The 252,909-nt window shown below is 37.6% G+C and overlaps 1 protein-coding gene, 1 non-coding gene and 1 pseudogene across 14 annotated transcripts; 1 reads left to right on the top strand and 2 right to left on the bottom strand.

The window, feature by feature from the left end:
• Positions 1–24,833: 24,833 nt before the first annotated feature.
• Positions 24,834–226,367, bottom strand: CHL1 (cell adhesion molecule L1 like). Of its 13 annotated transcripts, none has more exons than XM_058726197.1 (29): positions 226,060–226,367; positions 175,549–175,628; positions 124,284–124,331; positions 103,674–103,848; positions 97,343–97,448; positions 93,769–93,956; positions 82,640–82,762; positions 81,383–81,553; positions 80,376–80,423; positions 77,917–78,037; positions 73,448–73,632; positions 67,352–67,483; positions 61,638–61,778; positions 61,199–61,310; positions 59,071–59,237; positions 55,898–56,063; positions 52,505–52,629; positions 47,171–47,272; positions 46,529–46,726; positions 44,175–44,245; positions 40,978–41,200; positions 39,690–39,805; positions 39,353–39,557; positions 39,024–39,146; positions 35,930–36,109; positions 32,127–32,288; positions 31,352–31,483; positions 29,349–29,421; positions 24,834–26,191 (listed from the first exon to the last, which is right to left on the bottom strand). In XM_058726197.1, exons 4-29 carry the CDS (start codon positions 103,756–103,758, stop codon positions 25,975–25,977), a joined length of 3,672 nt encoding a protein of 1,223 aa, XP_058582180.1. In that variant the 5' UTR covers positions 103,759–103,848; positions 124,284–124,331; positions 175,549–175,628; positions 226,060–226,367; the 3' UTR covers positions 24,834–25,974. The 13 variants fall into 13 exon arrangements, with proteins under 13 accessions (XP_058582180.1, XP_058582181.1, XP_058582182.1 ...); XM_058726198.1 differs by lacking the exon at positions 226,060–226,367 and adding an exon at positions 225,683–225,813; XM_058726199.1 differs by lacking the exon at positions 226,060–226,367 and adding an exon at positions 224,942–225,188.
• Positions 136,821–136,924, top strand: LOC131511219 (U6 spliceosomal RNA). Its single transcript, XR_009261420.1, has one exon. It is a non-coding gene; the product is annotated as a U6 spliceosomal RNA (small nuclear RNA).
• On the bottom strand, positions 214,492–216,041 carry LOC131509890 (large ribosomal subunit protein eL32-like; annotated as a pseudogene).
• Positions 226,368–252,909: the final 26,542 nt, after the last annotated feature.

The raw sequence follows: 252,909 nt of genomic DNA on the forward strand, positions 1-252,909 counted from the left end.
TATGTGCATTAGGTATATTTTTGGCTAGAAAGACAAAATTACGATGAAACTTAACCTAAACAAATAGGAAGTTATTTTCTCACATGACAGGAAGGCTACAAGACAGTATTTGCTGGGTTGGTTCAGCAGGTCCCAAGTGACAGTGACCAGCAAGTCTGTGAATATTTCTTACTTTCTCTTGTTTATCATAAGATGGCTGCAGCATCTCTAAGCATCACAGTCTTTATCTCATTTAAAGGCTTGAGGTGAGAGATGGTTCTGAGCAGAGCATGTCTCCTCAAGCTCCCCTCTTGAATAAGAGAAGGATTCCTCCTGCCAGATTTCATCCAATTTATGTACCCTTATGTATCATTGGATAAAACTAGGCACCATTCTCAAGACTAGAAAAGGGGTTTCTTTACCCTCACCCACAACATCAGTGTCCCCTCCACACACAACACAGAAAAGAGGCCCAGTGACTTCAGGAAAAATAATGACCAGAGTCTCCATCACTGACCTTAAGAATAAGTCCTAGTAGTACTAAGCACTTACATGTGGCCAGGCATCGTGGGGAGTCTTTTAGAAATACTAACGAAATTACTCCTTAAAATAGCAATGTGAGATAGGTGCTGTAATTGTTCCCACCTCACTGATGCAGATACTTAGGAATGGATAAATATTCCACACAGTAAGTGTTCTGAGCCAGGATTTGAACCCTGGTTAGAGTCAGAGCTCTTAACCAGTATGCTAACTACTGTCTCGCAGAATACGATGCCTAAAAAATAACGCATGTGGAAGGTTCTCCTACACTACTGAACGCTCTGCCGTATATGCCTGGGAGGGCAATCTTGCACAGACCTTCCAAACCTCACTCACAAAGGCATCACTCAACGTAAAGGAAAAACTGAAATGCAAGAAAATATAAATCCAAAGAATTAAGCAAGGTTACCTGAATTCATATAAATTTTTTAAATGATGCTCAAAATGGCAAAATAGGTAAGAAAGTGGGCAGGAACTAACTTAAAAGAAAACCAAGAAACCAGCAAGTAGGAAAGAACTGATATCATCTGGGGACACAGTGACTCTGGGTTTGTTTTCCTCCTCATAGAACCATAGACAGAAAGGCAAGCTTGAGATAGAGACTCATCAGAGTGAAGGATCAGGGAGCCAGGAGAAAATGACTCACATTCTTTCTCCTTTAGTATCTGACAAAGAAGGCATTGTGATTCTGTCCTCATGTGGAGAAATCAAACATAATATCCCAATCAAATTCCCCTGCTGAGGACCCTGACCAGAGTTAACACAAGGGCCCATTAGATCATAAATGATGTCTTACCAGATAGCTCATCATTTTAAAGACCACCTCTAACCTTCTGGCCCGGGTCACAAATAAGAAAAGCTGAATTTTAAAAAAGCAACATTAAGCCAGACCTTCTAGGCTGAGTTAAGTAAAGAAAATTTAATACATTGACTGGATAATGTAGACTGAAAACTGGTTTTTAAAATTTTCATTACCATACAAAATAATTTTTCACTTCTCAGAATCACTTTAAAATCATGATTTAAATTTAAATAATTGTTTGAGGTTATGGGCTAATTTTCACTCATTTATAGGAATAGACAAAAAAATATTACTCCTCTCTCATCAACTCACAGACAAATAGGTGAGTGCTTAAAAAGCAGCAAATTCTTATGTACATTAAATACTACACACACAGTACTGCTAGGCAAAAATAGCTGTTTTGGCTTTTAAAAAAAAAAAAAAACCTTCTTGCTTACTTATAATTTTCCCTGCGATCATGGTTTTTAATTTCCATCAGTGTGTTGGTTGTTCTAACACTGCGACAATTTTTCTTCCACTGTAGACTAATTTTTATTTCCTCTTGGGGGTCATTCTAGCTTTTGAGAACTACAAAAAGCTGATGGTGTTTTATTGATGTTTATAATATAGAATTGAGATCAGCAAACTTTTTCTGTAAAGGGCCAGATAGTAAATGCCTGGGATTTTGTGGGCCATGTCCTCTGTCATAACGTCTCAACTTTGTGGTTGTAATGTGAAAATAACCAAAGGCAATACGGAAATGGGTATAGCTGTGTTCCAAGAAAACTTTGCAAAACAGGAGGGGACTGACTGGGCCCAGGAGCAGTATTTGCTGACCTCTGATAGGGAACTTCAGGTCTTAAATGACTGAAAGATTTAAATATGCATCTATGTGAATGCTATTTCATAGCAGCTTAACTAAAGTAATATGTGTATAGTAATAAGTATGATTGACTGTCAACCGATGTCCTGTAATGCATATCTTTTGTAATTTAACTTCTTAAAATGTTTAAATATTTTTGAAAGAGAGAGAGAGAGAGAGAGAGAGAGAGAGACAACGTGTGAGTGGGGGAGGGGCAGAGAGAGAGGGAGACACAGAATCCGAAGCAGGCTCCAGGCTCTGAGCTGTCAGCACAGAGCTCGAATTCATGAACCGTGAGATCATGACCTGAGCTGAAGTTGGATGCTTAGCCAACTGAACCACCCAGGTGCCCCAATCTTTTGTAATTTTAAACTCGGTTATTAATTTGTCTTTTTTCAGCAAATTGTTGATGACTGACTAATGGGAAATATGGAAAAATTAATAATTGCATGTTTTACCTAGGAAATTATGCTGTAACACGTTGAAACAACAGTGGAATTCAAAATCCTTATAGCACTGCAGTAAAAATTGTATGTTTTGTACTATCTCCTCTTCTCAGTCATTCCTTCATAACTGTAACAAGCTTCCTTACCTGAATTGAATTGGCCATGCAATATTATAGAATAGATCTGCCTGTCATGATTACCGATGCTTCATGTGTGAAATTACAATGACCATAAAGGTTGAATGAGTTGCCCAAGATTCACAAACCTATGTAGTAGCAAAGCTGGGACTAGAACCCAAATGTCCTGACTTTTCCAGGGCTGTTTCTGCCACATCACTCTGCTCCCTTGGTAGAAATAATTCCCCATAGGTCCTGCAGAGGGTGTCCCCAGAATTTCTAGGAAAATATCCAGATTTGGGGAAGTGAGACAGATGAGGCTCCAGAGAGTCAGCTAACGCTGACCAGTGCTGAGTGGTACAGGAATTTCAGCTGGGAGCCTCAGTCTTTAGGAACAGCACTCCACATCTTGGTGGTTAACAGCTGGAAGTTGACCTCCAAGCATTTGTTAGGCGTTTGCCCAGGATTTCAGCCAATATCTGAAACTTTATGCGTTAGATTAAGGTCTACTTAATACTCAAGTCAGGGATGTTCAATATGTGTCATGAGTCATTAATTAAAACGATGTATGCGCCTGGAATGCCCATCTGCACCATGGTCAACATTGCTTACTAATCATAGAAGCCTTGATGTTCACATCAATGCCACCTATTTATCTCAAAGAGATCACCCTACTATAGGCTTCATTTGTCAATCTGAATTTTCACACCTGAAATCTATTTGCCTTCATAACCTTATATGACCATATTATTAGCTGTAGCTCAGATCTGAGACAGACACTGGTTTTAGTCTCCCACAGGGGTATAGGGATTTTTTGATAAGCATCACTTTGGACTCAAGACTTAGTAGACTGGTAATGTTTTAGGTGGGAGCAAGATCATTAGTGCGTTCAGGAACGTGACTTCATGTAACCATATTTCTGAGTCCCAGAAAGGGGCATAAGTTTAGGAAGGTATTGATCTCTTGAGCATAAAATTGTAGGAAAATAAAGGAAAGAGGAAAATAAGCTAAGTGAAATGAAGAGAAGGGAAAAAGAAGATGCAACCACCATTCATTGTTGCAAATAGAAGCTTCTGGAGAATGGTGGAAAACAGTAGGGGATTTTCTGCTATTCCTACTGAAGCTTGTTGGACTTATTTTTGGAATTAAGGACACTCTTCAGTGTTGCATTTGTAACTCAGCTGTCTTTTATTCTCTGAATAATCACAGGTGTTCAGTGAGTTTTGTACAATTCATTCTACATCTTTCCCTTAAGCTTGTTTATGTATCTATGACATGTAATGGCTTCCTACAAACCTTTTACCTAACATAATTATAAAATTGTGTGTTCACATTTTATAGAAATGTGATTTATCTACGTTTGAAATAGTGCGGTATAAACCATAAAAAAATGCCTTAATTTGTACACCTTTCTCTCCCCAAAAATTATGTTCAAATTTAATTTGATTTCATAGGTACCTATGTAAATTGTAAACTGTGTTCGCTTTTGTTAATTGTCACTACCTTCTTTAGCTGATAAATATAAAACCCATTTTATCAGGATCAGTATTGAATTAGGCAAGTTTTGAATTATATCAGGCCTTTAAGAATACCTTCTGACATAAAGTGGGGCCCCCTGAAAACCCGAGTGTATTAGATGGTGTTTCAGAATGTGAGTAACTAAAAATAGGGGAAGTATCTCAGGAAGTCTGAAAAACTATTAACTCTATAAAAACTCCTGAGCCCAGAGGAACTCAGATAATTATGAACACAGGCTCCATAGCAATGAGCAATCTTGTCCCTTATCTAACTACCTGGAAAAGCTAAAATATCACGGAAGGGAAGAAACTATGCTTTGTTGTTAATTGAACCAATAACCGAGTTTGTGTCTGTGGTTCTAGAACTGTTTACTCACTTAAAATACACTTGACAGCTGACACAGGATAATTGTTGGCAATTCCTAACAACAAAGACTCAATTATTCTAGCAAGACTTAATCTGTATTTTTCATTTCAGAGAAATTTATCAAATAATTTTACTGGTTATTATCTTGATAATGAGAACAAAAGAAATCAGTATAGTCGTGTCAAACTGTCCAGAATGTGAAAAGAGAGATTGTGAGTGATTATTTTATTCAGACTAAAGCTGTTTATTTCACAGTGTTTGGATATTGCTTTGGTTTTGATTTCCCTTCTCTAACCTTTGGATTCCTTTTCCATTCTTTCTTTCTTTTTTTCTTTTTAAGGTTATTTATTTACTCTTTGAGAGACTGTGTGAGCAGGGGAGGGGCAGAGAGAGAGAGGGAGAGAGAAAATCCAAAGCACTCTGTGCTTTCTTAACGCAGAGCCTGACTTAGGGATCGATTTCATGAACTTGAGATCATGATCTGAGTCAAAAATCAAGAGTTGAATGCTCAACCAACCAAGCTACCCAGGCGCTCTTCCATTTTTTTCTTTCTTGAGGAGAGACTTTCCCTTTAACCAAAAAATGTACAACACCTGATTGCCTAAAAGCTCTTCATTTTATTATTTTTTTGATGAGCTGCCTTTGTGTTTGGAATCTGACTTCTTAGCCTAGAGACCCATGTCACAACAGTGTCTCTAAAATCATACAGAGAAATCAAAATTTTTTATTAGAAAGCCAAAATGGGGGCACACGGGTGGCTTTGTCGGTTGAGCAGCAGTTTTTCAGCTCAGGTCATGATTTCACCATTGGTGAGTTCAAGCCCTGCACTGGGATCACTGTGTCAATGCACAGCCCACTTGGGATCCTCTGTCTCCCTCTCTCTCTGCCTCTTCCCTGCTCATGCTCTTTATCTCTCAAAAATAAATAAATAATAATAAAAAAAAAAAAGAAAGCCAAAATGATTGTTAGAGAGGTTGTTCAATATTGATCGCTCCCTACAATTTTCATCAAATGTGAATACAACTTTTTTATTTTCTAGACAGGCATATAAAGTGAAAATATTGGCAAAAGGCACAGATACATGATGTTGAGACTGTGTGTTGGGCTACTGGCTTTGAGTGGGCTAACTTTGTGGGTGCTAGGATACAAAATGAGAAGGGGTTTCATAACGCTTGCTAGGTGGTAATTTTATTCAAAGGCATTTTGTGGATGTCACGATTAAAATTTTGTATACAAACTTGCCATAAATAATTTAGCTTTTTCAATTATTCTAAGAAAAGCTAAACTAATAGTTATTCGTCTTTGATCCTCCACAATTTGCGTCGTGTTATGGACTGAATGTGCATGTCCCCTGAAAATCCCTATATTGAAACTCTAACCTGCAATATGACTGTATTTAGAGACAGGGTCTCTAAGAAGGTAATCAAGGTTACATGAGGTCATAACAGTGGGGCCCTTATTCTGTAAGATTGGTGTTTTTAAAGAGAGAGACATCAGAAAGCTTGCTGTCTCTCTTTCTCCACCATGTGTGGACAGAGTTAGAAGGCAGCCATCTACAAGCCAGGAAGAGAGTTCTCACCAGGAGCTGAATCAGCTGGGTCCTGAATATGGACTTCTCAGCCTCCAGAACCATGAGAAACACAGCTGTGTTGTTTAAGTCACTCTGTTGGATTTTTGTTAGAGCAGCCCAAGCCAACTAAGACCTACCCATTATCAAAAACCTTACACAGGGCTATTTTATAGCCAAGAGAGAAAGGCCTGCCACTCTCCCTCTGGATTAGGGCAGGCCTTTGGACTTAAAGAACTCTGGGTTACAAAATTGGCTGCAGGGGTGCCTGGGTGGCTCAGTTGGTTGTGAGACCTTACACTCAGGTCATGATCTCACAATTCATGGGTTCAAACCCTACATCGGGCTCTGGGCTGACAGCTCAGAGTCTGGAGCCTGCTTTGGATTCTGTGTCTCCCTCTCTCTGCCCCTGCCCTACTCTTACTCTGCCTGTCTCTCGACAATAAATAAAACATTAAAAATAAATAAATAAAAAACAAACAAAAACAAACAAAACAAAATTGGCTGTGAGACCTTGGGCTTCTCCAAGTGTAATTTTCCATCTTTGACAATAGTTCTTATAATAGTAACAGAAACTTAGTGAGGCTGTGAAGATTAAAGAAGAAAAACAGTGTTTTGCATGAAGAAATCAGTACATGAAAACAATTATTAGTATTGTATCCATCAACACTCAGAAGGGATGAGTAAACCCCTTAATATAGGTGAGTCCCCACGTTAATACTGTTTAAATGTAGCATTAAATAAAACCAGTAACTTGATGATTTCTGAAAATTAGTCTTAGATCTTTTCTAAAACAAAATAGCTCTTGATTCTATAATACAGATTGGCACTTAACAACATACAGACATTTAAGGTGACAGGCTGACTTTTACCTGAGCCCTGTGTCTGGAGACCAGCCAAGACCGAGAAATCCTCTCACCCTTTTTATGCTCTGGGGAAGGACTTACAGCAAAGAAACTCCTTTCCCCTGTGTAACTTAAGTAGCCTCATGGTACCCCCTGGTTTACCTATGCCAAGGCTGGACACCGACCCTCCACATTCCTGTTTTTTACCTCATTAATGATTAGCTGAATTGCTTTCTCTCCAAGGATCGTGTAACGAAGTATTTCTTGACCACATTTGGTTAATCTTCTTTCCTTCCTGAGGCCTCTGAGTTTTGTCCCACCAGTACTCAGGTGGCCTTCATTGGGCCCCTCTAGGGAATGGGCTATCATTAGGGCAAAACATTCTCCTCCCTCCTTACACCTCCCCCACACCAGGTGCTTCCCAGCCTGGTTCACTCCTCCTTCCAAAAGAAAAAGAAAAACCTCTTTTCCCTCAGCTCTGGAACTCTTGCTGATCTACATTCAGAAAATCTCTCCCTATTGCAGGGGTCTAATTCACCACTTGTAATGATCTTTTAGAATAGTCTCTTTTTACCTAAGTCCCGATTTATTTTTAATCTGACAAAGGAAATCTGAATGAACTAAAATTTGTCCAGGTCGTTTGGGAGTCTTAGATTAATTGGCTCGTCAGACTGTGATCGCCTCTTTCCCACTGACTGCCAGTGTTTTGGTCTCTGCTACTGAAATTGCAAATTGGTGGGTAAAATAAAGTAATATATGACGAAGCAGGGGAGTTTTAGCTTCCATTTAGAAAGATCTCCATCAGAATTTTTACTATCTAACCCAATTCCAAGTATGTCAATAAAGCTTCCTGTTATTCAGCATCATTTGCCGAGCTGAACACTGAGCTATTTTACCAAACAGTATTGTGGGGACTTAATAAGCTACATGAAACAATTTAAACCACCTTTACGCTAAAGACCAATGGATGTGATTAAATAGTCCCATTGTGTTCTGATGAAAGGTTTGCATATTAAAATGGTTGGGATTCTCTTTAGAGCAGTATGTTCTACTTGGAAATGAGTTGGGCTTGCATTTGTTGTCACCTGGGGAGAAATGTGGTTTACAGTCGTGTTGGTTTGTCCCCCAATTTCAGTTGGCTATTTCTCAGCACCTGAGTGATTTAGGGGCTTATTTGTGTCACCTGAAAATTGAAAACACATCCCTTGCTTTGCGTGGTTTTTGGGAGCATTGAACGTGGACAAAGCACTTAGCACAGTGCCTGGGACAGGCTTAATGAAGAAATAATATTATTATTAAAAAGTCACTTTATTCAGTTTTCTTCTGCCCTTGTACTCATTGGAACAAGGTTTCTCCGTGTTTCGATGAAAACTTAAGCAGTTCTAGGACATTTCTAGTCAGTTTAAAGAATTTCAAAGTGCTTGGCAGTTTAAGTTACAAAACACATCTTCAGTTTGGAAACGAGAATGTCTAGATTCAGATAATATTGATTTTAAAATAAGCAATGTAGGGGCCAAGGGCAGGCCGGCAAAAAAAGTCCCACTTCGGCAAATTGATTATTGTGAATGAAAAGTCACTCAAGAAAGCAGCCAGTGCAAAAAGAACACTCCGACCCCCTCCTTTGTCTCCAGAAAGCAGTAAATAAATCTCTGATGTGAAAGGTATAGTCCCTGTACCAGGAAGAGACATTCTAATTATCAAATATAAGGGATTCAGCACTGAAAAGGCTGCATAAAATAACTTTGTTACTTACTAATTTACTGCCCCAGTTCAGATTCTGGGTAGAATTCCTTACTAATTGAACCTCCCAAACATAAGTTTTCTTTGTCCTGTCAACTCCTCACAGATCTATTGTTCCTTTGTCTGCAAAGTATAAAAGCCGATGCCATGGTGATTTCTTTAGACCTCAACTTCATTATGGGGCCTCCAGGTACACTTAATTTAATTTTTTTCCTGTTCATCTGTCTCCTGTCAATTTAATTCTTATACCAGCTCGAAGAATTTTGAAGGATAGAGTAAGATTGTTCCTCCCCAACACCAACATATGGGATCTAGATGGATCCCATATGTGTGTGTGGAGTGTGTGTGAAATACCTCATTTCTCTGTCTCTTCATCTCTAAGTCTGGCAAGTGTTGCTGATTCTTCCTCTCCTGGAGGGTTTTGTTGGTTCTTTGGACACCCACTGCCTTTGATTGCTGAGCAACTCTCACCTCCAGCTCCACTGATTATAGCAAATAGATTCCACTTCTTTTGGTCATTTACTTCTGTCCTAGTTCCTTTAGAACCCAGAAGTTCACTGACAGCTTTTATATGCTGATGTTATTTCTCCTCCAGGAGAGTCTTCTTGGGCAAGATTTGACCAATACTGACTTTCCATCCCATGCTGCCGCTTACTCCCTCATGTCTCTCATGAAGGCCACAACGAACATTTGCCTATCTTGTGGCCTCAACAGAGTGGGAGTGCAACGTGATCCCAAAATAGGTTTCTTCCAGCTTACCTGCCCTAAATTATTCATCTCTCACTCTTTAGATCTTTCACATAGAATTTAGACTCTAGTCTCTTGTGTTTTTTCAAACTACCGTGACCTTTTCAATGTCTCTTTACGATTCTGTTGAAGTTATTTCCTCTAGAACCAAATGGTGAAGCACTTCCAGCCCTTCCCCATGAGGAAGAATGTTTGAGGTGGGACTCCAGGGATACAAAATACTCCACAATTCTTACCCTCAATGTTGGTGAACTGCTTCAGAGACGTCTAACTGGTCCTTTTTTTTTTTTTAAATATATATTTTGCAGAGAGAGAGAAAGTACACGAGGTAGGGTGCAATGAGAAACAATGAGAAATAAAATCCGAAGCAGACTCCAGGGTCTGATCTGTCAGCACAGAGCCCGATGCCAGGGCTCGAACTCATGAACCACAAGATCATGAACTGAGCTGAAGTTGGATGCTTAACCAACTGAGCTGCCCAGGTGCCCCTAACCGGTTCTTGACCACCGGTTTGCAAGTTCTATCAGATAGTCTCTTTTACAATACTCTTAGATGTCTGGCATCCAATAACTGGTAGATTTGAGTCTATTTTAATATCCTTTTCCATTATTATTGGTTTATTAAAGCTATTCAGGAAGTAAAAAGCCTACTTTATAGCAATACATAGGATGTTTGCACAATTAACATTAGCCCAGCGTCAGGAAGGATTCTGTCAGGTCATCTAGAGAACTCCCAAAAGGCCCAGAAGAGAAAGGAAATAAACAAAGAAATCATAAGGGTGAGTTTTAATGTTCAGCCTAAATTTCAGACCCACATCAGCCACATGGGCATAAGTGAAGTGGGTGGTACCAGCTTTACAGTGGACATTTTTTTTACTTTTAATTTTAGAGAGAGAGAGTGCAAGCAGAGTGAGAGAGAGAAAATCTTACTCAGGCTTCATGCTCAACAAGGAGTCTGACACAGGCCTCAAACCCATGACACTGGAACAATGACCTGAGCCGAAATCAAGAGTCAGCCGCTCAACTGACTGAGCCACCCATTTTAGCTTCCTTCTCAACATATATCCTTACTGATAGAACAAAAACCGTAGCAACTATTAGAATATGATTTATTAGCAAGCATTGCAGTAAACACTTTCATACTCATTATCTCATTTAATCCTGTGTCATTCAGAATGCCAAAAGAATTTAATAATCTGTCCAAGAATACATGATTAACAAACAGAGGTACTGAGTTGATGCCAGATCTATCTGGATCTATAACATGAGCCCTTAAACACTGTGCTGGTTGATGTTATTCCAGACCCTTTCTTAGGTTTTGTAGTAAACTTGTCCAAGGTCTGGTGTCTCTTTCGTGCCATGGACGCACTCCGAGTGTGAGGAGACAAACATGTCCTGAGAGTTTATTCAGTATTTCTTCTTTAGTTTGGCTGGAGAAGTATGAAGTCATTTACCAATGTAGGGATCAAAATTCTCCTTTAAGTTTTCCATATGGTCCACCAGGGATACAATCAAAATCCAAATCAGTAATTTGGTAACACATTCAAAAGGGACATGTTGTAAATATCAACAATAGAAAATAATTTTCTATTTCTTCTCTGGGGAGAAGCAGACAACCTACTGTTATCTAGAGTATTAGAGATCATGCAGTACATGGTTTTTAAATGCCCAAACTAAATAGATCTAAATTTATGGAGGGAAAGCACGCAAGCAGTACACTGAAGAGTTGGAGAGGAAATGACTGATTTTTACAATGTTCTGCATAATGTGAATAGAGATTCCGTGAATGAGCTCTAAGAACAAAATAAGAACAAAATAAGAACAAAATAATAACAAAAAAAGGCGCCTGGGTGGCTCAGTCAGTTAAGCATCTGACTGTTGATCTCAGTTCAGGCCATGATCTCATGGTTTGTGGATTTAAGCCTGGCGTCGGGCTCTGCATTGATGGGATTCTCTCTCCCTTTCTCTGTCTGCTTCTCTCTCTCTCTTTCTCCTTCAAAATAAATAAATAAACTTAAAGAAAAACAAGTCTGTGATACACTGGATTAAAAGGACTTGCATCCTATTACTTTCTCATTCTTTAACATACATTTTGATTCTCCGAGACGGGATATAGTTTATAGTGGATTCACACTCCTTTGATCACAGGCTTTTGTTCTCTCCATCCATCCACCCTTCAGAAGGAACACATATTACAGAGTGGGCTGCCAGGGCTCTAAGGAAGCTTCTTTGAGAAATGGTAATCTGGGTGGTCATAGGAAGGAAGCCACTGTCTAGTAAATCAATGTGAAGCGTGATTATTGGGAGAGGAATAGAATCAGAATTGCACAGGTCTTTCGGTCTAAAGAAAAGTCAAAACGGTTTTCTGGTGAGAAGGAAAGTGTCCAAGTCAGATGTTTCACCAGTAGGAACACTGCATAATGAGCTTTCACAGTCACCGTAACCATCTGATGTGTGTACCCTGAGACGGATGGCAAGACTTTGGCTTCTCTGAAATTTTTAAGTGATAAATGCTTATTTTTGGCACCAAAAGTCACGGTCTTTTTTAGATACTGATTTCCCAGCTGAAACAACTCATCATAATGATATGCACAGACTGTACACTACAGATAAACTTCCTTCTGCCATCTGTAAATGGAGCGTAAACAGTGGGAGGGCACTGTGGCTACAATATGCAGCTTCTTTTAGTAAAAACCAGAGAATAGCAGATGTTAGCAAGGAGAATGTTACAGTGCTTTCTCATTTATTATTTGACACCCCAAAGTGTTAAAGGAGTGATATTAATCTTATTTTGCATTAGAGAAACAGGAGACAAGCTCTTCTGGTTGGAGGAAGCTACCCATATGACTGTGGAAAATAGTGCAGTTATGATCCCTTTCACAGAAGTGGACTTTCCCGGATTCTCAGACTGACTTTACTCTTAGACCCTCCTTCCACATGACTGACACCAACAAAATAGTCACCCATCTAAGACTCATCTTGACAGCTCAGAGACCAAACAACCTTATGCCATGACCCTTATAAGGTAATTCTGAAATCACTTGGCCATTCCTGATCTTCGTGGATGACCCTACAATTTCAGCAAATGCTGCAACCATCAACTTTCAAATCTGTTAATTCTCCATGGAAATAGTTGCTGAGATTTCTTGAGAGCATGAATTATTTCCCACTGAATCAAAGGATTTCAACCCAAAGAATTACCTCCTGAAGAAGTTCTGTTTTAATCAGTAATAAAATAATCTTCAACAAATGTGACAAGAGGTTAATGTTAGTAATCTCAGATATTGTATAAATGGGTGTGTAGTATTCTTTGCTCTCTCTGGTATCTTTAATGACATTAGAAGTCTTTATTTTTACATACATATGGTACTTTTTAAATATAAATTACCTTTGCTAATGGGTCACAAGTAAATCTTAAGAGAAGCTAGCGGGGGAGGGGGGGGAGGGGAGGTATTTGAAACGCAGCCATGTGAATGGCCCAAGAGCAATGGCTGAAATGGCAGAGTCTGAATTCCTCTTGAGGCCCTACGCCTCAAAGGTCACCACGCCCTTCCACTGTGCCACAACATCTCCTTCAAAGGTTACGCTTTTGGGCGTTTATTTTTGGACCACCTTGAAAGGGGTGACTTTGAGGGGTTAAGAGGATAAGGGATTGCTATGAATTCTTCATGTCTCCACTGACGAGTTACTTTTTCCATGTGTGATGCTAACAGTACTACCTCACTTTATTGAATATTCACCTAAATGCCAGCACCACGTTAGAGGCATTTAATAACCATAGCCATAAAGATGGCTAAGGAGAGAGAGAGAGGGTTTTCTCAATTACAGTTGATGAAAATGAGTGACAGAGGCTTTGAGAGACTGGAACTCCCTCAAGGTCATTTAGTTATTTAGCTAGTGAGTGGTGAGGCCAGGAATTAGACCCAGGAATCTCTGACTCTTAAGAGCTATGATTGGTAACCACAAACCAGGGAAAGGCACATACACTGTGTACCTGCTGCCACTCCCTATTCCTATGTCCACGGCAGCCTTTGCTAATTGTGGCACTCTTCGTTGGCCTACCTCAGTGTGCCTTCCCTTCCGGACTGAAATGAGTTCCATTCCTTCATTAACTGTACGGACTTCACAGTTCACATTCTATAAGCCATTAAGACATACTTTGAGGAAAAAAATAGCTAATATTTTATCATTGATTATTATTATGCTGTCACTATCAATATCATGTAATGCCATATATACATATACGTAGGAAATGAATGATTCTTCATTTGGTACTGCAACCCATGTGACATGAGAGAGATGATCCCATACTTTGTTTGATATAGAATCTGCATTTTTAATTATTTAGGCAAGTGTCGTCACTGTGACTAGTTCCAAAGTATAAACAACATTTTAGGTACCATGTGTCTAACCATCTGCAGTATTCCAGCCTAATGTGTGTCCCAGTGAACTTGCCTATACAGGAGGGAGTTGTACAAGCAATTAGTTGCATTCTATGTATCTTCTGATCTCACCAAGACTGGCAGAGAAGGAAAAATTTTTGTAATCAAAAGAATAAAGAAAAATCTATACTTTTAATGGGTAGGATCATAAATGTTGTGACGATTCGCCCACAGTGACACAGACAGTATTAAAGGTCCTAAAGTCCTTGAAGAAGTTGAGATCTCCTGTGTTTCATTAGACTCTGAAAATCATCACTTAAACTGTAAAGATGTAGACCTACCCACTCAAGGGAAGCCCAGAAGTGGGCCACTAGGAGAATTCCATCCTCTACCACTTGTTTCTGTTATAATGACTCCCAGGTAGTTATCTGAGAAAGGCTGCGGGCAATGAAGATCTTTGACATAATGATTTCAATTGGAGTACAAGAGTCTCCCGTGGTTTTGCTTTTCCAGGTTTCAGTCACTGGCAAATCCTCCTTCCGAGGTATCATCCAAAGGTCAGGAGTAGCCTCATGCTACATCACAATGCCTACCTCCATTCACCTCACTTCACCTCATCACATAGGTGTTTGATCACCTCAGATTATTACAGGAAGAAGACAGGTATTACGGTATAATAAGGTGTTGTAAGAAAGAGATAGAAATAGAAGAAAGAGCACCTAACTCTCATTACAGTATATCGTCATCATTCTATTTTATTATTAGTTATTGTTGTCAATCTCTTACTGTGCCTAATTTATAAATTAAACTTTATTATAGGTGTGTATAGGAAAAAACCACAGTATATATAGGGTTTGGTACCGTTTGCAGTTTCAGGCACCCGCTTGATCGTGCTGGAACATATCCCCTGTGGATCAGGAGGGGGCTGTACTGGGGAGTGGCTGGTAGAGTAGTTTTACTTTGAGCAGTGGAGTAGAAAGATGTGTGACTTCTGGTGGGGTTAAAGACAGCAGTTCGACCGAAAAAGAGTCTTCCTGTAACTTACAGAACAGATAGTGGTTAAGATGTTAAAATATTTTATAAATAGCCATAACATAAATTATGAGGGATTCATATTTTGGTAACCAGTTATGGAAGGCTCCATTTTAACAACCACAGACATTATCTTAACTTGCTTTCACACATGACAATCATCATATCTTACAAGCATTTGTATTTGTTTTACAGTGTCCATCAACCACTTCGTAAGAGACCGTTTTGTACCTTGATATTTTTAGTTCTGATTTTCTCATTCCTTCCCACAAACCTGAAAGTTAGCTATTTTTACAGACGAGAAAACTGCATTTTGAGAGGCTTGCTAGGTCAGACAACTAGAAAGTGGGGGAGCCAGCCTTTGGAATCTGAAATACTGGATGCACATGTACCTAAAAAAAGCAGAGGCTACCTTTTGGCTTTCATCACTACAGATAAGCAATCTGACCTTTGGTACATCCCTTTCGCTGGGCTCATTCTATAAAATAATGATATTAAACAAGATATCCTATTTTTTTCCTATGAAGGGATTTTAATTCAAACAGCGACAGCACCAACATAAAAATGTGTTACAGAGGCTTTTAATATAGAGAGATATATAGATATATGGATGTAAATACAAGATAGGGAAATTTGCTGTATCATGCACTTTACCATGCCGTATAACTAGAGCAGTGCTGTTGAGAAACTTGTTTTTAGGCATCAGTTTCTCCTTTTATCAAATGTGGGATTAACTAGATCACCTAAGGATGACCTAAGAATGGTGATCACCTAAGGCTTGACTAGATCACCTAGATCAACCTAAGGATGGTGAATAAACGGGGCTTCAGAGGATTCCCAGAGCCCCTCTTTTAAATGCCAAACTGTGCATATGAGCAGCTTTGAGAATCTGATTAAAATTATTACGGATTTTTCCCAGAAAACACACATGTGTACATAGATGCACCATTTCTATATATGCCAGAGTAATGACTCCTGATTATGAACTCTAGAGGTTTCCATTATGACATTCTGTCACTATATAATGTTATTTTTATAACAGGCTTTATTTCAAAATGACCTTTTTTAAACTTTGCATTATATTGATATTTTCCCCTTACAGTTTAATATATATTGTAGGAAAATTCAGTATTCTTAATTATATTCCTAGAGTATATTTGGGGGCTTTGTATACATTATGGTACATATTGCCAAATTGCTTTATTTTATTTTTTTACCAGTTGGTGTTTCCACCAGGAGTTATAAACATTTTATCACTTCCCTGGCCAACCCTAAACATTCTGATCATTCTTGACCTTTGTCACTTCTAGGAGGACTAATAGTGTTCTGTTTGTTTAAATTTTAATTTTACTACTTTGTGACTGCACTGGGTTCACATGTTTCAGATTTGAATCTGCCACAGCTACGACATAAGTTGTACATTTTTCTAACATCACGGAAAACCCAGAGAATGAGGAATATTCCCCCCGTGAGAAGCTACAGTTTCAGGCACAAGTACTAATATAGCTTTTCTCTCTGGAGAACACAGTTCTATATTGGTACATCATTCTGCATGGTAATCTGCATGTTTTGTTTCTCTTCCCATACACTAGGTGTCTCCATTAACACGAAAACATCCTCCAGATTTGTGAAACAGAGAAGCTTGGAGAATCCTGTGAAGTAGGATAATTTAGAAGGGGTTTGCATTATTAATCTCTTGGAGGTATGCGCTTCAAGAGCTGCTGAGAGTTAAAGAAATAGCAGATGGAGTGGGGTAAGAACTGAGTAAGCGTCATGCAGGATTTAACAAAGTTCTGTGTTGCTTATCCCAGTGCAGAGGGACTTTCTGCTCAGACTGGGAGAGAACCATGAGCAAATGTGAGATTGCTCTGTCACAGAACCAAAATGGATGCTGAAGCAATTTTCCAACCATTTTATAGCTTCTCAGAGTCCATCAACATGAGCTGTTTCATTTGCTTAATTAAAAAAAAAATCTAATACAACAGGAGTTGAACAATTTTTCCTAGACCAGCATTTCTTGGGGTAAAAAATAACACATCTGTCAGATATTACAAAACATTGAATATATATATTACTTGTGGATTTTAGCCCATAAATCATGAAGGGAATATGCTATTACTTTTCATAGTAAAAGTCAATTTGCTACGTCTATGAAAAGAATATCCAGAAAGCTGATGGAACATGATTTCATTCTTTCTGAATTTTTCTCAAGTTTAACTGATTCTTTTTTTTTTTTTAAGTTTATTTATTTGGGGAGAGGGAGGGGCAGAAAGAGAGGGAGAGAGAGAAAATCCCAAGCAGGCTGAACACTATCAGTGCAGAGCACGTCACGGGGCTCGATCTCAAGAACCATGAGATCACGATTTGAACCCAAGTCAATAGCCGGACACTTAAGAGAATGAGCCACTCAGGCCCCCCTAACTGTTTTCAAATCTATGCATTGTTGTAGGTCAGTGGTTCTCAAGGTGCCATCTCCAAACCAGCAAGGGAAATAGCACATCTGGGAGCTCTGGGCCAAACCCTAAATCTACAGAACCACGAACTCCAGGGATGGACTCTAGCACTCAGGTTTTAACAAGCCCTTCAGGTGATGCTGATGCTGCTGAAGCTTGGGACTATTAATTTGAAAGGTGCCAGTTATATACGGGTATTATTTAGCTTTTAGGTACGGAAGTGAAAGTTCAAGTTGACTTTGATATAAATGCTTCATTTGGTTATGTGTCAACTCAGATTTCACCTAGTGACCTTTCTTGACAAAATCGTTTATTTCAAATGACAACCTATTCTTTACTGCAGAATTATCAACGTGACTATAACTACACCTTCTCAGTTAACAGTTTTATAAAAGTATTTAATTACTACATCATAATGTGCAATTAGCACTTTTCACAGAGCTGAGTTATTTGCATATTTGAATTCATCTTTAAAACAGTCCCATGATATGGCTACTACTATTAATATTTAGCTACACATAAAGTCATCAGAAATTATTTTATCATTCATTGTACCTGAGTTATTCATATATTAAAGAACTGTGAAGTATCAAATTTGTTTTGAAATAATATAAATCATTCAGCAATCACTTTTATCTGTTTCTACCAGAAAGAAAAATGTTAAACTAAGAAACTAATTTTTTTAATGTCCTAAGTATTATAATTTATCACACTTTAAGATTTGAAAAATGCCAATCCCTTCAAAATTAGAAGACTTGTGTAATTCACAAAACTTGAATTAATGAAGGCCAATAATAATTATAATGAAACCACAATTTAGAAGTGAAGGATGGAGTGTAAAATCCCTAAGTAATCCACACATAATACATGCTTAAATCTTGAAAAGTGCCAAGATAAAAAAAATGCCTTGAGGAAAGGGTGCTTGCTGTATGCATTTTATATTACTTTGAAACACTTCCATCTAGTGGTTGAGTCTTTTAATTACATATTTCATTAGAGCAGAATTATTGTAAGATGTTTCCACTGTTTAACTCATCAAAAAAGCATGTTTTTTTAAAAAATTAATTTTAAAACACAGCTAACTTTCATACTCTAAGTAGGAATTTATGGTTCATAATATAACATTATCTCTGTGGAATTACAAACATACATTATAAACATTTTAATTATCATAATTACTCACTATATATTGTATTGCAGTTAACTTCTTTGTATGTAACTTGTTGATGTTTACCCAAAAGGAAATTTGTACTAATTCTTGTGACTGGAATTACTGAGTTAATTATTGAGTTACATGACTGTTTTAACAAAACATTAAAAACTTCCTTTCCTGAAAGAAGAAGAAATGAGGGCTTAGCGTCAGCTTAAAAAATTTTTTTTTTTCTTCTGTGGTAAGACCTGGACTGAAGTTTTTTGTTCTTGAGTTTATGGACATAACATTCTATTAGTTTTGGGTATACAACATAATGATTTGATGTTTCTATATATTTCAAAATCATCAGCCCAGTAACTCTAGTATATTCTAAATGTTTTTAAAATGTAAAGCTCAGGGCACTATGTTTTGATAAGCAGATTAGTTATTTTCCCTTATTATTATTATTATTTGTTGCATTGTCTCCCATTTGGTGCCTTAGCTCACTCATTCACCGAACAAATATTTGTTGGGATCTGTTATAGGCTGGGGCCCATTCTGGGTATCACAGCAGTGAACAAGACCGGCAAAGTTGCTGTTCTCATGGAGCTTACATCGTAGTGGGAGTAGGAATGGAAAAAAAAATCACACAAGAATATAAATTAATACAGTAATGATTGATATAAAGGAATAACATAAACACCACCTGACTACTTTACAGTTGATAATCACAGACATCTTCCCTGAAGAAGTGACATTTAAACAGAACGGAAACCAGTTTATAGGAAATTCAGGAGAACATTCCAGACAGAAAGAACCGCAACTGCAAATGTCTTTAGGCACATAAATGAATTTTAGTGGGCTCTAGAAACACAGAGATGGGCAGAACGATCAAAGCACAACTTTGGGGGGAACGCTGTATGAGATAAAATTGGTAAGGCAGCAGGAGCTACCTCATAGATGGTCACAGGGCTAGGAATTAGGGGTTTTGGCTACATTCATTGAGTAACCATTAGCATACTCTGGTTTATAGGTTACTAAGTTCCCTGTGATTTTTTTTTTTTCAACGTTTTTTATTTATTTTTTGGGACAGAGAGAGACAGAGCATGAAAGGGGGAGGGGCAGAGAGAGAGGGAGACACAGAATCGGAAACAGGCTCCAGGCTCCGAGCCATCAGCCCAGAGCCTGACGCGGGGCTCGAACTCACGGACCGCGAGATCGTGACCTGGCTGAAGTCGGACGCTTAACCGACTGCGCCACCCAGGCGCCCCTCCCTGTGATTGTTTTATACATTGGAGAGGAGAGCAAAAAAAGAGAATACAAATGCATTTAAATATATATTTTGGAGTTAGAACTGATAGGAGGTGATGTAGGACAATGAGGGAAGGAATGTACCCCAAAATGATCCTAAGTGCTTTGGCTTAAGTAACTGAGTGGATAGTGGGTCATTTATTAAGATGAAGACACTGGGTAAGAATTGCTTAGGGGTAGCAATGGAGACTTCTTTCTAGACTATCTAGACTAGAATCTTCTCAAATGCATTCATTATTTGGAATTATTTGTGACTCTCATTCTTTAACACATATTTGATAAATGTTCACCAGAAGCCAGACACTATGCTAGATGGCTGGTATTTCCAGTAAAATTGACCATCTATCTCCTGCCTCTACAGAACTTTTACGCTAATTGAAGAAATAAAGACAGTAATCAAATAGTCATAGCAAAAAGTGAACTTGCAACTGTGTAGCACAAAAAATGAGAGGTATATAAAATTATGATAGGCTAAGATAGTGATTTGACCTACTTGTGGAAGACTTAGAAGATTTCCCTAAAGAAACATTAAGCTTGATACTAAATCAGGGATTCTGTGAAGAAGAAGTAAGAAACTTAAGAGATGCAAAACAGGAAGGAATTTGCCAAATACTTGGAGCTGATAAAAGGCAGAGTCAGCCTGGATTCCTTACTAACAGAACCTGCAGCAATCAGTATACAGGCTACTAATTTATTAGGGAGTACAATCCTCATAAGTTAGCATTAGGCACGAAGAAAAGAGAGAGTGAGGCAAAGAGGAAGAAGCAACAGAAGGTACATTATTGGAACGGCCACTGTTAAAATTCAAATGATTGCTCTAACCCACAGGACCATCCAGTATGAGGGAGTGGGGAGGGGCCACGAGAGAAGGTTGGAATTTAGCCACCCTCCCTTCTTTCACTGAATAAACATTTGCTCCATGGGGTATTAATTCCTCCATGTTTCCACACTGAGCACCAATAGGCACCAGGCAGGGTGTCATAGTACCTCATGCCAAAGTGTCAAGGGACAAGCCCCTCCCCCCCCCCCCCCCCCCAGCAAGAGGTGCATCATGGGCACTTCTGTTAATTACCTTATGCAATTAGTCTGTTGTAGTCACTTGGAGCAGCTCATGCTACAAGTGGCTGGTACTATACGGACTAGGTCTGGAGAATCTGAGGTATTTGATATATTCATTATGTCAGAAATGGAGAGAGGAAGGAGAGAATGGTGAATGATGGGAGTGGGGCTTAGTAGGCATCTGACCATGCAGAATGCTGAAGACTTACTAAAGATTTTTGTCATTATCTTAAGAACTGGAAAGTCATTTTGGGGAGTCATCATAGGGAAACAGCATGAATAGATATGCACTTCAAGTATTATGCTCTCTGTATTCTGATCAAAAGTTTGTGGAGAGGAAGGCAATGCACACAGACCAGTTAGTATAAAAGTGGCTCAGCCGAATGATCACAGTACAGAGCAGTGAGTAGATCCAGGAAATACATAAGCCATAGTATCAACAGGATTTTGTCATGGATTGAGCACGGGGAAAGGGAGAAAGCTTGGTAAGGATAGGTTTATGGCTTAAGTACTGCTGAAAATCATTGCATTGTATGCACAGTTGAGGGGTGTTGGATAGGTTTGGAAGGGGAAGGTTACTCACTTTTGAAACACTGAGTTTGAAGTAGCCTTCAAACATTAGGAAAAGAAATGTCAAGCAGGAAGTCATAAATAGAAAGCCTCAGATAAATGGACAATCCTAGGCTAAAAATACCTTGAGGTCATGTGTCTGCACACGACAATCAAAGCCTGATGGGTAAGATAGATTAGAGAAATAACAGAAACCTAACACTGACTCTTCACAGAACTCCAGAGTCCAACAAGTTTGGATGCCATGTTTTCCTCTTGGCAGAACTGTAAGGCAGCAAATTTATCAATTTATTTCAATTACTGCTTTTTAGGCTACACACATTCAGTTGCTTTATATGTATAATGTTGTTTTCCCCTGTTGTACATTTTGATCATGTATCTTAAAACCAAGAAGTTTCTAAACACGATCACCAGGGCAATATTAAACTCAAACTTACCCTTCTTCAGCATTTCTAAGATAAATGGTGGAGTGAGAGATAAAAGAATACATCCTGGAATAAGGATTCTGAGCCTGGGTTTTACAGTCAAACAGCACCGGGTTTAATTTCCACCTCGAGCCCATCCTGGTTATACTCACCACATTATTTTAACCATGTTGTGCCTTAATTCTACAAACAGAAGATTCTTTTAGAGGTTAAATGTGATAATGTATGTAACATGTTTAGCACACGTAAAACACTTTTCAAACATCACACTTTCCAGTAGATTGTCTGGGTGTCCCAATTACTCGCTAGCCTTATTTGAAAGTGTAGTATATTGGACATTTTCTTGAGTATTGACATGTCTACACTGTTCTAAAAACAATCAAATGAATATACACATTCATCTTAATTTCACATTTATCAGTAAGTGCAGAATTATTGGCCTATTACATTTTGTAGATGTTGTTATTATATGGCCTATTTGTATGTATAGTCCTTCAAATCAAAATGCTTTTATTTATATGTCATTTATACTTAATCAATTTATACTTCATTCTGGGATCACAGGCAACTGAAGCAAGATTGATATGTAAACTCTGATTCTTCTTATCTGGACAGAAAAGTATACAAACATTTTTAGAGTACATGAAGTTGAACTTTTATTTGGAAAGTTGAATTTCTTGTATAATGAAAATATTTTTAAACCATACATATTCATAAGCATAATACAAACACCACCTACGATACAAACACATTTTAATAAAGTTCTACTATGAATATTAATCTAAGCCAAAAAAAAAGTAATCAGGTAAACTAGTTCTACATACCTTTCATCTCTTTTGATGATGTAATCAAACAATTTAAGACACAAAACAAATTAAGCTTTGGCTCAACCCTACTTATTTCACTATGGGAACACTAGGATATGTACTACCACAGATTACAAACCCAGTCCCTTTATAATCAATTTAAAATTGTTACAAGAATCATATCTTAATGGCATGTAAACATATTTAGGGTTTCAATTGGCAATTATGTTTTAAATGCTTAGAAAAACACACCAACATTTCTCATTATCGTTCTCTCTCTATCTCATCTCTTCCATGAATATAAAATAGGAAAAAATATTATTTGAGACTTCCAGCATAATTTCATTGTGCTTTACACTTTTATAAACATGGGTACATCTAAAATATCAGATGCCTTTACACCAATAGAATAATCCACCAAATTCACATTTTCTTATAAATACACATGCAAAATTAGTGAAAAACACTTTTGTATAGCAAAGACCCTGCTTACTTGTTTTCTGATTAATAATTTTTGATGGCATGTGCAAATCATACTGCTCACTGAACAGTAGATTTTACTTCCTGTAGATTTGTTTTTCTATAAAAATATATTTATGTGCTCACAGGAAAAAAGTTGAGTTGGTATGTGTGGGGTGACTTTTGATACATCATTGGATTAACGGTTTGTTGATGAAGTTACAAGGCATCTTAGCTTTTATCGTTTTCAAATTTTTCTTCATAAAAAAGAACACCCTGTGACAAAGGTAAGGTAACTGAGATAATCATTAGCACTTGATAGTTGAGACAGCATGAAGCAAAGGGGTCAAGCAACGTGCCTAAGGTTTATGTACAAGATCAGCGCTGGAACCAGGAAGAGAACTTGGATTTTTCCAACCCTTGGACAGTTCTCTAGGAACTCATCCCCACCAACAATCCTTGAGATTATATACAATCTATTACATTAAAATAATATTGACAGTTAACAGAGAAAGTTAGTTATGAACCAATTCTTCTGCACTGAAGATTCCTAGTAGAAGCCAAATGGTATTAAGAAAACGTATAAAAAAATAACAGCAAAAGGCAGTCATAACATAATCTCAGGCTTCGTATCTGTAAGTAAGTTTTGGTCTTTGAGAAAAATAGGAGCAGGAACATCCCTGTTACTCATACTGCTAAAGGGAAACACTGAGGTCTAGGAAGATCAAACACTTCAGTATTTGTGTTAACTTCTAATTTAAAGATTATCAAATTTAAAAGAAATCTACTTCTAATGCTTTCTGGAGAGTATTTCCAACCTGCATGATTCTCTTAAAACCGTTTGGGCTGATGACAAAGAAAAGGAACCAGAATAACAGCAGAACTAAACGCAAAAGTCCCAATCTTGGCCTTATCAGTGGCTGAGTACGAGAAATTCCTCCCAGGTATGTCAAAACATGAGGATTCTTCCTCCAGAAAATGCTTTAGAAATCTGATGGGGATGAAACTCAAGGTGCACTAATGGAAGTGTGAACCCTCACACACATGGAGGACCAAGACTCCCTCTCCTTTGGAAACTCTGACTTCTGGGAGTTTGGTCAAATCCCGAGCCCATGACACATTGTTTCAACTAAGACATTCTTTTGCTGCCTATGCATTTTGGAGGACACACAAGGTAAAAAAAAAATGACCATTAGATACTCCATGTGGATTACTGCACTGACCACTATAAACATCCCTAATTTCGGTCCACCAGAAATACAGCGGGCTGCATAAATCAAAGTCAAGATTTCACAATGTAGGGCTATAGCTACAGTTCAAAAAATAAAGGAAAATCTGTGAGTCACTTTCACTTAAACATAATTAAGAATTTCATGGTAGGGTTAAAAAATATTTCCATAAAGTGAGAAGTTGAACACCAGATTTTACTGGCACACATGCACAGTCCTTCATAATATTTTTAAACCATTTCCATGTACAATTTTAGAAGGACTAGTGGTCCACATGCCAGAAAATGAATTCCCTGAATTTGTGCTGACTTTGACAGAGGAACAGAGATCCCACCTCAAGGATGTTTAAAATGTGAAAAGCAAACCTCTATATAGAAATATCTACTGTAAACAGTTTTTCTTTGGGGGGCTGGGGTAGGAATATACTCAACAATAAAAACTTATTTTGAAAAATATGAAAACATTTCCCTCAATATTTATATGATATTTTATTTTGAGACTGTAGGAAAAAGCAATATAAGAACAAAACCCAAATGCTTTATACAAAGTCTTCAGTTTTGGAACCTCACGTTGTTGGTTGTAGCTGTGGAATGATGCAAAATGTTATCTTACTATATACTTTAGCTGTACAAACATGCCTGTTAATGTTCTTTTTCTCACTTCAAAATAAAACACATCTGTATTTTTAATTGTGTAAATATTAACATAATATGTACAATGCATTCATGAAATAGATGCAAACATACCATTATATAAACATAGAAAAAAGGTCAAAGCAGTCAATTTAGAAATGAAGATGTTAAATAGATATAGCTAGGAGACGCCAGCAGCCCGGAAACCTTGGCCTGTTCTTTCATAAGATAACCTTCTGACCACCACTTCCTTTTCAGCTGAATTTAGTCCAAGAAAAGAACAAAAAACAAAGATGGTTCTAGATGTCATAAGTGATATACCCAAAAAATTCGTGTTGAAACTGAAAAAATTAGAATTCTGTTTAAACATGAGCATCTCTGGGCAAACGGTTAGGCGCTCAATAAATACGACTTGATTGTTTACCTAGGACTCCTGCTACAAAAAATTTAAATAATAGATTTAGACTGTATATATTCAATGAACCATTTTAATAAGACATTCATATTCCTCTTTACATTTTAAATAACCAGTTTGCTTCCCATCTTTTTACCTGCCGTGAAGCAAAGTCACTAAGACAGTTCTCAGAGACTGAATACAAATGTGCACACAGAGGAAAAACCACAAGGTAGCAACAACAATGCAAACACAGTGACCAGTAAAACCAGGCAAAAATGGAGTACACTGAATGGATACTTTGGATTCAGTTGAGGTGAATCTAAGTACAGGATTTGTTTTGTGTTCTGAATTTTCAGCACCTGAAAAACAAAACAAAACAAAACAAACAATACAGGCCTGGAGTGCTTGATAGTTTACTTTTTCAAGGCAGTGCTATTTTCTCGACATGACTGCGAGATGTTCAAATTCTGGATGAAATCTTAAGCCAATACGTTTCTATTCCTATGTGAAAGTTCTTGCTCCCTTGAACAGATAAATATGGAAAGTTGATACGAAACCACCGATTTGTACATGTGGTACATTTACGCCCGGAGTGGAAATGTCGCTGTGGAACTGCCATTGCTTTCAACAGATCCTTTCTCCTTAGATCCAGCGTAAGCGCCAATGAAGGATCCATCTTCACTGAACAGACCATGATCTCCTTCTCCATACTGGACTAAGCTGTCAGCACTTTCTGTGGCCTGCATATCCCTGTTAAGCGATCGAAGGCTTCCTTTGAGAGGTTTTTCATCACTGTCGCTACAAAATAAAAGACCATTCAGCAAAATCTAATATAAGATATTCACATAAAGCAAAACTCGTGCATATGTGCTAATATGTCTTACAATTTTCAAAACATTCACATCAACATTGCGGACACACAAACCCTAAATGGCCCTTTCTCAAATAAATGTTTAAAAAGTCATAACCTATTTGGGTCATTCTGAGGAACTGAGAAAGCATTTTCTATTATCCACAACACTTCTGTTTCCCTTTAAAAATGGGAGTTTTGAGACAGTCAGACATTCAATCTGTTGACATATATAGACGATAATGTTATTCCCTTTGATTTCATGAACTTTTCGAACTCCCAGTCATCAAATCTTGATCTCTCGTGTTTACCTTTTATTCTGTATCCTTCCAAAATTTTCTCTTTTACTTGGGTTAATCAATCAAAGTCTGTTTCTGGTAACCAGAGAACTTTCTTTAATACAGTTGATAAATTCAAGTTGGTTGAAATTTTTTTTCTTTTACATGGCTGGCACTTTTAGAACATAAACACTTATAGTATCCTAAATTTATTACTAAAATGTCTATAAATGTCCATAAAAATGATACAGTATTCTAAATTTCTGGATCAAGATCTTGTTTAAGTACTCACTACTATCACACTACAATGCTGGATACTAAGTTAAATGATCTTATAAAATTTTAAAAAGGAAGAATTTGGAAAAAACTCTATAATTAGAATATGATTAGCACTTTATAATTTTTGGCAATCAGTGTTGTTCATCAGATAGGTCCATCTCTCGGCTGTCTTAGAGCAGGGCAAGGTGGCACCTTCCTGACCTTTCTGAGTTATACATTTCCATGTGACTTGCTTTCACCCAAGAAGAGTGAGCAAAGGCGGCATGTGTCACTTCAGAGCCGGCGCTCAGTTTGTTGTGTTCTATTTCCACTGCTGTGGTGATCCTGGATGCTCATCTACCAGGCAGTGCTCCTAAATGATCAAGATGACCAGAGCCAAATGTGTTGGACACACAACTTGAGAAAGAAAATGAGAATTACCCAGGCTATCCTGACTCATACAGTAATTGGCTCCAGAATCAGGATGCTTATAGTCACAAAACAAAAACAAAACTGTGGTATGAGCTTAGGGACCGGGCAGCAAGTGGTGCAGAAACTATCACCTAGAAGCCGGAAGGATGACAAGTCATGTCATGACCAAGAACAGCATCCAGTAAAACTGTCTCCTGGGATGGCTTGGAGACTGGATAATTTTCCGGATGAACATGTTTTGGGAGAAGATGATGGAAAACATTAAGAGATTAAATAGATTTAATTAAAATATTAATAAATAATTTTGTTAATGGGATGCCAGGTTAAACAGTGAAGTGGATGGCTTTATGAGGCAGCAAAGTATGGAGGAATGAGTTTTTGAGCAAAACATTATCATAGCTTTTTTCTTCCCTATAAAACTGAACCAGTAAGATCTGTAATTCAAATATATTTTAAACAATTGCCATAGGCTCCTAATGATTCTTGCCTCATGGAATCTGAGTCACAATTTTTAAATTTGTGAAGTTTCAAGTTCCCCTCTCTCTCTCTCCCTCCTTCCCTCCATCTCTCTTTACTTTTCTCTCTCCCCTCTTTCCTTCCTTCTTCTCCCTTTAATGATCCTTATTCTATAAAGAACTTGAAGTGAGTAATCAAGAAATGTAAAAATATAAAAAGAGCTTTTGATAAGTGGACAAAAGAAAAATTAGCATAGAGCCTATAAGGAGGCTCAGATGTACATCGGTTAATCCAGGACAGCTAATCACATTGCTCCATTTCACTGAAATGGATCCAGGGATGGGCCAGTTAGAGTCAATCAAGTCTCTTTTCTGATGTGAATTCTGGCCTCCTGTGTGATAAAGGCCACATAAGCCTGGGCGTTGCAACTCTCTTGGCTGCAGTACACAAAGGACCTGATGGAAAACAATGCCATCTCAAATACAAATAGCTAAGAAATGGGGAGGGTGGTGGAAAGAGGAAGATGGTGACCAAAAACAGTAGAATGAGAAGTTTAACACAACCTCAAGAACTCCCTCCCTCATTCGGATATCCTGCAATTCCTCCCAGGTCTGGCACACTTTTTTTTTTTTTTTTTTTTTTTTAAAGAGAGAGAGAAAGAGAGCAAGAGAAGGAGAGAGGGACAGAGGGAAAGAGAATCTTAAGCAGACCCCATGTTCAGCATGGAGTCAGATGCGGGGTTCGACCCCACAACCCTGGGATCGCGACCTGAGCTGAATCAGATGCTGAACCCAACCGAGTCACACAGGCACCCCACACACTTTTTTGTCTTAAGTTTGGCCATGCTCTACCCAGTTGTTAATAGTAACACAACCCATTTCATCTATAAAACCTATCTTATCTCTTTTGGATGATCCTTTATCAGCATCCCTCCAGGGCTGACAGAGCTGCTCTTCTTTTCTCTGCACTTTCTTATTCTCTTTACTTAATTACAGTGATTTGCATAGGTAAGTTTTTTCCTCTGCAGACTGGGTTCATCTAGAGGACAGGATGTGTAACTTACTCACCTTTGTAAGTAAATAAAGGTATACAGAATACATGTTTATGGACAAAAACTGAATACAACCTGGGTTCGTAATGGCCATGCTAGAGACTTCAAGATGTTTTAGAAACTCCAAATAGATAATCACCCTAAATGAAATGGTATCCTTTGCATTGCACACAGAGCGTTAAGAAAAGTCTTCTAGCACTCACATCTACATAGATTGCAGTTACACCCAACTGTGCACCCAGAGATTGGTTACTATCACTCAAGTACATCCTATTTTTACAAACCATTGCTTTTTTTAAAGTGTTCATTTATGTCGAGAGACAGAACGTATGTGTGCAGAGAAGTCACAGAGAGAGAGAACCCCAACCAGACTCCACACTGTCAGCACAGAGCCTAACACAGGGCTTGATCTCACGAACTGTGAGATTATGATTTGAGTAGAAATCAAGAAATGGACGCTTAACCAACTTAGCCACCCAGGTGCTCCTACAAACTATTCTTTAAAAAGGCACTACAAGATAGCAGTATAAACTTTATTTTAACAAGAAATACTTGTTTGTTTTTGTATTTTTAAGCTTATAACCTCATGAGTGCATGTTTTAATACATTTTGAGAAAGGACACTGTTTACCTGTATTCACCAAAGGTTTCATCTTTTACTGACTGAACTTCTGGATCTGGATGCAGATCTTCCTTTTCTTTCACTAAAACACAAATAGAGGGGGAAGTAATAAAAATAATTTTTAAAGACATATTAATAATGTAGTTAAAGATAGATCATCAGTAAGAAGCACTGCTCCAGTTCTTAGATACTAGCGAGTCAAGGTTTTTTTTGTTTTTTTGTTTGTTTGTTTTTTTGTGGTTGTATCTACAACCCATCAGTTACCTCTTTGTTTAAGTAAAAAAGGAAAAGGAGTTCCTGGATTCTCCTGATTTGTCATCAGAATTACAGCCTGTTGCAGACCATCGTGTGGCTATTCAGTACTATGTGGGCAATGAGTCTTACTGGAAGAGTAAAACTTAGTTATGGTTTCTTAGGGAAGACCAAATTACTAGATCTACATTGTACTAACCAAAACTTTTTGAAGATGCCATGGGATCATACCAGATCTATGTCACTAAAGTGAGTCAAGAGTCAACCCTATGACCATCTTCTTGTCACTCATATTCATAATTGCCTCAGATAATCAGAGTATTCACGTCTATCTACGGTGACATTTTAAATTTGATTTATTCTAAGTAGTGGGACACAGGACAACTAGGAAAACTCAAACAAAAAAACTTCATGGCATCTTGTACTTCTACTTGCAGAGACCTAAAAGATTCTTTCACCCATCCTACAATGTGAAATGCTGACTTTTTTTTTTTTCTTTTCCATCATTCTTTAAAATTTGGATAGGGCCACACTTCACAAGAGACTATTTGTGGGGGATACTCAGAAGAGGATGTTCTATCTCTTTAAAATTTCCAATTAACTAACTCAGACATTCATTAATTATTGAAAATCTACTTCATAATAATTCAGGGTTCACAGGAAAAAAAATGAGACGGATAATTACATAAATTCCCACACATACATTTTTAAAAAAAAATTTTTTAACATTTATTCATTTTTTTTGAAAGGCAGAGAGAGACAGAGTGCGAATGGGGGAGGGGCAGAGAGAGAGGGAGACAGAGAAACAGAAGCAGGCTCCAGGCTCCGAGCTATCAGCACAGAGCCCGAGGCAGGGTTCAAACTCACAGACCGTGAGATCATGACCTGAGCTGAAGTCGGCCATTTAACCGACTTAGCCACCCAGGCACCCCTCCACGCATATATTTTGTAAAAATTTAGAAATTATGCTTTTGTTTGTTTGAATGTTCAATATACATATCGGTTCCCAATAAATATTTGCTAGATGAATCATAAGCCAATAAAAGAACTTCTCACTAATCTGAACATCATCAAACTAATAGGAGGAGGATCTAAATCTTTCCCATTATGTAAAAGCATCTTGAATGCTAATAAGAGCAACAACACAATATGGATATCTGACAAAGATCAAATAAATTTGAAAGTTGAATTAAAGCCAACCATTATTTAATTATGATGGTTTTTATTTATGTTTTATGTACATAAATGCAGGAGCCAGTGTATTCAATATATGTCATGGTCATAAGAAAAGCATTCCCAGCCATGGTTAACTCTAACAAAGTTGGCTGACGGAGTCACAACTGTTAGAATATGCTAGTGCATGCATTCTCTGCACCATAAATATGTGGCAAGGCTTGCTATAAATGGGTCCCTTCCTCTTAAGACAAACTGTATGTGTGTGGCGTAGTGATTAGTGTTCTCAACATCTCTGATACTTTACAGACAGAAAGTAGAAGCTTGGAAATATGATAAGCTTCCTTAGAGACTATCTAAATACTAGAAAGTAGAAAACAAGTAACCATCTGAAAATAATATTCTGGACCATATATCCTTTGGTTAGTTAATTTAGGATATTTTTTCCTTTCAGTACACTGCATATCTAATGTGCTAACATAAATTTGACTTAAATGTGTAACTTAAAAAACAAAAGATGTGTCAGAAGAATGCCTCCTAGAAAATACTATTTAATAACTTCATAGGATATTAAGAAACAGCTTTACCTGAATACTTTCCACCTCTGTTCCTCTTCACAAAGCAAACAGTTAACAGGATTAGTGTGAGAAGAGCAATCGCACACATCAATCCAATAAACCAGCCTTGAGTGGAGATGTCATCATATAAACCAGCATATTCTGTTGTACAAAGAGAAATCACACAGTGAACACTAGAAACAGGCTTTGGGATTATGCCCCTTGTGAGAATATGAAACATATTTTTTAAACATACAAAATAGCATCCGATTTATTTTTCCTTTCATTGACCCTTGAGGCAATGTGATTTAAAGGACATTTCACTGGAAGAATACTGATAAATCATTGCAGTCTTTATTTAGAAAGAGCCCTCTCAAGCTACATTTGACTCAGAGGATGAAAACCAAAAAGGGATAGTGGAGGCAGATCAAGTGAAATACACAGCAGCACAAGCAAGCAAAAGCATAAGCTGGCTTGGTTATATGCAGATTGCCAGGGAGTTTCTGTGGGGCTTAGGTTGTTTTGTTTTTCTTTTTAGTTTTTGTTATCAACATGTGTTAATTGGCAGGAGGTATTTTTAGTCAACTACTCTGGTAAAAATGATAAGGAATATGTTGGAACTTTGTGGAACATTCTTCATTTTGATAATTTAAAAATGGTATGCTAAAACAAATTGAAACTATTATCTTTATAGCTAATGTACTCCACATTTTTATCTTTAATACAGGAAGTAGGTAAAATTTAAAAATCTACAAAACATAGATTTATTGTCTAAAATTGCCCCAAATACAATCTCATGTCTCACCTCTCCCTCTGGTCTCAATTACATCTTCAAAAATGCTATTGTTATCAACCCAATTCTTAGTCAAGAGGCGAACTATATGTTCAGCTCCAGGCTCAAATACCTCTACTGGGTGAGTCTTTTGAGTAAGATTTACTCCTTCTGATATCTTCCCGATACTTTTACCTAAGAAATGCACAGAGTTAAATCATATAAATTGTAATTGTTGAAAAACAGGACATGAAAAGTAAAAAAAAAAAAAAAAAAAGTTTAAAAAATCCTGTTATTTGAGAGGAGAGCCATTTATAGCACTTATTTCTCAGAGAGTTTTTGAATTATCAGGAGATCAAGAACATCAGCATTTCAAGCTTTTCTTTCTTAATACACTGAAAATGAGTAAATGAAATGAAATTATTTCATGTCCTTTAAAGATGATGTACTTGTTGATGAAATGGCACTATATGAATGGTTCAAAACCAAACACAGATTTCAAAAAATTATACAATGTCACTTTGTGCATTATGAACTTTCTCAGACCTAGCAGGAAACTGAACATGGCCATTTTGGCTTGGTTTTGAAAACAAATGGCATTATAATTATATGTGTGTGTGTGTGTGTGTGTGTATACACACACACACACATATATATATATATATATATATATATATATATATATATATATGTATGTATATTTGCTTTGTTCTTCTCCATCAGTACTGATGGAATAGCATCATAACATGATCATATATTATATACTTGAAATTTGCAGACACATAAGCAGTTTTATAGGTACATAAAGTACAGGTTTATAGGTACATTTAAATGAAATGCACTGGGATTTTTAAAATATTTTAAGACAATAATACTTTAAAAAAAAGAAACCTGAGTAGGGCAATATATTAATTGTAGAATCCTACAGAAGTTAAAAATATGAGTCAAGTGTAATTAAAGGTACATTTGATTTCTGAAGTTGCAACAAAATATGCAAAATATCTTTATATTTGATCCACAGTTTTGCTAAGAATCAACTCAACATAATAAATGTAAACCAGAAAGTGTTAATAATTTACACTGGAGATAAAATACTGTAATCCATGTTGAGAATATTAAAAGTTATGAAATCCTGTTTCAAATGGGTATATGTCACACATTAAAATTTGGTTATAACTTTTAACCATTGAATACACATTGATGATATAGTTACTGGTAACAAAAGGGCTTCATTAAAAAATATCACCATGGGAGAAGTAAGGCTAATTATATTAGTTGAGCAAAGCCTTTAAGATTGAGCACCACTGAAATAGAACACAATTAATCTTGACTTTGAAAAACAGAAATATTAGTATAATATTAAGTAGTGCAAGCTTTTGAAAAATAGAGCAAAGCAAGTGTTTTGTTCAAACCAATAAGGACACAAATATTTCTGAATAGCTCCATCATCTTTCCCCTCTTAGATTATGGAATGTGAGCCACCTGAAAATCAGACTGACAACCAGAAAATGCTTGTGTATCAAATCCCATTCTCTGAACAAATGCCAGATGACCTTAAAATGTGCTATCTAGGCAGAGCAAGAAGAAAGATACAGAGAAATAGATTCTAATTTTCACAAAAGTTATTTTTAGAGTGTTGTGATATCAAGCTTTATCTCCTCAGTGGAAATATATATGTATTTTTCCTTTTTCAGAGATCAGGCTGAAATCCAGTGGCAAAAAGAGATTATAGTTTCTTTCCTGTAAATATGGCAAGATATGCCTATAGAAGAGAAATCAGTGTCAACTGGGGAAGGGGCAGTAGCTGAAAATGCTGAATCCTGAAAAAGAACACAAACATACTAGTAAGGAACATTTTCAAATTACTGAGACATAGGGCAGTGAAGAAATATGTTGTAAGATACTCAAGCACATTAGCTACATCTTTAATTTGCAAAGATGCCACATCATTTATAAAATCATACCAAGAGCATTTTCCATTAGCTAAAAACATTTTCAACCATGAAAGTGACCAAACCCAAATTCTCTAAATAATTCCATATATGGTGACTATAACTCTTCTAAGAGGATTTTGTGAATTTTTTCTTACCTGCTGCAAATTAGCAATGATGGGATTAGCATTTCTCCTGCATATTATGGTCTTGATTCTAACAAAATAGCAACCCTCTCCATGCCTCAAACTCTGTTTTGAAAAATATGGAAGTTGCACATTTAGATTACTACTATTCTGATTTCTTTTCTTTGTATGGAACACTTGATGCCAGTTTGACCTCTTGAGAAATGAGATCCTTTTTGTTACTAAAAAGTTTTCAATTACCATTTAAAAAAATTTTTTTAATGTTTATTTATTTTTGAGACAGACAGAGACAGAGCATGAGCAGGTCAGGGGCAGAGAGAGAGGGAAACAAAGAATCTGAAGCAGGCTCCAGGCTAAGCTGTCAGCACAGAGCCCAACGCGGGGCTCTAACTTGTCAACAACGAGATCATGACCTGAGCCAAAGTCAGAGACTCAACTGACTGAGACACCCAGGCGCCCCTCAATTATCATTTTTAAATCTCTCTTTTGAGTTCTTCATTCAACATGGTGTTTCATTTGTTCATGGGAATAATTTGTGGGTTTCTTGGGAGAAACTATTTGAATACATACCCTTTTCCCATAAAAGGGAGCTTTGAGTATTTAGGGTATCCGAGGAAAACATAAACCCTTCACTGTGTAAATACAGTAGGAACAATAAGGAGAAACAGATAATAAAGATCAGAGCACAACCAATCATACACAGTGATTTTACAGTGATTCATATACACTTGGATATATTTTAAAATAATATACATACTTTATAAGTTACAAGTTAGTCTTTCCCATTGCTATTGTCTTTTTCTATTGATTCTACCTTTCTTTTCTGATCTAAAATTTGGAAAAGCATCCAGAGCAATGGCTAACATACAGTAGAAAATAAACAAATGATTATATTTCCCTTCCTGCCATCTCCTTTTCCTTCTTGTCTTCCTCAAATATCCTTCTAGGTCTGATCAACTTGAATCCTATACAATGCCCTCTTTTTTAACTTATATCTGTGCAGCAGTTCCTCTGTTTCATTTCCAGTTTTTGGCCCTAACTTCTTAATTTCTCTCCTTTTAAGCTTAGCAAAAACACTGCTAAAATTATAATTGTTGAAACAATTTGGGAAGGAAAATGGGTCTAAGTTGGAAAAAACAAAACAAAACAAACCAGAAAAGTGCAAGTGAATTCGCAGACTTACACAAATGAAACCAGAGATTGATGGGTCATTTCCAAGCCAGTATTTGACATCAACCAGTAAACAGTTAAATTAAATTGATACATGAATCAATATATATACACGTGTGTGTGTGTGTGTGTGTGTGTGTGTGTGTGTGTTCGTGTGTGTATGTATGTACGTATATATATATATGAGTCAAGACATGGAAGTTAAATGTATTAGATCATTGTTACAAAATGTCTACCAGGACAAGAGGCAAAATTTTTTTGTTATGAAAAATTTCCGAAAGAAAAATATCCCTCTACTAACCTTATGAATAACTTCATGGACTTACATACTCCTATTTTAATTAAGTAAAATTATAGTCCCTGACCTTATATATACTGAGGCTATAGTTTCATGCTGTTGTGTAGAAATCCATAAATTGAGTCAATGTGAACTTTACACACAAGAGAAATAAATTTTGTATCTGTATCAGTGGAAAACAAAAGGTCAAACAGATTGAGACCACAATCATTTCTAATTCACAAGGGATAGCATGGTATGTTCCCTTCAGAGCAATTTAAAAAACAGCATGCAGGAACCTCTTGCACTTACTCCCTTCTCCTAATGTGGAGCCTTCCTCTGTGATTGGTTTTCCACAGCCCTTTGAAGTGCAAGCCCTCAAGTAGAATTTGTACTTGGTAGTCGAATTGAGGTTTGAGAGACGCCAGCTGGGCTTTGATGGAGTGGTAATGTTGATATCATTTAGTTCTCCAAGTTCATAGGTGTCATTTACTAAAGAAATAAACATGAACAGCAATGCCTTAGATTTCATACTCTTAACATTTCAACTTGTGTCGTCCCTTATTTTTGATTCTGTATACACTTGTGGTATGCAAGGCACTACCTTAATGATTAATGGCCAGCAACTTACTCAATTCTATGATGTGGACATAATTATTATTACAATATCGTACATGGGAAAATTGAGGTCTAGCAAGAATAAACACCTTGCCTCAATCCAGAGCTAGTAACTGGCAAACCAAGATTTGAATCCAAACCACAGTCTTTCCACTCCAGAGCCCATGTTCTTGATCACTCTGCCACACTGGAGCGAATCACTCCACTGTCATTATACCTATTAAAAATGATGGACTTTCCTCCCATATTATATATTCATTGAATCCTTCACATAAGTGCTTTTAATCTTTTAGCAGAATAATTTGGACGATGTTTTGTCCAAATTCACTTTTTTTAATTAAAAATATTTTTTTTAATGTTTATTTATTTTTGAGACAGAGAGAAACACAGAGTATGACTGAGGCAAGGGTAGAGAAAGAGGGAAATACAGAATCTGAACCAGGCTCCGAGCTCTGTGCTGACAGCTCAGAGCCCGACATGGGGCTTGAACCCACGATCTGTGAGATCATGACCTGAGCCGAAGTCGGATGCTCAGCTGACTAAGCCACCCAGGTGCCCCAATGATTTGTTGTCTCCCATGGCTTCTGGTTTAATATGAGACACCAAATAAGTCCTCATTATATGCAGAACCAGTAAACTGATTAATAAATTATATATTATAAGATACCTACTATATACTAAGAACTATGCCAAGTGCTAATCAGAAAAAGATGAATTATTAGACAGCATCTTTCAAACAATTTGGACCAGCAAGACCATGGGATTTATGGTATTACCATAAGTGGGATTACCATAAAAATAGTACAAGAAACGAAACATATCCCAAAATTGTGCAGCCATTAGTAGCAAGGGAAGGGCTAGAATAAATCCTTTTGATGCTAGTCCAACATATCACATAGGTTAAAAAAAATACATATATATACATGCACACACACACACACACACACAAACACACACATTCCACATAAAAATGCCTTTTTTTGGTTTATATAGTGCAATTAGATCAATGAACAAGAAAAACAAAGATCCACATGTTGGAAATTAGAAAAAAAAATCACTCTTTACAGATTTGAGAGCATTCCTATAAAATACCACAAAGTCCATTGAAAAACTACAGTAATCAATCTACAAATTTAGAGAAGTATATAGAGAGCTCTCATACACATAATCAACAACTATTTAGAACATACAAAGCAACGGAAAGAGAGAAGTTATCCAAAAATATTTCAACAGAACATACAAAGCTACGGAAAGAGAGAAGTTATCCAAAAATATTTCAATATACCTTAACAGAAAGCAAAGTAAGTGTACAATTACATCATTTGATTAAAAATCCATATATCAAGGAGTATGATAATCACTGCAGTTGTTAACATTCCAGACTTTTCTCTAAGAACTTGTTTTTTAAAAAAAATTTAAATCTTACATACAAATCTACACAAAGGTTGAAATTAATGTTGAATTTCTTTACTCTTCGGATACATAAAATATACCTTTACCAAACAAATTAACAGTTTAAAAGTCTTCAAGTATTTCTTCAGTGCTGTCTATATATTTGAAAACCAGTTCATAGAATACTGTAGGCTTAAGAGCTCAGCATGGAGAATCAGACAGATTTAGGTTGGAATCCTGCTTAATACTTACTTTACTACATGGCTCTAGTTAGGTGAACTCCGCATGCCTCAATTCTGACATCCACAAAATAGTGAAAATACATCCCTCATATATTTTCCATTTTAATGAAAAAATATGGGGAGAGCACTTGGTACTGATCCTGCTACTTAGCAAACACTCAAAAAATGCTAACATGCTACCTCTACTGGGATTATGCCTGTATCTATGTAACTATATGGCCCAATTCAGAACAGGCCTTAGCAGCTAAAACTCATACGCGACCTGGATTGCTACAAGCTTTGAACTACCTGGACGCAGAATAGCTCATTGAGACCATCATCAAGATGGCTTTTGCAAGCAGCACAGTCCTAGGGTTTCGGGTGTATGGAATTCATGTCCTCAAAATCTAAAATTTTCTATGACCTCAGTTCCCTAATTTCCACTTTGACATGATGCTTAGATGTAAAGACTGTTACACATGGAAGGCACTATGATTAAAAATAACCTGATTTTGTATAAGTGTGTTTTCAACCAAATGTCACAGCAGCACAAGGGCAGAGCCCAGTCTGAGTAATGAGGCAAAACAACCCTTCAAGGCTCACAATACAATGTGCCTATACCAGCAGGCTATACACAGAGGTTTCTACAAACAGAAGTACATTTAAGGTTGAGGCCGGAAGCATGTGTTGGAGACAAAAGAAGTGCAGGGTGGAAGTTACATGCGCTCTGAGTCTCTGTTACCTCCTTTACTAATGCTTTTCTTTGGCACGTTTCTTAATTCTCAATGCTTCTTATGCATAAATATTAAATATATATCCTCTGGTACCTACTGACTTTTCCTCTGAATCAGGGATTGGTAAACCTTTCTGAAAAGAACTATATTGTAAATATTTCAGCCTTTGTGAGCCATGTAATCTCTGTCACAGCTACTCAATTTGGCCACTGTAGTGAGAAAGCAGTTACTGACAAATGTAAATGAGCGGACATGTATGGCCTGTTTCTGAAAACAGGCAGCAGGCTGGATTTGGTCTGCAAGCCCATTTACAAACCCCTTTGTTGTTAAGGTAGTATGCCAGCTTACAAACCACCATCATTAGATTCTCAGCATAGCAAACCAAATACTCAACCAATAATGAAATATTAATAGGTGGACCCAAATCAAATTTCTACTTACTTATCTGATACTGTAATAGATAGCCAGTTAAGTTTCCATTCAGTTTCTTCGGTAGTCCCCAGGTTAAAGTAGCAGTGTCTTTATCAACTTTGATGACCTTCAGAAAAGCTGGTTGTTCAGGTACTAGAAAACAGAAGATCAAGAAGAGACACTTATAAATTGGTAAGTTTCTTTTTTTTTAATATCCATTAGATTACAGTTTTTTATAGAAATTGAGAAGCTAACTCATATGAAGTACATATTAATTAACTACTAGTAAGGAAGGAAATGTTTAATTTGCCCATGGCATAATTCCCATTGTTGGCATTATTGTCCACTGTTATTCTTACCTCCTTCTGGTGTCTGAAATATATAAGGCTCACTCTCTGGACCAGCTCCTTTGGAATTATAGGCTAAGACTGTTAAATGAAATTCACTAAAGGCGTCTAGAGAAGGAACCATTCCATAGTTTCTTTGTCCGGAAAACCTCAGAATGTTTACTTCTTTGGGATGTGTTCTTCCATCCAACAGACTTTTTGTTTTCCACCAATTTATCTGCAATGGAAATAGCAATGCTTTAACATTTTGGCCATGGTGGCAGATGCTCTTGTAGCTTCTTCTGAGATCAGTTCTTATTTGCATTTAAGATATTTATTCAGCAACAAGAACAAAATCTATAATAAAAACCTGATATCCTTTTAGATGTCCATGGACTCTGTCCTTTGGAATTGTTGACCAGGAAACTTTAACTAAGGTGCTGTTTATAACGTCCACACCATGGATCACTGGAGCTGTATCAGGATCTGTTAAGCACATAAGAATCATGAGTTTTCAATAACCTTTAAATGTGACTGTATCCCCTTTTCAAAAGGTGATTTTTCATAATGCTTAATCTGAGCAAAGCACTCTTAGGAAATCAATTCCAAATGGAACCAAGAGAGTTTCTCAACTCGCAGGAGTTTCAGAGCCCTAATAGGTTTCTAGGAGAAATGCAGCTCTCCAGGCAGGGGCAATGTTACCAGAAACAGTGGCCAGTGAAATACTCTGTGGGTATCTCGCCTTTAGAGGCAGGTGAACTAAACAATGTAACTAAAATTACTTGACAATTTGATCAATCTTTTGGGAGCAAAAGATAACTGAGCATATGCTAAGTGTAGGCAATGTTGGATTGGCTCACATAATCCTGAAAACAATGCAGTAAAGTAGTAGTATTATCCCCATTCTACAGAGAACTAAGTGTAGAAGAATAAGCCAAATGCAGAGTAGCCAAGATAAATAATATCTTAGTTCACAGTGATGTTTCTGGTGTACTCAGGTAGAAGAATTTAGGTAGCAGGCAAATAAGGAGTTAAGTCATTTCACATTCTCAACCTTCCATTCTTGGATCAAAATATTACTCTGGACACTGGAAGAATAATGAGAGTAACGCCTTAATGACATGAAATAGAGCATCTTTCCTTTTTTCAATAACCTACTTGTTATTATGGTCTAAGTATTTAATAATATGAGCATATCAGTAGTACCTCAAAACTGTGTGTGTGTAATTCTATATACAAGTCTCAGTTTGCATCTCATCTGCATGAGGAAGATTCCAGACATACGAGTGAGGCCAGTGCATGGCAGCAGATGGTTGTTAGGAAGTCTTTGATAAGTAAGGACAAATGTCACTGGAAACCATAATACAGTTATACTGATCAACTAATTACAGTGATGATTACTCGTCTTTGATTTTAATATAGAAATGGGTTTACTGGGAAATTGAATAAAATTAAAGCTTTTAACATACTTCCTTACCACTCTATAGTGATCAGCTATCCTACAGTCAACCCTCAAGTAGGAACCAAGTGTTATATTTCTGTTAATCTCCCACAGCTAGTATATCCTCTTTGCATGCAGTAGTTGCTCAAAAATGTTCATCAATAGAAATGCAATATGCATGAAAGAGGTGCTTGGCGGTTTCAGGTGTATCACTTACAGTCTTCCCCAGAATACAGAATCACTGACTGAGGTTCAGGGCCAGAGCCAAGGTGATTGACCGCTTGGACCTGGACATCGTAAGGAGCGTAGACAGTAGGCGTCATCACGCGCAAGGTGTGGTTTGTGACCGTCTCTTCTTCCCACTCCACGGGGGCTCCCTGTGGCTTCCATGTCACTCTGTATTCTAGTCCTGGTCCATTCTGCTCCATGGATTTCAAAGGCTAAGACAAAAGGTAAGACTCATCTAGTGTGATCACAGATATGCTGAGTCAGAGACCGCGGCAATCCACCCTAAATGGCCTAAGAAACATTGCAATAGAGGGATCGGGTCTTGGAAGATCGTAAACCTCCGCCTGGTTTAGAAACGCTTAGGAAAATTTTTGTCTTTCTCTCAGTTTGAAAGTTAGTCCTTCACCTACCTAAGTAGTAAGGAACCACAATTTAGATGCCTTGTGGTTAAGTTTCACTGTTCATATATGAAAGGATTTACTAAGAAATTCCACAGAGGACTTTTGCTTTTGTCTAAATTTTCCTCTACTATTTCATGACCAAAGAACTAGGAGATATAAAAAGGGCATGATCATGAACTGCATGATTGTGAAAAAGATCTCCCATGAATTTTCAGTCAGAACTCTTTCCACCTGACCCCATCCATCCTTCTCCATATGCCTTTCAAGAGAAGAGAGAGATTGAGTAAATCCTTATTTCTGGATAATATGCATGTTTACACATTAGCACCTAGAAGATATAGCTCTTCTCTATAATAAAATAACTCTCTAGCTTCTTGACTATTTCGTTAAGACAAAGTGCCCCCCCTCCCATTACCAGCTTCCACTATATTTTCCTGTAAAAGAAAATTTAGTGGAGGAATTTCTCGCATAGGAAATTGGTTATTTCCACTCTCATTTTTAATCAAGCATTACTTTAATTAAAAAAAGTTAAAGTGATTTAAACCACCTATTTCATTCCAAAAATGGGAATATGCATTTAAACGAATCTGTTATATAGAATACATAAAAATGTGACTTTAGTCCTAGAGTGTAAGGTTCACTTAAATAAACAGTAATTTTGTGGGTATAGACGAGCTATTCAGTAATGTGGTATGTAGTGTTTTCTTACAGAATGTGCAATGCTTCTTGATTCAGTCCAATTTACTAAAATACTCTTTAGATGGATTGGCTGGAATTAGGTTGAAAGGAGTGCTATATCAGCAAAACAATTTCAAGTTACACTGACTCCAAGGTGATTCCTTAAAATAGTTATGAAGGGAAAAAAAAATCAAAACAAAACAACACCCTTCTGAGATTTCAGTCACTGTCTATACTTTGCATTCAAAGTTTTGCACCGAGGTAATTTTTACTACCATCAGGATATAAATTCACCAGGGGCTCTAGCAGTGCCCAGATGAATCAGGCCACAAGCTTCTAGTTTCATACCGCAATCTGGAATTACGGTTCCTTCAGCCTCTACCAACAATAAATGTGCACAAATAAAAGTATTCAATTTACACATGTTTTGCTCCAGGGAAAATTGTTACATTTGATAAAGCTTTCTGGCAAATTTTAAAATAAACTGCCACCATAGGTAACACTTTTAAGAAAAATCTTATCTAAATCACCAGGCTCCTGGGTGCCTGGACTCCGGAAGAAGCCGGAGGAATATTTTGTATTTGGCTTTCAGACAACTGGCAACAAAACCACAGCAAATTCTTAAAGAGGCCCCCAACAAAGATAGCAGACGGGAAGGACAAAGGCAGGGGTGGGGGTCGGGCCCTCTTTTCATCACTGACTCAGCGCAGGGCATCTGGGTAAGGTCATTAAAATGAGAGTCCCAGCTTCTCTGTATGAAACATACAGCTGATAGCATCAAGCTGCGGTGGCCCTTCAGGAGTGCGGACGACTAATGAGCTGATACTGGTATGCCATGGTGTGTTTCTCTGAGGAACCGGCCTGATCATTACATGCTATTATTTTCATCTAACCACTTATAACATCTGTCTGACGGAAATTTCTATGAAACTTAAGAGAGAAAAGGACAGAGACTCTCCAAGAATAAGATATTAACATAATTTCAGATTATAAATTAAGGAATTATCAAGACAATGTAGTAGCAAATATGTATGACCACAAATTCAAGGAAAGAAATAATATTCTTGGATATATTTAGATTCTGTGTATTACCATTTTTCTTCAAATTTCAAATTCACAAACTTTAATTGCACTGAAATGTGAATAATGGGTTAGTGTTAATATAAAAATATTGACTAAAAAACATCAAACTAAGGTTCATACATCCTAAAACCCTTCGCAAAATCGTATCCGGAAAGAGGTTTAGAAATAAAATAGTATATTCCGGCATACATGCAAGAATGTTATACATTTACATACAATTCAGGGAATTTAATGTTGGAAGTCTATTATTAAAATCACAATGTTTGGTAATCTACTTTCAAGTAGGTTAAATTACTTGTTCATGAATATGTCCAAAAAAAAGGGGGGAAAAATTACCCACTAAGAAGAAATTTAGAAATGACACCCAAAATAAAGTCATCTGAGCAGATGTGAAATTTCATGCCAAATTCAAAGACAAAAGTCTACTTCATAACCTTTAATAGAGATATATAAAGGGGCAAAAAGTGCAGTTTAAAGTCCACAGATACCTATGCTGATACCCTAGGTTTGTTGATGTCTAGTGCCAATCACCCTGACCTCAGCTCCTATATCTAGACAAAGCTGTAAATGACAAGGTTGTTTTCGGAATTAGAAAACCGTATACAAAAAGCTTGATCGTGCTTAGTAAGTAGTGGGTATTATTTGGCAGCCATCCTTTAGATATTCATAATGTTTATTAGACCATGTACTAAAATCTAGTGAAAATTTTTGAGTATATTTTTTACATGAAAGGATTGAGAATACTAGTTGTAAAAATACTAAAAAAATCTGACAATTTTGATAATTGATCACAATTATATCAACCTTTATAAATTTTACATAATTTACCAATGTTTAACATTCTAATAATATTCTAATCACAAAGATCTGTAAAATATACAAATTGAATACATTTATCAAATATACAAATCTTATATCTTTGTTCTTAAAAAATATTTTTCTATCCTTACACGTAGCATGCAGATCTAAAAGAAAGAAAAAGAGAGAACACAAAGTAGTGTATAACACATTAAAGAATACATACCTCCCATTTTATAATCATTTCCTTGGGTTGAGAGGCTTGAACCCTTATGTTTTGTGGATTCTTGTCTGGAGCTAAAAAATTATAAGTATTAAAATTACACTTTCCAATTTTATGGCCCATAGGTAAATCAGCCTGTCATCCCTCCTCCAGCTAAAAACAATTTTAAATAACTTTGATTGTATTTGTTTATTTCTATCTGGCCAAGTCTATAAAAAGACTTAAGGCAGTTTTTCCCCCCAGCTTTATGTAATTGACATGTAACATTGTGTAAGTTTAAGGTATAGAGTGTAATGATTTCATAAGTGTGTATGTATGTATATATATACATATACGTATCAAATACATAGATACACATTTTATATTTATATGTATATATTGTAAAATGATTATCACTATAAGATTAGTTAACCTATCCATGAGCTCACATAAGGCAGCTTTTAAATATATATTTTATTTGGGGCGCGTGGGTGGCTCAGTCGGTTGAACATCCAACTTCGGCTCAGGTCATGATCTCATGGCTCGTGGGTTCAAGCCCCGCATCGGGCTCTGAGCTGACAACTCAGAGCCTGGGGTCTGCTTTGGATTCTGTGTCTCCCTCCCTCTCTCTACCCTCCTCCGCTCATGCTCTGTCTCTCTCTGTCTCAAAAATAAATAAACATTAAAAAAATTTAATATATATTTTTATTTAAAGGGGTAAAATCATATGCTTGAAGTAATATAATTATTATTTAATAGAAAGTAGATGGTTCATTTTAGGTATCTTCATTTTAAACCTGCTCTTTAAATTTTTCAACTTGCTTTTTTAAAATTCTTAAACCTACTTTAAAAAAAATATTTGAGAGAGAGAGAGAGAATCTTAATCAGATTAAGATTAAGAGAATCTTAATCTCCATGCTCAGCACAGAGCCTCATACGGGCCTCAATACCATGACCCTCAAAGCATGACCTGAGTTGAAATCAAGAGTCAGATGCTCAACTGACTAAGCCACCCAGGCATCCCCAAATGTTAAACCTACTTTTTAAATATACATTTTAATTTTAAACCTTTCCTTTTCCTATTAGAATTACTGTTAGTAATGTGTGTTGTGAATATTTCCATCTTAACAGACAAACACCATGTCTTAATTTCAACAGCCCAGTGTTAGGGACAACAAATAGGAAAGAGCAGGTAATGTGCCCATGAAATATATTCAGATGGTTCCATTTCATAAGAAAGGGCTAAGTGTAGTTTTAGTGCCAAATGCAACTTACACTTAAATCACACACGTATGTGTGATTCAGTTACTATCTCTTCTTGCTTTTCCTCAATCCAAAAAGGAAGTTATACCCTAGCATATTTATTTTGCCCAGGGGAAAAAATAATAATGTCACTGTTATGACCACTCAAGCATTCCTAGATATTTTCAAGTGTTGGGGCACCTGGGTGGCTCAGGCGGTTAAGTGTCTGACTTTGGGTCAGGTCATGATTTCATGGTTCGTGGGATCTAGCCCTACGTCAGGCTCTCTGCTGTCACCTTAGAGCCCACTTTGGATCCTCTGTTCCCCTTTCTCTTTGTTCCTCACCCACTTGTGCTCATGCTATCTCTCTCTCTCTCTCTCTCTCTCTCTCTCTCCCTCCCTCCCTCAAAAATAAACATTAGAAGAAAATGTTAACAAGGTGACTACAATGAATCAACTGTTTTATTTCAGAAAATTTAAATAAAAAGGAATATAAAGGGAGAAAGCTGATTTTCTATATACTAAAATTCAGTTTATAACATACTTGATACCTGATTTTAACATGATACTTACCTATCACAGATAATTCAAAGTAATGTTTGCTCATATACCTCCTTGTAATTTCCTGCTCTCTATCAAACATGCATATACTACTTTTTAATCTGATGTACTTTGGATATTTGTGTGCTGTTAGTTCACAGAACTTTTCAAGCTGTCTATTAGGAGAAATCTAAAACCATGGGCGCCTGGGTGGCGCAGTCGGTTAAGCGTCCGACTTCAGCCAGGTCACGATCTCGCGGTCCGTGAGTTCGAGCCCCGCGTCAGGCTCTGGGCTGATGGCTCGGAGCCTGGAGCCTGTTTCCGATTCTGTGTCTCCCTCTCTCTCTGCCCCTCCCCCGTTCATGCTCTGTCTCTCTCTGTCCCAAAAATAAAAATTAAAAAAAAATAAATAAATAAATAAATAAATAAATAAATAAATAAAACCCTACACCATAGTATCAATTTGTTGTTTCATATGTTGAAAGATGGGACAAAACTAAAATATTTTGAAATTGATGATATTTTGAAATATTTTATTTTGAAATATTCAAAATATTTTCAAAATATTTCAAAACCTGATGTGAGAACTCACATACCTGCTGGAGGTGTTTCATGATGATCTGATGGCTGGCTAGGTTGGCTTCTCCCTACTTCATTCACGGCTATGACCCTGAACTGATATCTCACATATGGAGCCAAAGATAATAAGACTGTTGTTTCTTTTCCTTGGACTCTAGTCAGTTCCTCCCATCTTCCAGGTTCTTCCTTGTTTCCTTCAAATTCAACAATGTATTCTGGCAGTAGAAGCATAAGAAAAAGTAAAAATTAGAATGGAGTTAGTATGTTTAAGTTATAATAACACTTACATACAATATAAAAAGTATGAAAGGATGGGGAGCCTAGGTGGCTCAGTCTGTTGAGCATCTGACTCTTGATTCGAGCTCATGTCATGATTTCACAGTTCATGGGTTCCAGCCCTGGGTTGGACCCTACACTGACAGTGAGAACCCTACTTGGGATTCTCTCTCTCCCTCTCTCTGCCCCTCCTCAGTTTGTGCATGTGCGTGCTCTCTCTCTCTCTCTCTCAAAATAAATAAGTAAATAAACATAAAAAAAGTTTGAAAAAATATTTTAAGAAGGATAATCTAGAACTGTGGTAAAAAAAAAAAAATGGCCTTAATATTAACTGTGACTCAGGAATTTCAGGAACATTGTTACCCCAACATAGTACTCCCTACCACTAATACGGCTATTGTGATCATTTCCAGCGTCCCACGTCAGCCGAACACTCCTGTTCTGTCTTTCAGACAAGTGTAGGTTTTCTGGTGGATCCGGAACATCTAATTAACAATAAAAAAAAAATTAAGGTAAGGAGAGTGCAGATCGTGGCTTTGTCCACTCAATTTTCTCCCTGAGGCACATTGCCAGCCCCCTTTCTTTCTCTCCAGGCCCGGGTCTCCACACCCAATTGTCCACATCTCAGCAGCCCTTCCAGTTCTGCTTCAAATGCAGCTTCCTGCACATATATTCCCTACCATAAACACTTTCTCCCTTCCCTCTGATGCCAGTTCTCAAAGGGCATCCTTGACCATGATCATAAACATTCTTTCAGAAGTAGATATTAACAATGAGGATTTGTTTCCGGGCCCTGTCTCTCTGGCTTACTGACGGAGCTGGGCCCAGGAATCTTCATTTCTAAGCAGTTGCCCTGCATTCCCATTATGTGCAATTTTGAGAAACATGATCTATCTCAAGAGGATTAGTATCTTCCTGCTCATATGTTTATTTATGTACCTGATTCATTTCCTGAATATGACAGACCTTCAAGAGTTATAGGGACTGCGTGGCAATGAGAAAAAATGAAATATGGCCTTTTGTAGCAACGTGGATGGAACTGGAGAGTGTGATGCTAAGTGAAATAAGCCATACAGAGAAAGACAGATACCATATGGTTTCACTCTTATGTGGATCCTGAGAAACATAACAGAAACCCATGGGGGAGGGGAAGGGAAAAAAAAAAAAAAAGAGGTTAGAGTGGGAGAGAGCCAAAGCATAAGAGACTGTTAAAAACTGAGAACAAACTGAGGGTTGATGGGGGGTGGGAGGGAGGGCAGGGTGGGTGATGGGTATTGAGGTGGGCACCTTTTGGGATGAGCACTGGGTGTTGTATGGAAACCAATTTGACAGTAAATTTCATATATTAAAAAATAAATAAATAAATAAATAAAAATAAAAAAAAAAAAGAAAGATCTACCAGAAAAAAAAAAAAAAAAAGAGTTATAGGGACTGCATTTTATTAATATTTGCATCACCCTCAGTGCTTTGCATATAAATGTTTTGTGACTAAATGAGTAAGTGAAAAGTATAATATCACTTCAATCATGCATGCAATTACCACATTCGAGCAATAAAATTAGGTCCTATGACTATAGGAAAATAAGATAAACAACATGAACTCAGGCTTTCTTTTTTGTATGCTGTGAATTAATTGTAATTTCTAACAATGAATTCTGAGTATATAACAGCAACTTTTATACTCTCTTGGCCTAGAGTTCTGAAAAAGAGTAGGAAGTCTGTTTTTATTGGAAGGGAAAAATCTGGCACCAATAAATATGTCACAGACTAGAAAATTGAGTAGGTGATGATTTTTTTTTAATTTAAAAATTTTTAATTTTAAAATGTATTTAAATTCCAGTTAGTTAACATACAGTGTAATATTAGTTACAGGTGTATTAGTGATTCAACACTTCCATACATCACCCAGTGCTCATCACAACAAGTGCACTCCTTAGTCGCCTCACCTTTTCACCTGTCCCCCTGCCCACCCCCCTTCTGGTAACCATCAGTTTGCCCTCTATAGGTAAAAGTCTGTTTCTTGGTTTTTCCTCTCTTTTTTTCCTCTTTGCTTATTTTTTTGTTTCTTAAATTCCATATACGAGTGAAATCCTATATTTGTCTTTCTCTGACTGACTTTGCTTAACTTAATACTCTGGCTCCACCTATGTCACTCCAAATGGCAAGATTTCATTCTTTTTTATTGCCAATAATATTCCAGTGTGTGTGTGTGTGTGTGTGTGTGTACACACACACACACACACACACACACCACATCCTCTTTATCCATTCATCAATCAATGGACACTTGGGCTTTTCTGTAATCTATTATAGGTAATGCTGCTATAAACACTGGAGTGCATGTATCCCTTTGAATGAGTATTTTTGTATTTGGGGGGTAAATACATAGTACTGCAATTGCTGGATTGTAGGGTAGTTCTATTTTTAGCCTTTTAAGGAATCTCCATACTATTTTCCACAGTGGCTGTACCAGTTTGCATTCTCACCAACAGTGTAAGAGGGTTCCCCTTTTACCACATCCTCACCAACACCTGTTGTGTCTTGTGTATTAATTTTAGCCTTTCCAACAGGTGTGAGGGGATATCTTATTGTAGTTTTGATTTGCATTTTCTGAGGGTGAGTGATGTTGAGCATCTTTTCATGTGTCTATCGGCCATCTGGATGTCTTCTTTGGGAAAATGTCTATTCAAGTCTTCATCCCATTTTTCATTGGATTATTCATTTTTTTGGGTGTTGAGTTTTATAAGTTCTTTATAGATTTTGGATACTAAGAGTAGGTGATGACTTTGAGTGTTACAGTCCATGGAAATGTTTATCAAAATAAAGGAAGAGTGAAACAAAACAAAAAACCAAACTTATCCCTAATGGTCTTTACTTCTGAAATTTGATTTCAATTCTCTCTTGTACCCAGGGACATTTGTCTTTTCTCAGTGGAGACAATTAAGTAATATCTCTTAGGACCTTCCCATGGGCTCCTTATTCCCCAAGTGGGAGGCATCATCTACGCCCCTGCTGAGTATTCACCAATTTCTGGAAATTTACACTGGCAAAAAAAACATTGTTTTTTATTCAAAAGAGACTACTTTATTTTAAAAATGCAGTCAGTGACTGTGCAAACTTCAGGGCCTTAAATAAGAAATTATTTCCTCAACAGGTTTCAGATCTGTGAGCTCAGAGAATTTACATTTCTCTTCAACACTTACTAAGAGCTCACTCATTTTTCAACTTACCTAAAGCAACCAATACAGACTGTAGCATCTGACATTAAAATCTGCTCTTTCCAAGAAGCATATGGAATTAGAATTGATGGAGTACAGTTGATACTTAAAAGATTGATATAGTTAAAGGACAGTTAGATCAAGGACAGTTACTTCTGATTGCAACAGGTCAAGCATATCTTTTCAAAAATTATTTTCTGGGGAAAAGAAGTTTCTCTAAACTACACAGGGATCTATTCGTTACCATCAGTTAGTGAGATATGCCTCTTTACACCAGGGATTGGCTGCAAATATTAGAAGGTAAACTCCAAGAAGTGGTTAAGAAAATGCAATCTTGTCATAGAATATTTTTTAAATGAATTTATTTTTATTCTTAGAAAATTGGTTAAAAACTTCATACGTAAGTATTACATGTGATCACAGCAACTCTATTTAAAATTATCAAAATCTAATGGTTTTGGAAGATAGTAGCCTAATCACATGACTCATATATTAAATTTTATAAGGAGCTTTGGACAGTGTGCAGCAAGTGGTATGGTGTCCCAATCCCTTAGCTGGCTCCATTGCTTAAGATACTTAGGGAAAAAGTCCAGGGATTCTGAAACTTTCTCCTACACTTGCAGTGCCTGAGACAAACTCTACTTTACCTGAAGCTCAACTATTTTATCTGATGGCTCACTAGTGGATTAACTACTAGAGGGTTGGGCCTTTCTGTGTGCAAACCCCTGAAGCAGCTAAATTCCTATGACCAAACATCTCACCTAAAGGTACAATTCTACTGAACCAAGTCCATACCCTTTACCACTTGGGAACTTGTGTGTGTGTGTGTGTGTGTGTGTGTGTGTGTGTGTGTGTATGTGTGTGTAGAACCCAGTCTGATGACCCTTTGTTTCACTTAAACATGATGGTCATTTATTTCCCTTGAAATATATATTTGCTTCTCTTGAAGAGATCTAGCATGTTTAGTCATTTTTCACATCCTACCTCCAAATACACTGAATTATTTCCTCTCATCCTGGACACTCTATTAGCAATCTACCTGTGGATCCCAGCAACCAGAGAGCTAAAGATACAAATCCTGTTACTAATAATGATTAATCTACATATGTAATAAAGGAGTTAGGCAAAATCAAACACTTTAAAGGAATATCAGCAAACTGGAAGAAAGACTAAATGGTTCTCACAGGGGAAAAAAATTGTAACAGAAAACTATTTTAAAAAAAGGTCTCTATCAGTCAGGGTCCCAGCAGAAATTCAATAGTTCACACAATTTGGATAGTGCCAAGAGTTTTTAGAAAAAAAACTCTTTCGGGGCGCCTGGGTGGCTCAGTCGGTTAAGCGTCGGACTTCAGCTCAGGTCACGATCTTGCGGTCTGCGAGTTCGAGCCCTGCGTGGGGCTCTGTGCTGTCAGCTCGGAGCCTGGAGCCTGCTTCCGATTCTGTGTTTCCCTCTCTCTCTGCCCCTCCCCCATTCATGCTGTGTCTCTCTCTGTCTCAAAAATAAATAAACGTTAAAAAAAAAATAAAAAAAAAAAAAAAGGAAAAAAACTCTTTCAAAAGATGTAGGCAGAATATATGGAGTGAGGGGTGGAGGGAGCAGTTAATAGAATTTCACCAGAGAGGATTTTGTGGAGAGAGCCTCCCTGGGAGGAATCAATGACAATGAACACAGTCAGCCTGCAGGGAGGGAATATGGAGAATAAATACACCCACCCTCATCTATTGCCAGGGCTTCCCATTGGTTGAAACAAATGGAAGTTTGAGGGTAAGTGGTTCGCTGATGTTATCCATATAAGTCAGCTTTCCCTATCAGATAGCTTGTGGGGAGTAAATCTGGCAAGCAAACTGGAAGAGAGATGGTCTAAGAGATGGTTCAAGAGCTAATGGTGGTCTAAGAAATGCACCAGAATGTTCTAAGAGCTTTAACCATGGGTGACCGGAGGAGTAATTGTGTTGATTAACTAGTGAAGCATATACATTCTTTTCTAATTAGCATTATCATAAAAAAAAATCAAAGGCATTCCTCTGTAGAACTCTTGAAGTTCCTCCACACCCTTCACAGAACCCTGAGAACTTAGCCCCTGCCTTTGGTTTAGGGCATGACCACTGTGCCACCACCATGGGACTCCCAGCCTGATCCCTCCACAAAACCCATCTCCATTCCTCAGTTGTATTTTCTCTGCATGCTAGGAAAGGGTAGCTCAAATGCCCTGACAACTCAAGCGTGCTTCAGTTTTCTTTCTGCTGATAGCATCGCCAACCTCCCACTGCTACTGGAAACATTACCATGCAGGGAAAAGAAATTAAGCATTAATTAATTTCTTTAAAGCCAGAAGAGGAGAAAGCATTTGAAAGTGGAGTTATTTAAATGAAAAATTCAAACTAACAGTATATGTACAGGGGCTCAAGTAATTGTTGATTTAATGGTCTAAGAACAATGGAATTTAATTCGTAACAAGAAAGAAACGAACAGACATTTCCCATTAGTAGCGCACTTACCGAGAATGGTTACATGAGTTACATCAGCAACACTGTCCAGGGCAGTTTGAGCTGAACAAGAGTAAATACCTTGGTCCTCTGAGGTGACATTAGATATGGTCAAATTAGGTCCATCGATAATTATCCTACCAGTAAAAATAAATGAGTATATGATGAGGATGAAAACAACAGAAACAGCAGAAATATATATTCAAAAATATATATTCCCTATAAAAAAATTCAAGGAAGAGTTAAAAAAACACACACACATCTTCACATAATGCAAATTTTATTAGAGAGTGCCACAGGTGAAAACTGGGGACATGGGGTTACTGGAGCATGCACAACTGTCTACACAGCCATGAAAGGGATCCGTTTTGTTTTAATTATCAACTCCAACCATCTGTGATGCATGGAGCAGTGACACAACTGTGTTGCCTGGTGTTTCTGAAGACTGTATTCTTCATTATAATAGCTAAGATACATGTGAATAATTCTTAAGGTTTGTGAAGGGAATCACCTACATAGGATCAACTGGGGACTTCTTCCAAAGGGACATTCCTGAATCACACCCCAGATCTACAGAGTCAAACTGTCTGACACAGAGACTGACAATCTGTTTTTGACAAGATTGCCTTTCTCCACCCGTCCACTCCCCTAGCACACTGCACATCCAATAGATCAGATAACAATTAAACCATGATATTTATTTGAACAGTAGAGGGCAGACTAGCACTTCTTTTTGCAAATCGTTTGCACCGAGCTTTTTACCATTCACCCTATTTTGCCAATTTGTAATCCGGTTTACTACATGGAAATTTCCTTACTATAAATTACACTTTTTACCCTACACCTATGTACTGTCAACTTAACTATTTAAGCACTTTTAGAAAAATTAAGTTCCACTAAATATCAATTATATTTTAAGACTTTTGCTATTTAGTTGAGATAAATAATGTGTTTGCAGAGAAGGAGCGAAACTCATACAACTGACATTTCTTTTGTATTTTTGAAAGAAAGAGGGCACAAGTGAGCGAGGGGCAGAAAGAGAGAGGGAGAGAGAGAAGAGGGGCTCACCAGAAGCAGGGTCTGCGCTCACCCAAAGAGGGGTAATTGACGTTTCTGATGTAAAACTCATTTAACCTCTTTCTAGATAAAAGTCTCAGGCCCCTCGCCTACCAGTAAGGAGAAGGTGTCCCAGCAGAAAGTCAGAGACAGAAGCTTCCTAATGGTTCCCTTGAAATTTAACCGAGACCTGTGATCTCTGCTCCCTGCTAAATGTCCATGCGTGCTCCTGGCCCCAGTCAACCTCAACAGCAAGAGTTACTCCCAGCCTTCTCCACTCCAGTGATCTCTTCTAAGAAATTCTAGCTGAGGTTACTGTTGCTCACCCCTGCCCTAGGGAAAACTGGCAGAACATCTGTGTCACTGGCTTAGTTTGCTAAGACAGCCAGAGGTTCATTTGAGTGTCAGCCTCAGCATCCTGCAGAACCTATTAAACTCGGCCATACAGAGGATGGCTGGAGTTTCTGGGATCAGGGCCTAAATATGCAGGTCACATCACCCACAAGGCACGAGTCTCTGACTCCCTTCATCACTGAAGCCTGGAGGTTATATGGAAGACACCAGGTAACTAGGCAGCAGTGACAAAAGAGGGAGAATATGGGGAGATCTGAGCAGTTGACAGATTGACTAAGACCTAACCTAAGGGTGAAGATCTCTGTTGCAATATGTAGTCTTTTAGGTCAATAATTAATCTCCTCTTGTTTCAGCGACAACAGTTCCAATACATACACTCCTTTCCACAAATTCATATATACGGGAAGGATGAGATGGAATAAATTAAGTACTTAGCTGAGACCAATTCCTCTGCATAGCGGTGGTGTAAACACACACACACACACACACACACACACACACACACACACACACCAATAGGGGCCAAGCATGTCAGAGAAATGAGATAAACCAAATGTCTGGAGAAATTAGTACAAATCATGATCACTAAATTGGACTGAGTATTTTCTAAGTGCTTGGAATGTTAACTCATAATAACCCTGTGGAGGTATCTTAGAATGTAAAGTTAAGGCACAGTGAAGTTAGGGAGCCTGTCTAAAGTCATAGACACAATAAGTGAACGAGATGAGATTTAAATCCAGGCTGCTGGACTCCAGAGTGCACGCTCTTACTCACCACACTGCCGCAGTCTCACGGAAGGAATGCACAAACTATCTTCAGGTTTACTTTTTCAGAATCATGAATAACAACACAAAACTGCAGGGGAGGTTTGGCTAAGGATGGTCTATTTTTAACCCCTACTAGTCACAATGCAAAAGGGAGGAGAGCTAACTTCTGCATGCTTTTGAAAGATAGCACAGGCATTCAGTAAATGCTGAGTCTTTTCTCTCTTTGATGGACTCTGATATTGTCCGATGCTATTCAATATTGTCTGATGCTATCCAGCATCTATTCACACTTCCTTCTACAGTCTCTCTTCTATATATTTTTTTCTGTATTCTCTACACAGAGATTAGGAGGCTTAGAAGCATAGCTGTCTATACATTCTAACTGGAAGGACTGTAGGTATAATTTAGGTTCTGCCAATGAGATAGACTCATCTGAGTTTGGGATGTAAAAGGGTGATGGGGAGTGCCTCCTCTGGGTCCCTGTGAGCAGACAGCGACTCTGGAAGACCCAAGAGCTGGCATTGGTTTATGTCACTGCCAGCACCAGTGGCGTGAGGTGGCTGTAAAGAGCAGCATTTTTCAGACCTTTGGCTTACAGCTGCAGTTCTATGTGACAAAGAACCCAAAAGTTTAGTAAGCAGCTTCCGTTAGGCCCATCTCTCCCAGTCTTTCCAGTGGTTTGGTAAGCATGCACACTCATGCAGTACCTCTGTCTCACACATCTGGAATGGACTCTATTTCATGCACTAACAGCAAGGTACACATTCTATTAAAAGTCAGTAGCAAAAAGAAGATAACTATGTGAGAGAAAACCCAAACAGTGCCCTGTATTACCTTTCAAACGCTGCCCTGATGCCAAGACTTTGGGGCCCCCGGGTGGCTCAGCCAGCTAAGTGTCCAGCTTGGGCTCAGGTCATGATCTCACGTGTGTGAGTTCTAGAGAGCATCAGGCTCTGCGGTCAGCGCAAAGTCTGCTTCGGGTCCTCTGTCTCCCTTTATCTGCCCCTCCCTTTCTCTCTGCCCCCCCCCCCCCCACCCTCATGAGCACATGCTCTCTCTCTCTCAAAAATATATATTAAAAATAAATACATAAATACTGCCTTGAAGACTGAAATGAATTAATCAGTTTTTATATTTTAATTCAGCGTGAATACTTTTACAACTATTTGTTTTTCAAGTGCTAGGTGTTAATCCCAAATATGATGACACAGCATAAGACTGTACCTACCTGCCATCTTCTGTGGCATTAATTTCAAAGCCTTCTCCATTTTTACTCCAGGACAACTTCAAACTATGTTTTAAATATGGGTCACATTTGCTCTCACAATGTAATTCAAGTGTATGCAATTTGGGGACACGAGGATTCTTAGGAGAAACTTGAAGTTTTGTAGCATCTGTTTTTACCGAACAAAGAGACTCATTAGAACCATAAATCACAGCTTACTTCGTAATCAAGTGCCTGCAATTTAATCAACCAAAATTGTCAACGTAATAGTCATATCTTCATGCAATGTTTTTTTGCACTGTAATTTCTTAACATCATATTTCACTACTATTTTCTTTCCATCAGGCCCAAACATCTGAGAAATTAGAGTGGAAGTACTAATTAATATCTTAGAAATTCCCCATACGACTTCTTGGGCCAAAGAGTAAGAAGAGTGTGATGAAATAAATGTCTCTAGATGCTGAAAAAATATGATTTCTCCTTCTAGTGCTTTTGGTCATGTGATCAAAGCAATGTAAGGGGATAAAAGGCAATGAGTTGATTTTCTATTAATGTGTTTATTAATAATTCAGAAACCAGAGGTATGGTAAAGCCATACATGGGTGATCTATCGACATAAAGGTGGGAAATGAGAACATAAGCCCTGTGAAGAAGGGGTTGTGTCTGTTTTGTTACAGGAAGTTTCCCCATAGCTCAAAAGGGACCCTGTACACAGTAGGCATTCAACACATATTTGTTGAATTTCTTGTTGAATGAGGTATGGTGAGTGATTTAGAGTATTAGTGGTATTAACAATATGAAGCTCAAAAATGTAGCTACAAAATTAAATATATCAAATAAATTAAATTCAAATTCAAATCAAATAAATTAAAAAGAATCATATTTGGATGTCTTAAAAACATTTGCTCATTATGACTGTTTCAAAACATATGATCCCAGGGGTGCCTGGGTGGTTTAGTTGGTTCTATGTCTGACTCTTGATTTTGGCTCGGTTCATGATCTCACCATGGTGAGATCAAACCCCAGTTGGGCTCAGCACTGGGCGTGGAGCCTGCTTAGGATTCTCCCTTTCTCTCTTCCCCCACTTGCACTATCTCTCTTTCTGTCACAAAAAAGAAAAAGAAAAAGAAAAAGAAAAAGAAAGAAAGAAAGACAAAGAAACAAAGAGAGAAAGACAATCTACTCAGTTAAAAAATATGTACATATGATCCTTACCCTTAGAGGCCATATTAAAGGTTCTTTACCCTGTTGTGGCATTTGGTGACTTTCTCAGAGGCCAAATCTCATGAGCTGACCCCCAATTCCACACTTACATTTTAACATTTGCTATCTACATGATACTCCATGAGCTGATTAGAAATTGAAAGTGATAAAACAATTTGATTATTTGGTATCCAAGGCATGAAACTTGAAGACACTATTTAATTGAATTTAATTATAAGTGAATTATTAAACATCTATTCCTATTTTTAAATTTAAAGTCAGAAATCCACTTAATAATAACAGATACTACTTAATAAGCATTTATTCTATTTACGAGGACTCTGCAATAAAGTTCACAGTCATGCAACACTTTATAATTATAATAAGTCTATAAATATAAACATTTTCACCTTACAGGGAACATAAGGCTAAAATGAAATTAAATAACACCAAAGTTTACTAACTGGTAAGGGCTTTAAGCTGCAGTTTGAACCTCAATTTGGCAGAGACCAAAGCTCTTGCTTTTTTTTTTTTTTTTTAATTTTTTTTTTTTTTACGTTTATTTATTTTTGAGACAGAGAGAGACAGAGAATGAATGGGGGAGGGGCAGAGAGAGAGGGAGACACAAAATTGGAAGCAGGCTCCAGGCTCTGAGCCATCAACCCAGAGCCCGACGGCGGGGCTCGAACTCACGGACCACGAGATCGTGACCTGAGCTGAAGTCGGACGCTCAACCGACTGAGCCACCCAGGCGCCCCCCAAAGCTCTTCCAATCACTATGCTAGATAGCCTCTTACTCAATCCAACTCTTGACATTTTTTATATGCAAAATTGTGTTCTTATATTTCATTGGCAAAATTGCTATATATTCTTTTCATATAGAGTGGATATTTAGAGCAGACAAAAAGTTCATGGCCTTGTCCATCCCTTTGTCAATTAGCAGTTCTGAGGTCCACTTTGCATCAAGTGCTGTGTTGGGCAAGAAGAATGTGAAGGTTCATTTGGATTCAAGGCTTCCCTGTCCTTCACTTTGAATCTGGCTGAGTTGTTAAACTCTAATATAGGCTGGTTTTATAAAGTCTAAAAAAAATCACCTTCACTGACTTCACAAGGGCATTTTGAGAATTGTATATGACACTTAAATATGGGGGAAGACATCATAGTTAAGCAGACATAGTAGGGGTATATTTACATGCTTTAAAAATATAATCCGCAGGGTTGGCGTGTTGGATAACTTAGGGTACAAAAAGAAACAGATACTGTAAAAGAATATAAGACAGAAGAAAAACAAGGAAGGAAGGGTATGTGTGAGAAGAGAGACAGAGAATTATAAACACATCAGTAAAGACAGACAATTGAACAAATATACCCTGTTCTCTAAGCAGCAGTAGTGATAGGCCATGATGATGATGCACCACAAGAAACAGATCCTCCCTACAATCACTGTAGGATCTTCCTATTATGTTTTCCTGAAAAGAATTTTCTGAGCAATTTTAAAATCAAAATGTCAGTGAAACCCAGGACTTTGTTTTGAAGAGAGAATAAACACAAAGTTGTTCATGAGGTTTTGTCAAACCTTTCTGATTCTATCATGCCCCAGTCTTTAAGAAGCTGAAGTTTGATGAGTTCATGAAACTTTTAGCTCAAAGTGTTGGTTGCCGATGACATTATGTTGAGTTGGTTATTGAAATAAAAGTTACAGAAATACCCCCAAATAGGGCATTTTAAAATCTTGCTGGTCATCCCCCAAACACTTAGGTCCCTTTTAAAATTATAAAAAGAGGTGAACACGTCATCAATATTTCCTATAATTTTAGTGATGGTCTTTCAGATGAAACATAATCTGAGAGTTTCAAAATACAGTCTAAAAATTTTAATATGCACTCAAATTTATATCATATTGTCTCATTTGGGAAAAGGACAAACTGAACCTATGTGAGAATTCATGCAAAGTAAAAACAAGATAAAAGTACTTCTGATATCCAAATTGGCTGTCACAGCAGTTTTTCCTTTAGCATTTTCCACCCAACAAGAGTATGAGCCGGCATCGTCTTCTGTGGTTTTGTTGATCTGTAATGTGCCATTTTCATGGATATGGTACCGTCTACCTTCAAGGGGTTTCGCTTCATCCACCTTCTGCCTATGAATATAGAAAGCATAAATCATTTTAGATGTGACAGTATTATATTCTCTTTTTTGAAACTGGTTGCTGATGTCATTTAAGCTTAGCCCTTCTAGGAGCTCAGAAGACCTTATGTTCCATCGGGGTTTATATTTTCCCCCAAATGGGTCCTATCCTAGGTGTATATCATACCTGTCCAAACAGCCAAATAGGCTAGAGGAAATCCTGGACCATGTTCTAGGCTTCTGCTGTATTCCTGATAGCTATGAGGACTGTTTTGCATCTGTCCTCACAGCTTAATAAATATTTTCCGGTTTATTGATGGTGAACTCTTTAGTTAATGATTGCTTCAGGGTACTAAATGGGAAAGCTAGTAATTGAAAGAGATAATGAACCTTCTGAACCTCCTGCCGTCTGGGGGAAACATTGGTCATTCAGAAATATTACAGGCCAGGAAGTAGTTCCTGTCCTGTGGACATGGATTACATTTACCCTTATCAACCCAGAGCCATTTTCTCCTCCATTCATCCATTTTCTAAGCATTTGCTGCCAAAACTTGATTTATCCAGTGTATTTCAACATAAGACGCTGCTGGAGCAAAAAAAAAAAAAAAAAAAAAAAAAAAAAAAAAAAAAAAATCAAAGCATAAACTCTGGCTGCTGTTCACACAGGACTTTCTAGAGCTGAGACTAGGGTAAAGCCAGTGAGGCACAGAAGCAAAATGTAAGCGTGGCCAAAAAAACTCAGCACTCAAGATGAATCACATTTTAATGAACTATTTTTAAAAATAAAAATAATGCAAAAAATCCAATTTTTAAATCTTTTTTTTAAGTTTATTAATTTATTTAGAGAGGGGAGGTGGGGAGAGGGACAGACAGTAGAGGGAAAGAGAGAGACAATCCCAAGCAGGCTACACACTGATGCGGGGCTTGATCTCACAAACCACGAAATCGTGACCTGAGCCAAAATCGAGAATCAGACGCTTAAATGACTGAGTCACCCAGGTGCCCCAAAATACCCAATTTTTAAAGAAAGATCTGATTCTGCACTTTAATGACCCCGCCTCCCCATCTACCTCTAGTCTTGGCCTTGTAGAGCAATGGCAGACTTATTTAAGAACAGTTTATCCAAGCTTTTCTGGTGAAGTAACAAATATGGCAGATTCACACAGGTGTTTGGACTTGTCACCCCAATCAATACATTGAAATTAAATTCAAAATACACGTTGGAAAAGTTTTAAGGATATGTGTTTGGAATCAAATTCAGGCTTAGATAATTATTTAGAAAATACCCAAAACAACCACAAAAAAGTACAGTCAATTCTGGACAACATGGGTTTGAACTGTGTGGGTCTACTTACACATGGATTTTCTTTCAGTAACTATATTGGACAAATTTTTGGAAATACACAACAGTTACAAAAAACTCACAAACTACGTAGCCTAGAAATATGGAAAAAACCGTTAAGAAAAAGTTGGCTATTATTGTAAGTATACAGTATGTAATACATATAACATACAAAATGTGTGTTAATCAACTGTTTATGTTATGGGTGAGGCTTCCAGTCAACAGTAGGCTTTTAGTAGTTGAGTTTTGGGGTAAACAAAAGTTATACACAGAGTTTCAGTCACATGGGGGATCAACCTGTAACCTCCACAATGGGCAAGGGTCAGCTGTAATATATGACTTTTGATGTACCCAAAATGCAAAACCAAGTCTATCTATATAAAATTGTCTCAGTAATCACTTCAATTCTTTCCTTTCCTTTGTAAGCAGAAATGGCTCTCCCTAATCTCCCCATGTGAGAAAATCCTACACATCTGGACAATGATTCCAGGAGAGGTAAGTAATTAAGTTTGCTATCTTATTTCTCAGAGGCATTGGCTACATGGAACAACAGCACGTCACATGATGGATGAAGACACAATGAATGAAATCTACTGCTGACATTCTCTTAAGAAAACCCTGTACCAGCTTACCAGGACACTATGGCCTCGGGTGAAGCAAAGTACTCGCAGTGTAAGAAAGCACTGTACCCAACCACCGTAGCATAGTTTTCTTCATCTTCAGTTTGTATCAGTGGACGAACATCTATTTGAAAATAACATAAATACAGTTGTGAACGTTCATTAAGAAATAATGTGCACAAATTAAAATTTTCTATATCCTAGTCACATTAATAAAAATGGGAGACAGCTGAATAACACAGTATAAGGTTTTGAGTTAGAAAAATATCCAAATTCAATACACTTTTGAAAGTTTAATTTTAGTAGAAAGGCTAATGCCCACACGCTAGATTAAAGGTGCTTTGATGTTTCTCCCCATGTTTTATATGTTGAGAATTCAGTCCACTTGTGTGTATGACCTTGAACATCTTCCTTTAGAAAGTAAACAGTCTGCTCCCAGACTGTTACTTACCTACAACATCAATATTGGCATTGGCAAGGATAGTTCCATGGACATTTGAGGCTTCGCACTGGTACACAGCAGTATGATTTGGTTGTAGGTTGGTAAAACTGATTTCGGTGGGGGAGAAAACATCACCAGCAAATGGATTTTCTGCAAGAGATTAAAGAATGTCAGTATGATAAAAAATGTGATATAAAATATTTATACACCAATTATTAAATGTGTCACACAGTATTTATATTTTAAGGCGAGTTTAGGGTGAATAATAGTTCACTGAAGCCCATTTTTAGAATTTCTTACCATCAACCATGTTTTTTTTTTTTCCCTGACCCTTCTCCAATTTCAATCTTCCTTCAAATTAATATTTATTGCTAAAATATTTGTTGATCTCAAGCTCATTGCCTCTCCATATCCATACCCATAAATAAAATTTCAGATTTTCCATTTGTCGTTCAAGTCCCACAATAACTAGACCTTACTCACTCTTGTAAATTTAGGTCCTAATACTGCCCTGCACAAATCACATGAATCAACACAGAGTGATCTCCCCAACCCATCAACATTGGCTCCTGTGTTCCCCCTTTGACACTTTTATTCCTCTATTTGACTTCTCTGCCCTTGTGCAATTTTCTGGTGTGTACTGTTCATTTCAGTTATCTTGCTTTGCTATTCAACCACTTTGGCTACACAACTTATATATTTCCTTTTCACAGTAAGACTAAAGCCTTCTTGGGATCAGGGGCTAGATTTTCTACTTTTTGGCAATAAATGCTACCTCACTCCTGATCCAGGCATAATTCTGGAAATACCTTTGGGAGCTAAGAACATCTAACATTTCTAGTAGATTTACAAACGGCCAAAGAACTCTGTTGGAATTGGCACATGCATTGTCTCATTAACTCTGCTCAGAACCTGCAGGGTCAGGACTAATATGGCCACTGTGGAAGAAGGGACTGGAGTCTGGACAAGTGAATGCCACCTCCTACAGCATTTGGCCACATGCCAGATCTCATTGCTCCACTATGACACTACAAACAAGCAGTGTAAAGGAAACATATTACCTAGGAATGTCAAGTGAGGGACACAGATGTTAAATTTTTTTACTTTAAATGACATGACAAGATTACCCATAAACCTAATTTTTTTCTTATTGTGTCTCTATTATATAAAATAGTGACTATACTAAGTTTTGGTTTGTAGAAAATGTTGAGTATTGTTTATTGAAATAGAAGACTTTCCTTATACATTTTTTCCTGATAGTCAGAAATGAATATATTTTTACACTTGACTATGACTCCACATAAGCAGGACTCTGTGCATTATGCACTGTTCTCAGTGCCTGAAAAGCAGCTATCACAGAGGAGGCAGTCGGGAAATATTTCCCGAAATGACTGAAAGCCATGTTGGGTGGCATTTTATTTCTAGAAGGTCCCTGTGGTAGGCAGAATTATAGCCCCCAACAGATACCCACATTCTAATCTCTATCAGTAAAAAAATATTTAACCTTACATGGTGAAAGCGACTTTGCAGAGGTAATTAAGGTTAAGGACCTTGAGATGGAGGGATTATCCTGGATTATCCAAGTGGGGCTGATGTAATTACAAGGCTCCTTAAAATCAGAGAGCCTTCCCTGGCCATGGCCAGACAAACAGAGATGCCTATCAAAGAGTGGTCAGATATGCAACGACGCTGACTTTGAAAATGGAGAGTCATGTGCCAAGGAATGTGGGCTCTCTCTAGGAGCTAGAAAAGACAAGGAAAGGGATTCTCTCCTAGTTCCTCCAGAAAGGAACACACCATGGCTGACAACTTTATTTCAGCCTAGTGAGGCTTAGTTGGACTTCTAACCTGCAGAATTGTAAACTAATACAAGTATACTATTTTAAGTCACAAATTAGTGATAATTTGTAGAGCAACAGTAGAAAATCGATACAATCCTGCAGAGTCGTTTCTCTCTTGGGAACTGTCAGGAAGAGGAGCTCTCTGAAGTTCTTCAAGGCTGCAAAGGACTGAGTCTCTGAACCGATTCCGCATTCCTATACCTGATGCCCAGCTCTACAACTGTCAGAGCTAACCCCATCACTCTCTTTAGATTCCTTATACCATCTTCCCATGGGTAAACCCTGAATCAAACACAGCCTTACAAAAAGAAGAAATGAAACCAGAGCCTCAGGTTTGAGATGAGTAACAGCTGAGCATGGCTTCGTGCCATCCTCTGGGATAGGTACCAGAAGCTGCAGCGTGCTGCTGCATACAGGCCAAGGCTAGCAGGAGCTCCCAGGATTTAAGAAAGCCAGTTCTCTATCAGTATCAAGCAAAACACACTAGGTGTGCCATAAGTTGTCTTTGGTCACCTCAGTGAGTGATAATGCAATACACTGGGAGCAACTTCAGCTCTGAGACTTAATCATTTCTGGGTTCCACGTTTAGCTCTAATTTTACTGGGGTTGGGGCACCTGGGTGGCTCAGTCGGTTAAGTGTCCGACTTCGGCTCAGGTCATGAACTTGCTTTTGTGAGTTAGAGCCCCATGTTGGGCTCTGCACTAACTAACAGCTCAGAGCCTGGAGGCTGCTTTGGATTCTGTGCCTCGCTCTCTCTCTGCCTCTCCCCCACTCATGCTCGCTCGCTCTCTCAAAAACAAATAAAAACATTAAAATTTTTTTTAGAAAACCTATAAATTTACTGGGGTTGTGTCCTCACTTAAGTAATGTGACCTCCTTGAGCCTCAGTTGCCACATGTGCAAACGAGAGAATTAAAAAAATATATATCTTCTGCAGGGTTTATTAGGAGGCTCACAAATATTGGATGCAAAGCATTTGAAAAAGGTTAAGTCTGTTATCAATAAAAGTAATCACTTTTTTAATGATTATTTATTTATTTTGAGAGAGACAGCAGGAGTAGGGATGGGACAGAAAGAGAGGGGGATCCAGAGAGAATCCCAAGCAGGCTCCAGGCTGCCAGCACAGAGCCTGACACGGGGCTTGAACTCAGGAAACTGTGATATCATGTCCTGAGCCAAAACCAAGAGTCTGACACATAACCAACTGAGCCACTCAGGCACTCCAAGAGTAATCATTTTTGTGTAATTTTGAAATACTACATATAAAGGATATGGAATTGCTAGAATTATAAGCTCAGAGAGACTTCAGATCATTCAGTTATCCCACTGTTACCGAGCATCCCAACCAATGAATGGCTATAACCCATTTGCAGGGGAGCAAGGAGAGCTATGGTCGACAGCTGTGGAAGGAACACTGAGCTTGAACTCCAAGGATGTGGATTTGTTTTCTATCCCTGCCATTATTCAGCTGTGCTGTCTTGTCTAAGTTTATTTTCAGCCTTGATCTCCTCATCCGTGAACAAACCTATTGACTCTTGTTTGGGAATACATCCAGAACCTAACCATTACCACTATCAACCTAGCCCTAGGTTCCAGTGTCTTCCAGGCAGCTTCTAGCTGGAGTAGTCGTACAGCTGATTTTCCATTCAGAGATAGAAAAGTCCTTTGTTAATAGATTAGATCATGTCATTCTTCTGCTCAAAATCCTCAAAGTGCTGCCCATATTATTTACACTAGAATCCCAAGTCCCCAGGTGAGCTTTCCCCTTTATGCATGATGTGACCCCTGCATCTGCCGATTGATCCTGCGTCTGAACACTGCCCACTCACTCAGCTCCAGCCACATTGGACTCCTGGCTTCCCATCAACACCCCAAACATACCTGAGGGTCTTTGCACTCACTGACCTATCTACACTGGAAGCTTTCCCACACATGGATGCCCCTAAACTCTTTCAGTTCTTCTTTTTTCAGGTAAATTACCACGGGAGGCTTCCTAGTATTATCTTAAAATAAAAGAGCCACTCGCAGTCCTGAACTTGTATTACATCCATCCCTTAGTCAGCTATTTTTTATTTATCACACTACAACACAGATTTATGTGCTTATGTGTCTATTGATTGACTCTCCCCGCTAGAATGTCAGGTCCACAGGAAAAGGGACTGTTCATTTTATTCACTGCTACCATCCCAGCGATAAGGCCAGTCAGTTCTGGCACAAAGAAGGCGTTCAATAAAAATTACTGAATGAACGAATTGATCTGTTAAATATGAATAATCGTACCTCCATTAAAAATGTTCATTTGGGGATTCAAAGCAATATATGAATGTCCTTCATAAACAGCTGAGTGCCATTCAGATATATAATTTTATGATTTTATGTTCCAGAGAATCTGCATTCCTTATTTTAGCATCCTTAACATTCGTTATAAACAACAATTGATCTCATTTCCCTCTGATCTACCTGAAGCCTTATCTTTCATTTGTTAGTCTGCTCTCTAAAGAGATGAGGGAAAAAAATCTCCAATTTGAGGATTTCAATAAAGAGGACTAAGGTTTCCTGAGTGTGTGGTATGTAACAACAATAAAAGTAGAGAATACTGTAGGAATGTCCCTGTCGTGAGCATTTTCTTGTCGTGAGCATGGTCTTTCCTTTAATCCACATAACAATCCATGAGTTGGTACAATTTTCATGCCCATTTTACTGATGAGGAAGCAGATTTTAAGAGTGTCAGTCATAGGCCCAGTCACACAACTAGTAAATGGCAGAGCCTAGATGCAAACACAGGCATTCTGGCCCCAGAGTTTATAAACTATCATAATGTTGCACAGATGAACGACTATCCTAGGTGGTTGACCACAATGACCTCTTTCCATCACAACCATCATTAGCTCTGTTGTGCTGTGAAAAAACAACAACAACAACAAAACTAAACCTTTGGGACATTCAGTAAACAACTCAAGATCATATACCTGGGAAGGTGCACAGCCTAGATGGGACCCCAGGTCTCTGAACCACCAGACGTCTACACTTGGTATGAACGGTCCAGGACAAAAGAAACTTATGAAAGCCATATATATATATGTCTCAATAATAGAAATGCTCAAGATTAAACTAGTCAGTTGACAAATAAGATTTGTTCTGTCCTATTTTGACAAAGACATTCAAAATGACAAGAGCTCCAGGTTCAAACTGAGGATTTTTGGACTTCTCAGAGTTCTTTGCTGGAACATGGTAGAGTGGGGAGAATCAGGCTTCAGCCCTTGTGCATCCCTGCCTTTCCATGCCCAGCCCATTTGGGATGGCTGAGAGCTGACTAGACAGGGATTTTTCTGATCTTGGGTACAAATGGAGCTCAGTCAAGAACATGCAGGGAGCCAGGGGTAGGGGGCATGTTTACAGTTCTCTTTGGCCTGTGAAAGTCTCAAATAATGACAGCAGGCATGACCAAAGGATGGCCAGACCAGGTCCTTGTGAAGAGCAGAACCCAGAGCCGGGGTCACTGTTGCTTGGGTCTAAGGGCAATTCTGAGTTTCAACCCATGTTCTCAACCACTAGGTCACTGCACCGATTTCTTCTCAGGGAAAAGCAAAGGAATGGGCTTTTCTCCTTTTTCTCAATCAGCTGCTTTGTCTTTTTAACCTAATTTTTATATAGAGTTAATATAATGACCCAACAAGTACAAATGTTATTTATCACTTCTCCATAAATCTAAGCATAAATCAAAGTGCTGAAAGATTCAACTTTGAACTTCCTGGCTGGATCTGTCTAGATGGTCCAGCCACTTCCCAACTCCCATCTTACACATAACCAGGGTGTCTGCCTATCAACCATCCGAGCACACCATTGCCTTGGCACTGCATCACAATTGGTGTTTCACTTACTGTCAATCGGGGAGCCATTGACTCTCCACTTGATTGTGGGCTCAGGCTCTCCTTCTGCCTCACATAACAAGATACCGCTGCTCCCAGTGCTATACACACCACTCTGAGGTTTCTTTGTCCAGCGAGGAGGCTCTGGAATAAAGTGAAGACATCATAAGTGACTTTAACCATGTCAGGAGGTCCGAAAATTTTAATGCCTGTGTTTCTATAATGTGCCAGCAGATGGCAGCCACAATAAAGTGTTTCACACTAGCTCTTTCTTGTAAATGTTCCGTCAGGCAAGGTGGACACTGTTTTTAGTTATAGGGTGTGTGCATGCGTGCATGCATGGTGTGTGTGCGCAATCTAATTTGGACTCTTAGCATGCATAATAAAATTAACATGTATACAATCACTTTGTTCAGCATCACAAGTATCTACCTCATTAACAGAAAGTGAAGGAGGGATAAGCAGATGGTTAAGTTTATTTAGTGCTGGCTGAGCTTATTTTCAAGCTACAGCAAGGTGTCTAAAAAGGCTGATATTCGATAAATGTATCTGGAGAATTTTTAAATGAAATTGAAATGTCCAGCATTTATTTTAAATATTTCTTAATGACTCTGTATCATTTGTATACCCATACCGATATCTAATTATCTATCTTAGAAGTGTGGAAACATTATTTTCCTAGAGATTATTTTTTGTAAGACAGGGAGAAGAAAGCCTAAAAGCAGCATTTAGCTTTTTGTCCTGAAAACAATGGAGGAAAAATGTATTTAAATTACTTGCATCTTGGCATGTTCTATTGCTCCAATATTATATTTCTAAGTGGTGTTTCAGTACAGAATGAGACATTTGTCTTTAGTGCAAATATTACTGCCATATCTTGTCACCTTAAGTATATTACTATGTCAGGAGTGAATAAAAGATTTAGATTAAAGTGTGGATGGTTTGGATAATTTGATTCCAGGGAAAATTGCGCAACACCTGCAGGTAGTAATTTCCATCAAGTGTTGCTTGGTTATTTCCCCCAAGACATTCTTGGATTTCCATTTTTAGTCAAAAAGGAAACTCTTTTAAAGATACATATATGTGAAATGAAAAAATAAGTCATGTAAACTGCTTTTTTGTGTGTAAGTAAAGGGGAAACAAAAGGATTGTGTCAAAAGAAAATGCCTATAAATTCACCAAGAAAATCAAAAATATGCAAATAACCGTGAAAGTTCAACCCTGAGAAAGGGACATGCCCTAGAAATTATTCCATATGGTGCGGACTTAGTTACTAAATCTTAAATTAAATATGTGTATTCATCACCTATAATCTGTAAATATTTAGTCGTTTAGGTTAAAGTGCAATAGTCCAAATTATAAACTGCACACGATTCTCTGAGGTGTATGTATATGTACATTTTTATGTTATTGTTTTTTTTTTTGTCTTTTCACATTACCACAATAAAATCAGACATTTGGGTTAGAGGGAAAAAATTCCACGAACATGAAAATTTCCATCCTTACAACAGTAAACTAATATTGCTTTCAGAGCAAAAACTAAATGTAAAAACATAAATCATAGGGATATAATATACAGCATGTTGACTGTAGTCAATAATACTGTTTGCATATTTGAAAGTTGTTAAGAGAGTCATCTTAAAAGTTCTCATGAAAAGAAAAAAAAATTGTTACTGTGTGGCCATAGATGTTAACTAGACTTAACCTGGTGATCATTTTGCAATACATACAAATATCGAATCATTATGTTGTACACCTGAAATTAATGTTATCAATGATATCTCAATAAAAATAATAAAGAAGGTTATGTAATGATGACATTTCTCTAAATATCCATGCATAATAAAATACAGATTTTATCTCTACTCTCACCCTACAAATTTCATTAACCCCTGGTATCCATATTAAGCTTATCAGCCTATCTGATTCTACCTCCTTGCAGACCAAGGACTGAGTTTGAGAGACACCATCTAACTCGCTTAGAGTCACCAACAAAAGAAGCCCCACTCTGTGTTCTGGCCACTTCATGGATCTGTGAACCTGTAAACTGGGTAGCACTGGGACTCCAAGGAAAATGTGATGTGATTTCTAGTTAATTACTATTTTACTAACTCAGACCACTGATAGGAACGAAGTCCAAATTGCTTTACTAACTTTCACCTTGTGCTCCCAAATCCAAGTTCCTCCAACATCTATACACCAGAGGGTGATACCAAGGCGTTTTATATATTCACTAGAAATCATTGCTAAACTTTAGCTCTTTTGAGTAAGCTTTTTAAGTGCTCGGGTATTTGTTTTATGTTTCTCAGATAAATACAGAGCCATGGAGGAACCTTACCCTTCCTGTGTCTCCTCTGCTTGGCACAAGGAGAACAGACACATGTGGAATAATTACAAGTTGAAGTGAAATGATTGATCCCCAAAGACTCTAGTGAAAAAGGCATAGGGAGGAAAGAAGGAATGTTGGATAGGAGGGAATCACTGACTTCTAGTAATTCAGTCTTATCATGCCATGTCTTGGTTGAACATATTTAGCTAGTTGCTACTTTGTTCACAAAAGAATGTAGAGTGAGCCCGAGGACATTGGCTATGAATCAGGATATTTTTGGTGAGTGAAGTGAGTCTAGGGACACACAAGGACAGAGAACAAACAGATGTTTGCCAAAGCTTCAAACACGTAACTCTATTCCTGAAGGGCAAGATCTAGTTGAAAGAAGACAAAGAAAAACTCAAGAGAAAGAAATAAAAAAACCAAAACAAAACCAAAAACAGATAAAATGGAAAATCCTGGGAGAAAACATCAGTGAATCCCATTCTTTTATCCATTATCCTAAGATACATGATAATTGATGAGAATAACTTATGCTGCAACTTTACTCATTTTGTCATAAATATATATAAAGAAAGATGATAATTTCCCTATGTTGCTAAAAAGTGAGATGCAAATGACTAACCATTTAGAATATAACAAGTTAATGAGAAACATTTATCACTGAAAGGAAAATGAAATAAAATAGGAAATTTGGTACCTATAAAACAACACAGAGGCTATTTTCTTAGTAACAGATTCCTACTAAATATCTATGTTCTAGTAAATCAAAATTGTGAGGTTTATCAACCTTGGATTTAATTGTAGTTTTTTAGAAAAAATAGATCATTTGAAAACGAGGCTCTCTTAAGTATATCAACGTCTGAATTGCACTCGAGTTCATGATAGCTTTTTAAAATTCAAGACAATTATGGGTATGTAATTCTATGTAAATATTTTCCTATTACAGCAAAATTCAAAAGTTTAAATGGTTCAAAAGTTTACAACATGAGAATGGTGCAAGTTGGTGGGAGTTTATTTTTAAATAATCAGTTGAGGGGCACCGGGGTGGCTCAGGGGGTTAAGCGTCTGACATCGGCTCATGTCATGATCCCACAGTTCATGAGTTTGAGCCTTGCGTTGGGCTCTGTGCTGACAGCTCAGAGCCTGGAGCCTGCTTTGGATTCTGTCTCACTCTCTCTGCTCCTCCCCAGCTTGCACTCTGTCCATCTGCCTCTTTCTCTGTCTCTCAAATAAACACTAAAATAAATAAATAAATAAATAAATAAATAAATAAATAAATAATCAGTTGAAATGTGATTGTGGTCATATTCTGTTTTTTGGATTTAGAATGCTTAGATGTCATTTTAATGTTTATCTTTTTATTGAATGTGCACTATTTATATCATAGATATCTAGAAAGGATAGCTGTGCCTCATCAATACATCCTAGCTGTTTTTATTTACCTGGATTAGACAATTTGAAAATGCACACGGTCTTCATATTTAGGATGTTGTAACTTAAATTACAGAATTTGACTATGTTTAGTAATAAAGAAGAAATATCACATCTACAGAGACTACAAAACAATACATGCTTTTACTTAAGCACAAATGGGTGTTTTCAGAATGAACTCAATTTTCAAAATTCACGGTTACATTGCTTTGTGATCATATGGAAATTATTGTTATTTAATTTGAGTTGCTAAACAAGAGACAAAAAAGAGGAAAGGAGATATAGGAAGGCAGAAGACAAGTGAAAGAAAGTAAGCTGATCTGCGCATATGATAAATGAAGGTTGTATTTCTTGGTTTCACACATATACACAAAAAAGAAAAAATGACTTCTTGAGCCCAGTGTGCTTTTCACTTGCATGTGTGAAAAGAAACTCCTAAAACATACAACTGAGGGCACATTTAGTAGCTTCTCATTAAGGAGAAAAGATTAAATGTTCCTAATAAAAACATAATTTACATCTCAATAGTGCTAATAGCTGTTTTATGAATAGTGAGGACAATTCATTCAGGAAACCTGTATTCCTTTGGAGTCCTATAGTCAACATTTTAAACTGCGTAATTAAGTTTACATCCTTGATTTTTTATTTTTTTTTGCAACCCTTGCAATTCTTTTCAAAGCTTCAGTCTTATAGTCAAGAAAACCGTGGCCAGATTGTTAAAATATTCAGCTACCGTAGCAATGTTCCAGCCATCTGGAAGGATTTCTAACAGTCAGCAATTTGGAGTAGGAGCAGCTAACAACTAGACATGTCTGGTTTGTAGATATACGTGTTTACACTGGGGCAGGGGTAGGGGGTTACAGAAAAATATCCCTGCTGCATGGTGTAGCCGATTTATATAGAAGCAGCAAATGAAAAAAACAAAACAAAACAAAAACAATGAAGCATCAAATGATGAATAAAAATATATATAAACTTCTCAAATCTTCCTTTTTGAATTTCTTTGTGAATAATTCCAGGTCAGAAGAATATATCACTGATGGCAAATGTTGATATTTATGCATAATATTAAGATGTCACCTATACCAGTTTTACTTTTGTTGAATCAAGGAAAATGATATTCTAATCTTTGGTTTTCCATTCTTCTTAACTGAACTGACCATATACATTGTGGGTGAGGTCTTAAAAACATGGTGTTATTCCAAACAGCAGCTAGACCAAAACATCTATCTTAACATTTACTTGTAAATGTAATCTGTGTCTAAGTCTTCATTTTTTCCCATTCATTAAAACAGCTTTTTACTTAGATGTTCCTTGTACAGATTGAAGGTTTAAGAGGTAAACTTTATTGGAATATAAATGGAAACCCTAGAGCATCAGTTCACTAAATGGGACCCTGAAAGAGACAATTCCTTTCACTAGTTAAGCCCTCACAGCACTAAATGAGTACAAATGCAGTAATCAATCCATTAATTTGATCAATTCAGTCAACCAAACCATAGATAGGAGACCTCACTGTAATTAGACCCATAGAAATCAGTGTGCATCAATCAGATTCATAAGATGCCCAGATAAACTTCACTTGCAGGGCAGGTACAGCCCCAATATCCACATTGTGTGGCTTCCCCCTTTTTTAAATGATGACATCATGGCCTATTTATTTCTATGAATACAAGCAACAATAGCTAATCCTCTATTTAACAAAAGGCGTGGGTTTACAGAGATAACTTTACTATAATATGTATCTTGCATCTTTTGATAGAAAATTTTTATTTACAGCACTCAGTCTACTCCATCCCCATAAGTAACATATTGAATATCATGTGAACCCAAGATATGGACCAAAAAAAACAAAACAAAACAAAACAAAAAAACAACTGTATCTAGGAAAGAACTAAGACAATTTGCCTGATACCCTCTTTTTTTTGAGGAAGAAACTAAGGTACAGAAAGTCAAAGTAAATTGATTAATGAGATAGCAAGTTAACCACAGGAATGGGAAACAAACTCTAAGCTTTTTTCCAAGCTCCTCGAAATAATTTGTCTTTGTAATGCTTACTTCTTCTATGATTTAATATTATGCAGTGTCATATATATAATAAAAATTGTGTGAAAGTCAGGTGTGTTTAATACCTAACATGAGATCTTTTCTTTCCATTTGTCCCTTTTACAAGGTTTTGCAGGTTAAATGTCAAATCTGGTTAACTGAAGTATAATATAGTTCAATACCCACTCCAAAAACAAAAGTTTAAACAGCTTACCTGTTTCAACATATATGCTTTGGAATTATAGGTTCACCTTTTTTTTCTTTAATAGAAGAAAAATAAATCAATATGGGGAAAGTACCTTCTACTACAACATGAAAATCATGAGAGGTTGATCCTAAGAAATTGGTGGCTGTGCAGCGATAATTCCCTCTGTCCCGGTAGGAAACGTTCTCTATCTTCAAAGTCTTGCCATAATTTTCTTTTGTTTCTCTTCCTTTGGGTAGATCACCACCTATTTTGTTCCAATCGACCTGTGGAGTTGGTCTGCAAAACAATAAATACATGATAAACATTTTTTAAGCTGCAAAATTAAAATCAAAGCTACTCACAGGATACATCACTTAACATATTGTTTTTACATATGATCTCAGAGTTCCAGTAAGTAACAATCAGCCTTCCCAGGGCACGGACCTGTACTCCACCATCGATGGTGAACACTGGATTGGATCAGGTCTCCTTTAATGCAAGCACCTTTAATAGTCTGCTTCCATGGAAATCATGCTTCTTCCATTAAGAGGACTAACTATCTATCATGGCTGAATAGGTATATATAGATAAAGGGTGGGTAATTGGATCCACAGAAATATTAAAAGATTTTTTTTCAAGGTTTTAATATTTTACCAGAAATATTTTAAGTGTGAAACCTCCTTATAGGTGATTTGGAGTGGCTAGAAATAATAACCCTCCTCCCTATATGAGTTTGAAAAACAAGATAAAGTAGGACCCAATAGTAAGCAGAGGGAAGTGTTATCCTCTTAATACAAATGAAGCTGATAGTGGAGAACATGGTGCAGATGTGATAACTGTATGTGACAGCTGGACCAAGAACGGCCTGTTTTAGGGTAAGGTGGGCTCTGCACAGACATGGCTACCCAAGTGGCTTTCTTCCTTTGTTGGGGAATAGAGAAAAGTAGCGGGGGTGGGAGAAAGGAGGAGGGGGCAGATGAACCACATCTCCCTTGCTCAGAAAGATGAGATCACCCAATCAAACCAAACAAACAAAAAAACTGAACTAAACTAAAACCAAACTGATAACTTGTCATACATCAAGAGAATAACTGTCTCCACCTTAAGGAGGAAAACAGTAGTGGGGAATCAAGTCACCTGGGTTTAAGAAAAATCCCAGCTCTGGAAAACCAGACAAGCAGAGGGTTGGTGACCTTTATGACTCTTGTGATTTACAAGTCATGTGGAAAACACCAATGGCTGGGGCACCTGGGTGGCTCAGTCAGTTAAGCATCCAGTTTTGGCTCAGGTCATGATCTCATGGTTTGTGAGTTCGAGCCCTACGTAGGGGCTCTGTGCTGACAGCTCAGAGCCTGGAGGCTGCTTCGGATTCTGTGTCTCCATCTCTCTCCCTGCCCCTTCCCCACTCATGTTTTCTCTCTCTCTCAAAAATAAATAAACATTTAAAGAAAAGAAAAGAAAACACTGAAGGCTGATTTTAATTAATATATTTTTTAATTTCTCTTCTCCGGTTGGGTTATATGAATGGAAAAACTTAATTTTGCTATTTTTATTGATGCTGCTTTTCCTTGCTCTATTTATTTTTATTATGAATAGCTACAGGTTATTGACATATTCTAAAGATGGGCATTATGATCGTCACTTTATCAATGAGGATTCTAAAGCTCCAAGAAGTTAATTAATTCACTTAATGTCACTAGGGTAATAAATGACATGTTAGAACTTCAGTTTGTCTAACACTAAACTTGCTTTTTCCATGGCTGTGTTTTATTATACCTGTGCTTTTTCGATCCCTTTTCCCTTCCTAACTGTATATTCTTGGGATATATGCTTGTAGCCGAATTAATTAGTTAGTAGTTAATCACTGAACAATTACCTCATATTGCTTCTGTCAATTATCTCAGACTGTTTGAATTGTTCAGGCAAGCATTAAAATAATTCCATTATTATGCAAAAACTATATAGAAGGTAAAGAGGTAGGTCCCTTAATTTACACACTCTCTTCCCCTCCTCCATTCCAGGCTGAAGCCTGTAACGTGCCTTACAGATCTAGAACCACCACTTTCTATTTGCCCAGTCTGAGTACAGGGCACCCTTTTGTGGGAAACAGTAATGATGCTCCAACAGGCAGCTGGGAGATGATATTAGCTGCTGGCTTCATGCACACACTACCTAACAGGATGCAGAAACTCAAGTCTCTTAACTGCTTGCTTTCCACGCCATCTGTCAAAATGGCAATTTGCCAAATTACAGGCTGCTCTGGACCTAAGTTCCTGCAAAACGGTTTTTCTATGAGTTCATACTTTAATAGTGCAAGCATCTCACTTTCTGCAGGCTTCTGCAAGATCCTTTCCTTTCCTTTCCTTTCCTTTCCTTTCCTTTCCTTTCCTTTCCTTTCCTCTCCTCTCCTCTCCTCTCCTCTCCTCTCCTCTCCTCTCCTCTCCTCTCCTCTCCTCTCCTTTCCTTTCATCCTTCCTGCCTGCCTTCCTTCTGTCCTTTCTTTTTTGCCAGTCCTTGAAAACCAGTCTAATCCTTTATACCTATCCCTTGAAAGAACAGAATAAAATGATTATCTACAAGTATCAGGTAAACATGAGACCTAATTTATCTAGTGACCTATCTCTCCTATTCCAAGAATATCCAGCTATATTCTTGTCAATTTTTTTCTTTTTTTTTAAATTTAAGGAACATTCACTAACAGCATTTGGGCAGTGAAAATTTGAGGGAAAACATAATGCTTAATCCCTTTTTTAAAGAAGTTTATTTATTTTGAGAGAAAAAGAGAAACATGGGAGGAGCAGAGAAGGGGGGGTTGGTGGGGAAAGAGAATCCCATGCAGGCTTCGCACTGCCAGGGCAGAGCTCAACGTGGGGCTCCATCTCACCAACCAAGAGATCGCGACCCGAGCCGAAACCAAGAATCAGATTCTCAACCGAATGAGCCACGCTGGCACCCCTTAATCCCTTTTTATATACAAACATGCACTATCTCATACTCTCAAATTTTGTTCAGGTACTTATCCAGCCAATTTTTGTTAGTATACTTCCTTGCTCTTCCTACATTTTTATAGTGTAGCATCTTGAAGTAGAATCACACCTACCTTAAACTCAAGAATTTACAAGTTACAGAGGCAAGAGAGTGAAGAAAACAGTTTGATACCAATAATCAACAGAGGGAAGCGACAATACCCCCCTCTACTTCCAATGAAGCTCCCACAGGGTGAGACCAAGTGTGAACTGACACCTGAATGTGCACTTTCACTCAGTGCTTGCCCTTCTGAATGAGATTCATTGTTGTTTTAACTATTCCAAATTCCTGCCTTATTCACAGAATTTATAGAATCTAAACCCCTCCATATCGGTTTCTTTGTGAAAGTTTTCCTGTTTTAATGAATAGTATCAACATTTTCATTGCACCTAACCATTTACTGAAGTATAGACCTACAGCCACTTCTTCAGATTCAGAAACAATGCCATTCTTTGTGTCTGCCCTCCTCCACCTCCCCCTTAATTGAACAGACCATTCATTGGGTTGAAGTGAAATACATTAAATCTAGAGGTAGTTTAGGGTTCTGGAGACAGGATGGAACTCCAGCTCCACTTTATACTGAGCTTGAACAAGTTCAATCAAGCCGCTGGGCGTCATTTACCTAACCTGCAAATGGGAATAATGGCCGCCTTGAAACGTGGTGAGCATGAATTGAGCTTACGCATGCCATTTCAAACACATATGCGACCTGTATATCTTTGCCAGATGGAGAGAGACGTTTACAAAGCTAAGGGACTGCAAAACCATTAAAATTGGCTCTTTTTCTTCATAAACCAATTTAAAATAACTCATTCAGAATATATATTGAGTTATGAATGAATACAATTTTTAAAATTTCAAATCCCAGTTCACCAACCAGATGCCCAGCTAGAAGAGTCCCTTGACTAAGTATTAAATAAGATAGTCCTTATTTACAAAGGCTTAGGGTGTTTGCTCAACAAATGTAACAATTTCAAGACATGACCAAGTGACATTTTTTGGAGGATTTGGAAACCTGCATTGATTTTTCAGACGAGAAGAAGCTGAGTTAATTATATTCTTAGGTGAAATGCTCTGAAAGTACATGCTCTGGACCTCTTTGCATGCAAAGGGCAGCAGGGTGAAATAATAGATAAATAAGGCTCCTTGCAACCTGAAAAGCAATCAGAACCCATAGCATAGCAAGAAGGAGTGGGAGAAAATGTGATAGCAGAGACACAAAAACCTGGCACCCACAGTAAGAGACTGGCAAGTAACAACTTCAAGCTCTAAGGATGGCATCCCCCTACTGACGTAGGTAAGGAGAATGTTTTCATTGTCACCTCCATTCACACTCTCACAAACTGACAGAGCAATCTAATTATAAATCAATCTCAGTCACAGCCTGAAGTCTGCAGAGTGAAGTGCAAATTACTTCCTCCAGAAAAGTGGTAACAGAATTTTTTTTTAAAGAAATCATTTTAAAAATGTGTATATAGGATTAACTGCTTAACTAATGCATTATTCTGTATAGAAAGGGATTGACAAAGTCATGAACGGGGTCAAGTTACTCACAGGCCTTCAGCAAAACACTCAAGCAGCAGGGTGTCCCCTTTGAGGATGGTAACTGAGGACGCACTGCCACTTTCAGTAGGAGGCAACAGCAATCTGGGTTTTCTTTGCTTGATCGAATTTGCTATAATACAGAAAAGAAAAGTCACATACTTTTTTCCAAATGAAGGCAGTTAAAATCCTGTGGCACTAAATCTTTCTTAAAACTTAAAATGTATTTACCTATATGCTCCTATGTATATATACACAGATGTATTTTTAATATATTGCCATTTAAATAGACTCCATTCTTACCACGAAGCATGGATGGTCCCTCAGATGCAATAACTTAGTGTAGCACCAAGTTTTAAGAAGGTCATGACTGAAAACACACCTTCAAATTTCACAAGTTCAAGTACGGTTGAAGATAATTCGTTTTTTTTTTCTTTTTAAGTTTATTTAAAGACAGACAGAGAGAGAGAGAGAGAGTGAGTGTGCAGGCACAGTGAGAGAGAGGCAGAGAGAGACACACACACACGGAATCTGAAGCAGGTTCCAGGCTATGAGCTGACACAGAGAGCCCGATGTGAGGCTTGAACTCACAAATGGTGAGATGACTCACAAATAACCTGAGCTGAAGTCCACCTCTTAACCCAATGAGCCTTCCAGATGCCCCAAGACAATTAGTTTCTTGATGAAACTCCTTAAAAGTTAACAGATAGCCTATGATTTTATATTCCACACTTTAATCAGACCTTGCCATGTCTAATGGCTGTGTATGAATTTTAATTTCATTTAGTATGCCTAAGTATTTTATAAGATGCTTGTTACAATATAGCTTCCCGAGCCTTGCTCCCAGAAATTCTGATTCAGGAAGCGTATGGTGGACACCATGCATCTATGAAGTGGGCAAGTTCTTTAAGGTGACTCTATTTACAATCTCAGCCCCTCAAAGAAACATAGTGCTTCAGGGAATGATAAGCAAACATTTTCAGTAACTACATATTGTAATGTTCCCTTTGTTACATGCTCAAGAATGCTTTTCAAATACAACAGCAAACGAGGGCTTTCATTTTCAATGTAAGTTTTAACATCATTTCCAAATGTTCTCACAAATTGTTTTTTGTCCATCCAATGTCAATGTGATTTGACACGATGTGGAAGGTGCAAACAGCTGACATTCAGCGTAGAGAAATGAAAAGCCCTGATAGCAGTGTGCACATGCTATAGCTTCCTTACAAGTATGTGTTTATCAAAAAATAATTGTTGAACACACAGTACGTGCTATTATTTTTACTAAGGGGTGTACAGATACAAGGAACATGTCTGGGTTATTGACCTCAATAATGCAGTTGGGGATGTATATTTAATCAATCCACCTTCAAACTGAGAAGGCACCGAGAACAGTCCTCTTCCAGCCCTTCTGATGTTGCCAGTGTATCAGAAATCTAGATGAAGCCACTGGCCCCCATGACATGAAGAACATTTGTTGCATTCACATAAATGAACTGTGGAAAACTAGTTATAGAATTCAGGTTCACTCAGGCATCTTCCATACAACACTAGTTCTAGTACCTGTCCTGTGGTGGAAAACTGTAATATTTCACAGACAAATGAGTTACGAAAATGTAGCAAACTGTATTCTTAGAGTTACAGCCCAATGTTAAAGTACTCTGAGAAGTCTTACAAGAAACATAACCACTTAACTTTCTTAAACCTAGTGTTTTCTCTACAATTTCTTTCTTTTACGTACATGTAACAACTATCAACCAAAATGTCACTCAAAAAGGACAGAAATCTTAGGAGACCCAAATATACATGTTGGGGGCACCTGGGTGGCTCAGTCAGTTAAGTGCCCCACTTCAGCTCAGATCATGATCTCACAGTTTGTGAGTTTGAGCCCCACATTGGGCTCTCTGCTGACAGTATGGAGACTGCTTTGGATCCTCTGTCCCCCTCTCTCTCTGCCACTCCACTGTTCATGCCTTCTCTCTCAAAAATAAACATTTAATATATATATATATACATACTGGGGCACATGCATGGCAAGTTGTGTGAGTGTTCAACTTTTGATTTTGGCTCAGGTCATGATCCCAGGGTTGTGGGATTGAGCCCTGTGTTGAGATTCTCTTTCTTTCTCCCTCAGCCCCTCCCCCCCAACTGTCTCTCTCTCTCTCTCTCTCTCTCTCTCTCAAAAAAAATACATATATGTGTGGGAGGGTATGTGTATTTGTCTATGTGAATTATATCATATATAAATATAGATACTTTTGCATAGTGATGAATTTATAAATATCACTCTTTTGCATATAGTTAAGGATGGGGGGGTAATAGAAACCTCTATGCGAAGGGGTTTCCTTTATAGAAATATCAGTATTTTAATATACTCATGAACATAGTAACAGAAAAATTTAAGCTTTGAGATGACAATGAGTTACAAAAGGTAAAAATAAATGCCAACCCTCTTCACGTGATCAACTTACCCTTGGAACCAATTTCTGTGGATGAACTTGAGTCATTAGCATGCCTTACTGAAATAAAAAAAAATTAAAGAAAAAACTCACAAACATAATGGTAGATGCTAGTATCAATAATGAATGGAAAGTCACAGTTTTGTCTAAGAAAAATTACAAAATGAGATATAACCATGCTTCACTAGAACATCATCTTAGGGGATATATTTGAAAAAAAAAATTATAATGAACTTAATCTTGAACTACCACAGATGAGTCCAAGGTCGAGAGGACACAGATTACAGCTCTATTACAGAGAACTGAGGCTGCCAAAAGCGATGCTATAGTGAAGACCTGGCAAAGTGTATCTACACATAACAATGAAAAAGAACCATGAACCAAATTAGACAATGAAATGGTAATGCCAACTTTCGACTCTCCCAGAGCCAATTATTCAGTCAGTGAACTGTTGGGGATTATCTCTGCCCTTTGAATCTTATGGTTCTTTCTCCCACTAATGACTTTTTCCCATTTGGGAACCCAGACTGGCATCTGCAGAATCAAGCAGGGAAGAGAAGCAATTCAAATAACTTTGCCAATTTGGGAAGAACAACAAAGCTTGATGTGATTAAAAAAAAAAATTATAATATTCAATCTTTTTATTTTCAACTCCTATTTTCTTCGACATTTTCAGCCTGCTAGTTACTCAAGATCACGATGCATCAAAGCCTGAGACTTGCTTCAGAAACCTTAGATTGTCATCGGGTATTGCACCCACTGCAAATGACCAGATCCTGCAGACGTCAAATGAAATATACTTGTACTGTGAATTGAGATTTGATTTTCTGGCTCTGAGAGACAGAGCTACTGTAGGTCTGCAGCTGCAGATGTCTCTTTCATCTGGATGAAGTCTCTAGAGTTGAACTAAACAATGGTGGAAAATATCCACCCAGCTTTAACTGGCTTCAGCCAGAATGAAATTGCAGGCGCATTTGTATTCAGCATTCACGACAGAACGATAAATTATTTGGACTTACAACTGTTAACTGTTAGTTTCATTGGCATTTTCTGCACAATAGTCCTCAATCTTGGGAATGCAGCAAAGCAACAGTAATCATTTCGACTGTCTTTTTCTTCCACATTTGCAAAGTACAGATCTCCCTTTTGACTCATGTATACTCTTTCATCTTGTTCAATGTGTTCTAACTCTGGAAGGAAACATTTTGTCATTAATAGGAGCAACTGTTCTTTATTGTGCTTCATCCCCCTTCTTTATTTTCCTTTCTTTCATATTATTTCATTTCATTTCATTGTTCATGCTTGGTCTTCCTACTCCTCACAAGTCTGGTCTTAAAATAAGAGCAGTGAGTGAGAAGTAAAAAGTAAAAACAAAAATAAAAAAACAACAGATCCCCTGGGAGCATACTTTCCACCATTAGCCAAAGAAACCCACTGGTGGACAACCATTCTGTACCTTCTACCTCTCCTTACCACCTAGGCTGCTACTTCTATACTGGTGTATCTGAAAACTGGTCCAACTGGTTCAATCAAACAGATCTCCCCAAAAGTCATGTGTAAGACATTAATCTGTCTTTCCTGGATACAGCTTGGAAAGTTCTAGAGTGATTGGAGTCTGGAATGTTTGCCTGCAGCCAAAAATAGTTTGTCTCGCTTTCTTCCAAGTACTGTACAAATATTATCATTTTTCTCTCTGCATTACGATGTGAAAACATTTAGGGCACATTGTGAAGGCACATGCCGGAAGAACTATACAAGAAGCTGGAGTTTCAACTTGAGAGTGAATACAATTTTTGGCGAATGAAACACAAAGGTTCATGCTAATTTCTCTGTGGGTCACTCTATGTAGCAGGTAGAACATTATTAAATAGAAATATAAGGCTAGCAACACAGACCTAAGCCATCCTCAACTTTGACATGGACTATATTCCAAAGGTAAGTAAGTTGTTTGGAATGCAGATAGCATTTTCTTCATAGACATACATTACCATATCAATAGCCTCTATTCTTTCAGATATGATAAAATCAAGAGATATAGTTAAGGGTTTTCCAGTGTTTTCATGTATACATTTAATAGAATATTTAAAACTTGAAACACACTCTACAGATGGATATAATTTTTTAAAAAAAGATTTCATTCCACAATGATAATGTGCTTTTTCTTTTTTTCCACGTTGATAATCTTACATTGTTTCTAAATCTTTGTTCCGCTATAATATCTGACACGATGCATGAAATTAAAAGGTCTCCTATGTATGGAACAGAATGCTACTTACCAATATTCATCCAGTAAATGTGTAAAGGTGGAAGGCCTTTGGGAGGGTTGCATGGGAGGACGATTGGATCTCCCTCCTCCACTTCAAGAGGGTCAATTTTTTCTTTTGGGAATTTTGGAACATCTAGTATACAAAATTATTTAAGACAGTATTTTAAAATTAACTTTTAATGTCACAAACAATAATATATTAACACCTTCTTTTTAAAAAATAGAGCATGCTTCACAAATTCAGTGCCCCAAATCTTGGTTCTTGTATCTCCCCTGCAGAAGAAAACACTGTTAAGAATCTGGGGTGCATCCTTATAAAACTTTAAAAATGCTTCTACATTCTGCAAGTGAAGACGACAAATATTTTTGCTATGTGATATCAACTAGCAACAATATGTTGTGCGTATTTCTCTGCATAGAGCTACAAGTTCTGAGTCACAGGATTCACTGAGTTTAGTATCTGATAGATAACTTTTTTTATTCAAACACTGTGATTTATTTTCTAGGCAGATACATATTTTCTGCCTTGGCTTTACTGTGAAGTCCTTGATTTAATGGGCAAATACTCCATTCAAAGCATAACCAAATTAAAGTAAAAATTCAAAGCCCACGTGGGGCAAAGAGTATGAATACAAAAAGCCAAACATGACCATCTTAAGTTGCTAAGAGAGTCTTCCACACTGGAATCACTCCCAGAAATGAACTTTTAAATGAAATGGAATTGATGTAGGAAAGAAGAGTTGGCAAAATTTTAACATTTTCCCCCCATTCAGGAGGCAGTTTCCTAAGAGGGCAATACAATTACAATGGAAATCTAAGTCACAACTAAGCAGAATGTGAAACCCAGCACCACTGTGTGATTATTTTTATGAAATTATTTATAAAATCATTTTAAGAACACTCAAAATGTATTATGCCTGAACACTACATTAACACCGTATGACTTTATTAGGGGGTTTTGAATGATATAATTAATCAGGCTTTTATGGAAGAAAAGGACCTTACGAAGGTATGTATAACACTGATGGCTTGATGGAATTTGTTAGGGGGTATTCCATCTCTATATTTCATTCTCAAATGGTGGTTCACAAGAGACAATCATTACTCTTGGAAGTCTAGAGATACACTCATGTATTGTAAAGTTTCTTCTGGAGGAGCTGTGTACATTTTCTATGTATTTATTCCCTTGTCCCTCAACTCCGACCCCAATTCCTTACTGGTTGAAGGAATTTGCTGACATTTCTCTTATCGATGCACCAGCTGGTTACACTGAATTGCTTTTTGTCTAAATTCAAGGACCCTTCAAGGCTTAGCACTGCAGGGGCAGTGCATTATATACAGTGCCTTTGCTAGTTTGGAAGGCAGGTTTCAGTCATGTGACCATCCTCAGTCAATTCCTCTTGGTCAACGCATTGTGGCAGATTTCTCATAGTGAGGCTGGAAACATATTTGAAACAGCAACTATCGTGGCATCATGCTTTTGCTCTAGCTAGCATGAAATTTCCACCAAGAGACAGGAAAGTATGTCTCGGGCCATCACTATGGTAAGGTCTTGTAGGTAAAATCTCAATGCCACCTATCTGGTAATGCCTTACTTAGCTTTAACGGAGAGCAAATACTATACAAGTCATTTTGTAGAAAGTATACACCTTATGCAAATAATATGTAGCAATTTACAAAACTATTAGGTGATCAAAGCTCCAAGTTCAAATCAGTTATTTAGTGTAACTTGCTGTAAAAGCCCCTTGTTCATTGGTATTGAAGTTAACAGGGCCTTTAGATAGTTACTGAATCTATTTATACTCAGAGAGAAGGGGCAACAGAGGAAGGGGAACATAGATTAGAAAATGGAAAGTGCCTGTAATCCTGTTTTATAACAAGCAAACTTTACAATGCCTTACAGGAATACACAGTTCCCTGGGTGATAGCCATTGTAAAGTAGCTAATTAATAAGATATATAAAGCCCTAATTAGAGAGCTGCCCCCTCAGAGTATTCAGAAAAATCTAATGATTCAAACAGATAGTACTGCCAGTGAAGCACTATCATCCATGCATTAATTAAATCTAGATTATAAAATTCTAATTCCAAAGATGTACATATGTAATTCAACTGGCTTCCAAGGCATCAATAATAAAAATAAAATAAAATTTATAAGCCTATCAAAACCTTTATCACATACCATAAATCTTTGGAACAGCTTTTGATCAAAGATGAAATTATTATCAGGAAAAAGTGAAGAACATTTGTATATTTAATAATTTAAGGTCTGAGAATAGATATTATAAAAGACATTAATTTGTCAGTATTTTTTTTATGGTCCTCTTCTTTGACTTTGTCACTATTTAGTAAGTCTGGTTCCATGCTAGAAAGTGAACATTTTAATGGCCACAGATAAATGTGGAATTTAATTACTGTAACTCAACAGCAGGCATGAAGCTTATCTTAATTCAAATAAAGAAACAACTCCATTTAAAAATAACTTCAACCAATGGCTTTTGCTAACTGTGTTTCTCTGGTGATAAACATTAGCATTGTTGAGTTTGGACAGATGCAACACTTTTAAAAGTGAATTGCAAACAATTATTTTTCTTTTGTGGAAGGCAACTACATTGTTTTAACTCGCCAACATATTTTAAATGAGTGCTCCATAAACAGCAAAAACACAATCACTTAATTATGTTTCAGTAACACTGAACTTGACCATGGAGTAGCCTCTCTGCAAAGGAAGCAGAATGTACTTGTACATCGGTATGTACCTAAGCAGAAGCTCAAGAATGTTTGGAAATCCCATAATAACCTAAGTCTACATGAAGTCGATTTCCTTTATATATAATGTCCCTATCAGTCTATCTGCATTAAGAAATCAAGCATTTGACAGCACCCATCTTTTTTTATTACTCTCCAATAAGCTTGCACAGTTACAATTCAGTGTCACAGTCCAATTTCTAGTAACAACTCCAATGGCATACGTTCCCCAAAACCCAGTCAGAATCTAGCATGAAAACACTTTTCTAGAAACTAGTTAACTGGACAGCAAGCAGTCTTCTTACTGGAACTATCAATATAAAGCAAACCAGCAAATACAAAATTTCTAAGACCTCTACAAGTTGAGATGCTGACCATGAGTTTTGAAACTCATCATTTCAATTCTTTCAACCAAACACACTGAAAAAAATAACATCTTTGTACTTGAAATGCAGATGCCTTCTAAAAAATATTTTGTATTTAGAGAAGAGTGCAAGCTGGGTTCTGGACCAAGTAGTGAAACTAATTGGCTTTGCCGCTTCAGACCAGTATTTTTACCCTTTTGTGCCCCCATTTACTTTTCTCTGGGATCCTAGAGTCCTGTGAATTCATCGCCCTAGGCTCCTTGAAAGACTCACTAGGTTAGAAGTTTCTTAAGGGAAGGATATTGTAAAATCTAAGCTATAGAGTCTTACCATGCCAACATGCTTAATAGTAAAGAGTAGTAATGAAACAGTATCAGCATAATTTAATACAAATCATAGTAACTAAACCACTTAAAAGAAAGCCATTAAGGTGACTTAACCACTATCAAGTTATGTAACTCTGCAGATAATCTGTCTCTGGCACACAAGTAATCTCATCAAGTCTTCTTACACTCTTTATCTCTCTGAGTCTGATACTCTACTGCCAAGGTATTTCCAACAAAAAAGTGCAACACTTTTCAGCTCATGCAGAAGATGTGTTACCTAAATGATCAAAGCACAGACAACACTGTATAGCATTGTGGTTAAACACATGAACTCTGGAGCCAGCTGCTTGGGGCTGAATCCTGGCTTCATCACTTACTTAGTGATCAGAACCTGTTACTTAATGTGCTTCAGTTTCCTCATCCAAATTCACTGATTTGTGTCAAAGTTTAAATAAACCATTTCCTATAAATCAATTAAATAACATGGGGCACTTAAAAATTATTCAACATATGTTGGCTAATAATCAAGTATTTTCACTTTGCCTAGTTCACCCGACCACACTGTAGAGAGAGGAGATGGGCAAAGGGACATACAGCTTTCTTCTGCTGTGCCTTCTGATTTTCTCTGTAGCCTACATTGTAATGACTTCTGTAATTCTATGCAAATATTTGGAATTAGCTTTTACAGAGGAGGTAGGGAGGAAGCCAGAGGAAAGAAACAGTAAGTTTGTCATGTAGAACCTATGATTTAATGATACTCCTCCCCATTACTGGGCAAACGTTCCTATGCCATAAAATTTTATCTATTCTTTTAATATTTATTTACTTATTCATTTTGAGAGAGAGAGAGAGACAGAAAGGGTGGGAAGGGTAGAGCAGAGATGGAGGGAGAGAATCCCAAGCAGGCTCTCTGCTATCACCACCGTGAGATCATGCATGACCTGAGCTGAAATCAAGAGTCGGATGCTTAACCAACTGAGCCACCTAGGTGCCCCAATAGAACTTTATTTTGACTTCTCTCTTTGTTTACAGGACTGGATTGGTGAGCTTTTGAGTGCCTTACATTTCCATTCAGTGGGTTTAGCAAACTGCTACAGTCTGACATCATTATGATGAATGCATGACACTGAGCTCACATGCTATATCATCCCTAATTCTAGTTTCCATATGCAAAGAAATTTAATTGATTCCCATTTCCTGGAGGGTACCCCATTAATCCATTTAGGACTACAGAGAATTAACATTGCCTTTCAGTCTATGAGCTCGTAATGAATTCATGCTAAGGAAGGACACCCAATCCAGCCCATGTCATTCCAGTCATTCGCACAACATGACGGATGAGAGGAAAATCCTTGGTCTTAATTAAACCTGTAAAACTCCAAGTTGCACTCTCAACAAATTGATCTTCTTTAGTTGGTTTGCATATATCAGTAAAAGAAATTAGCATATGCTACCAGATCCTGCTTTTGCTATTCTACTCCTCCCAAATCTGAGCAATAAATAGCCACAGTATGTCTTAAGGGAATTGTCTTGAGGAATTTAAGGAAGCCATACAAATGTAGAACCTAGCAGACCAGAAATTCTAATTGGTTTCCATTAAAACAGTATGTAAAGGATTGCATTCCTAAGCCTGCCATTTCGTATATTACTTGAATAGTGTATGGAAATTGCTCTAGTATTTTTATTCATTCTTTTATTCTTCAGCCTATGAATCGAAAAATCAGTCACTGATAATATGCATTCAAGCAGCATCTGGAGGCATACAACAAAAGAAGAATAGCATAGCATGACATCTTTACCATTTTTAAACATCCCAATTAGTATACGCACAACTAAAAGACTCTTCCAAGCAGTACATAACTAAATGCTTTAAAAACTCCAGAGAATTTTCACGTGGATTTCCTTAAGAGAACTATCTGTAATAACCAAAAATTGGAAACAATCCGAAGGGACATCAACTGGCGAATGGATAAACAAAGAGTGGTACATCCATACAGTGTAGTATTACTCAGCCATAAGAAGGAGCAAACTGCTGATAAATGCTACAATGTGAGTAAGCTGTAAAATCACACTAGGTGGAAGGAGCTAGATGGGAAAATAATGTATGGAATGATTCTGTTTATATGAAATGTTCAGGAAAGAAATTTACTGAAGCAGAAAGCAGATTAGTGACTGCCTAGGGCTAGGGGTGGGAAGAGAGAGTAGTACCTACATATGGGCATAAGGAATCTCTGGGAGATGATAAAAATGTCCTAATACTAGATTATGATGATGGTTGTACTAAAAATGTATTTTAAAAACTCAATGATTTTGCACTTAACACCAATAAAATTTATGATATGTAAATGATGCCTCAAAAAGTTGTTTTTAAAAATCAGAAAGAAAAATTGCTATAGGCTGAGATGGAGTAGGAATGGTAAGTGGAGGAAGCTGATCTGTGCTGTGAAGGATGGGCAGTACTGAATAGCCCAAAGAGAATCGTTCGTATCGTCATATCAACCACTGGCGGTTGTCAAAATAAAGGCTAGAAAGACCCTTATCTTCCGCTCAGAACCACTCACCACATACACAGGATAGAAGTTTCTTGAGGACAGCCTCTGTTTTGTTCACTGCTATCTCTCAAATTACTAGAAAAGTGGCTGGCACGTGAGGGGAGTTTAATAAAGACATGTTGAATAATTCACGGACTAACTCTCCACACCATATTGTGGGAAATCCATTTAGTGAAGTGATTTTTCCTATGTTTGAAAACAGTACATTGTGTTTGTTTGGTTGGTTTTTCTTTTACTCTTTCATTCCCTAGCAAACTCAACTGCAGTGTTATTGAAAGCAGAAAGCCGAACGGCCTGTGAAAAGGTTTCTGTTTGTAAGAAGTAATAATGGGATTTCCAGTTATTGTCCTCGTGTAGAAACTTAGGGGGCTAAAAAGCCTTTAAGGTTAGTCTAAAGAAAACTTTAAGACATCAGAGATGACACTCTAAAATTCGAATCACAAAGTTTCTATCAATAAAAAAAGAATTGATTCTCTACAGCTTAAGAAAAGAATCAATTGATAAACATTGTAGGAAACTTTAAATGGTCTCTGACTTCTAAACCCCAAAAGGATTGGGATAGCGGTCCTCTTCAACATAGAAATGATTGCAGAAAGCTGTTAGACGATGAAGTAATTTCAGGAGAGACTGGAAATGATGCATAAGAAACCAAATTTATTTTGCTTTTTTCTACAGCAGCAGAAAAACATAGCAATTACCCACTACATAGCTCACATCCAAATCTCATCTCTTCACTGCAATGCTAGCCGATTCTGGCCAGAATTACCCTCACAATGTTCATGACTTCACTTGGTCTGCTTAGATAATGAGAAAAAAATATTTTTTAAAACCCTTTAATTGCAGAATCTCACATTAACATGTGCCATTTCCTTCTCTGCAATAGGTCTAGCTTTTTCCTTTGTGTCTCCATAGCAACCATCAGAGTTCAGGTTGGGGATCATGCTGATGCTTTGCCTTCTACAACAGATTTTTAATATCCCTCTCACACATATCTTATCTCACCTATTTTAGTTAATTAGATACATAGATTATATGGTTATAGTTAGACTACAATATCTGGTTTTATAATATAAACTATAACATGACTATAGTTACACACTTATAGATAATTACATCTGTCTGGTTTTATGATCACAACCACAAATTTCATGGTAATAACTTTCTGATCCAGAATTCATGAACATCTACTAGTGAATGTCATTTCAAACCTAAACTCCTGAGGCCAGTTTTCAAGTTTACCTGCCACTACTTTTGTCATTACTATGCTATAACACCTTACTTAATATCCCAGTATATCTAATTCAGACAAGTAAATATGGTACTTATAAATTTTGCATATACAAAAAAGCCATTTGCAAAGAATAAAAAGAAACAAACAAATACAGCCAACACTCTTATCCACCACCCCACTGTACAAAACTCACAGTGTCACCATGACCTTCCTGTCTGGTACAGAATCCAACCCTTCCCCCTTCCATTAGAGGAAACTACTATCCTTGTGTTTTCTTCTTCTTTTTTTTTTAATCTTCTTGCAATTTTTATTTTTTAATTTTATTATTTGTTTTCGAGAGAAAAGAGTGCAGGAATGAGGGAGGGACATAGAGAGAGAGGGACAGAGAGAACCCCAAGCAGGCTCTGCACTTTCAGCATGGAGTCCGATGCAGGGCTCAAACTCCTCAACTGTGAAACCGTGACCTAAGCTGAAATCAGACATTTAACCAACTGAGCCACCCAGGGGCCCCCGAAATTGTGTTTTCATCATTGTTTGTTTTCATTATAATTTACCACATACAAGTATCCTCCTAAACAATAATTTATCTTCCCATATTTTGCACTTCTGTTAATAAAATTATAGTGTATGTATCATTCTGAGAATTGCTTTGATTATTCAACATATTCCCAAGATTCATCAATTTTCACTGCTGAGTAACTATACCACCATAGGTTTACTCATCCTATCATGGGTACACTCATGTTTTTTTCCAATATATTTTTAATACAAGCAATGGAATCACAAATATGCCCAATTGACATGGATGAGTGCCACACACATGAGGAAGGAAATGGAAGAGCCAGGTTACAGGTGAGACCATCTTCCATTTAGGAGAGACTGACAAATATTTTCCACAGAGCAGGAAAGTCCCCTTGCAATGGTAGTAGATTATGGGAGCTGCACATTCCCAACTAAAATTATTACTCTCAGACTTCGTAATATTTCCCAACTTTGTGGGAGCAAATGCTTTTATTATGTGGGTTACAGTACATCTATTTCTGACTACTAATGGTGATGAGCCCATTCTCATATTTTCATTTGAAAAAGGTATATTTTTTCTATTTATCTATATCTTTTAAAATATTTTTCAACTATAAAGGTTTCACATCTCTTTGTTGGATTTATTTTCTGCTTCTACATTATTTTATCCCATCAATTTTTTTTTTTTTTTAGTTTATTCTGTTGCCTTAAGTTAATTCATGCATTTTCATCTTAAAACTACGTTACCTAAAAAGCTTAGATCACTGGGGGACTCAGTAGGCTAAGCATCTGACTTTGGCTCAGGTCATGATCTCATTGTTCGTGGGTCAGAGCCTGGAGGCTGCTTCAGATTCTGTGTCTCCCTCTCTTTCTCAGCTCCTCCCCCACTTGTGTTTTCTCTCTCTCTCTCTCTTTCAAAATATACAAACATTAAAAAATAAAAATAAAAAAGCTTAATCATTAATTTTCACCTCTTCTTTTCTAATGTATGTTTCTAAGATGAAAAGTATCTGTCTAAGTAATGCTTTGGCTGCCTCATGCGTGTTTTCCTATGTAGAATTGCTACCACTGCCACTTCAAAATATGTTCTATTTTCTTTTGCCATTTCTTATTTGACCTATGAGTTTCTTAGACATCTGTTTATTGATTTTCAAAGATATAAGGCTTCTCTAATTTTGTTGGTATTATTGACTTCTAACTCAATTGCATTTGGGTCATATTTATTTCATAGCTAATATGTCTTCAAATATTGAAAAAAATGCATTCTGCAGTTTTAGGTGCAATGTTCTATACATGTTCATTAGTTGAAGCTTATAATTGGCTTCTTTAAATCTTCTATATACTTACCGATGTTTTGTCTGCTTGCGCTACCAAAAAATGAAACATATTTTAGTATCTCTCATTATTATGATAGATTTGTCCATTTCCACTTGTACTTCTATTTTTGCTTCATATATTTTAATATTATATATGCCTAGGGAATTAATCTTCAGGAAGGCTTTTAAAAATAAATTCTAGGGGCACCTGGGTGACTCATTCGATTAAGTGTCTGCCTTCGGCTCAGGCCATGATCTCAAGCCTCACGTCGGGCTCTGGGCTGACAGCTCAGAGCCTGGAGCCTGCTTCAGATTCTGTGTCTCCCTCTCTCTCTGCCCCTACCCTGCCCATGCTCTGTCTCTCTCACTCTCAAAAATTAATAAACATTTTTAAAAAATAAAAATGAATTCTATTTTGACTAATTTTAATTCAGACATTCCCATTTTGTTTTGAATAGCATTTATCTGGAACATCATTTCCATCTTGTAGTTTCAATAACTCTGTACCCTTATGATTTAGATGTGCTACAAGGTAAATAATCTATACCTTTCTTTAAAGAAAAAAACTTGAAGCATTTAGTGTATTTACTTTCATCTTCAATTAGTCATATATTTGGATTTATTTGTACAGTTTTTCTTTCCTTTTCTCACATTTCTTATCTTTTTCTCCTTCAAACAACAGGGTCTGTTAACCATTCATATTTTACTCTATATTTTTAATGTAATTACTTGATAAATCTTTTTTTTTTTAATGTATTTTTTTTTGGGGGGGGGCGGCCAGAGAGAGACAGAGCATGAACGGGTGAGGGGCAGAGAGAGAGGGAGACACAGAATCGGAAACAGGCTCCAGGCTCCGAGCCATCAGCCCAGAGCCTGACGCGGGGCTCGAACTCACGGACCGCGAGATCGTGACCTGGCTGAAGTCGGACGCTTAACCGACTGCGCCACCCAGGCGCCCCTACTTTATAAATCTTAAGATGCATACTTTGCTTGTAAGACTCTAAATTCTTATCTAGAATAATATAAGGATTTTACAATCATTTAAATCTAGTCCCCTGTCCAATTTTTTAGGATACGTCTTTTCATTATTTGTTTTTCTGAGGTTTGCGTACATTCTCACTGGCTTCCAGCATAAAGTGTCCATATCCTGGAAAGGCAATGACTCTGAATCTCTTTAGTGTCTATAAGTCTGCAAAAAGAAATTGCCAAATAGAAGCTGACAACAGTTTTTACATAAGAATGGACTCTGCAAAGATTTTAGTTAGAATCAGGTAATGTGGGATACCTTAAGAGCAGGGAAAATAAGTGACCAAATGTGGAAGTTGGTCATCAGAGATCCCATGATGTAGAGGCAAAATATGGTAATAAAGGAGTCACTTAATCTTTGTAGCAGTTATTGATAAAACACACCCTTAACAGTAAAGTAGTTTACAGTTTTCCATGATTATTATTTACAGAAAACATTGTTAATATATACCAATTACTGGCTATCCTCTCCCAATGGGCACTCATATTGCTGGAGTAAAGTAGGGCTATGAGATTGGCTTTGCCCACCTGACAAACTATGAGAAGTTGCCTGTATAGTTTCTTGTTGGAAGCAATTATTGCCTGGTCTCTGCCCCAGATTCTTTGACCAAGGTGGTATAAATTTCACATGGTACACTCACAGAATGACGCTATTTCCAGTGGCTGGGACCTCCACAAGGCTGCATGGAGAATACCTAGCCTAAAGAGCTGCCAGACCCACAGCCAACCACGTAATCAGGGAATTAGCACGTGGGCCTGAGAATACTTGTTGCAGCAATGAAATTTAGCCACATCTAACCAATGCATTTAGCTTGATTCTCATTTTATAAGGCAACGCAGACTCATTTTTTCCCATGTTAAAGAATATTGAAACACAGCAAAATTATGTTGCTTTCAAAGATCATATTTAAAGTATCAAGATCTAGAAGATAACTTCCCTTATAATGAAACATAGGGCATATATAAGCTGGTAATTAATTTATGAATGTGTTATTATTCTCTTCAACATTTCACTAAAATATTTGTAATATGGAATATCCATTGTAACACTTACTTGGTACTATAAATTCTATTTCTTCTGACATAGCAACCCCCAGTTTATTAGAAGCAAAGCAGCGGTATTTCCCTTGAAAATGAGATATGTGCCCCTCATTTGGGATCTTAAATGTTCCTGAGTTGTTAGACACAATTATCCGAGAGTCAGAGAGATCAAAAGTCTTGTCATCCTTAGTCCACATAAATCTGTAAGATAAAAGAAAAGTAAATAATCCTGAAAAATGAAAATGTATTTCTTAATTTTAAAGTAGTCATAATCAAAAGCACAACAATGACAAAACCAAGGCAATTTATGGTTTAAGAAAAAAAGATTTTTAATTGGCTATATAATAGAATACAAAAAAAAAAAAAAGCCTTAGAAGAGTCTGAGAAATCTCACAAGCTGCTGTAGACTGAATGTTTATGTCTCCCCCAAATTCATATATTCAAGCCCAATCCCTTATTGTAAGCGTATTTGGAGGTAGGGTATCTGGGAGGTGCTTAGATCATGAGGGTGGAGTTCTCATGAATGAGATTAGCAGCCTTATAAAGGAGACTCCAGAAAGCATTTCTGCTGTCTTAAGTCATGTGAGGTAACAGCAAGAAAATAGTTGTATATGAACCAGAAAGCAGGTCCTCATCAGACACCAAATCAGCCAAGGCCTTGATCTTGGTCTGCCCGGCCTCCAGAAGTGTGTAACAAATATGTGCTTGTTGTTCAAGCTACCCAGTCTGTAGCATATTTGTTATAGCAAGGTGAACGAAGACCAAGCCATAAAAGAGCTGTGACAGCTGAGAGAACAGAAATTGAAAATAGGTTTTTTCTGTTCTTTTTGAAGCTATTTTAGCTTTTCCAACTGGAAAGGTATTTTACTAGTATTTCAAAGACTACTCCATACAAACATATAATATGTCATCATGTGTGTATGTGCAAAGCTCACTCAAAATTAAACAAACAAGTACTATTAAATGTGGTATTTCCTAACATTACTTTTAGACATATTAGTAACATATTTGAGACCACAATGAATATATAATTTTGGAAAAATTAGGTTTTCTGATTATTACAATGCTACTAAAGACAGTTTCTATGACTACATTATCTTCTGTCATATGATTACTGTATAAGTTACTCAATGATTTGAATTTTCTCCCTTTTATAAGCAAATTGTGCACACAACCTTAACATATTTATTTTTTGGTTCTTATCTAATATTTCATTAGGACAGTCTCTTCAAAGACTGATAGACAAATAGCATAAAAAAATTTTTACAGTTGTTGATAAATGTTACAGAATTGTATACCAGAAAAAACCCTACACAGTTAAATTCTCACCATAAAATGTGACCACCATGTCATTTGTATGGACGAGGCTCTAAAAAGCCTTTTTTAAAACAACCTTATCAATCTAATAATGACTTCCCAACTTGATTTTAGTTAGCATTTCATATATGAATTACCCATGCAAACTGGGTAATGTTTTAGGACACCATATTATTACACTAACCTAGCTGATTATTCTCTCAACAGGATTAACAAACCTTCATGGCACACATATTTTTGTTGGGAGTATGCCTGCCCCCCACTCCACTCCTTTTACTCGTTTTTCTCTCTCTGTTTTATGTTTTATTGGCTTTACTTACAAAGAACACAGAGAATCTATTCTTTTAAATCCCAGTACGTTGACTGGGATTACTTTACATATACAGAATTAAACACTTCCACTTGGCAATATGCTACATCTTTTCATTCTTTGAAATCTTCTTTCCCGATCCTAGGCAGAATTTTTTTTTTTTTTAATTTAATGTTTATTTATTTCTGAGACAGAGAGAGACAGAGCATGAGTGGGGGAGGGGCAGAGAGAGAGGGAGACACAGAATCCAAAGCGGGCTCCAGGCTCCGAGCTGTCAGCAGAGAGCCCGACGCGGGGCTCGAACTCACGAACTGTGAGATCATGACCTGAGCGAAGTCAGACGCTCAACTGACTGAGCCACCCAGGCGCCCCATGAATTTTGTAGTCACCACCCCCAATTTAAATCCTGCATAGGTCTTATTACATAGTATTTGATATTGTTTTTGTTGATGTTGCTACCACTAATTGTTAAGATTGCTAGATTTTTTTCCTTTTGCTAGTGTGATGAGATATTTTTTCCTTCTTGTTTCCTATTTATTTTCTAACTGCCTTGCATGGACATCTAATTAAGGTTTTTTAAAAAGTATTATTGGCCACTTACTGTAACCCCTTTGTATTTATAAAAGCTTGTCTTTTGTCCAGGGAATGAATATTCTTGGGTTTTCAGATAAAATAACAAGTTACATAATAAAAACAACAATAATAATAAATATTAATAATCATATTTTCTCATATGTATAGATTTTATTTTATTTTCTTACATAATTATATTGGACTTGGATCTAGGAAAATAAGAAATAATGTTACTAGCAGATTCTATTCTTATTTCTGAATTTATTATAAGTGCTAGTAGTATTTCATAATTAAACTCATTCTGATTACAGACACAGATAAATTTGATCATTAATAATATCTGACGATTGTGTATTATCTTTTGATACAATAATTCAGTTCATTAACATTAATATACATCATAATATTGATTGATCCATACTGATCAAGCCGGATGATCAACTAAATTCGTCTTCATTCCATACAATTCTGTCCACATTTACATATATTGATTGAATATATTCCATTTGGTGAAATATAGATAATAATGATAATTTAACATGTTAATGATTCATTAAGAATGATTTTTAAAATAACATATTATCAGGCAGTAATCATGAGAGCCACAATACAATTTCAAATAATTTTCATTAAATATGTACCTTCTTAATTAATATAAAGGAATTAAGCAAATCAATAAATGGGTAACTTTGCTGACAACTTGAGAATCACCTACATTAAAATCTAAAATTTTCCCTACAGCTTCTCCCACCTCATTCCCAATACACCCACATTTCTTTCTCCTTTCCAAAGTACAGGGGGTATTTTAAAAATCTTTCATCACTGATTATGATCACCTACATTAACAGTTATTTAACTAATAAACTACTAGATAAAAATATACAATGCATATAGCATTCTGCCATCCAGGATGACTAAATATTTCTATGATAACTTAAATATCAAGTAACGACCTATTCACTGAATAAGGTAAGTGTCACATTTAAGACTTGCAATAATAACTATGTATACAATGTCATGTATAAATGTATTAAGCATTTGGCTTAACAAATGTTACCTTTCACTAAGTAGAATAAAGGATCCTTTGGGTTTTGACTGCCTTTTTCACTTGTAACATAAGGAATGACAGAATATTTCCATGGTGCCAGAGCCCATGGTAAGTATTTAACATAAGGTAAATCATTCAATGGTGAAAATAAATTCGACTTGCACAAGAACATATGTAAAATAGCCAAACTTTATCTTCATAGACATAGCTATCATTCTTTTGGCATGCTTACCTTAGTCACATGTAGATTTATACTCCAAAAAGCTTATAACAGTCAGAGTACAGAGAAGTAAAAACACTGTATGCATTAAACAATGATTTGTTTGAAAGAATACTCACGTTGGTTCTGGATTTCCTTTAGCTTCACACTCAATCTGAAAATATTCATCAAAGGGAAAGGCAACTTGCACTTTTGACTGTTTTATGATGGTTGGAACCTGCTGAACTAAATATCAAAATAAGTATGTAAAGAACATGGTCTGCAAAAACTGGGTGAGGTTAATTTAGCTATAACAGAAACAACTGAAATACTTTGTAGGGGAGGCTGGCTGGCTCAGTCAGTAGAGTATATGACTCTTGAGTTCAGGGTTGTGAGTTCAATCCTTATATTGGGTACAGAGATTACTTAAAAATAAAATCTTGAAAAATAAACATGCTTTCTATATTGGTAGGTAAAAGAACTATAAAAGAGTGAAAATTACAGAACAAATTTCACTTCGTCTTTGAACATGTATTTAATTCATTTTTCTGAGGTGTGTACTCTTGGGTCATTAAAAAAAAAAAAATTCCAGTAAAGTTAACACACGGTGTTATATTAGTTCAGGTGTACAATACAATGATTCAACAATTCTACGCATTACTCAGTGTTCATCGTGATGAGAGTACCCTCATCACCTATTACACCCACCTTTTCCCTCACGTCCCTTCTGGTAACCATCAGTTTGTTCTCTACAGTTAAGAGTCTGTTTTTTTTGTTTGTCTCTTTTTTCCCTTTGTTCGTTTTCTTTCTTAAATTCTACATATTACTGAAATCATTTGGTATTTGTCCTTCTCTGACAGTCTTTATTTCTTAACGTTTATTTATTTTTGAAAGAGATAAAGAGTGGGCATGTGCGTGCATGAGGTGGGGGAGGGGCAGAGAGAGTCAGGGACAGACGATTGGAAGAGGACTCAGCAAGCCCCATATGGGCCTGGAACCCACAAACCATGAGATCATGACCTGAGCTAAAGTTGGATGCTCAACTAACTGAGCCACCCAGATGCTGTGACTGACTTCTTTCACTTAGACTTATACCCTCTAGATCTATCCATGTTATTGCAAATGGCAAGATTTCATTCATTTTTATGGTTGAGTAATATTCCATTACATATATACATGTGTGTGTGTGTGTGTGTGTGTCTGCACACACACGTGTGCATACAAATACCACTTCTTCATCTATACCACTTCCTCCATCTATATCGAAGGATACTAGGGGTGCTTCCATAATTTGCCTATTGTAAATAATGTTGCGATAAACACAGGGATATACATATCTCTTCAAATTCATGTTTTTGTATCCTTTGGGTAAATATACAGTAGTGGAATATCTGCATCATGTGGGAATTCTATTTTAACTTTTTTGAGGAACCTTCATACTGTTTTCCACAGTGGCTTCACAAGTTTGCATTCCCACCAACAGTGCATGAGGGTTCCTTTTTCTCCACATCTGTTGTTTCTTATGCTTTAGATTTTAGCCATTCTGACAGGTGTGAGGTAACATCTCACTGGGGTTTAATCTACATTTCCCTGATGATTACTGATATTGAGCAACTTTTCATGTGTCGATTGGCCATCTGTACCTCTTCTTTGGTGAAATGTCTTTGTCTTCTGCCCATTTTTAATTGGATTATGCAAAATATATTTACTTTTAAAGAATACATACATTTACTGCTACCATTTCATTTCATGTTGCCATATATGTTCACTTCATTTAATCCAGAATAAAAGAACAATTTGTAAAGCAGAAGAAAGACTGCCATATCATTACAACTTTAAAGTCTCTATTTTTAAATTATTGGCATTTAGTCTATTTGATGTGTGTATATATTTTTAACTTAGTCCAATCATTTTGACAGTTGTTTTTTACTTGTAGTGTTCTAAGACATTATAATTAATATACTACTTTTACTACTTTATTTCCATTATTTTGTCATCACTTATTTGATAATTTTCTTATTATTTCATTTTTCTGTTTCCAGGTAACATGTACTTCCATAGATATCTTCAAGCATATAAATTTTTCCTTTATTGAATTAGTGACTTATGATAAATTTCCAGACATGGACACAAATAATATTTATTCTGGATATATTATGACGTCATTTCACAAGAGGATATTTATTACAGACAAAATGGGAGTACAACAGTTTCCATCATCCTTGCCACAAATGAACACCATATTTAAAAATGATAAAATATTTTGCTAATTTTACAAAGGAAATTATAACCTGCTCATTTTCTCTATTTTTACTTCTACACATTGCTTTTGTTAATAAATGTTTTTCCCTAAGTTTGTTTATTATTTGTCATTTCCCATTTATAAATTTTCCTTTCACTATTACTGGGGGTCTGAGACTAGGTTTTTCTCCCTTTATGGAATTTAACACTAATAATCATCCAAAAAATACATAATGGTATTTTTAAATAGATTCTACATATTCAAGTACTCCTGGTCTTGTGAAAAACTTGGTGTGTGTGACAAGTTAAATAACCTTCAAGACAAACTTAAGGGGCGCCTAGGGTGGGTCTGTCGGTTAAGCGTCTGACTTCGGCTCAGGTCATGATCTCACAGTTCATGGGTTCGAGCCCCAAGTCCGGCTCTGTGCTGACAGCTCGGAGCCTGGAGCCTGCTTGGATTTTGTGTCTCCCTCTCTTTCTGCCTTTCCCCTGCTTCTGTTCTGTTGCTCTCTCAAAAATAAATAAACATTTAAAAAATTGAAAAACAAAAAAGGAAAAACTTAAAAATTGGGCAGAGGACTTTGTCTCTCCTCAAGTGAGTAGCCAGATGGCATTTCGGAGAATTGTGTTTATAAAATAAATATATTAATGCTAAAGATACAAATATGGATTATGTTTTAAAGGGGGACACAGATTTATGTAAATGTCTACTATCAGGGAGCAGTCAACAGTTTTCAAAGTGATACATTACCATTTTAGTACAGTTCTTACGTTTTCTAGAAAGGAAGGGGACAGCACAAAAATCATAAGGAAGTGTGAAAGATTCAGCTGCAGGAAACTGACTTAGGCAAATATGTTTTAAGAAAAGCAATTTGCACAAAGGCACCGAGCCTGAGTTTTTAAGTAATATTTCACAGTGGAGTTACAAATAGGACCCTAAACCCTGTGACATTTAGTCAGGCCCTGAGTCATTCTGTTTTTTCATTTGTAAAATTAGGGATTCAGGCTAGATAAATTGCTGGTAAGAATTTCTGGTCTTGGGATCCCTTTACATTCTTAAAAATTATACAAGACCCCACAGTGCTTTTGTTTGTGTGGGTTATATCTAACAATATTTTCCATATTAGAAATCAAAACTGAGAAATACTTAAAATGTTTATGAATCCATTTTAAATAATTGTATATGTTAAAATAAATACCTATTTTATCAACAACACTAAATATAATGAGGATGGTGGCAATGTTCTTACATTATAGCAAATCTCTTTAATATCTTCATAGAAGGCAGCTGGATTCTCATGTATATTTCCACATTCAATTTGTCACCAAAGTTGTTTGGCTTAAATATATGAAGAAAATCTAGCTTTACACAGATAATGTACTTGGAAAAGGGTGAGATATTTTATCATCCTTTCTGATGATTGTGGACATTCCAAAATATACACCAGAACTTCACAAGTGGTAGTTTCTTAAATATTTACTACAATATGGAACCTGAAAGCATACCAATGAGCTTTTCATACTCTGTTACATGAAAATGTTTTACCCATGGGTTCCTTTTTAAAAACATTTTATTTTTTAAGCAATTTCTACACCGGACATGAGGTTCAACTTCACAATCTCGAGATCAAGAGTTGCATACTCCACCACTGAGCCAGCTAGGCACCCCTATTCATGAGTTCTTTTTAATCCATGTATAATTTTGTAACATCATATGATAATCATTTGGGAAAAAGATACTGACCCTGAGAGGGCATTGGTCCTGTTTTAAGCTTTGATGGCCATCCTAGAATAAATAATTCAAAGCTATTATTTCCAATTCTAAAAAATAATTTTGGCTTAATGAATCTGATAACTCAGTTTTACTAGTTTAGGGACATTAGCCCAAGTTTAGTCTTTATCCATTGGATATACATAAACATCTCAACAACATGCAAAAAACATTCATACCTTCAGTGACATTTGCCTCGTTTCTGACTGCTGCTATTTCTAAATAGAACAGGTCTCAAGCTTATTGCAAATTCACATTATTTAAATTATATTACAGTTACAAAGGATGAGGGATGATGCGCAATAGCAACAGTCCCTAAGATATCAGCTAATAACTTGTGAACAACTTGTTTATTAGAACATTACTCTTTCTTAAATTTGCTAAGGTTGTAAAGTCTCAGCAATAACTAATTACTCAGGGAATGGAACTAATAACCTTTGGGTGTTTATAAGAATATATATTCTACATTATAAATCCTTTCCTCCATAATTAGGCCAATTACAGAGATACCAGACTCGTTGACATTCAAATTGGATACCTGCCTTCACTGCATCTGCTAGTAACTGCTCTAGAGTACCGAAATAAATGGATAATATTCAGTTGTTCTGAAAACATGTCATTAATATTTTATAACAATTGTTGTCTAAGGACATTAGAGCATGAAAATGCATAAGCAATTGAGACAACCAGAATAAAAATGTATGCTATGGATTAATATAAACTTGCAAATTCTTTACCACTGATGAACTAAATGAGAAAAGATGGAAATTTGAAAATGTATATTCTAAGAGAGTATGGTCAGGAATCTGAGTCTGAAATCTCAGGGCATCTTTGTTGCTACTGGGGCAGTGGTGGGGAATATAAGATTATTAACCCCTTTCTCACAAGGATCACCAAGCATGTTGCTCTTGATTTGAGACTGCACTCAAATCAAAAGAATCTACTGAAGATGAATTATTTCCAGCTCTTGAACAGAATGTTTACAGTGAGGCTGGTATATATTGTGTGTAGGCTCAGAGTATATCCACAGAACAGATAAGTGGAATTTCTTAAGAAGTAAGAATATTCAAAGAGAGACTTGACCCTCTGTCAAAGACACTGGAGAAGGGATTCTCACTTAGGGCTGAATTAATAGGGTAGGGCTGCCCAAAGTGTGTGATGTGCAACTGTTGTGTGAAGTAATTTAAGGCAGCCCTCAGAAAAACGGTTTAAAAACACATTATATTATACATTCAGAGACTTACTTCCTTTTCTATTCACATTCAGACTGGGTAATTCAGAAGAAAAGTTTTAGTTCAGAGTTAGCACTTCTCTTAATGTTTATTCAGCTTGCTGAACTCGTCTAATTGTCTAGAACTTAGATGATGTGCGAAGATCATTTCCAAAGCTAAGATTCAATTAAACAAGCTACACCTCTTGTATTATAAATCTCCAAATCACATATGGAAAAGACAGCAGGGATAATACAGGAAGCATATGGATAAAAATATCTAAATAACCTCTCAAGGGTCTTTTGTATCCCATGTCCTTATAACACAAGACAAATTCCCCAAATCTCTACATTATGTAGCTGATACAGTATCACGTAAACTGTGCTTGCAGATTTATTATTTTTTAACCAATGTACGTTATGATATACATTTCCATAAAACTACTGACCTCTGGATATGAATTCACACTATTGAAGGCTCTACATTTTCAGAGTTGATATCATCTTATGTTTTTAGTTGTATAAAAATGGCTTTTTAATGTTTTCTGAATTGACTGCTTTCATTCTTTTCTTAATGTTTATTTACTTATTTTCAGAGAGAGAGAGAGAGAGTGAGAAAGAGAAAGAGAGAGAGAGAAAGGGGGAGAGAATGAGTGGGGGAGGGACAGAGAGAAAGGTAGGCAAAGAATCTCAGGCAGACTCTGCAGTGTCAGCACAGGGCCCATCCCATGAAGCATAAGATCTTGACTTGAGCCAAAATCAAGAGAAGGAGGCTTAACCAAATGAGCTATGCAGGCGCTCCCATTGTTTTCATTTGTAAATATATGATCATTTTGAAAAAAAAGATACCAAGTGTATTTAGTTTCTTTTTATCATAATTGGTTTAATACCATTAATTTCTGAATCATAACACTCCCCAAAATAAACTAAACCTAGAAAACTAACAGCTGTTGATAACAGTGAAGAATATCTTTGACAGCAAAACACCTGATCTATAGGTCATGTTTCTTGTTAGGTGACAAGTTTGCATAAGAGGCAAAAAGCCTGAGCTGCAAAATAATTATAGCAAGCATCCAAATACAAACCATCAAAATTTTAAAAAAGATGGTGATGAATTCTGATGACAGACTGCGGGAAAATAAATAGAAATATGATAGAAAAATCACATCCTCAAGCTACAAGTATTCTACTTAAAAATGCAAATACAAATGAAATTCCATAAAGTAGGTATTGAATGCTGTCACTTTACCTGAAAGTGGTATTTCAATGGCTGTGGAGAATTTGAACAGGAAACAAATTAGAGATATGATTAATCCTCTTCCACCTATCTCCATTGCTCTTCAGGAAGGAGGCAACTCAGGAAGAATGAAAATTGTAGTGTCTCCTTTTACTTTTGGTTTAAAGCTGAGGAGAGTGTAATTCACCTGGAAACCCAAAAAGAAACAGAAGGACATATACTTTAAGCTCATATACTCTGAAACAACAATATAGTATAAATAAATGTTTCTGTTGCAATAATTTTCCCCTTGATGAAACTGTTTTCTAGTAACTCCACATAATGTAGTTTTGCTACGTGTTTTTTTGTGTGTTTTTTGTTTGTTTGTTTGTTTGTTTGTTTTTTAACAAAGTTGGTATAGGCTATACTGCAAACCACAGGCCATTCCAATGAATTAGGTTTTTCAGCCAGAGGAGTTTTTTGCTTCAAAGCACTCAAGGAAACTCGAATGGGGGTGGGTGTCAGGGACTTTGAGGATAAATTCATTACAAGCCATTTTGTTCAAAATGTGGCTCTTTTTCAACCAATTCTTTATAGCAGTCATCTAACCCCATTTGAGTCATTTATGAAACATCACAAATTTACTCTTTGATTTTTCTGGCAAAACAACTTTTCACATGCAAGGTTATGACACTAATAAAAGGTGAACAGCAAGATATAGGGAACGGAAAAATGAAGGACACATGGAAAAAACCCCAGCCACTTTAACTAAATTTCACAAATTTGGGGTTTGCGAAGCAGAAAATAATGTCTTCATTTACTTTACATTTAAGCAGAATGTTAATACGCTCCATACTGTAAAGAAATAAACACTAAAAGGTCAATTTTCCTTTACGTTCTCATACCATTTCAATTTTTTTTTCTGAAACACTGTGATAGTAGACATCTAAACACTGTTTATAATGCAGTTTTAAAAATAAATTTGCTCAAAATGTGATTGTTCTCCAGATGTATCAATTTCTTTTTCCATAAAAACAAACTATTACTGTATTTATTCACTTAGAACTGGTACAAAGAAATTAATGAACACAGAGCCAGACAAACTATCAAATCTATATTTAATTCCAAGTATATAGACTTTTTTTAATGTTACCTCAACTTTTACCTGAAGAGATCATGCACTGGCATCTTTCATATATGCATAGTATAAAACACTATACATTTAAAATAGTAACTGATGCTGCTGTTCTGCTGTTTTATTCATAATTTTGAAAATCAGAAAATACAAAATCCCGTTTGTATTTTAATTTGAGGAAAGTTATATTGATTACAAAGGAAAAAGCTCCCATCCCACCCCACCCACTTGCACCACAAAATGTTGAATTAGAGTAATGGCTTTACTCTGCATTTTCTTTCTTTTTTTCTTTTTTAAAAAATTTTTTTAATGTTTATTTATTTTTGAGAAGGGGGGGAGGGGCAGAGAGAGAGAAGAAGACACAGAATCACACATAGGCTCCAGGCTCTGAGCTGTCAGCACAGAGCCCATGTGGGGCTCAAACTCTCAGGAACTGCAAGATCATGACCTGAGCCAAAGTCAGATCTTCAACTGACTGAGCCACCCAGGCACTCCTACTCTGCGTTTTCTGATCTCAATTGATCCATCTATAAAAATGGGAACTGGGAAAAAGTTATTTTTGTGTAGTTCAGAAAATTTCCCCAAATGAAAAATAACTTACATTGGTGATAGAAAATATTCTCAAATGTATCATTGCATTGGCACCTACTTTCTTGATAAAATGAATTATTCTCATCAACAAAATGTGGAAAATCACTTTATTTATGAAAATCAGAATATTGCCTATCTATAAAAATTGAGTTCTGTATATTTGTACAAAGGTGGGAGATATTGAACTACATAGCTATTACTAAGATGAAAAAACAAGAAAATACTAATACCTTGTCCTTTGAATTTTCCTTTTCCTTCTCTCTTCTTGAAATACTTTGATAACAGTCATCTCAATTCATTATTTATGCTTATATGTCACTCTTTACCTATAATCTATTACTTAATATTCTGTCCCATTAATATTCAATGCTAATTTCACTAAGGGCATTTCATGTATTTGTTTAATGATCTTGTCCTCTGTTAGTAGGGACAAAGGCTTTCAAAACCATGATGCTTTTAGGCGACCATATTTCCATATTCATACATCACACTATACTGAAACAGAAAATAGAAATACTAGATGGCCACATAAGTGACTACAGGCTCAATTTCCATTAATTCCTGATTTAGGCTAGTGAGCTCAATGGTGTCTGATTGCCATAGTAAAATAACTTGCAGGCACTAATTGTTCAATAGTGATGATCTGATTTAGGGAATTTCAATGGTTTTAACTACATGGTCTTGATGAGGGAAATTCTCTCCCATAAAAGGATGCCACATTGAATCCTCGACTTAAAATAAGGCTATAAATTAAGAGACATAACAATAATGACACCAACAGTTTCCAGAATATGGAATGGTTAATTCTGTATCTGACCTATTCTCCTGCAGGGATTAGCTTCAATTCACCAGAGACTTCGATGTTAAGCGGTTGTTAGATAAAAGTCATTGGAAGTTAAAATGTGACTCCTTGCAGGCAAGACTCCATTAAGTGATGATGATAGCCCCAAAAAAGCTTTCATATTAAAACAGGAATGCCAGTCATAATTTCATTGTCAGAATGCAAAAGGGCATACTATGTAGTAATTATGCTTTGCAACAGTAAGGTAGCAATAACATTATATTCCCATTTATCTTTCTTCAAAGAATGTTAACCTAATGCCTCACATCAGGCCTCAAAGATAAAGGCAATTATTGGAACTTAGGGTAGAAATGACAGTAAGACTAGAAGAAAATAACACTAGAATATTTTGAGGCCCAATCACATAAAGCTGATGGCTAATTGCTTATATTAATGACGTTAACTCAGATCCAAAAAAGAATCAATGAATTTTCATGGGTTTAATTTTACTTCTATCCTAGCTCATCTTTGGGAAGAAGAAAACCATCTCTGACATCTAACTCAAAAGAATCATATACGGTGTCATGTAAAATTGACCCTTCTTGACTGCCTTAGCTTTTAAAGCATGACAGGAGGATAAGGATTAAGCACACAGGGGTGCCTGGGTGGTGCAGTCCATTGGGCATCCGACTTCAGTTCAGGTCATGATCTCATGGTTCATGAGTTTGAGCCCCGCATTGGGCTCTGTGCTGACAGCTCGGAGTCTGGAGCCTGCTTAGGATTCTGAGTCTCCCTCTCTCTGTGCCCCTCCCCCACTCACACTCTGTCTCTCTCTCTCTCAAAAATAAAGATTAAAAAACAATTAAAAATAAAAGAACACACTGGTTCTGGGACAGAACAGAAACATGGACAGGCATGTTCCCTGTATGGCCTAGTTCTAATTCAACAGTAAGGAAATCAAGTTCTTTGCTTCCCCCCACATAATAGCCTCTAATACACATACATCATTAATATTACAAAATGACCTCAAAGATCCCCTTATGTTTTTAAAATAGCTCCACTGTGGTAAATCTAGGAACAACTTACTCTCCTAACTTCAATTCATCTTCTGCTTTAGGGAATGGAAAACGAAGTTGGCTTCTCCTATGTCCATTCTACCTCACCTACCAAGTACATGCAAAGATACTGGGGCCCACAGGTCAGCTAATAGGAGACAGTGATGTATAGTGAGGGCATAAAAACATGAAAAATGGAATCAGAATATTGTAGGCTCATAAGCCATCACTTACTACTGATGAGGGAGCATGTGGTGGGCTGAGGACAAAGTGCAAGCTAGCACATCCGTGTGTGTGTGGGATGTGTGTGATATTCTTCAGGCACCCCTGGCTGCCCAAGGACAAAGGAAAGCAAACAAAACAAATGGCCAACTGATAGAAATCACAGTCATACAGGACCTGGGTCACCATCAGTTTACAAATATCTTAGTAAATTACAAGAAAAAGGAAATCTTATCAATAGCCTAATCTGCAGAAACCTATAGACTCAGTTTTCTGGAGCCCCAACATCACCCGTCCATAATGATATGGGGAACAAAGGCAAGAAGGAAACGGCAGGTAAAATTAAATATCCTCATAACCTGCAACCCATTGACAAATACTTGAGACAAATACAGAGTATAACATTTCTCCAGGAACTCTCTACCATCCTGATGTTAATGCCTTACTAGAGGGAAAACAACCTTAGCATGACCATAGCAAGGCCTCAGTTAACTTAGGAGTCCTCTTTAGCATATCAAAGTCCCTCTGGAGGCCTCCCTTTTGAGTCGACCTCTCTTCTCCATAGTATAAAACTAGCCATTCTTCACAACCCCAGAGCAGTTCCTTCTGCCCATGGGTCCTGTCCCCATGCTTTAATAAAATCACCTTTTTTGCACCAAGGATGAACAAGCAATCCTAAAATTTGTTTGGAGCCACAAAAGACCCCGAATAGTCAAAGTAATATTGAAGAAGAAAACCAAAGCGGGAGGCATCACAACCCCAGACTTTAGCCTCTACTACAAAGCTGTAATCATCAAGACAGCATGGTATTGACACAAAAACAGACACACAGATCAATGGAATAGAAAAGAGAATCCAGAATTGGATCCACAAATGTATGGCCAACTCATCTTTGACAAAGCAGGAAAGAATACCCAGTGAAAAAAGACAGTCTCTTTAACAAATGGTGCTGGGAGAACTGGACAGCAACATGCAGAAGAATGAAACTAGACCACTTTCTTACACCATTCACAAAAATAAACTCAAAATGGATGAAGGACCTGAATGTGAGACAGGAAACCATCCAAACCCTAGAGGAGAAAGCAAGAAAAAAACCTCTCTGACCTCAGCCACAGCAATTTCTTACTTGACACGTCTCCAAAGGCAAGGGAATTAAAAGCAAAAATGAACTATTGGGACCTCATCAAGATAAAAAGCTTCTGCACTGCAAAGGAAACAATCAACAAAACTCAAAGGCAACTGATGGAATGGGAAAAGATATTTGCAAATGATTTATCGGATAAAGGGCTAGTATCTAAAATCTATAAAGAACTCACCAAACTCCACACCTGAAAAACAAATAATCCAGTGAAGAAATGGGCAGAAAACATGAATAGACACTTCTTTAAAGAAGACATCCATATACCCAACAGGCACATGAAAAGATGCTCAACGTCACTCCTCATCAGGGAAATACAAATCAAAACCACACTGAGATACCACCTCATGCCAGTCAGAGTGGCTAAAATGAACAAATCAGTAGACTATAGATGCTGGAGAGGATGTGGAGAAACAGGAACCCTCTTGCACTGTTGGTGGGAATGCAAACTGGTGCAGCCGCTCTAAAAAACAGTGTGGAGCTTCCCCCAAAAATTAAAAATAGATCTACCCTATGACCCAGCAATAGCACTGCTAGGAATTTACCCAAGGGATACAGGAGTGCTGATGCATAGGAGCATTTGTACCCCAGTGTTTAGAGCAGCACTTTCAACAATAGCCAAATTATGGAAAGAGCCTAAATGTCCATCAACTGATGAATGGATAAAGAAGAGGTGGTTTATATATACAATGGAATACTACTTGGCAATGAGAAAGAATGAAATCTGGCCATTTGTAGCAATGTGGATGGAACTGGAAAGTGTTATGCTAAGTGAAATAAGTCAGGTAGAAAAAGACAGATACCATATGTTTTCACTCATATGTGGATCCTGAGAAACTCAACAGAAGACCAAGGGGGGAGGGGAAGGGGAAAAAAAAAAGTTACAGAGAGGGAAGGAGGCAAACCATAAGAGACTCTTAAATACTGAGAACAAACTGAGGGTTGATGGAGGGGTGAGGGAGAGGGGAAAATGGGTGATGGGCATTAAGGAGGGCACCTGTTGGGATGAGCACTGGGTGTTGTATGGAAATGAATTTGACAATTAATTACATATAAATAAATAAATAAATAAATAAATAAATAAATAAATAAAACATTTTTAAAAAAGAATAAAAGAAGTACTCTTAAAAATAAAAGAATTCTTTCTTGGTCCTCGGTTCTGGACACTCCCCCAACCGTCACCCCAAAACATTATCACTACCATGTGGCCTTCGGCAGTTTATACAACAACATCTCTTGCTCATCTCTACAAATGAAGAGTTTTAGCCCTTAGGAGGGTTAAGTGAGGTAACGTATGTTTAGCACAGAATAACAAATGACATTTACTACTAGTACTGACAGTTGATAATTTTGCTGTTACTGATAATTAGGGTACAACATCCAGGAATAATATTCTGATCCAAAGAATATGGTTAATTTGTATGACTTCTACAATAGCTATAACATCTAACTACTGAAAAAAATAAGACTATTCACTAAAGTACTTAGTGGTGAAATGATATAGATTTAAAATACTCTAAAATTTTTTTAAAGGGTGGCAATGTGGTAGATTGATAACAAAAAGCTTCATTACTCCTCCCCTCCGTGTCTCCACGTGCTTTTCATCCAACTTTCCAGGTTCTCCCACCAAGAAGCTCTTTCCTAACGTCTTGAATCTGGCTTGACCAAGAGAACGAGCTCTGAGCTTAGGCCTCCAGAAGAATGGTACATTCTTTCTCTCTGCCTCTCTCTCTAGCTGCTCAGCTAGACTGCTGGACGATGAGAGATATTACTCCACCACCCTCTGTAATTCCTGGCCAATAGGCAGGCAGCCACTAAGTGTGAAAGGGCAGCCCTCTTAGATGAGCCAGCCCCAGATGACCTGTCGGCTGCACGTAACTGCAAAAGTTGGCCCAGCCACTATCGGTCCAGACTGGTTAAAATCACCAGTATCACCTGACAAGTCTCAGGATATGCCACCCCCAGATACAGCACCCTTCAAACACCTTCTTTAAGCTGAAGAAATTTTAGAAAGGGCAGTGCAAGAAGGATTCTGAGCTTCCTCTGACGTAGGTCTAAAACCCACCTGTGAGAGGTGCTCTCCCTATACCTGGAGGGAAACAGAGCATTCTTACCTCTGAAGACAGAGGGGCAAGGAGATGAATCTGAATGAGCAGACCTTGCTAAAGGTTTCCACAGCACTGGACACTCAGCCCAGACTCCTTCTCTTCTATTACATTTTCCACAACTTTCTGCTCTTCATAAAATCTAGCATTAACATGTTTCTTCAGCTCCTCATTTCCTTCTGAAAATTTGTGTGTCACATAAAGCTTACTTTAATAAATTTGTATGCTTTTCTCTTGTAGACTTAAGAACAACAGTAAATGGGGGCATCCAGGTGTCTCAGTCAGTTAGGCATCAGACTCTTAGTTTCAGGTAGGGTCATGATCTAACGGTTCTTGAGTTTGTGTCCCGCATTGGGCTCTGCACTGGCAGCATGGAGCCTGCTTGGGATTCTCTCTCTCTCTCTCTCTCTCTCTCTCTCTCTCTCTCTCTCTCTCAGTAAATAAACTTAAAAAAAGAACAACAATAAATAAACTTTAGAAAAAAAGAACAAACACTTAATACAAATTAATCTGCTTTCACATGGCATGAATGCACAAGTAGCTAACTGATGTAGGGAAAAAAGAATAAAAGAATTCCTACCATATGGAGAATTGCAGAAACTGTGTAATATATGCATATAAGGATTCTTTATACTACTCTGTCTATTTTGGGTATGTTTTAGCATTTCTATAATAAAGACATTTATACTGTGGCCATTCAGTCTGTTGAAATCAGAAGTAAGCCTAAAATATTCCAGTATGGTAAGGAGATTTCTTTAGCAAAAGGTAGACTACATCTACTGGCATACTTTTAGCATGGAAACAGAAAATAGCCAGAAGGTGTCCCTTAAGGCTACCATGCTATCAGACCTCTTCTGCTGCAACTACATTCAGAAAAATCTGAGGTCCTGGGGCACTTGGGTGGCTAATCGGTTAAGCAATGTACTCTTGATTTCGGTTCAGGTCATGATCTCTCGGTTTCTGGGATCAATCCCCATGTCGGGCTCTGGGCTGGCAGCACAGAGCCTGCTTGGGATTCTCTCCCTCTCCCTCTGCCCCTCCCCCACCTTCTCTCTCTCTCTCTCTCTCTCTCTCTCTCTCTCTCTCTCTTAAAATAAATAAGCATTTTAAAAGTATTTTGAGGGGCACCTGGGTGGCTCAGTCAGTTAAGCGTCTGACCCGACTTTGGCTCAGGTCATGATCTCACAGGTTGTAAGTTTCAGCCCCACAATGAGTTCTGTGCTGACAGCTCAGAGCCTGGAGTCTGCTTCAGATTCTGGGTCTCCCTCTCCCTCTGCTCCTCCCCTATTCATGGTCTGTCTCTGTCTCAAAAATAAATAAACATTAATTTTTTTTAATTAAAATAAAAATAAAATAAATAAAAAGAATTTTGAGGTCCCTTTGAATGTAAGTGTATGTGTGTGTATGTGTATGGCCATATCCATTCATATCCAGCACAAGTTCATCATAAATACAATATTTGATCCTTATTGCTTTATGTGTTTGTAATGTCATGGTCCAACTAAAGGAAATAGCCAAATTTACAGTAATTATTTATATCTGGGTAGCTATTAGTACAACCTCTGGATGTCTTTTGGTATTTTTTTATGCTTTGATTCTTAATTCACTGATTTTATATAATGTTTCCATTGGAGTCTGTTAAATTCCATTAATAAAGTACAGAAAGGCAAAGAGAAATAAAATGTGGTAAGAGTACATAGTCACTTTGGACTATTATTTACATTTATGCATATATGCCGACACTCTAAACTGAACAGAAACACAAATGATTTTAAAGTAAGCATCAAAAGGCTTCAGCTATTGTTACTATGTTCTGAATAATAATAATTCCTAATAACCACTTGTTTTTTTATACTTGACAGTAATGGTGTCATGCTTACTCAAAACCTTTGACACTCTGGTTTTCTAATGGTCCCATTGTATCATAAATCATTTTTTTCCTTTAAGCAAATGAGATACCACAAATTTATATTCCCGAATTCCAAAATAAAGAGATTCCTACTTTCCTGTAAAATGAATAAAATCTGATAGTGTAGTGAATGGACCAAAAGCAGCTTAAAAAGGCAGCTGGTTGGGAATAGTAAATTTTATCTTGGTGACATTTTTCACATCTTGGCACTTTCTGTCACTATTCAAAAACATGTTCAGGTGAATTTTCTCAGGGGCAAAGACAACAAAGCAAGTCTAAAGAAAAAAAAGCAACTCTTAGGGTCACTATGTTTAAAAACTCTCATTTCTACAGCAGCAGCTTACACAAAGCAGCCATGTCAGCGACAGCCTGCCATTTCTAAAGAAGGCATGGAATGTAAACAGCCCCCCAAAAGTGCTGTGTCGACATTCCTGTTCACTAAGAAACAGCATTAAGTTGTTTCAGACACTATGAATTTCAGAGATCAGAATTAACTTCATGCATGCCAAATCATTAAACAACATTTTTCTCCTCAGGAAGCTTGAAATAGACCAGCAACTTTTATTATAGTCAGCAGGAAGGGATATATTATGACACTGACATCCAAATTGTAGTTTTAAAAATAACTCAATGGATTTGTGTAATAGGCTGGGACAGTGCTATAACTTGGAATTGTTTAAATTTTTATTTTCTCCTCACACTAAAAGGGCTTAGGAATCACTGAGCTGTTACAAGAGAGTGTCTCATATAAGGCCATTTGACATTTTCATGATGGGATAGATGTCACCTTCACTTCCCTCTGACCTCAAGTGTCCCTTTACAAAACTCGTTCTAGAGCGACTGTCAGGCCAGGGTTAACTATTCCCTGGATTCAGGAATTAGGTTTTACCGGGAGGAAGACCAGCACATTTCCATAAGCCTAAATTGTGATCAGAATTACTCTAACACCTGCAAACTGGGAAAGGATAAACACAAAGAAATTCAAAGGCTTCTGTTCAATCACCCCACTTGGCTAATACCACCAATCAATTTACAAGTGTCATAAACACAGTAATACGGAAATAACTGTTAATCGCTTTTCGCTCTGAAAACAAAGGAAATATACGTTATGGCCATATCCATTCAAACTCTTTTTCATGTCACCAAAATGACAAAAGAATTGCTTAGAGGAATTGCTTAATTCATATTCCCTGCCGAAGATCAAAGAAATGTAGATTTTTATTATAAGTAAATTGATTTTATTGGAAAATGTCAACTTTAATTAATAATTATGTTGGATAAATTAATATTTTTTAATTTTAAGTGTTTATTTATTTGTGTGTGTGTGTGAGAGAGAGAGAGAGAGAGAGAGAGAGAGAGAGAGAGAGGCAGAGGGAGAGAGAGGGAGACACAGAATCCAAAGCAGGTTCTAGGCTCTGCTCTGTCAGCACAGAGACCTATGCGGGGCTTGAACCCACAAGTGGTGAGATCACAAGCTGAGCCGAAGTTGCACATTAAACCAACTGAGCCACCCAGGTGCCCCAATTAATAGTTTTAATAATACCATTTATTTAACTAAATAGCACAATACTGTGGTTGAGCTCTGACAGGAATATACCTGAATAAAATCAACATTTTTGTTTGCTTATTTTGCCCTTTATTTACCTGACCATCTTAAATTCTTAACAAGTAGCATACTGCAATGACATCTAATTCAAATTCTTTCATAATGGAGAGAAAGGAAAAAAAAATACCAAAATTCAAGATCAATTAACTGCAGGGATGGAAAAAATGATCTTACATCCCAACACAGAAGTCAAGTTCTGAATCATTTCTCACAACACACATTATATACCAGTGATGGTCATCTAGGGCTTTTTTCTTTTAATTGAGAAATAACACAGATGTACTAAAACACACACTTACATGTACATGTCAGTGAATTTTTACATATATAAAAATCTGTTTAACCACTTCTCAAACCTTTTAGGGAGTTTTAGTCACCAAAAGCATTTCACCAGCCTCATTCCTAGAGGACTCCAGAAATGGCCAGTTCATAAGAAATCAAAACCTGTTTGGGTTCCCCTAAACTACGGGATCCCAACCAGCATTACTGGGGGGTATTTCTCCCTATGGCTGATGCTTGGAATACATGGAACTAGTTTGGTTTTGTCTTAATGTCTGGGGAGTGTTACTGGATTTTCGTATTCAAGAATGCAGGAGTCATAGACCCTAAATGACCTGGACTTTTTTCCTACCTTAAAAGTCTTCTCCACTGTGAGCTATCCTGGTGTTTATACTGAAAGGTTATGTGGTCAGTAAACCAGAGATAATCTATACACACTACTATACACAGCTTTGAAAATTTTTCAATGCACACGAGCATATAAAGACAAATTTATTTTGCCTATTCAGGGTTTTATAAACTTATTTGACTATGAAAATCTGCATGTGTGTGTGTGTGTGTGTACATGTAATTTTTACCAAAATTCACACAAGGAAGAAACTGCTTTATGAGTTATCATCAACAAATAATAACTGAAATATCAATAATAATAGCTATCAGGCTTTAACCTTTATTGAACAATTTTTATGTGCCACAATTGCTTTTCCATATGAACTTGTTTAATTCTCACATCCTCTTGATGTAGATATAATAATATCATAACAGTAGCATCCATTTAAATACAGGGAAACTGAAACACAGAATGCCCAAAGTCTTATAAATAAAATGTTGAGTTCAACTTAAATGGAATGGAACTCAGTCTAGAAACAATGGAATCTGTTTCTGGAACCACCGTCCTTAACTATTGTAACTACAACCATTTGGAAAAAAATAATCTTCAAGATTCAAAAATATTTATTGACCATCAGAATAAAACTGTAATAAAACACATCAAATTAATCATAATTTGCTTCATGGAGGAAGCAAATATGGAAAATTTCCCACTGATTAATTCCATCAGATCTTAACTAATATTTCCTAGGAGAATTGGCTAAAATACACTAACAGAGCATCATCTTCAGGGAAAAAAAATATCTGCAGCTAGATGATATAAAACTTCATCATTCAAAATTGTCTCAACCACAAAATTTCCTTCACTTCTAATTTGAATGAAAGCATTCATGGATTATATTCTCAACTAAAATTATCAAATAACAAAGTTTCTACAATTTAAGAACTGCAATATATGGGAGACAGAGATTCTGAGACATTTCTGAGCTATAAACAAAGATCAACTTCAGGAAATGAGTTCTTAAATTACAGAAAGCATCCTCTTAGATCCTTTTTCTTTTTCCAGCTCCCAGGCCTACTTCACAATACTTATAATTACAGAAGACTGTTAATGGCTTTTAACAAATAAGCTATTGATATCCAGCTGGCAATCAGATCAAAGTTCAATCTGTAGACCTTTTTCTCAGTCTCTACTTTTCTCCTATCATTAAATACTATTCCTTCTGTTTACTTCCTCTTTATTTATTCCTTATATATGTCAACTGTGCTCAGTGCCAAGAAAAAATGTTTTCGAAAGGAAATGGGGTACTTCCAGGTAAATTAAAAGCTCTTTTGTTTATTCCTTATTAATAGACCAATGACACAAACACATGTGAAAATAGGTTTCAACGAGCCTAGAAATCAATGGTAAAAATCAACCACAAGCAAGAAATTTGGAGGTTTTTTAAAAAAGCATAATAAATGATAAATAACGTTTGATTACAACTAAAAATTACATATTTTAAAAATAGAAAACTGATTTTAAAAATATACATGTTTTGGATGATTTTAATGGAGTTATCCACTTGATTAATCAAATGTTTTAAATGAGTACACACTAATTATAAAACCAAAACAAGGGCTCAAGAGTTGATTTTGCACCTGCCTTGTCCACATACTTGTACACTTCCTGAGGCAGGATCCAGATTGTATTTACCCTTATGGTGCCTGCCTAAAATATAGGAGACATTTGATAAATCTTTCTGAATAAATGAATGGAACACACAGATGTCCACAAAAGAATGTACTCTGCATAAACGCAGAATGCCAATGAAACTTTAAATACCATTTTTTTCCTCATTCACCCAAAGACAACTCAGAAATTAAATTTTCTGAATTACGTTTTAAAGTAAATGTGTGTCTGAATATGTAATACCTTGATCTAAATATTGCTACACTTGTTTCAATCACAAAGGTAACAGAAATAGAACTTTCAACAAATCTCATTAATTTTATTAGTGTCTACTTGAAACCAAGTATATTCCTAAGTTTTAGTGGTTCTGACAAGTGCCTACAGAAGCAAAGTATTATATTTTCTAAAATTTACTTTAGAATACTTACAGCATAAACTTTGTGAATTATATAGATGTTAAAACTGAATTTTACTGCATCCTACAGTGTGGTTAGATAATATTTAAAAGGTTTTAACCAAAACTTTGCTAAACTTCTAATTAAATGTAGCTGAACTGGCTATGTCAAGTACTTCGGATATCTTTAGTTTTTAAAATATCAGGTGGCTTGTAAATGTTTGAAGAATGCTTCATAGTAAAACCAGGGGTATTCAGGATATAGGTGGATTCATTAAAGATGTTTGTCCAGACACAAATACCCTTTCATGAAGAGAGTATAAAAATCAAGCAAGCCCTACAGCTTACAAACATTCTGCATCCTAGGCTTACGATTCCACTCACTTGTGCAATGAGAGTTCTTTCCCAACTCCGATTGGAAGGAGAGCTGATTCCTAGAGCTAGAACATCCTATCTGCTGCTAGGGAAGCTTTCTTGCAGAGTTGTATCACAATTATCTGGGACTCCATTGAGCTCAAAGAATAGAGGGAAAAACTATGTGTGTACTATCTGCATGTGTGTGCACCCACATGTATATGAGCACATGTGTACATCTGATGGCAACTAAACTTTTGTTCATCTAGGGAACTTCAGCCTAAGACTGCCCTACTCACAAGGCACCTGGTAGCCAGGCTGTGAGAGAACTAAAATATTCATCTCCCTCTGAGTCTTGGAAACTACCAGTATCTACAAAAAGAACTAATGATGGAAAAATGAACAAATTAGATTAGGTCAGCATGCAAACACCAAGAGATCATTATATCCTATAAACCTTCTGTATGGAGGCATTATCTCTAAAAGATACTTTTATAAATCGGAAAAAGTTACACACCATTAACCTTAACATAAGGTTATTTTGCAGGCTTTAAAGAATGAGTCAGAAATTGGTACTTGAGTTTGGTTTTATTTTTCTTTAATCATCTACGGCACTTAAGAATCTTATTGTGACTAGGAGGGCCACCATCATTAACAGCTTCTAGTGAATACTAAGCACACAAACCAGAGACACTATATGTTCTTTCAGAGAGGTCAAGGCTGTATTATGAGTATAACCAGTTCATAGTTTGGAATATCTCATTTTTTATTTTCTGTCCTTATATTATTTTACAACATATTTACAATTTTTTCAACTCTTCTATTTTGTCCTCATATTTCCTTTTGTTTTCTCTAAGGTACAACCTAAAGCAATTTATCGGTTAAAAATGCTAACAGCCATATACTAAACTTTAGACTTCCCAACCCCTCCTGAAATCTGGAGTTCATAAAAACATCCCTCTTGTCAATTCATAACTTTCAGGAGGAACATAATAAAGAAAATCAACCGTAATCATTGAGATCTGAGGCATATTAAAGAAATAACACTGATGCATAATCATTGTCGAGATGAAGTGGTATGTTATTTACTCAAATTCATAAAAAAGGTATAAGTAGTTTTGTTGCAAATAGTCTACCAGATGCATGAATACCTAGGTATTTCAGGAATTTTAAGCTTGCAACTATACAGTTCCTAAAAAGCAATCCTATTCTTTTAAAATCATAAAATACAAAGTAATATTTCTAGGTACTTAAGAGAAATTTATAAATAGCTTATAATTTCCTTTAGCTCACCATCACTCTGATGATGGCATTAGAACCGACAAAGTTGATTGATCATCCTTTGTACTTTTATGAGATGAATTAATGCAGAATCCTGGGCCCATGACCTAGATCCCTACCACTCATATTTTGTACTTGTTTTCCATGAATAAGAAATAAGAACAAGAGAGCAGTTTCAGCCTTATATGTCATTTTGAACTGACTGACTTCTTTTATTTGTATGATAACCAGTTAGATATAATTTTCTGGGGGTAAAGTTATACAGTTTACCTAAAGTCATATGTTAAGAATATAAAATAATCTTATGACTCTTGAATCTAATATTAACATTTTTAAACGTACTAAATTTTTAGTGCATACATTTCTAAATTAGTTTTTATTCATTTTATAATAAAAATGCATCCCTATAAAAGTCCAAAAAATAATTAAACGTATTAAAAGATAGAACATTAAATATAATAATTAGCTTGTTAATTAATAACAATAATTAGATTAAAGATTACACACATTTCGTCATGTTCTCCGCTGCTGGCTAACAGTTAAAAGTATGAATACTTCCAGGGATGCCTGGGTGGCTCAGTCGGTTAAGCGTCTGATGCCGACCCAGGTCTTGATCTCAAAGTTGTTGAGTTTGAGTCCCACATTGGGCTCTGTGCTGACAGCTCAGAGCCTGGAGCCTGCTTCGGATTCTGTGTCTCCCTCTCTCTCTGTCCCTCCCCTACTTGTGCTCTATCTCTCTGTCTCTCTCTCTCAAAAATAAAATAAACATTAAAAAAGTATGAACACTTCCAGAAACTTTTCTGTGGAAATATATATGATATATAATACAGTACATAATGTATCCATTGTTACATAAATGCTATCATATATCTATGACATTCTATTAGGTAAAAAAGGCAAGTTATAGAGTGATATTCATAGAATTAACAGGTAAAAGTCATGGGACTCTTCATGGGAAAGTCACAAGTTATTAGTTATTCTAATTTCAGTTTAGGAAAATCATAATTGAAAAACTGAAAGATTTCAAACTTATTGGGCTATAAATTTATAATTGGGAGGGGGTCAGTCGGTTAAGTGTCCAACTCTTGATTTTGGCTCAGATCATGATCTCACAGTGGTGACATTGAGTCCCAGGGTGCCACACTGGGCATGGAGCCTTCTTAAGATTCTCTCTCTCCCTCTCCCTCTGTCCCTCCCCTGCATGTGCTCCTGATAGATGGATGGATGGATGGATGGATGGATGGATGGATGGATAGATAGACAGATAGATAAAATAATAATTAGGATAGAGGTCACTGCAGGTGTTATGAATGTTCTTAAGTTCATCACCTTTTCACCATTGGTTTATTTACTGTGTACTTTTTTTTTTTTTTAAGGACCAAAATGGAGTCACTTGTACTAGGCCTCACATCAGCAAAACAAGGCTTAATACATAACGAAACTGCAGTTTCCATCTCTCCCTGGAGTATAACCTTAAAGCAGGCAACTAGGAATTTCCTGGTCAGCAGTAGTGACCCGCTTGACAGACCACACAGGTGAGGTAATCCACTCTTACCTTGTTCCTGTCCCCTTGTGCCTATAAGTCTCTTCCATTTTGTACAGCATTTCAGAGTTCCATTCTATTTGCTAGATGGGATGCTGCCCAATTCATGAATCATTAAATAATGCCAAGATGATCTTTAAAGTTACTCAACTGAATTTTGTTTTTGTTAACAATTAGATGTCTCTGAATACAAAGAACATTCTCAACTCTAGAAAAACTTTCTTTTATGCTGTATTTTGCAATTCAAAGACACTGCTATATTCATTGAAATATCCAGAGTCACGAGCAAGTGACAGTGACAAAGATGGTGTTAGGTAAATGTTTGGATCAAACGTCATGCGAACTAAAAGTGACTTTTAGCCACTTGGTACTTCTTTGTTATAGAGCTCTTCCCCTGGAATGAGAGAACTCAAACTATCCTTCTTTGTTACTAACATACCATTAATAAACGATATAGCTGCAGAGATACTCTGTTTTCATAAACATTGTGGTCTGTCATGCAGTCTGAATTTGACATAGCTAATAGTCAAAAAGGAAGTAAAATTTATTCATGATCAGGTAGACTACAGTGTAATTTATTACAGAATAATTGATAAATAAAAGCTGCCACCCAGTCACCCAAAGAAGTGACTTCTTTTTGGATGAAGAGCCCCAGGCAGGAAGGCAATTTCCATAAAGTAAAAGCACCACAGTGCCAACTATTATATGGCAATGAAGCATCTCTTTAGAAGAAGTGATTTTCACAGCAAGAATTCTGTGTTTTGCTCCTTACACTTTTGACTACACAATGCTGAGTCTCAGCAAAGAGCTATATAATTGCAGAAGAATCTCTTCTCTGAGCAACCAAAAATCACCTCCATTAAGTGTTGAATCATTCAGTGAAGGATAATGGTAACCCAGATATAACTGCTGGCTGTAACAAGTCACTTTTGCTTGTTTTATTGGGTTAGAATTGCCAGTAGGAGTTGGCTATGAATTCTCTTAAGCAGGAAAAATAGTATTGTTTCGCATTCTTGTCAATTTTTACAGCAGGCTTCTAATAATTTTCTCTAAACCTATATTTTATAAACTTCCATTTTCCTTCAAGTTTTTGACCAATATATCTTTCTGAAACTCAGTAATAATCTTTTAATTTCCCTATCGAAACCTTCAAGGTGGAGGTGGTCAAACACTTTGTGTTAAAGAGAGGCCAGGGGTGCCTGGGTCACCCAGTTGGTTGGGCATCCGACTGCAGCTAGGGTCATGATCTAATGGTCTGTGAGTTCGGGCCCCATGTCAGGCTCTGTGCTGACAGCTCAGAGCCTGGAGCCTGCTTCCGATTCGGTGTCTCCCTCTCTCTCTGCCCCTCCCCCACTCACACTCTGTCTCTGTCTCTCTCACAAAGAAATAAACATTAAAAAATTAAAAAAAAAAAAAGACAGAGGCCAGGAGTTGCAACCTTGGCATAAAGGACAAGGGAGCAGTAGTGAGCTTGTTTTGATATCATATTTCCAAGCAAGCTCACTATTGCAGACCCATACAGATATAGTCTCTGGTTGGGGACTAACTGTTGCTTATGTGGTTTTCTTACTTCCCTATTAGGTTATGGCAGTGTGCAAACTCCAAGCCTATGGGAGCTAGAATCATGGAGACATCAAAGAGATAGAATGGGTTTTCAGTAATTCAGTTCTGGATGCAAATCCCAACATCATATCTAATTAGCCGTTGGACTAGATTATCATTTTTAAAATCCAGATATTAATTCTGTCTTCCTAAAATGCTATAATCACCCAAGATACAACATTTGTATATAATATTGTACCTGGAACATCTTTCTCAAAACTCAGTAGCAATGTTTGTCATTTTTATTATAATTCATTCTTGCTGGCACCATTTATCATCTGACTCCAATCTACTTTTCCAGTGTTTTCTCTCATCATCATCCAAGGAAAACCAACTTAAGTATTCACAGCTCCCCATGCCATTATGCTTTGCCCATATTATTCCTTCTCCCTGAAATGCCTTTATCTTCTTGCTTTACTCAATAAGTGATTGTTCATCCCTAAAGATTTAACTTGTACATTGATTCTGCATTTCTGGAAGCCAAATTTGCTGCTCTGCTAAAGCTAATCAATAGATTTTTTAAAGCACCCTTATCATAATGTATGCTTTTGACACCTCCATCATCCCACATAATTACATTTGTGTGTGTGTGGGGGGGGGCATTAATATTTAAGTTCTACTCTGTTAACAACTTGCAAGTATAACACAGTGTTCTGAACTACAGTTCCTATACTGTAACTTAGATCCCCAGAACTTATTTTCCTTATAACTGTTAGTTTGCATACTTTGACCAACATCTCCCCAGTGCCCCCATCCCCAAACCCTGGTAACTACCATTCTACTCTATCTCTGTGTTCAAGCTTTTTTAGGTTCCACATATAAGTGAGAATATATACACATAAATTGGAACAGTATTTGTCTTCCTCTGTCAGACCTATTCCACATAACATAATGTCATAGTGTATTTGTTTAGCTGGCTATGCCTCCTCTAAGGCTGAAAGTTCACAGGAACTGAGACTGCTGTCTTATTTATCCTCATATAGTATCTGGCACATGAAAAATTGGTAAATGTCAGCAGAAAACATAAACTTGAAACTGGACCAATTGTATTATCCACTGAGACTTCACCTTTCTCATAATATTAAACCATGTTATAGCTTCACTATTGCCTTGTTAATACTATTTTTTAAAATACTGCCATCTATTGAGAGATCTATTATATGCCATATACCATGTTTAGGGTTTCAGATTTATTATCTGTGGTATTGGTTTTGCGTTCCTCTCTGTAGACTGTAAAAATATTTGAGGGCAAGGATCGTTTTACTCATCTCTATATCCACATTGCCTAGAAGGTATGTAGAAAAAACATGGCTATGCAGCAGGTCTGGCATTCATTCTTTCCCTTGACCAAGGGATCACCCCTTCTGGAAAGTAAGGTAATGGCACTGACTGACAGGAGAGCACTTTTCTATGAAATGTTGACTGTGAGGCTTGGCCTCTGGTAAATAAACCTGGGAGCTATGGTTTATGGGGCATGGTGTTTGGAAAAAGCCCTGCAATTATGTGAATATAAAATAGAGATTTTTATAACCTATCCTCTATTTGTGCAAGTAATGAAAATGTCACACATCACTTACAGATCCCCTCTGTAAAACTGAGTCCAGTAGGTGCTCTGATACAGCAAGAAAGAACCTGGAAGTTTCATTCACTGGAATTCAAGGACTTCTCCCTTAGGTAATCATAAGGCACGGGAAAAAAAGGAAGGAAGTTCTCAACCTCCAGTGAATGAAGTTCCCAGATCCTCTCTTTCTGCATCAGACCATGCACTGGAACCAGTTTTAAACAGTGCTTCCTGTGCCTAAAATAATTTGTAATTTGTAATAATCTGTAATAATTTGACCCACTGTATTATCTCAGTCTCTAATATATATTGCCTAAAAGAACATAGTTTTATGTCTATTTAACATAATGCACTGAAATTCTGAGTGAAAGCTCTTTGGATATATCCAAAGAACATTCATAATTCCAGGATTAAATATTGATAATGATATTATTGATATAATGTACCTTTCCAGAATTACAAGCACTGAAAACCGTGAAGAAGACAGGCTATATACTGAGGTGGAACAAGTCCACTCAGGAGGTTTATTAACATAATCGCAGATGACTGTCAAGAGGGCCACCTAATACCCTCTACCTCTGGACCTAACAGCTATACCAGATCTACAGAGTCCATTTGTATTTTGAACTCTAATCCCCCCCTATAATCACTAAACCACAGAGATGGCCAGATAACATTTCCTGCATCAAAGTATTCACAAAATTAAATCAATTTGGTTCCTGTTGTTAACCAAGGGTGTGTTTCTTCAGGCCCACAGAGACGAGCCAAGCACGGAGCTCTCTTTGAAGCTAACAAAAGCTTAAGGTCAGATCATCTCCATGGGATACAAAGCAAACTAGGGAGAAGGGACAGCCAAATGGTATTTCAAGTGTTCTCTCAGAAAAGTACTTCTATAATACAGATCATTCATGCATTATTGGAGACAGCTTTGTTGTCTCTCTACAATGTGTTAAGTATTGTATGGTTTTAAAATAATAATGTTCTACCTTCCACTGACTAAAAATAGCCTGTTCCTTGAGAATTTTATTATATTTGTTCATACCACATGGAAAAGTGCTTATAAATCTAAAATTAATTTTACTCACAATTCTCAAATTACAATACGCTTCCTTATAAAGCCAAAATCTTCTAGTCTGGAAAAAAGAGCAAACCAAAGATAATATTAATATTATTATTAATAATGAGGGGCGTCTGGGTGGCTCAGTCGGTTGAGCATCCAACTTCGGCTCAGGTCATGATCTCATGGTTCATGAGTTCAAGCCCCGCGTGGGGCTCTGTGGTGAGAGCTTGGAGCCTGGAGGCTGCTTCGGATTCTGTTTCCCTCGCTCTCCACACCTCCCCCACTCATGTTCTCTCTGTCTCTCAAAAATTAATAAACATTTCTAAAAAAAAATTTAAAAATAATGATAATAATATCAGTTTAATTTTCTCACCACAAATTACACTTTCTAATTCCTTTTCTTTCCCTATTCTTGTACCCATATCACTCTTTGATCTTTTCCTCGCCTTATCACCTCATATTTATCTAACCAGGTCTCTGTTGTAGTCCTTTCACTTGATACCTCTCAATCCATGTCCTCTTCACCTATTAATTTTCAGATCACCAAAATTTCTTTCAATTCTTCTGTAATGCACAATCTCTCCTCTCTACATCTCCTATTACTTCACTCTATCCCCCTGAATTCACTACCAACCTTACTGTTAAAATTATATGCATATATATTCTAAGTAACCAAAAGAAAAATCTTATGTGCATTTAGTTTAACTGCTCTGCTCTAACTTAACTCTATTTTCCTCCCATATTTCCCCCCATATAGTATTTTGTTCATGATAGGATGAACAACTATTATATGTCTGCCTCCCACCTGCCCTTTTTTTTTAAAGAGAGATTACAATCAAGGTATTGGGGGGGGGGGGAGAGAGAGAGAGAGAGAGAGAGAGAGAGAGAGAGAGAGAGAGAATCTCAAGCAGGCTCCACATCCAATGAAGAGCTTGATGGAAGGCTCCATTTCATGACCATGGGATCATGACCTAAGCTGAAATCAAGAGTTGGACACTCAACTGACTGAGCCACCCAGGTGCCCCTCCTCTCATTATTAAAATAACCTCCCACAAATCTTGTTTCAGGTGTGGGCTCATGGTCTAAGGTGGACCACTCACAACGTCTAACCTCTCTAGGTCACTGTGATAGGTCCAAGAAATGGACCTGTGACCCAAGCATGGGCAATGAAAATGATTCCCTAAGAATTTCTAAACCCTGTTTTCCTTTGAGGTCATAAATCTATGAAAGCATGAGTCAGAAATAGCCAATGACCATGGTTCTAAACTCATGGAGAAGTAAATGAGAAAAGAAAAAAAAAAGAAAGGAAAAAAAATGTTCACAAATGAACGAGGACTTCAACTACCTCAATTTCAACCTCAGTCTGGACATCTGAACTTCATCTTTCCCCTTTATCATCTAACTAGGACAAAAGACCCGGCAGGCAAAGCATCCCGTGATGGGAACTCAAACTACCTCCTCAAGCAATAATGACCCTGCATGATGGACCCCAAGACAATGATCAACAGGACCTTTACCACCCAGCTACAATACCCACCAACTTTTCTCTGACATTTTCCTTATATAAACCTAGAAGTACTTTCAGCACTTTGGAGGCAGTCTTTGAGACATTAATTCACAGTCTTCCTGGTGTTGGCCTTATTAAAATAATCCCTTTATTGTTACACTGCCATTCATCTCTCTACTTTGGATTTTGTCAGTGACAAGTGGCCAAACCTGGTCTGGTGGGAAACCCCCTTGAGCCAGGTGCTCTTGTCCCCTTGGGCCCTGGCCAAAGGAAGAAAGCAGAGATGGGTATGAGAGAGGTAAAAGCATTTGAGTCCTAGTACCAGGACTCTAAGGCCAGGTCCACCCGTATTTTCACATAGTTTTCAAATATGAAGTAATGAGTTCTATATTTAGTATTAAGTAGCTTAAGTTTTTGTCACTTGTAACATCTATAAAAGATTTAAAAAATCTATATATTTGAGTAGGGATCTTAACTCAGTAATAGGCCAGTAATAATTTTCAATTTGGACAAAAATCAAGTAAGTATTTACTAATTAAGTAATTAAGTGCATAATGGGATGTTAAAATAGAAAATTCATCTGAGGCACCAAGAAACTCAATAAATACATTCCAAACAATATGCTACATAAATTTCAGCACTCTTCAAAAAGGGACCTAAACTCCTACCATATCAAAGATTAAACAAAAAAGATGAAAAGTTGAATGGAAATGAGAGGAGTATTTCCTTGGGGAGGGTTATGCTGTGATTCTGATTCCCACCCTCCCCCAGGAAGGAGATGTGCTATGGCTATATCTTCTAAACTCAAACCAAATGATGATTTTATACATCCACTTACAATCAGTTCTTAAAACATAAGCCTGCAATCAGTAGAACAGAGCATACTTCTTCACTAGGTAAGTGGCTCGAAATTTGCTAAGTAGCAAATAGTTAATAGTAAAGGAAGTAAAAAAGAAAAGCCAAAGTCATTGCTGTGCTTTATCAGTCTTTTTCATTTGCTTAGCAAATTAAGCTTCATTGACATAATAATATTTTCAATTCAAACTGCATACCCAAAGGCAGATAATTTATTTTTCATTGCTTTAGAATAGGGCTAACATTTCCCTTTACATTTTTATTTGGGGACCCTGCTAGAAGTCTGAATCTGGGATGACTCAGAACAGGAAAAAAGAGTTACTTTTGAAGAGGAGTAGAATATGCCAGCTAAAATATGCCTCTGTGGCATGAGGATTATTTTAGGCTTATTATCTTTCAGAAACAGCTGGCACAGGAGAAACTCAGAGTTACCCTTTTGTAAGAGGCATTTACATTTACGAGAGAATTCACCATTTGTCAGAGTGTCTTCCTGGCTGTACCACGAAGAGGAGGGATCACTAAATCTCTAGAAGCTCATATCTATAAGGCAACAACCTGAATTTACATAACATCCTGATCTTTGTTTACTATGCTTTTCCCAGTAACCTTCCATGACAGGCCTTCCCTTTCCTCCGACATCTTTGGTTTAGCTGAAGAAGGTATTTAAGGAGATGGCTTGGACCATTTTGGAGAATTACTCTGTTTTCCTGAGTATCTCCCATGTATATCAGAGGTATACCTGTTATTAAACTTATGTTTGTTTTTTCTCTTGTTATTAGCACCACACTCTAACCAATTGAACTAACCAGCCAGCTGACTGTTTTTTCTCCTGTTAATCTGTCTTTTATTAGGAGGACTCTCAGTCAAGAAACTTCCACCCCCACACTTTCAAACAATAAAACAATGGATAATTCTGCATCCATGGTCTCTTTCTTATTATAACTTCAAACTACTTTGGAAAAGTTTTTTGTTTTTTGTTTTTTTTTTCCCATGGTGGTGGTGTAGTAGTACTTTTGTTTAAGTCTTATACATCTAAGTCCCATTCAGTGCTTTTGCCCATTAGTCAAAGGGCAAGTAATGTTTAAGCAGCTGCTCCTTCTGTGCTTTTGGAGCACTGGAAACTCTCACAAATTAAATGCTGTTTGCTCCTTGACTTCTTCCCTAACCTTTTTGGCATGGTAATTGTTTATGTAAGGAGAGTAATTCTGCATGAACCGTTAGCTCCTTATTATTCTAATAGACACTCCCCCAAATACATAAAGTCCAGCTTTGTCTCTACACTCTGTTAGATGTGGGATAGTGATTGGAAGGCAAATTGTGTTTATAAAGAGAAATGAATTGGTGGAATCTTATTTATGGCAAACATAAAAGAAGGAAGGAAGGAAGGAAGGAAGGAAGGAAGGAAGGAAGGAAGGAAGGAAGGAAAGGAAGAAAGAAAGAAAGAAAGAAAGAAAGAAAGAAAGAAAGAAAGAAAAAAGGAGGAAAAGAAAGGAAGGGAGAGAGGAAGGAAGGAAGGAGAAAAAAGCCCAAGTTCCATCTGTCAATAAATTATCATTGTAGTAAGTATCATTACAATAATAAGTAATCTAAAATATCTTACAATAGCATTACAGTGTCTGGCACATAGCAAGCATTCTATATATGTTTATTAAATCAATAAAATGGAATAAACTAATGACCTTTAACTTTATGCCAATCAGGCAGTCTGAATGCTGAATTCCAGTTAACTTCATTTCTGAAGGTCAAAATACATTCCATCTTGGGATGTGGTGAATCCAACTTATTAATTACGTGGACTATATTAGTGTTCGCTGTGGTGTACTTTTGCTAATACAATAATTTCATGATCAGAAGAAGAAGTATATATGCACCCCCATGTTCACTGCAGCAGTATTTACAATAGCCAAGACATAGAAATAACCCAAGTGTATACCAATGGATGAATGGATAAAGAAATTATGATACACACACACACAGAGGAATACTATTCAGCCATAAGACAAATGAAAACGTGCCATTTTCAACAACAAATTGTCTTTTGTATGTGGTCATTGTTTTTTAAATATCACTTAAATGTAACCCTAGTTTGTTTTTTCTAAGCACATGCAACCAAATAATATGACATGAGTAATATGAGTTCTGATTATTTTTCTAGTTGTCAGTAGACTCAAAATCAGCCCTCATGATTCTAACCTTTATTGTTAAAAATCTTCGACAGACTTTCCCCATAATAGCATCAGGAAGCACAATGTAAGACACACAAATGTGTTCACGACATCTTCAAGTCACAGTGGCTCAGATTCATTCTTTGGAATCTTTGATGGGAGCACAGAGGTGAAAGATGCAGGAGATTCAACAGTATCTCAACAAATATTGGAACATATCCTGCTTGACCTTTGATTTCTGAATAAATATTCCATATTTATTGTTTTGTGGGGTTTTTTTTTTTGGTTTGTTTCACATTTGCTTATTTTTTTCAGAATGGGGAAAGATCGAGCTGGTTGAGAATCCAATATATTTCTTTCCCACCTAAGCACGTTTCTTTTAAAGTTTCTACTTCAGCATTTCTCAGCTTTAATAACTACATAGTAGTTCATTACTTAAATGAAATACAATGTTTATTTTACAAACTAACATAAAGCACTGTGCTGTATCTATATATTTATATGCAAACATAATTAATAAACATTATTTGGTCTTACCATAAGCCTATCAATCAGGTTGATAATAATCATTTAAAAAAATTGGTACTTCATTTAGGTAAGAACATCAAGGTCTCCCCTTAACAAGATTTACCTCCTGGGGCATGGTGAATCAAACTTACTAATTATGTTGGCTCTATTAATTTCCACTGTGGTGCTGCAGACAGTGTTTCTAATATAAAAATTTTATATTTAGAAAATAATTATTTTAAAAGGATGTTCTAAATGACTATAAAAGCTGACTCTTGACTTCCATACGTAAAATAGCAAATTAAATAAATACATGATAGAGACAAACAAAAGTCTGTGATTAAATATGTGCACTTATCACAGATAGCCCCATCAGGGCCTAAAAGATTAGGTTCCCATTCAAGCAATAGCTGCCCTCTTGGCGGTAACAATACACCCTTTTATGGTCCTGACTTAAAGCATTTTTTTTTAATGTTTATTTTTGACAGAGAGAGAGAAAGTACAAGGGAGGGAGGGGCAGAGAGAGAGGGAGACAGAATACCTAAAACAGGCTCCGTGCTGAGAGCAGAGAGTTCCCCACAGGGCTCAAGCTCATGAACTGTGAGACCATGACCTGAACCAAAGTCAGATACTGAACCAACTGAGCTACCCAGGCACCCCTGACTTAAAGCATTTTTAATGAAAATGATGTCTACCACTTAGATATGTTTACAGTACTTAAAATACAGAGCCAGCATTTCTGGAATGTGAATTTGTAAGAAACACCTTTATCATTTGCAGAGCTTATACACAGCAGTAAATCCAATAAAGAATGAGATACTGATAACAGATAGTTTTAACATAATGAGAAGCGCAAGGTGAATCACTGTCAGCTCTTCTGTCTCCTGTTTAACACTGATATCAAAATACGCACTTGGAATCAAGGCATAAGTATAAATCCTGCCTCAGAAGGAGTATTTCCAAACATGCAAAGGTTATATTCATAAGCTGAGCTGCAAAAGACAATTTTCCTGCTGTGAGGCTCGACAGGACCAGCACAGTCAGCAGGATGTTAAAAATCCTTCGGCAGACATATGTTAGCAAAGCTACTGGATGGGTCCAAGGCTCATTATGTTTGCTGACAATCATTCTGAAAAAGCACAGACCAAACACTTCTAAGGCAGCCAGTGCAAATATGGATCTTTTTCATATTTCAAAATTTTTCATATTTCATATTTCAAAAAGTCAGTATTTCAAAAAGGAAGAAAAAGGTGTCCTTTAAAAACCTCTTATTTGAAGAGTAATTATATACTATTAACTGAAGATGCCAATGTTCAGAATTTGTTTACTACTTGATCACTTCTATGAACCAAATTTTTTAGACAGTAAATTTATACCAATGGGCCTAAAGTAGCTGTTACCAGAAAACCAAGTATATGGCCAGGCTGGTAGGGCTGCCTCTGTACTCCTAGACACTTTAATTCCCTCTAAAGAACAAAGGAGAAATAAAACCAAAATCAACATGAGGAAAACTATATAGTTCATTTATTCAATTTGCTCTGCAAGTGAAAATAAAAATGAGATGTAGGTAAAAAATATCTATAAAAATAAGGAAATAGAATTAGGCTGATAACCTATCGCCCTCAAATCAGTACTCACAGCACTTTTAAGGTCAGATACAAACTATGCATGGGGCACAGAAAAATTTAAGTTGCCTAACACACCTGTTTCAGCCGAAGTTGAACAAGGCGATTCTCTACCTTCTTTTTTTAATTCCTATACTGCACATGAGAGTCCTATTCATGATCTATTTAGTTTTTCTCATTTTTAGGCTTTTTATTGGTGATTTTGCTATTTAAAATGGCTTGCTGTTTAAAAGCATTGTGAAAGCACTGCCTGGTGTTCCTAAGTGCAAGAAGGCTATGATATGATATGTCTTGGGGGGGAAACATTTGTATTACATTTCATTCAGGAATGAGTTACAGTGCTGTTGGCCCTGAGTCCAATATTAATGAATAAACAATATACATTAAATAAATGATTACATAAAAACATACTTAAAACAGAGTTATGCATTGATCAGTTGACTGAAATGCTGCGACCAGAAGCTAATAGAAACCTAAGCCTGTATTTCCCCAGGATCCGGGGCTCAGCATTTACTTAGTATTTGTGATAACTTTATAGAACACAACTACCATGAATAATGAGAATCAGCTATATATGTTTTTGTTTTTTTAGTTAGGTTTTATTATATTTCTCCTATTTGAGTTAGTTTCAGAATAAAGCCTCTTAATCCATAAAAGAAGATGAAGCAAAGAAAAAAAATTCAAAGATTAAATAACAGTATCCATAGTACATTTACAGAATTAAATAGCATACCAAGTTCTCAAGTCTTCAGGGAAAAAAAGAAAGAAACTTCACAGCAAGTGCGTTTTTAATCTCCAAAGTATTATATCTATATTTGTTCCATAACTCCCTTTTAAATGAAGAATAGTGTTTTCTTAAAGACCAAGAAATTAAAGCAAAATAAATGATGCCTCCCTATTCCATCTATCTTTTTTTTTCTTTTTGCCTGAATCCTAGGATTCTAATTCACACATTTTCCCCTAAATCACACTTCACCATGTCATTTGATGTTATGGAAGATGTATTGATTAAAGGTTTTCAAAAGGATGGAATATAGCAAACAACTATTAAATACTCCTCAGTTTCACAATCAAGCTCATCTCAAGCTTTGTTGAATAATAAGCTTCTTTCTCTATATAAAGATGATGTTCTAGATCCTGTTGATTTAAAAAAACTTTTAATGTTCATCCCTGTGGACAAAGCCTGACATAAAGAGAATACAAAGATAAAACACACCACACATGCCATTTGTCAGGGAAATGCTGAGAGCCTTGACCAGTAGAGGTGCAGGGTCAGCAGGGAACCACTCACATCCTCCTAAATGACCTCCTCCAGTGACAATCAGCAATTTTCAAACAGAAGCCCAGGGGTCAGAGTAAAATCTGCAGAAATGGAACTGGGCCAAAATATATACTCAGAGGAACAGTAAGTCTGTACCCTTGACCTCATTAGCAGCAAATTGTAACCAATTGCTAATTACCTTATGGCTATATCACAAACTGTATATATGTGTATGTAAATTTTGTATGTAAATTCTACACGTGTTTGAACCTAAAATTTGCAAGAATCTAACACAATGATTGGACTTAGAGGAGATACTAGACAAACTGTCACCCTCTAATGGAAAAATAAGGTTAAATCTTGAAGTAGTAACCAAGTTTCTGATGGAAAATATACGACACTGTATTAAATGTACTGACTTGGGCACCTTAATTTAGTTTGTTTTCTCCTGTATACTGAGGAGGAGGAGATAATTTGGTCAGAATCCAAGTTAAAAAAAGTGAGCTAATGGACACCAATAAAGAATGTTATTAAATCCCGTTAGTTCCATGTGTTGTAAACATAATCTAAATGGTTGATTATAGCAAATCAAAGACAGGCACTTATAATCTCCGTAGATGAAGTTTTAGGACTGATTCTACGATCACAAATAGATGGCTCGCTCATCTTCTCCGAAGCACATTTCCATTACTTCAACACATGGGTTTAGTACCTTGCACAAGTACATACAAGAGAAAATGAAAGACAATTCAAGATGTAAATGTGCCAGTTGAAAATTATGGTTTGAAGAAAAAGATAAGATCATCAACATCTATTACTACACAGTGAGTGTCCATATGTACCTGGCATAGAGTTAGCATCCAGGGAGAGGGATGAACAAGTCAGACTTTGGCACTGACATAAGAGAATTTACATTTCAATGATAGGAAAGAAAAAAGACCAACAAACAAACAAACAAACAAAAAAGAAGTCTTTGTGGTAAGTACCAAGCAGGAGACAAACTGGGTGCTGTAATCCAGCATCGGGCATGCGTGGCTATCTCAGGGGACTTGGGAAAGTCCTTAGAGTCCTTTCCTTAGATGGAAATATCCAACCTAAAACCAGACTTATAAAACAGGGGGTGATGAACTCTATGAATGATCTTCAGTGTGAATTTTGTTGTTTATTCTAATTATGCTCCGTTATGAAAGTAAGAGAAAAAAACTGCCAGAAAGAAACATAACAGGGAAAACTGAAAGGTACCAACACAGGACCCAAAATGCTGCTCCTGCTCACTGCAAACGTTCTCCTTTCCTACCTCAAGCACCAGTGCAATGTTGCAATTTGTTCATAATTAGTGACTACAGGAGCAAGGCAAAATGGGGAGTTTTTAAGCCACTTCTGGAGGAAATAAACATTGCTAATAATAAGGCTATATTTATCAAGCAATGGCTTTGTTACATGTGGGTTACATAGAATATTGCAGTTCATGGTCACAACAACCATAGAAGACCCGGGTTACCATCCACATTTTACAACTGAGTAAACAAAAGTAGAGGCAAAATAACTTGTCCAAAATTACTGTGGGGCGTCAGGCTTGCACTCCAGAGCACGGCTGGACCCTTGAGACTGATTTTCAACTACTACGTGTCAAAGGAAAATTAAGGAAAGAATTGAAATGATCATCTTCTCTGGCTCCCTGTAATTATCTGACTGTACTGAATTTTGTACTCAATTATTTAAGTGCAGCATAGAAATATACTTTGGCTTCTCTGGTAACACTACTTTTTAAAGGCCAGTGATATTTGTAGAGAAAATGGTGGGGTGGGGGGGACACCTGAGTGGCTCAGTCTGCTAAGAGTCCAACATCGGCTCAGGTCATCATTTCACAGTTTGTGAGTCTGAGCCCCACATCAGGGCATCAGGCTCTCTCCAGGCGGCACAGAGCCTGCTTCAGATCCTCTGTCTCCTTCTCTCTCTATCCCTACCCAGCTCATGCTCTTCTCTTTCTCTCTCAAAAATAAACAAACATTAAAAAAAAAAAAATAGTGGGACCTCTTCAAAGTTCACTGAAATGCCCAAGTCACTTAACGGCAATAATTTATTTATCAAATGACAACTGTCTTTTTTGTAATTCATCTCTTACCTTTTTATAGAATTCTGCCTTTCTTCAAAATGTGTGACTTGCAGGTGCCATTTTGACTTGCTCCGGCATCTAGCATAAAAGGTGAAGACTTCATAATGGAACCTTTATTCGAATTAATATTTCAGTGATGCTTGCAAAACAGCCTGTTACTTCCAGTAGGCAAATTTGCCTTCAATTTTTCTAAATGTTTATTTATTTTGAGGGAGAGAGGGGGAGAAAGAGACACAGTGGGGCAGAGAGAGAGAGAGAGAGAGAGAGAGAGAGAGAGAGAGAGAGAGTGAATCCCAAGCAGGCTCTGTGCTATGAGCGTGGAGCACGACTCAGGACTTGATCTCAGGAACCATGAGATCATGACCTGAGCCGAAATCAAGAGTTGGAGGCTCAACTGACTGACCCACCCAGGCACCCCAGTCAATGTGCCTTTAAAATGCAAGTATATGCCAAATGGTTTACTTAGGATTTCTGTTTAAACCGAAAACATTCATGAGCATAAATTAAACTGTGATTGATAAAAAAATCAGTCTTTCTTCTGCAATATTTTACATTTAATTTCATTATCCACGCTCAATGAAATTATAAATCAATCTACATACTCAGAAGTTTATAGGGTTTTTTTTCCCTGTTACCACAACTGCATATAAGTATCCATAATCCAAATGAGTTTATCCACTGTTATGCCCACCTTAAAATGGGTATCTTAATCCAGTTCAAATTTATAGACAAATCAGAAAGGTCTGAGTAATGTCTTTGGGCCTACCAAAGTTAGAGAGACAAGCCATCCTTAAGACAAACATTATTTCTCTTCCTTTTTTAAAACACATCAGGTGACTATTTTCCTTTGAGCAGCTTTCTCTGGTTATTGCCATCTCTTCGGTGATATGCAACGTTAGGAAGGTAGAAATAAATATGTTGGGTTCCTGTAATAATTCTTAGTTCTTGACACATGGGATATTTAAATCACTGCAAATCTCATGTTTGGTTTTGTAATGGTCCACTTTTTATGCTGTCATCATAGCAGTAAATTGGATTACATTGGTAGGACTACATACTCGTTATAAAATCAGCCAGACTTTGCAATTCATTTGGCAGAGTCCTAATGATTTCCACACAAACACTTCAGTGTGGTTCACATCTACAGGTAGATAAGTACATCAATATGTCAGAAAATGCTCATCTATTCACACCAACAAATTTTGTGTGCCTTAAGAAATAAGTCAACACTAATTCATTCATATCTTTGTTTTGACGTCCTGTTACTACTCAGAGCTCACATTAAAATTTTTTTTAACGTTTATTTATTTTTGAGACAGAGAGAGACAGAGCTTGAATGGGGGGGGGGTGGTCAGAGAGAGAGAGGGAGACACGGAATCTGAAACAGGCTCCAGACTCTGAGCTGTCAGCACAGAGCCCGACGCAGGGCTTGAACCCACGGACTGGGAGATCATGACCTGAGCCGAAGTTGGACGTTTAACCAACTGAGTCACCCAGGCGCCCCTCAGAGCTCACATTAAATGCCACCTCAGAGTGCTCGCTTCGGCAGCACATATACTAAATGCCACCTCACAGCCCTTGTTAGTTCACTAATCCGATGTAATCCCCATCATTCCCTCACAACTTCGTGCCTGATGAACAAAATGCTTGTCAGTGATATCTTTTGTTTACTATTTGTTCTTTTCTTCCCCCTCTGGCTCTTCTAAAGTTGGTAAGCCCCATAAGGACAGGGACTGATATTTCCCTAATGTATCCCCACTACCTAGCAAAGTACCAGGAACATAATATGTATCCAATACACTTGATCTTAACCCAAAGCTTAAGATAATAGGTACACAATAAATGTTTAAATCCCACTTAACTAAACACTGCTGATTAGCTCTCATTTAAGTGTCCTATGAAATAAATATAATAATATTTCCTTTAAATGAAAGGAATGTATCTCCTTCCCATAAAGGAAAACCACGAGGTCAAGTGAGAGATGTATTAATTATGTGAAAGGAATGGTACTGTAGTACGTGAGGAAGTAGAAAACTAAAATCCAAAGAAAGAGTTTGAGTAGAGGTTGTTACAAAACAATCAGATGCCCAGATAGTGGGACTTACACTTAGATCACTGGACAGAAAATAAAAATCTTTTGTTTCCTTGGGAAGTGCTGCATTCTACATATCATATTCCATGAAATAGGTGAGAAGTAGCAAAGGGAGGATTTATATTAAGAGAAGGACAAGGGTGCCTGGGTGGCTCAGTTGGCTGAGGATCCACCTCTCGATTTTGGCCCAGGCCATGATCCCAGGTCGTGGGACAGAGCTTCACAGTGAGTGTGGAGACTGTTTAAGATCCTCAGTGTCTCTCTCTTTCTCTTCCCCGCTGCCCCTCTCTCCAACTCACGTGCATTCTTTAAAATGCAATAATATAAAACTTAATTTAAGTTAATGTACAAAATTTTAAAAAGTAGAGAAGGACAGAGGTGGCTTCCTTCGTGTTTTCCTCATTTCTCCTGTAGTATGGAGGGATCCAAAGTCCTTGCTTTACCAGCACACAACCTAACAACTGGAATGATACAGAGAAGATTACCATGGCCCTTGTATGAGGACAACATACAAATTCATACAGTCTTCCATATTTTTCAGCGGGATGACTTACTCAAAGTGCTAATGGTCAGCCAAGAATTCTATATCCAGGAAAACTACCTTTTAAAAATTAAGGAGAAATTCATACATTTCCAGCTAAGCAAAATCTAAGAGAATGTGTTGCCTAGCGTACCTGCCCTATAAGAAACATCAAAGTAAATCCTTCAAGCTGAAATGAGAGGATGCTAGATATGAACCCGAAATCTACATACACACAAAATAGAGAACACTAGTAAACAAAATATAAAAAAAAAACCATTATATGTGTTTTTTGTAACTCTCTTCTATATGATTAAAAGACAATGGCAAGGGACACCTGACTGGCTCAGTTGGTAGAAAATGCAACTCTCAATCTCAGGGTCATAAATTCAAGCCCCACATTTGGCACGGAGCCGACTTAAAAACTGTAGAAAAAATTTAAAAAAAGGTAAACATTATATAAAGATATAATTTGTATAACAATAAAAGCACAAACGACAGAGAAGATACCAGGGATATATTGGAACAAAGCTTCTATATACCATTTAAGTAACTTAGGATTTCTATGAACTAGATTGGTTTAGGTAAGATGCCAACTGTAATCCTAGCAGAACCTCTAAGAAAATACTTTTTTAAATATAGAAAAAGAAACAAGGGATATAACATGATACACTAGAAAAATATTTATTTAAAATGAAAGAAGAAAGTAAAAGAGGAATAGAAAAACAAAAATATAAGCATATACGAAAAACAGCAAAATAATAGATGACAATTGTACTACATCAATAATTATATTAAATATAAAAGGATTTACGGGGCACCTGGGTGGCTCGGTGGGTTAAGCGTTTTAACTAGCTTTGCTAAACTAGCTAGCGTTTAAATTAACTAGCTTTGCTATATTGTAATAGCTCAAATAAAGGTATTATATTTTTTAAAAATGAATATATAGTGGTGCCTGGGTGGCTCAGTTAAGCATCCAACTTCAGCTCAGGTCATGATCTCACGGTCTGTGGGTTCAAGCCCCGCGTGGGGCTCTGTGCTGACAGCACAGAGCCTGGAGCCTGTTTCAGATTCTGTGTCTCCCTCTCTCTCTGACCCTCCCCTGTTCATGCTCTGCCTCTCTCTGTTTCAAAAATAAATAAACATTACAAAAAATTTAAAAATACATATATAAAAGATTTAATATTCTAATTAAAAAGAGAGATTGCCAGAATAGTTTAAATGAAATGACCCAACTCTGTGTTGTCTGTAAGTGAAAAACTTCAGATTCAAAGATGTTTATAGGATGAAAGTAAAAGGATGGAAAAAAACAATACTTGGAAAAAGTAACCAAATCTAATCTACCATTAGATAGAGGTACCATTTTGTACCCTCAAAATACACAAGACAAAAACTGACAAAATTGAATGGAGAGATAGGCAATTCAATAGTAATGGTTAACGACCAATACCTCATTTTCAGTAATGGATAGAACAACTAAGCAGAAGATCAACAAGGAAATGGAAGACTTGGAGAGATACAAAAATTTCTATGGACTTCTGTGGGAGAGTACAGGAATTGCTGAATATAAAAGCCACAGGGCCACTGTACCAAGATGAAATAGACCTTTATTAGTAAGAATTCTCCACAGAAACACCAGGGTGTGTGTGTGTATCTGTATCTACCTGTATATAAATACACAAACACATGCACTTAACGTCCAGTGATATAAAAGTTAATCTTATCTAAAAACTACCTTCACAGAAACATGTACAATAATGTTTGACAAAATATCTGTGCACAACGGCCCAGATAAGCTGACACATAATATTAACCATCACAGGACTCTACTGATGAGTTGGATAGATGATGTGGTCAAGACGGAGAGAGGCATAAGCAGCATGATCAAGGCCTGAGATGGACAACAAGAAAGGGAGGATTTCAGGGCCCTGGTAGTCCAGGAGAACAAGCTTGATCACAATTTTACCAGCAACCTAATTTATAAGAGGTGGTGGCCCTAACTGGGTGACTTTGACATTAAATGCTAATGTCAAAGCACCGTACTGAAGTCAAGCAAGGAACTTTACAAGCTAGCACAGGACTGAACACTTTTACAGGAGTCCCCTTTCTATGCACTCTTGATTCATCCCAAGCTCCTAGAAAATTTCCTAGGGTGCAGAGGTAGAAACAAAGAATAATTCTGTAATACTGAAAAATTACTATGGAGACTAAGCTACTTAAACTGGTTGCAGGGTTTCTCAACATGAACATTATTCAAACTTTAGAATGAATAAATTTTTATTGTGAGATACACCCTGTGCCTTAAAGGATTTTTAGAAGAATCATTGACCTCTATCCAGGAAAGGCCAGAGGCATCCGTTCCTCCAAATTGTGACAATCAAAAATATCTCTGTACATTGTCAGGTGCTGTCTGGGAGAGAGGCGCACAAAAGCAATCCAGCTGAGAACACCTGGGTTACATTGTGACAGTGTTAATTGGAAAATTCTCTAGCCAGTAATTTTAGTGTGTGTGTGTGTGTATTAACAGGAGCACTTTGCTAATATTGCTCATAAAACTCATAAAACCAGGGAGGAAAGATTTCCAATCTAGTAGTCAGAAGAGCAGAGGAGAGTATTTATTAAACTAAACATCAACCACAAACATAAGTTCCAGGTCATCTCTTTACCCTTCAGTGACTCCTCATATAAAAAAGTGATTTTCTTTATTGTAGTCAAAGTGATGGTTTACAGTGGTAGCACCTCCTGACTCTTGGCCTTTCTGCATATTCTTAAATGCTGCCCTTTAGACAGATTCAGGTGTCTTTCTAAGATCTTTCTCACGTGTAGTGAAAATATCAGAAGCAATTATGAGTCAGCTTTGCCTATTATAAAAATGTTCCAGCATTTTAATGCTATCTAAATTATTTTTTTTTTTTTTTTTTTTTTTTTAAGTTTATTATTCTTGAGAGATAGAGACATAGCATGAGCAGGGGAGGGGCAGAGAGAGAGAAGGAGACAGAATCTGAAGCAGACTCCAGGCTCTGAGATGTCAGCACAGAGCCGGACGCGGGGCTTGAACTCATGAACTATGAGATCATGACCTGAGCCGAAGCCAGACGCTTAACCGACTGAGCCACCCAGGCGCCCCTATCTAAATTATTTTATAGGTCCTCAGTTTGTTCTTTTTTTAAAAAAAATAACGTTTACTTATTTTTGAGAGAAAAAGAAAGAGCGTGAGGGAGAGAGGGACAGAGAGAGGGAGACACAGAATCTGAAGCAGGCTCCAGGTTCTGAGCTGTCAGCACAGAGCCCAACATGGAGCTCAAACTCAATGAACTGTGAGATCATGACCTGAGCTGAAGTCGGATGCTCAACCGACTAAGCCACCCAGGTACCCCTGTCAGTTTGCTCTTAATAATAAAATGATTTGCCACAAATTGTTGTTTTTATCTTTTTAAAGGAATGATTTTCAATTTTCTTTACATACTTTTTGGAAAATAGTTTAGATACCAGCCATGTCAAAAGTGAAAAGGTATTTATTTCAGTTATATGCAAAATCTCTCATTCTTTAGGTACAAAGTGCCATCACTGTTGTTAGCTTTAAAATAAATACCTTTAGTTTATCAGCAACATTTTTAAACATGTGTTTTATTTTTACATTTTACCTTTATCCTGACTTAGCAAAGATAGGCCTTAAGACCAATGCAGTATCAGTAAAGGCCTCTTTTTTTGTTTGTTTTCTTTTTGTCTAGTAGAAACCTGATTTTATTCCAACATAACCATAATCAGCACTTAAAAAAACACTAGATAATGTGGAAAAAAATCTGTATTTTCATACAATGGTGTTATACTCAGTATGAAAAAAAAAATGCTTGCCAAGTAAAGGCATTAACACATTTTCAAGGGACTTTTCAAGTGCATTTTATCCCCTTGGCTCAGCATTTCATTTTTACAGCATCTATTAATCACATCTAAGCAGGCTTTAAATCCCCAATCCCTACTTCAGATTATTTCACAATTGCTGTCCTCGTCTCTCTTTGTCTCTAGTACCATCTTCCCCAGATTCCATTGTTTTAGTTCAGCTCTTTGCTCTGCACTTTCAATCATCCCAAGTCCACCATCCTTTGAGAACAGCAGCCATCAATTTCTAAGGCTATACAACAAGGACTAATGTTTATACTTTCAAAGGGAATTCACTGAATAATAAAGACCATTTAAGAAACGCCAGGAAAAATTGATTACTCCAGAATACAGAGCAACCAGTACGGATTGGAGAAGAACAATGCCATTTAGTCCTGAGAATTGGTAGAGAGAAAAAAAGAAAAGAAATGACTAAATTCATCTTTTTTCTTACTGTATTTGGATATTAAGAATCTAAAAAGCATTTAACTTAGTCAAGAAGAGGGAAAGACAACAGCTATACATTTTAAGAAGTTAAAAATTGGTAGAAGATAAAGTATATTATGGTAATACACGGAACCAGATACTTTCTCCATAGAAAAATAATTCGATCAAAATAATTATACTGTTTCAGTGAGGTAGAAAGGCACAGATAAGCGGTTACCTATTTTCTTCTCTGTCCTTATCCTTAAAAGTAACTGATAAATTGCTAAGGACCTAAAGGCTAAACACCATTAATTTATTTTTCTCAGATATCTGTCATAACTCTAAATGTTATTCTAGAGGTCCATTTTATGTACGTCTCCATAATAATATTAAGATCCGGGCATGAGAAATATACAAAGATATCAGAGGAATCTCAAGTTGCTTGAAAACATTTGAAAGCTAAGGGCAAACTCATATCTGAAATCCAAGCTCCCTGGATTTTTCTTCCATAACAAGATTCAAAATAATGTCATTTCTTGCTTTGTTCCAATCCCTGATGGAGTTCGAATACTGAAACACTACTCCTATCTGAGATTTTCAGGCTACCATTCAGAACTTCACAAAAATATCACCTTTATTGAATAACTGTGTGTGTATCTCCACAAGGAAATGGTTCTATTCATTAGGTCCAGTATACCAAATCTACCATTATGCTTCTTGAAAGTGACAGTAAATGCTTTTCAAATACAATTTCTTCTTGTCCTTCTTATGGATATTATTTAAAAAGCAACAAATCAAAGAGGAAAACAGGTTAATTTTATGCCAATCACAAAACCTGGTGACAGGTGTCGCCATGTGTTGCGACAAGATCTCTTGGCCATGGGTCATTGCTTTGAAAGGAACTAACGAATGGCTTGCAGAACTGTGACACACTGAAAGGCCCCCTGGGATCTCATGCAAAGATCTCATGACAGGTATGAAATTAACTCGTGGCATCATGGTATTTTCCAAACATGACAGCTACCAGAATCGTTGCCACTTAGCGCAGTGGGGATTGAGGGAGGAGCTGCAATATATAGTAAATGATTTCAGTGGAATCTCCTAAGGGCTATACGAAAAACCATCCCATGAGAAAATGTCTAGAAAGTTAAAATTATAGAAGGTGGGGCTCAATTACGTAGCAGTTGAAACACAAAAATAATTCTGTTTTGGACAGCCTTACAATTTTAATTTGCTTCCTGGGCTGATTTCCACAGAGAAGATGAATAAAGTACCCATTATTATAATTTCGAACAGCTCTTTATTTATTCCTTGAATTAGAACAAGGGTTTCAGTCATGAGCTGAGGAAGTAGTGGAGTAACCACGCTTTTTGCAACACACATGTGCACTGATGCACATACACACACACACACACACACACACACACACACACACACACACACACGATGGCTGTGCCATGCAAAACAAAACACTAACGCCGGGCACCTGGCTGGCTTGGTTGGTTAAGTGTCCAACTTCGGCTCAGGCCATGATCTCACAGTTTGTGAGTTCGAGCCCTACGTCAGGCTCTGTGCTGACAGCTCAGCGCCTGGAGCCTGCCTCAGATTCTGTGTCTCCTTCTCTCTCTGCTCCTCCCCCACTCATGCTCGCTCTCTCTCTCTCTCTCTCTCTCAAAAAAAAAAATAAATAAACATTAAAAAAATTAAAACACTAATGCCCACACTGTAACTAAATCTTATAATTACATTACATGCAAAAATGTAAAATCCGGAAACAGTACCTATGAAACTCCTTGTTATAGAGAAGATAGATCTTGAAAGAGCAAAGCAAAATACTTGCATCACATAATAAATAAATATGTCAGAATCTTACTTTATTGACTTCTGAGTTACTTGTCTTTTCTGTATCAATTTCAAATGTCATGTTAAAGATAACATAGAAAATGAGCAAATAGGGAAAAGGAATAATAGGCAAATTTGGCATCGAGAAATAAAGTCACATAAGCAACGTATTTATTTTCTTTGAATTCCTAGTATAAAAACATGTAAGTTATGAGTGTCACTTGTTTGCATAATTTTCACAGTATAAGGTAAGAGAAAGTACAGTGATTACAGTTTAAAAACAAGCAATTGTTTGTCCTGAAAAGGACGAAAGTAACACGTAACCAGAAACGTGGTAGAGAACCAGAAATTACATGGGATTCAGTGCTATATTGTTTTGCCAAGAGGCAAATTAAGTGTATTAATGCTATGTATGTATACAGATATAGACCATTAACTCTGATTTCACAATCTGGGCACTAGCTGCTAACTCCTGGTTCTTTATTTTGTTTTTCAAAATAAATATTCCCCAGAATTCCTTTATGTTCCTAGCATGTGGACATTATCATTTAATTCCAGGACTGTGAATACCTTAATTACCAAATAATGCCTTTCAATTTCCAATCAGATGTTTAATGCATTCTTTAAGATCAATAAGTATTGAGCATATATAGTAAATGATATCCCAAAATGAACATACATGTAATACACACTAGATAACAAATACTATGTGCCAAGCACTGTTCTAAGAACTTGACAAGTAATTCATTTAATCTTAATAATAACAATCTTATAAGGTAGCTACTATTATGATCTCCAACTTTCAGATGAGATAATATGGGTACAGAGAAGATCAGTCATTTTAATAAGTCTACAGCTAATAAGTGGGATATTCTGGAATTGGACCAGAGTCCATTATCTTAAACCTCCCTGTCGTGATTCCGGGGAAGTCCTTTCCAGATCAGTGTATAACAACCCTTCCAGTCATGAATTTCCCCCTGGGACTTCTGTGATTCTTGCTAATACCTCTTTTTTAAGCCTCATGGTCAAAGAAAATGGAGTCAGTGGATTCCATTACTTATAACTATACCACCAAATTTACAAAACTCAACTTTCTTCCAAGCAAGCTAAACTTGGCCCTTCCCCAACCCCAGCCCCCCAAAAAGTCTCTGAAAGAAGGCTGTAACACTTTTAATGTTTTGATGATTCCAGGATTCAGAACTCAAGATGTTTCTCACTCAACACATTTTCTTGAATATCTATTAAATATACACTTCATATATATTATATATGTTAAAAAGGGTGGTGAGTTAAACATACATAATCTTTACCTCCTCAACACTTTACATTAGTGGGGGAAATGTATTATAAAAGTAATCATGTCAAAGAATAAGTAATTTTAAATAATTTTTTAAAAAATGGTATAAATTGGTGATATAGACTTGGGATTCCAGAGGAGTCTTCAGTCCCAACTCTGATTACTAGTTTTTAAAACATGATTTTTTTTTAAACTTTTAAGTTCTCAGTTTCTTTTTTTTAAGTTTATTTATTTTGACAGAGACAGAGATAGCATGAGTGGGGCAGGGGAAGAGAGAGAAAGAGAGACAGATAATCCCAAGCAGGCTTGGTGCTGTCAGTACAGAGTCCGATGCGGGGCTCGAACCCACAAAACTGTGAGATCATGCCTAAACTGAAACCAAGAGTCAGACACTTAACCGACTAAGCTACCCAGGCACCCCTAGATTCTAATTTTAAAAAAGAAATCTATTAGAAGGAAATAATAGTGTTTTAAGGATTAAAAGAGATAAAATAGCAAATGCTTAGAAAATTTCCTGGCATACAATATATATATTCAATTAATAGTATCTTTATAATTGCTCATAGTGTTTACATTTTACAAGAGCTTCCTTTTATGTAAGTTTATCTTTACATTAGTGTTCTTTTCAGACTAAGAACTATCCTTTTGAGTAATCTTTATGGCCTTTTTTTTCAATTACAGCAAATAAAGATTCTTCATGGGGCGCCTGGGTGGCGCAGTCGGTTAAGCGTCCGACTTCAGCCAGGTCACGATCTCGCGGTCCGTGAGTTTGAGCCCCGCGTCAGGCTCTGGGCTGATGGCTCGGAGCCTGGAGCCTGTTTCCGGTTCTGTGTCTCCCTCTCTCTCTGCCCCTCCCCCGTTCATGCTCTGTCTCTCTCTGTCCCAAAAATAAATAAAAAACGTTGAAAAAAAAAAATTTTTAAAAAAATAAAAAAAAAGATTCTTCGTTACAGAATAGTAAGTTGATTAAATTTCCATTCAATATTCTTATGAATACAAAAAAAGTTAGACTATTGGGAAAAGGCAAAACACCTGGTCCCTAAGTGTCAACTGTTCCATTTGTGACATCATACAAACTATCTGGTAACTCTCTGCAGCAAAGTACTAAATATTTCACTATAGTGGGCAACATTTTGTCATTCTACATAGCAACTGAGACAATTCTTATGTTTTTTTCATAGAGATAAGGCAAACTTGGACCCACTGCTGTCATCAATACACATCAATAGAAATAATACAGAAGTTAAAAGTACTCATACATAACTGGAAAACAAATATGATATTTGCTTCTGTCCTGAAAATCATGGGTTTATTTTTTCAACCTGAAAATGGAAATCTGACCAATGAATAGAAAGTTTAAATAACAAATCATTTTGATATAGCAAAATATATCCACAGGATGTTAGTATGATACCAGATAACGAAATCATGCAATGATTAAGAGCATGGCTCAGCCCTACCATTCAATGGCCATGTAAACCTGGGAAATCACTGATTCCCACACCATCTCCAATCTAAGGGGCATTAGTAAGCAAATAATTCCAACCCACAGGTTGTTGCAAGAATTAAACACCTAATATATGCTCAGTGCCATCCTAGACACCGAAGTCTAGACGAGAGTCCATGCTAACAGAATTTACTATCTAAATTACTTAGATAAAAAAGAATGATAAATGAAGACACTGCAAAGATCACAGTGGTTTATGTATGGAAAGCATAAGGGGTGCATGGGTGGCTCAGTTGGTTAAGCATCTGACTTCCGCTCAGGTCATGATCTCACAGTTTGTGGCTTCAAGCCCCACATGGGTCTCAGTGTTGACAGCTCAGAGCCTGGACACTGCTTCAGATTCTGTGTCTCCCCCTCTCTCTGGCCCTCCCCTGCTCGTGTTCTGTCTCTCCTTCAAAAATAAATATTTACAAAAATTTATATATGGAAATCATAAGAATTCAGGGCACCTAGGTGGCTCATGGGTTAAGCATCTGACTATTGATTTGGGCTCAGGTCATGATCTCACATTTTGTGGGACTGAGCCCTATGTCAGGCTCTGCACTGATGGTGTGGAGATTGCTTAGGATTCTCTCTCTCTCTCTCTCTCTCTCTCTGTCCCTCCCCCACTTATGCTTGCGCGCATGCTCTCTCTCTCTCAGAATAAATAAATAAACTTAAAAGAAGAGAATTCAATGTGGCATTCATAATATTTCTTGTACTAATTGGGTAAATCCCCATATAAATAAAAAATAAAGAGAAAATTATGCATTGATTAAGGCAGAATATATCCTGTACTTCACAATTTTCTTTTTTTTTTAATTTTTTTTTACGTTTTATTTATTTTTGAGACAGAGAGACAGAGCATGAATGGGGGAGGGGCAGAGAGAGAGGGAGACACAGAATCGGAAGCAGGCTCCAGGCTCTGAGCCATCAGCCCAGAGCCCGATGCGGGGCTCGAACTCACGGACCGCGAGATCGTGACCTGAGCTGAAGTCGGACGCTTAACCGACTGAGCCACCCAGGCGCCCCTGTACTTCACAATTTTCCAATTGCAGATACCTTAGATGCTCCTGAAAACTCAGAAGGATTTCAGAAGGAATCTCTGGGTACAGTTTGTAGTAGATAACAGTAGACAGGAGTGACATCCATACTTGTTACCATCTCTCCACCTACCACCTCTAGTTTAAATTCAGGCAGGCAGGGATACCTGGGTGGCTCAGTTGGTTAGGCGTCAGACTCTTGTTTTCAGCTCAGGACGTGATCTCACAGTTTCATGAGTGCAAGCCCTGCATCAAGCTCTGCACTGGCAGCACAGAGCCTGCTTGGGATTCTCTCTCTTTCTCCCTCTCTCTTGTCCCTCTCCCATTCATACTGTCTCTGTCCCTCTCAAAATAAACAAACTTAAAATATTTATATACAGGAAGGCAGATTACAATTTAACAACAAAAAACATCCATATTAATATGGATAAAAATTTTTAAAGAAGTTATTATGATAGAAAACAAATGACCTCAAACTCATGTATATGATAATTTCATAACATATGTAATTTTTTTTTCTATCCACAGAAGAAATGGGAGAGGGAATAGGCAGGGAAGAGTGTGAAATGCTGAATTTAGCTCCCAACCACTACTGATGACACTTAATGGCAAAACAATAAAGGTCTGGAGAACCCAGCTCCTGAATAGCATTAAAGGAGATAACAGAGGCTAAGGGGAAAATAATTAAGTATGGGGATGATAATTATCTCTAAGGAATTAAAGAGCTTAAATACTTGTGGAAAAAAGACAGCTCAACTGAAATACATTGATTCAGGTTCCTGGACAAGAAACTCTCCCTTGACCAGGGTGGTGCAAAGTAACTACTTTCAGAGGGTGCAATAATGTGGTCACAGGAGGGCAAACCTCTTTTTTGGCCACGGAAAATCCACTGATCAAACTCTAGCTATTTTACACCTAGCAAAAGAACAAAAATGAAAACAGAAAAAAAAAATAACAAAAAGCTATGAAGTCCTCACTGGCCCTAGAATATTTGTCAAGCTAATGCTTTCCTAGAATTTTTGCATCTGCTGCTCCCTTCACTTGGGTGGCTCCTCCCCAGATATTCACAGAGCTACCCTTCATTCAAATCTCTGGTCCAATGTCACCACTTCAGACAGGCTTTCCTTGGCTATCCCATGTAATAGTGGCCCATTACCTCACTTATACTTCATAGGAAGTTATCACCCCCTGATGCTTTTTTACTTCTTTATGGGCTTGGCTGTTTGTTATCTCCCAGATTAGACTCTAACTCCTTTAAAGGCAGAACTCTCTTTTATTCATCTCTAAATCCCCAGCACCAAATGCCTGGCAATTATAAGAGTTCAATAAGTAATGGGTGGAAGAATGAATGAATGAAAATGAACGAATGACAGGATAGATCAAGTGGAGGGTAGCAGTCCAGCAGTCGGTCACCTTTGGGATGGTCTTTGGAACTTATACCACAGAATGTGCTGATTGCTGCTTTGAACGATTTCAATACAAACTCTTACCTGATCTTGTAATTTGTTTCCGGAATGTAAACAACTCCACAGTCTTTCTAGTGGAAAGACCTAAATTCTCTCCTGCCTTGGGCTACTTGCCACTGAAAGTGTTATGGCTAATGTGCTAACTTAGTGCATAAGCTACATGAGGGAAGAATCTATGTCCAATTGACCTTCCATGTTTCCACATAACCAAGAAATAGTACCTTGTAACCAAAGGAGCCTGTGTTCTTGAAATGCCTCTGACAGGGAAAAGGAAAAGGGAAATGGAAGAAGGGTGGAAATTTATTAGAAATACACATATTACTAAACCTAAGACTTGGAAGAGGACCTGAAAGTCCATTCAGAAGTGACAAAGAACAGTGTGTTGGTCAGAATAAAAAGAAACAAAATCATGACTTGGAAATAGGTCTGCCATTACCTCTAAGACTGAGAAGAGTCTGGGTAAATTTCACAAAGAACAAGGAACTAAGAAAATTACAACAACAGTAAAACAGAAATGTAGACACACGTGGGGCCTTTCAAAAGGGTAAATAATGAATTCTCCCAATATTTTTGGCATTGCTTACATGGGCTTACAGAAATGAAATAGGTTTTAAATAATGGTAGCAATATTATGGCAAAGCATAAAAACAATAAACATTTTAAGGTAATTAACAGCTGCAAGAATTCCCTGTATTCACAGCAATTGGTAAAATTATTTATATGCATGTTATTTAGGAATATAAAGATTTCAGTTGCCCAGTTCTGTTGGAATCCTGCTACATTGCAGGAAATGTCTACCGTATGACTTCAGTAAGCACATATCAAAACAGTGTTTTATCACAATGCTATTTTTAATAGCTAGAGAGATGACTACCAAATAGAAATGTCACAAAAACATGATCTCCACTTAACATGAAAGATGACTTTTCATAAGAGGGCTTCAAACACAGCATGCGTATTAAAAGGGAGAACCAGGATGCATGCTCAACACACAATACTCCTCTCCACATTCATCAATGTTCACTTTGATTTCCCTTTCCTTTCTCCGCTGCTCCCCTGAATCTATTTGTCAGATAACCATATCGCGTGCTTCCTGATTTCTACAGCTTAGCAGGAATATATCAGCCTTTGCAGCACTGCATCTCTGGCTTTCTATTTATGCCAATGTCCATTCGAAATTAAAAAAAAAAAAATTGACAGTTTTTCTCCACCCTCACAAATTCCCTTCATTTCATCTCACGAGAATTTCCCATGTGGTAAATGTATCAAGCAGGTTTCTGTAATCTCCCTGACAACCACTCTGCCTAGGAATGCCTAGAAATAATGAGTGGGCACAAGGGTCATCATTCGGGGAAAATAAAATAGGAGGCCTCATGGAGTTCTCCAATCCAGCTGAAACTGGTTGATCAAGGATCCTCACCTTGGTAGAACATTAGCCTGAAATGATTTCATTTTTTTCCTCAAACATTGCTTGCAACACTCTTTTGCCAAATTCTCCTTTCCCATCACCATATGATATTTTGTCATTCCCTAAGCATCATGTCACTTTTTATCACTAATACTCAGACTGATTTTCAAAATGCTCCCTCCTTCTCCATTTCTGGCCAGATCTTACACTTTTGAAAGGATCTTAAAGGAGGAGAGGAATGCAGTCTCCGGTTTTATTCTTCCTCTTTCTGTAGCATCTTGGGATTATAACTATCTTTCTAGCCTGATCCTCTGTTGGGTCAGCCCCTGTACCAGTCCCTGGCATTTCCATCTCCCTCCCCCGCTTCCACCTCTCACTGCTGATCCCAGGGGGTCCTGTCCTGCAGCTGGTGTCAAGGTACTCCTAGCAACCCCCTTAGGTGAAGTACCAAGAAGACAGCTCCAACCCAGCCACTTACTATTTAATCTACAGGACACTCATGCACCCTTGCTGGACCCAAAGGTGAAAGCATGAGCCGCTCAACTGGCCCATCCTACCACCTCTCGGCAAACATCTCCTGCTCTGTCCATGTGGACACAGGCATATACCAGGAAGTTCGCCATTGATTCAGATAACCAATCAGGGAACACACTGCCAGGCTCCATCTTTCAGGCACATCAGTCTGCTCCATGATTAAGTCAGACCCTTTCACTCGGCTTTCCATAAGGAAAAGTGCTATAGAGGGAGTCCCTCTTACCACAAACAATGCATAATTTGCACAAACAATTTCAAGGAGCCACTATCCTCAGCTGCCTCCAAATCTTTCTGTGCATAATCTGGGCAGTGGGGGTATGGCTGCAGAACTTTGGCTTCCTTTGGCTCTTAGGAAGCCTCTGGGAAAGAGTCCAGCCCTAAGATTTTATTTCTCTCTTTAGTAAGGTTTTATTTCCCTTTTACTAAAGACTAACTGGGCTCATCTCTGTTTTCAGCTGTGAACTCTAATTACCGATTAGAGATCAACAACAACAACAACAAAAAAACAAAGTCCCACTCAACATCCTGTTAACACTCATGATTATTAAAGAAGTGTAAATTAAGCTTATATTTTGGCCACCACCTGAATCAGTTTCATGTCTTTATACCACTATTTTCCAGAACATGAGAAAAGAAGTTGCACGAACTGTTTCTTAAAACTAATTGCTAGTAGGGGCGCCTGGGTGGCTCAGTCGGTTAAGCGTCCGACTTCAGCTCAGGTCATGATCTCGCGGTCCGTGAGTTCAAGCCCCGCGTCGGGCTCTGTGCTGACAGCTCAGAGCCTGGAGCCTGTTTTAGATTCTGTGTGTGTCTCTCTCTCTGCCCCTCCCCTGTTTATGCTCTGTCTCTCTCTGTCTCAAAAATAAATAAACGTTAAAAAAAAAAAATTAAAAAAAAAAACTAATTGCTAGTAACTGACACAGGATTTAAATTCAAATCTAATTCCAAAGATTGTTTTTTTAATTGTTTTCTGTGTGCTAAGTAAAACTATAAGACTTATAGCTGCATCTGATTATATAATTATCAAATTTTGCAACACATATTTATGGTATGTTTATTAATCTTAAGGTTAAAGAAGAATCTGTACGAGCAATTGAATTAATTACGGAACTGAATCCAAGTACTGACAGTACAAGCTAGGCATCATTTCTTAATAGATTTTCCATGTCACTGCTAGATCTTCTAGAAGATCTTACACTTTATTATTCTAAATTATTTTCCACACTGTTTATGAATATAATTTAGAGTCTTGAGAAATCTACCACTTTTTTATGCAAAAGATTGTATCTACTGAACATGTGTTGGGCCAAAACACATGTAAAGCAGGAGTAAACATATAATGTGAGGGGTGCCTGGGTGGCTCAGTCGGTTAAACGTCCGACTTCCGCTCAGGTCATGATCACACAGTTTGTGGGTTTGAGCCCCACGTCAGGTTCTGTGCTGACAGATCAGAGCCTGGAGCTTGCTTCGGATTCTGTATTTCCCTCACTCTCTCCTCCTCCCCCACTCGTGCTCTGTCTCTCTCTCAAAAATAAATAAACATTAAAAAAAACATATAATGTGATAAGACCATAAAAAAGAATTGAATAAACCACAAGCTGTGACATAAAAGCAAAGCAAGGTTTTTCATAGGAAAGACACATTATTTCAGAATTGACCATCAATAGCAGAGCTAATCAAACTCATGGCTAAAGATTACAATATCAAGACAAATGCATTTCTGTGATAACTGTGACATTTTCTCCTTCAAAAAAATCACTCAATTTACTTTTAATTGTTAGTGGGAAATAGTTTATATTTTCTTAACAAAATACCTTTTAAATTATAGGGAGGATATTTGTCGCCAAAAAGCAAAAGTTTTGAGTTTTATGTAACAATTTAACAAAGAAAATCAACATGAATCTAGCCTTGCCTCTGAGATACACATCAGGGATTAATTAGGTGTTAGTGTTAAATTGGTAAAATCATGAGATATAATATACAAAATGATTTTAGATCCTCAAAAGAGGAAATTTTACAGATCATGCTTTTAGTATGAATTCTCTTCTTGCAAAATAATAAAAAAAATTCTCATAATTTTAAGGTAACATCAGCCACTAGAAACTTCTCAAAACTAAAAAATTCTTAAGAAGCGCATGCAATATTAAGGAGAAGTAAACAGGAATTACAACGTGAACATAAAACAGAAGAAAATGAATAATCCCAAACTACCCTAAGGTCTAACTCACCTCACAGTGGTTAATTTAGATCTTATGCAAAGGAAGTTGCTACCAGGGCAAGGAAACAAATTCTCATTATATTTGGTGCCCACAGGACACCACGGAAATAATGGCAAGATGGTCCTTCTCAGCATAATTTCAAAAAGAGATCTTGCTGCCAAGTACACTTGCCTTAACGAAAATGATACCACTTACTTGTTCAATTATTCAGTAGACATTTATTTGAATCCTGCCATATATAGTGAAGGAGAGCACAAAGTAAATAGAGTACAGGGTCCTTACCATTGTGAAACATGAAATATATACTGGAAGTAACCGACAAATGAATGCAAGGAACCAGATCTGCCGATATGGAAAGTAATGAGGACAATTTATGCAGGTAAATGCTGCAGGGGGCTGGCACATAATTTGTGATCAGCCAGACACAGTTCCTACCATTTCTGGTAGGGGGAGGGGGAGATCCTCTCCTGGATGTCTTATTCCATGCAGGCCATTATAAGAAGGTGCCACAGACTGGGCAGCTTATAAGCAACAGAAATTCACTTCTCTCAGTTTTGGAGGCTGGGCAGCCCAAGATCAAGGTCAAGAGCAGATGAAGTGTCTGGTGGGAACTGGCTTCCTGACTCATAGATAGCTGTCTTTTGTGCTGTGTCCTCACAGGGCCCAAGGGGTGAGGGAGTTCTCTGGAGTCTTTCTTTCTTGTAAGGGGACAAATCTCATTGATGGGGGCTCACCCTTAGGACTTAATCACCTCCCAAAGACCCCGCCTCCAAACCCTATCACACTGGAGATTAAACTTCAACATATGGACTTGGCGGGAGGGCACAAATATTCATTCTATACCACTAGACCCTAAGATAATCAGAACAACTTTCATTAATAACTATTGTTATGAGTAAATAACTGTGTCTCAGCATGTCCTCAACTAAAGCTCTGGAGGTGTTGCCTCGCTGATTCCGAGAACCTCCATGCCCGCCTCTGATAGGATAAAGAATCCACATTGGGCTCACAAATGTTCAAAGACTATATGCCGTTTATTCTTAACCTTATTCATTCTAAACGAAAATAAAATTTTATCTCATCGTAACTTCTTGATGCAGGAAAACCACACGATCTCTATCAGATAGGTTGCCCCTTAACCGACAGGGCCACCCAGGCACCCCTCAAGAACCTTAAATACTGAGGAGAAACCTTTTCCATTCCAGAAGACTCCTAAACCGTTTACCCAAACTTACCACATCTCATTCCATTCAACCCTTACCTTATAACAAGCAACTATCAAGTTTTAAAAACCTTACAACCCACTACATTAAAGCCTCTGCTTCACTGTGAGCACTTAAAATATTCTGGCGTTACATTTCCCACACCTCCCTGACACAGGTTTTGAATGAATGTGAGGGTAATATATTACTGTGTGGAATTCTAGAAACATCCAGATGCAGCCTAAGCTCTTCTCACCACCTATCATCTTTCTCCTGGGCTTTTAGATCAGATCAATCAGAATTTTCATTTTAAGTCAGAAACCCAGTAACTTTTGACTAAAGAAGTTATGTAAAGTCCAATTCCGTATCTAGAAAATGAGGGCAATAACAAAGGACAATTCTTTGGTGACCATTAAGTGACATAAAAATATCAGAGCAAAAATTACTTGAGTGATATTAGGAAAATGGTATAGCAGACTTTTATTTAATGCTTACTACGTGTTGCAAACACTAAATGGGTATCATGTGATTTCATCGCATACCAATCTATCAGGTAAATATCGCCACCGTCTCAATTTTACAGATGAGGTTAGTGAGACACAAAAATGTTAAGCAGTGTGGCCAAGTTCATACAAATAGCAAGTATGGGAGCTGGAACATAAACTTCAGCAGGCCACTTTCTGAGCTACTTTGCCAAACCACCGGTCAGTTAAATAAGGTGTATTATGCAAATAAGAGATAAAAAGAGTTCCAGGCACAGGTAAATGAACCTAGTAAATGACTGACACAGATTAGACAGGTGATGCTTCCATTACAGGGTATAATGTCATTAGTAGCAAATTTACTAAGTAACAACTATTGAAGGCTGTATCTCACTTGGAGTTCTTTCCTAAATCCCAAACTAAAGGCCTTTCAAAGTGGTCAGAACTTCAGACCAGGAAGCAATGGTTGGAAAGGAATGTTTACACAAAGGTGTAGATGCATTAATCACTTAGCACGCTGATCTTTTATGCAAATAGTCCTTTATGAAAAGAGACAGAAGGTCTTTGTTTTCCATAACGACACATTTTCCCTACAACCCCAAGACTCTTTTATTAATCAGAATGTCCTCCGTTTAAAGACCAAGGATCATTCGAGAGTCAGATAACCACAAGCTAGCTTCCCAAATAGCCCTTAAGTCTCAGTAGCTCAAAGACAAGAAGTGAGAATTTACCTTGGCAATCTTAATGCATGGCATGTAGTAGGTCCACAACATGTATCTATACCACGCAGAAATGATACAGGTCAGGAACATTTTGTTAGTTGGATAGTCCTGCGTTATTAAAGATGTATATTGCCAGCAAGTACTCTCATTGCTGTTCAAACATTGTTTTCAAAACAACTTCTCCCTTTCTAAGTTATTTATTTGAAAAACTATACATTCTTATTACTACTGAGTTCTTATTTCTACTGCAATACAAATAGGAGCTCTACAAGTTCATTTTCAGAATGATTTCCAAGGTAGAGTGAAGAGCAATAAAGGCAGGGGTTATGAATGGTATCATTTACTGTGTGGGCTTGTTTTAAAAGTGCATAAAGAAATAATTCACTTGTCCTATTCACGTGGCGATGAATTTAGTGTCATTTGAATAGAGTGCATAAAAAGACTCATTCAATTCATTTAACTACTAATTGATTATCCTTATAGTGAGGTCTGAATGACAGAGCCAGAGCAAAGTACCCAAGGGAGGGAAAAAAAAAAAAAAAAGAAACTAGAATAAAAAATCGTTGGGCAGTTCTGCAAATCTATCCTAAGATAGTGATAGTGTAGCCTATTGATACGATCCAACGTAGATAAGCTGGTGGCTGGAAAGGAATACGTAAGAAAAGCTCATTCTTTTCAGGTCAATATTAGCACGCTGTGTTATCACCGTTGGGCATTGCACGTGGATCTATTCAAAAAGTGTACCTTACACAATTGTATGGAGCTAAGAGCAAAGTAAAAAATATGTAGCATCATTAAAATCACTTTCAACATCCACTAAGCCAACACAAATGTAGTCAATGTTCTGTACATTTCAAGAACTGTAAATAATTTAAAGTAAGAAACAGAAGAGCAAATACATGCATAAATGAGAAATGTAATACAATTCTCATCTTTGAGAAAATGGACTCGATGAACCAATTATATGAATAAATCTTAGATAGATAGAAACACAAATACATAGATACCTGAGTGATTTTGAACAGTGACAAATGCAAGTTGGAAACAAGGGACCTCATATGATGTCCGGGGTAACACATCTGATTATTGGAAGTTGCCAGTTACAAATGAATATTTCCTTTCTCTAACATTCTTTCTTAAAAGAAAACAAAATAACAAACAAGAAAGATGCCACAATGCTACAAAGAAGTAGCTGACAAAATTAAAAACCACCATGGTATAAATGAGAAATTTTCAGTTAACTGTTCAGCAAGTCCATTACACTTTTTTTTTTATTAACTACTCCAAGAGCCATAACCTCTTAATGCATCAATACCACCCTGGGGATTAGTCTGAATTAGCTCTTTCAGATGGCTAGGAGTTTATTTGATGAATCACCATTAGTCTCAGGGCACCAGAGTGGACAGAAGCAGGTTAATGGAGCAGCTCATTTCAGTTCTGAGGAGCTGAGGTGCCAGGGCTTCTGGATTCTGCTTGGGTGCAACTCATTTAGCAGAGAAATCTACAAAAAAAAAAAAATCTACTCTCTAAAATTTCTTCCCTTTGCATGGTATTTATATGGTCTTCATGTTTCAGAGCCATTCTGAATTCTACAGGGAAGGCCAATCTTTAAACATCTAAATGAGATTATTAAAATGCTGTCATTACAGTGTGACAACTGCTGGTAGTTGACCAGGTAAGAGAATGAGAAGAAAGCACCTTCAGAGACTCTAGAACCAAGGGGACAAACTGCTCACGGGCATGTTTTGCGCACCTGAGACGGTGACTTTTGTGGAGGCTTTCATTACCTTCCGTTTCTTACACGTTAGGAATGTTAACAACGAAATTAAGGTTTCTGTCCTTTTTAAAAAAAAAAAATGTAGAGTGTCTGACAAGAAGAGTCCTGCTTTGGCACATGGCAAGGATCTTCCAGAGCTGACCAGAACTTTCCAGTTTCAGAAGAGGCTGTTTTCTCCAGCACTCCAGTCCCCACCACTCCCAATCATGATTCCTCTCCTGATGCCTCACCCCTTTGCATTTAAATGTGTGATAACAGCCCTAGAACCACTGGAGATCTTGGCTATGAATATACTCCAGCTATTAAAACTCTCAAACTAAAACTCTCAAACTCTTTACTGACTTAAAGAATTTATCAAGAATATATATAATTGAATTTCTTGTTATTAAAATCTAAAGATGGAATTATAGTCCAGCAATAATTGTTGGATTAGTGATTCACAATTATTATCACTTTATCCAGAATTTATTTCTCCTTATAAATACTGATATAGCTCCTCTAGAGCCAACCTTTAACTTTGTGGCTTATATGTTTAAATATTCTATTCATCATGTTTCAAATTTGACAGATACATTAAAAATCAAAGAGCCATAAAGTTTGTAAGGCCTGAATGTTTCCTCAGTATCATTTAGCTCCAAATCATATATTTTGCAAGTAAGAAATCAATAAATTTGTGACCTTTTGAGGGACGCACAAGTAGTGAATGTGAAATTTCAAGGATGGAATATGATTTTTTTTAAACCTCAGTTCAAGGCTTAATTTTAGTAGTAACTGGCCTCTTCTGCATGACGTTTCATGGGGGAAAATAATACCATTTTCTGAATATGACATTCATCCTTCTGTTTTTCTCCTTCCCTCTATGTCTCTTCTCTCTTTCTTCCTTTTCTTCTTCCCTCCCTACTTCCTTCCCTCTCCTCCTTTTTTCCTTCTTTCTCCTGATCATTCATCCTTCCTTACTTAAGACCCAATATTTTATGTAGATGCAAAAGTTATATAAACATCATGATAAACTGATAATGTTTCAGTGGACAGCTGCACGGGGTAATTTTATAGGCAATTTTGTTTCATTATGCTTATATTATACAATATTGGACTTGCTTTTTGTACATCAAAGGTGAAAACATGGAGGGTGCCCTTGTCCGGCTAGCTAGGAGGCAGAAATAAGTGACCAAACCATTGTGGGATGTAACAGCTTAGCTCATCATTCAGATGATTCCCATTTACTTCTGAAAAACAAATTAAGTATAATTAATTTAATAAGTAGAAACTGGGGCAGACAGAATGGCTTCTCAAACTATCTCAAGCTCAAAAATCAGGATGACTTCCAATAAAATGGTGGTTGCAGAGTTGCTGATGTCTCATAGAAAAGTCTGAGAAGAATAATTTAATTTAAAAACCATTTTGGCTTTCCTAATCTTATTTGTTTCTTATTGCTCTTCTCCCTTATTTTATTAGTAGTGAAGTTTCTAGGAAAATAAGACTATCTCCTTCCATGGAAAGACTTTAAAAAATGTTTTAACATTTATTTATTTTTGAGAGAGAGAGAGACAGAGTGCAAACAGGGGAGGGGCAGAGAGAGAGGGAGACAAAGAAACCAAAGGAGGATCCAGGCTCTGTCAGTGCAGAGCCTGATGTGGGGCTTGAACTCACAAACCCTGAGATCATGACCTGAGCTGAAGTTGGAGTCTTAACCGACTGAGCCACCCAGGGGCCCCATGGAAAGACTTTAAGTAGCTCTTGTCTTTCCACCATCCCTATGCACGGAGATCATTTTGAACAAGGTTCACAAACTATACCCCAGCTCTGTCAGTGAGGTAACTTTTTAAAATAATCTACCCGCAGTGTACCTGGGTGGCTCAGTTGGTTAAGCGTCCAACTTCAGCTCAGGTCATGATCTCATGGCTTGTGAGTTTGAGCCCCGCCATGGGCTCTGTGCTTCCGCTTGAAGCCTGGAGCCTGCTTGGGATTCTATATTTCCCTCTTCTGCTCCTCCCTTGCTCTCTCTCTCTCTCTCTCTCTCTCTCTCTGTCTCGTGTACACACACTCTCAAAAATAAATAAACATTAAAAACTGACTCTTGAGGGGTGCCTGGGTGGCTCAGTCAGTTAGGCGACTGACTTCGGCTCAGGTCATGATCTCACGGTTCGTGGGTTCGAGCCCCCCATTGGGCTCTGTGCTGACAACTCAGAGCCTGGAGCATGCTTCCAATTCCACGTCTCCCTCTCTCTGCACCTCCCCTGCTCGTGCTCAGTCTCTGCCTCCAAAAAATAAATAAATGTTAATAAAAAAAAAAATTTTTTTAAACTGACTCTTGATATAGGCTCAGGTCATGATCTCACTATTTGTGGGATCAAGCCCCAGACTGAGCTTTGGGCTGACAGTGCAGGGCCTGCTTAGGATTTTGCTCTCCCTCTCTCTCTGCCCCTCCCACACACACGGGTACTGGAGTGCGTGCATTCTCATTCTCTCTCTCTCTCAAAATAAAGAAAGAAACATTAAAAAAATGATCTTCCCAGTTCTTGGTTGGTAACCTACAGTAGTCTGCTAGCACCCGTGTATGCACAGAGCCTTGCTGTCATGCTGGCAATGGAATGAGATTTAGTAAGTGGGACTAAGTGCTCAACCTACAGTGGCATCATGGCCAGAAAACGATTTTACCAAGTTCCTTCTCTCTTTTGAAATAACAGACCTACATTATAGCATATGTTATGGTTTGGGAGGTAGCAATTCCCACCTGGTCAGTAATGTGCAAATACCTTAAAATTTGAGATATAAATGAGTGTATACTAATGCTTTGATAGACATGTCCTCTTTTAAAAATAAAGGTAGAAGGCCATTTTTAAACATTTCAAAAATGTGTTCTTCATACTTTGTTTTTGGTGTACTGAACGTTGTGTGCACTTATGCAAAAACGGTCATGCTATTATTTTAGATTACAGATGAATCCGTACAGTCCTGGGCCCCACTGCCAGAAATTCTAATTTAACAGGTACAGAGTGGAGCCCAGCACCTGCATATGTAAATGACATCCCGAATCATTCTTTCACTCATGAATTGTTCATTTAACAATCTCTTCTTGTGACAAATATTATAAGGTGTGTTAAGTAGTATGGATATGATGGTAAAGAAAAAAGTCCCTGCTTTTATAAGTTGTTTTAATCCATAAATAAAAATATATAAAACGGAGGTAGTGGTAAAAGCTATGAAGAGAAATCAAATAGGGTAAAGCAGCAGCAAGCAAAGGTGGGTGAGAGAGCACGAGGGGATATTCGGGCGAGGCCTCCCTGATAACATGCTACTGATGAAAATGACTCAAAGACCAAACCTGGAGAAATATTCCCTTTAAACAGGAAAAGGAAAAGGAAAAGGAAAAGGAAAAATCTATGCCTTGTTTTGCAGCCCAAGATATTTCATATCAGATGAAATATCAGGTGCCAGATATTTCTTATGTTTTCAAATTTCCTATTTCTCTTGGTACTTAACCACAGTTTGCTCATATTTCTTTGCAATTCCTATCCCTGCCCCGCTACCTCCCGAACCACACACACAACACAAATCACACGTATTTTTTTTTTTTTTTTAGGAAGCTGTTGCCAAAAGTTTAAAATATAGATTTGGCATGACTGTCAGGTGAAAAATAAATACTTAATTAATAAACAACATGATGAATTGTTACAAAGTTGGTAATCCTAGCTAAAAGAAGTATGGTACCTAGCATAAAGGATGTGACTGTCACATTGTATTTTATTCCACTCAAGAAACTGCTGATAAATTGTATCCAGATCTAAGAGCTTTGATTTAAGATTGATCCAGACCAAGCAAGCTTATTCAGGGTTAACCTCCCAAGATGGCAGGAGGGACAGTACTCATGGCAAGAGAAGTTCAAAGAGCTGGTAATGTTTCTGTCTTCCTGGAAAGCAAATGACACATAAAACCTCTCGTCAAACATCTGAAGGTCGTAGGAAAAGGGTTAGATTTTGTTGTCTATGGTCCCACAAGGCAGACATAGGAGAAACAAATGCAAACTATACAAGTGGCAATTATACAAATATGTACTCAAAAGCCACAGGAGGAAGACCCCTTATTAGAGACAAGGAAGTAGAGGTTGGTGACCACAGACTGAGGTGGCAATGCAAATGCCATCAAGACCCAAATGAAGGACTGAATGAAATGACCACTGAGATCTGCGAAGAGAACCAGTGACGCACAATTCATATTCCATGACTCATAACAGCATGACTGATCTCCCCCATGAAACAATATCCCCTGTCACTTTCACAGTCCTCTCAAATCAGAAGTGACGTTGGTGCTGCCCAGACAGTCAGTCATACGGGAGGAAGGGATAGTCAGCCACGTGGGAGGAAGGGAATGCTATGACTGGAGGCAGCTGGCCTTTACCAGGGCCCTACATGTCCTTTCCCAGATTGCTCCCTCCTTTGAAGTTGTCCCCTTCTAGCATCCATCATCATCTCCCAAGTGACCCCCACAGATCTGTCAACACATTCTTGGAGCAGCTTGCTGGTGTCCTTTCAGGCTGGTGTTCCCAGGCAGGTGTTCCCCAGGAGTCTATCTTTTCCAAGATGAGATATCATAATTAATGAAATAAAAAATTTCAATGTTTCTCAATCCATTCAAATGACCTGTTCATGACTGTTTTCACAAGCATGCATTACTTGCATTTTTAAAAAAAAATTTTTTTTAACGTTTATTCATCTTTGAGAGACAAAGAGAGACAGAGCATGAGCGAGGAAGGGGTAAAGAGAGGGAGACACAGAATCCGAAGCAGGCTCCAGGCTCTGAGCTGTCAGCACAGAGCCCGACGCAGGGCTCGAACTTATGAACTGTGAGATCATGACTTGAGCCAAAGTTGGATTTTCAAGCGACTGAGCCACCCAGGTGCCCCTACTTGTGTTTATTTTTAACTGATTTTTCTATTTCAATTAAAATATCTTAACATGTTCTCTCAGTATTATAAATGGAAAATCAGCATCATTCTACCTAAAATAAACACACTGAAACATAACCAATTAAGTTCTAAAGAGACACTGTGACCAGCAGACTCCTGGATTTCAAAGTCTGGACTTGATGAAAAAGAGATGATGGAAAGTGTTAAAAATTGTATAAAATCATGCTAGCACAAAACTAGCCTTTGAGTTAAGCCGAAGTACCAAAAATAAATTTATTTATTTATTTATTTATTTATTTATTTATTTATTTATCATGTTTATTTTCATGTTTGTTTATTTTGAGAGAGAGAAAGCATGCACACAGGAGACGAGCAGAGAGAGAGAGTGGGAGAGAGAGATTCCCAAGCAGGCTCCATGCTGACTGTGGAGCCCAATACAAGGCTTGGTCTCACAATGGTGAAATCATGACCTGAGCTGAAATCAAGAGTCCATTAGTTAACCTACTGAAACACCAAGATGTCCCTAAAGTACCAAAAGAAACTTTGGGGAAAAATGTGTGCTCTATATTAAGTCTATTATTTAATTATACTTAATCTTGGATTACCCATGTGCACCTCATAGCACATCAGTGGTATCTATCCCATAATGTGAGATACACTAAACTGACCAAAGCTAAAGTCCCCACCTTAGAAGTGACAGGAAACCACAAGCCACTGAAGTTACCCAGATGGACAAAACTTTAAGGAAAAATAAATTAGAGAATGGGAGACACCCTAGAATATCCACGGAGACATCTTTAATCACCTACATATTAGGCCCCCCAACCCTTAAACTGGAATTTCTAGGCAAGGACAACCACAGTAATAGGCAGGACTCACTTCTTGCATTAGGGGTAATGCAGTTCCCATTCACCCACACTTCAGGGCAGCAATACAAGGTTATCCAGTACAAACAGTTCACTCATTCAGTCATCCAAAAAAACAACTGAGCTACTGCTGTGTACCAAGTGCTGTTCTAGGCACCGGGAATGAATGCAACACTGAAAAAACAGATAAGGTTCCTGCCCTGTCCTCCAAATTTACACAGGATTATATGGGGGCAAGATAGCTAGTTAAAAGAAGCCAGGGTTTCTCAACCTCAGTATGATGGATATCTTGGGAAGGATAATTCCTTTTTTGCAGGAGGCTGTCCTGTGCACCAAAACCTGGACTCTAATTGCTAGATAGCAGAAGCAACAGTCCCACTTTCCCCCCACTCCCACGCCAGCTGTGACAACCAAAAATGCTCTCTAGACATTACTAATCATCCCCTGAAGGACAAAATCACCGTTGGTTGAAAACCACTGCTCTGAGGCCTTCTTCCCTACATCCAAAATAAGAATGCCACATTACACAACTCTAGGGGGCACCACTCATTTGTACTCTACAAGAAGGTATCCCTCTGAGTTGTGCAACAACTGCACCTGACTCAAAAGGAGTAGCTCTGCTTTACTATGCTATGGGTGAGATAGATGTTCTGTGATATACACTGATTTATAAGTTCAATAAAAAACTAGGATGGGGAATACATATCAAAGTTCTATATTTTCAAAGGGTTTTTTTCCTAAGCTTATTTATTTATTTTCGAGAGAGAGAGAGTGCATGCAAACAGGGGAGGAGAAGAGAGAGAGGGAGAGAGAGAATCCCAAGAGGCTCCATGCTGTCGGCATAGAGCCCGAAGCAGGGCTTGAACTCATGAACCATGAGATAATGACCTGAGCTGAAATCAAGAGTCGGACGCTTAACCAACCGAGCCACCCAGGCACCCCAGTTCTACTATATTTTTAAACTGCATTCATGAATACTGCTTCTTTTGTGTTTTCTTCTCTCCATCATGCACACACAGACACAAATGGCTGGAACCCTCTTACTTTGTTTAAGGTATCTTTGGTTCTAAGCAGAAGCCTAAAGAAAGCAAAGGCACAAAAGCATTACTGGTGAATGCTGTTGTACAGTTCTAGATAATTCACTATTCTTTTGGAAACAAGAATGTGAATCCCAAGAATTTTGCAAGCCGTGAGTGTGTCAGTAGACAAGGAAGAAATATCCTTGATCCATAGACCCCTTCTGCTTTTTTTTAATTTTTTTTTTCAACTTTTTAAATTTATTTTTGGGACACAGAGAGTCAGAGCATGAACGGGGGAGGGGCAGAGAGAGAGGGAGACACAGAATCGGAAACAGGCTCCAGGCTCCGAGCCATCAGCCCAGAGCCTGATGCGGGGCTCGAACCCACGGACCGCGAGATCGTGACCTGGCTGAAGTCGGACGCTTAACCGGCTGCACCACCCAGGCGCCCCAGACCCCTTCTGCTTTTTGACAGTCTAACAGACTCATGCTTCTCAACGCTGGTTGTCCAAAAGAATCACGGGTATAAGTTGAAAAGAGCAACCGCCGCCACCACCAAAATAGCTATCTGGGCTCTATGTACAGTTTTGGATTATCATCCCAGAGAACCTGAGATCTAGAGAATTCCACAGGTAATTACTATGGGCAGTCAAATCTGAGAACTATAGCTCTAAGTTGTCGAGAAACACTGGGAAAAAACAAGGCAAGAAAATAAGGCCTGCAGTATATGTAGGATCCATTTATCTCTGCATTTCCCAAATCTCAGATACTGAGTTCCTTCTGCCAAGCATTGATACTTGCCCCAAATAAATGAAAAGCCTATATATTTAGACTTATTCCAGACAGTATACCAACACAGTTTAGTGTGTATGTGTGTGTGCACATACACAAACACACACACCACCAATCACCAAACACAAAGACGGTATGGTGCTCATCTGTGCTTCTCTGTGACCTAGAAGTTACTGAATTCCCAGGGTCATCTGAATGACCCCACATTGGAAACCAATGTGATATGAACCATGATCACTTAAAATGTCTGGAAAAAAGTTTTTATAATCACATGAAACTCTAGGAAATCTTCCCTGTTGCCTTTGAATCATAACAACTGGAACTCTAGCCTTTTCAGGGGATAAAGAAAGAAATGTTTAAACTACACACAAGTAACTAAGTCAAAACGGATAGCTCAAAATAGCCTTTCTTTCCCCCAAGAAAACAACTGCTTTTTGAGACTATAATTATAGTAGGAAGCCAGTGAGGAGGTTAAGAATGAGAGGGTCTAGGAATAACATTCTGAAAGAAAAATTAAATCCTACTAAAATTTCACTGGGCAGAAATGGGCTCCAAAGGAAGACCCAGTGTAGCTGGAGATAGCTGTGGGCAAATCTTGGTGCATGAGCAGAAAGAAGGGCAGAAACAAGTGAAAATACAAGTCGAACTTCTCTGCGTGGTTTACACATCCCTGCATGGTCTGGTGCCCGCCACCTTCTCACGAATCTCCTTCCAGCTACCTGTGTTCCAGCTACAACTGTCATCTTTAAGATCCTAGACAATGTCTGGCTCTTCCTCCACTCAAACTTCAGCTAAACTTCTCCCAGCTCTGACAGCTCTCAGCCCACTTCTCCTTCTCAGAGAGGCCTCCTCACTAGCTGGGGCAGGGATCTTCACAAGTTATCATAGAAGGTTGGTTTCCCTGAGAAGCAGACTCTGGTCTGTTAATGGGGCAATGGAGATCAAAGCATGGGGAATGGCTAGGAAGGAAGATGAATTAGACAAAGGGAGAAGTGGAGCTGTAATTCAGTATAAGGAGAGGCCTCAGGCTACCTTATAGGGAGTTCTGGAGTGGGCATGATTCTTAGAGCTGTCCTGAGTTGGGCCTTTTCCCTCCATGTCAGGCCTTAGATGTGGGCTGCCCTAGAAAGAAAACATGACCTTTTAGCTGAGGCAACCCTAATGCGTTGGGAGGGGACACATGAGGGCTGATTGCTGGCAGCACTCCAAGCAGGATGGAGACCAACTGGATCTCAAAGATTGAGTGGGGAAGGGCATTACAAAATCCACCACTGTGACTTTACCTCATGGTCTCTCCATCTTTTCATGTGTAAAATGGGGATGATACTAACAATCTCAAAAGGTATACAATATCTAATATGATAACTGCCTCAATGTAAAGTTCTCAAAAAATGTTAAGTTTGCATCTTTACCTAGTCTATTCAGGAAAGGATATGGATGCAATTTTGATCAAGGAGCCAACTACTCCCTACTAGGGAAAAAACACTGGGAAACCTACTAGGTGTTAGGGATTTTATAATATCTGAGAAGTGTCGCAAGTTCTTGTCCAAATAGAGCTTACACTTTAGTCATGGGAAGAGAGAAAATAGTATGTAAATGAATAAGTAATAGGACACTGTTGGGAGTAATAAAAGGTAACCAAAGGATGAAGAAATGTGTTTCTTAAAATACTGTATTATCAGATTCCATTAGTGGTTCACAAAAATCCAAAACAAACTAACTTAATTAAGTGGAATTTATTGGCCCAGAAACAAAAACTATAGAAAAGACAGAAAGAGAACTAACCCAGGGACCTCACCAGATTCAGGAATCCAAACACCATCGAGGCTGTCTTGCTTTACCATTATTTTTGTCTTACTTGTTTGCAACATCATTTGTTAAGACCAGCCTGTCATTCCAGCTTGAGTTCAATAAATCCCTAGTGAAAAACTTTTCATGACCAAACTTGCCTTACCTGTTCCACCTCTAAAACTATGGTGCTATGGGAACACTGACTGCTTCATGATTTGATATGTATATACCCTTAAGGCCAGGGCAATAAAAGTAATGTTAGTAATAACTGTAGAGCTTTTACCACGTGTAACATACAATACAGTTGAATAATTTTATCTATTGAAAAACTAAGTACTATCTCCTCTTTACTGATGAGAAAACTAAGGTTCAAGGAGATTAACTTGCAAGAGCACACATTAATAATAAGTACTGAAGGTCAAATTCAAGCCCACTTAAATCAGATCTCCAAACCACACACTCATAACTACTAGATAATTAGGCCATACTAATGGTGGTTATTATTATATAGTTATATCATAATAAGTATAATTATTTCATTACCTTAATTAATCCATGCTAATCGGTCTTCCATCCAATATGAAGGCATGATAATTGGACACTCACAAATGAAAAGCATAGCCATACAGAGGCCGACTAAATGGGAAATATTGTAAGAAAAAATAGCAAGGGAAATCAATGTGAAATACTATTTAACGTTACAATCATTGAGGCCAATCAGATAATGAATAACCAATTTAACCAGATCTAATTCATGTTGGGGTTTACATGCTTCCATTCATTTGAGTGGGATCTATAGTACATTTGAAAATTAGTGAGGCACTGTGAAATATGTACTAATCCAAAAATTGGGAAATAGATTTAAGATGTAATTCTTATTTGGGGCATCTGGGTGGCTCAATTGGTTAGGTGTCCAACTTCAACTCAAGTCATGATCTCATGGTTCGTGGGTTTGAGCCTTGCATCGGGCTCTGTGCTGACAGCTCGGAGCCTGGAGCCTGCTTCTGATTCTGTCTCTGTCTCTCTCTGCCACTCCCCCGCTCATGCTCTGTCTCTCTCTCAAAAATAAGTAAACATAAAAAAATTTTTTTAATAAAAAAATATGTAATTCTCATTCAATAAATATGCAGTTAACCTTGAGTGAGCCAACACCTCAATTTTCTAACCTGTAATGTAGGGACAGTAGCACTGGGAGCTACCTATGTAATGGATTTAACACGCATCCCCCAAAGGTAAAGATACAAATAAACATGAAAGCATTTAGACTTTCTATCATGCAAAACATGGCAGTGAGGTTTTAAAATATCAAATAGAAAAAATATGTATCTGTAATCTTTCTTATATTTGTGACACTATAAAAAAGAGTAGGGGGCACCTGGGTGGCGCAGTCGGTTGAGCGTCCGACTTCAGCCAGGTCACGATCTCGCGGTCTGTGAGTTCGAGCCCCGCGTCAGGCTCTGGGCTGATGGCTCGGAGCCTGGAGCCTGTTTCTGATTCTGTGTCTCCCTCTCTCTCTGCCCCTCCCCCGTTCATGCTCTGTCTCTCTCTGTCCCAAAAATAAAAATAAAAATAAAAATAAATTTAAAAAAAAAGGGTAAATGTCTAGCAAACCACAATCAAAAGTAAATTTTGTAAAGTTGCAACAAAACTTAAGTGAAGCATAAAGCAGATGCCCCAACCAAACAAAATATTTACACATTTGAATAATTAACAAAGTATAAAAGAAATCACTTTCCCTTTTCTAGATTTAGAAATGTTATAAAATTATATTTTGACCAAAATAATCTTAAAAGTATTCCTATGTATTTAATAAAAAAAAAAAGAAAGGAAGAAAATATTTTCTAGTGGTCTTCTAGGTGTGGTGGCTGAAAACTTTGGCTTGAAGCCTCATTTTTTATCATTTGATTTTACAGTCCTTGGATTTCAATTTCCAACTCAGCTTGATATTTTTAGTTGGAAAACTAAATTCATTTTAAATAGGACTGTAAAAATGTGACAATTACAAAGGGAATGATTTGAGAAACCAGCCATAATGGGAAATTAAATGTCCCACCGAAACACTTTAAAGGCCTTTTAGCAGAAGAAATGTGCGCTATAACGTTTAATCTAAGATAACAGAAACTTCTAAAATGTGTATTACAGAAATGTAAGTAAAGTTGCTAAAAGGTAGAATTGTGTTTCTCTTCAAAGTCTACTTTCCCTAACCAGCCAGGGTATAGGCTTCCCATAACTGTACTGAAATTTCCAGCTTTAGATTAGTATGGGAAATCATTGGTAGTTAGACCAGGAAGTAATCTTGAAACCATTTAATCTAACACCCCCCATTTAATGGAAGTGTGAAGTTAAAACTCAAAGTAATGAAATGATATCCCTAAAATCATAGTGCAAATCTGGGCTAGTCCCTGGGTAAGGATGTTAATGATGATGGTGATGAGGGTTGATGATAATAGTGGTAATGATGGTGATGGTGATGATGATGATGATGGTGATGGTAGCTAACATTTATTAAAATAATTTTGAGATAAGGATTACGATCAGCAGCTGAGGTTCAGAGAGGTTGACTAATTTGTCCAAAATACTCAACTGAGAAGTTTCCAAATAAGGCCTGGAGCTCAGATTCTTTTGGCATTAAAATCCATTCTTTTCAGCAGTAACATTTAAGCACTGCTCTCGACCCTGTTGCTGGACTGATTCGCCACCACCACTGCCCTCCCCCACCCTAACATAAGTGAAAGCATGTTAATAAACTTCTCTAATGAAATGGATCCTCCTTATTTTCCGTCTTGTCCAGTTTACTTCCCATCTCTGATCAGGTACCAATTCTTTCAGAGAAGCCTTCTCTGATCATAGATCAAATCTACCTTTGACTCTCTTTTCTAGCATTTATCAGAGCAGCAATTTTACATGTGTTTGCATGATAATGTGATTAACATGTGTCCACCCAAATGAACTGTAAGCGTCATGAGGGTAAAACTGTGTTTTACTTTGCTGCCGAATCCTCAGCTCAGTGGCTCTCAACAGTTAAACAAAAGTAATTGTTGGGGCACCTGGGGGGCTCAGTCAGGTGAGCTTCCGACTTGGGCTCAGGTCATGATCTCCTGGTTTGTAAATTTGAGCTCCACATCTGGCTCTCTGCTGTCAGCACAGAGCCCACTTTGGATCCTCTGTTCCCTTCTCTCTCTCTCTCTGTCTCTCTCTGCCCCTCCCTGGTTCTCTCCCTTTCTCCAATGAATAACTTAAAAAAAAGTAATCATTGAATGAATGAATGTTTAATTCCTACAAATGCATGAAGCATCCTATATTAGACAACTGGGAAGTCATTTTTTAAATTAACTTATTTATTCTTGACAGAGAGAGATAGAGAGAGCGAGCGGGGGAGGGGGGCAGAGAGAGAGGAAGAGATACAGTCCCAAGCTGCCTCTGCACTCTTCATCATGAAGCCTGATGCAAGGCTCCACACACGGAGTTCCGTCTCACCAACTGTGAGATCACAGCCTGAGCTGAAACCAAGACTTGGACGTTTAGCTGACTGACCCACCCACACACCCCGACAACTGGGAAATTACTGATAAGATTTATTTCACTTTCACTGTCAGTTTACAGATGGCACAAGTTTATAATGGTACAAAATACCATAAAGTACGGATCTTAAGAAAATAAAATGTATAGGGATATTGTACACAGTTAAGGAACTGGCTACACTCACAATATGTACTGAGACATCAAAAATCATGGAAGAATCCATTAACTGCTTAAAGAGATGTTAACAACTCTCATGTTAACATGGACTAAAGTCTGTGACCCAAATTAAATTCAACAGACAATAGTTTCTAAAATATAAAATTATTTACCTGCTGTTTGCAGTTGTGAAGAGAATGTTAATACAGACACGAAAGGGCTACAAAAAAAAACAAAAAAACAAAAAACAAAAAAAAACTACAGCGAAAAAGTACTGCCTGGTGTCATTTTGCAGATAAGTTATTTTAGCTAACAGTGCCATCCACTCACCACTTCAAAAGTAGAACATAAATATACTATTTTAAAAAACAACCCCGCAAGAGTCATTTTCATTTTTCAAATCATGCAAGCTATACTCAAGAAAGGGAGATTATTTTGCATAGTAGGCTTTGATGTATTTCTTCATTTCCTTTCCTTCTCTTGCTTTCTCTTGTTTTTTTGCAAAGAGTGTTGTGGTATATGTAGAGGCACTAATATCTGATCTTTGTGCATGAGGCTTCCTTCCACTGTAAGATCATTTGACAGGCTAAATTAGCCTTTGATCAGAGGCTTTGATTTACTTCTTAATCCCCTGCTTCATCACTAGTCTCTGAAACGTGTCTGCCCCTCTGCCCTCCCCAGTTCAGTTGGTGATGGCAGTGATGTATTTCATTGGTTTGTTTCTTCTCTGGGGCCTCAAATATTTGCACACGTGTGCAGTTCAATAAAAAAATCCTCTTTAGGGGAGATGCCTACGATTTGTGTCAATGTTATAGAGGATATTTTTCCCCAACATGAATTGCCTTGGGGCAAAAACAGCATTTTGTGGAGAAAACACAATTTTCGCTCCTCAGCGGATTTCACTGTAGGTCATTTGTTTGGCTGTGCTACGTAATTTCATGGACATCTTATTTGTGCACTATGTCATGTTGCTACTTGAAAAATCCTTTCAAATAACAACGTAAGGTCCAAGGTGTCCATTTGTTAAAAAGATCACATAAGTTTTCTTGGGTTTCAGCGTCTCTTTGCCTTGAATATTTTAATGGTCATTTTACGTCAGCCTTCCCTCTGCAATGACATAGGAACTGTTTTCCTACTGACAAAGGACTCTGCCTTCTGAAATTGCCAAAATAGAAAAAATAAATTAAAGAAATTAGAAAATGGCTGTAAGACTGAACCCAACCCTATTAAAATCTTAAAAATCAACAGACTGGCAGTTACAACAAAAATCTGCAAAGCAATCACAGACCTGGGCTTAAAAATAGAATTTTTCACACAATGCTCATTCTACAATCATTTAAATGATTTTGAGATGCCATTTCCCTAGTGACTTAAAATCTCCCCATAGCACTTTAACAGCATATCAATATATCCTAGCTTCCCTTTGGAGCCCTCACTGAGTTTTCATGCCTTGGAGATCACATTTATTTGTGTACATGATTTGAGTGAAAACAAATCCAATAAGACTCCAGTTGAAACAAACGTATTTTTGGCACCTCAATACTGATATTATGTATGCAAATTGGAGGTGGTCCAAGGAACAGCCAAGAGAATGATGAAAGGAATGGAGTGCTTGGCTAAGAAAGAAATGCAAGGCTTCTGAGTGTCCCAGAGTGGGTAAACAACAATAAAGGAACATAACAGCCTATAAATATTTAAAAGGTGTAAACATCAAATATGGATAGGAATGATTAATTCTGGGACAAGGGCATGGAGGTAGTCTTGACGTGCTTATAACCTAGAAAAGAAAGAGGATGCTGTTCAGTATCATCACTCTGAAATATGAAACATTATTCACACAAAATATTTAGCAGCCGATGGAATCTTACCACTTTTGATTATCTCATTTCAAAAGATGCTAAAAACTAACAGTTATTCTCAAGAAGAGAATTTTTTCTGAGGAGGTTGATTTTACTTATCTTCCACTTAGGCTTTCTTGAGAGAAATTTCCATTTTGCAAGACACTCAACAATACCTCATCCTTTTACTTCCTAAAGGTCCTGAAATGAGTTAGCCATATACCGATGATAAAACCAGGTCTCAACCAGCTAACAAGGGATATCAGAGAGAGGACAGTTTAGGGAACATTAAAATTCATCAGAAACCAAGTCTGAGACTAGAAACTCCTAACAAGACTGCCTAGACTACAGAACCTGGAAAAGCAATCCTGGAATTTACCACAGAAGGTGTTCAGGTATCATTTCTCAAGATAACGTTTTCCTCCCTTCATTCTTCCTTTCTTTGTCTCTCCATTTTTATAGAGCATCCGGTATGTTCTAGGTTCCATGCTCAGTATTAATAACATGAATATATATTTGAACAGCACAGTGTCCTCAAAGATGTATTCATAAGACAAATGTGTGAACAATTAATTGCAGTTGAGTTGAGGGCACGTAAACACAGTTTGAACAAGACACAGGGAGGATCAGCCAAGTAACTTGCATTTGTGCAAGGTAAGAGGGTTCTCCAGAGAAACACAACCAACAGGATATACAGAAAGAAAGATATAAAGAGATTTGTTATAGGAGTTGGTTTGCATGATATTATGGAAGTTGAGAAATCTCATGATCTGCTGTCTACACACAGGAGAACGAGCAAAGCCAGCGGTGCAATTCAGTGTGATTCCAAAGGCCCAAGAACCAAGAGCCCTGATGACCACGGGCAGAAGATGGGGATTCCAGCTCAAACAGAGAACAAATTCACACTTGCTCTGCATTTTTGTTCTATTCATTCAATGGTCCTCAATGAATTGGATGATGCCCACTCAAACTGGTGAGGTAGATCTTCTTCAGTCAGTCTACCAATTCAAATGCTAATGTCTTCAGGAAACAGACTCACAGACACACCCAGAAATCATGTTTAACTAGCTATCTGGGCATCCCATAGCCCCTGTCAGGTTCTGTCAGGACACAGAAAATGCACCATCACATGCAGTGTATACAGCACACTGCACTGAGATCATTTCTAAAAGGAAAGGTTGTTATATCTTATTCTCTCCAGAATATAGGAGCCAAGCCCTGACATAACGAAACATAGGAGTGGTCTCTGCCAGTGGATCTGGAGGTCATTGGAAAATAATACCTTTATGAAAATGTCACAGGCCAGCAAGGGGAGGCAGCTAGAATCTTCTCTCACATAATAGCACTTTGCTAAGACCTAAATGAAAAGAGTACTCTCTCTTACATCCTAGAATATGCAGCCTAGTCTTTGATAGAATAGAACCCACCCAAGCCCATAAATCAGTAGAAGGAAGAGAGCAAAGAGTGCGTAGAGATAAGCACCATCAACCAGCCTCAGCAGGTGACCCAAGGTGACACACCATATTTAACAAAGCACATATTTTTTCGTGACCTTCTGCTACAAAAATATCGTCTGTCATTCAACTATTTAAGCCTTCTGTTAGGATATATGGATAATATCATCTTTTGATTAGTTATACATAGATAATGAGTGAAATGTATAAGTGAACGCATTAATCTGTTATGCCCATATTCAAGTTCATAAAATTTCTAACACTTAAATTGTAGCTTGTGCTGTGAACAAAAGGTTAGATAAATTATGGTATTAAAAAACAGCAAAATTAGTATTCACATATTATAATCTAACCAGACTATTGGGGATTATTTCACTCCTTTTTTTTTTTTTTTCAGGAGGTTCTTTTGGCTTTTGGGCAAGGGTGCTCCAAATGAAAAATTTTCAAAAGAAATTTAATGCTTACGGGCACCTGGGTGGTGCAGTTAATTAAGCCTCCGGCTTCAGCTCAGCTCATGATCTCTCTGCTGTCAGCAAGGAGCCTGCTTTGGATCCTCTGTCTCCCTCTCTCTCTGCCCCTCCATTGCCTCCCTCCCCACCATTCTCTTTCTCTCCCTCAGAAATAAATAAACATTAAAAATTTTTTTAAAAGAAATTTAACACTTAAATGTGGAGGGGTGGGTGGAGGATGTCCAAGGACTTTAATTCCATAAACACTTCCTGGAAGATACATAGATGAATTTTTAAAGCACCACGATGTAAACTGATGGCAAGGGAACTGGTTTTGTAAAATTGAATAATTTGATCAGTCATCAAGAAAAACACAAGAAAATGAATGTAACTTAAAAGAAATAAAGGGAAGAGTGCAAAGCTAGGAGTGAAGAGTTGTTTTGCAGGTTGCCATCCATTTTCACCATGTCAAAAGACACAGTTGTTAACACATCATCATGAGACCACTACAATTAAGGTTTCTCACAGTAGTGTGATAACAACTTTTTCCAACTGTAATACCTTGGACATTGTATTTCATCCTTTAATTTCAGAAAAGATTTACCAAAGTTTCTTATAAACTAGAAATTCACTTAGGATGAGACTATACAGTGTTTTGACACAATAAGTGTACTTCATTGCCAACCATCATCAAAGGATTTGACTAATTAGACTTCAGGAGGAGTTTTCTCTAAGAATATGAGTGTATATAGCAAATGCTTTTTAATCTTGTAGGAGGCCTGGAGGTTAGATGGAACTAGAAACTCTATGCAGTGTAACCCTCTCAGATTAAGCTCCAAAGGAAGGATCTAGACATAGTGGAGGAACAGAACCACTCAAGTGAATGAGACAAAGAGGCCAAATTTATTCAAAGAACATACACACACACACACACACGTACACGCACATGCACACATGCACATGCACACACACACATGCACACACACGCAATTCCCCCCTAGACTTATTCTTGGAGTAGTCCCTTATTCATTTAGAAAGCCTCTCCTGGTTACCAAGCAGTAAGTATGTTCACAATGACTCAAAGTCACGGTGCTTCATCTGTTACCACACTGTCTTCATTATTTTACAGTTACTAAGATCCCAGTTTACAACCAGCATATAGAAAGACCACATGCCCCAGATAGTATCTTAATCCTTCAGGAGCACATATTATATTATTGGTAATGAAATGTGCTCTTGAGAAAGTAAGAATAATATTATTCTTTCATTTGTATCATCATGGGGAAAAAATACCATTTTTTTCCCTTAAATCACTTTGTCTTTAAAAACTCAATGATAGTAATTGTTGACATTTACTGAACAGTATTATGGGCTAACCACAGAGCTAATAAGTGTTATCAAAATAATCCAATTTAACCTGTACCTACAGGCAATCACAGCTATTACTCAAATTCTACGAATCAGGAATTAGAGGTTTAAAAGAGGTAACTAACTTTCCCATAACCACATCGTTGTGTGCCTGGCCTTTGAAAGGGGATTTTTCTCACTCTTCCAAACTTTTTGAAATTAACTACAATTCGGTCTGGTACTGCACAAAGAATGTGAAAAAACTCCAAAGGAGGATTCAGGTCAGATTTCACATTGATCCAAATCCAAGGGACAGTTACTGAAGCTGAAAGCCCTCCAGACCATGAAGAGGTAAGTTCTGTTTGACTGACGAAAATACAGGTTTTCTCACTAAAACTTCAAGCCCCTTAAACAGCTGATCTTCTCAGATCCCAAAGGTGCAATTCATTTTCTATAAAAAGATGACGTTTAGGTAAATACCAGGATGCAACTTTCAAATATGCCAAGAGGTCAGCTAAGGGAAAAATAACTTTTAGTTAAGGGTTTCGCCCTTTCAAAAATAAGCCAGCATTTTAATAAAATTTAAAACAACCACCACCACCCCCCTCACAGGTACCATACCTGGTCCATGTCCTCCGGCTATACTCTTCTACTATGCATTGCATTAATTAAATGCACTCAAAAATGCATAAAGCAACTAATTAAGTAAAATATTCTTACCAGTAAGCTCAGTTCCCCTTAGTTCCACTACAATATGTCTGCAGTATTAAGACAGGGTCATTGTTTGCGGTTTACGGCACCTAGAGATAGATTTGAAAGTTATAATTATGAAGATCATTTTCAGCTAAAAATCATTTACATTTATGTTTACCTTTTCCCTGTTACAAAATACTGGTTTAATTTTTCTTTCTCTCCACCCCTCAGAAAAATTCCCAAATGCCTAAACAATAACAATGCTCTGTTGCTATAAAAAGACATCTTGCAGATTCCTGTCTATGAATAAATGAAGCAGAGAGGGCAGACACACAGAAAACAGTCATGTAATTACACTTCTCATTGAAAAAATTATTGACATGTCTTCTCTCACAAATTCAAGTATTTTGCAACAGACCACAATTTGTAGGAATTTCTACTTGGCAGTCCTCCATGAACTGTTTTTCACAATAGCCCCTTGCTTTTGTCTGAGGCTGTGACCAGTATGTCAACATAAAACAGTAGAGACTAAAGCAAGGAGAACTCTCTGAGGAAACACTCTCCAGGATTGGAACTCTATGAATTACACAGTTAACATAAGCTTTTAATTCAAGAGACCAGCTTTCACCCAGGTGTGATAACTTCAAGTCTCCCATCTTTTTAAAAATCAACATAAATAAAAAAAAGTATTTCAACCAATATACACAATCACTTCACTGTTAATTAATTGCTGGATGATTTGACAATTGGTCCCCAATCCCTAAAAGATTGCTTATAAGCCTTTTTATCATGTCCCATGAGTACACCTTGAAAAGCTAAGATTTTCTGTTGAGCATAAGGACAGTCAAAAAAGTCAAAGAACTGGTTTTGCATGCCAGTTGTCAGAGCTTAATGAGCATCATTCAGAAGAGCTAAATTCCATGTAGTAATTCTAACTCATTCTGATAGAAATTACTAAAGATAGTTCTAAAACTACAGTATTTTGGGTCCTAGGAGAAAGAAGAATGGTTAAAATATCTAAGCAATTCACTTGCTTTCTTTGCATTATTTGACAGTATCCTTGGCCTTCTTCCAAAAGCTGTTGCCAAAAAGTTATAAACAGATTGCAAGGCCTCTACAGAGAACTTCACACCAATACAATGAAAAACAACTTCCACTCTGGCAAGTGTAAAAATAGTCCCTACTGCTGTCCAATTGACCAAGTGACACACTGCAGACTGTGCCCTGTATACTCTTGTTTAGTGACCTCATTTCGATCCCTTTAGGCCTACTCCTGGCACCATTATTATCTGCATTAATATAACACACAGAATTGTTTATGGAAAACTAACAGCGCATAAACAACATTTAATATGGCTCCTAACCAGTGGGTCCTTGGTATGTAACGTTAGAGTATTACTGTGTTTACTAAGTTCTACCAAGCTACTGGAAGTTTGACCTAAGTAGAGGAGCAGAGGGAGCCATCCTCATTTTCCTGTGTCCAGAATCTTCTATGCGTCACGACAGTCATTCAATAGGGAAAAAAAGAAATGAAATGTTTGCACACATTGATACCAAATGGGATCTGCTGATTGTCCTGCCCCACTTACTGAGGCTGAACTTAAATGATGGGACATAGGATGTCCTCTATATTTATCCCAGTGATAAAAAAAAATCACAAATTGGGTATATTCTACAGCCAGAGAGCTGTAGTTCCAATATTACGTCTCTCTGAGACATCACTCCAAAACCCATCCATATCACGCACGTACTATAGGTGGCTCTTCCCAATGGCTCTCACCTTCTTAACACTGTCAGTGACACCCATGACAACAGGGATCAGTGCCTGCGCTGAATTATCCACACCCTCGCTTAGTATTTTCAAGACTATTGTTAGGCATTAGGCATGAGGCTGTAGCTACTGATCAAACTTATTTGTATGCTCACAGCGACAGCACATGCCTGCTGAGCTCTCATCTGCTTCGTTCAACTCTGCTTGAGAAAGCATTCCCATTAATCATGGATATAAGTTCTCTGCAAGTAATCCAGTCAACGTGTGTGTGTGTGTGTGTGTGTGTGTGCGGCAGTGGTGTATATAAGGAATTATCTCTTATTATTAGGTCTCCTTTCATTATTTCATATTGTAGGTATAAGAGCTCTAAAATAGGGTACACTGACAATCCTTTAGAATGCAACATGTATATATATATATATATATATATATATATATATATATATATATATACATATACACACACATATATATACATATATATATAACATAAATAAAAATACATATTATATAACATATATTTGAAATAAAAATACATATTAAAACATTTATATTGATATTACAATATCTATATATACATACATAAGTATACATGTTATTTTAAAATCATCTTATTTCTTGTCTTTTAATGTTTATTTATTTATTTAGAGAAAAAGAGACAGAGAGTGTGTGGACAGGGGTGAGGCAGAGAGAGAGAGAATCCCAAGGAGGCTCTGCACTAACAGTGGGGCACAGACCATGAGATCTGAGCCAAAATTGAGAGTCAGATGTTTAACACACTGAGCAACCCAGGTGCCCCTATCTCATTCTTTTTAATTCCTGTTTTCTTAGAGTAACATTTGGCACACTATGTATCTGTATAATTGGGATATACATATACTGGATGTATAGGCTCAAACATTTTTAAGGATAAGGGTATACACACAGACGCAACAATACAACAGTCTAAGAAAGTGTCTTTCTCATTCTACTTTGATCATATTTACAAGATATATTATCCTTTGACTTTATTTAACCTACAAGCCTTTACCCTTCCTTCCACCATCATTGATACAGATACCAATATCTTATTTTTTTTTATTCTTAGAGGATAGTTGTTTGTTTCTTTTTCCAATGTCCCTACGCTTCCTCTACTTTAGATATTTGAATAAATATACCTACCAAATGCAAAGGGAGGATTAATAGAAATAGTGACAGAAAAATCTAAAGAATTTTAAAGTATATTAAAACAAAATGGGCCTTTGACCCTTATGTTTCCTTTTTACTGGGGGAAGAAAGAAGCATGAATGAAAAAAACATACATAGTTTAGGTACATCAAATTAAACTGTACTCACGTGAGGAAACAAAACACAGAAAGGGAGAGAAAGCACCCTAGAGGAGACAGAGAACTTGCTCAAAAGCAAGAGGCGTTAAGGCTGGATGAGGCTGGTCCACTCAGTGAAAAGGATACTTATGGCAGCAGCTGTGAATCAGGTTAAGCTTGGGTCCACAGGCCTTCCTAATATGAACACCTTGCTGCTCTGATGTTATTTAGTAATAGAAAATAGTACTTTTCATACAACGTGGCCCCTAAAAGCCAACCAATAACTTCATCAGGTGCTCAGCAAAAGAAATGGCGATCTCTTCCAGTCGTGGAGTAAAAGTTGGCTGCAGAAGAATTACTCACAGATGATACGTCACTTTTCTACACGGCACCTTCCTAGCATTAAAAAAAAAAATTCTTTTTGGGGCGCCTGGGTGGCTCAGTTGGTTAAGTGTCCAACTTTGCCTCAGGTCATGACCTCATGGTTTCTGAGTTCGAGCCCCGTGTCAGGCTCTGGGCTGAGAGCTCAGAGCCTGGAGCCTCCTTCGGATTCCATGTCTCCCTCTCTCTCTGCCCCTCCCCCACTCATGCTGTCTCTATCTCTCATAAATAAATAAACTTAAAAACAATTACTTTAGAAGGGTGCCTGGGTGGCTCAGTCAGTTGAACATCTGACTCTTGATTTAGGCTCAGGTCATGATCTCACTGTTCTTGACTTCGAACCCCAAGTCTGGCTCCGTACTGACAATGTGGAGCCTGCTTGGGATTCTCTTTCTCTCCCTCTCTCTCTGCCTCTCCCAAGTTCTTTCTCTCTCTCAAAATAAATAAATAAGATTAAAAGGAGCTTGAGCAGGGGAGAAGGGTAGAAGGAGAAAGAGAGAATCTTAAGTGTGGAGATCAACACAGGTTCGATCCTAGTGGGATCATGACCTGAGCCAAAATCAAGAGTCAGATGCTCAACCGACTGAGCCACCCGGGCTCCCCAGCCTCCTAGCGTATGTTTAGGTGAATTCTCTTTACTCATTGAATTTATAACACATCATATGTAAACTGCAAATGCATTGTAGATAAAATTAACTCAAGGCCAAATGGCTACTCCTGCTAGGTTTCACTCTGTATTTAACACAATGAATCTTGAGTTCAATAAGGGCACATTTTGACTGTTACTGTAATTCTAGCATCACTGCCTGGCACCATAACGAAGGTTAATAAATACATTTTGGATGGATTAATGAGTGAATGTATGAAAGCTACACGTATAAGAAGTAGTAGTACTTCACAGTTACTCAAACTGACAGTCACAGGTGTGAATGTCACACACCATTAGAGGAAGTGGTCCCATCCTACTGCCACTGTGCCTATCAAAAGGGACACTGTAACACGGAGGAAAAAGAGACAGAGAAGCTGAAAATAAAGTGAGTGTGCACTTATTCACTGTGTGACCTTAGGCTAATGACATAACCTTTTGGAACATCAACGGTCTCATAGGCAATAAGGGATAATGGTATCTTTCTTGCAGGATAGGTGTGAGGGTAAGGACTGATGTGTATAAACTGCTTAGCTCAGGGCTGGGACCTACAAGGTATCCAGTAACCGGAGGGGCAGCACAGAAGCCCACAACCAACCAGAGGCAGTCAATGAGGCCAGGAGGAGCACTTGATCACAGAGACACCCTTCAAACTCAGCCAACATGAGAAAATCATGTTCCCCCAAATGGTGACATAGGAACGTTGACAACTGCTATAGAAGCTGCAAGTGTGAGCAGTTACAGGTCCTACTCTCACAAGACAGAGAAGAATTTCTCTAATCACGTTTTTTGCAAGCTTGTGAGTTCCTTAAGGCCAGAAAACAACAAGAACAACAACTCTTTTTCCTCCCTGGTACCCAAGCACAGTGGCTGTCAAATTGTCAAATACTGGTTGCTTAATAAATGTACAATGAATGAAAATGCCTATTCTATATATTTGTGGGGTGTGTGTGGGGGGGGCAGTATATAGATGTATTTGGAATCAAGAGTGACTATTTTTTCATTTTTTCTTTCTTTTTAAGTACCTAATCTCAATTAATCTTCAAACACTGGGGTTTTTTACTGAGTTAAAAAGTAGACTGAGAGCACATCAGCTTTATGTCAATATTTGGGTCAATATTCTTAAAAAGTTGGGATTGAAAACACCTTCCTTTCTGTCATCAACCAGCATCTGCCTGACAGGAATGAGTTCTTGATTCAAATCAGTAAAGTCCATATACTCAAAATGTGCACCAAGATGCTCAATTCAATTTTTTAGAATGAATATAGTATCTTTTAAAAAGAAAATAATATATGACGCACCTAATATTCCCTGGAATATAAGCTGGTAGTATAGTAAAAATGAGCACACAACAGAAATTCTTCAATATGCTTAACATAAAATGATGTACAATAAAACAGGAATCAGGAAAACTATGACCAACAGCAAAATTTGTTTTTGGATATTATTTATAAGCAAAACTTGACACAAGCAGTATGAAAATGTTGAATTTGCTCCTATCAATACCTCTGAATGAACACTCTGAAAGAAACGAGTCTCTATTTCAGATTACTAGTTTCAGCATGTGTTGACTCAAAAATAATTACTGACCCCCTAATAAGGGTCATTTGTGATTTTCTTCTAACGTTAATTGAAGACATACTTTGTGCTGCATGGTGTGCTAAGCAAATTATCTGTTATCCACAAGTGACCTCTAAGTTAGGTACTACCGACGCTAATTTTATAGAAGACGCAATGAACTTAAATAGATTGGAGATCACAAGATTTCATTCTGTACAAGATCACAATGAGAATGAGTGGCACAGCCATGATGTGAACATGTCGATGTAACTCAGAGCCCATGTCTTTATCTACTCTAGCCTGACTTCCTTATTGCATCATTCGTGTAATGTACCTTGAGTTTGAGAAAAGGACTACATAGGAATTACTTCTCTATTTACTTTTTTTTAAGTTTATTTCTTTATTTTGAGAGAGAGAGAGAGAGAGAGAGAGAGGCAGAGTGAGAGTGAGAGGGGGAGGGAGGGAGGGAGGGAGGGAGGGAGAGAGAGAGAGAGAGAGACAGAGAGAGAGAATGAGAATCCCAAGCAGGCTCCACACTGTCAGCACAAAGCCCAATGCAGGGCTTGAACTCACAAACCATGATCATGACTGGAGCAAAAGTTACTGAGCCACCCAAGCACCCCTGTCTCCTACTACTTTAAAGACATATATCCAAATGTGTTAAGGAGCATCATGTAGAGAAATTAGCAAAGGATATTCCAGGGTAAGTCAGAAGACCCAGTGAATTTTATTACTAGCTCTATCACTAACACTGCTTATTAATGGTTCAGAAACACTGCTTTCTTAACCAGTTTAGGTCTCAGTATCCTTACTTACAACATGAGAATGCTAACAATTTTTTTAGTTTCTTTTGGCCTTCAAAGTTTATGATTACTGGGGCACCTGGGTGGCTCAGTTGGTTAAGCGTCTGACTTCGGTTTAAGTCATGATCTCGTGGTTGATGAGTTTTAGCCCCACATCAGGTTCTCTGCTGTAGGCATGGAGCCCACTTTAGATCCTCTGTCTCCCTTTCTCTCTCTCTGCCTCTCCCCTGCTGGTGTTCTGTGTCTGTTTCTCTCAAAAATAAACAAACATTTAAAAAAAGTCTATGATTACAGGAAAAATTAGTCTCATAATGAAGCTGAAAGAAAAGGAAGGGCAACTAAAAAAATATTCAAGAGGCTGGGGTCATGAACTCTAATACAAGGGAATATTAAATGATTAGAAATCTTTAATGTTGAAAGATGAATATACAGGACAGACCAAAATGAATAAAAATCTTGAAGGATACAGGAGAAGTGAATATAATTATATGTTCTATAATCTTGGACTGCTGAATCTTGAAACGGGAGAGATCCCTTGGAAATAAACTGAGAACAAATCATATATTATAGAACTTTCTTACTACAATAGGTTATAATAAATGTTAAAGAAATACCTAGCTTCCAGAAAGTTGATACCTATTTTTTGGCAAGTGTACTCATAGTTTAACAAAAAGTAGGGTTTATACCCTACTTTCAGTGTATTTGCAACTACCATTTGAGAACATTGTGAAGAACAAATACACCTGTCAAGAATCTTTCCCTTCTCTGGGCACCTGGGTGGCTCAGGCGGTTAAGGGTCCAACTTCGGCTCAGGTCATGATCTCGCTGTCTGTGAGTTCAAGCCCTGCGCCAGGCTCTGGACTGACAGCTTGGAGCCTGGAGCCTATTTCAGATTCTGTGTCTCCCTCTCTCTGCCCCTCCCCAACTCATGCTCTCTGTCTCTGTCTCTGTCTCTCTCTGTCTCTCTCTTCCTCTGACAAAAATAAATAAACATTAAAAAACATTTTTAAAAAAGCAAGAATTTTTCCTTCTTTATGGATGGCTGACCCTGAAGGACCTGGATCTGACCAATGGTTTCAATTACACTCAGGAACTCAGGAGTTTTGAGACTATCCCAAAACGTAGCACAGAGCAGGTGATCAATGAATATCTGCATGAATGAATGAGCTCTGCTACTTCCTAGCTTTATCACCTGGGGAAAATTATCAACTCATTTTTTTGCAATCAAATGTGGACATGATTTACTCCAATGCTATTTGAGAGGTGACAATTGTAGTTGTAGCAGAATAGCCTCAGGGTGATAGAGAACGACCTGAGGGACATGTATAGGGCACTGGCCCCACATGGCACCATCTGGGGTCTTCGAACCATGAATACTGAGGTAGCAGAACAACACTGGAGGCCAGGTTTCAACCACATTACCTGGTCAAATCACAAAGTTTGGACTAGAACCCTGTAACACAAAGGGGGAAGCTCTTGTTTTCCAAATCATACAACTTAAAAGTCCCACCTGCCAGAGGCCAGAGGCCCCTCTTATGGACCTGCTCATCCCGTTTGTCACCTTGGTGTCTGATGGGCAGGGGCATTCTTTGTTTTCTTAATTATGTTGAGAGTAGTATTAGTATCAAATGAAATCATGTTTGAAATGGTTTTGAAAGTAATAAGCAAAATGCCAAAGCTTTATGTTAAGAATAAACTGAATAGATCATCTTTTAGATCTCAGTGAGCATCTAGCTCTGATTTTATATTACTTTCCAATGCAATTGTAGATTGTCTCCCCAGGAAGTAAAAAGGTCCATAACAAATCTGCAATTCTGAACACAATCAACTGAGGAGTATTCTGCTTTTGTGTACGATCCAAAATGTATATGATGATAATCTCAGATACCAGAAAAGCAAAGGTCCTCTGACTAAATCCTGATCAAATCAGTTGGCTGTGGAGAAGTTAATACCAAGGTCTGGCTCGTTCATTAATGACAATAGGATACATTTACATGGGGTTTGCTGTATGCCAGGCACTCTTCTGTTTTATGCTGTTTTTTAATGTTTGTTTATATTTGAGAGACAGAGTATGAGCAGGGGAGGGGAAGAGAGATAGGGAGACACAGAATCCGAAGCAGGCTACAGGCTCCAAGCTGTCAACACAGACCCTGAGGCGGGGGTTGAACCCAGGAACCATGAGATCATGACCTGAGGTGAAGTCAAATGCTTAACCGACTGAAACACCCAGATGCCCCTTTTATTTTATGAATTCAATTTATCCTTACAACTCTATGAGGTAGACAAAAACGTTCTGTCTTTAAGTTCCTCATTTTAAAGGTAGAACAACTGAAGCACAAAGAAGTTACATATTGTCTAGGATTGCAAAACCATTTCCCCAGGATACAGCTTTATAATTGTGATAGTCTTAAATACTGCCATAGGCATTGTAATAGCATCAGAACACTTTTTTTTTTTTAATTTTTTTTTCAACGTTTTTTATTTATTTTTGGGACAGAGAGAGACAGAGCATGAACGGGGGAGGGGCAGAGAGAGAGGGAGACACAGAATCGGAAACAGGCTCCAGGCTCCGAGCCATCAGCCCAGAGCCCGACGCGGGGCTCGAACTCACGGACCGCGAGATCGTGACCTGGCTGAAGTCGGACGCTTAACCGACTGCGCCACCCAGGCGCCCCTCAGAACACTTTTAAACCAGACTCTTCCTCTTTAGGCTGCAAGCGTAGTCAGACATGTATTTTCAATCATGATTAAAGAATGGAATTCTAAGTCATTAAAAGTCAAACTCAAGTACATATATCTTGCAGGCACATTTAGGTATGAAAACCAGGTAATATAGCTAATACTTTCTTTTTAATTTTTTTATGTTTATTCATTTTTGAAAGACAGAGAGAGACAGAGCACAAGCAGGGGTAGGGCGGAGGGAGAGGGGGGCACAGAATCCGAAGCAGGCTCTAGGCTCTGAGCTGTCAGCAGACAGCCCAACGCGGGGCTTGAACTCACTAACCGCGAGATCATGACCTGAGCTGAAGTCGGACACTCTATCGACTGAGCCACTCAGGAGCCCAATAATACTGGTAATACTTTCTATCTGAAAGCATGTACAAGGTCATCTTTATTCATTCATTCAAGTATTTATGACTTGACTATTCTGCATCCGGCACAATGGTCAAGGCACGCCCATGAATGGAGAGCCCTATGTCCTAGAAACAGGAATTGTCTAAACAAATCCAATCCCAGGATATTATTCCCAATTTCCTGCTTGAGCCACTCCACCTGCTGCTTTAGTCAGAGTATTTGCTCAAACAGCTTTCAAGCCCTGAGCAATCTCTACAGTTCTTGCACCACTGGCTTATGAGCCTCAGAATCTCTGCTTCCCCCTCATCTTCCCCAAAGCATGCCTAGGGCTACACTCAGTAACTCTCCCACAGAAGAAGACTAAGTTTCAGTCCTCTGTCCACCTTCCGAGTATTTTTCAGTACTGTCTGTATTTTAGTCTTGATAGCTACTTATGATCGCACACCACAGTGAACCCTAGGAGACAAATAATTTACAAGTGGTTTTAGTATTCCACCGATGAGAAACTCATTTTTTACTTATGAATTCATGTTAGAAAAACTTAGAAGGAGATGGCAATTGGTTAAGATGGATAACTGTGTGGGTTAGGGTTTCTTTTTTTTTTTTTTTTTTGATTTATCCAAAGAGTAATAAATGTCTACTGTAGAGATCTGGTAAAATATAAATAGCTATGTATACACACACATACACACCTATGCATGTATTTATAAAAAATAAATATATGTTTATTACATATGTGCATATATATTTAATAAAACAAAAATCATCTGTCAAAGTTAAAAATTACTAAGTGCATTTCCTCCCCCAGTTAATATATCAATATTCAACTAGTGCTATAACTACACATATACACACATGTATGGATATATATACAAATACGTAAAAATCATATACTGCATATCTGTACAAAACGTTATAAACGTCTTACCTTACTGAATGACCTAACATACCATTTTATGTTATTCTGTTTAAACCAGTCTTCACACAAATAGAAAACCTGCTTAAGTTTAAACATATTGAGATATGTTCAAACGTGAATGTAAAATCATATTTAGTCAGTGTAACTTATAAAACTAAATTTTGGTAACAACCTAAATGCTCAGTAGTAGAGAAATAATTAAGTTCCTAGAATATGACTATGTATTAGACAATTTTGTAGGTTGAAAAATTGTGTTTTCAAAGAATACTGAATGCTGAACTTTCATATAATATTAGATGAAATAAAATACCACAAAATTTTATATGGAGTATGAGCTCAATTTTGCCAAAAATAATCGTATATATCTACAGCTTTGTGGGAAACAACACTGGAATAAAGGGGCAAAGAGAGATTAAAGATGATCTAATTTAATAGACACTTTTTAATGATCATAAGTTACCTTTTGCATCAAAATAAACACAGTAAGAAATAAAACCCTTCCCCCTCCCCCCCCCCCCCCCCGCATAGTTATTTGAGCAAGGTATGTAAATGGGCCAGTTTATGAAACTGAAAAGGAAGTAATGGCATTCTAATGCCAGAGGGGGGGCACTAGGGGAGAACAGGAGAAGAAACCAAGAGCAAGAAAGCAAGGCATTCTCAGTTTTAGAGGCGAAAGATGAGGGCAGAGAATAGAAAAAATAGACATTAGGCTGAAAAACTGAATCGCAGGGACAGAGTGAACAGCTCTGAATGTCATGCTTAGATAATTAAACTTCATCTTAAAACAGAAGAGCATTGTGGGATTTTAGCAGGAAATGACAAATTCAGATTTATGTATCAGGATGCTAACTCCAGTTTATATGTTGGTATTCTCAGATAAAGCCAAGGTTTCAAGGATGCTGAAAGTCTTGATTCAATAGGAACTAAAGAGAATGGGGATAAAAGAAAAGCCTGAATTGATTCAGTCTAAGATAATGAGTTCAGCCCCTACCTTAGAGGAAAAATTTTAAGTGCTCCTTGGTTCCTTTCACAGAAGGTCCTTGAATGGAGAAGGGAGCAAAATAGCTTAGAAAATTCCAGTCTAAGATGTAAAGTTAAATGATGGTAACACAAACACCAACTCTGGTACTCACTAGCTATACCCCTGAGTAGGTGACAACTACCATAAACTTCTGTATCATCCTTTTTTTTTTTTTTTTATAGACAGAGAGAGTGCTCATCCCACAGAGAAGGGGCAGAGGGTGGGGGGAGGGGAGGAGAGAGAGAGAGAGAGAGAGAGAGCGAGCACATGCATCTTAAGCAGGCTCCATGCCCAGCGTGCTTAACCTACTGAGACACTCAGGTGTGCCTACATCTTCCTTTCTTTAACTGGGGCTAACAAAACCTGCCTCACCACCCTCAGAGAGTGGCAGTAAGCGTTTGTAAATGGTAAACCACATAACAGAGATAATGTCAATGAAATCAGTATGTCAAAGCAGTATGTGCATTCCTATGTTAACTGAAGCATTATTCATAATAACCAAGCTATGGAAACAACCTATGTGACTGCCAATGGACAAATGGATAAACAAACATTGATTACACACACACACATACACACACACACACACACACACACACACACACAATGAAAAATAACTCAGCCATAAAAAAGAAGGAAGTCCTGCCATTTTCAACAACATGGATGAACTTGGAGGACATATCACTACTGAAATAAGTCAGACACTGGAGAACAAATACTATCTATGATTTCATTTATCTGTGGACTCTATAAAAGTCAAACTTACAGAAGCAAAGAGTAGAGTGGTAGCTGCCAGGGACTTGGGTAGGGGTGCTGATAGGAAGATGCTGGTCAAAGGGTACAAATTTTCAGTTATAAGAAGGTTAAGTTCTGGGGAACTAATGCAGAGCAGGGTAATTACCTGGTTATTATCTAGTGATTACCGGGTTAATAACACTGTATTGTGCACTTGAAATTTTCTAAGAGAATAGATCCTAAGTATTCCCACCACACACACACACACACACACACACACACACACACACACACACTCACACACGCACACACACACACCAAAGGTAACTACGTGAGGTGGTGGATGTGTTAATTAGCTTGATTGTGGTAATCATTTGGCAATGCATATGTATATAAAATCATGTTGCACACTTTAAATATACAATTTTTATGTGTCAATTATACCTCAAAAAGGTTGAAAAAAATAAAATGTTTCACTTAAAAATAGATAATGTCTAACATAATTATTTTATATACACTAACTTGCAAATGGAAAGTTTGTTGTGTAAAAAATATCTAAGTGCAAAACCTACCTTGTAAAACTGAAAATAAAGAGCTAATCAGCAAAGCATGAATAAATTACTCAATAATTTAAAAAAATCTAAAACTGCAAAAAAGAGATGTCAAAAGATGTCTAAAAGTTGAGGCAGACTAGTTATTTATTGACAGACTCTAAATGTTAGTCATTGATAGACTCTAAATGTTAATTAGTTATTGATAGACTCTAAATTTTAATGTTAATAAGTTAAATATACTTATTTATTATAATAAAATAATTCTTATTAATTTTAATGCAGAATATATTGTGCAATTCAATGACAACTGTCATAATATCTTTATGTAGACCAAATCAAAATAACTATGTATGAAGACTCCAGGAAACTTTGTGCAAGCAGAATGATATACAAACATAATGGTGTTACTCAAAAGACCGAATTAATAATTTGTAACAAGCTGCCGATATGTGGGTCGAGCCCACGATTCCCCAGTGCTTCCTCACAATGAGCTCAGTACATGGGAGATACCAAAGTACTCCCCAGTTAGAGAGATGAATATGTGAATTCTAAGCATAACTTTCTGGTCAACCAGTAGGGGTTGCCATGTCTTTCATTCCTGCCAAAAACTGATCAGCAAATCTACCAGAAATATAAGGGATATCCACAAATTTTAGACACGAAGAGTTGAATATCATTAGTGATGCTGTGAAAAATATTTATTAAAACAAAATTTGCATTGGGCTCAGGAGGTTGAAAGTACAGTTGAGGATACCACCGACACATTTATGGTGAGATACATTTGTGGTGATGGAGAATAAGAAATGAAATCTAAAGATACACTGTCAGTTTAAAATGTCAATTAACATAATTTTTTTAGTTATTAAAAAACAACATGTAGAAAAATACTATATTTAATGCAGTCCTATTGCACAAAATTTCAAAGTTCACCTACAGGCTATGTCTGTTTCAGTTTTCCGTAAGATTGTAATTGATCTGCAATTAGCTACGTATTTAAAACAAAAGAGGACTAGATGATGGTGGTGATGGTGGTGTGGTGGTGTGGTGGTGTGGTGGTGTGGAAAGAAATAAAGAAAAATCTGCCTTAATTATGGGAAATAATCATTTAAAAAATTAACAATGGGAAAAGTTATGCAGATCGCCAATCTGCATTGATTTTCTCCCTCAGTAGAATTTCTGTTAGACAAAAACCCTTGGTAAATATAAACCAATATGCTAAATTCACTCTTCAAGTATCCAATACTACAGTAGCTGTACTACCAAATAATGTGAAATGGAAATTGGTGATGACTCATCTAGTTAAGTGGTTCTTAACCCCATTAGAATCACAAACACATTGGAGAATCTGGAGAAAGCTAATGGCTCTTCCTCCAGAGGCATACACCCATTTTCATGCATACGATGTACTGAAGACAATTACAATGGTTTCAAAATTTAACTCTCATTTGGGTTATTCAAACTACCCAACACCAAGTGCAATGTAAAAAGCAAATATTCAGCCTCCAAACAGAGAACTAAAATATGTTGTAATTGCTTAATCAAATTTTGTTGCAAACTACCTATAAGCGTATAACACCTTATATTTTATAACACTCTACCAAAGATTTTTTTTCATGTAATCCTTGAAACAAGTTTGTGTTAATTTGTTAGATTTATTTAAAACTTAGGAAAAAATAAAATGCAGAGGGTTAAGTTACTTCTTCAGTGTCACACACAGCAAGTGACAAGGGTCAAGGGTAGAAGCCAGTATTGTGATTCCAATTCCAGTCCTTTCTCAACAATGTCATGACCCACTTTCTATGTCAGAAAAACAGTGGTGTATACTTTGTGAAGTTGTGGTTTAAAATGACACAAAACAAACTCAGTCCTTTCCTATGAAAGAAAATCTTTTTTTTTTTTCTTTTTTTCCTCAAGTTATCAGCTGGCTGTTTGCTATGAACCAGTGAACAAGCTGGGAACCAGTGCTTCCCTGCTTGGGATTTTGTCAGTTTTAAGCTTTTGCTTTCATCTATTTCTGTTTAACGTGACACAAAAGCGTGAGAGAACCACCACTTCCTTAGTATCTTCACATAATCCGGGCATCATACAGGAGCTTAAAAGATATTTTATTCTGTTCATTTTATACTGAATGCTTCAAATTTATTATACAAGAGATCCTTTGATTCTTCAGAAGCAAGCCCCTTTTTGAAGTTCTGGTAACAAAGTGTTTAAGAGGGTTCTTCCAAGAGGGTCCAGTTGGTCACTCAGCACACATTTTAAGTACTCACTTTGTACAGTTCCTTATTGGGTCTTTATAATGCAGCAGAAACTCACAGTGGGGGAGAAGGGAGAGGGAGGTTCCACCCAAAGCAAAGCAAAACAAAACAAAGGCAGCAAAAGCTAAGAGGTGTTCAACTCTTTTGCTGGAGGAACCACAATGATATGAAGGGAGGAAATTTTTATCTAATGGAGTCTCGAGTTGGGGGAGGAAAGGGGCACAGGCAGGTACTTGATTTGCAAGTCCAAGACCAGAAAAGTGTAAAGATTAAGGCCTAAATTACACACAATCAACATTATTTTCTGTTTTCTCAAAACCACACAGAAGACAACAAAATATATTCTCAACCCAGTTACAACAATCCCACTGAAATCCCAACAGACGTTTTATAGTCACAAAAAGTGGACAAACTCTAGTAACTGAGAGCTGAACTAATTATCTGGAAAATTCAAGCAAAAAAAAAAACAAAACAAAAAAAAACGAAAACAAAACCTCTTTCTTTATTCCTTCCATATCAACAAATACTTCAAGAAATACGAGGCTCTAAACATCTACATATTCGAGAAAATGGACTGTTCTGAACAGCCTGCTCTCCTTTGGACATTCACATTCTTTGGTTTTGAGAAATGTAATATTTTCAGGTTACTTCTTACGTTAATCATTCACTTAGTATACGAATTAGATGCAACTGAATTGTTTCTGTATTCTAAGGAATATTTGGGCAACTTATCGATGGAAGCATGGGGAAACTGGCCTGTTAGAGAATGCTTTGTGAAAGGCATTTTCTTCTGTCATTTTTTTTACACATCAGTGCTCAAAATTAATAAAGTTTCTGAAGGACATAACAATTAGAAAATAACATTAGGAAAAAGTTTTAATAAATTATACCAGGCATGAAACATGTTGGTAGAAAATATAATTAACAAAAAGTGAAATGTTACACCACCTTAAAAATAGAAAGCAGAATTTCCTTAGAAACAACACACAGGGCTAATGCAAAAATCAATGTTCACTGTGCTGGCTGCTTGCAAAATTACACAATTAATCCTGTGTAAACTAACCTATCAGCCATGTGCACTGCAGGATTCCTGATAACTATTAGGCTGCACAATCTATTTAAGAAAGAGAACTTTAATGAGATCCCATGAGAATCTAAAAATTTAAATCACTTTTTTTCTCCCTAAAAGAACATTTTTACTCTATTTAATGGACATTACTTTCCATATCTGATACACATATGGTGAGATCCACCATTAAAACAATCATCAGGAACCAGAAAGATAGCCCCTCTTGAGTTTAAAATATGCTACTGAGCTGATTTCAAAGTAATAGAGGATTTAGAGCTCTACATGACAAAAATGCTACCTTATCTTCCTCTTGGCTTTGATAGCAATCTATTGCTATCCTATGTCACTGGGCCTCACAAGGCCTAATCAGCCACTCTAAAATTGTATTACCATATAATATACTCCGTGAAGATATGGAGTCCCATGTGCATTCAGTTTATGTAAATTATAATCTGCCTAATTCCACTACAAAAATAAGTAAAGTAACCACTTAGGCACGATCATTTTTAAAATACTGCCTCAGTGACTCACGTACATATATGTATACAACTGAGTATATGTAAAAATGTCTTATTCATGGGTAGGTATCCCACTGAATGTTTAACACCTAAATAGACAATTTTGCCTAGTTTGAACAGAGACACAGTTTATATTTTTCTTTCTGGTGATTGGGGTAAGCCTTTAAAGGACTTGTTTCACTCTTCGACTGCATGTAACTCCATCTAAAAGCATGCCACCTGGACAGAGACTCGATTCTTCAAACACTCCCCTGTGCTTTCATTACATACTTAATTGAATCTAAATTCCCTTGAAGAAAACATATCATTATTAAAACTACCCATTCCAATAACATCATTAAAGTTGGTCTCAACTCTTCTTCTGAGTTCTGATTCTTTAACCTTGACAAGCAGTGATAGGGTAAGTCCATTCAGGCATCATTTGCCTGGATCCCAAAGCTGTATGCCAAAATAAATGTATGCGTGGATGGATCAATCTATCAATTCACTGATAGACAGATACATCAGGGCATTAGCTATAAGAACTCTAAGAGTAGAAACGAGAAATCCTGTCCATCATCTTCCCTGAGCCAGTGTGGACGGCTAAAAGAAACCCAGCCTGTGCCCACAACCTCCCTTGATGAGCAGTGGCTGGTTTCTTGTGCTTTGGTTCACTGCTGGAAGCAAACAGCAGAATGCAGATACTGTAATGAAATCACTAATGGGAGGCCCCAAGTAATGAGTGCAGGTATCTCCAGGAGCAGACAGATGGGAAAAAGTGAAGTAAGACAAGACAGGGACAATCCCAGAGGAGAAAACAATGTAGATGGTGCAAAGGAGAACAATTTGCCTACCAGGCTGGAAGGTCCCTAAGCGCTAAAAAAAAGCCGACATTTCTGTTGTGACTCGTCAGCACTAAAACTGCAGTCAGTGTCCACACATGCTATTGTCTCCAGAATTCGCTGTATTTCTGACTGCATTTGATTTCTATTCCATGCCTTTTGTTTTCTCTCTCCACACATCTATCACCTACTGTATTTCAAAGTGGTACAAACCTTTTAGTCCTTATTTCCACATCATAGTGATTAAGAATGGGAGAAAAAAGACGGGGTTTTTTGTTTGTTTTTCTCATTTACCTCAGAAGCACAACAGGCTCCCATTCAGTCCTAGGCACTAGCTCTGGCATTTATGCAGCATGGCTCGAATGCTACACACATACACAGGGCTATTCTAGACCCCAACTTCAGGTCTAATAATAGATCATTTCCTCTCTTCCTATGTTTCTTCTCATATAACTTTTCTATAAAAAGTTAGATAGTTGGGGCGCCTGGGTGGCTTGGTCGGTTAAGCATGAGACTTCAGCTCAGGTGATGATCTTGCAGTCCGCAGGTTCGAGCCCTGCATTGGGCTCTACACTGACAGCTCAGAGCCTGGAGCCTGCTTCAGATTCTGTGTCCTCCTCTCTCTCTGCCCCTCTCCAACTCTGTCTTTTTCTCTCTCTCTCAAAAATGAATAAGCATTACAAAAAAAATTTTTTTGAAGTTAGGTAGAAAAATATTTTTTAAAATGATTCACCAGACAACTTCCTGCTTAGTTTTAATAGATAGGCATTATTAGGTGGTAGTTATTAAAGAAAAAATAAGATTGATACGGGTGGGAAGAGGTGGACAACATTTACACATTTTCAACTCTGGTAATAACTGCTACTTTACTGTATGACATAAACATTGATTTTACCCGTGAAAACTCCTGGTGACATTATTTACCTGAAATAATGTGCATGAATTAAACTGATAATGCATTTCAGTTTTCACCAAAAATTTTCTCTATTTTCAACAAGAAAATATTTTGACAAGGACATCACACTTCTTGTGATGTTTTCAAAACTCCTACGTGAAGCCTATCAGAAACTATCTACTTGGATTGTCTACTAAACATTGGGGAGAGGAGGAAGCACCTTGAAAAACTACAAGCACTATAAGGTACATTTTTTTTTCTCTAAGAAGTCATAGAAGTATTTCCATTTTGGGGCACCTGGGTGGCTAAGTCAGATGAGCAGTTGGCTCTTGATTTCGGCTCAAGTCATGATCTCAAGAGTTGAGGAAATCGAGCCCTGCATCCAGCTCTGTGCTGAAAATGCTGAGCCTGCTTGGGATCCTCTCTCTCTTTCTCTCTCTCAGTCTTTCTCTTTCTCTCTCAAAATAAATAAATGGGTATTAAAAAAAATAAGAAATCGCAATCACTCTCTTGATTTTAGATATCTAGAGAAGCATAATCACTGTTTACTTCCTAGAAAATGGTGGCGGTGTTTATGTATATTTGTCTGATTGTGGGACTGTCAGTGTGTGCATGTGTATAAGGTACTGAATTGTTTCATGTTTGACCCAGCTTTCACTTTGGTAATGAACAGTCTTATAAAGAAAAAAAAAAAAAAAGATAGGCTTTAAGAATTAGGATCCATCCTACTGGATAAATCTCTATATTCATTTTCAGACTTCAGAGATATTAAATTTGGCGTAACTCTAAGGATCAAATAAAAGACAGTCTGATATCCTGTACAACTTCCATCCCAACCCATATTCCTCTACTTACTGTCTTCCTATTGAGTTGGACTGGAGGCTCTCTAAGGTAAGTATCACTCCAATTCCTTACCATTTTTCCTGAACTGAACAGACTTGGTATCCTAAGTGCTCAATACTGCTTGTTGAATGAATAAAATGTTTATGAACTTAATATTCTAGTCAGTTAGTACCTGATACCGTCCTTTTGAGTTCTTTAAATCAATTTTTTGCACTTTTTTATCCCACTAAATTCTGCTGTTTAATGTAGCCAATATGGTTTTTGATAATTCAGTGAATCTATTAATATTAACAAAAGCAACAAGCATGTATTTAGCAAAAGCTCTAGGCCAGTCACTGCTGTGACAGTTTAAAACATAGTTCATTTAGTAATTGCAACAATCTTCTGAAATATGCACTATTTTTCATCGATGGTACAATGCAGTTACAATACAAAAATACCACATTCTGAATAGATTACTACTTTTAAAAAGTGGTATAGTGTCCACACAAAAGTTATTTAAGTCCATGGGTCAATACATAGAGAACGTTTACCTTCTAATATTAATTTTGTAATGGGGATTTGTATTCCCATAACACTTCACTCAAGTATCACTATTTTACATCATATAGTGATAGTGATGAACCAAAAGGTTTTCAGCAAAAGCTTACTTAATTTCATGGATATTTCAACCAGAAAAGAGTTTGAAGGGTGGTGTGGTTGGTAGAATAATGACTTCCCAAGATATCTACATACTAATCCCTAGAAACTGTGAGAATGTTGCCTTACATGGTAAATGAAACTTCGCAAATGTGATTATATTAAGGACCTTGAGATAGAGAGATTATTCTGTATTATGTGAATGGGTCCAACAGAATCACAAGTTCTTTGCAGGAAGAAGGCAGGAGGGTGAGTCAGAAAAGGTGACATAAGGGCAGAGCAGAGAAAGAGAAGTTGGAAGACGTTATGCTATTGGCTTTGAAGATGACAAGGAATATAAGTAGATTCTAGAAGCTAGAAAAAACAAAGAAACAGATTCTCACCTAGAGGCTCCAAGGGTACATAGTTCTGAAGACACCTTGATTTTAGGCCTTCTAACCCCTAGAACCACAAGAGAACATATTTATGTTGTTTTAAGCCACCAACTTGGTGCTAACTGTTGATAGTAACAACAGGAAATGAAACAGGTCAAGTAACACAGTCATGTGTAGATAAGAACTTATATTTTGATTTGGGGAGTCAATGTCTGGTACTTATTTAGGTTCACAGAAAATATATGCTGCCTTCTAACTATTTTGCCAGGAGATGAAATAATATTTTATCCATAAGCTTAAATTAAAATGATGCTACTCCTTACAGAAACCTAAATTTTTATATAAATTTGTCACATATGTAGTCATATCATTATTGAGCAGATAAAATGTTTTCATAAATTAACTCAATAAATATTAAGATACAATAGACTAATATCTTATATAAGTTTGGTATCTGTAGTCTCATTAACTTAATATTAAACACATAATTTAATCTCACTCTTGGGGTACCTGGGTGACTCAGTTGGTTAAGCATTTGACTTAGGCTCAGGTTATGGTCTCACAGTCTGTGGGTTCAAGCCCTGCATCAGGCTCTGTGCTGACAGCTAGAAGCCTGGGGCCTGCTTTGGATTCTGTGTCTCCCTCTCTCTCTGCCCCTTCCCTGTTTGTGCACTCTCTCTCTTTCAAAAATAAACAAGCATTAAAATTTTTTTTAAATGAATTAGCTCTTCAATAGTGTGCTCGTCTATATTCCAATGGTAAGAATGCTTAAGAACTGACATAAGCATTAGGAACATTACCTGATGCACTAAGTACTACTCATTATAAATAAGTCTTTGTACGGATGTTAAATACTGGAGTGTGACTATGTGGTTTACCTCTATTTTTGTGATGAGGAGATTGACTTGACTTTTGGTCTAGTCTTTCCCAACCACCATGAAATTTAAAATGGAAAGGCATGAGATTTCTCTCAGATCTAAGGAAGTTAATCTTTTGAATGAGTTTAGTTAGGGTCTGTTAGCTCCTATAAATACTCTGATAGATCTACATTGTGATTAAGAGCTGAAACAAAATTTCAGTGATAATGGTTCCACTTGAGGATCAAAAAACACAAATTCTATGTTTGTAATTTTGCAATGTAGTTTCAGTGTTTTTATTTTATGAAGAAGTTTAGATCCAGAAAATATAATTTAAAAATTCCAAGGGCGCCTGGGTAGCTCAGTCAGTTGAGTGTCCAGCTTTGGTTCAGGTCATGATCTCATGGATTGTGGGTTCGAGCCCTGTGTTGGGCTCTGTGCTGACAACTCAGAGCCTGGAGCCTGCTTTGGATTCTGTCTCTCTCTCTGCCCTTCCCCCACTCACGTTTGGTTTCTCTCTCTCTCAAAAATAAACAAACATTAAAAATTAGTAAATAAATATTCCTATATAATTGCCATCTAGAATTTTTAAATATTAACATCATCAGGGCCCCAGGGTGGCTCAGTTGGTTAAGTGTCCAACTTCGGCTCAGGTCATGATCTCGTGGTTTGTGGGTTCTAGTCCCACGTCAGGCTCTGTGCTGACAGCTCAGAGCCTGGAGCCTGCTTCAGATTCCGTGTCTCCCTCTCTCTCTGCCCTTCCCCTGCTCATGCTCTGTCTCTGTCAAAAATAAATAAACGTTAAAAATTTTTTTTAAAGTTAACATCATCACACTTGCCTCAGAACTCACATTTTATTTTTATTTTTATTGATGTATTTTTTAAGTAGGCACTATATCCAATATGGGGCTCATCCTCACAACCCTGAGATTAAGAGTTACATGCTACCTGGACAAACAAAAACTAAAGGAGTTCATGACCACTAAACCAGTCCTGCAAGAAATTTTAAGGGGGACTCTCTGAGGGAAAAAAAAAGATGAAAAACAACAACAAAGACTAAGAGCAATAAAGACTAGAAAGGACCAGAGAACGCCACTAGGAACTCCAACTCTACAGGCAACAAAATGGCAATAAATTCATATCTCTCAGTATTCACTCTAAATTTCAGTGGACTAAACACTCCAATCAAAAGACATAGGATAACAGAATGCATAAGAAAACAAGATCCATCTATATGCTGTTTACAAGAGACCCACTTTAGACCTAAAAACACCTTCAGGTAAATTAAGAGGATGGACAACCATCTATCATCCTAATGGTCACCAAAAGAAAGCCAGAGTAGCCATACTTATATCAGACAATCTAGATTTTTTTTTTTTTTTTTTTTTTTTTTTTTTTTAATTTTTTTTTTTTCAACGTTTTTTATTTATTTTTGGGACAGAGAGAGACAGAGCATGAACGGGGGAGGGGCAGAGACAGAGAGAGGGAGACACAGAATCGGAAACAGGCTCCAGGCTCCGAGCCATCAGCCCAGAGCCTGACGCGGGGCTCGAACTCACGGACCGCGAGATCGTGACCTGGCTGAAGTCGGACGCTTAACCGACTGCGCCACCCAGGCGCCCCCAGACAATCTAGATTTTAAAATAAAGACGGTAACAAGAAATGAAGAAGGGCATTATATCATAATTAAGGGGTCTATCCACCAAGAAGATCTAACAATTGTAGACATTTATGCTTCAAACGTAGACGCACCCAAAAATATACATCAGTTAATCACAAACATACAAAAACTCATTGATAATAATACCATAACAGTAGGGGACTTCAACACCCCACTTACAGCAATGGACAGATCATCTGAACAGAAAATCAATAAGGAAACAATGGCTTTGAATGACACACTGGACTGGATGGACTTAACAGATACATTCAGAACATTTCATCCTAAAGTATCAGAATACACATTCTTCTTGAGTCCACATGGAACATTCTCCAGAACATATCACATACAAGGATACAAATCAGCCCTTAACAAGTACAAAAAGATCGAGATCATATTGTGCATATTTTCAGACTACAATGCTATGAAACTCGAAATCAACCACAAGAAAAAATTTGGAAAGACAACAAATACTTGGAAACTAAAGAACATCCTACTAAAGAGTGAATTGGCTAACCAAGAAGTTAAAGAAGAAATTAAAAAGTACATGGAAGTCAATAAAAATAACACCACCACAGCCCAAATCCTCTGGGACTCAGCAAAGGTGGTCATAAGAGGGAAGTGTATGGCAATCCATGCCTTCCTAAAGAAGAAAGAAAGGTCTCACATATACAAACTAACCTTACACCTTAAAGAGCTGGAAAAAGAATAGCAAATAAAATCTCAAACCAGCAGAAGATGGGACATAATAAATATCAGAGCAGAAATCAATGCTATCAAAACCAAAAACAAAACAAAACAACAAAAACAGTAGAACGGTTCAATGAAACCAGCAGCTGGTTCTTTGAAAGAAGTAACAAAATTGATAAACCCCTAGCCATTTTGATCAAAAAGAAAATGGAAAGGACCCAAATAAATAAAATCAAGAATGAAAGAAGAGAGATCACAACTAACACTGAAGAAATACGAACAATAATAACAGAATATTGTGAGTATTTATTCACCAGTAAATTGGGCAATGTGGAAGAAATGGAAAAATTCCTAGATACATATAAACTATTAAAACTGAAACAAGAAGAAAGAAAAAATTTGAACAGACCCATAACCACTAAAGAAATCAAATTAGTAATCAAAAATCCCCCCAAAAAACAAGAGTCCAGGGCCAGATGGCTTTCCAGGGGAATTCCACCAAACATTTAAACAAGATTAACACCTATTCTTTTGAAGCTGTTCCAAAAAATAGAAATGGAAGGAAAACTTCCAAACTCATTCTATGAAGCCAGCATTACTTTGATTCCAAAACCAGACAAAGATCCCACTAAAAGGGAGAACTATAGACCAATTTCCCTGAAGAACATGGATGCAAAAACCCTCAACAAGATACTAGTCAACTGAATCCAACGATACATCAAAAGAATTATTCACCATGACCAAGTGGGATTCATACCTGGGATGCAGGTCTGGTTCACTATCCGCAAAACAATCTATGTGATACATCACATCAATAAAAGAAAAGACAGGGGCGCCTGGGTGGCGCAGTCGGTTAAGCGTCCGACTTCAGCCAGGTCACGATCTTGCGGTCTGTGAGTTCGAGCCCCGCGTCGGGCTCTGGGCTGATGGCTCGGAGCCTGGAGCCTGTTTCCGATTCTGTGTCTCCCTCTCTCTCTGCCCCTCCCCCGCTCATGCTCTGTCTCTCTCTGTCCCAAAAATAAATAAAAAAAAAAAAAACGTTGAAAAAAAATAAATAAATAAATAAAAATAAAAGAAAAGACAATAACCACATGATCCTCTCAATAGATGCAGAGAAATCATTTGACACAATACAGCATCCTTTCTTGATAAAAACCCTCAAGAAAGTACAAATAGAAGGATCATACCTCGAGATCATAAGAACTATGTATGAATGACCCACTGCTAATATCATCCTCAATGGGGAAAAACTGAGAGCTTTCCCCTTAAGGTCAGGAACACAACAGGGGTGTCCACTGTTGCCACTATTATTCAACATAGAATGGAAATCCTAACTTCAGCAAACAGACAACACAAAGTAATAAAAGGCATCCAAATCGGCAAGGAGGAAGTCAAACTAACAGGCACATGAAAAACTACTCAACATCACTCATCATCAGGGAAATGCAAATCAAAACCACAATGAGATACCACACCACACCTGTCAGAATGGCTAACAACAACTCAGACAACAGGTGTTGGCGAGGATGTGGAGAGAGAAGATCTCTTCTGCATTGCTGGGTGGGAATGCAAGCTGGTGCAGCCACTCTGGTAAACAGTATGGAGGTTCCTCAAAAAGTAAAAAATAGAACTACCCTATGACCCAGCAATTGCACTACTAGGTATTTACCAAGGAATACAGGTGTGCTTATTCGAATGGGGCACATGCACCCCAGTATTTATAGCAGCACTATCGACAATAGCCGAAGTACGGAAAGAGCCCAAATGTCCATCAATGGATGAATGGATAAAGAAGATGTGGTATATATACATACAATGGAGTATTACTCAGCAATCAAAAAGGATGAAATCTTGCCATTTGCAACTATGTGGATGGAACTAGAGGGTATTATGCTAAGCGAAATTAGAGAAAGACAAACATCATGACTTCACTCATATGTGGAATTTAAGATACAATACAGATGAACGTAAGGGAAGGGAAGCAAAAATAATATAAAAACAAGGAGGGGGAAAAACATAAGAGACTCTTAAATATAGAGAACTGAGGGTTGCTAGAGGGGTTGTGGGTGGGAAGATGGGCTAAATGCGGAAAGGGGCATTAAGTAAGATACTTTTAGGAATGAGCAATGGGTGTTACACATAGGGGATGGATCACTGGAATCTACTCCTGAAGTCATTATTGCACTATATGCTAATTAACTTGGATGTAAATTAAAAAATAAATTAAGAAAATAAAAATAAATAACCTAGTATCAGAAATAAATAAACAATGGAACACCAAAAAAATAAAAAAGAAAGAAAAAAGAAAAAGAAAGAAAATTAAAAAAAAAAAAAAAAGGTAACATATTGTAGGACTCCATTTACATACAAAGTGCATAATAGGAAAATCAATAAAGACAGAAAGTAGATTAGTAGTTGCTTAGTGCTGGAAGAATTGGGGGCTAGGAGGTGAAATCTAAATGGCAGGGGGGTATTTTTCTGGTGATAAAACTATACCAAAATGGATTATGGTAACAGTTGTGCATATCTATGAATATACTAAAAATTATGGAACTGCACATTTTAAATGGATGAATCCTATGGTATGTGAATAAAATCTCAATAAACCTGTTTAAAACAAAACAAAAAAAGCAGCACATGCTTTCCCGAGTCAGCCAAGCATCCCCAGAAATCACTTTTTAAATAAATAAAATACAAGAAATTAAGTTGAAAGCCCCTAAATTTCCCTTCTAAATTTCATTTCCCTTTACTCCTAAAAAGAGCCAACATATTTAATTTAATGGGTTAGCAACACATTTTTATCTTCTACAAAGAAAATATAGTGTTGCATGAGTGTTTTTAATTCACATAATTGGTATTGTTAATAAGAAAACAGGTCCCAAATGGAGTTGCTTATGCTAAGCCTAACCACACCAAACCAAGACTTAACTTACAGTTTCAGCCTGTCCTAGAAATGGAATCCTAAACTCATCAATCAAGAATCGCCTGATCAGCAATAGCAAGGTAATCTACCCGATAGATCTCTGCTACCTCCTAAAGGAAAGTGACCTCGTTTGAAGCAATTCACTTTTTGCCACTATTCCTTGTATGTGCTCCCTTCTGCCCCTAAAAGTCTTTCACTTTGTACACCTTCTCAGAGCTCCTTTCTATATGCTAGACAGGATACTGCCTGATTCATGAATCACTGAATAAGGCCCATTAGATTTAAAAAATGTACTCATTTGAATTTTGCTTTTTAATAGTATCATACACAAGGTATCATTCTGACACTTGTTTTTTTCCACATAAATTGTTTTCAAAATAGGGGCGCCTGGGTGGCTCAGTCGGTTAAGCGTCAGACTTTAGCTCAGGTCATGATCTCACAGTCTGTGAGTTTGAGCCCCGCGTCGGGCTCTGTGCTGACAGCTCGGAGCCTGGAGCCTGCTTCGGATTCTGTCTCCCTCTCTCTCTGCCCCTCCCCTTCTCATGCTCTGACTCTCTCTGTCTCAAAAAAAAAATAAAAACATTAAAAACATTTTTAATTGTTTTCAAAATCTTTTTTTTTTAAATTTTTTTTTTCAACGTTTTTTATTTATTTTTGGGACAGAGAGAGACAGAGCATGAACGGGGAAGGGGCAGAGAGAGAGGGAGACACAGAATCGGAAACAGGCTCCAGGCTCCGAGCCATCAACCCAGAGCCTGACGCGGGGCTCGAACTCACGGACCGCGAGATCGTGACCTGGTTGAAGTCGGACGCTTAACCGACTGCGCCACCCAGGCGCCCCGATTGTTTTCAAAATCTACATTTATATTTGAATGTAATATATTCACTCATTTGAACTGTTCTATAGAAGTCAACACGCATATACTAAATATTTTATATATTTCAATCTATTCATCCCCTTTTGGTAGACATTTAGGTTTTTTACACTTTATATACTTATAAATGACTGCAATGGGGGGGCACTTGGCTGGCTCAGTCAATACAGCATGCAACTCTTGATTTTGGGGTTGTAAGTTCAAGCCTTACTTTGGGCATAGAGCATACTAAAAAACAAAACAAAACAACACAAAATTAAACAAAACAAATGGTTCACAGTACATGTTTGTATTGTAGGGCATAAAAGCAGGCTGCCTCAAAATGGGCCCCTTTCATATGAAGATGATTTTGTGTTAAAAGCAATCAAAACCCAGAAGATTCAAGAAAAGCTCTTTACCACCCTCTTCAACTACCTGAAAAGAATTTAGATAGAGGACCTGGTCCAAGAAGAAAACTATCACCAGAGATAAAACTATGTTATATTATGAATTGCTATAATAGACAGGGGGAACTTAGCAAGGCCTGTTTGATCAAAGCCCTCTATGCCCCATTGTTCCTGAGTGGCCCACACACATTTCTTTCTAATACCTTTAACTCTTTTTCATCTTCCTGAGGGTTACATTCATTTCCTGTGAAGTCCCAGACGCCTACCTACTTCTCCTTATTTCAAAAAGACATATATACCTCACTTTGACTGTCTTTGGAATTTCCTTGTCTGTGTGGATTTCTCATGTGTATGAAATTAAATATGATTTCCTCCCATTAATCTGTCTCATGTCAATTTGATTCTTAGTCCAGCTAGAAGGACCTTGAATAGCAGAAGAAATTCTTCCTTCCTGACTGTATAGTCCCCCTTGAGCACATGCATGAGCACTTCTCTTGGGTAATCACGCAGCTGCAGAATGGCTGGAGCATCCCACGGGATAAACACTTTCACCCTCACTAGCTACTGTGAATTCCTCCTCCCACAGGGGGTTCTGTCACTTTTCACTCACACAAGCAGAGCATGAATGCTCCCATTTCCTGATATCTTCACAACATCTAGTTCTAGATATTTTCCCTGTTGCAGTCCAATAAATGTTAAACACACCCTCATTGGTTTTTTTTTTTTAATCAGCTTTACGAAGGCATAATTTACATGGAGTAAAATTAACAAGTTTTAAATGTATAATTCAGCAAGTATTGACAAAACTGTACATTTGTTTAAACATGACTGTAATCAATATACAAAATATTCTCATCACCTCAACTCCTAAACCTCACCCACTATCCCTGAAATCACTGATCTTATTTCTGTCCCTCCAGTTTTACCTTTTCCAGAATATTCTATAAATGAAATCATACAAAATTTATCCTTTTAGGTCTGCCTTCTTTCACTCAGCATGATGCTTTGAGAGTCATTCATGTTATTGCATATGGTCTATTCTTTGTGATTGCTGAATAATATTCCATGGCTACAGATGAGTTATAATTTGTTTTCACTGTGATTTTAATTCATACTGTCCTGATTAAAGTCGAGTGTCTTTACATGTATTTTTGGCCATTTGAGTTTCTGTTTTCTAAAATGTGTTCTCTCTCTTTGCCCATTTTTCCATTGTGTTATCTTTTTATTTTCTCACCAACTTAAAAATTATTATTTGTTCTTTATGTCATTATCCGTATAACAGATTATAACCATATATATATATATATATATATATATATATATATATATATATATATGAAAATAAACATCTAAAGCCTAAACTTTAATTGTCCTAGGAGAGAACAGTTAGAAGCTTTTCACATCACTAATGTATACAGCAAAATAAATACGGTGGGCATTTGGGTTAAAATCAACATAATTTACTTGGTATTCAGTAACCCTTTTCATTATAAAATGCTTCTTTCCTTGGGAAGGGGAGGTGGGTACCATGTTCTCTACTCACATGGAAAAACTTAAACAGGGTAAATTAAAATATAGCAAGGGGGGAAAAAGATAACCAAATTCTATTTGATACAATTATCTTTCCATTTTAATCAAACCACATCATGCTTATGATCAATAATTGAATGGAAAATGTCTTTCATCTTCCATACCCAACACAAAACTGCTGTAAGAATTAATGAGCAGGTTCCCCTGGTGGAGCGCACGCACATTCTTTCAGCTGTGCATGCCCTCTTTCAGACCAGAAGCTCACTAAATGTCACTCACCCCAGCCCTGAGCCCTCCTGCGGCTCATCCGAATCCCTCCACTACCAGGCAGCATGGAAACACGTATCTTAAACCTCTTCTTCTCACAACTCCATATTCTTTGGTTGTTTCCTATGTAGGTTTCCTGCCTGCAGGGGCTGTGTGCTATTTCTCACAACAATCCCCAAACCACCCATATCATCTTATTAAAAGTACAATAAACAGTCTCACAAATCCCCTTTATCACACCCTAGTTCAAGTCCAAGTTGTTCTCATTCCCCAAGTGGAATACCAACTGGTCCTGCTCTCTGTTGCAATCCACTCCTCATGCGACAGCTAAAGTGATTTTTTTACAAACATAAATCAGATCAACTTGCTTGAACTGCTTGGATTCCTTTGAAGTTCCTATAGTGCGCTTTAAATTCATATTCTTATCCGTGACCTGTAAAGCCTCACAGGATCTGCCCTAACCTTACCTTTGCCAATCTCTCCCAAGCTCCCTGCACTCCAGCTTCTAGCCTTCTGTCAGCTCTAGACCATGCCAAATTCCTGCCTTCCACAGCGCCTTTCCGCTCCCTGCCCCTCTGCCTGGAACCCTGCTCTCCTGGCTTTTTTCCTGTTTGCCTTCTTCCCCTTCTGGCTTGGATTGAAAGTCACCTTCTCAGAAAAGCCTTTCTAAAAGTAAGTTCCTCCTTTCATTTTTCTCTATCATAATCCTTTGTTTCTTTCCTCTAATGATTTTATTTGTTTACTTATTTATTGGCTGACATTCTCAGTAATGGTAGACTCTGGAAGGCAGGGAATTTATCTTCATTTTAATGCTTAGCACAGTGCCTGGGATTTATAAACAGCTCAATAAATATTTGATGAATGAATGAATGACTCCTTGGAGTCAGAGCTACACACACACACACACACACACACACACACACACACTTCACTTCGAGTCACTGGTTCTTTCCCTCTCTTATATCTGGGAGCATAGCTTCAGACCCATAGGTATAAATTTTTTCTGATACTGTTCTTTTCTAGCATGAATCTGGTCAACAAAATTATTCAGGAGTTGCACAGAAGGTAATTCCTTCCCCAGTGCACACAGGGCTGGGGTGGGGGGCGGGGGGCGGGGAAGCTACTGAAAATTCCCTTCCTCTGCAGACTTTTTAAACTGCTAATCAGCACAAACAGGTTGGAGCAGATTGCGCACAAAAGGTTGCTGAAATGGCACATAACTAATTCTAGGTGATTTAATATCTGACATTGCCCTAGTGAAAATATTGACAAAAAAGAAGAATATGATTTGGAGTCTTTCTGCACTGCTGAATTTGGTGTTAACTTTTAAGCCTCTATCAAAACATTTCCATAAATCAACATTGCTATAAAAAAAAAAAAAAAAGGGAGAGAGAGAGAGATCTGGGTGTGGCATCTGGAAACCACTGCCAAATTAGGAAAATGCTAGCAAATGGCAAAATGCTAGTTCTCTGGGTATGAATCGCCGTATTTAGCAATCCTTTCCCAAATGTTCCACTTTGTCAATGTCAAAGGTTGCCCCCAGCAGTGTTCCTTGAGTGTCCAATGGCATATTATGCCTACTGGAGAAATAAGCCTCCCAAATATATTGTCGATACCTATGGTCAGTTAAGAGTCATAGAGAAATATGAAGTTCCAACGCTTCTGGTAAATCCACATCTTACTATTCCAGGCATCTATCAGCACAAACTATTTTATGTTTATTTATGGAAAGATCTGTTATATGTTGACTATCTTAGGGTACAGAGGCTATTCTGGTACATTATTTCACAATTCACTCTCAACTGCTTTACCAGAGTATTCATTTTCATCCTTCTCATGGACACTTTAAAAAGAATACACAAGGGGCGCCTGGGTGGCGCAGTCGGTTAAGCGTCCGACTTCAGCCAGGTCACGATCTCGCGGTCCGTGAGTTCGAGCCCCGCGTCGGGCTCTGGGCTGATGGCTCGGAGCCTGGAGCCTGTTTCCGATTCTGTGTCTCCCTCTCTCTCTGCCCCTCCCCCGTTCATGCTCTGTCTCTCTCTGTCCCAAAAATAAAAAATAAAAAAAAAAAAAAAAAAAAAGAATACACAAAAAGTAAGAAGATTCTTTTCAACTGTCATATAGAAAAGTCAACTGTGGATTCAAAACAGATCAATAAAAACAAACTGCAGTTTTTACAATTATTCTGCCACACACCCTCAAAGAGCCAAAGCTTCAAGCTCCAGTAATACTATTTTCCCCACAATACCTCAATTCAAAACAGTACCATTAGTCATGGATTTTTCTTCATGTATTTAAAAAATTTTATTTTTAAGTAATCTCTACACGCAACATAGGGCTTGAACTCACAACCCTGAGATCATGAGTCACATGCTCCAGTGAATGAGCCAGCCAAGCACTCCTGAGTCTTAAAATACTATCTCATTAGTGCTATTCCTCTAAATACGGTGTTATTTTTTTAAACATAATTTTTTTGTTTATATTTTCTGCCATATTTTGGCAGGTAGGACTCAGATCTCACATTCTTGGGGGTTAAAATATCTCTAAAGACATTTATGCCCATTTAGAACATTCATTATACCAATTTCCAAAGCTTTAGGCTGGAAGTTGACAAATATGATGGTGACTATTTCATGGAGCCAAATAAAAAATGAGTAGAAATGCGGAAAGTAAAAAAAAAAACAAAACTTCTAATTCATAAAATGGCGAACGCGAGTAAACTTCACTATTGCATCATTTCAATAGATGGCAATGGCATCTTTGTCAAAAGTCAAGTTGTAAAGCTTTTGAGAGTTACGCTTCAATGCACAGCAAGGTTTTATAATTAGTCACTTAGTATGAGGCCGAGAAATAAATGTCACTTTTCGCACTTAACAAACATACAGTGGTATAAGCTAATCCATGACAATTTTACAAGGTTTTCATTTTGCTGATACATGCTTGCTGAGAAAGCAGACCCTAAGACAGTGAATTCAGCATAAGTGAGGTTATGTGGATTTACAAAAGAGCAGTTATGTACATGTATGTTATGTATATGAACACATGCTATGTGTTCAAATTCTCAACTTTATAGTCTCTGTCTATATGCCTTGTCACTGTCACTGACTAGGTGCACATGATTAACATTTGTAAGGAGTAAGTTCAGAAAATAAAGCCAGGATATTTCATATCACTGCAACTATTGCTTTTTCAACTCTACTAACACACTATGCTTTCTCCTAATGAACTTTAAAAAGTTATATTTTCTGTATTTCTAGGTATTAATGAAATACCCACAGTCATGAAAGAGAAGAATGCATTATACAAGATGCTATCGGAAGCAAGAACATTCATCACTAAGTAATACTGTGGATATTCATTTCCCTACCTTTTTTAAAATTACTGATGTAATTAAAATGCAATATATAAAAGATTCAAGAAGTCGATTATGTAAGTGTTAGTATGGCTAATAAGAAAACAAAAAGGAGGGGTGCCTGGCTGCCTCAGTCTGAAGAACATGCAACTCTTGATCTTGGGGGGTCATGAGTTCAAAGCCCATGTTGGGTTTAGAGATTACTGAAATTAATAAAACTTTAAAAATTGTTAAATGAAAAAAATTTTAGAAGTGATATTTGTAATGTACCACATGGGCTCAAGTCTCTAAGAAAAGCACAAAATATTTTCACTTGAAAAATGGATGACTCTTACACAAACAATTTAAAAAATCCTGGTATTTCATCATCAGCTCTTAATATTTGATGACCATATCATTACTTTCCTTTATTTTTTCCCTTTTCTTCATTTCACAAGCATATTAAGTCTAGAGAACCAACCACACGACAGCCTTCTCTGCATTATCTGACCTTCTAGGACTGAGAACCAGGTCCTAGAAGGGACCACAGAGCACAGAGTTGGCAGCGCACTGAGACATAAAGGAGAAATTAATGCACCTGAATGGCCAGGGAAGTGCTGTGCTTTTCTGCTGGGAACCTCTGATTTCCTGGTCACCTCAGAACTGAAAAGCACATCCCAAGGTCATAGGACTCAAACATCCCTATGATGGCTCTGGATGTCCATATCCCCTGACTTCCCAATCAAGCAGGTATTAGGTTGGCTCCCTAAAATAGAAATACGGTGAAGGTACCCATCTTCCACCTAGGTGTGGCTTTCTCTAAGCCTATGCCAAATTAGGGAGGGCTCCTGTTTTATATAATACATGGATAAATAAGCCTTTCAGAACTTGAGAAAGGTAATCAAATCACATTTTATCACACAAGAAGGTTTTCTCTTACAGCACAAGATTACAGTGTAATAAATCCTGCTAAAAATTAATTGCTCATTAATTAGGGCTTGCACATTTATTTTGCTACAGAGAAATGGTAATTTCAATGGAATTTCTTCCTTGTCTTTCAAATCCTACCTCTTCCCTGACACTTTTAATAGTGCATAAACTGGAAGTAATCTTTCCTGTTCTGATCATATACTGTCTATACATTCCTTGTGGCATTTTTGGTCCTCTATTTTACATTGTACTTGAGTACCTGTCCTTAATTATACTGGAGGTTTGTAACATTTCAGAGTGTCAGACTGCAAAAACCGCATAGATGTTAACACTAATACTATTTTGTGGGCATATATTCAGTGGTAACTGCAAGCATCTTCAGGCCAGCTACTGTATCTGATTCATCTTGGAATTCATCCATCCAGCAGAGAGATTTTCACATTGCAAGAACTTCACAAATTTTCATCTAATGGTTAAATGCGGGAACGTCATAGGATAAAGGCATAGAAGTGTGTTGAGTTTTTCTAAGGGATGTCTTCACCCTCCTTGAATTGGGCTGCATGTCCCAGACACTGTTCTCAGTCCTGCGGTGATCTTAAGAAGTCCTTTCGGATGACCTAAGTGAACATCCCCTTTGCAGTCTCTTGTAATCCTTCTGACTGTACAAAAAAGTAGGAGTCTCCAGGAGGTCCTAATATAACACTAACAACACTAACTTTACTAATCTTGCTGTTTTATGGAGGCAACCTGGAACCATGGGCAGGCAACACTAGCTAGCTAGCATTTAATGACCTTGGACTGTTTTTATTGTTTTAACATTTGTAGTTACCTCTCTTGTTTCCCATTGACACTGGGGTTTCGTTTACAGTAATGAAATAAAACCTCCAGCTTAAGGCAACATATTTTTTTTAATGTGCCGTTAAAAATGTAAGTAAATTATGACAAAAATACTGAAGATGGTGTATTTCAGGTAGTCTCAGAGAATGGGAGATGAATGAGTGACCGGTTATTACAAGAAGAAAGAACAGCAGGAAATCTATCTGGGAAGACAGGAGTGCTAAGAAGGCAGGAACAGCAAGCTATTGGGTAAAAGGACAGGTCTCTAAGGATACAGGAAAGTAGAAGGGAATAATGAAGGCTGAGTCCGGCTGAATGTGGAAACCAAGTGTGACAGTAACTTGGCCTGAAAAGTAGTGGGGAACCAGGGGAAATTTTCGGGAAGTAAGCGACATCATGGTCAAAGTGACAAGCGAGAAAGGGGATTTTAACAGTGACATTTAGACCTTAGTGGACAAGAATAGTTACAAAAGGCAGAAATCCAGGGAGAGGGAGGCTGTAGTGGTCTAATGATTCAAAAGCTGAACAAGGAACTATCCAGAATAGTTCATGAGAAATAAGTCTCGTTGTGTCAAGGAGAAAGGTGAAGCAGGCTTTGTGGTCAGTTAAAAGTAGAGAAAGGATGCACAGGACAGATGGAAAACTGCTAAAGCAAGACTGGCCAAGAGGTGCTCTTTGCTATAGTAAAAATGTATTTTGCTAGAACAAAAGAAACCACAGAAAAATTCTGAGGATTGCCTGTGTTTCAACAGTCCCAACAGTTTTTAATACGACTTTACAGGTGGTATCATCTAAAATCTTACATTCTCTGAACAAGGAAACATTTTACCAATGGCTAAATGATTTGTCATTGCAATACCTTAAGACAAAATCAGACAACATGAGTTCCTTTAACCTCTCTGAACAGGATTAATACCCACCTTGCTTAAGCACCTTGTTTTTATAAACGTCACATTAAATCATATCTATGTGTGCCTCTTATTTAAAGGCAATTGCCAACATTAGCAATATAGAATTAAATTCACCATACCATAGCACTTTAGAGTTACATATATTGCATTTTGCCTGCTGAAAGAGTTTTTGAAATATGACAAATATAGTGCAATACTCTGTAAGTGCTTTTGGCAAGACTGCAGGAGAAAAACATCCACTCATGTTTATCAGAAGGGTGGGATAATGTAACAGAGGTGGAAGAATAATAGTATGCATGGCTCCCAAGCACTGAGAGAAAAATGGCATGCCATAGCAGGAAGAATATGATGGGAGGGTGTGAGGAAAGACAGAAGTAGAGGCATTGAGAACACAAATTGAACCCGTATCAGGCACCGCAGTAGTTGTTCTCCATCCATTATCCGTGAGCATTTGAAGAGAAAGAAACAGCCCAAGACAGCTCCCTTGCTGTATATTCTTGACCTGCTTCTTGCTCTGTGCTCGCAAAGCACTGCAGGAAGATAGGAGAATAATGTTAGTATTTGTCACCTGTTAGTCCCCTTTCCATTACAATCCTGCTTCTGGAAGTTACAGGTAAAGAAAGGCTGAAGCCAAATGCACAATCATCATTTTGGTGCATGAAGCCTGCTTCCTTTTTTGTTAGAGGCTATGACAGATAAATAGAAGGAAACGGAGAGGCTCTTTTCCTTCCCTCCTCAAGCCTAGTGCCTTGTGCAATCTAAGTAGTCAACTCCGTTTCCTAGCATTTGAGTTTCACCATGGCCCTTCTGACTCTGCTGGGGTACCCTTAGTTTTCCTGAGGCCAACCCACTTCCGAGATGAATGGAAAAGAGTTAGGATAAATGCAAACAGATGACAGATAAAGAGCATCAGAAAAGCCCATCCCACTAAGGAATCTGAGCCTGAAGTGTCCTCACCTAACTCACCGCACAGCCTCTCACTTCTATTCTCTCTCCCTCCAGGCACGGGGGCCTCTGGCTAGCCAAAGTTCACTCTTGTGTCACATTCCCTTCTCAAAGTCGTGTATTCTCCTGCGGTTAAGAGATCTAGGAAGTAGGAAGAGAAAGGAGTGTCCCTCTGGGGCACAGCATTGTTCTACCTGTTCCATGTTTTCTTCCACTTTGGTATCAGTCATGTGGTGAGTAAATGGTATCACAGTGGGTTTAATAATTCTCTTATTAAAGAGAATTATCTTATTAAAGAGTCTGGTGTTTGATTGTTGGGACTACAGTGGAAGGGAGGCTGAACCTGCTTCAGGCCTAGTCTTTACAAGAACCAACAATCTTCTAACTTGGACTTGTGCTGAGCCATCATGTACGAAGTCTAATGACCTACTTGAGAGACCAGAGGAAAGACCATTTGCTACATGAAAAGAAACAGAGGTCAAAGAGGGGCCCAACAGAACTCAGTTCTGCTTGAATGTGCATAACACCAGACATGCAAGTGAAGCCATCTTGGGGCCACTAGGGAAGCCTGGCCAAGCCACCATCTGAACACCATGTCACCCCGGTTGTCACCAGGTAGGTCACCACCTTAGCCCTCCCTGAGTTCCTAATCCACAAAAGCATGACCCACAAAAGCAATTTATAAAATTGATGTTTAAGTTACGGGTTAATAATGTGCCAAAAGATAACCCGACAGTGTCCCTTTACATTTTACATAAATTGCTACATAGTCACAATTCAAACTAATTTTTCATCATTTTCCCTCTTAGCTACACATAAGTCTCCAGGTACTTTTCTTCCAAACGATAAGCAACTTGTGTATTTCCCCCAAGAATCTCATATGCAAAGCACATTCCTACTGAGGTCTTAAACAGTTTAAAGCCATATGGTGAATTCCCCATGCACAATTCAACAAAAATAAATGATGAAAATAGCATGAGCTCAATTTCAGAAGTCAATGGAATGGTGATAGTATTTACAAAGCATGGCCTCCCTAAGTGATAGTAATAAAAAAAAATACATTATGACACGCTTGCAATGCGAAATCTTATCTCCAAACGATAGTACCTTGGACAGTTATTAGTGCCTTGCTTCTAGAAGAACATCTTGTAAGAGGTTTGGGGAATTTAATATTGCTGTTTTGTATTTATATGTAACATTCTTAAACAGGTCAGTATGAAAGATGATTTCACATGATTTTCAAATTAATGATTTATATACCTATAGGTGATATACCAAAATATTTTTTAGTTTAAACTATTTTGTAGTAACTTCTTAATGACTCAGGACCACACATAGAGCCATCATGATTTCTGAGTTGCCTTTTTCCAGCCTCTCCATTCTCCTCTCTTGCTGAGGACATGCTAGCTGTAACTTCTTTTGTCTGTGAACGAATCTGCAAAATTTCCATCATCTGTTCTAACTTGCAATGTATATGTGTCATCCACTAAAATAAAACAGAGCGTTATGCTTATTAGAATGGTTCTAAATTAAGAGTAAGTACTCACTGAGACAGATCTTTCCATACGAAAATGCTGGTAGTGAATTCAGTGAATTCAGGTTGCTATGAGGCCTCTTCATTCAACTTTTATATATTAGTTTAGGATTTAGACACTGGAGGTAGCTATTGAGTACACTTCAAATTTACTTGTCATTCTAATCACTAATTTATTTTAAATCTCTTACTCTTATCTGCAGTAGTACAACAGCATAGGGGAAAATGAGCATCGTTTTGGCAATAGGTGAGAAATGCCATTCAGTATTTTAGGACATCTACATAGATCAAAATAAATTAGTATTGAAGAAATTTAATACAACACGCTAATTACAAATTAATGAACTGCTCTGCATAATTCAAGACCTCCATTTTTATTTTTCAGTATTTGTGGACTGGAAGTAGCTGCATCATTACTTCAGTTTTCTACTTCATTTTCAGCATCAGTCAGAAACAGCACACACCCTGGCCTGCTCTCCACCATGTGTGCACACACACGTACGACTACTCAAATAAACGTACTTTATTCATGGAACCAGTTTGAAACAACCCTAAGGACACTGGAATACAATCTTCAAAGGCAGTAACTGTGATGTGAATCCAGTTGAATAAAAACCCAGAAGTAGGCACTCCATTCCCTTCATAGGGCACAGAACCAAATGCACAGCCAAATTAGCCTCCCGTTAAGGACATAGTCTGGTTTTCAGCAGAAACCATCTACCTACTCTCCACTATAAGCATCCAGTCTGTTAAACCCATTATTTAAATGAACTTGGGAAATAACAACATACACCTTTCTGTCAGTCCTCATCAGCTCTGAATTTTGAGGGGCAAAGGAAGTGGAATGCATGCTTAATTGAGGCAGTAAATACAGGGCTGTAGCAGATTGTTTTACTGTTAAATACAGTAATGAGTTTTTAATGGCTGCTGTCCAAAATTACCATGGAGAAAAATGGTTTATTAGTAATAATAATAGCTGGCACTTTTATCTTCAAAGCACTTTACAAATATTAGCTCATTAATCCTCCAACACTGGGAGGCAGTGGTAAATGTTTCTGTCCTCAGTTTACAGCTGGTGAAACAGGAAAATAGAGGAAGTAAGCAAGTTTTCCAAAAGAGGTTTTAGGTATAGAGGTCAATTTCCAATTCAAACGACTCATATCATTTTTGTAATAGTGTCATGATATTACTAATACAAGTACAACATGCACAGAAGCTGTTTATTCATTTCCTTTGCTGTGCAGCCTGGCATTGGGACTGGCAACCCTGATGGCCAACTGGGCTGCTCTTTCCACAATGGCTCTGAGGTTCTTGGAGGAGACACTGTGAACAGTCTCTGCACAGGAAGATTTGCTGCACATCAGCAGCACTTCAAGCTCCTTGACATGGTGGACTAGGAACTTCCAGAAGCCACTGGGAAGCATGTGCTTTGTTCTCCTGTTGCTCCCTTAACCAATGTTGGGTATTAAGATCTGGCTCTCAAATCTTCTGCACACCCTGTTATCAACATCTCTGGGGTTCCATCAGTTGCGCTTGATTCTGACCTATTGGTCTGACTGGTGCTGGATGAACTACTTGGTCCTCTTTTCATTTATGTAATTAAGTAAAATATTTTATTTTTAATTAAGCTCTATCCCCAACATGGGGCTCGAATTCACAACCCCAAGATCAAGAGTCGCAAGCTCTACCAAGTGAGCCAGCCAGGCGTCCCTCTTGGTCCTCTTTTTAATGATCTTGGGCTTCACCAGAGGTCTGAGGGCAGCCATGGTGCCGAGCAGGAGATGGCTGCTAGCTCCCCAGGCAGCGCAGAGGAAGAGAGAACTCATATCAATTTTTATACATAATTGGATGGCATTCACTGTGATGACTGCCAGCCCCTTTTTCAGGGGTTAGTGGTTAAGGTCAAATCCAGTTTATTTGAACCTGACTCACAAAAGCACATGAGTTGAATCCGAATTGCTCATTGGTGGTCCTTTAGTATTATTTCAAGCAAGTCAACTATCTTAAAAAATGCAGCCCAAGTCAATTACATGCAGATGCTTCTATGCATGGAAAGGTGGTCTGTTGATACCCTTTGAAATCTAGCACCACTGAGAATTAATTGCTAGACGTTACAAAGCAAAATTGAATCAAGGTCAAATTTAAACACCTTTATTTGGGCTTTCTATTTTTATCCATTCACTCAGATCTCCTTTATAGAAAAATAGTATCCATCTCAAATTAGCCAATAATAAAAAATAATCCAAACAGCCTATTATTCATTCTGGTGCAGTGTATAGATGTTAAAATTGTTATTATTTTTCTTTGTTTGCTTACAATTGTGGGCCATGTTACAATTTATTGCCATTGTATAATGCCTTAGATGTTTTAATCCAATGAATTCTCCACTGTGTCATCAGATACATTTTACAGAACAAGTTTAGTAAGTCTCTGGATTTATAACACAAAAATGAATATATTTCTTGAGAAGCCAAGTACTGTGCTCTAGAGAAGCAGACATGGGTCCAACAAAAGCCCTACAACAAATCCATTTCCCATGTCCAAGGAAATGAGAACTGTCTAGGCAAAGCAAAAAGCAAACATTTTTGCCTCTATTACACACAAAAAAATGGGAATTCCTTAGTATCTGAAAATACAAACACTGTTTATATTTTGCACATTAAAAGAAAGTAATAACATCTGTTTCTAAATACCCCAAACCAAGAAATCAAATACCTCTCAAAATCCCAAATATATTGACCATGCCTAGGATAGGGTTAATTTTTCTTTTTTTTTTTTTTTTTAATTCTAAAGCCTTAATTGACAGCTGTGAATAAAGATAGTGCCATCATGAAGATTGGTGTCATTTTAAGAAGAGTCAGGCTGCTTTACGACATGTGCCATAGTCAACTATTCCTATCTTAATCTGGCGTGGCAGATACTCACACCTTTGTCGAAATGCCAACCATGTAATGTAATTGGTTACATGTAACAGCCAGATGTGAGGGAAGTCCATGCATATCAGTATGACAGAGCATCAGAAACATTTCTGCCAAGCAGAAGAATGGTAATGAGGGGAAGCAAAAGCTATGGGGAGGGTAAAGGTTGAATTTTACATATACTGGTGCCCAGGGACAGGAAGAGTCAGGCACCAAATGCTTTTACGACAAGACTTTGGAGAGAATACAAACATCCTCCTCTCCCAGTGTATCGCTCACATGGAAGCCCCTCACAATTAATCTGTTGCATTAAGGCTTTTGGATAGTCTTTTTAAATGCTGCCATTCCTGGGATTAAGCATGCATTTTCATGTCATACCTTAAGAAGAATCCTTTAGATCTCCTCTTCCACATGTTTAACTGAGATAATGAAGACACAGTACAGGTAAACTTGGATAAACAACAGGGACACATGCTAGCTTTTGATGAAGACTATAGTTATAGAAAATATAATATTCTCCATAGACTATAGAGAATCCTGCTAACCAAGGGGGCACTAACACCGCACACTTGGGAAATGAAGTCCTAGAGAGAAAAGAAAGGGTAGGCAAAGGACTGAATGGTTGTGGCTTCCCCCAAAATACCTATGTTGAGATCCAAATCCCAGAGTGGTACTATTTGGAGGTATGGCCTTTGGTAGGTAATTAGGTAGTGAGGTGGAGCCCTCATGAATGGGATTCGTTCCCTGAGACTCCAGAGAGCTCCTTTGTCCTCCTTCAGCCATTCTTGTGAAGACACAATGAAAAGTCAACCAGGAGGAAGGCCCTCACAAGAGGAAGCAGACTATGCTGGCACCCTGACCTCAGACTTCCAGTTTCCAGAAATATAGGAAATAAATTTCTCTTGTTTATAAGCCTCTCTACCTAGAGTACACCCTGAATTAACACAGGGTGCTGATGGTGTATGAAAGAATCAAAGGGGGTGCAAGGTAGCAGTTAGGGACTTGGGGCTGGGAATCAGACACTTCTGAGTTTCAGTCCGGATGATTTCTGGCTCTGCCAGTTCTAAGCCACATGGGGTGACTGTCTGTGCCATCCAGCTCAAAATGGGCATTATAATAATAGTACTTCACGGAGCGTCTGGGTGCCTCAGTTGGTTAAGCATCCAACTTCAGCTCAGGTCATGATCTCACAGTTCATGGGTTTAAGCCTGCATCCGGCTCTGTGCTGACAGCTCAGACCACGGAACCTGCTTCAGATTCTGTGTCTCCCTCTGTTGCTGCCCCTCCCCCACTCATGCTCTATCTCTCCCAGTTCCTCAAAATAAATAAACGTTAAAAAAAAATTTAACTGAAAAAAAAAACAAAAAACAAATAATAGTACTTCACGTAAATGACTTACGCAGAGAATGCAAAATATATCATAAACATTTAATAGGTGGTAGCTATTTAAGCATCAGCCTGGCACACAGCCTTAGTCTGTCTGTAGGATAAAGCAATTATTTAATAAAAGCTTTTTAAAATGACTGGTCAATATCTCATAGGACCTATAATCAATTAACCAATCAGTCAATATATCATTGAATTAAAGAAGCTATGGAAAATCAAATCTCCTTATGTTTGGCCATGGCTACATTCAACCTTGGAATATAACTGGTTAAGATTTCATTATTTCTCCTAAACTCATTCCATCCTTCGGTTTACATATTAACTTTTTAAAAAAACTCATTTATACCGTATTTTTCTTGTGTCTCAAATAAAATCTAAAAGTACTAGTGTGGGTATTGAGCTGGGGTACAAATCAGGATATCTGAGCCTTAATTCTGGTTTCACCACTGCCTAACCAGCTATTAGACCGTATTTGTTTGTTTACAGTTGTTTTTGTTTGTTTTTAAAACAGGCTAACGATTTATTCCTTTTTGTTCAGCACATCACTGTAAAAATCAAATCAGATATGGTAAAAAGAAAATCTCTAAAATACTGAAAGCACCCAAATAATGTAAGACATTAATAACTTTTCTTTTTAATAGAAATCTTCCAAAGTAATCTTCTGAACAGATGGAAATATAGTGTTGAGTATGTTAGAAAAGGTCAGTATTCACTTCTCCTTGCAATTTTGCATGTATGAGATGTGTTGTGTCCTTTGAACACATCAGTACACAAAACATCCCATAATAAGCTGATATTCTGTCCCTTTACGTTCTTTAGCAAAGGTCTTCAATGTGATGACAAACTGAACTCACAATCAATTCTAACTACATGGAATGACCAAAACAAACAAACAAACAAACAAACAAACAAAGCCACATTTTCCTTCCTTCCTTACCTACTATTACACTGTGGATTTCACCCCTTAGCCCCAGGAAACACAAATGCTTCCTATCAATAGGCTATCAATGCCCCCCCACCCCCCGATCTATTTCCTCACCCTCTTCACTCTACTGCCACTATGCCAAAGAAGAGGGGTACCGCTCCAGAGATTCAAATGTCCAGGTTACAGTGACTTTAAGTTGCTGGACCGTTATCTGAGGGTGTGTCTCCTTCGCAGGCATAATATCTGCAATCACTAGTCTTACATTTACCACTTACAGCAAAAGCTTTTGTGAAGGAAGAACTTCTGCTAAAAATGCAAACCTGCTACCATAAGGCTATAATAAGCCTTTTGCATTAGTGTCTGTGCTGTATCAGCTCTCATCTTGGAAAGGGGAGATTATATGCAGGGGAACGGACAAAATTGTTTGGAAGTCTGGAGGCTGCAGCTGAAACCTACCTCTGAATGGGAGCATGTCCACCTAGGGAAATGAAAGAAGGGCAAAGAAAGCAACAACCAAGGAAAGTGGGAGAAGATGGTACTGAATGCACATTTAATGGTTCTCCATTTTGTTCCACTTTTGGCAATTCAAACCTTCTCCTTCCTCATTACCCCTTGTTCCATACATTTTAAGGCTTCAAGGTGTGCTGAATGTTCTTCATTAACCTTCCAGATTCCAATCCATTCTCAACCCTCCTCCATCCTCCTCTGTGCAGAGGAAACTAGTCTCTGCAGACCAATCAGGCTCCCCTGCCGTCTGACTTCTGGTTGGTTCGGCTACTCTGAGAAAGGAGAAGATCTGCATCTCCCACTTGACCGTGGCTGGTTCTCTCCGAAAAGCCACAGGTCCTGTCTGGTGGCCTTTCCCTAGGCTACTGCTCTCACCTCCTTAGTAACTTCCCTCATCTACTGTCTCTCTCACTGGATGAGGGGCAGCTCTTCAGCAGCCCTTTTTGAGTTCTCTCAAGCCTGTCTAAAAAGATGTGGTTGCTTCTTGAAACCCCCTTCAATTAACCCCTTTGAGTATGATTTATACATAAGAAAAAAATAAAAGTAAGAACAAGAAGAGACCAAGTTTTACCCGGAGAAGACACAAAACTCTGGGTCCTTTAAGACTGCCAACAGCACTCTCTGGACACTCAGGTTCAAGACTGTAAGAACATCAAGGTTTTTAAGATAAATCAGAAATACAAATTTTTACGTAAAATCCCTGGTTTTTACATATTGGCTGAAATATTTCTTAAACACTCCTAACAAAACACATGTGTAGGCTAGGTTCAGGGTTTGGATCCTAAATAGAGTCTTCTTTAGAAAAAAAAAATGTGCTTTTCATTGCAGTGTGTAATTACAACAAGGTAGAAATTCACATTTCTAGCATCCCTTTATTACACATTTAGTCCTAAAAATATAATTCTCTCTCCCTTATTTGAAAACTTGAGGTAAAACACAGAAGCATCCAGACTCGAAAGTAACAGGAATCTGGCTATCTGGGTCTGTTCGAAACGTATGAATCTAATCAAATCATCTAATTTCAGTAGGGCTCACTCCATTCATCTGCAAAATCAGGATAATGACTTCTTTCCTACCATCTTCACAGAGACATTTGGCTGAGAAATGAAATAATACACAGTAAATGAAAAGTGCATTTGAGCTCTTCAGAGAATAAAGTGCTGTTTAAACCAAAGGGATTAGTAAGAAAAACCTCAGAGGTTTGCCAAAGCTTTTTTTTTCTTTTTCTTTTCCAACCTCATTTCACAACACCAAGCCCAACATGCCTCAGGCCAACATGATGTTAAAGAATGTCTACCCCAATCTATGTTGGTGGTACTCAACCCCAAGGTACATTACCATCACCAAAAGCTTTCAAAAATCCACAAGTCTTAGTCATCATCCCCAGGGATGCTGATGGGATTCATCTGGGCTGGTAGTTTTACAAAGATCTCCAGGTGATTCTCATTTCAGTCAAGCCTGAGAACCAGAACTCTTAGAATCTTTCAAGTATGTGGAACAACCACTATTAGTCTATGTGTGCATAATTGATGTAAGTATCAACAGTTTTCCATTTGATTGTGCCATGATGATGGTTCACACTGAGTCATATACATAGGTATACACGCACATCTCTGTATCTTTATCCATTCATAAACTGAATATGGAATAGATGGATAATAATAATTATAATTAAAAGCCAGAATTCATTGAGTGCTTAATAAGTTCTACTAAACTGTCTATATAGATTGCCCCACATAATGTTCATAATAACACACACAAGCTGGGCATGTATATTAACCTCCATCTCATAGAAGAAATCAGTGTTAGATTAAAATGACTTAGCCAAGGCCACATACCAAGGAGTTAGCAGACTGTGATTTTGAACCCAGGCAGCCTGATTACTATAGCCAGTGCATTTAACCACCACACCAGTTTGCTTCCTTCCCACTGTGCCACACAATATAAGGTTTATGAGATGCATAAAATGGAACGTATTCCCTCAAGAAAGTTAAGATCTGAGAAGGGAATTTTGATGCACACTAAAATTCACAGGCTGAATAGCAAAGTGTTCTATCCCAAACCCTGGAGTTGGGGAGAGTTAGATTAGAAGATGGGCAGATGATGGATTTGCTGAGCTCCTACTTTGCAACTATGGTGAAAATGAGATGCAACAGAAGGGAGAATGATTATGATCACCAGGAAAAGAAACTCTGGTCAAAGAACAGAGAACAGGTCTATAACTGTCAAACTCAGTACATTTATTATTATCATCATCTGCTAGTATCACTCAGATTGGATATTTATACCTTCTTCAATTTACCTATATTGCCAGTTCAAGCAACAAACCACAATTTTGGAAGAATTCATCTCAGTTCAAATTCTATCTCTGATTCTTCTTGAAAAATTGTGTATAAATACATAAATACATAAACACACACACACACACACTCCTAATAATCTGACTTCCAAAGAGATAAACAAGTTGTAATCTTTTGGTAGGAACAAACTATTATGAAAATTAAAATAACATTTTTTACACAAGATTTTACAAACTGAAAACAATATGCATTCTCTTTGTATTTTCATTATCTAAACACAATAGGAAGGTAAGCAGGATCATTTTTTATCCACAATACATAAAATCTCAATTAGTTATGGTCTATTTGTGCACTGACTAAAAACATTCGTTAACAAAACAGAATTTTCTAGTTTACTGGATAAATATACCAGAGGAAATTGCAGAATAATGTTAGGTTGCCAAGCAACCACAGCTCTACTCCCTCTTGTTTGTGATCAATCCAACTCATTCATCAAGCTTCCTATCCCAGTGCTAGAGAATTCCAACCAATTTGTTTCTTGGGGAAATTATAGTGACTTTCGGTAACACAATAACACTTTTATTCTCAGAAGATAAACTTAGATGTTCTTTCGATCAAAGGGATGTGTTAATTCATTATTCTCTACATGGTGCTAATGAGAAAGCTATAATTAACTAACTACACTATTGCGACACACATAAACTGCAGTAATTAGTAATGTTTAAGGTGTTAACCAGCCTCCAAAATTAGAAAATACAGAATCTTTCCTCCAATAAAGATGTAGAGAAAGGAGAAAGCACCATATCTAATTAAATTGGGAATTGTTTCCATTCTCCCTTCCACCCCAAAGAGGGGGAGAGGCATAGTCGCCAAAATGTGAGAGATTTCACTTCAATAGCAGAGAAAATGGCTCAATGCCAATCCTACTTGTAGGTAGACATAAAATGCTGGCGAATAATGTAATCTTTTCTTTGAAAGAATGCTTAGCACAATATTTTTCCAGGAATGAATAGAAAGAATATTATGCTTTCACTCATTAGCTGTGTTAACTTAGCATATTGTATGTAAATCACCATAATAATTGCATTCTCTTCAGACTAAATTAGTTAGTTACAATGAAGCTGTAATCAAAATGTTCATAATTGAAAATATAGTATTCTAGGTCTCGGTTTGAAAAAGTAACAAGCAACACTGATTGAATCAGATAATACAGCACATCATTGAAAACACCCTTAGTATGGAGACAACTCCCTCCTCTAGCTTATACCTTTGCATGTCAATTAGCTTCCCAAATTCAGGACTCAGTACCTACACATGTGTCATGATTTTCCATGTTACCCTTTGTCTTTGGCCAAACTTAAGCTATCCATATGCATCACTGCTTAGATTTTTAGGGGAAAATACAAAACAGTGAAAAGCCAAATTTTGGTTTCTACAATGTATTAGGCTCCATGGCACTGCTGGCTGTCATAAATCAAAGGGCAAAATAATTTCCAACAAATGAAACATTTAATGCCAAGGCTCCAGGGAAACAATATGTAAATGATCACATGAATTTCAGGCAAGCTGTCACACTAATTCCTCAAGGTACCTTTTAAAGATGACATATTCACGGTGAAGAAGAGGGTGTTGTCATGCAAAAGTCAAACTTAAAGCAATACTCTACTATCTGAACTGATACTCACAAGGCTTCCTGACACTCATTCCTTCAAATCTGATGACATTCGGCCCCCTCTATTACTTAATTTTCTTTTATGAGATTAAAAAAAAAAACTAGTAGAATTGTAAATCAATCTTGATCACTACTCTTACTTAATTCCCCCTAAAAATAGCAATCAGCCTAATTATTTCAACAAAGCAATTTTAGGTCAAAGAACCTATCTTCAAAATATTCAAAAGTAAACTACAGTTTATCCAGCAAATATTTTCCAAGGTGAGGTCTATTTTATAAAATAAGGAACTTGGGGATGGGGACATCTGTCCGGTTTTACTTCCTTCAGATCCACCAAGACATGCCTACATTTTAACAAGTAAGTGATATTTTTAAAATGTATTTAAAGCTAATTCAGTAAATGGGATTAATTAACTTAAAGGTAATAAACATATTATGCACAATATCAAATCCTGTCAGTCTCACAATTAGGTTCATGGAATGTTTTGCTCATCACTAGGTTAGTTAGACCACCTAATAAAACCATGAGGTAGCAATAAACACCTGCAGCTTTTTTTTTTTTAAGGAACACATCTGTAAGTATAGATGCAACAGAGCAGAAACTGAAAAAAACATGTATTAATCATGATAGTCCTACTCTTCTACAGTGATGTGGGTAAACACTTGCCCAGAAAGAGATTTTTAATGAACTGCCATAGCCAATACTCACACTTGCCAAGAAATAACTATTTGTCTCTATTTATTCACTGACAATATTCAGGTGCTTGTGAGGAATGATTACACACTGTGCTCTGCCATTACTAGAAGTAAATCCACTGCAGCACTTGAGGCCATAAAAAGGGAAGCTGGGTTAGACACTAGACTCTAGAACCAAGTTAAATTATGAAAGCCAGAGGCTGGTCCATCACAAGAGACTGGAATTAAGACAAACCCAACTAGAACATCAGCCTATGAAAGATGAAATGGAATCTTACACACAAGCTCTAGAATAAACTCTTTCTTTTCCTTGTCACTAAAAGTTTCCCCAAATAGCTTTCTAAGTTTTTCTTTCCAACAACGTCTGACAAGCCATGTTGACCAGCAGTTGGTCACTTTGTATATTCCAATCTGCTGCACTCCAGAGCTATGCAGGTAGTTTCACGGGGCAGAAATACTGATTATCCATCGGTATCCTCCAAAATTAGAAAACACAGTACTTTGTCTTAAATAAAGATGCGGAGAAATAAGAATGCACCCTATCTAAATAAATTGAAGATTAATTAATAATAACAGTAACCCCATCATAACTAAACTAAGGTGCTTATTAAGCATTAAACACTAGGCTAAACTATCTTCTTGGATTATCTCATTCCAGTCCTGCAAAAACCCAAAAAGTAAGGTATTGATATTATCGTTACTATTTAAAAGGGGAAACCGAGGCCCGGAGGAGTTAAATGGCTCGTCCAAAATCACACATCACAGACGTTGGAGCTGGAATTGGAACCCACCTAGGCGCCGCCAGAGACTCTGCCTTGCGTGAGCCCAGGTGGATCACCAGTTGCCCACCTCCGCGCGCACGCGCACATGCCAACCCACCCCCCCCGCCCCCCGCCTCACCACGGGCGTTCCAGAGAGCGCGCCGTCACGCACGCGCGTGCCCAGGCGGCCACTTGCCGGCCCTTGGGCGGGGGGGTGCCCTCAAAAGGTTCTCCAGGGCGGGGCTGAACCCCAGCGCCCCTCGCTTAGCCCCGCTGTGCTACTAGACACCTGCCCTCCGCCGCTCGCCTTCCACCCCATCCCCTGCCCGCCTTCTCGCTGACAGCCGGACCCCCACCCCGCGTTCGCCCCAGGGCGCGGCTCGGGGCTTGGGTACCTGGGCCCGCGCGGCAGCGGCTTCTTTGGCCCTCAGGTTTTCGCTGGAATTCCAAAGTGCGGCTCCCACAGCGAGCAAGAGGAATGGGAATGAAGGGGCCGGCGTCCCCCAGCCTCTCAGCTTCCCGGCTCCAATCCCTGCTCTCCAAATTAATCACTTTCTCCCTCCCCACGCATACTCTCAAAAGAAAAAAAGAAAAAAAAAAGAGAAAAAGAAAGAAAGAAAGAAAGAAAGAAAAAGAAAAAAATGAGAGAGAGAGAGAGAGGCACAAAGAGGAAGAAGGGACCATCCGTGACTGGCATCTCTAGCTCCACCGGCTCAGCTACCAGGGAGCCATGGCAACCACGCCCCCGGCCTGGCTTCTAGCCCCCACGGTGGTCTGGGGAGGTGGAAGTCCTGAACCTCCCGGCTTCCTTGCCCCCCTTAACCCTGCTGTCCACAGAGCTCCCTTTCCAAGCTGGCGGCGTATACAGAACCCCAACCAGTACCTGGGATTCTCCCCTGAGAATGGGAACAAGCTAGGGGCGGAATGGGGTGCGGAAGAGAACAAATGCTCTACGACCCTAGAGATGGTCCGGGTCAGGGGAGAGTGAGACCAGGATTGATCCCAATCCCAGCTAGACCTCCGAACCCCTACTGGAAAGAGAGGGCTGCAATCTCTGGGAGGGTCTGGAATCCTCTCCAGGGGGTAGGGAGTACTGAGGGGAGGAGGGTTGGAAGAAAGACCGAGGGTCAACCTACCCGTAACCAGGAGGAGAAAGTGGGAGCCGGAGGATTCGCGGACCTGGTTCACTCTATCCGAATAACCCAGAGCTGTGTTTGAATACAGCCTCAGCCACCAGGGGGCGGGGCTGGGAAAGGGGGTGTCTCTTCCCGGGTTAGGGCTGAGGGACCTCGGGCCACCCCACTTTTAGGCAAGGATGAAGCCCAGATTGCGCACCATTTCCTACCCACAGTGAGTTGACCCCTCCCAGCCGCAAACCCTTAATCCGCCTTCCATCACGCCCAGAGAGTTGACTACCCGGCGAACTGGGAGAACCCGCAGGGCTAGCAAAACAGATGCAAATTAACCCCCACCTAGGCACACCTGAGCGTTCGGCCTTAGCTCGGTTCCGTACCTTCCCTCGGGGAAACTTCTCCCCCAAGCTGCCTTGCTGCGGGAGAGAGACGTGCAGGGTCCAACAGCTCCTAGCGGATCCAAGGGAGTTTCTTGCCGGCTGCTCGCTGCTGATCCACACGCGAGTCTGCCCGCGGAGATCCTGCCGGGCCCCGCCCGCTGCTGGCAGTGGCCGCGAGAACGCAGGACCTGTTCTGGCTTGCGCTGGGATCCACGCCCTCCGGGCAGAGGCTGGCTAGCGCCTCTCCTCTCTCCCTCGGCTCTGCTTCGCCACCCCTCACCCACGCCGCCTATTTTCCCTCCCTTAGCACACTCCCTTGGGACAGGGAGAGAGCTACAGGCTTAAGACTTTGTATTCCATGCTGAAAAGCAAGGGACGAAGCCAAAACTTCGCTCGTCGTTTTCAACATTTATGGTCAAAAGAGGTAGGATCGCTGTCCCTTTTATCTGCAAAAAAGAATTAAAAAAAAAAAAAAGAAAAAAGCCCTCCCCCTCCCGATGGTTTCACTCAGTACATATTCTAGACACGGGTCGCCGGTCTGGTTTTCCCTCATCGCTGCATGTTGGAAGGGTGTGGTGCCATGTACCTATTAAAAATATTCTTTTTGCTTTCCTGCCCCATTTATAGGTGTGATGGGGCTTGCTATTTAATTTGCAAAAGATGCTACTACAGTAAGCTGCCAAATTATTACATACATAAATTTGGGCACCTTTCACTGTTAACCACTTTTAAAATTATGGTCTGTATTTTTACCACATTATTCCGTAAAGTTTTTTTCGTACCTATTCTGTATTAATTCACTACTATAGGGTAGAAGAAAGCCCGGTGTGCTCATTTCCAATGTTAAAGGCCATTTCTGATCCCTTATCAATTCCACCAAAGCATGTAAATTTTACTGTAGGATTCCAAAATTGATTTGGAAAAGTTACAGGCTTTTGCAGAGTAAGTTATTTATACATCTTTTTTGTTGGGGTTTTTTTTTCACGCAATACCACTTAAAAAATTCTGTTGAATTTAAGTTCTCTTTGATGGTAAGAGAATCATTGACTTCTAATTTTTACTCCACTAAGGCAGTAAGATTGACTTTACAGTCGGGTTTTGTTCTCCTCTTGTGCTTGAACAATGAGGACATTTAGAGCTGTGAGCTCCCCTCAGAGTTGGATACCACTATAGTAGCAGCAAGAGGGAAGGCAATTCAGAATTCTGCTTCAGAAGCAACTGAATAAAATATTTTGAAAATGAATTAATGGACTTTTAAACTTTAATAATTGCTAACCTTGGAGCCCTGATTCTGTCAGTTCCTGTGTGGGCCCAATTCTTACTGACTGCATTGCAAATTGCAAATGCAAGTGAGGGCAGGATTTGTCCTGAGCTTAAATTGTACTGCTAGAGTAGTAATTTCTTTGCCCGGGGCATCATTATTCACATGGCATGTTTTGTAAAGTAGAAACAAAGATAGAATATTGAATAAAATTCCTACAGGGAAAATAAAGGGAAACACTTCCAAAGTCAAGGAGACACAAAAGCTGAGTTGATCTCAGAAGGTGAGCACCGTCTGGGTAAACATTTTCTGAACAAAAGATTCAGAACTCATTCCTGGCCAGACCAACAGAATACTCTTCAACATAGAGCTCTCCTTTTCTCTATGATTTGTTTGCTTGACATTAAGATCATTATTAAAAGATATATAGGGAAAGAAGGAATGAGATCCTAGTATTGATCAGTTAGTGTTCAAGGTGCTAGGATACAGTGGAAAACTCAACAAGGCTACCTGCTTCTTTTTAAGTCAAATATCCAAAAATGTGTTAAGGATTCCAAGGCATAATACTTGAAACAAAAAGATGAAGTGTCTATTCTTAAATATGAGTTTTCTTCAAAAGGAAACAACGGACTTCTGAGTCTCTGACACTGCATATAAATGAGGAAATAATAGCCCAATAGTAAGTCCAAAGCTTACAAGGGACAGCCATGAAGTCTGTATATACACAACACATTTTACCCCAATCAAGTAAATCTGAAACGAGGGAAATAGGGAAAAATACACAGGGAAAAAAGGAGGCAGGAAAGAGGAAGGGAAGAAGGAATGGAGGAAGGAAGACAAATGGTTAACCAACAAAGGAAAACAATATTTAAAACAGAGAATTTCAGGCAACTAAGTAAGCCTTTTTAAAGAAATGAAAAAGAGAAGATGATTTAAATTTCCACGTCCAAGAAACACCTCATAGATGTTATCTCCAAGGATAACATAGGATAATGTATAAATGTACACACACACACACACACACACACACATTTCCAAAGGCAGGTAACAAATGTAGGCTTTCTGACTCAAGGAACTTAAACAGCTCACAGCATCCGATTCCTGAAAGGCTGGAGCCCAAGACCAGAAGGCAGCCTTCAACCAGAGTGGATATTTGGTGAAGCTACCTTCTGCTGCTGCTTTGAAACCCTCTCTTGGCTCCCATCCTCCTGTCTGACACTTTGTTCAGACTCAGTTCCCATTCAACAATCCTAATCTATCAGGCATCACACAGTTGCACGTGAGTGCTAGAGAAAGACTAGATTCTTACCAGTCACATGGAAATAGGGCTGCATTAGCTTTGAAAGGTGTGAATTTATCACTCACAATTGAGTGAGGCCATGTAAAATAAAAATACGACCATCAAACCACAAATGAAGGGGAGAAAGGAAGTCTTTCATGAATAGAAGCAGAAGGTGGGAGAGATAGGCCAGTCATCTGGAAAAAAGAGAAAGGGTATTAAAAGCTGGAGTATTTTTCAGCTTTTACTGCTGATTTACTGCCTATCCCCAGCTTGAACCATCATTTGGTATCATTCCCAGAGCTGGGACCATTGGAGGAGTATTGCCTTTTGGCAAAGCCGAGTAGCTAGTGATATGGCAGTGTTCCTAGAAAAATTGTTTAGCAGAAGAGCTGTAGTTTTTGAAATGGCATTTCAGTCTAGCAGTTCTGAATAGTCACACATCCACAGGGGTTTTCTGGCCAACTACTGTAATAAAGAAAAGCACGATGTTCCACTGAGGGATAGGTCCTCAAAGGCAACCTTGGAAGTGCAAAGCAGCTACCCTCAGCTTGGATATTAAGAAAGCTAAAGAAGACCATATTAATTCTGCAGAGTTAAACCGACAGTGTCGATACTCCTTTAACTTGCCCTTTAATACAAGAACAAAAAGACATGTATTAAAAATCAAAGGGCAATCATTCTGAAACAAATAAAAAGGTGAAATCTTGTCTTTCGCGCCCTGGATCATTAATACGTGTGATTCAGCCTTAGGAGGTCACTGAACCAGATATTTTCACTAGATGGATTTTTTAAAGGGCTAGGTAATTTATGGCCATTAATAACATTATACTTATGTACCTATGATCATGCTAAGTGTTATCAAACCTCATAATTTAAGGCATTTGTTGATTACTTGTAAAAGATCAGAAAGATTTCTGGTCCTCCAATCAGAAATGCTCGAATGCCCATTATGACTAGCTTACTCTCCTATTGGTGATTCTTATCTCAAAGGCCTGAGAACAGGTTTATAGTATGAATTCATATTTGTTGGAAAAAGTTTTCATATTTTTGGAGGATGAGAATTTCATTTAAACCTCTCTATATCCAACATAATATAAAATCTTTTCAATCTGGAAGTTACCTCAGAAAGCATATTCTTCCTTTTATACTTGAGGAGGGCAAGGTTCAGAAACTTTCTTGAGATTGTACAACAGGCTAGTGGCCTAGAATTTATATATATATATATATATATATATGTATACACACACACACACACATATATATTCTTAATCTCATTAATAATTAATACCATATATTCTTAATCATGTATGATTTTAGAAATGACAGGCCACTGCCATCTTGAAGGACAATTGTATTTATTCCAATTCTGCTACAGCCAACAAGATAAATGCTGAATAGTGAGATGGTGAATGATACCAGAAGAATAACGGCTAATCTTTAGAGAGACAAATAGCTGAAATGAAGGTCTTAGTTGATCCTTTTCTTCCATCTATTTTGTCCAATTGATTTTGGAAATTGGTGTTGTCCCACTCTCAGGATAAAGGAAACATGCTAGAGAAAAAGGAGAGGCCCACTAATTCTCCTTCATTTAAGAGCTTGTGGCAGGCTTCTGGTTGCTTGTCTCTTTGCCCTGACCCCCTCACCCTGCAATCTGTTCTTTTTTACTTCCTGGGCACATAGCCACCTACCCTTGTGACCAAGTTTAGCTCCACCGCTAGGTTCTCAAGAAAGGGACATGAGGAGAAATCCTATTGACAACTACAAGGTCATCTTAAAGATAATCTAGATTCACTCCTCTTTTTCCTTGTAGCTAGCCTCAAAGAATGAAATATGCATGTTGATGATGACAAAAGAATTCCCATCATCCCGAGTCCCTGGTGACTGTAGGAATCAGAGCCCACATATTACCATAAAGAAGTGAACTTCCCTATTCTTTAAGCCAGTGTCTATATTATAACTGTTTAGTCTTTTACCTAATTAATGCCATTGTAATCTCTATTATCAGAACAATTTCAGAACAGTCAAGAAAAATAAGAATGGATGGTACAATAGGTTTCCATTGTTTTCTGCTTGCCCACCATTCCTAGACCTTTGTACAAGTCAACGAATCCTAGGAAATAACATCTATGTTTATGTGGGCTGACAGAGGCTGATGCCAATACTCCCTATCTACTGCTAGTCCAGGTAAGTGACACAGGTACAAACCACATATTTCCCATCCCTCTGTCTATGGTGATTAGAGCAATGAAAAGCATCAAACTCAGAAGTAGCTACTGAAAGATCTACAGGGGATGTATGCTTGAACTATCAGGAAAAAGCACAAGATTGCTCAGGAGGCATGATATAGAGAAGGTGGCTGCTTACCACCACTTAGAAGAAGGATGCCTGAGAATTAAACCACCGCAGGGAAAAGAAAAGACGGATACTTGACACTTTATTTGAAGACCTAGTTCTTCAAATAGCTGAAATCTTATTGTGTATTAAAAGCTTAAACTGAAATGCATCTTGACTAGGTAGCTAAGTGAATGAAAAAATACAGTAACCAACTAGTTTGACTTAGTTTCCTGATTCCTGACATCAAAATCATTTTTATTCGCCATAGATTCCTAAGTAAAATCATTCCCTTTGAATAGGTTCTTCAGACAAAAAGTCTTCCTTTCATGAGATAACTCTTCTGACTGGTAGTGACTCCTTGAAATACTATGTCCAAAGGGTTCCAACCGGGTATCTAAGTTTGGCTGGAAAAAAAACAAAGTGATTATTAATGATGCCTGTCATTGATATTACACAAGAAATGATTCTCACATGCTAGATATTTGCCATCCTTCTGTTCTTAGTTTAAAGTTTGGCATAAATCTAAACATGCATGGGGGCTTTTTTTTTTTTAACTTTATTTATTTTGAGAGAAGGAGAAAGAGAGAGAGAGCAGGAAAGGGGCACAGAGACGGAGGAAGAGAGAATCCCAAGCAGGCTGTGCACTGTTAGCATGGAGCCTGATGCAGTGCTTGAACACATGAACCATGAGATCATGACCTGAGATGAAACCAAGAGTCAGATGCTTAACTGAATGAGCCACCCAGGTGCTTTTTTTTTTTTTTTAAATTACAATATAATGGTACTTTGGGGGGGGGGGCATATTTTTAGCAGTTTTAAAAAGAGCCATGGAACAACTAGTCCTTTCCATGCCATCGTGTTTAGGGGCCATAATTCACACTTTCAATGGACTTTGTTTCCTACAAAATAAATTAATTAGCAGACATGCATTTAAATCACAAATTGCTAATATGTGATATACCGTGTTAACACAGACCCAAATGTAACTGAGACCCCAGGGGGCAAGAGCACCTGGCTCTGGGGGTCCCAAACAGAACATGTTCAGCCAGCTACTGACAAAATCCAAAAGGCTGAGAGATTAGTGGCAGTGAAACAAAAAAGGGATTATTTTAGTGAGGCCAACACTTGGAAGATTGTGGACTAACATCTCAAAGACGGTCTCCAAAGTGCTGAAAGTACTTCTAGGTTTATATAAGGACAATGCAGGACAAAGGTCAGTGGGTACTTGCAGGTGAGCAGTAAAGGTCACATTAGTCGTCCTGGAGTCAATCACATGGGGTCTTGCTGATGTCAGGGCTGTTGTTATTGCTTGAGGTTTGTGTTCCCATCATGGGATACTTTGCACACCGGGTCTTTTGCCTGAGTTAAAAAATTAGCTGGAAAGAACTCAATCTGTTAGAAAGTACAGACTGAGGTCAAAATGGAGGTAAAATCTTCTTTCACAAACTCAGTTATTCACAGGCATTGCATGGAATTTATTGTCTTTCAGGGGTTAAATGAGACTTGCCAATCTATGTCTTTATATTTTAAATTTAAAACCTTTTTTATTATTTTTTTATCAATCTATTTTTTTCATATTGTTTTTCAGAATATGGTACACAGGGGACCTGGGTAGCTCAGTCGGTCAAGTGTCTGACTCTTGATTTCAGCTCTGCTCATGATCTCACAGTCTGTGCGTTCAAGCCCCACATCCAGCTCCGTGCTGACCATGCGGTGCCTGCTTGAGATGGTCTCTCTCTTCCTCTCTCTGCACTCCTCCCACCTCTGCCTCTCTCGCTTTCAAAAATAAGCATTAAAGAAATAAATAAAAATAAAAATAAACCTTAAAAAAAAAGAATATGGTAAACAGACAAACCCAATAAGGCATTTAAACTCCATGCCACAGTACAATACACCACAGCAAGGGTTCTGAATTTCCTGTTTATATTGATAAGAAATATTTCCCTCATCTTATGGGCATTGGTTCCTCAAGCTTCTGCAACTTTCTCAGTCAGGTACTTTTTTGGTGTGTCCCCTCTATCCCCCGTGGACCAATCTAAGTTATCGATTTAAGCCATCTCCGGCCATAAGCAAAGGGATGGAAGATCAGTATCCTGGTCATTTGATACAAGCAAGCAAGGTTAGCTTAAGGTCCTGTAAACTTGTCCGTGTGCAGAGTCATGGTCCAAACCAGTGCCGTGGTTCCCACTGGGTAGTGGTCCAGGTTCACTTTGTTCAACTTTCTAGCCGATAGGAAGTAGATTCACGTGACAGTTATGGAATAGAGTAGGACTACCATCTCCCCAGGGAAAGGGGTTGGACCCGATGCCGAGATGGGGGTTGGCGATCAACTTGGGTTTCTTCTACTCTCCATGATGTGACTTCAGGAAGATGTTCAGCCTGCTCACTCCCAGGCCAGGGAGCACTACAAAGTAGTTGAGGGCCTTCCACATACCAGCAGATCCCTCCTCACCATGGAGGTCGTTTGACATGGACTGCCCCCGCTGTGCCGTAAACCAATGTAGCAGCCCAGAAACCCAGGATAACCCAGGGGCTGCCACCTTTTTTGATGTGGACCTCACTTAGGTAGTTTTTTGGCAGCTCGTCATAAAATATTTAAGGGCTCATAAGCAGGCATGAGTTTTACATAACACTTATTGCCCATATATAGTGTTTCCCCCACACAGGCAAAATTTATCAGCTCATATCCTGTTTCCTATAGCTCCGTACATCCACACTAATATAAATATAAAACACACTTGCAGGATTTCCTATCTTGCACATAGAAGCCATCTTCAAAGTTTCTTAAAATTAAGCAGATTTTAATTTCTCAAATATGAATAAGGAAGGAAATTTAATGATGAAAATCTGAACTCTTCCAGGGTCCCCAAAATATTCTGATACAGTTTTCTGAAGAAGACATACAGAAGTTACCAAGCATAAAAATTAGTAATTCTTTCCAATGTGAATTTGTAGACCTCTAGTAATGTCTTTTTTTTTCCAGAACTAACCTTCCTGCATGTAAAAAAACTACAAAGTACAGAAAAAATACAAAACATAATACCTGAAAGCACTGTGACCCCAAACAAACAGTACTGGAGAGGGAGACAGTTGGAGGAAGGAGACAACATTGAATGAGTTTCCTGGTTTACAGGTTTGAGCTGGAGGGCAGGACCCAATCTGTCCATGCTAAATGGGTAAAATAGGCAAAGAAAACTTGAAGAAACAGAGAACAGAGATTGTACAACCAGACCAACTAAAAAAGAAGAGGGGGAATCCCATAAAGGAGAGAGCCAGGGAGAAGGAACCCCAGATTCTGTTATTAACACTGCCCCATCTTTGGCTATCCTCTGAAATACACATTAGTAGGAAAGTCTTGAAACAGCTCCGCCGAGACTCCAAAAGAAATGAACTGAGATGTCAACCATCCGCTACAAAGGAGACTATAGTTTGATCTTATCTACATTTATTATGGTAATAAAATTGATAAGAAAAATAAAATTAAAATCTATATTATTTGGAGAACATAACAGAATCCAGACTATCTACAATGCCCAAGAAACAATTCAAAATGGCTCAACATATGATAAAGTATATGTGATCTGCACCCAAAGAGAAGCCAATAGAGATCAACCGTGAGATGATCCATGCATTGAAGATAGTGGATAAGGAATTTAAAGCACAAATATAATTATGATCATAGAAATAAGATATTCTCACAATGAATATAAAATTAGGACAACCAAAGCAGAGACATAAAATCTCTAAAAAAAAAAAAAAAACTGAATGGAAATTCTAGATATGAAAAAATATAAGATAAAAATATAAAATTTTCAGTTTGCTTAATAGCAGTTTAGAGATGACAGAGAAAAGAGTCAGTGAATCTGAAGCTAGATCAATATAAATTTTCCAGCATGAAAGAGAGATTAGAGGCAGAAAAATGAATACAGCATTAACATATTTAATATGTATGTAAGTGGAGTCTCAAAAGAAGAGAGACATGGAACATAAAAGTAAATTTGAAGAAATCATGGCAGAAATTTTTACCAAATGTGGTGAAAGCCAGGAACTTATAGATTCAAGGATCTCTGTAAACTTTGAGCAGGATAAATGCAAAGAGAGCCCCACTTAAGGGCATAATAATCAAGTTTTCAAAAAAGCAAAGATAAAAATAAAACCTGGGAAGAAGACAGAGAAAAGCAGCACATTACATACAGGTAAAGAGCAAGTTTAAAGTGCTGAAGCAAAAAAAGAAATCAACGTAGAATTCTGGATTCAGTGACAATATTCTTCAATTATGAAGGCAAAATAAACATAGTTCCAAATAAAGGAAACTAAAGAGGGTTATAGCCATCAGAGCTGCAGTCCAAAAAATGCTGAAAGTAGTTCTTAAAGCTGAGGGGAAATGATACCAGATGAAACTCAGATCTTTAGAAAGAAATAAAGAACACTGGAAATGGTACATAGCTAGGTAAACATAAAAGATTATTTTTCTTTCGATTTACTCAAAGTGTATAAGACCATTTAAACCAAAAATGCCTACTTCTTACATCTAGTAAAACTGACAATTCCCCTAATTCAATAAAAAATGAACATTATCACATGCACAAAAATGTCATTTCTTATATGAAGATACGTTTTAATTATCCGTATTCCTGAGTAAAATATAGCATCTTTTATTATGTCAGCTTCACCCAGTGTTTTATTATTAGCACAACTATAGAAGCCTGCAGAGATTTTGCCGAAAGATCAGCCCAATTAGATAAAAATGAGAATTCTCTTTTCAGATCTAAATTTTGCATCATTACCACTCTAGGAAGAGATCATTAAATTATGATTTAGTCACCGGGTTCTTTACTGATTAGAATGCAGAACACTTAACCATTTGCATCTGAAAAAGCAAAGTGGAATAAATATAGCTAGTCAACTTAAAAATAAAAGAACTTAAAATTTATCTAAATTTGAATGAATTGTTTAAGAGGAAGTACAAAACAACTCTCTGCCCCGAATAATGTGTTTTTCTATTATGCATGCCCAGAAGAAAACTGGTTTTGGTGGAAAAATCTAAGACTGATTAATTGATAAATACCTTACACACAAGGTAATTAACAATAACTCTTGTACATCAAACATGTTTGCTTTATCCAGTGAAAAATACATTTGAGCGCAGCTCAGTTTTGATTCTCAAAATTAGACTGATGATTATAAGAGTACCAGAAACAGTTATTATGAACCAAGAAAAGGTTTCCCTTTCGATATTTCATCCAATATCATATATCTGTTCTTTTATGCAACAGTTGAATATCAGGAATGGAAGAAAGATGCTATTTGTGTCTTAGAGAAAGAAAGATGCTATTTTTAAGTCTTCATGAAGACCTAATAACCAGAAGTTGTAAAAGGAGAATGCACAATGCATTTTTGTGTTTTCAAGGCATTGACAAGTGCCAACAATCCAGTTAAAAGGGAGGTTAAGATGGAATAAATAAAAGTAAGTTTGTTTTGCAGTTCTAAACTTTTTTCTCTATGAAGTAAACACATGGAGGATAGTATGCTTTTTTTCTACACATAAAAGTACCACAAATCTAATGAACATACAGAAAACATTTTTCCATTAAATGCTACTCAAATAAAACGTAAATAAAATTTTTACAAACTAATATTATCTGGTAACCTACTTATGTCTTTAATTCACAATCTACTCTGAAATGTAGATACAGTGAAAACCTAAAATGCTTACCAAGATATTTAATGAAGCATAATACTAAGTTTTAAAAAACTTAAAATGCTATTGAAATAAATTTCATTTTGATAATAAATTAATGTATTTACTAGGAAGAAATTGCAAAGCTTTAAATACTGACTAATTCTTACTCAATTGATTTAAATATCAAAATCTGGTGCCAGATTTTGAAGGTGATGGCTGGCAATTAACTTCTCTAAAAGTTTGTGAATAAAGCAAGGCATATGTTCCACACTTGACGAATTACACACATCCATTATAAGATCTAGGAAAGAAAGGCATTCCCATGCCAACCTTCAAACCCTCAAGAAGAATTTATTCAAGCTATAACTCTACACCCATGACAGAGCAAACCAACATAAAATGGGGACTTTACCAAAGGGACTGTTTCTAGAAGGGTCAGAAGAGATTTTCCCGTAAAATGCTGTAGAAGCCCAAGTGTTTTGTTCTATTTTATACTTACCGTAATAAACTCCTATCCTTTAAGCTATAGAGTTTTCTCACCATCATGTGATCTAAGATGTAAGGTGAAACACCCCTTTGTCAGAATTATCTCAAAGAAGGAAAATACAATATGTTCTCTGAAATGGTTGTTATGTTCATATCCTTGGCCTCCTTGGAAATTGGTAGTTAAATGGAATTCTACTCGTGGAGAGCATCACCAGTTTTGTACTTACTACTATCATTAGGAGTAATCTTGTATATTTGTTGAAGATGGATGACTTTGTTTTTGCTCTTGATTCCCAAGAGATTGAACTTCAGTAAAAGGATACAGAAAGTGTTGTTAAATGGGGGCAACTGTGGTGCATATTAAAGTAAGAAAAGTGCATAATAAAGTCATAAAAATAACAAGCCTAAAATATGAGCAAGCATTACTTCTCTAAGTAAACAGATGTAATGGAGAGAGAGAAAAGGTTGGGGGGGGGGGAGGAATCTCATTATGCATGCTAAAGAATGCTCCATCCAGAAAACAAATTTTTATACCTTTATTTCACATTCCTTGGGTAATAAATAGCCCTATCAATAAAAACATGCGCTTTTCTGGGATCAAAATGCTAAAGTAAACTTTAAAAAGGTCATTAAGAGTTTAAATGGGAATTGGAAAATACACACACACATGCAGTTGCCAACCAGGTGAATTTTGTGAACCTCACACTTTGCAAGCATTTCTTGAAACCTGCAAGTGAAGAATCAGGTGAAATTGTATTAATGATACCATTGTTCACATAAATTATCTTAGGAGAAAGGGACAGCCTGTAATGCCACCTGAGTCATCATCTAATTACATACACACATATGGACATACATATATACACATGTACAGAATCTGCATACGATAAACATGAAGCATGGCATCTCTCCTCGAACCAGTATAATTAATTTTCCAATATTTAGAATAAATGGAACTTGACTTTGTTTTAAAATGCCCTCATTGGTGAAAGCAGTAAGGAAGAGAATAGACAAGACCACCTTGAATACAATACAGAAGCAAGAGTTCCCTTCTGTGTCTAAAGTTGGAGAGATTCAATGCCTTCATAACAGCCTAATCCAACCAGAGTGGTGTCCTGTGGAGATTTTCAGTACGGTCCATAATAGGGATCCCTTTCATCTCAACTGTAGCTCTGATAACAGTACTGCTTGCAGAATGCTCAGAAAATGAATAGAAGGGGTACATCCTGCTCTGAGGAAAGAATAAACAGGCAGCGGGATCCTTACTATTCTGCCAGGCCAATGCCAAGCCTCCAAAGACAAAGGGGTCTTTCCTATCACTGGCACATGCAAATCATACCAGTAAATTGTAACCTGTAAAGCAGATTTGTTGTCCCTCATGCATCAGTGCAGTTACAGTCCAATTCTTGCAAACGGCCATTTCATTAGGGCCCAGTGTAAATATGGATGTGGCTTAGTAGCTACCCAAGTTATGAATCAAATATTCATTCTGAGAGGTAAACAAGTTTAAATGGCTCCTTGGCCTTTATAATCATAGTATATGATCAAAACAACAAAACCATCAAAGGAGAGCCAAATAAGATGTTTCCACGTAAAGTAAATGATGTATTCTCACAATGGAAATCACAGTAGTGATGTTCATATATAAGCAGAATCCAGGAGAATAATCGAGTTCTTAATCATCATGAAAACTGTATCTCAGAATCGTAATCAGTTGATTTTGTACTTAACTCTACGGTAGTGGAGATGAGTTAGCTGTTACCTGTAGCCTTGCTGTCTCATAACACAGCACCACATGCATTTTAAACAATTAATTAGCCTTGATTTAATGGTGCAGAATGTAAGGATGGAATAAAGTGGCAAAATGAATACATCTTCATAAAATGAAGTGATCCAAACATTCCTAAATCATTTGCTTTGATAACAAAAGCTATATTTCAAAAAATGATCAAGTATTTTCTGAATACTTATTATACATCAAAAAAAAAAAGAACCCTGAAATAAGACATAGTTCATTCTTATTCCACTTGGGACCGTGTAATATATAAATGGGGAAAATTATATAATTGGCCCTAACAGATGTCAGGTTTGACATGGATACATGAATAAGATCATCATAAGACTTAAAGGTGTTTTAAAACACTGAGTCTAGCGGGCGCCTGGGTGGCTTGGTCGGTTGAGCATCCGACTTTGGCTCAGGTCATGATCTCACGGTCTGTGAGTTCAAGCCCCGCGTCGGGCTCTGTGCTGACAGCTCAGAGCCTGGAGCCTGTTTCGGATTCTGTGTCCCCCTCTCTGTCTACTCCTGCCCTGTTCATGCTCTGTCTCTCTCTGTCTCAAAAATAAATACACGTTAAAAAAAAATTAAAAAAAAACCAAAACACTGAGTCTAGCATATTACTTATTTCCTTATTCAAAAAGCTACAATGTCTCCACATTGTGAACAGGAGAAAGACACATCTCTTGGCTTACTATTAGAGGGCCATCACCTATCATAATCAGTTTTACCAGCAAAACTCACAAACACCAGGCCTGTGTTTGCATTGGGATGGATATTCAGTAGGCTGGCTCTAGAAAAGCCCAGTTTCCCTGAATCACTATAACTCTAGATGACTCATCTTGGCTCTTAACATGTGAAGCCTTGTTACAGCAACTTTCCTTTCAGTTTTTATTAATAAAAATAGTGACAATAATAAACGCTAACATTTATTGAGGGTTTATTAAAGGTTTTGCACAATGTTAAGGCTTACATGTACCACCACCTAATTAATATTCACAAAGCATCTATCAAGTATGTACTATTATCATCCACATTTTACAGATGAGAAAGTGAGTCACAGAGAGATTAATTAAATTGTCTAAAGTTACAGGAAGGGATGGATCCAAGATTCTGATGTAAGGCAGTTTCATTCCGTAGTATATGAACATGACTATTGTCTTAGTGTCCCCTAAGAGAATGTACATTCTAAAAAGCTAGGAGTGGACTGATGTTTTGTGTATGTCTCAGAGCAAAGATCAGAGACTACTTGGTGCCATAGTAGGGTCTTAATAGTAGTTGAATAAATGCCTGGATAGATAGATGGAAGAAGAAATGGAGAGACACTGAGGGCACAAATTAATTCAAGGATAAGATCTGAGATTTTTCCAAAGGAGATGGGGAAGAAAGGATACTTTGAGAGAAGAGCAGTATCGGAGAAATGAATAAATATGAAAGAAGAAGAAGCAGGAGAGTAGAAAATGACTTAGAATTTGAAGCCTGGGAGACTGACACGATGATGGCAAGTAAGGAACATGAGTCAAGTTCCAGACCATGTGATCGGTTTGGATGTACTGTGATATGGCTGAAGTGTACTCATAGAAAGAGCAGATATTCATAACATTGCAAAGGTGGGCTTTTAGAGCATTGAAATTAAGGACTTTGTTTTATGTGTTTCTGGGGTTTGTTGAGAGTTGCTGCTATGATAGGATCCTCAAGGGTGGGGAGCATGGGGAGAAGAAGCCATGTCTACCCTCATATTTTAAGAGTCAGAGAAAGAAGGGACACCTGAGTGGCTCAGTCAATTAAGTGTCTAACTCTTGGTTTCGGCTCAGGTCATGATCTCACAGTTTGTGGGTTCCAGCCCCCCATCAGGCTCCGCCCTAACAGCACAGAGCCTGCCTGGGATTCTCTCTCTCCCTGTCTCTCTGCCTCTCCTCTGCTCTGTCTCTCAAAATAAATAAACATAAAAAAAATTTTTTTTTAAGTCAGAGAAAGAAAACTATCAAATATCAAATTATATGAATAGTAAAGTATCAAAAAGTAAGAGATAAGCAGAAAAGTACAATGCCACGAACATTATAGCAGAAAAGTATGTGAAAAAATTATGTTTAACAGTATCAAATGAGGGGCATCTAGGTGGCTCAGTTAGTTAAGAGTCCAACTTTGGCTCAGGTCATGATCTCATGGTTCATGAGTTTGAGCCCCACATCTGGCTCTCTGCTGTCAGTGTAGAGCCTACTTCTGATCTTCTGATGGATTGTCTCCCTCTCTCTCTGCCCCTCCCCCATTACTGCATACACGCTCTTTCTCTCTCTCTCTCAAAAATAAATAAACATTAAAACAAAAAAGAATAAAAGGCTTTAGGACCACCCCACCACCACCAAAAAAGCAATTGTTGACTTTGGTGAAACGTCGGCAGAATTATGGTTTTAGAAGTCATATTGTGTTGGGGCGCCTGGGTGGCTCAGTCGGGTAGGCGGCCGACTTCAGCTCAGGTCATGATCTCACGGTCCGTGAGAGTTCGAGCCCCGCGTCGGGCTCTGTGCTGACAGCTCAGAGCCTGGAGCCTGTTTCAGATTCTGTGTCTCCCTCTCTCTGACCCTCCCCTGTTCATGCTCTGTCTCTCTCTGTCTCAAAAATAAATAAATGTTAAAAAAAAAAATTTTTTTTTAAAAAAAGAAATCATATTGTGTTATAGATGGGATTCTTAAAGAAAATTAAAATATTAATCAACTATTTTCAAACTCTTATCAGGTACCAAAAAGTGTATTTGATAATCTATGTAGATTAGCTCATTTAATCTACACAAAAACAGAAAGTCCCTGAGTTTGACACTGTGATTATTCCAACTTTAAGGATGAAGAAACCGGGCCTCTGGGAGGCAAAGTGAAATGCTAAGACATATGGCTAGAGAGTGAAAGATTAGAGACTGGAACTTGGATCTGATTCACACATGCTTCAGTATACAATTTGGCAGATTTGAAGACTGTACTGGAAGAGACAGCAATACCCCCAGATGGCATTTACAATATGAAGGAGATAGGCCAGTAGAGATGGACCAAGTAGAGATGATAGCTAAAAACAAGAATGAAAGATTCTTGGAGACTGAAGAAATACTGAAATCAAGAAAGAACAGCCCTTCCTCTAAGATAAATCAATGTAAGAGTAATTAAATATCACATCTTCTAGCTATATTCCGTCACTGTCTTAGGCCTGTCTCTTTCACTTTACTTTTATAACCAGTTCAAGTAGTCACCTTTGAGATAGAGGCCACTTTTCACAAAGTAACTTTGTTCTTATTACTGTACAGACGATAATCCATGAACTTTGCCCAAGTAAATGAGAGCACAGCAAAACTTATTTTGACGTTACTGCTGGGCAATCACCTAGGCTCACTGCTTCTGCACAGTTAGCTGCTGAGCATAAGACTAAAATTCTTGCAAAATGACAGATTACCTAATATACTGTATGAAAGACTCATAAACCCTGATGGCCTCAGGCCAAATCTGGTCTGCTACTTGTTTTGTAAATAAAGGTTTATTGGAACACAGTCATGCACATTCATTTACAATGTTAGCATATTTTCTATGCATGCTTTAATGCTACAGTGACAGATTTGAGTCGTTTCAACAGAAACCATACAGCACTCAATGCCTGAAATATTTGCAATCTGGCTTCATACAGAAAAAGTTTCTCAACTCCTGTCCTAGAGTTTTGAGGTTGCCAGCAAATGTTTATATTGTTAAGAGTAAATCCCCAAGTCCAGGTGGTCTTCTGAATTATCCTGATAGAAACGTATCCTATATCAGATTCGTTACTTTTTTCCTCTCCCCACTGTACGAAACTGTGAAAACTAAAAATTTGGTAGGCCATAAGGCAGAGACTACCAATGTTAGCATTCCATTCTCCTCTTGTTCCTGGGCACACAGGTTGACCAGATTTCCTAGGATCCCTTGCATCTGGGTGGAATCATGTAACTGAGTTCTGGCCATTGGAATATTGGAGGAAGAAATATGTACCACCACTTCCACGGATGGCCATAAAACAAGCTTTCAAGTTCTCTCTCTTCCTACCCATGTGACTGGAAGGAAAGGAGAAAATGGCAAAGCTTTAAGAGTGAAGGGGCTGCACTCTTATTATATATAATTACTATAAAAATTAATTATATAATTATATAATTACTATAAAAATATAAAATATATAAAGTATAATACTTCTACAATATTTATATAAATATTTTTATGTATTTAAATACATTTCTACAAATATATATTTTATCTATGAAATGTATGCAAAAATATGAAATAGTTATGTAGTCTATAAGATAAGCATTCTTCTCAAAATAAAATGATTAACACCATATTAAAAACATTTTTTAAACTTATTCTTGAAAGAGTGACAGAGAGAGAGGAGAGACAGAGCATGAGCAGGGGAGGGGCAAAGCAAGAGAGGGACACAGAATCTGAAGCAGGCTCCAGCCTCTGAGCTGTCAGCACAGAGCCTGATACAGGGCTCGAACTCACAAGCCATGAGATCATGACCTGAGCCGAAGTCAGATGCTTAACCAACTGAGCCACCCATGCACCCCGAGAGCATCATATTTTAACCGTTATAATATAACCATCAGATCATAGGAAGGCAGTCATTAAATTTAATATACAAAGCATGAGCCATGTCGACATGACCTTGCTTATACTAATTGTCTACGTCTATCCAAATATGCTGTACTATCTTCTCTATTTCTGTGAGTGACATTGTATTAGTTTGCTCAGGCTGCCATAACAAAACACCACAGACTGGGCAGTTTAAACAACACAAATGTGTTGTCTCACAGTTCCGGATGCTGGAAGTCCAAGATCAATACGTTGAGAGTTTGGTTTCTTCTGAGGCCTCTCTCCTTGGCTTGCAGACGGCTGCCTTGTTGCTGGATTCTCACCTGATCAATCTTCTGTGCGCGTGTGTGTGTGTGTGTGTGCACGAGCGTGAATTCCTGGTGTCTCTGTGTAGCCAACTTTCCTCTTCTTACAAGGACACTAGTCAAATTGGATGGGGTCCACTGTAGTGGCCTCATTTTAATCTAATGTTAAACTTATTTAAAGGCCCACCCTCCAAATATAGTCACATCCTGTGGTAGTGGGGTTAAAGCTTCAAAATATAAATTCAGCCCATAACCAGCACAAAGAATCATCCAATCTTTGACCCTTGATACTTTCCTTTGCATCACCTCATGTATTTGCCAAGTCTGATTACATTTATTCCAGAATTAGCTTTCATTTCTGTCACTTTATCTCCATTTCTACCACCACCTAGTCCTCCACAATGTAATTCTATTGGTCTGGACTTTAGTAACTATCTTCTAAATTATCCTCTTGTATCTCCACCTCCAATCCATTCCACCAAATTTTCAAAAATCAACAAAGTCTTTCAACTGTCCTGTAAAATAAATATCACACTTTTAGGCCTGTCATTCAAGAGCCCGGAAGATTGCATTTCAAACTAATGTTTCTAGTCTTCCATCCTTACACTTGTTTTCATTCAAATTTGACCACATTTAGTCCCCCACATCACATCTGGTTTTTCCTAACACTCACTCAGCATTTAATTTCTCCACTCACTGCTCCTGAAACACCTGTGCTGTCATCTTGATTAATCTTAAATCAGTGTACCTTTTAACTCTCCACTAGAATGCTTCTGATCTCCCAAGGTGTTCCACAGAAATTCCTCTCTGAACTTCCACAGCAACTTGGGTTTCGTTTACACTAGTTGTAGTCTATTTCGTATTATTATTGTAATACCTTTACGTTAGGTACTGTGATAAATGCTTGACATATATTACCTATTTCATCTTCAAATTCATCCTTGATATCTACAAATATTTCCATCATTTTACAGATGCAAAAAACAAATTCTTATACAGTTGAATATCTTCCTCAAAGACAACAGTCAAAAAGCGGAAAAGCACGCACTTAAATCTGTGTCTGCTAATTCTAGGGATTTTAAACATATAATATATAACCTCTGAATGTTTGCACAGAAGTTTGTCTCTCTGTGAACATCTCACTTACGGACTTGGTGGATGTAGTCAAAGCCATTTCACAAAACGGAAGCACATCAATTTTGCCAGCCACTCGCAGATAGTATGTGATACAGTTTCACTCTTGTCTTTGCCATGTTGTCAGCGTACAGCTCATTTTTGATTGATGACAGAATCAAAGGTCACCTTGGTAATACACGTAGTGTCTACCAGCTCTTGTGTGTTGCATATGTGCCTACTACACAAAATAATGCGCAAATCAGATGGAGAAATGGTGACTATTACCAACTTTATCCAGGAAGACTATCACGCTCACATATAATGAATATCCATTTACTGAAAAAAAAAGGAAAGGAAAAATTACCCAGAAGTGAAGTTCATGTTATAGTTTTACTCCTATGTATTTCATTCTTGATCATTTCTCTCCTCTTGCATGGGATGTCAGACATACATGACTATCAAAATATGTTCTGCTTCTTTTTTTACAGAGTGAACAGATTAAATAAAATACTATAGCCACCAATTATATACATGACTTAGTCATGTTTGTTTGAAAAAATATATACACACACAGACACACACACATACATATTAGGATGAATATATATAATTACTAAACTATATACATAATGCCTATAAACAGGCACCTGAAGTTGCCTAAACTAAGTATCTGAAACATTATACATTGATTTATTCATTGTAAAAATCCTGACCATTCATTTTAATGCCATGACTTAAACCATATCTATACCAGGTAAAGTAAATAACAGAGGTAGTCATCTGAATAATTCATACCAATATTTAGCACACAATATTCAAATAATCCTCCTTTCTAAAGTATCCTTTTAATTGTTTGTTCTCTGAACTTCGCTTTACTTGGGTAGAAACAGCATTATTTCTAAATCAATATTACTATTAAGTCTGGATCATTAATTAGTAATATATTTTCTGAGCTCAGAAAATGAGGTGCTGACCATGTACTTAAGGGATTGGCTCTGTTGGAAGACTAATTTTATGATCAATACAGTAACAAAAGAAATGAAAATGGTTGTCTAAATTTGTTTATTTAGTTGAAACAACAAACATATCTGCATGAATGGAGTTGAATCTCCCCTTTTCCATGGTTTCTCAGCAAGTTAACAAGGGCTAAAGACTCCATCCATAAAACTTCTTTTCCTCAGGTATATTCTGGGCAGTCCATAGAAGGAAAATTAGTCTCTGGGCCCAAAGAGAAAATGCTTACATTTCCAATGAACTGCCTTAGTTTGACAAAAATGCTTGTGGGCAAAGATGTATGGGACTGCTCTAGTAAGTTCTTGAAAATGAAGAAATGATTACAATGCATTTAGAAAACATGTTAGCTAAAGCAAATGAGACCTAAATTTAGCTTGAATGGTGGCGAAGTGGATAAAGAGTGATTATGACTGTTTGTTTTGATGGGGTTAGTAGCTTGGATCATGACCTCTCCAGAAAAATAAGATAGAGTGTTCTAATGGATTTTTCTTAATCTAATGTGGAAATGACATTGAATGATGGTTCTTAATTAGCATTCTCCTCTTCACCTGCATTTGGTGTGACACCCCCACATTGGCCTTTATAGTCTGAGTAATGCAAAAGGCAAGCTTCTTTGCTGCATTGAGGACACAAGAATGACAAATTTAAATTGGTTCTGTGAAAATGAAGAAAGAGCTATTGCTTCCAATTTTCCGCATGTAACTCAAATTTGTATTAAAAGGTCATAAGAATTCTGGACAACAGACACAACACAACACATCTAATTCCTTTACAAAATTAAATTATTTACTCTTGAATCTATTACTCATCACATATATAATATTAAAAAACACAGAGCAGAAAAATCATGGCGGTGAATGTTGATCATTTTCAGAGGCAGTAACAGCCCCCAAGAGTCTATGCATATTAGTTCATCTTATGCTTAATGATGTAAGGAAAGGTGCCAGATTTATTTTCTCCTTATTGCTTAAAGAAACAGCCTGTTGTTCAACATTCTCCTTATGAAACAAGACAAATTAAAAGATACAAGATAGAAATAATATAAAATTTTGAAAATCCTTTCTCAATTAACCTACTGTCTGCTTCTTGACCTTTGGTTAACATACTCTCTTACTCTGAAGCATTTAAGTTTCTTCCAAGATTTTTCAAGAGGAAATCTACTAAAGACCTTAGAAAGATACAAATTGGTGTGGTAGCTGAGGTGGGGGGTGGTGAGGTGTGGGGGGCTTGCTGCTCTGACCTATGTTTTAAGATAACCTCATATCAAGCATTGAATTCGACATTCAGAATCCATTCCAATTCCTTATCTTTAAAACCACCTAGAGCTGGTAATTCGGAAAAGCTGGGTAGATAAATGGAAAACCAGATTCTGTTTTCCTCAGGAGAATCAGCTTATAAATCCCTGCTGGATCATGGAAATTAAGCATTTCCCCAAACCAACCTTTTCTTTTGCCCTAGGATAACCTGATCAAATTTCTTGGCTTCATTTTCTCTATTGGGCTAGCGGTAATGTGAAACTGCAGAAGCCTTGTCAGATCTAAAGCCAATTTCAAAGGAAAGCCAGTACCTTGGGGGAAAGGCGGCCATGCAAAGGCAAGATTGTGCTAATAGTTAAATCCCATCTTCAAATGCCACCAACTGTCTTAAGAGAAAATGATATAGCATGAGAGAAAAAGAGAGAGAGCCAATCTGAGGAAAAAAAGCAGAAATGAGTAAGAACAGCATAAAACGGAGACAGAGGGGAATCAGTGGAAGCGAGCAATGAAAAACAAAAGCTTCCACATGTTTTGGGAAATGTGCTAGCCTGGCATCCACAAGCTAAATGCAGACTAGTTTTTCACAAATAATTGGAAGCATTATTCATGCTGATTTGTGACTATGTGAAGAATTAATTCAAGGTGATATTTCATACCACCTTTCAAATCATTTAGGCATATATATATATATATATATATATGAATCACTAGGAAAAATAGATATTTATTTACTTCATGATATGTCAGCTTATAACATAATCCTTTATAATTCTGGAGAAAAATTAGCTAATACGTTCTGAGAAGTATTAACTTATTTATAGTATCAGCTATTACAGATTATTATTGTAGCAGATTACAGACTATGGCCAAGTATTATATAGAGAAATGTTTGGCAAAAATTTTTAGCGTTACATGAATATGTATGAGTAAAATATTATTGCGAAAAGGTACAGAATAGAAATATTCCTATTTAAAGATCTTTATCTGGTAAAATTAGCTTTGAATTAAAAATTCATAAGGTTTATGAATGCTAATCAAAAACATGGGGATTGTAACATGAAAATTAACTAATGGCAAATCACCTATTTTTACCCTGATTGGCCATAAATCTAACATAAATTCAAATTAAAATATAACGACATTCATGGACACCTGGGTGGCTCAGTCGGTTAAGTGTCTGACTCTTGATTTTGCTCAGGTTACCATCTCATGGCTTGTGGGATTGAGCCCTGCGTCAGGCTCTGCAGAGCTCTGACCATCAGTGCAGAGCCTGCTTGGGATATTCTGTCTCCCTCTCTTTGCCCCTCTCCTGCTTATGCTGTCTCTGAAAATAAACATTTAAAAAATAATAATAAAATAAAATACAGTAACAATCATGTAGAAATTAAGAAAATTGTTCACTTAGTAAGCTTCTGAAATATAGCTTACTTGAGCTTATTTTATTATGAAGTTTCCAAGTAACCAAAGGAAAAAATGAAGGTTTATTTTTAGTTGTTTAATGATCCAAGTTATGCACAATGCAGAAGACACAAATCTCAATTTTATGCCCCAAGACCACTTACTTCCTCATGCTTAGATTTTTTTTAATGAAATTTATTGTCAAATTGGTTTCCATACAACACCCAGTGCTCATCCCAAAAGGTGCCCTCAATATCCATCACACACCCACACCTCCCTCCCACCGCCCATAAATCCTCAGTTTGTTCTCAGTTTTTAGGAGTCTTTTATGTTTTGGTTCCCTCCCTCTGTAACCATTTTTTTTTTCTTACCCTCCCCCATGGTCTTCTGTTAAGTTTCTCAGGATCCACATAGGAGTGAAAACATATGGAATCTGTCCTTCTCTGTATGGCTTATTTCACTTAGCATAACACTCTCCAATTCCATCCATGTTGCTACAAAAGGTCATATTTCATTCTTTCTCATTGCCACATAGTATTCCATTGTGTATATAAACCATAATTTCTTTATCCATTCATCAGTTGATGGACATTTAGGCTCTTTCCATAACTTAGCTATTGTTGAGAGTGCTCCTCATGCTTAGATCTTAAGCCATGCTTAAGGCTTGTAATTTTTTTTTTTTTTTCAGTAGACTTCATGATCAATGTGGGGCTTGAGTTCAGGATGCTACGACCCTGAGATCAAGAGTCTCATTCTCTACTGACTGAACCAGCCAGGCACCCCAGGATAGTAATTCTTTATCTTTCTAAGTCCCATATTTTGTTTTTGTTTTTAAGGAGCTTCCATTTCCTTTGTTTACACTGAATGTGAATATCCAGAATATCAAATCATGATGATACTAACTGCAGACCTTCATTGGTCATTCTGGGTCTTTTAATTAGGTGGAACAATAGTAATGATCTTAAAGTTTCTTCTATCTCAGCATCATTTCCATTATTAATTCATTATGGCTATGCAGATCGAGTCAAGTATTTAACTGAATAAATTATGTGGATAATTCAGGCAAAAGAAATCTTGCCTGTATGCATGTGTGTGTGAGAGAGAGAGAGAGAGACAGACAGAGACAGAGAGAGAGAGAGAGAGATAGATCCAGTCTTGAATATCAAGTTTGTCTTTCAAATTAATCAAATTTGCCAGAAAATTGTTCATTTGATGGCTACATGGCTTAGTGAAAATATCATTTAATATTCTTTTGATGACAGTGAGAAAATCTAAAGCTCATATTATTTTTTTAAAGGAAACTTATTGGCTCATTTATTTCAGAATTCCAATAGAGTATTCTGGCAGTCAGGTATGGTTGGATATATGGACTCACTCTGTAAGCTTTTGCCACTTTCTCCTTCTTCATCCCTAAGAATTTCTTCTGCCTGGCTTTACTTTTTTGTTCAGTCATTCCCTGTGTGATGAGCAAGATGGTCTCTGAAGCTACCGATGCAGAACCTATTCTCTTGGCAATCCTGGACCAAAGTGATACCGATAATGGTAACAACAATAATGATAGCTGGTGACCAACTACATTTACTGAGAACTTACTTTATGCCAAGTCATTTTTAGGTTGTTTAATATTCATGTAGTAATCAAAAGAATTTTATGAAGAGGTATATTATTCTTCATATTTTACAGATAAGGGAAGAAAAAAATATTTTTAAATATTTATTTTGAGGGAGAGAAAGAGGGAGTGCACACATGAGTAGGGGAGGGGCAGAGAGAGAATGGGAGAGAGAATCCCAAGAAGGCTCCATGCTGTCAGCACAGAGCCCAAAGCAGGGCTTAATCCCACGAATGGTGAAATCATCACCTGAGCCAAAATCAAGAGTTAGACATTCAACCCACTGAGCCACCCAGGCATCCCAGGAAGAAAAATATTTTTTGCTAAGTCCATGAGAAAATTTGGAAAATCTCTAATTGATCTTGTCTGCCTAAATTCCTGACAGAATCCATAGCTAAGGAAGATTTTATATAACAGGTCCAGCCCAGTTCAAATTCCACCCTTACGACCAGGGAAAATGTTCAGTATTCTCCAAAGAAGAGAGGGAAATGTGCTAAAACTACCAATCCTTTACAATTTAACAATTGAATCAGGTCATGATCCAGATCTAAATTTCAATGGCTAAACTTGAATTTAATAAATTATCATTGACTGTCATAATTTCTTTGTATGCAAGAAAGGCATACAAAATTAGGAATATAATTTATACTCTACATTTAAGGAGTTAAACAGATAGGTGGAGGGTGATAAATAAAACATGCAGAATTATAAGAAAATGGGTAGGAACAAAGGACACATGAAGGGTAACATAGGATGAAATTGCATGCAATAGAAATAAAAACAACAATAAAACATAGTATTGAAAACCTATTATATGCAGTACACAATTAATCAAGATGGCAGATACTTACATTTTGCACATTATCTTGAAAAAGTAGCTGAGACTGAGATAAAATATTTAATTCATACAAGGTAACAGCTACAAAATTACTGAGCCTGCATTTGATCCAGGATATCAGACTCTATGATGCTCTGTTAGTGATGGCTCTAATTCCTGAATAAAATAGGACATGGATGGGGCACCTGGGTGGCTCATTTGGTTTAGTTTCCGACTTTGGCTCAGGTCATGATCTCCCAGTTCATGGGTTCAAGCCCTGCATCGGGCTCTGTGCTGACAGCTCAGAACTTGGACCCTGCCTTGGATGCTGTGTCTCCCTCTCTCTCTGCCTCTCCCCTGCTCTCTCTCTCTCTCTCTGTCAAAAATAAATAAACATTGAAAAAAAATTAAAAATAGGACATGGATGGAATTTACTTAATTTAATTCAGAAAAAAAACACACCTACAACTATCAGCATTCTTTATATCTCATATATTTAAATAAATCTTTAATATTGTCCTCCAAGTTTGCAATTTGTAATTCTGACTTGTAATTTGTCATTCCAACTCCAGGCTATGTACAAATGCATTTGAAGTTACATTATAAGAAAAATAAATTTCTTTAGTATTCTACCTTAAATTCAAAATATGAGCCCAGAAACAGCAAATTGTTATAAAGAAAATTAATGAACACATTAAAAAAATATCCTGGTGATATTGCTACAGTCCATGTGAAATACAACCGCAGAAAGGACCACCATATATCAAAACAGAAACACATTTTGCTAAGTTGGTAGGGATGATGTGTATATCTTTTTTCATAGCTACTGTTTAAAGACCAAAAGGTCTATTTTCAGATCGTGGCACGCCTCCTTTAATGTCAGATAAAATGTTAAGAACCACCCTTTGAATTTTCAAAAAGCTATCTTATAGTCTACCACTGCAGAGTTCATTGGGTATCAGCTAGTGCTTTTTATTTGCAAACCTGGAGCTGGGAACAATTCAAGGTCGTGTCACTTGGCAAGGAAAAACTGAGAAAGAGACTACCCTGTGCAGTGAACTTCAGGAATAAGTTCTAGTTCAGATTCGAAGACTGAATAATCTGCTATGTTAGCACACTATCCCAGGGTACACTTTATAAAACCTGAGGATTTTATCAGCTTAAAAAATTACACCTTTAAAATTTGCTTTCAGGTGAAGTGAAACAGTCTCTGTCTTTGCCTAGGAGGAAGACAGTAATGACTTTAATATTATCAATGTTTTGTTATTACTATTTGTATTTTTTAGATTTCGGCGTTTTAATTTCTTTTGAATATGTCACTTTTTGCAAGCTAGAAAACAGAATCAAACTAAGGCAGTCTAGTCCTCTAGGGATCTAGGCCGAGTTTTGTGATCTTCAGCAGATGACATCATAATACAAGGTGCTAGCAACAGGCTTGTAATCGGTAAATAATAACCACTTATCTACATTTTTTCCCCTCAGAAAACAGCCAAAAGTCCAGCCCTTAAAGGCATGATATACAGAACATCATGAACAACAAAGAACAGAATGACCCAAATTGTATGCTGGCCAGTTTACTGGTGGACCAAATCAAGCTGACCAAGGACTGGTGAACAGAGACAGTGTTTACCTTTTGGAAACTTGCTCTGAGGTTAAAAAAAGTCCTGGCTACTGTTAATAAGGAAGCAAGTAAAAAATATTAACAGATACACCCACACCAACCCTTGTTTTTGCTAAGGTGTTCCACTAGAATACAAAGTTAGAAATGCGTACACGGGTAAGAGACTCAAATGTTTTCAAAATGAATTACTAATGATATGCAATTTGACATACTAAATTCTTCCATTTCCCGCCAGAACAAATTGACAATGAGGACTATTTAAAAGAAATGCTCAACTCCAAAGAGGAAGGTAGCAA

Source organism: Neofelis nebulosa, chromosome 4 (assembly GCF_028018385.1).
Source record: "Neofelis nebulosa isolate mNeoNeb1 chromosome 4, mNeoNeb1.pri, whole genome shotgun sequence".
Taxonomy (NCBI): domain Eukaryota; kingdom Metazoa; phylum Chordata; class Mammalia; order Carnivora; family Felidae; genus Neofelis; species Neofelis nebulosa.

Bases quoted from the DNA above. Each gene is read 5' to 3' on its own strand.
- CHL1 (XM_058726201.1), bottom strand. From the start codon at position 103,758: ATGGAGATAGGTGGAAGAGGATTAATCATATCTCTAATTTGTTTCCTG. The intron at 78,038-80,375 runs GTAAGTTGATCA...TCTGTATTATAG, and splicing joins CACAGAAATTGGTTCCAAGG to CAAATTCGATCAAGCAAAGA. The intron at 61,311-61,637 runs GTAAGTAACAGT...ATTTTCAAATAG, and splicing joins TGCCAATATTGATGTTGTAG to ATGTTCGTCCACTGATACAA.